The sequence below is a fragment of the Emys orbicularis genome, chromosome 12 (assembly GCF_028017835.1).
Source record: "Emys orbicularis isolate rEmyOrb1 chromosome 12, rEmyOrb1.hap1, whole genome shotgun sequence".
Taxonomy (NCBI): domain Eukaryota; kingdom Metazoa; phylum Chordata; order Testudines; family Emydidae; genus Emys; species Emys orbicularis.
Window position 1 is genome coordinate 25,772,161 of NC_088694.1, and position 260,334 is coordinate 26,032,494.

General features: G+C 48.6%; 2 protein-coding genes across 5 annotated transcripts; one reads left to right on the forward strand and one right to left on the reverse strand.

The window, feature by feature from the left end:
- The first annotated feature begins 83,918 nt into the window (after positions 1–83,918).
- DLGAP4 (DLG associated protein 4) lies at positions 83,919–198,865 on the forward strand. Of its 4 annotated transcripts, XM_065414922.1 has the most exons (12): positions 83,919–84,869; positions 90,642–90,656; positions 99,555–99,763; positions 105,449–105,563; positions 112,320–112,370; positions 114,029–114,266; positions 187,911–188,272; positions 190,125–190,216; positions 190,658–191,067; positions 193,177–193,268; positions 195,253–195,405; positions 196,329–198,865. In XM_065414922.1, the coding sequence occupies exons 1-12, from the start codon at positions 83,919–83,921 to the stop codon at positions 196,545–196,547; spliced, it is 2,907 nt and encodes a 968-aa protein (XP_065270994.1). In that variant the 3' UTR covers positions 196,548–198,865. The 4 variants fall into 4 exon arrangements, with proteins under 4 accessions (XP_065270994.1, XP_065270995.1, XP_065270993.1 ...); XM_065414923.1 differs by lacking the exon at positions 112,320–112,370; XM_065414921.1 differs by lacking the exon at positions 90,642–90,656 and having other exon boundaries at positions 99,546–99,763; positions 114,029–114,275.
- A 35,976-nt stretch (positions 198,866–234,841) lies between these two features.
- Positions 234,842–243,613, reverse strand: TGIF2 (TGFB induced factor homeobox 2). Its single transcript, XM_065414869.1, has 3 exons — positions 243,574–243,613; positions 242,407–242,645; positions 234,842–235,441 (listed from the first exon to the last, which is right to left on the reverse strand). The coding sequence occupies exons 1-3, from the start codon at positions 243,611–243,613 to the stop codon at positions 234,842–234,844; spliced, it is 879 nt and encodes a 292-aa protein (XP_065270941.1).
- Between the last annotated feature and the right edge of the window lie 16,721 nt (positions 243,614–260,334).

Here is a 260,334-nt window from a genome sequence, read left to right on the forward strand (position 1 = left end):
GAACAAAATGGCTGCTGAACACTGCTCCCAGGGAAAGTGCTTGGAAATTTCCTGGGGAAGTACACAGAAAGCAAGAGGCCCCAAAACTTTATTGCAATGCTGCAAGCTCGAATAGCGAGCTCCGTGAGATCCTACTGAGTCCCTGCTTACTTCCGCCAAAAGACAAGAGAGTTAAACTGAACTGGTCACGAGGGCTCCTATGATTTGAGATTACTAAAGTGTGGTTTGTTACCCAGTGGATAACATTTAACCAATTGATAAGGTGACTAGTAAGAGACAGGTGGAGGATCCCATCTTGATCATGAACCCTGTATTAGCTCATCCAGCATGTTTAAAAGACCCTTAGGCCCAGATCCACAAGGGTATTTTGGAGCCTGAGTCCCAAAGATTCCTTGGGACTTACCCCTTCCCTGGTTGTGTGACGTACATGGCAACTCCATGGCTCGAGTCTAGGTGAGTCACTCCAGCCAGTTTACAGCAGCTGAGGATACAGTGCTTTTATTTGCAAAAATATTGGTGAATCCATTTATTGTTGTTTTCTTTTTTTAAAGTATTCAACGTGCTTTGCCTGCAGTTGGTTTAGTGTCGTGTGGGGACTGCACGGTGTTCTAGAAATCTTTTGTAAGGCCCCTAAGGCAAGCAGGTATTTTTGAATTTAAACACTGGATCAGAAGGAGCATGAGAAAGCGAGAGAGAGCTGCTTTTCTGGGAGAAGTTTGGGAGAAGGGAGATAGATGGTTTATAATCTTCTTACCCTGCTTTGGAGTTCAGTGCCTTGGGCTTGTTTCAGCAGAATGTAACGTCCCTTGTTCTCCCAGGATCTAGTGTTGCTTAGGATAATCCTCCTTTATGGCTGTAAGAGTTTCTTTGGCACTGTGTGATTGTTTGTGGCTATCCGTAAATATTAAATACTGTTACTGGAAGTCTGTTCTCTGGTTTGGATGGGGGCTCAGCTAATACCTGGCAGCTTACCCAGCCCCAGAGAGAGAATCCCTGGTAGAAAAGCCCAAATCTGCAGGTCTGTGGGCCTACAAATCACACTGTCCTAGTGCCTGGGAACAGGCCTCTTCAGGTCCATGGCATGTGAGCCGAGGGTGGGATTTTGAAGTGCTCAGCATTGACCTGGTCCTACTCCCACTGCGACCAGGGGGAGCAGAGACAGGCCAAGGCTGTGGGCTGGCCCTGGGCAGGATGTGGATCTGCGACATTGAAAACTAGCCTTGATGAAGCACGTAGCACCAGTGCAGTAGGGAGGCGTCCTGCGTTGGCCCCAGGCAGATGGACTGGATGGGCCCTAATGAGTTCCTTTTTCTCTTTCTAACTTCTACGAGGCTAAGACAGTCACCTATGCAGCCACTATACCTAGATCCACTGGCCCCGTGTGAGCTAGTGCACTGGTTCCCCATCAGTTCAGGCAACTGTACCAATTTCCCAGGCTAAGGCCCACTGCCAACCATCAGCTCTCCCCCTTCTGACCCCTCATGGAGCTCGGGCTGCTCCGGATACCAGCTTCTCATTGCCAGGGAGAGCATGCACAAAGGAATAAAGGAGGGGGGTGCTGGGACACGCCAGCACCCAGTCTAGCGGCCCGTTGTTAAGATAAGGAGGAGTTTGGAGGAGCAGTCATGTAAGTGCTGCAGTACCAGTGTGGTCAGAAACCACTGGCTTGGTGGCGGCTCATTGCACGGCCAGCTGTGCAAAGCCTTGCCCAGCTCCTATGCCAGTGGGGATGTAGAGCACCTCTGAAGCAGCGATCTCAACCCCTGAGGGGCAGGGCCAGGAAAACCTCATATTCTTGACTGTTGAACTCTCCGGCCAGCACAAAGAATGGGGTTGCTGGGCTCTGGAGAGAGCCATGTCCATCCCCCACTGCTGATGGACAGATTCCTGAGTAGGAGGGAGGGAGAAAATGACAAAGATCACCTGAGATCTGATTGGAGCTGGGCACTGCCCCCCTAAAACCTGCTTTTTTCCATAGAGCAGGCAGGCTTATCCTTCTCTCCTGCAGCTGAGACCAACATGGCTTCCTTCCTTGCTTCTGCCTCAGCGCCACTGTGACCAGCCAGACTGTGTGCAGTGCAGTGTCAGGTAACTACTTAGAGCATAAAAAAAACGAGGTGTCCTTGTGGCACCTTAGAGACTAACAAATTTATTTGGGCATAAGCTTTCGTGGGCTAGAAAGCTTATGCCCAAATAAATGTTAGTCTCTAAGGTGCCACAAGGACTCCTCGTTTTTTTTTTTTTTTGCTGATACAGACTAACATGGCTACCACTGAAACCTGTTACTTAGAGCATGTCAAACAGGGGGAGCTCACACACTAGTTTTTGGTGCGTCCCACAAAAATGATGATCACCGGTTTGGGTTTTAACAGTAGAGGGGTAGGTTTGGATTGTGGTTTTTTTAAATAAGGCATATTTAAAAATACAAAGAAGAAACCAGAGTTTTCAGGACTCCGGCAGCACCGCTGTTGTGTATTGGACTGATCATACAGTAGAGGAGGCAGGGGACCCGAATCTAGTCCTGACCAAGGGGTGACCTTGAGCAAATCGCTCCACTTTTCTGTGCCTCAGTTTCCCTCTCTGTAAAAGGGGATACTGGTTGTTACTCACTTGTGTGAAGTGCTCTAAGCACTCCAGGTGACAAGGGCTGAGACCTCGTGTAACAATCAGAAGTAGCTACTAGAATTTGGATTGTGTTAGGCGCTAAGAGTCCCAGTCATGCAACAGGATGCCATTGTGCTAGGTGCTGTACAAACATGGGTGGGGGAGAAAGTCCCTGCCCCAAAGAAGTCAGATACTGAGCTGGGAAGAGACGACACCGCAGGAATGGGCACAGTGGGTTGTGGGGCACTCCTGGTTAGTGTGGAAATCCTCATTCCACGTCACCAAGCAAACTGTAGCTTTGGCAGTCTTAAACATTCCTTACTCAAGATGAGTCACCATTCTGTTAAGAGACTGTGATAATGGACTGAATTACTTAAAAGTTACCAGGGAAGGAGAACATTGTTACCTCTCTGGCTTTCCAATGCCATAGAGAAAGCCTGAAAAGTTGTGCCACATCTGTTTAAAACAAAAGTTGGGTTTTCTTTCTGCTTGGGTTTTTTTTTTAGAAATAGCAAGAATGTCGAGTCTCATCTTCCCTGTTTTTGTGAAGGGATTCCTTGGAGGCCCAGAAAATTGGAGATTTATCAGCCATTAACTGAAAGAGCAGCGACACCGAGTCTTTCCCAAAGAGTTTTGTCCAGGGAGTTTGCCAGGAGTTTGAGTTAAATAGCTATTGACAAAAACAAACAAAAAAGCCTTTTAAATGATCTGACTCAAAATTTCTCCCCTTCTCAATGGCTCAGATTGTCTCTTGATGTCATAATCCCACTAATTCTCCAGTCACCCACAGAGCCTTTCAGTCAAATAGCCTATATAAGCCCTGATATTCTTAATGCTTTAAAAATACAAGAGTAAAGAAAACACTAATGCAATAGAAACCCGTTCTGGTCACTATGTCTCGTTCGGGGAAAAAAGGAAATCCCAAGAACAGGTATTTTGCAGTTGTTTAAATATAACAACGGAGAATGATTAACAAACAGCAGCAAACTGCCAGTTTGCGAGTCCAGAGTAGAACTTGCCATTCATAGGCATCGGGAAGTCAAAACTGCTGTGAAGTAAGGTCTTTTACCAAAGATCCATTCATGCAACAGTGGGTTTAAACACCGCTGAGTTAGAAAACACTTTTTTTTAATAGTATTTTCCTTACAGCTTGGAAAGTGTCTGGTTTCCCATTGTTGGTTGCAGTGTTGTTGTAGCCGTGTTGGTCCCAAGAGATTAGAGAGACAAGGTGGGTGAGGTAATAACTTGTATTGGACCAGCTTCTGTTAGTGAAAGAGACAAACTTTTGAGCTCACACAGAGCTCTTGCTCAGGTCTTCTGAAGCCTTGTGTCGCTCGAAAGCTTGTCTCTCTCACCAACAGAAGTCGGACCCATAAAAGATATTACCTTGCTCACTGGTTTCCCATGCATCTCAATCCAGAGCTGCATTCCCTTAGTCCTACTCTCTGGGTGCCCGGTTGGGAAGCACTGTTACCAGCTCTGAACCCCCTCCTTGTTGGATCCGCGTGTTCTTAGGGCCCGATACTGTGACTCTCGCTCCGGGGTAGCATCACGTACTCAGTGACTTCAATGGGAAGGGGCGTAGAATCAGGCTCTTTGGTAGTGATCTGAGCACCAAATCACATAAGTCCTCTCACTGGCAAGCTCCCACTGACTTTGATGCGATCCCACTGAATCCAGATTTGGCCCTGGAGTGTTTGAGCTGTTCACTGCATCTCCCTGTCGCCTACTGGGTGTTTGTAGTGTTTGTTTCTCCATTTCTCAATGGGCGGCCCGGAGTAACTGCATTTCCTGATGAACAGGATGAAACATCAAGGGCCATCTGCAGCCCTGGAGCTTGGTATATTTTTGCTCTCACAAGAGCTATGGCATTTTTTCTGCTCGAGCATCACTCAAAGACTCCTGTCCCAGAGGCTGGTGTTCTGTAGTGGAGTGGGGCCTCGGAAGACCCCTTCAGCATTTTAGAATGCTCTGGGTTCTCTGTTTCCACATGCTGGATCCAGCATCTCATCACCTGGCAACGGTCCTTTCCTAGCAACAGAGGAAAGAAGCAAGGGGGTGAGAAAGAAAGAGAGAGAGAGGGTTGCAGCTGAGGAACAGAAAGAGTAGGCGGCTCTCACTGCACAGACATCAATATGGACCCAAAGGTATGTGTGACTCGTGGACGAAGCTGTGTACATTTTTCTATATGTTCTTCAGGGGAAAGGCAGGTTAACTGTATTTATTGCAGGAAAATACCCGTGTCCTAAAACCGATGCCCATTTCCCATGACAGTAAAGGAACATACACTAGGATGGAGAAGTAGCATCACCAATCCTGTGAGCAGACTTGCAACGGTGTCCGTGCTAGAACCTGCATACAGCCTGGCACCTGTGTGCACAGTGCTGGCTCCGTATGCTCTCAGCATCATGTGTCCTGTCTCTTAGGGAACCGGCCAGCCAGCCAGAGGCTGGGGTGAAGTGGGAGGAAGCTAGAGAGCGAAATGCAAGTGCTCACTTCTAAAGCACCCACTCTACAGGATGAAATGGCAAAGGCCTCGGAGCTGGAGGGCCACAACTCCTGGGGGGACGTGGATGTGGTAGGGGAATGGTAGCTAGGTAGCTGCTGGAGATGGGGGAAATGCAGCACCATGTACCGCAGAGCTGGGGAGTTTTCAGGAGGAAAGGCAGGCAGATGGAGTCCTCTACAAAATCCGGCTGAGAGAGAGGGGGGCCAAAATGCTGTCTGCAGCTTAGTCACTGGTGATGATTGCATGAAGGGGAGAGAGGAGCTGTATCCCAGTGACGAATGGTTTCACTAGGGCTCAGCCTGCACTGAAGTTTGCAGTGATGAAATGCTCAAACCTGTCATAGTGACAATGCAAACGACAGCATCAGATTTCCTGCTGGAGCCTGGCGGGCATGGCTGCTTCTGCCAGACAGAGTTGCCAGCAAGCCCAGGCCGGTGGTGACATCCTGCTTTGCAGGGAATGGCCTGAAATGACACAGAGAAATGTTTGGTGCAAAGTTTAATGCCAACATTTGCATTGCCCCAGCCCGGGAAGCACAGGGACTTGTCCCCTAGAGGGCAGTGTGGCTGGTATGCACCTCATGCCCAGGTGGGATTTCCTCACTGAGATCTCTCAGGAATGTCTCATCTCATTAGATTTGATACAGCTGAGCCAAGGTGTCTGTATACATGATCAGTACGATCTCTGATGGGCCCATCCAACTCTCCTCCTTGCCACATCTCTTTAAGGAAGGCTGATGCCCACTACTCCTTCTCTCACTGTGGGCAGCTAAGCGCAAAGATCCCAGCAGATTCAACGGCAGCTCCCTGATTGGTGCTTGAGGTGCATGCTCCCTCTGATGCTTGTGCTTTAATGTCTAATGTGCCTAGGCTGGTTACTGTGGGTATTTGCCTGCTGAAGTGTGAGTGAGTCACCACACACACAGAGCATCACCTTGGCTTGTCTCTGCCCTTGTTCTATTTTAAGCTGCTTTGCTTTGTGTTTCCAGTTACATTTTCCTTGTCTTAGTGATGGCTGAACCTGTTGAATGCAGGCTCCTGGGCTGGGCCACAGTATTTTAAGCTGTGAGCCTTTAGCTGTGTGTGAGATGTCCTCTGAGTCTCTTCAAAACCCATCGCGAGCATATTCCCCCACCCTGTGTTGAGGACACCTTTCGAGCTAGCTCAGGAATATCAGATTCATTGGGAGCAGAGGGCTGAATTCCATGTTTAAGGATGCCATGTGGGCCGGGATATAAACCCAGGGTAACATACCTCTCCTAATACCTAGCGTTACACTGATGTCAGTGGGAGCGTTGCACTGAGATCAAGGGAGGGTCACGGCCTTTGTGTAGCAACTAAGCTTTTTCTTCTTTATTATTGATCACATTCAGAAAATACTCGCTCCCCACATCGGGCAACTGCTACTTCTGCCCTGTGTTTCTCTCCCTTCCCCCAACTTCCTTTCTGTCTCCTGCCTTCTGCCCCCTGCTTTTCCTTCCCTACAGCAGCTCCTCCTCCCTTTCCCCCTTCCTTGCTATAAAATGGTCAGCAATGAAATAGTTAATGTTTACTCCAGTGCTGGTATCTTCCATCAGCATGAAATTCCCCTAAAAAAAATAATCAGCCCAGATGGTCCAATAAGAGACCCAGTGTGTGACTATGGGGCCTCTCGAAAATAATGAGATCTGGGAGATCCCTTGAAGCAGTGGGGTTTGAAATGCAAGGCGTTGCTACCTGAGACATTTCTTTGCATTATTGTTTCTGGACAGTATGTCACTGTTCCTGTGCCGACATCTGGTGCATGCCCAGAAATGGGGTGCTCCTGGACTGTGGCAGTGCAAGAGAAAGTTCACCAGAAGTTCATGTTTGAGCCCAAATCACCCTGTCTGTGTTGGGGTTTCATTGCAGAGGTTCTAGCGGGACCCCAGCTTTGACACTTGCCTGGCACAAGTCTCCACCTGCATTTCTTGCCATGCAAACTCAAAAACCAAATGCCCAAAGTACCCTACAGGGGTACTGTGATTCCCCATAGCTCCCAGCCCCCTCCTGGCTAGCACGGCCTGTCTCCCTCGGTAATTCAGCCCATGCACAGGGGCTGCATAAAAGCTGTGTGCCTCTTAAACCCTCACAAAGGGACCTAAGTTGTGCATAGGCCTTGTGCTGGCCCTCTGCGTGAGGGGCATTTCACCACAGCAGAGGGATGTAGGGCTGGCCCTGCTAGAAGCAATCCACCCCTGGTTTAAAATGGACACTGCTGCACTTGGCTCCCAGCTGGTACTGCCACCTGAGCTGAATCTAAACCCTGGCTAGGAATTAACCCCTGAAACCACAGGTAGTTGGCTGGCTCAGGGGGGCCTCTGATGGGGACAAAGCTAGAACAGGGTGTGCCAGGACTTCAGGGTCGCATGCAGGGGATACCAGTAGACCTGAACCTCTCGTCCCGACCCTAGGAACGTAGGCTGAATGCCTGCACATTGCACTGACGTGGCAGAGCAAACTCATGAGCTGATTGTGCACCCCTTGTGGCACCCATGGAGTTAATGTTCACCTGGCAGCTGGGTAGTCACTGAGAGGCCATGGGAGCAATGTAAGTGCATCAGTGGCCTGGTACCAAAAGGTTGGCCGAGACTCCGCTTTCACGGATGCAAACATGCTCTGTTTTCTTCCTAGGTGCCGGGTTCCAGGGCGTCGTCTTTGCCTTCTAGAAATACCTGCAAAGTTCATTGTCTTTCCTCAGAAACAGGATACCCCCTCAGGGCTTGTTTTCTTCATATATGCGCCATTCCTGTTGACTTCATAGCTCTTCATTAACGTTTGACATTGTATGTAAATGGGCATCCGTTGTGGTAGCTTACACTGCTTAACTTACAATCCCAACAGAGAGAGACAGATTCTTACCTCCTGTCTGGAGGAGAATCTGGTTTTCACCTTTGCTGGTGACTAATACCTTGATGCAGATGTTAACGTGTTTATACGCATAACTCCTTACATAGTATCTGTACATACATCTCACAATGATCTGAATGACCAGTGTGACACCAACTTTCTTTTGAGACCTCCCAGGACATACTTTGGTGAACTTGAATGTACTCACCTGACTCAGGAGTTTTCTGTAACTCCTCTGACCACCACCACCACCACCCCCCTTTGTCAGTTGTCATGATGAGTTTCTGGGGTCATGGGAACAAAGAATGTAGGTCATACAAGATGGAGGATTGTATCCAGGGAAGCAGTAACACTGAAAAGGACTCTGTTGTCTGTAGATAACCAGTTGAACATGAGCTTCCTTTGCGATGCTCTAGCTAAGAGGGTGAACACAGTGCTTGGTTGTGAAAGCAGGGGACTAATGAGTCGGAGGAGGGAGGTAGTGTTACCTCTGTGCAAGACATTTACTGGATACTGTCCACTTCTGATGTCCACATTTTAAAAAAGAATGTTAAAAAATGGGAAAGAGTCAGTAAAGAGCTACCAGAATGATTAGAGATCTGGAAAATATGCCTTTGGTAGAATTCTCTTTTTTATATATAATTTTGACAGATAATATCAATGTTTATTTTTAAGCATTTTTTTCTATTTTCATCTATTTAAATTTTCACACTTGTGGTAAATTACAGGGCACACAATGGGGTCAAACAATAATTATTTCATGACAGTAGACATTGAGATTCTAAAAGTTAAAGCTTTATAAACTGTTAAAACACAAATTGTCAACATCACATGTCAAAATATACAAAGTAAATATCCTTAAGTCAAATGCTAATAAGTTCTCAAGCAGCATTTTTCGTACTTTGCTTATCTGTACATTTCAATTATCATCACTAGAAATATTGTTTTGTTGGTTTCTGTGGGTGCAGCGAAATTGACATTTACCGACATTAAGCAAGAAAAATCTGATTTTTCCAAGCCTCGTTATAGAGAGCGCCTTAAGAAGTTCAATTTATTTACTTTAGCCAAGAGAAGGTGAAGAAGTGTCTTGATCGCAGTCTACAAGCACCTACATAGGGAAGAGATTTCTTGAGAGTAAATGGCTCTTTAATCTAGCAAAAAAGGCATAATGAGATCCAGTGGTTGGAGTCTGAAGCTAGACACATTCAGATGAGAAATAAGATGCATTTTTCAATCGTGAGGGTAATTAACCATTGGAACAATTTCCTGAGGGATGTAGTAGAGTCTCCCATGCTCACAGTCTTTAAATGAAGACTGGATGTCTTTCTAAAAGAGTTGGTCTAGCGCAAACAGACATTATGGGCTTGATGCAGAAATTACTGGGTGGCTTTTCTGGCCTGTGTTATGTGGGAGGTCAGACTAGATGATCATGATGATCCCTTCTCGCCTTATAATCTATAACTCTATGAAAAACCTGTGGAACTCACCACCACACTATATTATTCTGGAAAACGACTTAGCACATTTCAAAGACGATTAGACAGTTATACAACTAGCAGCAGCTGCTGCAGTTACAGTTGCTGGAATAAAATTACAAGGGCTATTAATCCTCATGCTTCAGGACATAAGATGATCACCAGCTGCGTCAGGAAGACCTCCCCTTCGCATACACAGCGTGAGATTGCACAATTAGATGATTATGGGCGCTTTATGTCTTCGGTGGCAGCATCTGGCATTGGTCACAATCAGAGATAGGAAACGGGACACCGAGCTCGATGGCCCATTGATCTGTTCTGGTACAGCAAAGCCTGTGTTGGAGGGAATGTCGGTGATTAAAATGACCCTGCAAAGGCTCAGAGGCCATGTTATGTTATTGCTACATGAATCTTACAGTTACATTATGACTGGGAGAGAGTAATAATAAATTGTAACAATAATGAGGTGTAATTACAATTATGATTATGATGTTCTAATTAGGGTGTTTGTTATAAAATGGTAGGGAAGACAGGGCAGTAATAGCATTGGTAAATTTATTCCCAGTGTCTCTGTGCATCCTGCAGAAATAAGGCAGCCAAAGGGCCAAACCAGAACCCCCTTTTTTACATTTGTTAGGCATAAAAGGGTTTCAAGGCTCAGCAGGCTCCCCTTGACGCTGGAACCATCAACATTAGAGCTGAAAGCGATCTGCTAGATCTTCTGGCCCAGCCCCTGCCAGTTCCTGTCTTTGCAGGGCATCCATCCATGACTTGGAGCTCACTCCCTTTCTGGTTTTAGAAACCTAAGCCCCTTACTACAGGTGTCAGGCCACGACGCTTTTCCTTGAAGAAAACCAATGACAAACCAAAGCCAATTAGCAGCCACTGCCTCAGAGGGTGCCACAAAACCTTTCTGATAGGAGCACATAATGTGCCACCCCAGATCAACCCATTGTCCTGTCCAGTCCAGGCTCTCTGGTGCCTCAGAACCAGGCAGATAAACCCTCCTAATGCTCCCACCCAGCTATGCCACGCTGTGCATGGTAGGAAATTTCTTCCCTGTCACCTGGGGGCAATTAACTTCAGCTCCAGAGAATGGGATCTCAATGCCCTCTCCTTGGCTTGTGTAAGTAGAGATCACACTGACGGTCATCCTGTGGGCCAGCCCTTTGACAAACCCAGTCTTTTACTCAGCTGGTATCTGGGTTATATCTGTAATTACCCCTGGAGGGGGTGGGCGGTTTCCTGCTTGGCACACACATCTATAGTCCCTGCCTGGGTGGGATCATGCTGCAGCGTGAGACGAGAGGGAGCAAGACGATGCATGGTCGGACTGCTCCAGGCCTTCTCCTGGGGGAGGACTGACCAGGCCCATTTCTGCCACAGGCACGAGACACATCTGTGCTCCAAGTGGGCTTGCCATGCATAGATCCAGCTCAGACCTGTAGCCTGAGTCATTGCCTTCAGGGGAGATGCCCTGTCCTGTTGTAAGTGTGAAGCCAAAAGCACTGCACTCCGTCGCGTTGTGCCCTGAACCTTTTAGGGCTCACATCGTCCCTGTGCCTGAGCTCCACTCCATGCAGGGGACAGGGAGAGCTGGCAGGAAGCTGTTTACAATTCCCCGACTCTGCGCTGGCCCAGTCCTGGCATCTGGTACAGCAGCCCAGGAGCTAATGGGCCTTTTCCCCGGGGAGGTTTGGCAGCATGGAGCTTCCCTTCAACATACCCTCACTGTGTCCCTCAGCCTCCCCCTCACATGCCCCCTACGTTGGGTGAGGAGCGGCTGGTGCAGGAACTGCCACTGCCAGGTTTAGAGCATTCTTTGCTGACTGCTTATGGCTGAAATCCAGCCCCTTGGCATGGCCTGAGTGGCACAAAGGGGCTGGATCATACCGGAGAATCTGGCCCGTCTTTATTTTACAAACACAGAGTTTGGATTCTTTAGAAAGTATTAATTAAAATAACAGAGAGTGGTTTATTACCTGTTGCAGGGCATGCCCTGGCCATCTTCTGGCTAATTGGGGCAGGGGTGAGGGGCGTCATCTCTTGTGAACTCTGCATAGCAAAACTGCGCCCCGGCTTTGCAGCTCTCAGCTCTCTTGGTTACCCAGCAGGTGCTGAGGGCAACCCCTGTACCCGAGCAGAACCTGTCACCAAAGGGACAAGCTCCTGATTAAATACACAGTCACAATTATACTTAAGAAACAAACTCCCTTGTTTACATGGTTCCGTTTCCTGCTACCAGCTTAATACAATGCTAAGCAAACCCAGCAAAGTAAATTAGGAAGTCAGATCCTTGTGAGGAAAGTAGGAAGGAGCACAAACTGTGGCAAGTAGAATGTAACATTATACTAAGCAGGCCAAGAGAGAATTTGAGAAGAAACTTGCTAAAGATGCAAAAACTAACTAAATTTTTTTAAGTTCATCAGAAGCAGGAAGCCTGCCACACAGGCAGAGGGGCTACTATGTGACAGCAGTGTTAAAGGAGCATTCAGGGAAAAGAGGCCATTGCAGAGAAGTTAATGAATTCTTTTATGTCTTTACTGCAAAGCATGGGGGTCAGGGAGAGTCCCATATAACAGCTATCCTTTTGGGGTGACAGATCTGAAGTACTGTCTCAAACTGATGTCAGTAGAAGATGTTTTAGAACAAATTGATAAACTAAAAAGTAATAAGACACCCAGACCAGATGGTATTCACTCAAGAGTTCTGAAGGAACTCAAATACAAAATTGCAAAACTCCTAACTACAGTATGCAACCTTATCACTGAAATCAGCCTCTGTACCAGATGACTGGAGGGTAGCTAATGTAATGCCAATCTTTAAAAAGGTCTCCAGAGGTGATTCTGGCAATTACAGGCCAGTAAGCCTAACTTCAGTATTAGGCAAATTGGTAGAAACTAAGTAAAGAACAGAATTATCACTCATATAGATGAACACAATATGTTGGGGAAAAGTCAACACAGCTTTTGTAAAGGGAAATCATGCCTCACCAATCTATTAGAATTCTTTGAGGGAGTCAACAAACATGTGGATAAGGGTGATCCAGTCAATATAGTGTACTTAGATTTTTCAGACAGTCTGTGACAAGGTCCCTCACCAAAGACTCTTAAGGAAACTAAGTAGCCATAATATAGGAAGTTCAGTAACTCATGGTTCAGTAACTGGTTGAAGGATAAGAATAAATGGCCATTTTTCACAATGGAGAGGGGAAAATAGTGGTGTCCCCCAGGGGTCTGTACTGGGACCAGTGCTGTTCAACATATTCATAACGGGAAAAGGGGTAAACAGTGAAGTGGCAAAGTTTGCATATGATACAAAATCATTCAAGATAGTTAAGTCCAAAGCAGACTGAGGCGTTACAGAGGTGAGTGACCGGACAACAAAATGGCAAATGAAATTCAATATTGATAAATGCAAAGTAATGCACATTGGAAAACATCATCCCAACTATACATATACAATGATGGGTTCTAAATTAGCTGTTACCACTCAAGAAAGATATCTTGGAGTCACTGTGGATACTTCTCTGAAAATGTCTACTCCATGCACAGTAGTGGTCAAAAAGGCTAAGCACTATTTAGGAACTATTAAGAAAAGGATAGAAAAGAACACAGAAAATATCATAATGTCACTATATAAATACATTGTGAGCCCACATCTTGAATACTGTGTCCAGTTCTGATCACTCCATCTCATAAAGAATATAGTGGAACTGGCAAAGGTTCAGAGAAGAACAACAAAGATGATCAAGTGTATGGAATAGCTTTCATATGAGTGGGGACTAAAAATCTTATGGTTGTTCACCTTAGAAAAGAGACAACTAAAGGGGGATTTGAGAGAGGTCTATAAAATCGTGAATGATGTGGGAAAAGTGACCAGAGAAGTGTTATTTATCCTTTCACACAATACAAAAACCAGGGGTGATCCAATGAAATGAATATGCAGCAGGTTTAATACAAACAAGAAGTGCTCTTTCACACCTTGCACAATTATCCTGTGGAATTCATTGCCATGGGGTGCTCTGATGGCAAAAAGTATAACAGGGTTCAGAGAAGAACTGGATACGTTCATGGAGGATAGGTCCACCAATGGCTATTGGCCAAATGGGTCAGGGACACTCCCCCATGCTTGGGGGGACCCTGAACCTCTGACTGCCAGAAGCTGGGAGTGGAAGATGCGGGTGGATCATTCCATAATTGCCCTGTTCTGGACACTCCCCCTGAAGCTCTGGTACAGGCCACTGTCAGAAAACAGGACACTGGATTAGATGGACCATGATCTGACCCAGTATGGCAGCTCTTATGTTCTTAAAGGGAATTTTATAAGGGAGACTCATGTCTGTACTGGTGCAGTGTGCACTTTTATCTAGCCAGGGCTCATGAGAGCCAGTGCAGCCCCAGCACAAGCTAAGGCAGCCCAAGTTGGAGGTCTGGTTCCAGTGACCCCTGTAGAACTTTGCCAGGTCTGGCCTGGCCATGCTCCTAGTCAACCCGTCCTTCCTCTGGCCCACTCCCAGAATTGCCCCGTTCCTCATCCGACCTGCCCCCAGAACACCCTAGCTCAGCACCTGGGTAGAGAGATCCCTTGCGCCAACTTATTCCCAGAGGGTGTGACTTATGGCTGCCCTATGGTCCCTAGCTGGCGTAAAAGAGCCACACGTCAGCAATTAATAGGCCCTACGGCTGCCTTCTGTGTGACCAGTAGCACCAGAACCTGGTGCAAGGAGCTATTGAATACCTGCAAAATTCCAGTGCCTCAGACCTGCAGGAGCCTGCACAGACAGCCTAGTCCAAGAGCAGTGGAATAGGTAGCAGAACTCCTGGGCTCTGTTCCCAGCTCTCAGTGACTCATTCTCTGAGCTTGGGCAAGGCCCTTCCCATCTCTGGGTATGTCTACACTGTAATCAGAGGTGTGACTGCAGTTTGTGTACACACGTGTGAGCCAGCCTTGATCTAGCTGAGCTTGAAGAACAATAGCAGTGAAGCTGTGGTGGCCTGGTTGGCAGCATGGGCCAGCCGCTTAAGTACCCATCCAGGGTCCTGGGTGGGGTTGTCCTGGGGTCCCATGCTGCTGCCGTTTCACTAGTGTTGTTAATCGAGCTAGTTAGAGCAAAGCTAGCACAGGTATGTCTACATGTGCAGTTAGACATACTCTGACCAGCGGCGGCTCCAGGCACCAGCGCTCCAAGCGCATGCCTGGGGCAGCAAGCCGCGGGAGATGCCCTGCCGGTCCCTGCGAGGGCGGCAGTCAGGCAGCCTTCGGCAGCATGCCTGTGGGAGGTCCGCTGGTCCCGTGGATTCGGCGGCAATTTGGCAGTGAGTATGCCGAAGCCGCGGGACCGGCGGACCTCCCGCAGGCATGCCGCTGAATCCGCGGGACCGGGGACCTCCCACAGGCAAGCTGCCAAAGGCAGCCTGCCTGCCGTGTTTGGGGCGGCAAAAAAGCTAGAGCCGCCCCGACTCTGACTGCAGTGTGGATGCACCTTCCGCAAAATGGGACACAAAGGGGAGCTTGTGAGGGTTCATTAATTAAAGTTGGTAAAACACTTTGAGAGCCTTGAATGAAAGGTGCAATGTAAGTGCAAAGTAGTAGTCGTGGTATACCAGATGTCCGCCCAGCTTGACTAGCCATCAGACAGCAGGAGTCTTCTCTTTGCACACTGCCTGGTTTGGAATGTCAGAACATGCCTGCTGGACATCTATCTAATTTATCTATCTAATCTAGCTATCCTATCACTGTGGTAGCTCAGTGCCTTACAGATTTATTCATGTGAACACTGAAAGAAATTTGGATTCTATCATCATTCTGCAAGAAGCTGTGTTCCACCTGTAATGCTTCCTCCATAATGACGCTGCCTTTTATTTCTGTAATGATACGACTTCCTACACGAACCGTAGCAGGTTTCTACTCTAGTTCTGCAGTTTTCTAAAGCTGGGAACAGAATGCTTCTCCTCATTTTAACTAGATGGGGGAAAGAAGCACAGAGAGCTGAAATGACTTGCCCAAGGTCACAGAGCGAGTCAAGGTAGAGATAGATACCAGGTCTCCTCACTCATAGCCCAGAGCTGTCTCTCCTGGACAGGTTGCCTCTTAAAGTCAAGGTGGGCCTAACAAAATATAATTAAAACCACTTAGATTGCAAGCTCTCTTAAGGAGGGACTGTCTCTGGTAATAACTTGTATTGGACCAGCTTCTGTTAGTGAAAGAGACAAACTTTTGAGCTCACACAGAGCTCTTGCTCAGGTCTTCTGAAGCCTTGTGTGTCTCGAAAGTCTATGAGGTCTGTGTTTGTACAGCCCCTTGCACAACGGTCCATGACTGGGCCTCCTAGACACTGCTGCAATACAAATTATAATAATTAATAATTATTAACTAGAAGAAGGGAATAGGTGACAAACACCCACACAGCAGCCACCCTGGCTCCAGAAGAATTTATCTCTAATATTTTCAGATATAGGGAGTCTATGCAGATCACCAGCATTTCTGGCCCTGGCCATCAGAGCACAAATCAGGCAGTTGTGCAGGGGACCCGTCAGGGGCTATGTAGATAACCCAGTCCGCTGTGCTCAAGGCCTGGTGGCAACAGGGACTAAAATTGATTCCACTCCCCAACGACATCATCCCATGCTCTGTACTTCCACCAGCATTCCTGACCAGTGTCCGAGCAGGCAGCCAACAATCGCGACAGGACAGTAGGCAAGAACCTATGCAGATGGGGGAGCAAGGAGAGAGAAAGGAGGACCCTGCTTCTCACCACAGTGCAGAAGCCACGTAAATGGCCTTTGGCAGGTGTTTTGAGGGCTGTTGTGGCAGCGCTGTCTCCCTTTGTTTCCCATGGATCTACCCAGACTGGGGGGAGCTGCGGCAGGTCATGAGGTGAGGAGCACTTAACATGTCTTATCCCACCGAGAAAGGCCAACCTGTGCAACTCGCTAAGGAGTCTCGTGACCACTCACAACAGAGAAGCTGCCTCACTCCTGTTTCCGTTCCATGCTGGGTGTTGTGCTGCTGCTATTCCGGATTGGGGAGGAACCAGTTGTCTCCTTTGGAAAAATGGCCCCTGGGAGACTCCCACGCAGCAAACACATTTGAAAGGGCAGGGGGCTCCTAACACACAAATACCAGGGGCCTGATTCTGCCCACCACAGCCTATGGGTGACTCTCCTGAAGTCAGTGGTGCCTACACCCCTGATTCTCGGTTACTCTGTTCCTGTGCTTGGGACAGGGATTGAAGAGGGGCGGAGGGAGAGCAAAGGTGACTTTAAGTCATGCTAATACTGGCTGGACCTGCCCCTTGAGGAGTCATCTACACTGTGCAAAGTGGGTGTAAAACACTCTGGTGTGAATGGCTCTGCTAGGGGTTGGGCAACAGAGAATCAGACCCCTTGTATTCTGGGGCCATACAGGACTTGCCCAGCCCCCAATGTAAGAGCAGCCTCAGGGCTGCTCTAACCTACACTCTGCTTCCCATGGCCCCTTATGGACCCTGGAAAACAGAGAAAGCAGAGAGTAGCTATGGTTCAATGCACCCATCCATGCCCCTCATCCCCTCCTACAGCAGAAGCTGGCTGTGGGGCTGGCATAGAACCCTCCCACCAGCTCCACACTAGCAAGGGAGACCCCTGTGCCAGGCGGCATTCTCAGAGGTCTCGTTTTGGTCCTTTCATGTTGCCAGAGCAGCATAACAGGGCCTTTGTGTAACTGAGGGTCCGGGCTGAGATGCTTGGAGGTGATAATGGAACAGTTTCTCTGACCTTGCCTTGGTCAGCCCCTGTTGGGGTGGTGTCTGACTAAAGCCCCCTAGCAAATAGGGGGGCGGCATACACTGTCCATGGTCTGCAGACACAGCAGGCAGGGTCGGGAGGCAGAACAATTGGCTGAAGCAGTGCAGAGCCCACCCACTCCCTGATAGTCCAAAGCCTCTGAGGAGGGTTGATCTCCACAGTGTACCCACCAGTCCCTTGTATGACTGCTGAATCCAGGCCAGGATTTACAAAAGACACTGGGCAGTGCAGTCGGTCCATGCGCTAGGGAGCCCAGAAGCGAGAACTGTAGGGTCCTGGCTGTGTCCAGCAGCCTCAGTAGCACATCCCCTTTATAGGCCTGATCCAGGGCCCGGTGCAATTAGAGTCTTTCTCCTGACTTCCCAATGGGTGTTGGATCAGACCCCGTCACCGTTACACCAGAGCCTGGCTCTCCTCTCCTGCAAGAGACACCCCAGTCTGCAGGCTGAGCAGGGCCTGTCGGCTTTGTTAGCAGCGTTTTGCTGGGGCTCTTCAAGCCAGTTAGCTTGGAAAGTCCAATTGTAAAGATCTGGGTGACGAGCCCTTTGCTGAAGCCCGCTTGGCTCTTGGATCACGCTGGCCGACTCCACCCACTTCAGTATATGTCTCTGCATCACAAAATACTGTTCTGCTAACAGGCATCAAGTCTGCACTGAGGGACGGTTCTGGGGCGGGCGAGCAGGGTAGCTGCCCTGGGTGCCAGCTTCCAGGGGGCGCCGAACTGCAGTGCTGCTCGTTTTGGGGGGGGTTTCTTTGCTCGGATTGGCTGACTGTTTTTGCTCTGCTGATTGGCTATAGGGGGTTGTTTTGGGGGGATTTCTGAAGTATAAGGGTAATTGGCCTGGGCACTTTTACAATATTTAAAAACCCGCAGTCTGAAGTACAGAACTATCATAAAGATCTCGCCTCGGTGTATGTATGTATCTATCAAACTATCTATCATTCATATTTGTTCCTAAAATGGGAGTTGTAATTCTTCTCTTCCTCCCAGAGGGTTTTGGGAGGATTAATTAGTTAATGTTTGTACAGTGCTTTGAAGATAAGTGCTAAGTGTAATTATTATAGTAGTGGGAATGGATTCTTTCATCTTGTCTCCATTCTTTTTGCTCAGCCTACTTTTAACAACGTACCCCTCTGCCATCACATGTGGTGTAGTGTGTGGGTGCGCTGGTGGAGAGTACAGTATGCCCTGCTGAAGAGAGTGGTGGAGATCTGATAATAGAGCTCTGTTGGCAAGCCTCAGTTTGAATAAACCATGGAGGCTGACTTCTGCTTCTCCAGATCCTGACATACTTGCTGCCTGATTGATGCGGACAGTGAGGCACACCCAGATGGATCAGAGAGCTGGATGGAGACATTGAATAGGCACTCACATTGAGGCTAAGTACCGGCAGCATTAAAGAGGGAATAAAACTTGACAGGGTGTGAGGTTGCGCTGAGGTTGTAATGAGATGTGTTCGCTCCTCGTCTGCTTTGTAAAGCATGAACTCGGAGCACGTCCAGCACCAAACGTGTGCATCCTAGCACGAATGTACACCATGTTAATAGACTTTCTAAACAAACTCTGTGAGTGGATTTGTGCTAACAACGGAGCTCTGTTCCATATAACATCAAGCTAAGTTGAGAGAGAGGTACAGGAGAGGGATATTCTGGGTGCAGTATCTTCATGGCTAGCACTGAAAATGCCTCTCTGTCTAAACGCCACCTCACACACTATTCCTTAACTATCTCTCTTTCTTTGCCAGCCCTGTTTATGCCCAGCAATCCTCACTGTGCTAAGGAAATGTGTGTACTTCATAGAGACGATCAAACCATTTGCTATGTGCAATGTGCATTAGGAATTTCACCCCTGTGGTTAATGAATCATCTGTGAACTAATCCCAGTTTCCTTTTAACTGACCTAGGCTTGTATAGGGTCACCTGTCACCGTGGCTGTGATGCTGGCAGACCAGGTGCCAGCTCATGCCAAGGTCCCCATATCTTAACAGAACACATGGCTCCCCTGTGTGTAGCATTGTTAAAATAGGGATTAGAACAATCAGAGCATGTTATTGTTAATGTTTGTGAGTTGCTGCCTGCATTAATCTCACTTATAGTGTCTGTATCCCATATTGTAAGGTAATATTTAAGCATTTGTGTTATTAGCCTCTGTGACATTCCAACTCACCAGGCAGGAGAGAGACATTAACTAGTGTGAAGTGCTTATCTCCAACAGAAGGCATTATGTCCTGGCCAGCAAGGAAGGCCCATCGACACCAGACGGACTATTGTGGAACATTAAAGAGGGCAAAAGACTTTGTAGCTCTGCTCTTCCCCTCATGAAGGTGAATCGTGCACATGGATTCCTCCATCAGCTGAGTTTGCAGCTTAGAGCATGGGAGGGGATAAAACCTCCTAACAAGAAGGAACTGGATCTCTGTGCTGCTTGGTTTTCTAGGCATAAGCAACGGATCCCCAATCTCGAGTCACTGCAGGACACCTTGACAATGGCGTCAGAGTAGAACTGTCTGCTCAATAGTTGAATAAATCATTCTGGGCCCATAGGATGTTTGTAAACTGTTTGCTTTGACCCTTTGTTGTTGATCACCTAAATTAGGAATGTCATTTTCTACTCATATAATTACACTGGTACAACCCCTAGTATGGACGCAGCTATTCTGTGTTACAGCTTAGTCCCCTTCCCATATGGGAATAAACTAAGCACTTTTATACCAGCATTAACTGCTTCCACACTAGGGAGTTTGTACCACTTTAACTACACCTGTATGGTTAAAGCAGTGAAACTTTTATGTATAAGCAAGGCCTTATTCTGTACCTTGATTGGATGCTTGGCAGGAGACATGGGAGCATGGCCTTTTGTGGCATGAGTTTTCATGCTGAAATGCATAGAACATGGAGGATTTGAGAATGTGGTGCCCAAATCTGAATAATCTGACCTCACGAATCAGAGTGAACCAAACTATTCTGTTGTGGAAAATATTCACCCAGCAACTTGTTTCCTGTTCATTATGATACACACACAAAATGGATCGATCAGAGATTGATTTGTTTTTGTACTGAGAGGGGCCTGGTCCAAGAAGCTGAAGATTAAATACTCCAGTCTGGGGAGAAGTTGGGAACGTCTGGTTCTGAATTCCGCTCTGAACTTTGTGGCTTAGGCTCAGGTCCTGGAGTGATGGGTGCCGATATAAGAATGCAGATAGTTTGGTAGATCTCTGTGATTGTATTGTATTTTCTGGATTATTTTTCCCCATAGAAAAACTTCCCTTTCACTTGAGGTTTAACAGTCATTGCAACTGATATTTGCACAGTGCGAAGTAATGCAACGAGGTACAGAGTTCAGATCTCACCCTGGCTTTGACTTTCTCCAGAGATCCAGGGGGTGGCATCTGGATTTTGATGTGGGCTCATGCAAAGGATTCAGGCCTGTCTGTCAACTTCACTGTAATCCGGAGACATGCCAGACCTGGTACTTCACATCTGTACACTTCTGGAATGTGGGTGGTTGGAGTGGGGCATTGGATCCACACCAGGATGGGAATTCATTTCTGGTCTGCCATTCGGATACCTGGTTCAATGCTATCAACCGTAGTCACTCGGCTCCTCAGTAGACTATGCTCATTTGATGATGTTGATGACTCAGATGTGGATGGAATCTTGGGAAATTTCAACTCCCGGCAGTGGGAATTTCATGAGAACAGCTGATCTCATGGGATCTCAGGCATTTGGAGCTGCGGTCTCAAGAAAGCAGCTCATGAGGTTTCACTGGCTTTGGATCTGATGCTGAACTCTGATTCATTCTCATACCTAAACAGCCCTGGTCTGCACCTTGTACAGAGCTGAATCTAGACAATGGCCCCTCAACCCATCTGTGCTGAGAATGGAGATTTCCCATCTCTGAGCCTCCTGTAGAGGGTTGGGGGCTCCATTGTATTTGGTTTTAGGGCATTGTCTTTGAAGGGGTCCTAGCATATATGATAAGTTATAGATCCAGGAATCACTCAAGCCATCACTAGAGTGGGTCGAATTTTGTCACACAAAAGGGTTTTGTGTTGGAAAATGGCTTTTTTTTCTAAACAATAGAAAAATTATCAACATGTTCAGGTTTTTGTGACGTTTTCTGCATTATTTTTACCATAGTGTTTATCGGTCATTGTCCACAATTATCTACATGTTTTATTTGCGGAGAACTGCATTTCTAAATAAAAAACTGAGCACTGATTCCTTACAGAGTCAGTGAACAAAAGATTTTTTAAAAATTGATTAAAATGTAGTGGAAAATTTCACACAAAACCCAGAAAACAGCTCCAGTTCAACCCTGCAAAATGGAAACACCTGTCAAATTCCAAAATGCTTCACAAAACCAATTTCTGATTGACACTACCCACCACTGAAATGCAGCCAGCTCTGGAGAGGAACATGGCAGCTGTTTATATTTCCGACTGAAAATAAAGGAACCATTTGTCATAAGTGGGCAGAACTTAATCTCCTGAACTAGAATTTGTCCAGGGCTCTGAGAGGGGAGGCGACCCCAACTTGGAGGCAAGAGAGTGTTCTTTCTGGCAATGCCAGCACCTCCAGGTTGACTGGGTGGGAAGTCACGCAACAGATGAGCTCCAACCTTGTGAAGGCCTAGAAATATTTATTGTAGCTAATAATATTAATTAAGGAGTAATCGGGCTGGCAGAGATTTATTCACAAGCTGTTAGCTAGAAACTTGTTTTACACAGCTGAGAAATTGAAAATTGGCCTCCTTGTTCATTTCCTCTCAGCTCTAAAGGGATCAATAATTATTGCACTAACCTGAATGAACTACCAGGCAAGCTGTCACCTCAGTGAGCACCCCCACCCTAGCCCATCCCTCCCTGCCAGGACAGGGATTATCTCTGCCAGTCAGAACATCACAGGGCCTGATCCTCTGCTCCCCTGCGCTGGGTCCGTCACGAGTAACTCCGGTGACCTGACTTACAACCAGTGGGAGGGGGAATCCAGACTGAAAAGGCTAATTAGACCATCCAGTCTTTTTCCTGGGCCAGTGCAGGACTGCTCTTCACAGTCTGTGTCCTTGTGCCCTGTCCCATGTAGGTTTAATTGCCCTAACAAAGTGGATACCCTGCCCTTCCCTTGAGCAATGGCTCCACAGCTGGATCCACCTCACTGCCTGGAATTTTCTCTTGATGTTCCGGCTAATTTTCCTTGTTCTTGATTCCATCCATTTACCTCACCTCTCACCTGGAATAATTAATTTCCCTCCATCCCAGACCCTTCGCTCTGCCCCCTCCCCCCCCCGCCTCTCCTCCTTCCCCCCCCTCCCCAGTCAGCAATGCCTTACTCCTCCCCACTAGCCAGCCAGCACGCCTTGGACCATGACCTTCCGCTCCCAGCTCTTGTTTGCCTCCCACATCCAAGCTTGGCCATTCCCATCAGCTCGACTTGCACAGCACCTGAGTCGCTGTCCTTCCCCTTGGTTGGTGCCAGCGACCGCCTAGAGCTCACCCAGGCCATGTCTTGCCCTGGCTCCTAAAACTGCTTTCTGCTTCTCCCCTGGGCTGATCAAAAGGCAGCTCCCTCTCCCACCAGATTCCCTGATGCCATCAATGGCTTCCCCTCACTGCAGTTTCTTGTCCTCCTCTCCCAGGCGCTACCCAGCCCCACTCCCCACATTCCCTCTGTGCTCTCGCCCCTTCTGGCTTCGCCTATGTAAAAGAGAAGGACGGGTTTCTTGCTGCCTTCATTGCGCCTGAGCCCACCTCTCTCCTGATCCCGTGCTGCACTGCTCCCCCATTTCCTCGTCGGGCCACCATTTCTCTCCCATCGGATTCCAGGCAGTTGGCCTCGCCTCAGTCAAGAGAGGGTGTGGCAGGGCTGGGGAGGGACAGGCCTTGAAGGGGAGGATAACCATTTGAACTCACACTGTGCGGAAGGGGTTTGAGCCAATGGGGAGGGAGGTGATGTGGCCAGAGCGATGGGCAAGGGAGATGATCTATGCTTGAATGCACAAGAGGCTCAGGGGGCAAGGTGGGTATGAGGGAGGCAGAGGTCGCTGTCATCAAGGCATGAAATGAGGGGGCCTGGATGAGAGAGTTGCTTTAGGGACAGAAAGGAAAAGAAGGATCTTAGGTTAGGAAGGAAGACGTGGCAGGATTTGGATGCAGTCTGGATGCGCAGAGCAAGTGAAGCATGTGTTGTAAGAGGCAGCCCATGGTACTGTGTATTAGTGAGATCCGTCAGGCTATGGGGAATTCTCCCGGGGGAGAGGGAGGGAAGCTCCATCGCGTGGGATGTTTATAACTGGGCTGGCCAAAGCACTCCAAGATGTACTGCAGGGGACAGTCCTGCACTAGCAGGGGGCAGATTCGATGTCTTAAGGCCAAACCTGGGTTTCTTGTGTGGTCGAGATGCCTGTGGGAGATCTGGGTGCACAAGGAACGCAGGACTGGGGCCCTGACAGCTGCTCCTCAGGTGGCTTCCATCTGAGAGGGCGTGTGCTCCAGTGGAGCAGGGCATCTGGAGAGCGAGGTTCTTTTCCTGTCTGTGCTACTGAGCTGCTAAATCACTTCCCTGATCTGTGCTTCGGTTTCCCAGCCTGTACACTCGGGATAGCGGTACCTTCCCTTGAGAACTGTGCGAGTTGAGTGGTGTTGTTATTGGCTCCAGAGCGTGTGGTACAGAGTGCTCTTTTCCCAGCCCTGTACACACCCTAATGACCTGATGGCATATTGTCTTCATTCTGAATTCACAAGGAGTCTCTGTCTCTCTCCCTCTCTTCCCCGCACACTTCACCCATCTGACCTGGATCCGGAGCTGTCGGTGGCTTTCGGAGCTCCTCCTGAGCCAAGGGGCAACCCCAGTTGTTATCCCTGTCTAAGAGCTTGCATCCTCCCCGGCAGTGAGCTGCTGCGAGCCCAGGATTAAACCGTGCCCATGCCCCTTCCCCTCCCCTCTCCTCTCCCTATGTTCAGTAGCACTGCGGACGCAGGAAGGCAGGCTGTGCAAAAGGAGTTCAGGCTCTGGTGGAAGCAGCAGATGTACAGGACCAGGGGGATGTACATGATGTCAGGCCTAACGTTGAGGGCAGCCCGTTCCATCTGCTTCACAAGTCAGCAAGCTGCCTGGACGGCAGCAGAGTGGTGCAGGGGAGGGAAGCAGGAGCATGCTGGCTTTTGGGGGGCTGTTACCCCTTTATGTGTAGGGGGCCTGCAAACCGACTCCATGGTGCAGTGCACGAAAATCCTCTGCCTAGTGCCGGAGGAAGAAGCAGCCCTGCAGAAGTCTGGCCTGCTCTTGTCTACATGCCATCCTGCTTTCTTTAGAAGGCTGCTCCTGTTAGAAAGGGGAGAGAGGCATGGTTAATGTTCATGAGCGTTATAAATAGGATACTTCTTTTCATGGGTATTGCCTTCTAACCAGGGGTCAGGTTCTAGGACCCTACATAAAGAGGCAGAGCTTTGCTGCTGACTCACTCTGGGGGTCCTGCTAGCTCCAAGCCAGGAGTATGAAAGGGTTTTAGTGTCTCTGTGAGGTAGAAGGGAACCAGAGGTGGGGTAAAGATCCTGCAGAGGAAAAAACCCCGGAGGAAACTTAGGCTGAACTTTATATTTTGTTGTTGGTTAAGGTTAAGTCCCAGGCAGGCAAGTCCAAAGAAGGCAATAAGTTTGGATCAGATCCCGAAATATTTCTGTCAGACATCTGTCGTTAACAATAGAACCGCACTGGTAACCTGGGGGAGAGAAGGCTGATCTAAAGATTTGGTTGAAATGAAATGTTTTTGTGCCCTAATATTTTCAGAGGATCTTCCTGAGCTGTGGAGCATTTAAAATCTGTCAGCTCCCAGGTGAATCAGTTGCCTCCCAAGGAAGTGAAGGGAGTCCCATCCCTTGGACCTTTGAAAAATAGAATGAATCAACCCCTAGAAAATAGTACTGTATCAGCCCCTGCATGATGGACTGGATGGGACCTAACAGGTCTCTTCAACCTGTAATATCTATGACTCTATCTTCCATTTCTTCCCAAAAAGCTGATTCACCACTGCAGGTTTGTGTGGTTGTTCCTGAGATCAAAGGAGCTCTGTCTCCACCATGATCATAGAATATCAGGGTTGGAAGGGACCTCAGGAGGTCATCGAGTCCAACACCTGCTCAAAGCAGGACTAATCCCCAGACAGATTTTTGCCCCAGATGCCTAAATAGCTCCCTCAAGGATTGAACTCACAACCCTGGGTTTAGCAAGCCAATGCTCAAACCACTGAGCTATCCCTCCCCCTACTGGAGTAATACAGTGGTGACGCAGAGCAGACCCCAGGTTTCCAGAACTTGCAGTGCGCACCCATGTAACAGGAGTTTGCTAATAGGGATCCGTCATTCAGTGAGTCCTCTTTAGAGTTAGTAGATCCTCAGTGGCTTCATTCCATGGGTCCGTTCCTTCAATGAAGGCTAGGTACACTCAGGTTTATTTCAAACACGACCCTGTTAATAGCACGTCTCGTTTCACAGCCAGACACATCTTTTCCCCCATTTCCTTTCCCAGTGTTTGTGCACAGATGGAAGTTGTCTCCCTTGGGCTGCCTCCTCCTCCCGCAGTCCGTTGTTTCAGACATCCGGGTTGGTCCCCAGGAGAGCGGTGGGGTTGTTTTCCAACACACAGCAGTTGGGTCTCGACACCAAGAGGAGGCTGCTGAGACACGGGAGGGTTTCACCTGGTGAATGAAAACTTTGGTGAGCAAATGAGGAAGGAAACATTGAAGCTGTGAAGATGCCATTTAAATATTAGGCCAGATCTTATGCGATTATTTCTTGGAAGCCTAGTTTGTATCTGGTCACACGCTTCCTGGGGCAGTAGCTCCTCACTGGAGACAGCTCACAGGACATTCGGCACCAAATAAGGAACTTCTCTCAGAAGGACAGGTAGGGTGGCGACTTCACACTTCTCATCAGTTGGTCTCAAAGCGCTTTACAAAGCAGGTCAGTGTCATTTCCCCCATTTTACAGATGGGGAAACTGAGACACAGAGGCAGTGCTATGACTTGCCTGAGATCACCCAGCAGACCAGTGGCAGAGCCAGGAATGGAACCCAAATACTGGGTACTCAAGGCTCTTTCATCTAGCAGCAAAAGGCAGAACAAGAACCAATGGCTGGAAGCCAAAGCCAGCCAAATTCAGAGTAGAAGTAAGGCGCACATTTCCAATAGTCAGGGTGATCGACCTTGGAACAAATTACCAAGGGAAGTGGGGGATACTCCAACCCATGAAGTCTTCCAGTCCAGATTAGCTGCCGTCCAGGCAGATCCGTTTTAGCCAAGCACAAATTGTTGGACTCCATCCAGTGGTAATTGGGTGACATTTCTTGGCCTGTGATATACAGGAGGTCAGACTAGATGATCTGATGACCCCTTCTGGCCTTAAACTCTATGAATCTATACCTGGGTCACCTGAGTCCCAGTCCAGTGCTCTATCCACTAGGAACCTTTAGGACATCTGATGAAAATTATGGGTGAAATCCAGGTCCCACAGAAGTCAATAGCAAAAATCCCATTAACTTAAATGGAGTTAAACCAGCTGAGGATCTGGCCCTATTTTTTTTATAAATATGTGTGAAATGGGGGCTCCTTAGTAAGTTACCTTCCCCCTGCTTCACCTGAGTGACCAGATAGGGTGAAACCTTGGCCCCATTGAAGTCAATGGGAGCTGTGCCGCTGACTTCGATGGGGCCAGGATTTCACCCATAGTCTTTGTCAGAAGCCCTCAAGGTCACCAAGCTTGAAGTCTGCTGGGATAAGGAAGGAATCAGGTTCCAGAGTCAAAGGCCCTCCATTGAGAACTCCCTGCCAGTCGCTCACGTGAACTGAGCTACGGGCTATTGCTTGAGCACTCCCGCGGCTGAGTAAGAGAAGGGGCTCATGGGACCCAAACCTCAGAGATCAGCAAACTCCTTGACAGCGCGATACCTGCCTGTTGTTTGCTCACAGAAATGGGCGTTTGCATATGCAGGATGGGTATTTGCACAGATGAGTACCTGACTGGCAGGGCGATGGTCCAGACGAGGACTGGTGCAAACGAGGACTGTGCACATCCAGCAGGTGCAGGTGCAAATGGTGCAGGTGTAGTTTAGCTGCCAGTCTTTGAAAATGTGGCTTTGAGGAACCGAGGGCCTGATTCTTCTCTCTCACCTGTTTTTGCTGGCCTAACACCATCTATTACACAGGTGCTACTCCTGATTTACACCACCATGAGACAGCTCAGCATGAGGCCCCCTAACCACAGGGCTAAGAGGAGCACAGCAGATGAGTTTGTTGATGCCATGCAAATATAAAAACCCCATCTCTCCAAGAACTCTCCACTGAATCTGAGTCAGTGGAGAGCCCCCAGTGAATAGAGCTTTGATCTGATAATGGTTCTGTGCATTACTCCTCCCTGCAACTAATCTGATAGCCGAGCAAAGAGGAATATGACCAGCACTACCCCAGTGTGCACTTATCTATTGCATGTTTAACAAAGGCCTGTCAATACACCCTGCTGTGCTGAGTGAGTGCTGTACAGTGATGTACATTCACTGCAAAGTGCTGATTGCTGAGCGGTCACTAACATATCACCCACATGGGGAAAAAAGTATCATGACATAAGACTTTATTATTTTCCATACATTTACTTTTCGGAGCTTGTCACATAATCGTTTGCTGGCAGGGTCTGATCACACATTCCTTGTGCACCCCAAAGCCCCCGCTGACATTGGGGTGTTTGGAGCCAGGCTCTGGGTCCAGCCCAAAGTGGAGACAGAGGTAAGATGGCCTTGTATGTATCCGGGAAATAAAGGAGCATTGTATGAAAGAGATGGGACACAGCTTGAGCACCTGATTTCTGTGCAGATCAGTATAAGAGAGATTATGAAGGGCCACTACCCCATAATGTTTTGCTAAATTTGTGTCACCCCATGTGCAATTATTTCTTGGAAACATGCTTTTTATCTGATCACGTGCATCCTAGGGCAGTCCTCACTGGATGCAGATCACAGGACATTCGGAACCAAAGAAGGGTCTTCTCTCAAAAGAATAGATGGGGCGGTCACTTTGATAGGAGTCAGTGGCAAAGTCTGGAGCCAGCTCCAGATCTGTTTTTCCAGAGTGTAGGAGCTTTCAGGAAAAAGCCTCTGGTTTCACATAGCAGCTCATTGAGAAGCACTGCTCAGCATGCAGTAACATTCCAACAAGACAGACGGGAGCAGAAGGAATGAAATGGAGAACTGTACTGAAAAAATGATAATGCCATTGTATAATCCACACCTGGAATATGGCACGCAGCTGTGGTCACTGCGTCTCAAAAAAGAGAGAGCAGGAATGGGGGTGGGGGGGTCAGAGATGAGCAGTGGAGGTGATTGGCCCATGGAAAGATTCCCACATAAAGGCTGGGACTGGTTAGTTTAGTGAGCCTACAAATGAGAGGGGGGTATGGGAGAGACTGTGGAACAATGAATGGCCCAGAGGAGTAAATCAGGCTCCTTGGTTTACTCTGTCTCAGAGTACAAGAACAAGGGGGTCTCGGGTTACACTGAAAGAGGAAGAAAGGCAAACTGATAAAGGGAAATCCGGGTTTTATACAACGGATAATTAACCTGTGGAACTCAGAGCCACAGGATATCACAAGAGCTTAGTAGGGTTCCAAAAAGCATCAGATGGTTATATGGAAAAAAAGAGAACATTGGCAGTGGGGGAGGGAATATCTTTTATTGGACTAACTTCTGTTGGTGAGAGAGACAAGCTCATGCTCTTTAAGCAGCCTTTGTGTGACGAATATTTCCAGTCTTATGCTAGTGGGCAGTGGGGATGGGTGTGCCATGCACAGTGGGGATGGGTGCTATGCACAGTGGAGACAGATGCAGTAACCAGGGGGGATGGACACTGTGGGCAGTGGAGATTGATGCAGCGGGGCTGGATGCTGCATCCAATGGGGTTGGACACTGCATGGTGAAGAGGGTTTCAATGGGGATAGATGCTGTGGGCAGTGGGCAGCGAGGTTGGACGCTGTGGGCAGTGTGCAGTGGAACTGGGTGCTGCACACAGTGGGGATGGACATTGTTCCCAGTGGGCAGTGGGACTGGACACTGCACGCAGTGGGGATGGATGCTGTGTGCAGTGGGATGGACACTGTGCTCAGTGGGCAGTGGGAGTGGATGCTGCACACAGTGGGGATGGATGCTGTGTGCAGTGGGATGGACACTGTGCTCAGTGGGCAGTGGGAGAGGACGCTGCACGCAGTGGGGATGGATGCTGTGTACAGTGGGATGGACACTGTGCTCAGTGGGCAGTGGGAGAGGACGCTGCACGCAGTGGGGATGGACGCTATGTGCAGTGGGATGGACACTGCTCGGTGGGCAGTGGGAGTGGATGCTGCACGCAGTGGGATGGACACTGTGCTCAGTGGGCAGTGGGAGTGGATGCTGCACACAGTGGGGATGGATGCTGTGTGCAGTGGGATGGACAGTGTTCCCAGTGGGCAGTGGGAGAGGACGCTGCACGCAGTGGGGATGGACGCTGTGTGCAGTGGGATGGACACTGTGCTCAGTGGGCAGTGGGAGAGGACGCTGCACGCAGTGGGGATGGATGCTATGTGCAGTGGGATGGACACGGTGCTCAGTGGGCAGTGGGAGTGGATGCTGCACACAGTGGGGATGAATGCTGTGTGCAGTGGGATGGATACTGTTCCCAGTGGGCAGTGGGACTGGACGCTGCATGCAGTGGGGATGGAGGCTGCGCATGTTTACGTTACTGTACAACGGAGACCCATCGTCCCCAGTCAACACATGGATTTGTGCCCGAGAACACACATGAAGCCTTCCTCCCTTGTGCCCCCTGTATAAGGACCAAGGACAATGCCTCTGCCTGTGCTTAGGGAGTGCAAGGACTGCTCCAACCCAGTGCCCCCAGAAGCACATGCCACCCCAAAGAAGAAAGGGAGGGGCATGGCCAGGACCCCAGCCACCCTGCATGCTACACAGTATTGCCGGATGGCTGAGTAAGGGAATGCAGGCAGCACCCTTTGGAGGGATAGTACAGTGTGTACACTCCCCCGTATGCCCGCTAGCACTAAAAGGGGTTATGCGATCTTTCAGGGATACAGCCCCATGCTCCAAGTGTCTCTAAACCTCTGACTGACAGAAGCTGGGCCTGGAGGACAAATCATCTCCCAAGAGCTGGCCCTTGCCTAAGAGTTCCAGGATCCAGATGGGCTGGATACAGCAAGGGGACAGGCTTTCATGCTGTGTTTTGGCTCTTCCCCGCCTGAGACCCTACTGAAGTCAGTAGGATGGTAGGATCAGGCACCTGGCTGGAATGACACACTATTTCCATGCGTACATTTTATGGATTTCATCCCAGAGATACAAGAGCAGAAAGCTTGGTTCCCTTGACATTTATCCTTTGCTTATTGCGTCTGCAGAAATGTGGATCCAAAGTCCAGATGGCTGGCCTGAGTCCCCAAAAACAGCTTCCCAGCATCTTCAGCGTGTTTTGACTGCCCCACAGAGTCCACTGAAATAAATTCCTGATAAAGACCTAAGATGTAGCCCCTCAGGGTACTAGTTTCATACCAAACTGGCAAATGCAGCAAAAATCCCTTCTCCAAAGAGTTGTTCACCAAAGAAAACAATTGTTACACTAATTAAAAGCAGCTGATTAAAGGAGTGAAAGGGAATTACTCATCTTGTTAAAGGCAGACACTTGCAGAACTGCTGTTGCTATCAGAGGAATGGTGTCCCATACCACAGAATGAAGATTGCACCTGCTCATCAAAGGAATAGATGCAAATGCCATACGAAGCACTGCAATGCAATTCTAATCAATGCAACACAAAGCACCGCAAAACAATGAACAACAATGCAAGGCCAGTCGATATAACACAGCACAGCACAAATCAGTGACCTACAATACAACACCAGACAATACAACGCAACACACTGCCAAACAATGAACTACCAAAGAAGGCAAAGTGAGATAACACAGCACCAGTCAGAGCAATGCAACACCCCACAAACCCCCACAAATCAAGTACAGCAGAAGGCAGTTGAGAATCAGATCTTTATTTTTTGTCACTAGAGTCAACGGATCTGACACTGAATATATACACACACACAAGTGCGTGCACACATTTGCAGGGTAGCAATGCACTTTAAGAGTGCACATTTTGGCCTAACCTTGCAGATTGTGCATTCGCTCCAGTCATGTCATCACCGATGCCCTCATGGTGCTGTTAGCCTCTGGCCTCCTCGCACCCTTGTGAAGAAGCAGCTGGGATCCTCATGAGATCAAAGACTGGGCTGGGAGCACAGAAGAGAGAGGTGCCTCCAAGTGTCTCAAGTGCTGCCTAGCTCCATACATCTCCCTGATCGGAGGAGAAGGGGATTATCCCATGTGTCACTCAGGGGACTTTGCTGTCTCCAAGGCTTCCGCCACACACTGCGAGGTTAATTTGCCTCTTAACAGTGCAGCGGGTCCTTGGGGAGGGAGGGGAAAGGCAGAGGATGTGGAAAGAGGGTAAAGAGATTCTCTAGGGAAACAGCTTTTGTGAGCCGGGGCAGTGAGCGCTTCCTGACACGCTGAACTCAGGAGCTGCTGCTGGCGGAGGGAGGGAAATGCTAATAACGTGGGCCTGCGGCCTCTTTGCTGTGAGGTAGGGTGAGCATATTTCCCAAAGGGAAAACAGGACATTGTGGTGGGGCTAGTCCAAGCCCCCCACCCTCCCGGGGCTGGCCCAAGCCCCGCCTCCTCCCCCCACGCGGGGCTGGCCCAAGTCCCCCTTCCTGTGCGGGGCTGGCATCGCCGCTCGCCCCACGCACACATGTTCCACCACACCCCACCTTTTTGATAAAAATGGACATTTGTCCTGTTTGCTCTTGCCAACTGATCGAGTTGTCAAGAGCAAATGAGACAAATGCCCACTTTTGCCAAAAAAGTTGGGATGGCCGGGACAGGGATTATAAAAGGGACTGTCCTGGCCAAAAAGGGACATATGGTCACCTTACTCTGAGGCGACCTGTGAGTTGAAATGGTCCCCCCTGCTTCTTACCACAGCCCAGCTCCAGAGTGGGAGGCCAGCCACTTGCCTATTTCTAGCAGGTGAGTGGCAGAGCAGCAGGGAAACGAAGTAAGAACTAGAGATGAGAAACAACAGGAAGGAGACCGACACGTAGGGCTTTTCTGCACTAAGGAGAATAGTACCCTCTTGCTACAGGGATGCCGCCGCACTTGCTCCCAATGGGCGTGGCACTAGTGTAGACAGGGCCCTGTGCCATGAAAACCTGCGTGGAGTCCCTGCACAGCTGCTGAAAAGTGGGGACTAATTATCCTAGTGTCGATACACCAAAGGAGGGGACAGGCAATGGTGGGAAGGGAGACTATGTGGAGCAGAGCAAGACCATGGCAGACACAGGACAGGAGAGAGGAGTCTGTTCCCTGGGAGAAGGTTCCCATTCAGACCCCCCCCTCCCCCACCCCCGTGCAGCTACACATGACTTTGCAGTCACGTTTCAGCAAGTGCTAACTCACCCCACTGTAAATTCTAACCTGGATAGGACACCAGTGTTCGGTCCTGAGCAGCCTAGGGTTAAACCAGCCAGGAACAAACACTTGTGACAGACACCTCCGTGTCTCCCCTTTCTGCACTGCTTAGAGGTTCTCCAGGGAAAGAGTAAAGTGCTTCCCTGTGCAAACTTTCTGATCATTGAAGAGAGCAAAAAACAAGGTGCAGGTGTCTTACAAGAATCTCAGTGAAAGAGTACCCCATGCACTGCCCATCTGCTCTCCCTTGTGATGCCCCCGTCATGGTAGAGTCAACATCCACTCGCTTGAGACCCCAGGAGAGCTGAAGGGAGTGTCTGATCATGAGGATATGACAGCATTATTGATAATGCTTTGGCACCTATTCATCATCCAGGGATCTCAAGGTTCTCACCCAGCACCAGTGTAACAGAGTTAGAAGGAAGGTGTGTCCTACTCCGGCTGCCTGATGCTGAGAGTTACAGCCATACAGCCAGGCGACAGAAGTATGCCTCTCAGTTTGAACTCATGTGCTTAAAGTGAAGATGTGCTCAAGAGCTTTGCTGGACTGGGTTCTCAATCCTGTTGTATTTTAGTTTCTAAAACCCCAGGAGAATGTTTAGATCCAGAAATGGAAGTAATAATGAAAGCCACCGAAGTTTTTTGGGAATCCCATTTCTATACAAAAACTAAAGTTGGGAGCCTAAACTACCCAATGCCTACCCCTTTATAATCACCATGTGTAGGGTGACCATATTTTCCCAAAGGGAAAAATGGGACGCCCCTGGCACCCCAGCCCCTCCGCCGCTACCCCTGCCACCACCCCACACGCGGGGCCGCCCGAGTCCTCCCTGCCTCCTGCCCATGCAGGGCCAGACTGAGGTCCCTCTCCCCACTGGCGCCCGGGGCCTGCCTGAAGCCCCCCACAGCACCCTTCCCTCCCCCCGCCCCCCCGCCGCATGCAGGGCTGGTCCACAACCCCACACTGCTCACACGGGGGCCTGGTCCTCTGAGCCCCCTCCCCCCCCCCCCCCCGCTGCCTGCTTACAGGGCTGGTCCTCTGAGCACCCCTGCTGTCTGCTTGCGACTCCCCTCCCCTCCCCCCTGTGGCCTGCTTCCCCCCCACATGCAGGGCTGGTCCAAGGTCCCCCTTCCCCTCCTTCGTGTGCAGGGTTGGTCCTTCAAGCTCGCCCAGTGGCCCCTTTCCCCCCCTCCGTATGCAGGGTTGGTCCTCCGAGCCCCTCTGTCACCAGCCCGCGTGTGGGGCTGGTCCTCTGAGGCTGCCCACCCAGGGGGCTGGTGATCCTTTCCCCTCGCCGCATGTCCGTGCGCAGGACTGCCCGAGGCCCCCATCTCCTCCCTGCATGCGGGGCAGGCCGGCCAACCCAAACCGCTCTCCCTAGCCCTCCCTCCGTGCAGGGCTGGCGTTGCCACTCCCGCCCATACACACGTTCCTCCACGCCCTGCTAAGGCTCCCACCCCATTTTTTTGACAAAAAAAATTGCCCAGTTTTGTCAAAAAAGTCAGGGCAGCTGGGACAGGACCTAAAAAGGGACTGTCCCAGCCCAAACAGGACATATGGTCACCCTAACCATGTGTGAGTTTCCTGTCAGCAGCTACTATGAGAATGGATCTCTTTTCGGACTCAAGAAGTCAGGGAGTCCAACGGAAGGGGCTGTAAATCAGTTTCCAGACTGTGTCAACCATATATGGTCTGAGATCAGAAGTGCACATGTAATGTTTACTGTTGTAACATAGGGGTTCTCAACTTGGGGCGCCGAACACCGAGGGGGGTCACAAACAGGTATCAGAAGTCATAACTCCCCTGGCCTTCCTATATGGCTTGATGGGAAGGGGGTCCCAGCTTGATGGGAGCAGGGTCCCGGAAAGGAAAAGGGGCCGTAGTATGGAAAAAGCTGAGAACCACTGAAAGCTTCCTGTTAATATGACCATGCTCTCCTGCTACTAGATGTGCATGAAAGCAGAGTGCACACTGGGCTAAAATCTCTGGCTATGGACTCTCACACTGTTATGTCAGAAATGTGACTCTTGCTGGGTGAGGCTGGGAGCTATGATTTAAAAAAATGAAAAACCCCTACTACAGTACTTCCATACCGTTCTCTGCACTGAGACCAACAGGAATTGGTGTAATCGTGAGCTCCCTGCTACTCCCCAACAGCCTGTGCTCCGACAGCATTTCCTACAGAAATATAGGAATGCTGCAATGGAGAACTATACCACAATTGCCCCAGAGCCAGTGACCCTGTACCATTCCCTCCTTCCCCCCTCCCCCCGGAGATGGCTGCTGAGATTAGCCAGGGGCAGGGGAGTTCTCACACTGTTCTGTATAGTACTTTGTTTCTTGGCACCAGGGTATTGGCTTTCATTCCCCTTCTGTCCACGGGGCCTGGCTGTGCGGGGCTGTTGTTGCTGTTTTGTATTGCTCTTTATTTGTGACACTCTGAATGCTATTTTAAGAAAATGAATCATGTCTTTATGATGCCATAAATCTGGACTGTCTCCTGGAAGACGTAGTCAAAAAATCAAGGGACCTGCATTTCAGTCCGATTGTGCAACTCTGGTGCAGTAATATCCCAGGGAAGAGAAGAGAATTGGTTTCAGGACCCCAACAGGCCTCGGACGCCCCAGCCTTCCCTACAGGCGGGTTTTGGAGAGACAGCTGGCTGCATTACTCCGACTACTTTCTCAGGGGTATAATGTTCCAGGCGCTGTCAGATACCCCAACAGTGGCCAGAGCTGGGATTTCATTGAGGCTGTTTGTCACTATAGAGCTCAAAGCTGGTCTCCAGAGGCCTCCCCTGTGACACAGTCTTCAGACTAAAGCACTGGAGAAAGTAAATACCATTTTTCAGCAATCAGGCACAAAAATGCTACCCTGTATTTGTCCTTTATTCCTTTCTCTTATAATCAATAGCAGAGTCATTCAGAGGGGACAATATTTGCTTTATAGGAGACTTAGTAAATAGCTTTACCCTTTATTGCTGTAATGATTCCCACGGGGAGAGGCAGGGACAGGATTAGCTGAGACCTCTCTGGAGCGAATGCTCTTGCAGCACTGCCTGTCGTGATTTCTCCTATGGAAGTCTGGGACCAGAGATACCTGTGAGCTCCTCCAAAGCCTATCTAACTCCGACCTCTTTCCCTGCAGTGCGAGTCCAGCCTCGTCACAGCTTCCATTTCCTAGAACCCCTCCAGCAACCAGCACTCCTGCACTGATTCGTACAGCGACACCGGCTGGGAGAGGCTGGAACTGGATTAGCTGTGAGCTCCTCCCCAGCCAGTGCTCCTGCACCATTACCTGCAGTCGGGGAATCTCATAAGAATTGTCTAGCATTTGCGTGGGGGCTCCCCAATTGCCTCTCTTCAGTGATTGCTGTCCCACGATACCACCTACCCTAAGTAAAACAGCTGTTTAAAGGATGGTGGCAAACTGGAAAGGTTGCAGCAAAGAGCTACAAGAGTGATTCACAGTCTGGAAAACTGCTTTACAGGGAGAGAGACTCAAGAACCTCAATCTATTTAGTTTCTCCGAAAGAAGGTTAAAAGGTGACTTGATTACAGTCTAAGTACCTACATGGGGTGAATTTTTCTGAGGGTAGAAGACTGTTTAGTAGAGCTTGATAGGAAATGGGTTTCCTGTGCCCCAAAAATATTTGAGATTTTGGAAAAATTTTCCATCCCGAATTAGGTTGAAAGTTCAAAAGTGTTTATGAACTGAAAATCCTAAAAAAAAATTTGTTCCAGGACAAGCAAAATGTTTTGTTTTGATCATTTCAGAATGTTTCATTTCAATTTTGATGCATTTTCATTTTAAATGTATTATAATTAGCTTAAATTTCTAAATGAAAAGTCATTCTGAACTGGGTAGCCAACATTTTTAATTTTGAAAATATCATAGCAAGTCATTTCAACAATTTTGAAAAAAATTTACCCAAATATTTTTCAAGCCAAGAAATTCACCAAAATTGACCTTTTCCAGCAAAAAATTTTGGATTAGACAAATCTCTATTTTTCCCCTAACAATCATTTAATTACAAAATTCCTGACCAACTCTACAATTTAATCTAGTAGACAAAGATTATGGGCTTGATGCTGGAATTAGTGGTGAAATTTACTGGTCTGTGTTACGCAGGTCAGACTAGATGATCGTAACAGTTCCTTCCAGCCTTAACATCATATGAATCTGTGAATCTAAGTGTTAGAAGCTACTTTAGTTATTGTGACAAAGTCAGACCGGACAGCTGCAGGAGGGTGGTGCTGCTGGGTTCTGCGAAGTGGGTGGGTTTATCCTCTCCCAGCCTATGGGGAGGATCCACTGAGCCCGGGACACAAGTAAGTATAGGGGACAACAGAAAAAATAACAAGGACAGGTGTGAAGGTCAGAGGGTCAAACGTAGGGAACCTGAAGGGGACACCGAGCAGAGAACCCTGGACAGCACCCACTGCTCCTCGAAGGTGTCAAGGGAGCCAGCGGACGCCGTCCAGAGGAACTCTGCCCAGAAGGGTGAGCGGAGAGTGGAACAGAAATGGGCCCCACAGTCACAAAGAACCCCCTCAGCCAACATCCTCTCCCTTGCAGGAGGGTGGTCATATTGGGTCCCAGGAAGTGGGCAGGTGCAAGCCCACCCATAGCTAAAGGACCCTCCCCAGCCTGTGGGGAGGATCCACAAGGTCCAGGAACTCAAATAATTACGGGGGACAACCAAAAATGTAACAGGGACAAGTGTGAAGGTCAAAGGGTCAAACTAAGGGAACCTGAAGGGGACACTGAGCAGAGAACCCCGGACAGCACCCATTGCTCCTCGAAGGTGTCAAGGGAGCCAGTGGATGCCGTCCAGAGGAACTCTGCCCCGATGCATGAGTGGAGAGTGGAACGGAAATAGGCCCCACAATCACAAAGAACCCCCTCAGCCAATGTCCTCTCCCTTGCAGGAGCGTGGTGCAGGGCCAATAATGTTAGAATGTTGAAGGTTCTTTTTCCCCACAAGCTGAGAAGGGGTTACTTCAGGTCAATTAGGGACACCTGCATCCAATTAAGGGCTGCCTGAGCCCTTTTAAACCCCCTCCTCTGGTGAGAGAAAAGAAAGAGAGAGAGAGACAAGCTGCTGCCAGGCTAATGGCAGCAGGGAAATAAGCTGCTCCTGGGTGAGAGGCTGTGCTCATTCCCATAAGGAAACAGCCAAACCTGAGTGTCTGCTAGGGGAAGGACTGACACCCCAGAGCAAACAACAGGATAACACCCTGCCCCAGTGAGGAGGCAGGGAAAGATATCCCTCTTTGTTATTGTGTTTGTGAGACTGTTTCCTTTTTGTTTGGTGGAGGATCGCCCCTGAGGCCAACCCTGAAAATACGGCCAGAGGAGCACATGGGGGGAAGACAAACGCTGCCCAGAGTGGGGCTGATTTACCCCAGGCCCGCCACCGCCAGAGGGGGAAGTGCTAAGTCTGGCGAGATGAAGGAGGTGCCTTGACACATGTACGGACAGAGGGGAGAGGTGAATGTTGCATTTTGAACTGAACCCACTGCAGGTCTGAGCTCCCACCCACGGTGTCTGTTCCTAACCCATTTCATACCATGCATAGCCACTTGTCTGCAGTGGTTACCTTACTCCCAGAATGTTCCAACACAAGCTCAAAGACATTTTTCACGTACTGAAATGGCTTGATGACTTAATTCAGTCGCTTTCTTTCATTTCTTCCCGTTACAGCCATGGCTAGCATGGGTCTGATTGTGAAAAATTGATGAACGGCAGGTTGCTTTGCTTGATTCTCCGGCATGAGGAACTCTGTTTTCCTTTTACATTTAATGAGACAGGGAATTTGCCGAGGTTCTTTTGAAGTTTGGAGAAGAAGCACGGAAGTCTCCAGCTACTCCTTAGCTGGTTGTTTTTTCCTTCCTCTGAGGCTCTCTGGACTGAAATCTGCCTCTAAAGCCATTAAAATTTCATGGCACTTTCACCAGCCCACTTGTTTCCTACAGCATAGTGGGCGTGCATGGTTCTCATAGACAGCACGCTTCCTGTGGGGCCTTTCAGCCCAAAAGATCCCGAAGCACTTTGCAAACTTTGGGATAAGTCATGGCCTAAGCCAGAGCCCAGCAGGAAAGGGCAGCGGCTGACTGGGCACAACTAAAGCCTTTATAAATGCAGATGCCCCTTCACCTATCACTTAGGTGCAGCCACCTCTGAGGTGGAACTCCTGGTGATGTAACGCCTAACAGGGGAATGGTGATTGTCTTCCACTGGTTAGTCCCTCCCCATAAGGCCAAGGAGATCATGCTTCATTTCCATTGTGAGCACTAAGGTTAGATGATGTGGGATATAGAGTGCTAGGGACAGGCCATTCCCCCTTCTTCTAGGGTGGTAGTTGGAGACACATGAATAATGTGTTTATTGTGTATTTATTATTTTGGCTGGCAACTGACATCAGTTAAAACAATCAGGAGGGTCCTTTGGAATAAAAGACTCAGGGATGCAATTCTGCTCCCTCTGACATCACTAGCAAAACTCCCATTGGCTACAACTGGGTCAGGTTTGGGCAGTCAATATCAGAACCTGCCCCCGCCTCCATTATTAAAAATAGCCTCTGGGCTAATTGGAAGCTCACTGAACCTGGGCTGCAGCTTGCCAGACTTCAGCTGTGGCGGGGTGCTAGCAAAACTGGTGTCTGGAGGAGTGAGCCCTCTCTGCCCCCGTGGATCATAATGAGGAGAGGTGATCTGCCATGTAACTGGATCCTAATCCTTTACAGGATGCCACCCACATCTTGAACCACTCTTGGATGTGAATTGGTGACCACTGCAGAGCACAGATGGCATGTGCTCCTCATCCCAGCTTGCTCCACTCCAGGGACAAGCCACTGCATGCAGCTTCCTGGTGCTTTCAGCACCGTGCAGTGACCTGACCTTTAAAAAAGGATGGATCACCCTGTGAGTTCTTCAGACTGGAACAATCACAGCTTTCAGCCGTGGCATGCCACCACCGTTGCCTGGAAATCCAGGAGCTATGGAGGACTCAATCTGACCCCCAAGGCTGTGAAGTGTTTTGGCAAAGGTTAAACATGCACCTTCCATATCACAAACATTCATGGTCCCCGCTCCCACCCCCTCACCCCAACAGCTGTTGGGTGAGCAGGCAGATTTGGAGAGCAGAAATGAGGGGGTTTGATGGGAAAAGTACAGTTGGTTGCTAATATAACCCAGGCACAGTTGTTAATTTGCATTTCCTTGGGGCGGTGATGCCGAAATTAATTAAAGGTAATTATAGCACTGCTATACTTGTGCAACTGCAGCATGCAAAGACAAAGGCAACCTTACAAACAATAGGCTCTTCCTTCAGCGTCTCAATGGAGCGTTTATTTTATTTTAAGAAAACTCCAAGGTGAGTGGAAGGATGGGGCCCCATCCCCTGTCACAGCTGTGCTAAGCTCTGCTGGTGGCACGGGTGAGGCCGTAGCTGATGGATGCTGGAGGGCAGCAGGGGCGAGGGATGCTGGTGGCATCATCGATGGATGCGACTGGTGTGGTGGATGGGTGTCAGTGGCATTTGTGATGGATGCTCATGGCTGCCGTGACAAATGGTGGTAGTCATGCTGGTCACATTGCTTGACAGCCTCAGAGGATGCTGGTGATCAGGAAGGATGCTGGTAGCAAGGTTGATGGATGCCGGTGATGTTGCGAATGGAGGTTGGTATTAGCGAGGGATAATGATGACTTTGCTAATGGAGGCTGGTAGCACTAGAGATGTATGCTAATGGCATTTGTGCTGAATGCCAGGAGGAACATTGCTCCGGGATCCTGGTAGCAGCAGGGAGGGATGCTGGCGGTGTTAATGGGTGCTACCACCGTTTCACTTCTAGGTCACCTGTTCAAATCTAACTTGAGCCACTAGTGGCTCAAATCATTACTGTCTGTGGTGCCTGGTCAGTGGCATTTATGAAATGAATAGATGGTGTCAATGCAGCTCCTGCTGGATAGACACTGCAGAACACAGGCATCATTCCTTTTGTTATAATGCCTGTTGGTACTGCTGCTGTTGGTTAGTGCGAATTGTGCACCAGCTGTCAGCACTAACTGATATCCTTGCTGGCAGTCTTAGCAGAGAGGCCCAGGAGGGCATGGGCCATGGAGACAGAACATCCCTAGGTCTCCAAAAAGTGGTCACTCCAAAACAGAGGGGAGGCATATTTGGTGGAGTTGCCTGGGGCATCATTCTCAAGAGTTCTCAATCCAGTCCCTTGCACCAGCATGCAATAAAAAGAAGAGGGTTGGTTGAAATGTCAGACAGGTGAGACGGTCAGGTGACCTTTAGAAGATGATGGGACTGTCTTACCTAAATGACAATGACTGGAGTCTACATGGGCACCAGCAACATGCCAGAAGAACAGCCATACTGGGTCAGACCAAAGGTCCATCTAGCCCAGTGTCCTGTCTTTCGACAGTGGCCAATGCCAGGTGCCCCAGAGGGAATGAACAGAGGCTAGGGACACATGTGATTCCAAAGCATCATAACATTCCTCTAGTCATGTCTGATTCTAACTTGGGCTTGAACAGAGTTTCTACATGGATGAGGACAGCATGTAATGAATGGGGTGAGGAGGAAAGATCAGGGCTGGATTTAGTAGGAAAGTCTATCTATTGATCTATATTAGGGTTTTGTACTGGCACCCATCACCATAGTATCTGGACTTCTCCCAAACACTGTCATCTTAACCCCACCTCCTCTAAGCTGTCTAAGGCCATGTCTATGCTACAGACTTTGGTCCATTGCATGAAACAGTAACATTTCAGTCCCTATTCCATGGGTACAAGTGTAGGCCAATGGCACTGAATACTGGCACGGTTTTCTCCAGGTGATGTTGATTTTGGCTGATACTTCACTCCTGAAGGTAACAAAGGCACGGAGAGCACAGCCACTACTGGTGTCTGAAGCTGCCCGAGCCCATATGCCATTAGCCTGTTTGCTGCAATGGTGCCAGCCGAAGTCATCACAGAGTGGTGTGGGAAAATGTCCTACCATGGAGGGAGACATAAGACAGCCAGCCAGCCCTAGAAACACTCTGCAATCCTCTTCTGAAGATCTCCATGAAAGCTTCATGGAGATCTTTCGAGGATAAAAGGGACATCCCTATGCACATACAACAAAGAGCTCCGCATTTCCCCCTCACACACACACTTAACCCAACAGATGTCAACTCTCCCTCTGTTTGTTGTACCACTACCTCTTCTCATACGAGGGAAGCAGTGAAGGGTCAATACCTGTGTCTTGTGAATGTGGGGGCGGGCTGGGTGCCATCTTTCCATGTAAACATTATAAGGATAAATGTGTGCACACAGTTACCCGAGGTCCCTTCCCTTTCATTAGGTTCATCCGCGCTTATCTGGCAGGACTGGCTAAACTGTAGTAGAGACTGAAATGACTCTGAGTCCCCCGTGCCCCCTGCCTGTTCATAGCAGGGGGGTCTCCGGCTTCTCTAAGGTATCCACAGTGGTCTGTAGGGTTCTGGTGAGGCTAGGGCCGGCTCTAGGCACTAGCGTTCCAAGCATGTGCTTGGGGCGGCACTTTTCAAGGGGCGGCATTCTGGCCCTGTAAGGCGGCACTTCGACGGCGGCACTCCGTTTTTTTTTTTTGCTTCGGCAGCGGCACTCTGACTTTTTTTTTTTTTTTTTTTGCTTGGGGCAGCAAAAAACCTGGAGGCGGCCCTGGGTGGGGTCTTTGTCAAGTATGAAATGCAGTTCATTGTAGAAGTGGCAGATCTGCGGGGCGTCACCAGCTCTACTGTGGCACTCCCTGGATTTCTGGTATCCCTGGCAAAGTTTCTTTGATTCATGTGGCACTGGTGCTGATCCCTGTCGTACTCCTTTGTCTGTAAGCCCCGCCTCCCCATACAATCTGCTAGTAGATGGTCACGTTTCTGCAGCTGGTACATAGCTGTGCTTGAACAGCCTTTTCTCCCCATGGGGTCAGTCAGGAGATCCAATACCTGCTGTCTCCTCCAAGAAGGAGAGTGTTTACTGCATGGAGCTGGCATGGTTGGTTGGGCAGCAGTACATAAGAAAGGTGAGCTGCTAGGTGTGCTTTCCAAGGTGGGCAATCAGGAAAAGGCATTTCAAAAACACGCGGGGAGGGGTTAAAGAGGGGAGAGGGTGGCTTTGAGTGTCTATAATCCCTGGGCAGTAGAGTTTTAAATTGTGACCAGAGCGGTCACTGTCGCTGGGAATGAGGCACTGTGGGACAGCTGCTGGAGGACGTCTAGAGTTGAGACTGGTCACGGAGTGTGTACATTCACACTTTGTCAACTTCAGTGGATTGACCATGGCTCTAATCCTGTTCGGGGAGATGGTTTTACTGTGTCACTGTAATGGGGTGTTTACGTCCACTGGAGATAACTTTGAACGTAGACATGTGCACACATAGGCTGACGCAAGGCGACTTATGTTGACCTAACTTTGTAGTGTAAACCAGGCCTATGCTATGGGGCTTCCACTCCTTGGACCAGGTTTTTAGGAAGGTGTTGGGCATATTTGGAAGGAGTCCTGCGCATATTCTATGTATATGGTCAATTCAGTAGCAGGTTCCCCCTCTTTGTGATGTTTGTAAGGCAGCCATGAGCCAGTTAGCCCAGGAAGAAAACACCTCATGCTGTATGGTGACAGGAGGAAAAAACTGAATGATGTGGATCCATTTGCAACGTGCAAACACCCAGATAATTTCTGTGTCGGGAAGGTAGCTCTGTGGAATGTTCCACTGAAAACCAGTGGCTGACTGTCCAGATCCAATTTCTGAGGATAAAACGCCATTATCGTCTCATCTAGCGCATGTTTGTTCTTCCTCTTACCAAACAGAGATTAATCTGAACCAAACCCCCAGCTCCAAACCACTAACAAGTTGGGTGGAGTTAATATGCTGATCTGGCCTTCCACTTGGTCCTTCACTGCTGAAACAGCCCCAAGGCTTTTTAAAAAACCTTGGGCTTTTGGGAAGTTCTGCTCCAGATCCTGCTGCTTCTTGGCCCCATCAATGTTAGTGAAGGAGAAGCAATAGCAAAAAAATCACAAGACAGTTTTGTCAAATGTCACAGTGGCACCATTCTGGTGCTACTGTGATATTTGTATTGTCTGATTCTCAACAACAGAGCACTAGCTACCCACTAGTATCATTTCTACATATGCCTAGAGTGACGGGTTGGGTCACAGAAACCCGTTTGGGACTGCCACCTGATGTGCCTAGACTACCTGTGAGCCTGTTTTCCCTGCCAGCTTGGGACTGCAGTACCTTGACTTGTTTGAGCCAGACACGCTTGCCTGCTGCAAATACAGATCCAGGTCTGAACCACGTCCCCCACAAGTTGCAGGCTTAACTGAAAACAGCTTAAGAAGTGCTCCTGTCTCCAGCACTCAGATACCCAGCTCCCAATGGGGTCCAAACCCCAAATAAATCCGTTTTACCCTGTATAAAGCTTCTACAAGGTAAACTCAAATTGTTTGCCCTCTATAACACTGATAGAGAGAGATGCACAGCTGTTCCCCCCTCTTCCCCCCCCCCCGTATTAATAAATACTCTGGGTTAATTAATAAGTAAAAAGTGATTTTATTTAATATAAAAAGTAGGATTTAAGTGGTTCCAAGTAATAACAGACAGAACAAAGTGAATGACCAAGCAAAATAAAATAAAACACACAAGTCTAAGCCTAATACAGGAGGAAGCTAAACGCAGGTAAATCTCACCTTCAGAGATGTTCCAATAAACTGCTTTGACAGACTAACCTCCTTCTAGTCTGGGTCCAGCAATCACTCACACCCCTGTACTTATTGTCCTTTGTTCCAGTTTCTTTCAGGCATCCTTTGGGGTGGAGAGGCTATCTCTTAAGCCAGCTGAAGACAAAAATGGAGGGGTTTCCCAGGGGCTTATATAGCCTCCCTCTTGTGGGTGGAAACCCCTTTCTCCCCCGTGTAGAATTACAGCTACAAGATGGAGTTTTGGAGTCACATGGGCAAGTCACATGTCCATGAATGACTCAGTTCTTTACAGGCCGATGCCATGTTAGCCCAAACGTTCCCAGGAAAGCTCAGATCTGGATTGGCGTCTATCAAGGTCCATTGTTGGCCAAGTACTCCCAATTACTTGAATAACCCCTTCACACTATGATGACCCAATCTTCCTTAGATGCTTTCTACAGCAAACACTTTAAATACAAGCATAGAGCCAACGCTCATAACTTCAGATATAAAAATGACACATTCATACGAATAGGATGAATTCATTCAGTAGAACATAACCTTTGCAAAGACATGTTACATGGCATAGGTAGCATAAAACATATTCCAGTTATGTCATATTTACATTTATAAGCATATTTCTATAAAGAATTATGGGGTGCAACGTCACACCTAGTCGAACAAGAACATTGGAAAGACTTCAATATCTTCCTTGTTCTTATACCACTCCTGTAGCACCGAACTCAGTGGAAACAAATCCAGAAAATAGTTTTGAAAGTAACTGATGTAAACTCAAAACAACAGTGTTTAATCTGACTGATAAAGAAACTTGGGCTCCCTTTTCTGTTTCAACGTTCAGGTTTTGAATGATTTTATCAAACATTGGCTTTTTTTAACATATTCATGTGTTTATTGTCTGTGTAGGGACTACTTTTTTCCCCCCCAGTTGGCAGGGGCTGCTGCTGCTGAATTATAGTGGAGAACCACGAAGTTAGATTGTGTTCCAGTAGCATGTAGTAATACCAAACAAGTAGGCTTCAGTTGTGTTAGCAGCTGCCCTAAAGAGTTCATAATCTATATAGACAAGGCAGATTAAATGTGGGAGGTGACACACAGGGCCGGCTTTAGGCCAATTCCACCAATTCCCCCGAATCGGGCCCCGCGCCTAAGAGGGCCCCGCGCCCAGTGGCAGGGCCGCCGGGGTGGGGGCAAGTGGCCGAGAATCCCTTCCCTGGCTAGAGGCTCCTATTTAATTTTTACTCACCCAGCGGCGCTCCGGGTCTTCGGCGGCACTTCGGCGGCGGGTCCTTCACTCGCTCCGGGTCTTCGGCAGCACTTCGGCGGCGGGTCCTTCACTCGCTCCGGGTCTTCGGCAGCACTTCAGCGGCGGGTCCTTCACTCGCTCCGGGTCTTCGGCAGCACTTCGGCAGCACGTCCTTCACTCGCTCCGGGTCTTCGGCGGCACTTCAGCGGCGGGTCCTTCACTCGCTCCGGGTCTTCGGCGGCACTTCAGCGGCGGGTCCTTCACTCGCTCCGGGTCTTCGGCAGCACTTCAGCGGCGGGTCCTTCACTCGCTCCGGGTCTTCGGCAGCACTTCAGCGGCGGGTCCTTCACTCGCTCCGGGTCTTCGGCAGCACTTCGGCAGCACGTCCTTCACTCGCTCCGGGTCTTCGGCGGCACTTCAGCGGCGGGTCCTTCACTCGCTCCGGGTCTTCGGCGGCACTTCAGCGGCGGGTCCTTCACTCGCTCCGGGTCTTCGGCGGCACTTCGGCGGCGGGTCCTTCACTCGCTCCGGGTCTTCGGCGGCACTTCAGCGGCGGGTCCTTCACTCGCTCCGGGTCTTCGGCGGCACTTCAGCGGCGGGTCCTTCACTCGCTCCGGGTCTTCGGCAGCACTTCGGCAGCACGTCCTTCACTCGCTCCGGGTCTTCGGCGGCACTTCAGCGGCGGGTCCTTCACTCGCTCCGGGTCTTCGGCGGCACTTCAGCGGCGGGTCCTTCACTCGCTCCGGGTCTTCGGCAGCACTTCAGCGGCGGGTCCTTCACTCGCTCCGGGTCTTCGGCAGCACTTCAGCGGCGGGTCCTTCACTCGCTCCGGGTCTTCGGCAGCACTTCGGCAGCACGTCCTTCACTCGCTCCGGGTCTTCGGCGGCACTTCAGCGGCGGGTCCTTCACTCGCTCCGGGTCTTCGGCGGCACTTCAGCGGCGGGTCCTTCACTCGCTCCGGGTCTTCGGCGGCACTTCGGCGGCGGGTCCTTCACTCGCTCCGGGTCTTCGGCAGCACTTCGGCGGCGGGTCCTTCACTCGCTCCGGGTCTTCGGCGGCACTTCGGCGGCGGGTCCTTCACTCGCTCCGGGTCTTCGGCGGCACTTCGGCGGCAGGTCCTTCACTCGCTCCGGGTCTTCGGCGGCACTTCGGCGGCGGGTCCTTCACTCGCTCCGGGTCTTCGGCAGCACTTCGGCAGCACGTCCTTCAGTGCCGCCGAAGACCCGGAGCGAGTGAAGGACCCACCACCAAAGACTAGGAGCGCCGCCCGGTGAGTACAAGCCCCATGTGTTTTTTTACGTGTTTTTTTTTTTTTAGTCATCCCTGCCGGGGCCCCGTCGAAACTGTTCGAATCGGGCCCCACACTTCCTAAAGCCGGCCCTGGTGACACAAAGGTGACTTGCCCACGGTCAGACACAACTAGTGGCAGAGTCAGGAATGGAATCCTGATCTCCTAAATCACGGCTTTAGCCACAAGACTGTCCTTCCTTCCCAGCTCTTAAGAAACAAAGATCCTGTTTCCATGCAAATTGTCCCCAATAATCAGAAAGGAGCAAAAGCAGCGACTAGGCGACAGCGGCAAGAGCCATTCCTGACTAGGGTTGGGAGCTGGCGGAATGACTCGGCAGAAAAAAAATGCAGTTGCAATCAGCAAAGGCTTTTCCCAAGGGATAAGTTGTATAACAAAAACAGCAAACTAAGTTCCCATAAGCAGTAAAGGACAAAGAAAACTCCCAGCGTGGGGTTCGAGCCAGTCTCATGACCAGTGAGACAAATTCACCTTCCTATCTCTCCCAAGCAGCCAGTGTATACTCTGAGCTGCCGAGTGAGGGCATACTGAGTGCAGCTGGTTGGGAATGGTTTGAATAAACATTTTTTTCCTTGAGAAAATGCTGATTCATCAAAACCAAAGCTTTTCACAGGAACGTATCAGTTTTGATTAAACTTTTTTCAAGAAGGTTTCTCCGGTCCAGGATCAAATTTCTGCTCAGAGAGAGACCCACCCCAGAATAGCCAAAAACCTGGGGGTGAGGGCACGACCTGTGGTCTCGGGCACAGATTCCAGTTGTGGTTCTACCTGATTCTCTAGCCCAATGAATATTTAATATGCCCTTGCTCTGAATCAGGCAGAGTAGGGCCTTGAATCTCTCTTGCACACTCTAGATAAGGGCCCTCAACACCAGGTATTGGCTATTCTGCACTGAGTTTCTCTCTCAGATTTTTTTCATGAAAAATTTAGAAGGGTCTTGGTTTCATTCCAATGAGGAACTAAACTAAATCTTGAAAAGCTGTGCAAGCCAGACATATTGTTTTCCGTCCAGCCCTAAGTCTGAGTTGAGTTAACCCCTGGTGCAGCAAGCACCAAGCATTGCTTCTGCATCTTTTTTTTTTTAACTTTATTTTTATTATTTTTATATAAAATATAAACACACAACTAATCAAAATCTATAAAAATACATTCACAAGATAGAAATACCATATAAATAACAAAATTAAATGTTCATTATTTGTAAAATCTAGGAAAAAAACAAACCGACAAACAAACAAAACCCTGAACCTGTAGAGGTCATGCAGGGCTTCAGTTGTTAAAGTGAATAAATAGATAAATAAGTGAGAACATAACCTGTGAATACTGGAGACTAATATACACTAACCTGCAAAAGTATGCAATAGTTACTTGTGTGACTATCCAGATATCCTCATTTTTTCCAAGCATCTCTATTTGACAAAGTCATTTTTCCGTTAATGCAGAAGTAGAGAGCTCACTAAACCAGTCTGCATGAGAGAGGAATTGCAGATTTCCATTCTCTCAGAATAACTCTTTTAGCTACGGTCATGGGGTAGGTACATCCCGTCATGGGGTGTCGGGTCATGTGTGGTCAAAGAAAGGGAAGAGGCTGTACTGCCACCGGTTAGGACCTATGCTGATGACCCTTACTATAAAATGTGGTTGTACGGCCTAATGGCCAGAGTCAATAGAGCAATCCTTCTGCTCAGGGCAGTGTGGCCTAATGGCTGGAGTCAATAGAGCAACCCTTCTGCTCAGGGCAGCATGAGTCAATAAAGAAGCCCCTTACAGACAGGATAGCTTGCTCTAAAGGCCAGAGTCAATATAGTCACACTCCTCTGTGGGATTGTAGCCTATTGGCCCGTTGGGGAAGTGGGGTGCCACTCAGGGGTGTGTCGTGCCCAGGGTAGGGGGACTCAGGCTCTCCCTGCTTCTCTAAGCCCCAGCCCAGGGCCCTGGCACTGGCGGGGTTACTCGTCACCGAGTCAGCGGGGATCCTCCTGAAACACACTGACTGGTTCCCCGGTTCACCCACCGGAGCAAGGACTAAGTCCCCTGGGCTGCTTCCTACCCTTTCTTTGCCAGCGATGACCCACGGTTCCCTCGGATCTCTGGGATCCTCGGGCGGTGTAGCTCCTGACTGTGCGGCCTCCTCTCTGGGTTCATCAGGCAGCCTGGAATCTGTCTGGAGCTCTGTGTCCCTTGACTCCGGGGTTGGGGCCTGTAGCAGCTCCCTGGAGAGAGCCTACAATCTGCATCCTCTCTCTTCAGCAGTCTGCCCAAACTGAGCTGGGCTGCTGTTCAGCAGAGGCGAAGGAGTGTGGCTTCCTCAGCCTGCAAAGCACAGTTGCAGGGCCAGGGCGGGGTAGGTACACCCCGTCACAGCCACTACAATAGTTACTGCAATCCATTTCTTAATGTTAACTGATAATACCGACTCATCCAGCATCCCTAAAATACACAGGCTCGAAGAAGGAAAAACAGCAACATGTAAAGTTTTGGAAAGAACATTAAATATAGTGTTCCAGAACACATGCATTTTTGGACAGGTATAGAGGATGTGTTGCCAATCTAACCTTAAACTAGCATTCTGGAGACCAATAATACCTGTTTAACATCTTGTTCTGGAAGGATAGTTAGGATAAGGAACTTGAAGTGCCTTTCACATTAAGCCAGTTATCCTCCCGGTTGTGATAATAAAGCTAAATTATTTTCCCCATTTTTCTTTGAGACTGATATTGAGAGGGTAATGCAAAATGTTAAGCCTCCTATAAGTAATTCCTACAAAAGTGACTTTAGTTTCCATATTTCTTAACATCTTGCAGTGGTTCTCAAAGCCAGTCTGCCGCTTGTTCAGGGAAAGCCCCTGGAGTGCCGGGCCGGTTTGTTTACCTGCCGTGGCCGCAGGTTTGGCCGATTGCGGCACCCACTGGCCGCGGTTCGCCGCTCCAGGCTAATGGGGGCTGCGGGAAGCGACGGCCAGCACATCCCTTGGCCCGTGCTGCTTCCTGCAGCCCCCATTGGCCTGGAGCGGCGAACCGCGGCCAGTGGGAGCCGCGATCGGCTGAACTTGCGGCCGCGACGGGTAAACAAACCGGCCCGGCCCGCCAGGGGCTTTCCCTGAACAAGCGGCAGACCAGCTTTGAGAACCACTGCTCTAGAAGTGAGAGAGCTGAAACAGACCACTTGTCCCCTATCCTTGCATGAATCCTTGAGTATAGCCACTGAAAGAAGGAACTGTGAGACAGCAGTACCTAATTTTTGTTGCATATGTAATCAAAGGAAGCCAGTCTATCATCTTGTATTATATCTTTAATTTTTGTTAATCCTTTTTCTATCCAAATTATCTTAAATGTAGAGTTGGCCTGGATCCTGAGGTATGGGTTATTCCATAGTGATATGAGAAGAGAATTAATAAGATCAGATGCTGTAAGCATTTTAACGTGTTGCAGGATGCCCTGTGTAGATGCAAAGATTGGATTTTTCCTTAAGGGTGTGGGTAGCTTCTTAAGGTATATAAAAGAAGAGAGGGAACCAAATAGCATAGCTAAGCCTTTTCGATGTCAAACCAAGCTGGTGTGTATGCAGAGCAACTGGAGGGGATCCACCTTACATTACGACTCATTTGGAATGCTAGATAATGTAGATACAAATCTGGCAACCCCAGGATATTTTTAATAGTCTGGTGTATCAAGCAAGGTTGTTTTTTATCCCATATAAATTGCATGATATGCCTATTTAATCGAGCAAAAAGCAAGAGAGAGACCTTGAAAGGCAAAGGCTAATGATATAAGTCATTTGGGGGCAGATATTCATTTTGGTTATTTCTATTCTCCCCAATAAGGATAGAGAAAGGAGACGCCACCTCTCTATATCTTTGGAAATTTCTTTTAATATATAGTACATATTTATATAACAGTTTTGGGAAGATTAGGACAAATTTTAACATCTAAATTAGTTATTCCCTTGCATATTTGAAATGGAAAATGCTGAAACTGAGAAGGATCTGGTCTTTTGGATATATCCATTGTTTGATTTATTCCATTAATATGAAAGCCAGAGATCTTTCCAAAAATAACAACTGCATTCAGTAATTATGGGATTGATGAGGGTGGATTCTTCAAAAGTACAACAATGTCATCAGGGTATAAACTGATTTTATATTCTTTCCTGTTTATAGTCACACCTTCAATGGCTGAGTGCTGACATATATACATTTCCAGTGGTTCAAGAGTGACATTAAAAGGAGGTGGGAGGCCAGAGGGGACAGCTCTGTTGTGTCCCTCTTTCTAGTTGAAATGTGGGTGAAATAATTCCATTAGTTGATACTGAAGTGAAGGGAGAGTTGTATAATACGCTGACCCAATTCCGGAATATTGGTCCAAATCCAAAGCTTTTTAGGACAGCCACTAGATAAGGCCATAAGACTATGGAGGGACTATCTGACAGCTGAGCTTGCTGGATCAAGTGAGAAATTTTTCTTGTATTAGCATCAGCCAATCTTCTTTTAATGAAACCAACCTGACCTGTGCCTGTAATCGATAGGATGATGGTGGTCAGTCATGTGGCTAGCATTTTTGCAATTATTTTGCAATCTGTTTTCAATAGAGATATGGGGTGGTAGTCACCACATTTGCAACCATCTTTGTTCTTCTTCAACATTAAAGTAAACGAAGTAATCCTGTCATAAGTCATGGTTCCTTTTTGGAATGTTTCAGTGAAGACCTTTGAAAGAATAGAAGATAGTTGATTATGAAATGTGCCTGAAAGCCATTCATCCTAGGGGCCTTGCTGGAATTCATATTTTTATAGCCTGTTCAATCTCTTGTGTTGTGATAGCTTTGTCCATAAACAACACTTGTTCTGAAGGTAGGGAAGGCCTCCAACGAAATGATCAAATGTATTAGAGTCAACTTGCTTGTCTGATTTACCTCAAGCTTTATAGAATTGCTTAAATTGATTATTTATATCTATTGGTTCCAGGATGGCACTCCCGTCTTCTTGTAATTAGGAAGAAATATTGTTGCTGGCTAGTTCCATCTTAAGTCTTCTGGCAAGTAGTTTACCTGCTTTCTCACCCCATTCATAATGTCTTTGTTTGACCCTGTTGAGTGCAGATTCGACTTGGCTGGATAAACATTCATTATATTTGCATTTGGCGTTGATTGGGGAATGTAGGTGGTTTTCATTATTTGGGTCAATCTTACACTGTCGCTACAACTCATCTATTTCTATGTGCAGAGAATCTAGAAATTTGAGTCTTTCTCTCTTTTTTTTTGGGAGGTGTTCTTTAAGCATTCACCTCTTATGGTAGCTTTCAGAGCTTCCCAAAAGATGGTATCTGAGAATTGTGGAACAAAGCTTTGCATCTTTTAGTAGCACAATGTTTAGCTTTCACCTAGAAGATATTAATGAGGTATAACCAGTGTTGATGGTAAGTATCATTGGAGCATGATCTGAAATTAATATATTATTAATAGCTGCTTCTAGGCATGCTTGAATCAGTTCTGAAGGCACAACAAAAAAGTCAATTCTGGAGTAAGATGAATGTATTGTAGAGAAACATGTATAGTCACGCTCTTTGGGGTATCTTAGCTTCCATGTCTCTAACACAATCCCTCAGAGGCAGCGCTGGTGAAGAGATTCTGTCTAGCAGTGCAAGTTGTGATGCTTAGTGTAGATAATACTTCAGTCAGTAGACGGTGCTATAAACCCCAGCTTAGTGTCATACTATTACTCTAGTGATATACAGTTATTGTTATTGCTTAGTTCCAAAGGAGATTAACAGAAGAGTTCAATCTAGCTGGTTATCTGCTAGGAGCTAGAAGATTATATAAGTGAATATTACCATATCTACCAGGATACATAGGAAAACAAACTGATGTTTAAATTTGCTGAGGTTTGCTTTTCATGATGAAAAAACCATTCTGCTATTTTTGGTCTGTCTTTCAAGTGTCTACCAAGCATCAGAGGCATGTTTTGCAAAGTCTTGTGGTGCCTGCTAAATCCATAGTGAAGGTAGATGGGGACTTGATGCTGTATCTGACATTAGTTACCCTCGGGATTTGCTTTATGCCATTGAATGCAGCCCTCTTTTTGTTAAGTTCAGCTGAGAAGTCAGGAAAAAGAGAAATGTCATGGCCTTTATGCATAGAGGTTTCAGCTTTTCTGGCAGCATTCATTAACATTACTTTATCTGAACATCAGCAGCTTGAAGATGATGGGTCTGGGCTGGCCAGACGCTGGCCTTCTAGTACGAGGCATTAGATAAGCCCTTTCAATATCCACTAGGGGCAGCTGGGTGTCCAATTTAAATATGTCGGGGAGCAGCTTCTGAAGAAGCTGATAATCTCCTCCTCTAAACCCTCAGCAATACCCAGGGCCGCCCAGAGGATTCAGGGGGCCTGGGGTCTTCGGCGGTGGGGGGCTCCCGCCGCCGAAGACCCGGTGCGTCGGTGGCGGGTCCCGGGGCGGAAGGACCCCCTGCCGCGGGTCTTCGGGGCACTTCGACGGCGGGTCCTGGAGTGGAAGGACCCCCTGCTGCCGAACTGCCGCCGAAGACCCGGAGCGGAAGAAGCTCCGGGGTCCCCGGAGCGAGTGAAGGACCCCGCTCCAGGGAACCCGAAAAACTCTTGTGGGGGCCCCTGTGGGGCCCGGGGCCTGGGGCAAATTGCCCCACTTGCCTCCCCCCCCCCCCCCGGGCGGCCCTGGCGATACCCAAGAGGTGCAGGTTGTTTCTTCAAGATCTGTTTTCTAAGCCATCGTGCTTTTCTTCCGGTTTGTAGTCTAAGCTTTAAGGAGCCAGTTTCTTCTTTAAGTTCCCTGGTTTCAATAGCCATCTTTTGTAGCTTACTTTCCAAGTGAGCCATTCGGGTTTTTATATCATGTACATCTTTAGAGAGCCCATGAATATCTCTGGAGATTGAATCCAGTTGCTCTGTGAGGAATTCTTTCAGGGCCGCGATAGGCTGGGCTAGGTTCTGCTGTGGCCTTGCGGTTTCCCTCTTCAGCTGCTGCGATGATGCAGGCTGAGGTCTTTTGTTGCCTCTCATTTTTATATTGGAATCCATAGTAAACAGCTTGAAGTTTATCCAGGGGATTAATTTAAACCTTTAAGACAGAAGCTCATTGCCAATTTGCTAGGAACATAATTATTAGAGACGAATCGATACATGGGGAGTGAGGTGGCCCAGGACTCGGCAGCCATCTTCCTCACAGGTACCATGTGACCCCCCCTCTCCCCTTCACCTTTTCACAGGATGTTTTTCAGCATTTTCCATGTGTTTTGGGTTGGGCTTTAAATAAAGAGGGACAGATTCTCAGCCTGGTGTCAATCAGTGTAGCGCCACTGAAGTCAATCGACTTACACAGACTGACATCAGCAGGTGGTCAGGTCCGGACGGTCCAGAGAGGAAACGCCACCACGTTCTCTTAAATGTAATGACATTTCCCCCTTTTCTCTTCAAATCCCAGATCTTCATGCAGGACGTCTCCGGAACCCAGAGGAGTCGGAAGAGTGCTGGATGCTGAGTCAGGTCTGTCCCTGAAGCCCAGTGAGACGTGAGAGGTACAGTATGGCCCAGGTCTGAATTTTGAGCTATTCCTTCAGAAACAGCAGAAGGGTGGGGGAGAGGGAGCCGTTGCAACCTGCCTGGTTTGGTGCTGGTACCGGGGAAGGCAGGACTGGGGTTATGCAGGGAGTTGTGGAAATGGGAGGCAGAAATGTGTTTCAGTAGCGACCCTCCCCTCCTCTAGCTGAGGAACTATGTAAATCACCAGTCTCTAAAATAAAGTCCTGAAATCTACTATAAATTGCTCTAGCAACGTGGCATCTGTGTGCTGACCTAGTTTGAGACAAAGGAAGTTCTCCCCAGCATCTGAGCGCACCAGAGGCTGCTGGAAGGCAGGCTCTGTGATTGATTAGAATTTGCTTCTATTAGCTATGAATAATGCTGTATAGATTTTCCGTGCCCACTTCCCCTCTCACAGGGACCCTCGTGAAAACAAGACTCATGCCATAACATAAAATCCACCCCAAAACTGTGGGCCCCATTCTGCATCCCTAATGAGGTTAACTAGCGTCAGATCAGCAGCAGTAAAACTGCAACGCCCAGGGACAAACAGGGAAACTAGACACATCATCAGTTATGAAGCTACTAGCAAGGGGAAATGAACTGACTTTGCTTTCCCTTGTGAGTGGGGACACAGGGCTGAGATGTGCAGGGTGGATGGATGGGTGGAGCCTGAAGGAGCCACCTGGGCAGTCCAGCAAACCTCTGCAAAGCTGCATTGTGCTTCCCAGTCACAGGCAGCGAGGTCTAGCAATCCAGGAACTGGGGACTTCTCCATGCAGTACGGCATGTACACTAGAGGGCTGCCAAGTCTGAAGTACACCAGCATGCTGTGCACTAACTGGCCCATGCAAACTCTGCAGGCACAAGCTAAAAGTTTCCCAGTGCACGTTAACATGGTGCACCAGCAGGGTCTGCACAGGCCTGGTAGTACACAACATGTTGGTGCACATTGCTGCACCACTTAGCAAGCCCTTTGTGAGTGCTTACTAGTGAAACCCCATTGCTCAGGTCCCTGGAAAATACCAGAGACACTGGGCCCAATTCGCTGCTCATTTCCCCCTGGGTAAGTCAGGAGTGGCCCCACTGACATCAACAGCATCATACCATGTACATGAGAGCAGATCCAGAGCTGCTATGTGTATGTCTCACTGGCTCAGGGAAAGCATGCAGAATGCAGCCCCTACTTCTGAGAAAACACTTCACAGTGGCTTCTGCTAACCTTCCTGAACACCTGGGGTAGATGAATGGGCTGACTCTGCACCCTGTCTGCAGAGAAACATTCAGACCCTGAACCAGTGTCCCAGCCCTCGGCTTTACTGGCGACTCAGAAACCATAACACAGTGGTTCTCAAACTTTTGTGCTGGTGACCCCTTTCATGTAGCAAGCCTCTGAGTGTGACCCCCCCCCTAATAAATTAAAAATACTTTTTAATATATTTAACACCATTATAAATGCTGGAGGCAAAGCGGGGTTTGGGGTGGAGGCTGACAGCTCGCGACCCCCCCCCCCAGGTAATAACCTCGTGACCCCCTGAAGGGTCCCGACCCCCACTTTGAGAACCCCTGCCATAACACAACTCAGCCCTCAGCCTGAGTTTAGCTGTCTCAGAGGTTTCCCTCCAGGACTTCTCCTGTCCTAGCTTCCTACTTCCTTCTCCCCAGAGCCCTACTCCCAAGGCTTGATAACAAGCCTCACCTGCCACAATGAGTCAACAGGAATCAGCCAGAAGTTTTATGTGGGAGTCTAAGAGAGTGGGTCTAAGAGCCCTGCCACCCCATTACGGGCAAATTCAGCCAGTCAGCAGATCAAATCCAGCCCAGGCAACCCACCCCAGTTTGAAATCTGACATTCAGAATGCACCACAAACAGTGCAAAAAAAAAAAATCATGCCCAACTTCAATGCATATTCTGCTGATACAAGAAAAACATCCTTCAAACACACCGCATGGTCATGGAAGCGCCACACACTCAAAACAGGCACATGTTCAGTGCTTTGAGTCTTCCGTTTGTTCTGGACCAGAGTTCCGTGTGGTTTTGCAGAGAGTATGCTGTTCATTTGAACAGTCTACCTCAAGGCTTATGGAATTACACCAACCAGTTTAAATCAGTCCCAGTCCTGACTTTTTTCATTACTGACTCTTCTGAGCAATTTAATACACAGGAGTTTGTAGCTGACCTATCGCTGGTGTGTCCTTTGATGTGTTGGAGAGCCTAGTTAAGTTTCCAAATTTAACAGTGTTGTAGGGCTCACACAACCCTTCCTCTCCAGTTTATCAGTGCGCCGTCTTTCATTTTCAAATCTCTTTTTTCATACCTCCTTTTTTCCCCCTCTCTGTTCTGATCTGACCTACTTAACATGTTCCCCCCTCCAGAGGAGATGACATCTCCTGGGGAACTTTGAGAAACATGCTATTTAGGGACAATCAAATAGATAGGATCATTTCTGGCTTTTTTGTTCCCTCTGATTTGATTTTATTGCCAGAGACATTTGCACGAAAATAGGTTCCCCCTTTCTTAAGAGTTCATCTGCTCCTGCAGCTTTTTCAACACCTGAAGTCAAAATCCTTTGTCAGATTGCAGCCACCTATTTCCACAGCAACCAGCTTCAGTGGCACCTAAGCTCCTAAAGATCCAAGACTATTCTTTCCGTCCTACGTGGTGGTATCAGTCAAAGTCACCACCACCGCAATTGATTACAATTGGCAGTCCAGGCTTGAATGGCTTTTGGGCACTGAACCACCCTTTCACAAAGGATGAAATGCAACGTGCGGAAGGCCAGTGCACCACTTCGAGTTCCAGGTAGGCCCTATTGTGGTGACTTGCGTGGTGTTTAGAGCTCTGCATGGGAGATAATTTCACTGAGATGTTTTAAACCCCTAGTGTAGACAGGGAAAGTTGCATTTTAGCTGATGTTAGCGGGTGGAGGGGAAACCGAGGCTCTCCTCCAGGTGATCTCCGCTGGGTTAGCGGTGAGGCACACTGAACATAAGAATGTAAGAACAGCCATATTGGGTCAGACCAAAGGTCCATCTAGCCCAGTATCCTGTCTTCCGACAGTGGCCAATGCCAGGTTCTCCAGATGGAATGAACAGAACAGGTAATCATCAAGCAATCCATCCCCTGTCGCTCATTCCCAGCTTCTGGCAAACAGAGGCTAGGGACACCATCCCCGCCCATCTTGGCTAATAGCCATTGATGAATTTATCTAGTTCTTTTTTGAACCCTGTTATAGTCTTGGCCTTCACAACATCCTGTGGCAAAGAGTTCCACAGGTTGACTGCGTTGTGTGAGGAAATACTTCCTTTTGTTTGTTTTAAACCTGCTGCCTATTAATTTCATTTGGTGACCCCCTAGTTAGTGTGTTATGAGGAGTAAATAACACTTACTTATTTACTTTCTCCACACTCGTCATGATTTTATAGACCTCTATCATATCCCTCCTTAGTTGTCTCTTTTCCAAGCTGAAAAGTCCCAGTCTTATTAATCTCTCCTCATATGGCAGCTGATCCATACCCCTAATCATTTTGTTGCCCTTTTCTGAACCTTTTCCAATTGCAGTATAGGGGAAACTTGGCCTCCTGCGGGACTCACCATTCAAATTGTGTGGACAGAGATCTTCATCTTCCCAGGCTGTCAATGCAACATCTTTAATAAGCACTACAGAATATCACTATGCCACAAAACCTCTAGGGCATTTAAATCATCAGCACAGTCTGCCCTCCCCCCGCCAGGGGGCAAGGGGAAGTAAGAAACCCCCTTATATCCCTGTCTGGCTGTCTTGGGTTCGAACATGCTGGGATCAGCAGGTGCTGCATGGCTGTTCCCCGCCTCGGAACATGTGGGCGGGGAGGGGAGAGTGGGCAGAGATTGTCTATTTCCCCCTTCCCCCCCGCCAATGCCTCCTTAGCGCAGGCGGCAGTGCATCAGTCTCGTACTTTGAGGGCCTGAGCCTCAGAGGGGCTGAGGGAGGTCCCTCACCGGTGTGACTTTGTGCCTTCTCCACAGGGCTGCAAGGGAGCTACCAACGGCCTGGTGCCTTTTTGTCAGCCTGCGTAGCGCCCCGTCTCAGCCTCCCCCGGGCACAGCTGTCTGGTTTATTTGTAGCTGCTCTTGTTGCTCCCCCCCCCCAAAAAAACCGGGTGATTGTGAAGCAATGCCGCATCTTGTCTGTGTTGATTTAAAGTAGCAAAGCAAAGGAGTTTTATAAGAACATAAGAGCTGCCCTACTGGGTCAGACCATGGGCCATCTAGTCCCATGTCCTGTCTTCTGGCAGTGGCCCGTACTAGTGCTTCAGGGAGAGTGTATAGAACAGGGCAGTTTTGGAATGGTTCCATCCAGTCTTCCACTCCCGGCTTCTGGCACACAGAGGTTTTAGGGTTGCCCTAAGCATGGGGTTGCGTCCCTGACCATCTGGGCTAATAGCTATCGATGGACCTATCCTCCAGGAACTTATCCCATTCCTTTTCTGAACCCAGTTATATTTTTAGTCATCACAACATCACACACACACACACACACACACACACACACACACACACACACACACACACACACACACGAAAATGCCCCGGATGCTAGGGGGAACTGTACAGCAAGATAATGAGCGGCTGGAGGAAGACCTGTTGTATAATGAATTGTTATAAGTTAGACATTTTCTATTTTTAGCCCTGGGATTAGATTCTGAACTCTTTGACTCATCATTAATGTATTGCGGTGGAAGCAGGCTGCAGCCTCCGCTGAATTCTGCGCAGTGTTCTAGGCTAATTTGGGGAGCCTTGAAATCCTGCGTGTAGGCAGACCTACGTCACCTAGGCCACGGCATACGGTCTTTTTAATTTTGGGGGGTGGGGGTGGGTAACGTTCCTTATGCCAGTTGGCAAGTTGTTTGTTCCTTATCTGGCTATTTATTAATACACTGCAAGGTGCTATATATAAAAGCCGCCCCCTCATGGTAGCAGTCCAAATGGAGGATGTGGGCATGGCTACCTCCGGGCAAGTATGGGCAAACGAGACCAAGGCACGGCCAGTACAGTGTGCACACAAATCCCAAACTGCTGACTGTCCATGGATTTAGATTATGTTCATTTTTCCTCATTGTCTTCAGGGGGACCCAATGGTACCGCGGTGAACTAGATTATTTATGTGGCACCAGCCATGGTACCTGGGCACCCTACCTGACTTCACATAAGACATTGAAGAGTTGCCAAAGAGACCAAATGCCAGGTCCCTCCTGCAGCCTTTCCATTTTACCAGAAGCTAATCCATTGGGGATGCCAAGGCAAAGAGGTGCATTGCACAGCTCTTTCAGAACATGGCCATGTTCATGCTTAATGGTATTTCTGCAAGGAGCAAAACCCAGAGGTTGCCAAGAAAGCTAAGCCACCAGCAGCCAGGAACATCATCAAACCAAAGAGAAGGAGAAATAAGAGCTGAGAAAAAGGTGTACAGAAGGAAGAGGGACATAGTGTCATACAGACAGCCAAGGAATGGGTGGGGCAGAGAGGGAAGGACAGGAGCACAGGCAGACATGGGAAGATAATGGCTCAGAATGAGATCCACTTGGGAAGGCTGTGGGGAAGCTGAGATCTTTCTGAAATCCAAGTTTTTCCATATAGGGACAGGGATCAGGAGCACACTCAGCTCTCAGTCCTGGTGCAGCCTGCTGTATGTGGAGTCAAAAGATAGGCCAAGGGGGCACTGCCTGGGAGACTTGTGATGAGTGTTTGTGTGTGGTGTAAGGATGCTCCCCTGGTGCTCGGCTGGGTCCCCTAGGTATTGGCCCAGCCAGTCTGAAGCCCTCAATTAACCTCAGGAAAACAACAGAGGTGAAAAGCAAAGGGCTGAAATACGAAGTCCTGTCAGAGAGTTATTCCAGTAAAACCTTTGCAGCTAAACCGTCCCCACTACCCTGCAGATCTGATCCCCAGCCTGCAGGTAGCCAAGAGCAGAGTCCACCACCCCAGCCCAGAGAGCCACAGAATATTGCAGGGCTAGGACTGGACCGCCTGCCCAGCCAAGATATACAAGGCACCAAATGCATGCAACTGGTGGTATAGTTGGGGCCCGGTCCTGAGCCTCACCAATTCCCAGGGAAGTCTGCACCTTACACCAATAATACTAACAGTAATACTGACATAGCGCTAGTCATCCATAGACCTCAAAGCACTTTACAGCGGAGATCATTAGTGTTCTCCCCATTTTACAGCTGGGGAAACTGAGGAATGGAGTGGTGAAGTGACTACCACTTACGCATCCGTACTCACAGATGTTCTTAACCTTAGCCCCTACACAGACCCCTGGAAACACTCACGCATACAGAAACCTGCACAGACACACAACATCCAGCAGCCACAAAGCTACACACATGCATGCATCCCTCCACACACACACTTAGCCACATCCAGCCACACAGACCGTTACAGTCAGACATCCTCAAAACCACAAGTACACCTCCACTCACCCACCCCATCCTCATCCAGCCGCACGGACATTCCCGTCCTCCCCGCCCCACACACATACAGACACGTCCCTAGCCAGGCATCCTCACACGCATCTGAAAGGCTGTGCCCAGATGAAAGGCTCAGCTCTCTGCATGCCCTCACAAGCCTGATTAAAAAAAAAATCTGACTAGCTGTCTGACCCCTGGTCCTGGATTACATTGCAGGACACTTTAAAAATAAGTACCGGATGATTTTAAAGTGGTGGAATTACTATGGGATTGGACAAGGACTGGCAAGCTCTTCCAGATGCCAGGAGCATGTATTTAGACTCCTTATTCATTTTCACTCAGTCCTTACTGGGTAAGAGCCTCGGGATTTGCCTCTTCCTCATTTACGGGTAAAAAGCTTTCTAGGTGTGTTTTGTGCAGTGTTTAATCCAGCAGCTAAGGAGTTGTTGTTTTAGACTTCATGTTATGGGCTACATTGGGGCCCTTCCTGTCAGCTGGAAGAGTCCCTGAACAGCAAACTCAGGTACATCATAGAGACTTTTGCTTGCTCGAAGCTGTCTGTTTAATTAGCCCCAGTCTGTTATAGTCGAGACAGACAGCAGAGTGGCTCAAGCGCTGCTAGTGAGACGTGTGCTGGCTTCTAAACAACTGATTAGGTTGCTGGTTAGTCCACTGCCTCCTTGGGATCTCTGCTTCATAAAAATGAGTCACTGTGCCAAGGGAATCCAAGGGGGTGCGTGGGATCCTTCCAAACAGAGACGTCCCGTCATGCCACGTGCCATGAGGCTCTTCAGTCAGGAGGAGTAGCAGTGGCTGGGCGGGCCCCATGTGCCATCAGAGGCATTGTAGCTCAGTGGGCCTTTTATCAATGACAAATTCCATTTTCCTTCCTGAAGAAGAAATGCTAGTGCTGGCCAAGGGGGAGAGGGAATTTATATCCAGGTTAAAGGGCCAGCTGGGGGGAGGGGGAAGGAGGAATGGAGGATGGAAATGCTGCCAAAGCTTTGCATCCCAAAGACCCAGCAGGGCCCACTGACCAGATGGTCCTGGCTGCAGACCCTCCTTCCCCCACCACAGGAAATTGAGTTGAAAAGAGCTGCTGCACAAGCTGCAGAAATAAACCCTGCTGCCTCCCCATAGTTCCTGCTTTGGTTATTGCGTTTGGATTTTGCGCACACGTCCCATTTGGTCCTTCCTTCTGCCAGGCTTTCAACTCACTGCTGCTCTTCCCAGCAGCCTGCCCGAGCCAGGGGTGATTGGACTGGGAAGGGAGGGAGATGTCAGGGGTAGGAGTGAGCCAGCAGCAGGCCACACAGACCTATTGCTGAGGGCACCAGCAGCCTGCAGAACTTACAATTGCCTTTAAGGATATTACAGATATATATATACACATGCACATATACTTAGGGTCCAGTCCTGCAAGGTGCTGCATTCCTTAACTCCCACTGAAGTCATTGCACTGTGCTAACCCATAACTGGGGCCAAACTTTCTAACAATAGCACTAAGAAAAGTCTGAGCCAATCCATGCATCTCAGGGGCATGTTAACTCTGAACCCTAATGACCGTTGACTGCACGCCAGAATTGTTGACTATTTGTTAGAAGCCTGCAGTTATTCTGGGATTGTGAGTGGAGCCTGGGTGCCATCAATTTCTTTCCAACCTGTCTCTGGTGGGGATGGGGAGGTATATGAGTATACATATTTAAATGGCCTACACCAATGTGATCACCTTCTTGGTTGCTCAGAGATTGCGCTGAATATTCTTTTAGAATCTCCTCGCGTCAGGGATATGCAAACGCCTGCAGGAAGTGAGCAGGCACTGGTTGACGTAAGGGCCAAGCAAAGAGCTTTGTAACTGACTCTGAGCCAAGCGTTTATTCCCAGTGAGAACACACAAACCCCTCCTATGAGCTTGTGGGAGAGACAATGCCTCAGCGACTAAAGGAACAGCCCATCAGTCAGACAGGTTTCCTCCGCTAAGTGCTGTTCTTGAGGGGTTAGCAAGGTTATGAGCGCAAGAGGTGCTCAGTGACCTTCCCAGCCCTGCAGCAGCTGGGCCTGATGATGGCACTCTCCCTTCTCAATACTCTTCCTTTCTGCTGCAAAGTAAGTAGCTGCTCTTGTAGTCTCCGGTGAGTCCACTGAGGCCTTCAGTACTCAGCCCTGCTTTGCTAAGCCACTCTGCTTACCTGGCAGGCAAACCCCTGTCAGCTGGAATGTTCTCACATGACTCCATACAGACCTGGTTTGGATTAGCTCAGCCAGGCCTGAAGATTAATGCTTTTATTTCTGCCCCCCCTTCTGCCAGGGCTGACCCCTCTGAGGTTGCACCAGCCTAAGGAAGGGCAGACATTGTCCCCACATCTGATCAGTCATATCCACAGCCAGGAGCAGAGCTTTCAGAGCGATCATCCAGGAGACAAGGAGGCGACATCAGCAGACAGTGTCTGTCATTGCAATTTGGTCATGAATTTCTCAGGAGGTGAAGGTTCCCTTTAATTGGCTTGTGGTTACTCCAGTTTGTAAACAGGTTCCAGGCTCCATTAGAATGAATGGCTTCCCCGGCATCTAGACTCTCTTTCCTTTGTGTACAGCAAAGGTGAAGGATTTGGATGTATTCAAAGGCTTTATTGTATCCCACAATTCCCATCGCCATCACCAGAATAAAAACCAGCAGTTCACAGTGATAGACGGGATGTGGGAATAAAACAGCACCAGCTCGAGTGCCCTCTTATGGCAGGCAGCACTGTACTCGGGGTCCTGAACGAGGGCTCTCCGCTTGTAACCAGGACTAAAGGCACTCACTACAGGCATGACTGCTGTATAGGAGCGAGACTCTGAGGGTTTGCCTGTACTGCAGTCCGAGGTGTGACTGCAGCATGTGTAGACAGACTTTAACTAGCTTTGATCTGGCTAGCGCAGGTGCCAGGAGCATGGGCTTCAGCGGGGGCTGTACAAGCCTGCCCAGGACGCTGGGTAATTACTCTGGCAGCTAGTCTACACTGACGCCCGTGCTGCCAAGCGCAATGGGGACCTGAGCTGGCTAGATCAAAGCTAGCGCAGGTAGGCCTCCACCTGCTGCGTTACCCCTCCAATTGCAGTGCAGGCGTAGCCAGAGTTACAGAGCAGAGAGAACGCAGGAGACTGTCGGTCGGAGTTCCTGTGCTGGCTGGGTGAGTGTGTCTTGACACTTCCACCAATAGACCTGTCCTGGGAAGTAACTGTGAGCAGGTTCAGGGTGGGGGGTGGGCTTCCTGCCTAAGGAGAAAGCAAAAGTGTAGTGTATAGCAACACCGACAGCGCAGGGGAGCTGACTTTGTAATCTCTGCCAGTAATCAGATGTGGTTCCGTTGCTTGCTGAGCATCATTCCAGGGTCTCAGCCTGAGTTAGAGAGACAGCTAGGGGCTCTGGCCAGAGCCACTGGCTCCCTGTTCATTTCAAAATTGCCCTCCTTGATTTATAACTAGGCTCAGAAGAATTAGATTTTTACCAGTCTATGTCAGTAAGCATCGATTTCACCATGCACACACACAAACCAGCAGAAAAATATTTCCATTCATGATAATTGATGGGCAAAGAAAGAAAAATGCAGCTTGAGAACTTCTTAGAGTTTGATTTGAGGATGCTTCCTTCGTATATTTTTGACATTTGATCATTTGTGTTTGAATGGTTATGAAGCTTTAGCTTTCTGAATTGCAACATCTACTGTAATTAATTATTGCCTGACCCCTCATTGTCTGACATGCCCATCATTTCCTGTAACTGAACATTTAAATGGATAACAAAATTTAAAAATGCTTAAAAATAAACCTTGATGCTTCTTATTCATCGAAATTGTAACAAATTAAAAATCAAATTCTGCCAAGTTTAGTTCTAACCCTCCAGCCCACTGCACCGGCCTCATCTTCCCTCTGCCCCCCTCCCCACACCTGTGTCCCTTTACATTATCAGTGGAAGATCCCCTCTTCTCCACAGCTTCTGCCAGCTGGAACATCAGCTCTGTGCCTCTACATTCCTTTTCATATCGCAGCTGAGCCTTTCTCGTTTTCTCATCCTTACCCAGTTCTCTTTCCCGCTGCTGCCATGAGTTTTAATTTAAGGCGGTTACTGGTTTATTTAATTCTGAGATGCAGTGCCTGTGGCAGACAGACAATAGCAAATGAAGCTGATATTGTGCTTTATGGCTTGTATATTGGCTAAACATGCAACAACTGCAGTCTCTCACAATACTAATCAGGAGATTTCTGCCTGAAATATTGATTCCCTTTTGCTGGATCATAAAAAGCACATTTACTGTCAATATCAAGAGAAATCCCATTAGAGGCAAATCAACATCTGCATTAAGTTTCCCTTCGGGAGTATCCTCCAGGGCAATATTATGGAAGATGTTCAATTGCAATCAGGTCCTGTTGTAGCTAATAAATATATAGATCTGGCTAGCGCTTTCGATTGTGTTCTTCATGCTTATATAATTGTAGCGGGAGCTCAGTACAGATAGTTCCTCATTTCGGTCTCAATGTCAACCCTGCTTGAGCCGTCGGCGCTGTGGGGGACTATGGGGTTGAGTAGAGCTTTGGGGCCAGACAGCAGAAGGAACCCTATTGGGGGACTGCAGGCAGCTGAGTGCCACAAAGCCGTGCTCTATGGTGGATCTCTGGAGGGGCAGGTTGATGTGTACTTAGAGAGTGGCTGGGCTTTGCTCGGTGGTCCCTGGTGTACCTGGTCCATCTGTTCTCGTCCCACGGGCAAGGGAGGAAGCCATCTCCTCCAAACTAGAGCTGGGCAAAAATTTTCGGGCAAAAATTTTTAAATAAAAAAATGCAGCTTTGGCGCCACCCAAACATTTCCTGAATTTGTGTCGGTTTTGCCACGTTGCTTGTTTTTAAAACGAAATTTTTAAAAAGTCAGAAAGTTTTGATTTGTTTTGGTTTGAAACAACTTTTTGTTTTGAAATTTTCTGTCATTTTAATTTGAAAATGTTTAAAAATCCTCAGAGTCAAAAACCAAACATTTAATTGGACCCAAAGCCATTTTTTTAACTTCTTGATTCACTGAAAATGTTGACAATTTTTGTTTTTGTTTGTGACCCAAAACAAATTTTCTTTTTATTTTTTTTAAATGGCCAACAAACTAAATAATTCCTTGTTCTCCCATGCACCCCCCACCTCTTCAGCCCCATATGGCTCTGCACCCCCTCCCCCATTCCCATGTGTCCTTGTACTCCCCTCCCCCCATCCCCATGCACCCCCTCCCCGTCACCATGTGTACTTGCACCCCCCACTCAACCACTCCCACATCCCCTGTCACCCTTCCCCTGTGGCCCTGCACCCCCACCCCACCCCCGGTGTCCCTGCAACCCCAATCAGCCCCTACCCCAGTCAGTCCCACCCACTAGCCCTTCTGAATCCCAGTCTATGTGACCCCTCAGCAGCCCCCTGTGCCCTACTCTGTCCATCCCCCTGATATCCCGAGCCTCCACACCTGGCCCAACATGCAGGACACTGTGAGGAATGCAGCCTCTCCTCCTCCCTAACAGTTGCTGCCTGCTACGGCCAGTGAGCCAGCTGCTCTCTGTTCTGGTGCCAGAACATCCCCTGGTGGGAGAAAGGCATAACTGCAGCACCTTTCCAGCAGAATGTATTTTCTGCAGAGAAAAAAAAATCTGCAGGGGACATGAATTCTGCACATGCGCAGTGGTGCAGAAGTCCCCCAGAGTAATGAGAGTGCAAAAGGGATATTGTGTATGTATTTTGCAGTGTGCCTCTGTGCAAGTGAAAGAGAAGAAGAGTGTGTGTAAGAGAGGGAATGGGTGGATCTGAGTGTGGGTGTGAGCACACACCAGAGCCTCATCTCGCAACCAAGTGGTCAAAAGCCCCTCCAGGTCAATCTCCCAAGCTCTGCCTTCCCAACCCTGTTGGGCTGCATAGCAGGGTTGATTTGATTTAAATCAAATTGATTGATTTAAATCACTAGTCAGGAAGACTTGATTTAATCATGGTTTTCTACATAAAAGTGCATTCTTATTGGTTGTTATAATCTTAACACATATTCTTCTCAACTCAGAGATAGATGTAGGTTTCATTTTTAGAAGGTACACACTATACATTTTTAAACAGTGATTTATTTTGAAAACTTTTCATATTAGTTTTACAGCTATATCAGAAAATGAATGATTGTTTGGTTATTTCATTTACCAAAGATAATTGAAGCAGATATTTATGAAGTCATTGGGAGGTGAACTATCTCCAATTCAACAGGTTAATCATTAATATTTGGAGGATTTTCTTGCCATGCTGTATTAGGAGGAGAGCATCACCAGACAGACATTTAAATTGTTTTATTTAACTAAAACAACAACGTCAAGTATTCTAGATTTTTTTCTTCAACAGCAAACATATCATATTTTAAAAAACACAAGCATATGTCCCTCGCTTCTCACATTTTCTTCAGACTTCTTTTCCTTGTCCAGATCTATTCTGCCACCAACAATCTTCTATTCACTGAACTTTTTGAAACTTTGCACTTTTAGAGAAAGGTAAGGGATTGACTCTGTGTACACAAATTTGAAGAGGGACAATAGAGTTGAGGTCTGTTATTTCTCACCTCTATATATTATTTATTTATTTAAAAACATTTTTGCTGTTAACAAGCATGTTACCTCTGGAGACACAAATCCACAGTTTGAGAACTGCAAAACTAAGCATCTCTGATGGTATCTTCTAGACTGAGCACTGAGTCCCATTGGGTAGATAGAAAGATTAACCTAAATAATCTGTACAGAAGCCTGTGGAACCCCATAAGATTGGGTCCCTAATCCATGAACTATTGGAACTCATTTACAAAACTTTTCTTAAACATTACATGAATAGATTGTCTCATACTATAGAATTAGAATTTATAATCCATATTCCATGATGAGATATCTTTGAGCTATAATGTATCTTAATTAAAGCTATCTTTAGATAGGTTTTTTCCTCAAAAGCATTTTATAAAAAAAAAATCCAATTTCAATAAAAAAAATCTTATTTTTTTTATTTTTTATTTTTTTTTAAATCATTGATTTTTATCCACTCTGCTGCATAGTGCTTGCTCTGTAGCTTGGCTGTTGTCCCTCACCCCCTTCCCAACTGGGTGCGATTGTGGAGTCAATCTCATTAAAGAGGCTGCTTAGACTAGTTGTACTTGGTACCACACGACATTTTGACTAAAAACCTAGAACAATAGAAAATTAACATGGTCCTTATTGAATGGATTAAAGGCTGGCTAACTGATAGGTCTCAAAATGTAACTAAATGGAGACTTGTCATCGTATGTGTGTGTTTCCAGTGGGGTCCTGCAGGGATCGGTTCTTGGCACAACGCTAGTGAACTTTTTTTTATCAATGACCTGGAAGAAAACATAAAATTATCACTGATAAAGTTTGCAGGTGACACAAAAGTTGGCGGGGGGGTGGTAAATAATGAGGAGGACAGGTCACTGCTACAGAGTGACCTGGATCACTTGCTAAACTGGGTGCAAGCAAACAATATGTGTTTTAATATCAATGTACACATCTAAGAAGAAGGAATGTAGGCCATACCTATGTAGGCAGCAGTGACTTTGGAAAAGATTTGAGGGGCTTGTGATGGATAACCGGCTAAACAGGAGCTTCCAGTGTGGCAAGAAGGGCTAATATTAGACTGGTATGCATAAAGAGCGGAATTTTGAGTAGGACTAGAGAGGTTATTTTTTCCCTCTGTATTTGGCACTGGTGCGACCGCTGCTGGAATCCTGTGTTCAGTTCTGGTGCCCACAATTCAAGAAGGGTGTTGACTAATTGGAGAGGGGTCAGAGAGGAGCCACAAGAATGCGTAAAGGATTAGAAAACATGCCGTATAGTGATAGATCAAGGAGCTCAATCTGTTTAGCTTAACAAAATGAAGGTTAAGGGGTGACGTGATTACAGACTACAAGTATCTACATGGGGAACAAATATTTAATAATGGGCTCTTGACCCTAACAGAGAAAAGTATAACATGATCCAATGGCTGGCAGTTAAACTAAACCAATTCAGACTGGAAATAAAGTGTAAATTTTTAACAGTGAGGGTAATTAACCATTGGAACAACTTACCAAGGGTTGTGGTGGAGTCTCGATCACTGGCAATTTTTAAATCAAGATTGGCTGTTTTTCTAAAAGCTCTGCTCTGGGAATTATTTGGGGGCAGGTCTCTGGCCTGTGTTATACAGGAGGTCAGACTAGAATCAGGGGTAGGCAACCTATGACACGCGTGCCAAAGGCGTCACGCGAGCCGATTTTCAGTGGCACTCACACTGCCCGGGTCCTGGCCACGGGTTCACGGGTCTCTGCATTTTAATTTAATTTTAAATGAAGCTTCTTAAACATTTTAAAAGCCTTATTTACTTTACATACAACAATAGTTTAATTATATTTTATAGACTTCTAGAAAGAGACCTTCTAAAAGCGTTAAAATGTATTACCGGCACGCGAAACCTTAAATCAGAGTGACTAAATGAAGACTCGGCACAGCACTTCTGAAAGGTTGCCGACCCCTGGACTAAATGATCCCAGTGGTCCCTTCTGGCTTTGGAATAGATGAATCTCTGGACCAGGAGGCTGAGAGAGCCAGTGCAGCCCCTGCTGCAGTTCTGAGCAACCCCCAGTGGGGACGGGATAGCCAGGCCACTCTTTGAACCCCATCTTCTGTGAGGCACTTGGTGCTGTGGGAAGTGTTCCGGGGCAGGCAGGTGCAGTTCAGGACAGGCTGTCAGTGAGGGCAGGGTGAGGGGGATTGCTCTGATTCTTCCCCTGTATCCTCCCCTCCTCTGCCTAGTGGCTTCAAACATGTCACGCCTCTTTGCTGGGTAAGCTGGGCCCTCGGAAGGAGTTCCATGCATGAGATGGGTATTGACCCATGAATGTCTGGAGAGTAGGCTGTGAGCAGAGAGAAAATAAAAGCATCAAAATTCAGCTCAAGTATGGAGTTGAGGCTGCAGCTGGCAATGAGGGGCTGCGGTTGTGACTGACAGTGAGGGGCTGCGGCTGATGGTGCTGGGCTGCGGTTGTGACCAGCAGTGAGGGGCTGCAGCTGTGACTGACCGCGAGGGGCTGCGGCTGTGACCAGCAGTGAGGGGCTGTGGCTATGACTGACAGTGAGGGGCTGCAGCTGACAGCGTGGGGCTGGGGCTGTGACTGACAGTGTGGGACTGGGGCTGACAGTGCTGGGCTGCGGTTGTGACCAGCAGTGAGGGGCTGTGGCTATGACTAACAGTGAGGGGCTGCAGCTGACAGTGCTGGGCTGCGGTTGTGACCAGCAGTGAGGGGCTGTGGCTATGACTGACAGTGAGGGGCTGCAGCTGACAGTGCTGGGCTGCGGTTGTGACCAGCAGTGAGGGGCTGTGGCTATGACTGACTGTGAGGGGCTGCAGCTGACAGTGTGGGGCTGCGGCTGTGACTGACACCGAGGGGCTGCGGCTATGACTGACAGCGAGGGGCTGTGGCTGACAGCGAGGGGCTGCAGCTGACAGTGTGGGGCTGTGGCTATGACTGACAGCGAGGGGCTGTGGCTGTGACTGACAGCGAGGGCTGTGACTGACTCGGGTCTGAATTTTATCTGCTTCCCCTAGAGCCAGTGAGCTCCAGCTGGAAATCTCACAAGAATATGTATGTTTCTGACCCTCACCTGGCTCAAAGCTCTGTTCAGGAACACAGCACTGCTCCTTCCGCTGTGGGCTGGGAAAGCTCCCACTCCACTACCCACGCGTGCTGTACCAGCTCTGGGTGCACACAGGGCCCGGGGATGGCAGTGCAAAGGAAGAGTAATGTATTAAAACCCCACATGTGGTAGGAGGGCAGTACCAGGGCAGAGAGGCACCTCGCTACCACCTGCCCTTAGCATGAGGAAGCCTGGTCTGTACCTGCCTGGGGTCAGCTCCCTGACACCACCAGCCACACACAGCACAAGCCCTCCCCGCTAGGTCTGACAGGCCCCGCTGTCACTCTGCAGGTTAGCGACAGCCCCCCTCCAACCCTCGAGCCTGCCGAGTGTCCCCCGGTGTGTCAGTGCCTGCTCCCTGGCCACTCGCAGTGTCCACCGATCCGCTCTGTCAAGGAAGCAGCTCAGCACAGCTTCCCAGGGCCACCTCGGGTCACTGCTCCACATAATACATGACGCTTGGATTTGTTTAGAGTGAAATCAAGTTGAGGCATATTTAACAAAGCTGAAGGAGGCAAGCAATGGCAGATAGGAGCATTGGAAACAAATGTTTCCATATAAAATCAAACCATCACACGCATTCTAGAGCCTGGACTTAATTCACAAGATAATTTCATGTCTAGTAATGCCTTGCTCACCCCAAATCCCTGCAGCGCTTTACAGCTAGGCTGGCTATGACCCTCCCTTTGTGCCCCCCAAGCATGCTGTCAGTTTACCTCCTAGGTGAAGGACTCACTATGTCTCTTTGCATTCCAAGATATATCAGACCACCCCTTTGATTTTATTCATAACCAGGGCGCACGCACACACACACACAGTGTTTGTTTCTGCCTGTAAGTTTTCTCTTGTAGATTTTGCAATCTCTCAGTTAGCACTGGGCTCAGTATGCAAAAGGCAAACAGTATGAGGCAGACAATACGCAGACAGCCAGAGTGGGAGATCGATGTCAGTTACCTCCTGCCTGAAAGGAAGATCTGAGGTACATCACCTCCTGGTGACCTGCCTTAACACCAAGACCTTCAGGAGATAATTTTCAGTGTAGATACATAACTCCATAAATATTATACATACATACATCTCACAGTGGTTATGATGACCAGTGGGTACTGTCTCTTGGTACAGACCTCACCTGCCACCCTTTGCTAAACTATTATGCAGCTATCTGACCCAGCGGATCCCTCTAAAACCATATGCACACCCAGGGCCCTCTGCAGGTCAGGGGACTGTGGGTCAGGAGGGAGGTAAATTGGCAGAGCAGTGCGGGGACTGCAGGTCAGGACTGGGGGGGCATTGGCAGAGCTGGGGGAGATGGTAAATGTATCACATGCCCTCCTCACTTTCATCAATAGTTAATTCACTCCAAAGTTTCAGGTACAGTCTCTGGTCTTGTCCATACTGAGCCAGGAAAGGAGCAGCAGCAGCTTCTTGGCTAGGCCAGGGCACAAAATAAGCCATAGTGCTGAGCAGCCCTCCCCACAGGGCGCCAGTGGGGGGCTGCCCAAACAGTGACCTGCTGTCACTTGTCCCTCTCGTGAATAGGCACGTTCAGTTGCTTCCCCCCTTGGCCAGGCTGCTGCTGCGTCTCACCTCACTTCATCCCTGCTGACATGCTCCAGACTGCAGGTGGAAACCGCCCCGATGGAGCTGGGGCCGGGATCCCCTCGGGAGACTGAAAGGAAACAGTGGCCTTCTCCATGGCAGGAAGCGACTGCAGCTGTTCAGCTCAGACAGAGTTGTAATGGAGTGAAACATTTGCTCCACAGGAGTTCACACGTCCCTTCCCCGTGTCCTGAGTTTGCTGTGCTCAGAGGGCAGGAAAGGACTTTCCAAAGCACTGGCCCTTTAAAAATAAGATCTTGGGATGGCCGGATGGCTCAAAGCACTGGTAAAGGGACAGGCAAGCTTCCACAGTGAGGCCCAACTCCACCCAGCGTGCAGCAGGGACTAAAAGTCGTGGCCACCTGACAGGTGCTGCCTGATCTTTAGTGGAAATCTCATTGCCTGAGACATCTTAATGAAACACTCACTGCAGGGAACAAGCAGCCATTGGCCCCTGGCATGCACTAGATGGAGCCCAATCACCCTTTTCCATCTCTAGGCTCTAGGGGTACATATACGCTGCAATAGAAGACTCGTGGCATGGACACTTGGAGCCTGGGTCTATTGACATGGGCTCAGGCTGATGTTCGGGGCCCCTCATGGGGTCTCAGAGCCCGGGCTCCAGCCCGAAGCTGAGCCTGAGTCAACTGGCCTTTGAGAGTCGGAGCCGCAGGTTTACATTGCAACGTAGACGTCCCCTAGGCCGGGAGGCAGTTGAGTCTCAGTTCAGTTCCGGGTGGCCAAGTGTCCACATCACAAAACCCACCGTCCCCCCAGCAATAATCAGCAAAGAAGCCAAGGACGGAATGGGCCGGGGGGATTGAATTAGCCTCTCCCCTCCAGAGGTGATCTTCTTATGCTTATAAGAAGCACACGGGATCTTTTTCAGGGGAAAAGGCAATATGCCTCGTTTATTGAAGATACAACAATTAGCATATGCATTCTCACACACACACACACACACACACACCACCCCCATCCCGCCGGTCGATGTTATAGTTACCAGTCCAGAGTCCAGATCAATTTAGTGGCCAGCTAGGTTGATCACGGGTAGATAGGAGCCAGATTCTGTTGGTCGCGACACGATATTCCGGGGAAGTCTTGGCAGGACGAACCCAAAGTTTCATGGCAAGGCACCCTGTTTGTATAGTGATTTTCCTTCATTGGGACCAATGAGTTTTGCACCGTCATGCTGTAATCAATTGTTGTTTGACAAGTGCTTGTTTTCTTTAATTGTCCTTCTCATTCTTTATCTGGTTCTTTCATTAAGTCTCAGGGAGTTACCCCATGCTGGTTTTGATCACAGCTATCTTGTCCCTATTGATAGGTGCCTGTCTCATTTTTAAGGTCGTCAATATGCCCTCCTCTGATAGTGATGGCCTTCACACTTATCTCTTAACACCCATTCCTCATTCACACACAAAACGGAATTAATTTACACAGAACATTTTGAACAGGAACATCAAATGGCAATGCAGAAGAAAAACAATCATGGCATTCTTTTTCTTATTTTAAAATGCTAAGCCTACAACAAAGTGGTGACCCTCAAAGGTCTGTTACTGCCTTGAAATCAGTCCAGACACAAAGAGATTCTGGCTGATGCATCTCTACCAGTGGCCCACTAGGCCATTCCTTTCTGCTATTCAAAAAGGGGTCTGGCAGGATATGGTCAAATCATGCATTCATACATTTAATACATGCTACATTAGTATCTTATTATTTATCCTTCATTCTAAATTATACAAAATACAAACATAAAATCCTACTACTACAATCTCCCTAGGTCAGAGCTGAGGGATGACAGCAGGGCCACCTAGAGGAAGCTGGCTCTGTCTCTGCTCCTAGTGTGGGTATAGGACTGAGGTCTTCAGGGCGATCCACCCAGCAACCATCACCAGCACTAATAGGAACAATGTAACAGTAAACAAATCAGAGCTTTGCTTCTCCTGCAGCACAGGGGGACTATCCAGGGGACTGTCCCCTTTAAGGGGGGTCAGGGCCCAGAAGTCCATCTTGGCCCACCTGTAAGCAAACAATTGCCTGGGTGACTGGTGGGCAGCTAACTGACTAATGAGCACCTGAGTCTGATGAAAGGAGAGGTGCTCCTAGAGACAGGGGCTCCTAGAGGCTAGCAGGACATGGCTGGCTGCTAGCCTCTCCAGGCTGGTGTGTGAAAGGATTGGGTAGAAGGGGCTTGCAGGGGAGAAGCTGACTGAGAACTATGGCTGGCCTAAATTGTAACCCAGCCCCAGGCAGAGGGCAGGGCCATGAGTGTTTGGGAACCCCACTCTGGGGGAAGGACGGGGTCTCCTGAATGCAGGAGAGGATGCTGTCACTGTTAGCCCTAGGGCAAGAAGAAGCACTGGCTTTGAGGGGCTAAGGAGGAGGGTGTGTGTGTTCTGTGAAAGGCGTTAATAAGTGAGAGTGCTGGGTCTGAGCGAATGACTGCAGGCACCATGAGGGAGCTGAGGCCATGTTTGAGGACAGGTTCCTGTCACAGGACCCTGGAGGGATGTTGTTTGCATCGGCTGTGGATGCGACATCCTTGCCCCATGGTCAGGTGCTGAACTGGAGTCTCTCCATAGGGTTACCCTACATCTGGGTTTTCCTGGACATTTCCTCTTTTGTGATCCTCTGTTCGGGTGGATTTTTCAAATGAGAAGAAATGTCTGGGAATTTTTGTGGTGCAGACGTTGCAGCTCAGAAAGAGCTGGCTCTGTGCCCCGATTGGTCCCGCCGCTGCCGACAGTTGCTAGATCCTGCCCACCAAGGCCTCAGCTCACTGCCCTGGGGAAAGGGTCCCCCAGGAAGGTGCTGATGGACAGCTGGTGCTGTGTCCTGGGCCTGCACCAGCCGCCCTGCCACAGTGACAGGGAGCAACAGTGCTCCCCACCTCGAGAGTGAGGCCCCGGTATCCCCTCCAGCACCCGCCAAACAGGCATAGTTTGACTTCTATATTTGGGTGTGTGGCTTCAATCAGGCCAACAAGGCTGTGCGTTTGGGGGGGGGGGGGACACAAATTCTGTGCCAGCCCACAGGGGCGCCATTTCAGATGGGGGTGGGGGAGAGCAACTTCAACTGTGATTCCAGGGGCTACTTAGGCAACTGAAAACTAGTGTTTTTTGCAGATAACTTAGAAATATCTGACAGGAGCATTGTATCTAATTCTTATATCAAGAAAGAAAATTAAATAAATATTAGACCACTCAGCTTTAATACTGACATATTCTGACTTCTTGTGGCAAGTCACTTATGGGACACTGGTTAGGTTTAAAATTGTAATGTCTATTCTTACTCAGATGCTCTTACTAAAGTCAGAAAGGACTATTGTGATCATCTAGTCGGACCTCCTGCACATCGCAGGCCACAGAACTTCACCCACCCACTGCAGTAATAGACCCCTAACCTGTGGCTGAGTAACTGAAGTCCTCAAATCAAGGGTTAAAGACTTCAAGTTACAGAGAATTCACCATTTAAACTAGTTTAAACCTGCAAGTGACCCCAGGTTGCAGAAGAAGGTGAAAAAACCCCAGGGTCTCTGCCAATCTGACCCAGGGGAAAATGCCTTCCAGACCCCAAATATGGTGATCAGTTAGACCCTGGGCATGTGGGCAAGTCCCACCAGGAAGATACCTGGAAAAGAATTCTCTGTAGTAACTCCGAGCCCTCCCTATCTAGTGACCCATCTCCTGCCGTTGGGGGGGTTTGCTACAGGTAGTTGCTGATGGGCCAAGTGCCATTGTAGGCAGTCTCATCCTACCATCCCCTCCATAAACTTATCAGGCTCAGTCTTGAAGCCAGTTAGGTTTTTTGCCCCCACTGGTATTCTCCCTCCCTGTTATTTATCCCTCTGATGTATTTATAGAGAGCAATCATATCTCCCCTCAGCCTTCTTTTGGTTAGGCTAAACAAGCCAAACTCTGAGTCTCCTCTCATGAGATAGGTTTTCCATTCCTCAGATCATCCTAATAGCCCTTCTCTGCACCTTTTCCAGTTTGAATTCATCTTTCTTAAACATGGGAGACCAGAACTGCACACAATACTCCAGATGAGGTCTCACCAGTGTCTTGTACACCTCTACCCCGTTATAATGTGACCCGATATAACACGAATTCGGATATAACGCGGTAAAGTAATGCTCTGTGGGGGCGGGGCTGCACACTCCGGTGTATCAAAGCAAGTTCGTGGTTTCACCTATAACACGGTATTATTTTTTGGCTCCCGAGGACAGTGTTATATCGAGGTAGAGGTGTATAATGGTACTAACACATCCCTGTCTCTACTGAAACACCTCGCCTGATACAGCCTAGAACAGCATTAGCCTTTTTCACAGCCGCATCACATTGATGGCTCATACTCATCCTGTGATCAATACACCCAGCTCTTTCTCCTCCTCTGTCACTTCCAACTGATAAATCCCCAGCTTATAGCAAAAATTCTTGTTGTTAGTCCCTAAATGCATGACCTTGGACTTTGCACTATTAAATTTCATCCCATTTCTATTACTCCAGTTTACAAGGTCATTCAGATCTTCTTGTATGATATTCCAGTCCTCCTCCGTATTGGCAATACCTCCCAATTTTGTCATCTGCAAATTTTATTAGCACACTCCCACTTTTTGTGCCATGGTCAGTAATAAAAATGTTAAATAAGATTGGTCCCAAGACTCATCCCTGAGGAACTCCATTAATAACCGCCTTATAGACTGACAGTTCACCTTTCAGTATGACCTCTTGTAGTCTTCCCTTTAGCTAGGTCCTTATCCACCTTTCAATTCTCACGTTAATCCCCATCTTCTCCAATTTAACTAATAATTTCTCATGTGGAACTGTATCAAATGCCTTACTGACATCCAGGTAGATTAGATCTACTGCATTTCCTTTGTCTAAAAAATCAGTTATGGTCTCAAAGAAAGATACTAGTAACTTTGTTACCACCTCTTGAATACAACAATTGTAGAAAAATCTACAATTACTTTCTTTCATTTAAGCTACTTGCTTTTTGCAGTTCACCAAGCTTGGAACAGATCATTTAACTTTAGGAAATATTGTAACAGCCCTTTCTTATCTTAATCACCTGTTAATAAACCAAATTCTGACTCCCTGCCTCAGGGGCGCAAGCAGCAGCATGTCTCCTCTGCAGAACTCGCTACATTGCACACTCAGGCTGCCTGCCTGAGGCCTGCAGTTTGGGGGGTGCAATGCCCTCCCATGCCCCCCCCCAACTCCACCTATGCCGCCAGATACCCTTCCCAGTACTCACACACACCTCCAGCACCCCTAACTGTACCCCCTCCTCCAGCTCCCCCTGCAGTGTCCTCTTTTGGGGAGCCTGAAAGATGGGAACTAGTCTGTCCACTAGGCTGGAGCAGGAGTTGCTAAAGGGTAATGCGTCCTTTCCATCCCTGGCACAGTGCAGCTGGGTCCTCCTGGGCAGGAGAGTGGCCATGCTGCAGCCGGGTTTAATGTCAGCCTGCTGCAGACTATGTTGTTTCATTACACTTAGGGGGCAAGGGCAGCAGGGAGTCAGGCTGGAGGCAGCACTATCAGGAGTAAAGTCCTAATCCCTCTGAGCTCCTAAAATTCCTGCAGCTCAGACGGGCAGGGCCCGGAGCGAGAGAGGGAGAAATCAAGGACATCCAGGGTACAGAAATCCCCTGGAGAAGCTGGAAACCAAGCGCATTGGGCCTTTGACTCCCCGAGGGACCCTGCAGCCTGCCCTGTCTCTTGCCCTTGGGTCCTCATGCTGGTTCCAAAGCAGATCTAGCTACCTCCTTGTGCTGCGAGCAGGGACACCTGCAAGTAGGTGGCTATTACATTCAGATAGCCCGGATGTTCTCAAACTGGGGGTTGTGACCTCTCAGGGGGTCACGAGGTTATTACGTGGGGGTTGCGAGCTGTCAGTCTCCACCCCCGAGCCCCGCTTCACCTCCAGCATTTATACTAGTGTTAAATATTTAAAATGTGTTTTTAATGTATAAGCGGGAGTCACACTCAGAGGCTTGCTGTGTGAAAGGAGTCAGCAGTACAAATGTTTGAGAACCACTGAGATAGACCAAGCTTGAAAAACTCCAGTCCGGGATTTCTCTGTGACCATCACAGGTGAAAAGTGTTAGCTAAGGAGTATCTTTGCTGGGCATCCCGCCTCCCTTCCCCCGCTGCCCAGTCCTTTAAAAGGGGGTGCAGAAACCTGACCTGGATTCCCATTCCTGGCAGGGATTGGCTCCAGGTGGCACCCACCTGAAGATATGGAGTTTGGGGAGGGGGATGAAATCTCCCAAAACACAGGATTGGGCTCTCACTTTAAAGGAGCAATGCAAACCTGTAGCAGCCAGCGGGAGGAGACACCGGGGCAGAAAGAGGGGAACAATCTCTGACACAGGCAGGGTAATGCCATTTCTGTCCTGCCTGGTGGTGTGAAGAACCAGACCCCAGAGTGCCCTGCAGGCAGCAGACCCAGTGCACAGGTGATGTGTGAGATCATGTGATAAGTTCAACTCCCTTCCCTTCCTTCTCAGCTCTACTCACACCCAGGTGTCGGGACAGGACTCTGAGCTAGTGGAGGCACATGCTGAGGAGCTGGAACAAGGTGTAAATTAAAACAGGGAGAAGGCTACTTTCCCTGCCACCTAGCCCCTCCTGGGAGCAGCACATCTCTCTTCAGCCCCTTTACTGCCCTTGCGCTGGGTTAAACTCAGAGGTCATGTGTGTGGGAGTGTCCATTACACTCCTGCTCTGCGGTGTGAGTCTAAGATACTGTAACAGACACAGTGAGGAGGCTGGAAGAAGGTTAAAGTAACAGCAGCTTAGTCTCATTCGGACGCCTCTCTCTACTTGGCCTTGTGTGTATCTAGCTACACGTCTATAAAATTGCTGTGTGAGTATATCACGTGCACTACGGGATGGAGCTCTAGCGCACAGTGTGTATTTGCTATGTGATGTGGGTAGAGCGTGTGCACATACACTGTACCCTTTGGCTTGGAAAGATTAGAGTTTTATCAGTAAATATTGATTTCACTGCATACACACAAATCAACAAAAATATTTTCATGGATAATAGAAACGTACAGATGGGAAGGGAAGAAAAATGCTGCTGAAGAACTTATTAGTGTTTGATTTAGGGCTATTTCCTTTGTGTATTTTGACATGTGATGTTGACCATGGGTTTTAACGGTTATAAAACTAACTTTTTGAATCTGTCTCCTGTCATTAAATAACTGTCTGATCCCCCACCCCATAATGTCTTGCAAGTATGAAAATTTAAATAGATAAAAATTGGAAAAAAATGCTTGAAAATAAACATCAATATTATCCATCAATTATTTTAAAAAACCTAATTCTGCCATGCCTATGTGCACTATGTGATGTGGCTAGAGCATAGGTACCCCCATCACGTAGTGCACAGTGAATATACGCTATGCCTAGTGCATTATAGGATGTGCATGGAGTATGTATGTACTACACTATATAACACTATGACTCAGGTTTAATTCTCAGGTACATGAGGGGGGAAGGGAGTGTGAATCTGGAGTAACCCCATTGAAGTGCCCCCTATGGGAGATGAGTTAATAAGAAAAACCATGTAATGCCACACTGCTAGATGGTGTGATAAACTGTGGTGCAAGAGCCCGCATAGGTTGCAGATAACGTAGTTTACCATGCAGTTCAAAAAACACACTGCGAATGACTAGCCCTAGCCTTCACCTACTGTGTATTAAGCTTTAAGAAAATCTTTCTTCTGTGAGCAACGGGGGGCGATTGGAGTAAAATAATGCTGACATTTCTCTATTCCTCATGCTACCCACCCCTCCCCGGTTGGTGGAGTGTCATAAAGCCAGGGCTGTGTATTTCACCCCATTCCCGTCAGAGTTTCTGCTTCAGTTCACCATAGATTGCTGCTTCTCCTCCCCTCTCCTAACATGCGTGTGATTTATTTCCTCAGGAAAGCTCCGCGCTGAGGCAGCAGCTGTCTGTCAGTTGGGTTCCTGCTCTTACCCAGCTGTACAGCTGGCTTTGACTGAGGCCAAGGAGCTTAAGCAACTGACCAAAGGTCACCCACAGAGCCAGGGACTCAGGATGGGATTAGAATCAAAACACTCTCCAAGACCCTAGCTGCTAACCACTAGGCTGCCCTGCCTCATAACGTGCTCCACAAGGGCGGCTTACGTGCGATGCGCTTGCTTGCTGCATGGGAAATGCCCAGGTTCAGGTCTAGCCTCCTGCTTCCCAGCCCCCTTTATATATCTTCCTGGAGGGGGAAGAGAGTGGCCCTCCTACTGGCTTGGCAGTCCCCAAGTTGGGGCGGGGGGGGGGGGGGGGGGGCTGGCAGGATGAGCCATGCTCATTGGTCTGCTAGGAACCTTCATAAAACCCAGAAAGCCAGGAAAATGCTTTATATGGGGAAACAGACTAGTTGGGCATCTTCCCTGCAGAGGGGCTGGGCCATTTGCTGCCTTGCAGACAAAAAGTGGTTTGGTAATGGAGTGTGAGCAATGTGGGGAGGTGGCTGAGATGTTAAATAAAACCCCAGAAGAGCTGGGGTAGAGGGAAATCCTAGTCTGTACGAGGGGCTAAGGGCCAAATCCTCAGCTGCTGTAAACTGCTGGAGCCCCAGGGAAGTCAGTGGAGTTTCATCCCTGGATAATAGGACCCCACTGATGCCATTTTTAGCCTTGTCCTACAAGATAGAGCACAGCACGGGCACTCAGGAGACCTGGGTTCTAGACCTGGCTCTGCCACTGGCCTGTTGGGTGGCCCTGGGCATGGAGTGGATGGGTGGGCCATCAAGCTCCGTGCCCTGCCTCTGGCTGTGGACAATACCTGCTGCCTCAGAAGAAGGCGGGTGTCACATGCTCATAATGCACCTGGCCAATCACACACAAAGGGGAACGAATTCTTCTCTGATTGCCTCAAGCAATTAGCTTTCACCCAGAGCAGCAGGAGATTTGATTGCTATTATCTTACCATGAATAGCTGAAAACGTTCTTGCTAATGTAGGATCCTGTCCTCTGTTATTCTCTCTGTTATATGCATATGCATTGGCACATCCATATGGCTGGGCCACAGCCTGACTGTCTAATTTATTCTCCTCAATTGTCCTTGGCCTTTATGCCTGTCCAATTGTCTGAGCTGAGGCTGCACTGCCTCTTCCTGTCACTTCTCCAGCATGCTCCTGTCCGTGGTCTATCGTTGCCCTTCCAGCACATGGGAGAGTGTCCCCATCTGCTGAGATGCTCCGGAGCATCTGACGCACCAATCTGCAAAACAATGTGATGGGGAAGGAAAAGGAGCCAAACGAAAGCTGGTGGGAGCCAAGGATGCTAATAAAGGATAATGTCACCTTTTGTATTTCTGCGAGCCGTGCCTGGGTTGTCATCAACGCACCGCCCTTGCTGCTCAAGCAGCTCTGCATATGGTGACAGGCTGGCTCCAGGCTTGCAAAATAGACAGGTAACGTTATCTTTCATTAGTGACACAAGCAATTCCTTAAAGGTGCCTGAGTGGAAAGAGGAATGGACGCTTGGCCATTCATCGAACGTTTTCCTTATAGCCACACCGCCCATCTTCTCTCCACCCCCACCCACAGTCAGCCCTAGTGGCTGAACATGAGGCTCCCTGGAAAGACAGATCCATTGAGGTTCAAGTGAACTCTCCGGGCAATGTCAGAACCCTCTGTGTTATAGGGCTGGGCTAAAGTGACTGACACTGCAGGGACAAGTCTTAACTGGTCGTTTGCTTCTAATCTATGGCTCAAAATGCACCAACCATGATCATTAAATGCACCTGCCTGCCCACTAAAATAGGCTGATGGTGTGTGGGATTGACTGGCGTTGCCATAGGGTAGGCTTAACCATCTTTGCTATGAGGTGAGATCATCTGCCTGTGTGGGATGTTCAATCGGCTTCACCCACAAGGATCAACTATAGTCACAGTGGAGGGTGAGCAGCTGGATTTACAGTACTGGGGGGTCAACTGGCTCTCCCAAGGGGGTGAGCTGGAGTTGCCAAGGAGTGGGATCCAATGGAGTCACTGGTGGGATGATCAGCAGGATTACCTCTGGGGAGGGATCAGCTGGACTGCCATTGGGTGGGAATCATATGGATTCAAATGGGGGCCAGAGATCAGTTTGATCTCAGGTGAATAAGGTACGGTGCTTTCTCTCTGATTTAAGATCTTTCTTCTGAGAGCAATGGGGGGTGATTGGGGTACAAGGATGCTGTTTTAACAGTACATGTTTAAATAAACAAGTATATTTAGCTATGTTAGAAATCCCATCTTTGAGTGTTAGCATTGAAACAATTATTAAAAAATCTCATTTGCTTTTCAGCATTAATGCAGTTTTTTCTCAGCATGGCAACGGAAACCGGCTAGTCAGTTGCTATGATTATTTCATAATTTGCGGCCCACTGAATCAATGCCACTTTTAGTCAGTTTCACTTTCGAGATCCCATGCATGAGGCTAGATATTTTAAGTCACACAGCGGGTGTGTTGCAGGGCTGGGTGCAGAACCCATGGCTCCTGATTACCAGGCCTGTGCGTCAGCTACTCACCCATATTACCAGCTGGGATTTTTTATTCTGTTTCCCAATGTAACAGGGTCTTTGTGTCAAGGAAAACCTGGCAAATTATAGCCCTGTCCCTGAAGCAAAGCAGCCCAGGCAATGGTGATCTCGCCTGGCAGTGGGGACCTCAACCTTGGAGCTGTGACCGAGCAACAAAAGACTTCTCAGGCCAGGCCCATGAGTGTCTCAGTAAAACCACTGCTCTGGTCATATGTATTGCAGCATTTTCCTCAGGGGTACAGGATAACATGAACATAAACCCGGGCACTTGTCCGAGAAGAGACGTTTGCCATCCCATCACATTACCATAGCTCTGTGCAACACACACATCCGGTCCATCGTCCCCATTAAGAGGTCCGGTAACCACGGAAACACAAATGGCCACATGACGGAGAGCCAATCTGATCCTCAGCTCCTCATTTCCCTTGACTCCAACAAGGTCCGGGCACAGTATTTGACAGCAGGTTTTTATTCAGCCCCCTAAAATAATGGGACAAACGCCCATGATTTGCTGACAATCCAACTGCTAAGGCCTTGTTATGCTGGCTGGGGACCGAGTGCTATTAAATGAAGTCACAGAGAGGCCAAAAAATAGCAGCCTGCTTGTATTAAGGAGTTTGAGTTTGAGCTCTGGGGTCCACATGGCTCTTAAATATGGCTAGGGAATGTTAATCATCCCTTTCTCCTCCTCCTCTCCTCACTCTCTCAGCTCTGTAATAACCGTCATTGTCTTGGCTTTTAGAACTTGCAAGGCACTGGCTTGGATGCCTTGGGGAGGAGCAGGGTGGAAATGCTTAGAGGGATAGAGAGAGCCTGGGGAGAGCTTTCCTATCAGTGATGTGTGTGTCTTTCTTGTTTCTGTGGCTGCAGGATCATCTCCAGAGGGAGAGGGACCAAAGGGAGAACTAGCAAGAAGGCTCCTCAGTGTCACCCGTGAAGTGATGCTGTAGGAAACCCCTGGACCATGAAGGGGTTAGGAGATAACAGAAGCCGCCACCTCTCCGATAACCTGGACTCCCCTCAAGACTCTCTTTATGCCGCCCAAGACAGGAACCCTTACCTCCTCAGTCCCACTGACTCCTACCCCGTGGACCCCCGGTTTCCAGCCCAGAATTCCCTCCATAGTGACTGTCTCCTCCCACTCAACAACCAGATTTCCAACAGCAGCACTTTCCCCCGTATCCATTACAACTCCCACTTCGAAGTCCCGGACGAGAACCCCTTCCCAAGCCATGCCCAAGCCACTAAGATCAACCGCCTCCCCGCAAACCTCTTGGACCAATTTGAGAAGCAGCTGCCCATCCACCGGGACGGCTTCAGCACCCTCCAGTTCCAGAGGAGCGACGCCAAGCACCGGAGCGAGAGCCCCGGGCGCATCCGACACCTGGTGCACTCCGTCCAGAAGCTGTTTGCCAAGTCACAGTCCCTGGAGGGCCCCACCAAGGGCAGCGTGAATGGTAAGAAGGGCACAGAGGACCCGAAGCAGAACCGGAGGAGCAAAAGCAAAGACCGGGCAAAGACCACCGAGACCAAACGCAGGCCCAGGTCCAACATATCAGGCTGGTGGAGCTCGGACGACAACTTAGACAGCGACACCTGCAGCTATCGCAATCCAATGGGCCTCATGACCCTGGGCAGGCAACCTGACCACAGCCAGCCTAGGTACTTCATGCACGCATATAACACCATCAGTGAGCACATGCTGAAATCCTCCAAGAGCAATAACGACCTCAAGGTCACCCCCTGCACCAATATCCCCATCAGCAACGAGTCCAACTACATCAAACGGGGCTCCTGGTCCACGCTCACCCTTAGCCATGCCCGGGAAGTGTGCCAAAAGGCCTCTGCCACCATCGACAAAGCCCTGCTGAAATCCAAGTCCTGCCAGCAAGACTTAGCCTATCATTACTTGCAGGTGGGTGTCATACTGGGGTTTGCTTCTGGTCTCTGTGGGGGTGATGTTCCACTTGGTAAGGAGGGCTCTGGCTTGGTGAGCCCTGGAGCACTGCTTTGGTCTGACCAAAAAATTAATCCGCTCCTGCTACTTTAGCCATCAGCACAAGTCATTCTGATTTCTCCCCTCCCACTTTATAACAGAATCATTTACAGAGCAGCCCACTGGGGTGTTACCAGGGGGAAGAAACAGCAACTGCAGGTGAAGTCTGAGTCGAATACTCCACCAGCCTTTCAAAGCATACCTGCAAAGGGCATTGGAGCAGTCATGTGTGCCCAGGGTGCCCACAAGATTGCTTGTCCAGAAGGGGGTGGCTCCCTGGCCAGATTCAGATGCACCTTCCATTATCTTTTTCATGCCCAAAGCCCACTGCAAATGTGACTCTTCAGAGCAAAGCTCTGTTGCCAGGAAAATGACCCAGTTCTATGCTCGGCTCACTAGGATGCACCTATCCCTAAAACTAACTAGATGTGATCTGTGTCTGTACAGCATCTAGTCCAGTGGGCACTTGGTCCAGGAGTGGGGCTGCTGCTAGGTCCCACTGCAATAGATTCATAGATTCATAGATTCTAGGACTGGAAGGGACCTCGAGAGGTCATCGAGTCCAGTCCCCTGCCCGCATGGCAGCACCAAATACTGTCTAGACCATCCCTGATAGACATTTATCTAACCTACTCTTAAATATCTCCAGCGATGGAGATTCCACAACCTCCCTAGGCAATTTATTCCAGTGTTTAACCACCCTGACAGTTAGGAACTTTTTCCTAATGTCCAACCTAGACCTCCCTTGCTGCAGTTTAAGCCCATTGCTTCTTGTTCTATCCTTAGAGGCTAAGGTGAACAAGTTTTCTCCCCCCTCCTTATGACACCCTTTTAGATACCTGAAAACTGCTATCATGTCCCCTCTCAGTCTTCTCTTTTCCAAACTAAACAAACCCAATTCTTTCAGCCTTCCTTCATAGGTCATGTTCTCAAGACCTTTAATCATTCTTGTTGCTCTTCTCTGGACCCTTTCCAATTTCTCCACATCTTTCTTGAAATGCGGTGCCCAGAACTGGACACAATACTCCAGCTGAGGCCTAACCAGAGCAGAGTAGAGCGGAAGAATGACTTCTCGTGTCTTGCTCACAACACACCTGTTAATACATCCCAGAATCATGTTTGCTTTTTTTGCAACAGCATCACACTGTTAACTCATATTTAGCTTGTGGTCCACTATAACCCCTAGATCCCTTTCTGCCGTACTCCTTCCTAGACAGTCTCTTCCCATTCTGTATGTGTGAAACTGATTTTTTCTTCCTAAGTGGAGCACTTTGCATTTGTCTTTGTTAAACTTCATCCTGTTTAACTCAGACCATTTCTCCAATTTGTCCAGATCATTTTGAATTATGACCCTGTCCTCCAAAGCAGTTGCAATCCCTCCCAGTTTGGTATCATCCGCAAACTTAATAAGCCTACTTTCAATGCCAATATCTAAGTCGTTAATGAAGATATTGATCAGAGCCGGTCCCAAAACAGACCCCTGCGGAACCCCACTCATTATGCCTTTCCAGCAGGATTGGGAACCATTAATAACAACTCTCTGAGTACGGTTATCCAGCCAGTTATGCACCCACCTTATAGTAGCCCCATCTAAATTGTATTTGCCTAGTTTGTCGATAAGAATATCATGCGAGACCGTATCAAATGCCTTACTAAAGTCTAGGTATACCACATCTACAGCTTCTCCCTTATCCACAAGACTCGTTATCCTATCGAAGAAAGCTATCAGATTGGTTTGACATGATTTGTTCTTTACAAATCCATGCTGGCTGTTCCCTATCACCTTACCACCTTCCAAGTGTTTGCAGATGATTTCCTTAATTACTTGCTCCATTATCTTCCCTGGCACAGAAGTTAAACTAACTGGTCTGTAGTTTCCTGGGTTGTTTTTATTTCCCTTTTTATAGATGGGCACTATATTTGCCCTTTTCCAGTCTTCTGGAATCTCTCCCGTCTCCCATGATTTTCCAAAGATAATAGCTAGAGGCTCAGATACCTCCTCTATTAGCTCCTTGAGTATTCTAGGATGCATTTCATCAGGCCCTGGTGACTTGCAGGCATCTAACTTTTCTAAGTGATTTTTAACTTGTTCTTTTTTTATTTTATCTGCTGAACCTACCCCCTTCCCATTAGCATTCACTACGTTAGGCATTCCTTCAGACTTCTCGGTGAAGACCGAAACAAAGAAGTCATTAAGCATCTCTGCCATTTCCAAGTTTCCTGTTACTGTTTCTCCCTCTTCACTAAGCAGTGGGCCTACCCTGTCTTTGGTCTTCCTCTTGCTTCTAATGTATTGATAAAAAGTCTTCTTGTTCCCCTTTATTCCCGTAGCTAGTTTGAGCTCATTTTGTGTCTTTGCCTTTCTAATCTTGCCCCTGCATTCCTGTGTTGTTTGCCTATATTCATCCTTTGTAATCTGTCCTAGTTTCCATTTTTTATATGACTCCTTTTTATTTTTTAGATCATGCAAGATCTCGTGGTTAAGCCAAGGTGGTCTTTTGCCACATTTTCTATCTTTCCTAACCAGCGGAATAGCTTGCTTTTGGGCCCTTAATACTGTCCCTTTGAAAAACTGCCAACTCTCCTCAGTTGTTTTTCCCCTCAGTCTTGATTCCCATGGGACCTTACCTATCAGCTCTCTGAGCTTACCAGAATCCGCCTTCCTGAAATCCATTGTCTCTATTTTGCTGTTCTCCCTTCTACCCTTCCTTAGAATTGCAAACTCTATGATTTCATGATCACTTTCACCCAAGCTGCCTTCTACTTTCAAATTCTCAACGAGTTCCTCCCTATTTGTTAAAATCAAGTCTAGAACAGCTTCCCCCCTAGTAGCTTTTTCAACCTTCTGAAATAAAAAATTGTCTGCAATGCAGTCCAAGAATTTGTTGGATAGTCTGTGCCCCGCTGTGTTATTTTCCCAACATATATCCGGATAGTTGAAGTCCCCCATCACCACCAAATCTTGGGCTTTGGATGATTTTGTTAGTTGTTTAAAAAAAGCCTCATCCACCTCTTCCACCTGGTTAGGTGGCCTGTAGTAGACTCCTAGCATGACATCACCCTTGTTTTTTACCCCTTTTAGCCTAACCCAGAGACTCTCAACACTTCCATCTCCTATGTCCATCTCTACCTCAGTCCAAGTGTGTACATTTTTAATATATAAGGCAACACCTCCTCCCTTTTTCCCCTGTCTATCCTTCCTGAGCAAGCTGTATCCATCCACACCAACATTCCAATCATGTGTATTATCCCACCAAGTTTCAGTGATGCCAACAATGTCACAGTTGTATTTATTTATTAGCACTTCCAGTTCTTCCTGCTTATTACCCATACTTCTCGCATTTGTATATAGGCATCTAAGATACTGGTTTGATCTTTCCTCCCAGTTTTGTCCTGACCCTCCTTTCTCTCTGCCAATATAGCCCACACTCCCTCTCGTTTCCGACCCATCTCCCAGGTCTCCATGTTCCCCACTTACTTGCGGGCTTTGCTCACCTGTCCCCGTCGAACCTAGTTTAAAGCCCTCCTCACTAGGTGTCATTTATACAATGACAATAATTTACCACAAGCCAAATGTTCCATAAAGGGGCATCTGATTTGTGCCCACAATGACACACCTGTTCAGGACCAGCACTATAAACCACTGGTTCACTATGCGGTATGTGTTTCCCTAAGTGGCTAATCCACATAAAAAGATAAAAGCCTACTACTACCACCAGTTGGTCCTCTAGCTCAAGTGGTAGCAGCTGACAATTTAATGTTGAAGGGTCCCAGGTTCAAATTGTGCTGGATCATTGCATAAGGATGTTTAGACACAGGTCAATATTTCAACAGGCGCCACTTAAGAACACAAAACCTAACACATGCTTAGACAGGGGAATACAAATCAAAGTCCAGGCCCGGGGGCGTAATCAGCTGGGCTATGTTTGTAAATCACAGGAGTGCATTTTTAACACAGAGGCATCAGGGGCTCTTCTGGCAGTGGGTTTGTGGTGTTCAAGGCGCGATTAATTATTGAAAAGCAGCCTGCTCCTCAAGCCTTGTTTTCCACTTCCCGCAAATCAAATTACTGAGGTATTTATTGGATCAGGAATGTCGTTAGTTGTTTTCCTGTGTGTTAAAGTGTTACCAGGTTAAATAGGCAGCCACAAAATACTCCAAGCCACCCAACACTCAATATACAACATGGGGAAATCCCCATGCAGTGTGCAGATGAGAACAGAATGAAATAACAGAGAGAAATGGAAACTACTCCAACACACCCGGGATCCCAGCCACCAGTCCTCCTGAAGTCAGCTGGCCAGATCTTCCAGGCCCGTACTAAGTTATTACCACTTCACTGGAAGTTTGGCCTGCGAGAGGATCTCAGGGTAAAAGAAAGCATTACTTTGTGAAATAAATAATGAACCGCTCCTGAATTGCTTGAGAATCTGACCCGGGGTTGTGGCCACAACTGTGTCTCCAGTCCAGAGAGGAGGCGGGCAGCCCAGATCTTCGGCTGGTATAAATCGGTGCAGCTCCACAGAACTGATAGAGTCACAGCAGCTGGGACATGGTTCCTTAGTCCCACTCCAGTCTGTGTAGGCAGCTGCCCAAAGCACAGAATCTAGAGGGCTATAAACCTGGCAGGATAGCTTCAGGGCATTGCCCTTACAGGGACAGATGCTGTCCCTGCAACTGTATGAGCAGCAGCAGCCAGGGCCACATCCCACCAGCCAGCGTGCACCGAGGGGCTGCTCCTTGCACTGCTAGGTAGTATCAGCCTAGGATCTGGGATTTACTTCCTACACTTCCTATGGAAATGAAATTCGTGGTGGGCTGAATCTGACTTTGACACGAGAGAGACCTGGGACCTCGCATCAGGAAGGGCTCGGAGCAGAGATGTGGTACGAAAGCTGTTACCAAACTGTGCTCTGTAAGTTCACTGGCAAACTCGGCTGAGCGTGGAGTGGCCCTGGGCGATCTGTGTGTGTTCAGGTAGCAGTAGGTGAGACTTGGTGGTTATGTGCGTTCCCTCCATGACCTCCTTCCCAAAGCCAGGCAAAGCCTAGTGGTTTAGGATGAGTTTCCCTTTGGGCTTTTGGGGTTCCAACCCCAAATTTCAAGCATGACCCTCTGCAAAGCCAACCCAGGGGAAGAGTCTGCTCCAAGCCCTGTGCACTCAACCAGCCAATTCCTCCACAGCCCTCTCAGGGAGATCTAGTGGGTGGGAGAGGGTCGCGTCCCCCATGTAACCTAGGTGAACGGCTAGGTGAGCAGCAGTGCCGAGAGCTCCGGCTAGTCATTCTCAGGCAGGGATGGTCATGCATTGAACACCAAAAGGCAGGGAGGAGCATCCTCTGTCAAGCACATGTGCAAAATCCAAACAGACCGTGCTGTCCAGTTCGCTACCGTGTGCCCTGCCCTCGTGTGCCTCTCTCCAGCGGCTGGGCGGCAGAGCTGGTGACATCTCCCTGGCTCCCAAAGGAGCTCTGCACGCCCCAAACTCAGGCCGGAAGGCAGCTGTGCCTTGCAGGAGTCGTGGTTAAAACTGGAAATGGGCCCAAGGAGCAAAGCCAGGCTCCAGAGTCCAGACCCAGAGCCAAGCTTCCCCACAGCTTGAGGGTGTGCAGGTCTGGGGTTTGGGCTCAAGAGGGTCTCCAGAGGAGAAATTTCAAACCTGAGCTATCTGCCCCAAAAACTAAGGAGCAGTTACTGGGGGGAGGGGTGGGAAACAGTGTGGCTACACCAAGCCCCTATCTTGAGCCCTGGCACAGGCCTGGTTTGAGCACTGAAAAAGGTCACTGAATTTTTTTAAACCTTCCCCTTGCCCTTCAGTTCAGCATGTTACGCTCTGTGCTGCCAGGTCCGGACACAGGGCCCCCAAACACTAGGAGCCCGGCCTGGAGCCATTCACAGCCTGGCCAGAAGGGCCCCAAAGTCTCACCAGGAAGCTAGTCCTCCTGAGGGTTCCAGACCCAACGGCTTTGGGTGAGGGTCAGCTCCACAGCCATGTTGCCGGGTGTTCCTCTGCCCCTTCAGAGCTTTTACCCAGCTGCCGGTGCCTGATCCGACTCCCATCAAAGTCCATGGGACTCTTTCCATTGGCCCTGGAGCGGGCCCTGGGTGAGACCTGTGGATGCAGGGCTACATCATTGGTCCCACACTGGAGAGGTGACAAATGAGTTGTCAGGTGCAGAGGGATGCTCCCTGATGACTGATTCCTACCTGTTGCCCCTCCACTCCTCTCCCCCACTGGCTAGGAGGACTGTAGTAAAGTGGTCATCAAGGAGTTAATGGGGTGACTCAGAGTATTATGGGCTAGAGCTATGCTCTACCCCTCTCTTACTTCCTGTTTAGGAGAGGGGGGTGTTTCCCCCACCCTGACATGGCTGTATGCAGCAGCAGGTTCCCATCCTGCAGCACTGTAAGTAGAGGTTGTTTGTTGTGCACCTGGCTGTCCTGTTACAAGAAGGGCTCTGTGTCTGGGGCAGGAGGCAGGCCTGGAGGAGGAACTGAAGAAGCTTTACTGCAATGAGAGGCGTCCGGAGCCATTAAGCAGGCGTTGAACATTGACTACAAGTGTCCAAAGCGAGGGGCTGCATGTTGCTGTTGTTCTGGGCTCGGTGGCATGCAAGCGCGGGTTGATCAGCTGCTTCAGTCCCCCACCCTCTGGGGTTGCGATAACATTGATGGGCCCAGATGAAGCAGGGAGCTCCCAAGCCAATCAGGAGCTGCAGCCAGCACTTCTCCAGCCTCTTTTATTTATGAACGCTCAGTGGCTGAGATTAAGCAGAAGATGTTACCCACCAGCGTTTTATCTTGCCTGGTGCCTTTGACTGCAGACGTACAGTTTGGGATGCGTTGGATTGGCGTCTCTGCTGACAACTAAGCCAGGACCACAAACACCCAGTGTCCCAGACAACCGTGTGCACGGCCCAGGGGCTAGAGCGCTTCCCGGGAGCCAGGAGAGCTCTTCTGTAGACTGACTGTATGACCCTGGGCCAGTCCCTCTCCCTGCCTGCCCACGGGCATAAAGCATGTAGTGACTGAGAGGTGGGCTGGCAGTGCGGAGGATTCCTCAGTAAGGATCCCAAAGGGCTTGATGGACTCTCTGGCCAGGGGATATATCCTGTCCTCAGCTGAGCCAGGAAGGGTTAAACCCACAGGGACTGCATTAGCCACCAAGCCTGGAGGGGAGCTGACCACTGGGGAAGGTGGGACCTGACAAAGCATGTCAGCTTCTCCTTGGGCAGAGAGTTGCTTGTGGGCAGAAGGAGCCAAGCTTCCTCCCAGAGACTGAGTCTGGGACTGAAGCATGAGGCTGGGAGTAGGCGTCCATCTTCCTTCCTCTCCCTCCCTCCCTCCCCGCCCCCCCCCCCCCCCCCCCCGGAGCCAGACCTGCTGGCCGCTTCCGAGGCGCAGCGCGGTGCCCCAGGACAAGTAGGGACTAGCCTGACTTGGCTCCACAGCACCGCTGACCGGACTTTTAACGGCCCGGTCGGCAATGCTGACCGGAGCCACCAGGGTCCCTTTTCGCCTGGGTGTTCCGGTCAAAAACCGGACACCTGGTCACTCTACCTGCCCTCCGCAACCAGGCTGAACCCTCTTTGGCTCTGCCCCTTTGTGTCTTCCTGCTTGTTTCCCACAGGAAGCCTTAGCCATTCTCTCCACCTATGTGTGTGCATGTACATGTATGCGCCCGAATGCTTGCATGTGCACACATGTGTGCATGCTTATATTTGCATGCATGCGCATTTGTGTCTGGGCATGTGTTCCTTTGAGCGTGTACGTGCATGCTGTTGTGTATGTGATGCGTCCCTATGTCCGTATGCATGTTTGCACCTGTACGTGTGTTTGTGTGCCTGCTTCTGTGCGTGTAAACATGGCAGGGATGCACGTGTGTGAGCACATGTTTGTGTGGGTGGTGTACGTGTACTTTCAGAATTGCTGGTTGTCCCTAAAACTCCTCCATCTAGCTGGCTTCAGCTGAAGCAATCGTCACAGAGTGGCTCGTCTGTATATGCCCACAGCCTGGAAGGTGGATTTTCCACTTCACTGCCTTTCCCTTGATGTTAACGCTCTGTTTGTTTGGGTGATTAGGGAATGCTCTGGGCAGACTCATGGCGGGGGAGCCCTCTGCAGTGTTCCAAGCCCCCTCCCCACTCCACTCATTATCCTTTGGCTAAGAATGAGGGACTATTTCCCCGAGAAACAGAACACGGAAGCCGAATGGCTGTAGTGGTGCTGGAACAGGTCCGCTTGCCCCAGCGCTCTGTAGGAATAGGGTCACGAGCGCCGGGATAGGATTTCAGCCAGCAGGCGAGATCCGAGGCTGCAGGTTACAAGGGAGAATAGCGTTTGTGTGACTCCCCTCTCTGGGGTCTAGGGGTCAGAGAGAGCCACGTCCAGGGGATGCCAAATGATGGCAAGGAAGTGGAAAAGAAACTAAGGTGATGCCATAAATCCCATGGAAGTTCCCATTACTTACCTGGGGCCCTGCTCCACAGGGAGTCCTTGGGCGTTTGCCATTCCCGCTTGTCACTGGGATCAGGATTTGCCCCCAGCTGACCTGTCAGCTAGCTAAGCACCTGGATCCTGACTGAACCCCTGTTCCTGTCAATGGCAAAACCTCCCTGGACTGCAGTGGGAGCAGGGATGGGCCCATGGTAAGTTGCAGACAGTGCTGGGGTACGTACAAGGTGAGGGGCAATAGAAAAAACCTAGCACCCTTCTGTCAAAGACCTCACAGCCACCCCTGGATGGTGTGTGTATTATCATCCCCGGCTGGGAGAACGTCCCCTTCAGGCTGCTCTAATTCATGCATGGGCCACAGGTTACTTGCAGGCTTAAACTAGTGTAACTGGTGGATTCTCTGTACGTTGAAGTCTTTAAATCATGATGTGAGAATGTCAGTGACTCAGCCAGAGGTTAGGGGTCTATTACAGGAGTGGGTGGGCAAGGTGCTGTGGCCTGCGATGTGCAGGAGGTCAGACTAGATGATCATGATGGTCTCTTCTGACCTTAAGTCTATGAGTCTATGTTACTGACCTCTGTAGAGTTACTCCTGATTTACTCCAGTATAAGTGAGAGGAGCATCAGCCCTGCTTTTCATATTGACATGGAAGCAGGAACAAGATGGTGTAACAGAGAACCCCAATGAATGCCAGCTTGTTTGTCCTGCAGTGTCTGCTGGTTTAGGGCACCAGAGCTCTGTTTCCTTATCATGTTTTCTTTAACACTAGAGGCTGCACCTAGGGGCCAGATTCTCAGCTGTTGTCAGTCAGCGTAGATTTCAGCAGTGCTGCATCCGTTTACGTAAGCTGAGGATCTGGGCCCGGATCTTCATCCATGTCTCAAGAGAGCAGAGCTTTAGAGGACGTGAGCCAGGTTTTTAAAGGAATTTGGATGCAGACAGTTGCCCAGTGGGATTCTCAAAGCCACCTGAGGTGCCTAGGCATGTTTGAAAATCCCACTAGGCACCTAGCTGAATCTTTAGGTGCCTAAATCCTTTAAAAAAACCTGCCACTCTGCCAGCGAGTGATATCTGCGAATCTGAGCAGGAGCTTTCTACTGACCTTGTGCAGTCACTAACAACTAAAACTGTTTGTTCCACTCTGGTGCATCAAATTCAACCGATTTCCATCAAAAGAGCTTTTTGCCTTCGATGCCCCTCAATTGGTCGTTTGAGCACCTCGAGATGGCTTTGACCTTTGCATCTGGATTTCTGCTTTTGCAGGACACAAAGTAGTGTGTGTGTGCGGGTGGAACAAGAGACAGACAACATGGCTAGAAGTGGATGGTTGCTGCAGTGTGTCCATTAGTTTCTCTTCAGTGAAGTCGATGGAGATTGTCAATAGGACAGGTTTCAGAGTAGCAGCCGTGTTAGTCTGTATCCGCAAAAAGAACAGGAGTACTTGTGGCACCTTAGAGACTAACAAATTTATTTGAGCATAAGCTTTCGTGGGCTACAGCCCTCTTCTTCGGATGCATAGATCCATTCTATGCATCTGAAGAAGTGGGCTGTAGCCCATGAAAGCTTATGCTCAAATAAATTTGTTAGTCTCTAAGGTGCCAAAAGTTCTCAATAGGACAGTGCTTCATAGGAAATATATCGTGTTGGTGTTCTGGCATTCATGGTTTTTCACATGGCTTTGGCAAAAGTCTGCCCCAGCAAAGAGATATTGGAGCAGTAGAGTTCAAGAAAATTACTCAGTTGGCATCTCAGAATATCCAACACCCTGCTGCATATGGTGCCATGTTAGCTTGCACTGCACAAGCCTAGCTAGGAGCCGATTCTGACACAGCATGATGTAGTGCTTAGACCAGGGACCTGAGTTCTTATCCCTACCCTACCACTGGACCTGTAGGGTGAATATGAGCGAGTCACATAGGTCAAGATTTTCCAGTGACTTGTGACGGTGCGAGCCCAATACATCCTAGAGGGAGTTCAGAAAGTGCCGAGCAGCTGCCCTTGGAAATTCAGGCCCCTTTAAGGTGTCTCAGGTTGGGCACCCAAAATCACAAGTCAGTTTGGAAAATCATGGCTTTAACCTCTCTGTGCTGCAGCTCCCACCTGTAGAGTGGGGCCAGCAATCCTTCCTTTCTCCCAGCCTTCGCCTTACCCAGCTGGAAGCTCTCTGAGGCAGGGACCGTCTCTCACAGGATGTATGTACTTAGCACTATGAAGCTTTGATCTTGGTTGGGGCCTCGAGGCTCTACATTCAGGCGCCTGCATTTGTCCATCAGGGTGGGTGATTAGCTGACTCTTGGCACGGGCCCTCCCCTGCTTTGCATTCCCACCATGTGTCCAGGGCAGGTAGCAAGCCGAGAAAGGAACATTTCCATTTCCTCAGCTGGGTTTTAGACTCCCCCTGCTCCCGACCCGCCAGCCCGCGGTGGGCACGCAGCTGTGCAGACTGGCGCCGTGAGTGCTGTCAGTGCCAGGCGGGTGAGTGCTCCTGACGTGCAATTAACAAGGTGAGGACAAGGCAGGCAGAGAAATCCAATCTCCAGTCAGACGTGACTCGGAGGCGGCCGGTGTAAAAGTGCTTCCAGAAGCCTCTTGTCACCTTCATTAGGAAAGGTCAAAGCCAATCACCTCAGCGGTGATTTGAGAAGAACAGGGCTGTTATTAGGATGATCTGTCACCAGAGCCAGCTCACCATCCCCAGGGACACACAGCAGGTAGCAGCAGCATGTTCCGGAGCCAGTGGCCACTCCCCAATAGCCTCTCTGCCCTGTGGTCTGTCTGGATGGCCATCCTGCCCTGGGGCACACACCCCGAGCCAGAGCATGGAGCTGGGGTGCAGGTCACAGAGGCAAAGCACCTCCTGAGGCAGAGCTAACAATTGGGGCTGAGGCGGGTGACACACAAAGCTCTCCTCACTGGAGGTTTGCACTGAATGTGTCACAAGTGTGGGGAGTTGGGCAGCCTCAGCTTGGTCTCCAGCAGGGATTCAGCACAGAGCCCAATGCTGTGGCAGCAGCTGAGCACCTCCCCCTCAGGAGGCAGCATACCAAACAGCTGGATGAACCCAGTAAGGATCGGCGGGGGGGGGGGGGGGTTGGGGGGAACGGACAGAGAGAGGGCCTGGAGTCTCAGGAAGGCCAAGAAACCTGGAACCAAACCCCACCCCAAAGTGAGGGCCTGGAGAGGCCTCTACTCCCCCAGCCTTGGCCTCCTGTGGCACAAACGATGCCCTCTCTGGCTCTGGGCCTCTGCCTCTCTGATGGGGAGGGACCCAGCACGGAATAACTGCCGGGGCCTGCTCACCCCCTCAGGGAGTTGGGCCTGGCTGGGCTGGATTTCATGGGAGTTTTGCCAGTGACTCTGCTGGGATTTCAGCCGGAGCCCCCAGTAGAAGCTGTGGGGCACCTCATGGGGCATTATCCAGCCCAACCCTCCCAATGATTTGGGTCCAACGCAGCCTTCTGCACTGACACGCTGTGCTGGGCCTGGGGTGCCCTTTGCCCAGATGTAAAGAGACACGCCAGAGATTAGACTGCATATGGGTGATAATAGTACCCCATAACATCTGCCCCATAACAATCTCCACCCTCCTGCACCAGGCATAGGCCACTTGCTAACTGCCGGGGGCAGGCAGCACTGCCCCAAGGTCAGCTTAATGCATCCTGGGCCATTTGGAGCTTTCCTGCATCTTCCCTTTTCTTGAAGGCAGCTGGTCTTTGGACACCAGATCCAGCCGAGATGGGCCATTGGACTGATCTGCTCTGACAATTCCTGAGTCCCTATCTCGGTTCTCTTTCCCCCTTAAGCTTGTTGCTCTCCATAAGGCCCCTGAGTTCCCACCGGCTACCCAAAGGGGCCACGCCAGGGCTCAGTCTGGTTTTTCAGTAAAAAAAGATAGTGAGCCTGGCAAGCCACCTGACTAGGAACCCAGCTGCTTGTGGTCACAAAGGGGAGTGAGAAAATGCCAACAGTAGCAATGCTGCCCGAGCAAATGGCATCAGCGCTTGGTTAAAACAGCAGCTCTCAAACCTTCCCACCCCAGGATTCCCCCGTCCTGTTTAGCAATATGGGGAGGACGGGGTGGCCGTGACCCCCGTGCCTGTTCATGGCCCCATGTTGAGAACTCCTGTGTCACAGTTATTGATTAGAGCACACAAACATCCCTAGGGGATTTCAAGAGAAAAGCTCATTCTCCTGCAGCGAGGCTTTTGGATTGGAGGATGCAAACAAGAAAAGGAGCATTGCTTCAGATTAGCCCTTGGGTTTGACAGCACTTAGCCATGATACCTCACTTGGCATTTCCAATTACTGAGCAAACATTAACTGCTTAATCCTCCCAGCAGCCTGGAGGTAGGTAAATAGGACTCACTCTTCTACAGAGGCAGACTCACCAGCTCAGGTGCAGTGACTTGCACAAGGCCAATGGCAGCACTTCACTACTCTCCAGTACTGGTCCCAGCCCAGCAGCTTACAGCAGCAGCAATGCTGCCTGTAGGGCTTGAGAAGGTTACGGTCATGCACATTTCTGTAAGGAAGAGCTGGAGTCCCAACTCAGGAGTTCCTGGCTCCTCGGCCCATGTCCAATCTATTCTTTATTTCAGTGGTTCCCAAACTTGTTCCGCCGCTTGTGCAGGGAAAGCCCCTGGCGGGCCGGGCCAGTTTGTTTACCTGCCGCGTCCGCAGGTTCGGCCGATCGCGGCTCCCAGTGGCTGCGGTTCGCGGCTCCCAGTGGCTGCGGTTCACGGCTCCAGGCCAATGGGAGCTACTGGAAGCAGCGGCCAGCACGTCCCTTGGCCCACGCTGCTTCCAGCAGCTCCCATTGGCCTGGAGCCGCGAACCGCGGCCACTGGGAGCCGCGATCGGCCGGACCAGTGGACGCGGCAGGTACACAAACCGGCCTGGCCCGCCAGGGGCTTTCCCTGCACAAGCGGCGGAACAAGTTTGGGAACCTCTGCTTTATTTACATTGTGGTAGCACGTAGCAGCCCCCCAGAACACCAGAGCCCCATTGTCCTGGGTGCTGCAAGTACACACTGCAAGTACACCCCAAAGAGCTTGCAATCAAAAGGAAAGACAAAGGATGGGGAAATGTTACAGGTGAGGAACTGAGACACAAAGTGACTTGCCCAAGGTGATGCAGGAAATCTGTGGTACAGCAGGAAATTGAATCCAGGTGTCCTGAGTCCAAGGCCAGTGCCTTATCCACAGGACCACCCTTCTCTGTCTAGTAAGCCCCATAGTTTTCCTTGTTAGAAGGCTTTGGCCGCCATCAGGAGCTCTCAAGTCCAATTCAGCCTCCCTTACCCCCATTGATTTCAGTGGGACTGTTTGTCTAGTAAGGTATTAATCAACCTAAAGATGGCAGAACTGAGCCTTTCAGCTGGAAATCTGTGATTGTTAGGGGATATTAGAAAGTGAGATCCCCCTAAGCCAATGGCCTTTATTCTCCTTGCATCTGTCTCATCTCAGGTTTTAGTCCACTGACAGCTCCATGAATCAAGCATTAGTTGCCAATTCAGGACTGTTGGTGAAGACCTCTACAGCCCTGTATCCAGTCCCAGAGCAAGAGAACAAGAGAGCATCACTCCATTAAATCAGTGGCCAGGACATGCAGTATTCATAAAAGCAAACTATTTTTTCAGCCTAGCTGCAATTCACCCAGGCACTGAGGGCCCAGCACAATCTCTGCACACCATGCTAACCCAATCAGGCTCCGGTGGGACTCAGGAGGTGCTGGCCTGTTGCACAAGGGTGAATCTCATCTGCAGTGTGAGGCCAGCCCGCAGCATTTTCTGCCTCAGAAAGTCAGGTAGCTGGGCTTAAGGAAGGGCTGGCTAACTGGTGTAATGCTACATGCTAAGACATGCGTAATCAAACTTCATGCTTCATGGCATAAGGTGATGACTCTAGGAGTCAGAAAGGACTTGTTTTGCCCATGCACAACATAGCATAGCTGGCCAGGTACATATTAGTATGTGGGGTTTTCTCCATTCCTCTGATGCATCAGCCATTAGCCATGGCTGGAGCCAGGATACCGGACTTGAGGGGCCTGCTATGGTTCCTCCAACTCCCATGTTCCTCTTCCTCCCAGAGGTTCCTTCCTTCCTAGACACAGACCGTCAAGGTGCTGCATTGTTCTTCCAGGTGCCTCAGGGAGAGTGGAACAATACGCTGTCTCGGGACAAAGACAACGAGATCCCGTGCCGGCGCATGCGGAGCGGGAGCTACATCAAAGCCATGGGGGACGACGACAGCGAAGATTCAGAAACCAGCCCCAAACCTTCCCCGAAAACTGCGGCTCGGAGGCAGAGTTACCTCAAGGCCACCCAACAGTCCCTGAGTGAGCAGAGCACCGCACACAGGTAACCAGCTCAGAGCTCCTTTGCACCCAGGTGCTCCAGTGTCAATCCCAGGGTGGTCCAAGGAATTCTAATGATGGCATCCATATCTAACCTGGAGCATTGCATGCTGGGCCTTCCAGCATCCATGTTGAAGATGGGTTGGGGTGCCATCTCCTTCATTTTTTCCAGCTGAGTGTGACCTTCAGCCTCATGGGAAGTTATCAATGCTGCCTTCATTTGGGCAGAGGTTGGGCACCCTGGGAGAGGGAGGTTGGGAAGCAGGGAGCAAGAGGAGAAAAATGGGGAAGATGAAGATAAGGTGGAGGAATGGAGCGGTTGGTTGTTCCCCAGTCATTCTAAACTAACCCTAGGTGTGTGAAATTGCACAGGATCTCTATCCCCACAACGTTGGTTCGGAGAGTATAAAAAGACATAGGGACAGGTCATGAGACGGTGTACCTTGCCTTCAGTGAAGCTACACTGGTTTACACCTAAGAGGATCTGGCTCTTAAAGAGGAGTGAAGCTTAAACAAGGCGAAGCTGCTTAGACGTGGAAGGTGACTTGTAGCCGGGTGTCTCCCAGCATGGCCACATGTTCACATTCATATGCTGGCCTTTGGATCCCAGAATCCCTTTGCACCGGGGCACCTCCTTTGATGTGCTACTGCGGCTAATCCGAAGGATTCTGGGGAGCATCTGTAAGTGAAAGGCACCGGCAACAAGGTGCATGGGATGGGATAGGGGACTGGGTGGGTTGCCAAGCTGGGTGGAGGACAACAGCAAGAAAAGATGAGACCAGGAGAGGGGAGCCAAGACCAAGTATTGGGGGTGAGGGGGAGGTACCAGCTGTCTGGGATCCAAACAGAAAGTGAAGCAACTGGAGCGTAGCAAGGGAGAGTGAGAGGTAAGGAGGCCCCACCTGTATATGGGGCAGGTGCTGCTACATCCACCCTGTAAACAGCTGCTCCCTCAGCAGCCCGTGGGCTCTCCCCCGACTAGCTGTCCTGGTGCTGATTTCCCCAAGCCCTTTAACAGCACTGGATTGAAATCCACAGAGGAGACACTGCCAACTCCAGTGAGGACAGAGAGCGAGCACAAAGGGACCGGGAGGGGGTAGACATGGAGACAGGAAATTAACCGAATGTGATTTGGCTTGAAATAATACAAGCTAATATGTCCGGGGGGGAGTAATCAGAGTCGCCAGCAGGGCGGGGAGCACTGGGGAGCAGCAATGTGCAGAGACCTCGGCGCAGTAGTGGATTGCAAATGAGATGCAGCTTTGCCACATGATACGGCGGGAACAAGAATACGGTTTGGAGGGTGACATTGTGAGAGCATCTGGTCACCAAACCGGGAGGTAACGGTCCCTGTCCAGGGGCTTGGCTCTCCTCTTACTGCACCACTGTGAACCCAGTGACTTCCATACGGGTTCTCCTGATTCACAGCAGCCTAGGAGAGGAGAACCAGGCCCTGCACATCTCTGGGGCGTCCAGCCCTCGGGTATCGCATTCAGCTCTGCACACCTCAGTCCCAGGAAAAAGTGGACAAGCTGGGAGGAGTTCAGCGATGCCGTGACTTAGGAGGCGAGATCAAAAGAGCGAAATACATCCAGCATGGCCAAGGGACGACAAAGGGGAAGCAAGAGAGCTGCTTTCCATAAGGCCAGCGAGGAGCAGGGAGGAGTTATTTGGAGGCATAGGATGACACTAAGCCAAGGAAAGTGTTGCCTGGCTCTCAGGCAGTGAGCTCTGTCAGGCTGCGCACTAGTGTCCCGAGGGGAGCGGTGCACGCCCTATCGCTTGGGGTGGGTAAGCCAAAGCACTAGGAAACGTGCTGTAGGGACCATTAGAGAGACAAGGTGGAGGAGGTGATATCTTTTGTTGGACCAGCTTCTGTTGGGGGGAGAGACAAGCTTTCGAGCCACAGAGCTCTTCTTCAGGGCTGGGCATAACAGGGACTGGCCCGGCTATGACTACACTGCACTATAGAGACCCTGTGCACTGGCCCTAGGAGACTGGACTAGAGGGGGGTGAAGAGGGGCTTGTCTACACTACAGGTTCGGTTGGTGTAACTTATGTCACACAGGGGTGTGAATAAGCCAACCCCTGAGTGACGTAAGTTACACCGACCTAAGCGCCGGCGTGGACAGCGCTACCCCCTCTCGCAGAGGTGGAGTTATTATGCCGACAGAATAGCGTTTTCACTGGATGTGCTACAGTGACCCAGCTGCACCAGGACAGCTGTAGCACTTCTAGTGTAGACTAGCCCTAGGTCTCTTCCCTCTCTAACTCCTGTACCTGAGTGAATAAAGTCACACGCCCCACGTTCTGTCCTGTGCCTAGCTCTGTTCTTCTGACCTTTGCCCTGCTCCCTCATTCCCAAGTGGGCAAGAGAATTAGGAAGATCTGGGCACAAACTGCACATATCCAGACTAAATAAAACACCCCACCCAGATGAAGGGCTGCCACAGGACTAACTGGTGAATAGAGAAATCCACCCTCTCGTAGCAACAATGTGAGGCCTAGCGCCATCTGCTGGCAGCTCCTCCTTGCTTTCCCATCACCTCCAGTTATTTTTAGGTGCCGCCTGTTTAGTGTCCGTCACTTATCAGGAGTGGGCCGTTCAGATCCAGACTGGCCAACAAGTGTCAATAGCACCTTCTGCTGCTCCTGCCCATTCAGGGATTCTCACCAGCTGTGGGGAAACCTTCCTGGAGTTGCCCATTAAAACTGGCCTGTGCTTGGTGAAAAGGCCAATGGATGAGACTGTTTATCTGCAGCAAAGCCAGTGGGTTGAGTCTTCAGTGTTGGCCAAGATAAAGGGGGATCTGACCGGCAGTACTGGGGTACAGGGGAGGAGTCCAAGTAGAAATAGGGAGATGAGGAACCTCGGTATCTTGATAGATTGAACGGAGGTGCAGAACAGTGAGTCGGGTCTCCTGGGTTCTATTCTCCGCTCTGCTACAGACTCACTGTGTGGCTCTGGGCAAAGCGCTTGCCCACATTCTGCCTCAGTTTCCCCAATGGCAAAATAGTCTTAATAGTATTGACCTTCCTCATTGGGGGGTGGGGGGGAGTGTGGATAAAGTGCATGGGGATCCTGGAGTGGAAGGCGCTATGCATGCGCAAAATGCTGCTGCTAATTCTCCTGACACTGCTCCTACCCATCACACTACTCCTGCTCCAGCAAAGAGAGGTATCCGTGTTCCCCAGACAGCTGGAGAGAGCCCCCTTGGGCAGAGTCATCTCAGCAGCTTGATGAAAGTGCCAAACACAGTAGTGCGGAGGGTAAGGGACTTCGCTCCCTGCAGGCCACCTGAGGTCAGCCAGTGGGTTCCCACCATCTGGGCTGGGCTGTCTTGGGCAGGGCCCTCGACTGGCACTTGCCTCCTCTGTTGGTCCAACAGGAGCGCAAGGCTGTTAACTTCCAGGGCACAGTGTGAAGTCTAACCCTGCCGTCCACACTCAGGCAAGCCCCTCCAAGGGAGATTTGCCTAAGGAAGCACTGACTGAGTAAACCACCCAACAGATTTGGGCCCAGCTCTCTCTCCTTGTAGGCGGTCAGCCTGGGTAGGTGATGGAGAGTGTTGGAGGGGAACCGTGAGGGGGTAACGTTGCTGTTACTTTTTATTGGTGCATCTGACAAGCCCGGAGTCAGTGTAAGGGGACAGTATTAAATCCCCCTGTGGCCTCCTTTCCCAGCTCATTTCCCTAGCGATCTGTTTGGCAGCAGAATGAGTGAGGAGTGATGGATAAACAGCCACAGAACCCTTCGTTACTCGGGCCAATCAGCACCTCATTAGTTGGCTGGATACAAACACCTGCCAAAGTACCCTGCTGGGGGGCTGGGCTACTCATCCAAACCCTGACCGGAAGAGAGGGGATTACGTTGACCTCCATGACAGGCGATCACATCAGGATGAGGGGCATCGGGGCCAGATTCAAAGCTCATTGGAGTCAATGAGAAGACTCCTGTTGATGTCAGAGGGCTTTTGGACCGGGGCCCTCAATGGTAAGGTTGGTCATGGACTCCAGCGGGAGCAGGTCCAGGCCCAGTTTGTTTCTTGGATCCTTGAAAGAGGCCCTGAGTTACGTGCAGGTGGCTGCACAGAGGCTGGCAGAGCGAACCCAGCTGCCCGCTTTCCCAGGCCTGCAGCGGAGCGTCCTGCATTGCAGGCTCTAGGGGTCACTGCATGGCACTGCCCATGATCAGCCATCCAGAAGTGGCACTAGGCATTCCTTTAAAATATGGCCCATGAGAGTCCCAGAGCCCTGCTTAGCGGGATGAGTTTGGGGAGGGAAGGGCTTAGACCTCTGCGCTTCCCCGCAGCTTCAGCGTGCCCGGCAGTGCCTGAGGTGCCATTCTATGGAGCAGTATTGCCACCCAGTGGCCATTCAGGGTTATCCTGGCCAGGTGTATATGTCTGTATAAACCAGGGGTTGGCAACCTTTCAGAAGTGGTGTGCCGAGTCTTCATTTATTCAGTCTGATTTAAGGTTTCGCGTGCCAGTAATACATTTTAACATTTTTAGAAGGTCTCTTTCTATACATCTATAATATATAATTAAACTATTGTTGTATGTAAAGTAAATAAGGTTTTTAAAATGTTTAAGAAGCTTCATTTAAAATTAAATTAAAATGCAGAGCCCCCCGGACCGGTGGCCAGGACCCGGGCAGTGTGAGTGCCACTGAAAATCAGCTCGCATGCCACCTTTGGCACGTGTGCCATAGGTTACCTACCCCTGGTATAAACCAATGTCCCAAGAGAGTCCCTGTGGAACTTTTTGCCAGAGGATGTTGGGAAGGCCAAGACTATAACAGGGTTCAAAAGCTGATAAGCAATGTGTATGGCGCTGGGTAACCGGAGTGCCACGGGGCCCATTTTATGCTGTGTGTTACAGCAGTTCCCTCGCGGTGCCAGTGCTAGGTGCTGTGCACACACAGTGAGGCCCTGCCCAGAAGAGTTGGCGATTAGAACCGCTCAGGAATTTCATGGAATAAGCCATTTTCCATCAAACCCCCTCTTGCTGACCAGCCCCAGTTGCAGTCTAGAGGCAGAGAAGAGGCCGAGAGCTGGGAGGTGACTTGCCTAGGCCAGCAGTAACACAGCTAGGAAAAGACCCCAGGTTGCCTGACTCCCAGTCTCACGCCCTAGCCACTGGCCCACGCTGCCTTTATGTCTGATGCTTGCTGTTCATGCTGTCCCCCAGAGTGGAGGAGAGTCCAGCGTGGCAGTCAGCGCCTAGGCTAACCCCTCCCCCCCCATGGGCTGGTTTAATTTGGGGGACAGTGATGGGGGAGGGGTGTCTGGCATCCATCCTCTCCCCCCACCCTTTCATTTCAACACCCTGAAAGGCCTCACATCTGTGCCAGCTGTGGGTCCGTCTGCCCGAACTCAGCTTAGCCAAGCCTCAGGCAGCTCTCAAAAGCTCGGCAAGGTGCTTCCTTCTTCTCCTGTCCTCCCGGCACTGAATATGGGGCCCTGGAGTCTTGGAGCCTGATTGGCTTCTGGATTTCCTTGCACTGCATAAATGAGCTCAGAGGAGGGTGCCAGAGGGCGACGTCAGCCTGAGCATTTGCCCTTTCCTGCAGCTGGAAGGCTTGGCTGGTTGCACTGAGGGTTATTTGCCAACCCCCCACGGCTGCCTCGCTCATCGCCTGCTAGGCTGGGGCTTCCTCTCAGTCTCTCTCTCCCTTTGCCCTGCAGGAGCCTGGACCGCCTGGACTCCGTCGAGATCCTCTTACCTCCAAAGTTCCCAAGCTGGGAGGAAGAATACAACCAGCTCACTGACAACATTGATGAGTCCAGCTGCATCAGCCAGGTGAGCGTGAGCAGCATCAGTTCCACCCAGAGCCAGCCGCAGCAGGGCGGGCAGGACGCAGGTAGGGGTGTTCCCAGAGGAAGAGGAAGGGGACTGGTAGGCGGAAGGAGACAGTAGAGTGGGTGGTGGGAAAGGATTTTCCTTTGCGCCACAAAACCAAGCAGGGCGCATGCAGCTGATGGGAAGCTATTCTCTTTCAGCATTGCCAGCGCACCCAAATTCAGGCATGTAACCCCCTGCTAGGCCAGCAAACAGCTCTGCTAATGCACTGGAATCCTGATCCGTAATAGCCCCCCGTTCCAGTCCTGGGCCTCCACACAGCTCTGCTAATGCACTGGAATCCTGATCCGTAATAGCCCCCGTTCCAGTCCTGGGCCTCCACACAGCTCTGCTAATGCACTGGAATCCTGATCCGTAATAGCCCCCGTTCCAGTCCTGGGCCTCCACACAGCTCTGCTAATGCACTGGAATCCTGATCTGTAATAGCCCCCCGTTCCAGTCCTGGGCCTCCACACAGCTCTGCTAATGCACTGGAATCCTGATCCGTAATAGCCCCCCGTTCCAGTCCTGGGCCTCCACACAGCTCTGCCAATGCACTGGAATCCTGATCCGTAATAGCCCCCCGTTCCAGTCCTGGGCCTCCACACAGCTCTGCCAATGCACTGGAATCCTGATCCGTAATAGCCCCCCGTTCCAGTCCTGGGCCTCCACACAGCTCTGCCAGTGCACTGGAATCCTGATCCGTAATAGCCCCCCGTTCCAGTCCTGGGCCTCCACACAGCTCTGCCAATGCACTGGAATCCTGATCCGTAATAGCCCCCCGTTCCAGTCCTGGGCCTCCACACAGCTCTGCCAATGCTGCTGAATTCAGACCCAGCTACGCACTGGGATTTCAGTCCTGGGCCTCCACACAGCTCTGCTAATGCACTGGAATCCTGATCTGTAATAGCCCCCCGTTCCAGTCCTGGGCCTCCACACAGCTCTGCCAATGCACTGGAATCCTGATCCGTAATAGCCCCCTGTTCCAGTCCTGGGCCTCCACACAGCTCTGCTAATGCACTGGAATCCTGATCCGTAATAGCCCCCCGTTCCAGTCCTGGGCCTCCACACAGGTCTGCCAATGCTGCTGAATTCAGACCCAGCTACGCACTGGGATTTCAGTCCTGGGGCCCACCACAGCCCTGCAAATGGACATTAATGATGAAATACCAAACCTGCTGCTGCCCTAGGCCTTGGCGTCTGCAGATCTCTGCCAATTCAACTCAGGGCTTGTCTACACACAGAGTTGCACTGGTTTAGCTAAAGATGTGATGTTGCAGCAATTGAATTAAACCAGTGCTGCTTTGTGTGGGAACACTCTGCAGCACTTTAAACCTGGTTTATAGCCATTTAGCTTGCAAATTAACAGGTGCAACCTACGTTGAAGTGAGCCCAGTTTACACAGATGTAAGAGTGTCTGCACACAGCACTGCATGGCTTTAACTCAGGGTACGTCTACACTACCCGCCGGATCGGTGGGTAGTGATCGATCTATCGGGGATCAATTTATCGCGTCTAGTGTAGACGCAATAAAATCGATCCCCGATTGCTCTGCCGTCGACTCCGGAATTCCAGCTCGGCGAGAGGCGGAAGCGGAGTCGACAGGGGAGTGGCAGCCGTCGACTCGCCGCCATCCTCACGGCCAGGTAATTCGACCTAAGATATGCCGACTTCAGCTAGGCTATTTGCGTAGCTGAAGTTGCGTATCTTAGCTTGACCCCCACCCCCCAGTGTAGACCTAGCTTCAGATGATGCTGTGAGAGATGCGAGACCTTGGAAGCGAGGAAACGTCTATTCTAGTGAGATGTGCCAGATGCCATAGCCACTAGGATTAGTAATAAACTTTTGTATCTGGAAATGGTATCTGTATCTTTGGGAGCTAGGTGTTGTATTCTAGCTCTATTGGTGAGGGCTACCAAACATCCTCCAGGAACCAAAATCAGTGGGGGTTAATTACTGCAAATCTTTGGAGCTGTTCCCTCTCCTCGGAAGTATCACTGACCGGGGGAACTGCAGAGACTGGTTCAGACTGGGTTCAAGAGGACCAGGAGACAAAGAAAAAGCTTGTGATGAAAAGGGCCAGCCTGAACTGACTGGGGGTGGGGGGCTCTCTCTGAGCCACAAACTGGCATGAGATTGTAACCAGGAGGGCAACCCCCTGCTTGAAGGGTTTGAAAAACTCCTAGGGTCTCCCTGTGGAAGATGGGTAACCCCTGGTAAGCACAACATGCGTGTAGACTATCTGTTGTTTTATTCTCTGTTTTCTCTGTAATGCTTTTGTCCTAAAATAAATGTACTGTGCTTTGTGAAAGCTGGGAACCATTGTCATTGTCCCTGGGGGAGAGTGAGCGGCAGCCGCTGGACCAAGGTTAGACCTGCTGGGATAAGCACAGTGAATTGCAGGGGCACTGCAAGCCTAAAGTCCCAGTCTGAAGGGAGAGGGACGTGGGTCACCACCCACAGAGAGGGGATGGCTGGAGGCCTGAGGCCTAACGAGGTGTCCTTGAGCACACCATGGAACCCTGGAACTGGTGCGACTTTGTGTGCAGGCCAGGTCTAAACGGGTGGGCTCCCTCACCAGCCCAGGAAAGAGTAAGTGCTCTGCCTAAGGACAGGTCTGCAGTACCAACTTACATCGGCACAGCTGCACTGATGCAGCTACGCCACTGTCGCGCTTAGGGTGAAGATGCTCTAAACGGAGGGGAGAGAGCTCTCCCGTCAGCTCCATAACGTCACCTCCGGAAGAGGTGGTAGCTATGTCAGCGAGAGAAGCTCTCCCACCTACACAGCTCTGTCTACATGGAGAGTTACAGTCGCTAGAACTACGTCGTTCGGGGGGTGGATTTTTCACAAGTGTGTGGTGTAGACCTGGCCTGTCTGTTTCAGGCCCTCGCCTCAGGGCACAACTCATTATCTCAGCCCTTAGAAAGAGGACACGCCCTTCCCTTAAATCCTTTGCTGGAGATTAGACAGGCAGGTAGCCCTTAGCCTTTTCCAGCCTGTTTTACCCAGTCAGACCAGGCCTCCCTCAGTAACAGCAGACCGTGTCTCTCTACACGCGTGCACACACAGACACACACACATCATGCTGTTCCTGAGCCTGCCCTGCTCACACACTGCCAAGTTTGCCATAGCACGTGCTGGGTGAAGGCAGCCTGGTGTAGTGATTTGAGCCTGGGGCTGGACATCAAGAAATCAGAGTTCTGTTCCCAGCCACTAGTGAGCGCCAGAGAGCAAGACAGGCCAATACTCTAAAGTTTAACACTCCAGTCCAGGTGTTTGGATTTGGGATTGTAGTTCCTTTACCTCTCAGTTTCTCCATCTGTAAAATGGGGATAGATCTTTGTAAAGCACTTTGAGATCCTCAAGGAAAGATGCTAAATAGAGGCCAAACATTATCCACCAGGGAGTATTTATTACAGTTAATTATTATTCTTTGTAGATCACCAACAACGTGCTGGGTGTTTTGCTATCCAGACACTTAGCTAGGGACCAGCACATTCATTTCATAGGTGAACTAATCTCTGGGGATGTCTACACTGCAGCTCGGGCAGACATCTCTACATTAGCTCTGATTGAGCTTGCACCTTAAAAAAAGAAGTACTGCCATGGTAGGGTGAGCGGTGGGAGGGGCTAGCCACTCCGAGTATATACATAGTGTCTTGGACAGGTTTGCCCTTGTGGCAGCTAGCCTCTCCTGACACTTATGCCGCTGCGGCTATTTTTATTGGCCTAGCTTGATCAGAGCTAGCAGGGATATGTCTGTTCAATATCTTCATCAATGATTTGGATAATGGCATAGAGAGTACACTTCTAAAGTGTGCAGACAATACCAAGCTGGGAGGGGTTGCAAGTGCTTTGAAAGAAAATTCAAAATGGTCTGGACAAACTGGAGAAATGGTCTGAAGTAAATAGGATGAAATTCAATAAGGACAAATGCAAAATACTACACTTAGGAGATCAGTTGCACACATACAAAATGGGAAATGACTGCCTAGGAAGGAGTACTGCGGAAAGGGATCTGGGGGTCATAGTGGATCACAAGCTAAATATGAGTCAACAATGTAACACTGTTGCAAAAAACCCCAACCTCATTCTGGGATGTATTAGCAGGAGTATTGTAAGCAAGACACGAGAATTAATTCTTCTGCTCTACTCCATGCTGATAACTAGAGTACTGTGTCCAGTTCTGGGTGCCACATTTCAGGAAAGATGTGGACAAATTGGAGAAAATCCAGAGAAGAGAAACAAAAATGATTAAAGGTCTAAAAAACATGACCTATGAGGGAAGATTGAAAAAATTGGGTTTGTTTAGTCTGGAGAAGAGAAGACTGAAGGGAGGACATGATAACCGTTTTCAAGTACATAAAAGGTTGTTTCAAGGAGGAGGGAGAACTTCTGGGGATAGGACAAGAAGCAGTGGGCTTTAATTGCAGCAAGGGAGGTTTAGGCTGGACATTAGGAAAATCTTCAGGGTAGTTAAGCACTAGAACAAATTGCCTAGGGAGGCTGTAGAATCTCTGTCATTGGAGGTTTTTAAGAACAGGTTAGACAAACACCCGTCAGAATTGTCTAGCTATTACGTAGTCCTGCCTTGAGTGCAGGGGACTGGACTAGATGACATTCCAATCCTACACTTCTATGGTTCTGAGTTGGAGACTGCACCTTCCAACTCCAATATAGCCATACCCTGTGTCTGAGCCCAGATCTCTAGTGGGAACAGCTGGGTGTAGGGCAGAGGGAATTCTTAGCTTGTGCTCAACCCCAGACTAAGGTTACTGTCTAAAATCTCAATCCAGCTCCCAATTAAGTAAATGGGAGAGTTTCCCTGGACTTCACTAGGAGTTGATCCAGACACTAAGTATGAATGATCTCTGAGATGTGCTGGAAGATCCCAGTATACAACATTCACTTCCATTTCCACAGCTTTATTGGCATGACAAAGGATACCAATGTTACCAAAGGGAACACGCCTAGTGTCTTGATCAAACTCAGCCCTGGTGTAACTGTTGCTTCACTGGACTTCCACCTGCCTAAACAAGGGCTGACTTTGTCCCTCCGAACTTGAGACAGGTTTTGCAGCAGTGATGGGGTTCTGTAGACCATTGACCCACCCCCCCAAGTCACAGCAAGCACTGATGCTAATGCAGGACTTGTCCCAGCCTGTCCCTCTGGTGTGTCTGTCCATGTGTGATTCGGTGGCAGGTTGTGAGGCTGTTTGTGATGTTGCCTGTTGTCCTCCCAAAGTTGGGCACGGTTTTTCTTCCTCGCTTTGGCCATTTCTAAGAGCTCCCCAAAGCCTCTTTCATACTTTGTCCAGTGAAGCGGACAATGGTTTCTCTCCATTCCAGTGTCTCTCATGTCATGCTGATTTGCAAGGCTGCCACCTAGCCAACAGAGATGAGCCCAAGTCGCCGAGTTTTATTTAGATTTGGATATATAGCCAAACTTCCCTAAAGTCTGAGGCTCTTCAGATTTTGGTTTCTGGTTCAGCCCTTTATAGCTATGGGTACTAACAGCCAAGTTCTGATTTGAAAGTGATCCAGGCCTGAATCTTTCCAAATTCTGAACATCCACATTTTGCAGCTGACCCCATCTGTTTAACGGGCCAAACCAAAGCCCCAGATCTGACCCCTCTTAACTTTAGGGAGATTCTGAATCCAGATTCTCACAGTGATGCATCTTGGATCCATGTCTTGTAGTAAGGTATCTGCTGGAGACAATATTCTGGGTAGGGTCTCAGATCCTGTGGTAATGGGCACAACATACGAATAGACTAGAATAGAGGAACCAGCATTTTGTGTCTTTGCAGCATTCACTCCAGCAGGCAGCGTGTTGTCTTTTTAAGGTGAAGCAAATACTGTTCGTCTTTGACTAGGATCGGTTGTGTCATGGCTCCGTTGTTGAAATATGGGGGGTTAGTGCAGGCAAGGCCATGCGGTGGTAACACGGGTTCAATGGTGGTAGTATGGGCATAGACCAGGCTCAGGCTGTTGTCTAGCCTTGTTCTGAGCAGGATTAGGTGATGACCTGATTAAAATACCCTCTCCCTGTCTACACCAGCGCTCCCACTCTGCTAGCACCAGTGGAACCGAGCTGATGCCAGAGCAAAGGCAGGAGATGGGCTGCGAATGCTCGGGGCAGGTGCAGCTTGGTAAGAATGGAGTGTCTCCTCATCTGATTGCTGATTTGCATCTGGCAGAGCTTTGGGATGAAAGGAGAATATGAAGCGTTGGCTGAGCTGATGCCAGAAGATGAGCCTTCATGCATGTGTTGCAATCAGCTGTGGGAATGGTCCTGACTCTACTCCTGTGCTCAGAGAGTTCCTGTGGATGCTGGCCTGTTGGTGCAGGTTATCTGCTGGGATTTTGTCCCATTCGTTACAGTCACTGGTAGTTGTTGAGCCTTCAGCATTTGCACCTGTGTATTATGATAGACTAAATGTGTCCAGCAGCTTCTTTGTGGCCTGAAAGAGTCCCGTGGAGCTTTGTCTTGTTGTATTTGTGCAGCCATCTTAGTGGCCAGCAAGGAGGAGGCAGTTTCTGCTATTCTGACACTTCAAGGGATCTCCAGAAAGGTGGCAGCAGAGAGGGTAGCAGCTGCAGTTCTGGGGGGGAACATCTGTTTGTCCCCCACTGTCTATAGTTCCTGTGGAATGACTGTGTTTAACAAGGCCCCGGGTCTTGTGCTTTAACCTTCTCCAACTCTTTCTTCCAGATATTTGGACAGTCCTCATTTATCCCACAGATATTTACACACGGAGAGCAGGTACCGTCCCTCTGACATTTTCCTGTCGCCCCCTGTGGATGTTTTTTCTGTTGCCTTCTATGGATGTCTCCCCCTGGACCAGTTTAATAAAGGCCGTGTGTCTGAGGGTGCAGCAAATCATAAGCAACTGTATCAGGGAGTGGCCTGTAGGGAGGGGTAGAGAAATGTTGTGGGGGAGAGACACAATAAATGTCCTACAGAAGCCTCTGGTGTCAGGACAGGGAGTGAATTCTTTGCTACACTGAAGCCACTAATGCATCTTCAGAGAAAGTCTCTTTGTGTTTCTTGGTCACAACCCTTTAGCCAGTCGTTTGACACGATAAAAACTTTGGGATATGGATTGTCTGGTGCTTGCATGATCCCAGTGTCCTGGATTTGGCAGAGCCAAAATGATCAGCATTCAAAACTCCAGCGTGGATCTTCCCAGCCCAGCTTGCTTTGGAGCTAAGATGGGAGCCAAGCAGCATCCATGAGATTGCATGTGTACTTTGAAATGTATGTCTGTGCATGTGAAAGATGAGAAGAGTGTATGTGTGAGAGAGGGAATGGGTGTGCCTGAGTGTAGGTGTGAGAACACCCCAGAGCCTCATCTCCCATGCAACCTTTCTGATCCAGTACCCACTGAGGTCAGTGCGGCTCCAGTGAGGGTTGATCAGACCCCTGGAGATCAGGGAAGGGGGCACTTTGAATAACTCCCAGGAGACATTGGAAAAAGGGTGAGAAAGAGTAGACAGTTGGGCGTGGAGGTAAATTACAGGGGTGGGGCTAAGAGAGAGAGAACTATTATTCTTGCAGTTAGACCAGAACACCTTGTTGACTATTTATCCGTATTTATTGGTATGTTTATTAATTTCAGTCCAGCTCTTATTTCATCTGAACCCCGCCTTAGTTAAAATCTGACATGATTCTCTGCTTCTAGGGCAAGATAATGCCAGCCCGGGATGGGCCCAGGGCATACAGGAAGCAGGGGCAGCTGGGATAGAGCCGGGGTGATGAAATGGGAAGCAGAGAATGGAGCAGCCTTCAGAGAGGCGTGGTCTCCAGGTCCCCACCTTCTACCTGACTATTCACAGCTATTCATTTAGCCATTGATGGCCCGACTGGGCTGAGTTCTTCACTACAGGGGTACTCAGGGGTGCAGGATCAAACTGATCACTGGATGTGGGACTTCCCCCCCCCCCTCCCCAGGGCACATTGGTAGGGACCTCGGCAGGTTTTTGAGCACTGATCAAGGAATTTAATTGTAACCCACCCCTTTCATGCCCCTGCTGAGCCACTCAGGGTGCTGTACAATAATTTGTAATGTGTGGAACTTCCCTGGGACCTTCCACTGAGGATCTCAAATCACTTTGCAGAGGCCAGTGAGTTAAGTCTCACAACACCCCAGCAAGATCGGCAAATAGGTGACTTGTGTCAGGCCAAAAATCCCAGTGAATGGAAGATTTTGGCTTAGAACCTGTCCCCCCCGCTGGCTCTGACCACTCCCCCATGCTGCCTTGCTACAGATAAAATTAAATCCATGTATAAACACCACACCTTGATAAAAACTGCCCTGATAGAGCTATGCACTCGGCAAGACAGGGTTGTTACAGGTAGTAGAGGGGAGGGAGCGGGTTCTGAATAGGAGGGCAGCTGACCCTGCCTCTCTTCCCCTGCAGACAAGGGAGGCAGAGCTGAGCGACCAGTACGAGACAGTGTGTGAATCAGCCTACAGTGAAGCCGAATCAGCTGCTGTGGAGGTGCTAGACCTGCCTCTGCCCAGCTACTTCCGCTCCCGGAGCCACAGCTACCTCCGAGCCATCCAGGCAGGCTGCTCCCAGGAAGAAGACACGGCCTCCATCCGATCCATCTCGCCGCCTCCTGCCAGCAGCATCAGCGGCAGCAGGACGCTCCCCAGCAACAGCAGTAAGTGCCATGGGGTGTGCATGGTGGAGGGGTCTGGGGTGGCAGGGAAGCCTTGGCACTGGGACTTGGGATTGGGGAAGCAGGCTCTGAATGAGACGGGAGCTGCAGGGCCAAGAATAGCTATTGTCTGAAATCAGAGACCCTGGCGGCTGATACTCTACTGGAACGTTGCCCCTTTGGGCAGCACAAAGTTAGCTATCTGGGGCTGCATTAAAATGGATACGGAGCTTTCGGGTCTGGGGTCAGTTACTTTAATGCTGCTGGGTGTGCTAGGTACGGCTCAGATGTTCTTGTTTGGTGCAGCTGAGCTGTCTACATCAACAGGTGTCCAGACAGCGATGTGGCCTTATCCACCTAACAGAGCCTTTGCCGTGACAGCCAGACTTGCTGAGTTTGCCTCATGCTCTGTACACCAGCTGGGAATTGAACTGGGGCCATAGGAAGCAGCTGTTCCATGTGAGGCTCTGGCTGAGCCAGTAGCAGCTGTACTAAGCCAGGGACCGCAGGGAAATTGCCTGCCATTGACAGAGGTTGTGGAGCCCATTGATACAGGAGCTGAAGTTAGAGATGTTCCAAGCGCTGCTGATAACTGGGGATGCTTGTACCTGAGCTTCATGGATGACCCCCATTTTGCATACCATCGGGCTCTGAAACCAGAGAGAGGGGTCCATTCCCTAATATGTCTTGGTATATGGATCAGGTTGGGATACACTAGCCAGCCAGTTAAATCCTTCATCATCCTTATCTTCCTCCTCCTCCTCTCTCCCGTGTGCCTGACTGTCATTCATGGAGCCAGCTTGGTGCAGCAGACAGAGGGTGAAGCCTTGCTCAGAGCATTCACCTTGAGACCTAAGAGTGTGAGAGTGTTTTTGCCCTGGGCGTCTGTTTTCCCAAGGGGATGAGATCTCAGCTGGTCTCATGGCTACAAGGAACTGGCATTTAAACAAGATGCAGAAGCATGTGGATAATGGAGGGGGTGGAGGTTAGAAGGTTTGACCCCCATTTCCTGGGTGCTAAAGGAACAGAGGTGGCATTTGTTACTAGCATGGTAACCCCTGTGGGGTCTCCCCATAGGAGCTCTGTGTGAGTCACACCTGGGGCTCTGTTAAAGTGTTTCCTGTGAATATGGTGCTAGTGAAAGGTGAAAGAGTGACAGCCCTGCAGACAGGCCCTGTATTCATCCATCAACAGATCGGGCAGCAGCAATGAAAGCGTCCCTCATGTTACTCCACCAATGGGCCCCAGCTATGATCCCGAGGGACCACCTTTAGTGATGGGGGGGAGCTCAGCTTCCATGGTCCATTCAAACCTGGGCATTCCTGACAAGGGGGCCCATTGGCACTAATTGGAGATGAGGATGGCTTTTGTGGTGTGGACACTTACCCACGAGGCCCTGGCCTGAGATTCATTGACCTTCTTTTACAAAGGCCATTAGAGAGCCCTGCAAAACTCATTGGTTCCACTTCACAGGGAGATCGTGGGAACAGCAGGTTTTGAATCACCTGCCTTTGCACCCTCTGAGTCTCACTCTGAATTTCAAGCTAAACAAGCCCTGGAACCTCAGAGTGCAGCCTTGAATTCCTATGCAGAGACATGAACCAGTCCACGTTTGCTGGGCTCAGGGCCTTGAAGTTGGCAGGCCTGGGCAGGGTTTGCAACACAACCCAAACTAATGTAACTGGCAGATTCTCTGTAATATGAAGTCTTTAAATCATTATTTGAGGATTTCAGTGACTCAGACAGAAGTCAGGGATCTATTGCGGGAGTGGGTGGGTGAGGTTCTGTGGCCTGCGATGTGCTGAAGGTCAGACTAGAACTAGATGATCATATTGGTCCCTTCTGGCCTTAAATTCTATGAGTCTAGTAGACTAAATGCAGGGAAACTTCCCAGTTTGTTGTGAACATTTTGCATATCTCAGGCTGTGGGGAGCTGGCAGAGTGAAGAGGCAGAGAAGCAGGTGAAAGATTAGAGGAAGAGAGGTGGGAGTGGCTGGTGATAGCTTAGGCCCAGATCAATGGAAGTTAGGGCCTTATGTACCTTTGAGGCTTGTTAGTCCTCTTTCAAAGTCACTTTAACCACCAGACAGCAGGGAATTTATCTACTGGCTGAACAGGCACCAGTTCCTTCATGTCTGTGGTGTACTTTGCCTATAGACATCCTACATACTCAGTATCATTTTATATATTATCCACTAGTGATGGGCTGGAACCAAAGCCCCAGATCCAAACATCCCTGAATTTGGGGTCAGATGGGAGCCAGATCTAACTCCAAACTTCAAGGCAACAATGAAGCAACCCAAACTTCAGACTCCCAATGCCCTGTGAATTTGGCTCCTCATCGTCACTTAGCAAATAATATGTTCAGATCCAGATTCCTCTGCTCATCTTTACTGCTCTTGGATGCAGCATTATTGGTTCCAGACAGACCCGTCTCTATCATTATGAGTATATTTGGTGTAAATCAGGAGTAGCTCCATTACCCTGGCGTACGTGAGAGACCTGACATACTTCTGATCTGGGATATGATTAGCAAAAGGCAAGTCTCAGGTATTCCAGGAAGATTGTAATAATGATGGTTCTGTTGTCGGGCAGTCCACAGGAGGTGACTGTGCTGCACTTAGATGGCAATTTTCCTCCCAAAGGGCTTGGTATATTTTACACACAGGAATGGCCTCACTCATCACTGAAAGGCAGCCACCTCTGAGGTGAGACCCAGCAGCTGTTAACACTGCACAGCAACTCTTTGGGACAATTTAGGACAGGAAGTGAAGAATACTGAAACCAATAATGCAGGGCAAGAAGTGAGGAGCATTCTAGGCAGTTGAAAACACAGTGGGAATTTCGGTAGGTGGAATGCTATGAGCCAAGTTGGAATTGGGCCAGATCAGCAGGAAGAGCAGTCTTGCAAAAAGTGTAATGGCATGTTTAATGATTACGAGTGCGCTTCGATTCTGGGGTGATGGGCGCCCTACCAAGGTGGGGTGGAAGTGACCAGGGCATCAGTCTTACATCTCGTCCAAAAGGCAGCCTGCCTGTCAGCCAGTCCCGCCAGCACCGCGCTGGGGAATGATGATTCATTCAGTACTGACTCTGTGGGAAGGATGCTTATTGCATGACAGACCACCAGCTGCTAGGTATAGATAGGAGGTCTCCCATTCCGATTGTAACTGATCTTGATGCTTTTAGCTTATGACAAGCACTCCTCAAGACGGCGTGGCCACAGAGATAGGCTGTAGCCACACCTGTGTGTGTATCAATGGCAAGTTTTAGAGTAGCAGCCGTGTTAGTCTGTATCCGCAAAAATAACAGGAGTACTTGTGGCACCTTAGAGACTAATTTGTTAGTCTCTAAGGTGCCACAAGTACTCCTGTTATTTTGGCAAGTTTTAGTTTGCAAGGGGGTTGAGGGTGGTAGGGGTTAGTTTGGTACCTTTATCTCAACTTCCTTTGGAACACCCAAAAGTGTGTGTATATCTTTAAATCCCTTGACGCGATGGCATCTCAGTTGTGCCTCTAGCTGTTCCTGGGTAACTGGAGAACACAGTTGGTTTGGGTCTGAATGGTTCCTTTGCCCCCCCACCCCCACCCCCCAGCACACTTGCTATTGTCATTCTCCATTGCCTTGCAAAGTTCACGGTGCGTCATGATGTTTGGGATGGCAGACAGCGGCGTGGTCTGCAGACAGAAGCTCCGGATTTTGTGGCTTTTCAGTTTCTAGATTTGGCTTGTCGCTTTGGCAGTGGGAAATAGCAACATCCACTGCTCGGCCTTGCAGAAAGGAGAGAGTGGACTGTGCTGGGATGCTAGTTCCGGTCCTCCCGAGTGGTGGCTACAGCACATGCTCTGGGCATGCAAGGAAGAGTTTTGAGAACCCAGGATAGGGGATGAAATTCCTAGATGCTAACAGCACCTGACCATGTACAGCAGGATCAGGAGCCTGAAATAACCAGAGGGCCTAGCACTGGCACTTGGGACGTGGTAATCCCCGAGGCCTGCAGTCATGCCAGCCAGGGGCCTGTAGCATGCAGGAGCACCAGAAGATTGCAGTATTGCCAGGAACCTACAGCAGTGCTGGGACCATGCAGGAGCATACAGTAATTCCAGCCCCGGGATCCTGCAGTAAGGGTATGTCTACACTACAGGATTAATTCGAATTTATATAATTCGAATTTAGGAAACCGATTTTGTAAATTCGAATGTATTCGGCCACACTAGGCACCATTAATTCGGTGGTGTGCGTCCAAGCTACCATAGTAGCATCGATTTCCAGAGCGTTGCATTGTGGGTAGCTTTTACATAGCTATCCCATAGTTCCCGCAGTCTCCACCCCCCTTGGAATTCTGGGTTGAGACCCCAGTGCATGATGGGGCAAAAAACATTGTCGCAGGTAGTTCTGGGTACAGCCTCCCCCTCCCTCACTGAAAGCAACGGCAGACAACCATTTCGCGCCTTTTTTCCTGAGTGAACTCTGCAGACTCCATTCTGCATCAAGCATGGATCCCGTTGTGCTCCAGAACGCAGTCTTGAACATTATAAACACCTCGCGCTTTCTCGTGGAGTTTATGCTTACACAGGACCAGAAAAAAGAGGCGAGGAGGAGGAGAAGGCGGCGATTGCAGCGCAGCGACCAGCGTGATGAGGACATGGACACGGACACAGAATTCTCTGAGACCGCGGGCCCCGGTGCTTTGGAGATTATGATGTTAATGGGCCAGGTTATAGGCTTTGAACGCCGATTCTGGGCCCGGGAAACAAGCACAGACTGGTGGGACCGCATAGTGTTGCAGGTGTGGGACGATTCCCAGTGGCTGAGAAACTTTCGCATGCGTAAGGGCACTTTCATGGAACTTTGTGACTTGCTTTCCCCTGCCCTGAAGTGCCAGAATACCAAGATGAGAGCAGCCCTCACAGTTGAGAAGCGAGTGGCGATAGCCCTGTGGAAGCTTGCAACGCCAGACAGCTACCGGTCAGTCGGGAATCAATTTGGAGTGGGCAAATCTACTGTGGGGGCTGCTGTGATGCAAGTAGCCAAAGCAATCACGGAGGTGCTGCTACGAAAGGTAGTGACTCTGGGAAATGTGCAGGTCATAGTGGATGGCTTTGCTGCAATGGGATTCCCTAACTGTGGTGGGGCAATAGATGGAACCCATATTCCTATCTTGGCACCGGAGCACCAGGGTACCCAGTACATAAACCGCAAGGGGTACTTCTCAATGGTGCTGCAAGCACTTGTGGATCACAAGGGACGTTTCACCAACATCCATGTGGGCTGGCCGGGAAGGGTTCATGACGCTCGCGTCTTCAGGAACACCAATCTGTTTAAACGGCTGCAGCAAGGGACTTACTTTCCGGACCAGAAAATAACCGTGGGGGATGTTGAAATGCCAATTGTTATTCTTGGGGACCCAGCCTACCCCTTAATGCCATGGCTCATGAAGCCATACACAGGCAGCCTGGACAGGAGTCAGGAGTTGTTCAACTACAGGCTGAGCAAGTGCAGAATGGTGGTAGAATGTGCATTTGGCCGTTTAAAAGGTCGCTGGCGATCCTTATTGACTCGCTCAGACCTCAGCCAAACCAATATCCCCATTGTTATTACTGCTTGCTGTGTGCTTCACAATCTCTGTGAGAGCAAGGGGGAGACCTTTATGGCAGGGTGGGAGGCTGAGGCAAATCGCCTGGCTGCTGATTACTCGCAGCCAGACACCAGGGCGATTAGAAGAGCACACGATGAAGCGCTGCGCATTAGGGAAGCTTTGAAAACCAGTTTCATGACTGGCCAGGCTACAGTGTGAAATTTATGTTTGTTTATCCTTCCTGAAAACCCGCCCCCTTTATTGACTCATTCTCTGTAAGGAACCCACCCTCCCCCTTCCCCCAGCTTGCTTTCAAAGGAAATAAAGTCACCATTGTTTAAAAATCATTTATTCTTTATGAATTGATTATAAAAAGAGGGAGAGAACCTGAGTGGGGTTTGGGAGGAGGATCAGCGGGAAGGAAAAGCCCAGTAAAAAAAAGTTAAGAAAATGGCAGCCTTTTGCTTGGGCTGTCCACTGGGGTGGAATGGGAGGGTGTACGGAGCCTCCCCCCCCGTGTTCTTACACATCTGGGTGTGGAGGCTATGGAAAATGGTGAGGAGGTAGGGGGGTTATACAGGGGCTGTAGCGGCACAGAACCTGAGTGGGGTTTGGGAGGAGGATCTGCGGGAAGGAAAAGCCCAGTAAAAAAAGGTTAAAAAAATGGCAGCCTTTTGCTTGGGCTGTCCACTGGGGTGGAATGGGAGGGTGTACGGAGCCTCCCCCCCCGTGTTCTTACACGTCTGGGTGTGGAGGCTATGGAACATGGTGAGGAGGTAGGGGGGTTATACAGGGGCTGTAGCGGCACTCGGTTCTCCAGCAGCCGTTCCTGAAGCTCCACCAGACGCCGGAGCATGTCTGTTTGCTCACGCAGCAGCCCCAGCGTTGCTTCCCGACTCCTCTGATCTTCCTGCCGCCACCTCTCATCTCGAGCGTCTCTCCTCTCCTCACGTTGGTCCCTTCTGTCCTCACGTTGGTCCCTCATGTCCTCACGTTGGTCCCTCATGTCCTCACGTTGGTCCCTCCTGTCCTCACGGTCACTGGCTTCTTTCCTATACTTGCAAACCGTCTCCTTCCACTCATTCAGATGAGCTCTTTCATTCCTGGTGGATTGCATGATTTCGGAAAACATCTCTTCTCTCGTTTTTTTTTTACGACGCCTTATCTGGGATAGCCTTCGGGAAGGAGGAGGGAGGCTTGAAACATTTGCACCTGCTGGAGGGAGTGAAAAAAGGAGAGAATTTTTTTAAAAGATACATTTTTCAGAACAATGCTTATACTCTTTCACGGTGTATACTATTCACATTACATAGCACATGTGATTTCTGTGCAAGGTCGCATTTTGCCTCTTAATATTGAGTGCCTGTGGCTTTGCTGCTAGAGATCACAGACGCAGGTCGGGGCAACAGAATTCACCTTGCATGCTGCCATGGTAAGCCACTGTCTTTAGGCTTCTGCGCCCTGCTTTCCCACATACCAAGCAAAGCCCGTTGTGCTGCAGTTTTCCTGTTAGCTTGTTTTCTGCTGCTGAAGGTTAACACCCCCCCCCCCATCCAATTCTCTGGGATGAGTGCTTTATCCCTCCCCCCACCGCGTGGCTGGTATCAGGGAAGATCCCTGCAGGAACCAAACTAACACCCCCCCCCCCCGCCATGAATTCTCTGGGATGAGTGCTTTATCCCTCCCCCCACCGCGTGGCTGGTATCAGGGAAGATCCCTGCAGGAACCAAACTAACACCCCCCCCCCACCCGCCATGAATTCTCTGGGATGAGTGCTTTATCCCTCCCCCCACCGCGTGGCTGGTATCAGGGAAGATCCCTGCAGGAACCAAACTAACACCCCCCCCCCCCACCCGCCATGAATTCTCTGGGATGAGTGCTTTATCCCTCCCCCCACCGCGTGGCTGGTATCAGGGAAGATCCCTGCAGGAACCAAACTAACACCCCCCCCCCCCACCCGCCATGAATTCTCTGGGATGAGTGCTTTATCCCTCCCCCCACCGCCTGGCTGGTATCAGGGAAGATCCCTGCAGGAACCAAACTAACACCCCCCCCCACCCGCCATGAATTCTCTGGGATGAGTGCTTTATCCCTCCCCCCACCGCGTGGCTGGTATCAGGGAAGATCCCTGCAGGAACCAAACTAACACCCCCCCGCCCCCACCCGCCATGAATTCTCTGGGATGAGTGCTTTATCCCTCCCCCCACCGCCTGGCTGGTATCAGGGAAGATCCCTGCTAGCAAAACGCGAAAAGCTCTGGGCCAATCCTCCCCCCCCCTCCTTGCACTTGGCTAAATGCAGGGAAGGATTTCTTTTCAGCCACAGGCAAACAGCCCAGTAGGAACGGCCACCTCAGTCCCCTTAATTAAATTCCCTTATTTCAACCAGGTTACCCTAAGCGATATCACTCTCCTGAGGATTACACAGCAAGATAAAGAACGGATGTTGCTTGAATGCCAGCAAACACCGGGACCATATGCTGCCAGGCTCTGTCAGGCAATGATACCAGATTACTTGCTACTAGCATGGCGTGGTCAAGTGTCCTACCATGGAGGACGGAATAAGGCTGCACTGCCCAGAAACCTTGTGGCAAGGCTTTTGGAGTACCTCCAGGAGAGCTTCATGGAGATGTCCCTGGAGGATTTCCGCTCCATCCCCAGACATGTTAACAGACTTTTCCAGTAGCTGTACTGGCTGCGAATGCATCCCAAGTGCTCAGGGCAAATTAATCATTAAAAATGCTTGCTTTTAAACCATGTTTTATATTTTAAAAGGTAAACTCACCTGAGGTCCCTTCCATGGGGTCATGGTCTTGGGTGCTGGCTTGGGAGGCTTGGGAGGGTACTTCAGTCAGGGTGAGAAACAGTTCCTGGCTGTTGGGGAGAACGGAGAGCTGGGTGCTCTCTGCCAGCTCGTCCTCCTCCTCCTCCTCTTCCCCTTCCGCGGAATCATCAGGTGTCCCTGATGAGATTATCCCCAGCTCGGAATCCACAGTCAGAGGTGGGGTAGTGGTGGCGGCCCCCCCTAGAAATGCATTTAGCTCAGCGTAGAAGCGGCATGTCCGCGGCTCTGACCCGGAGCGACCGTTTGCCTCCTTTGCTTTTTGATAGGCTTGTCTGAGCTCCTTGACTTTCACGCGGCACTGATCTGTGTCCCTATTGTGGCCTCTCTCCATCATGCCCTTGGAAATTTTTTCATAAGTTTTGGCATTTCGTCTTTTCGAACGCAGTTCAGCTAGCACTGAATCCTCTCCCCATATAGAGATCAAATCCAGTACCTCCTGTACGGTCCATGCTGGTGCTCTTTTTCGATTATCAGCCTGCATGGTTACCTGTGCTGATGAGCTCTCTGTGGTCACCTGTGCTCTCCACGCTGTGCAAACAGGAAATGAAATTCAAATGTTCCCGGGGCTTTTCCTGTCCACCTGGCCAGTGCATGCGAGTTCAGATTGCTGGCCAGAGCGGTCACAATGGTGCACTGTGGGATAGCTCCTGGAGGCCAATAACATCGAATTGCGGCCACACTAACGCTAATTCGAATTGACAAATTCGATTTTGGCGCTACTCCGCTCGTCGGGGTGGAGTACAGAAATCGAATTAAAGGGCCCTTTAATTCGAATTAAATGGCTTCGTTGTGTGGACGGTTCCAGAGTTAATTCGAATTAAAGCCACTAAATCCGAATTAAAGGTGTAGTGTAGACCAGGCCTAACAGAACAGCCAGCAATGCCAGACCCCTCCATTAACATATACCAAACTATGGTAACACAGAGAGCCAGCAACAATCCCTTCTGCTAATGAGGAACTTGAAGGGCAGCCTAGTAACATTGGTGATGGGCGAGGCTGGCTGCTGCCAGGCCCACTAGCCCAGGGAGACACGTGCACAGACCCTTTCCTGCTTCTCTTCTTCTTCGCTTGTCTATCGCTCCACAGCTGCATGCAGCACTTCCCCTAGTAAGTAATGACACAGTCCCTGCTCCGAAGAGATTACACGCAATACCGATCAAGGCGAGACAGGGCCCTGGAAGAGATAACAGGGATGGGGTGATTAAGGGAGGGTGGGATAAACAGAGGAAGGTTATGGGGCTGCTTGGCTTCCCACGCCGCATGCTCCCCTTCCAGGCCCTGCACATCTCCAGTCCTGCCTGCACCCCTCCCCCAGCCCTGCTTGTCTCTGCATCCACTCTCCTGATTGCTCCCCTTTCGTTATCGCCTTCTCAGCTTCCCACCTTCTCTCATGCCTCCCTGTATGCCCGGAGCTTGCCGCTCCCTGTGAGCCCAGCCTGCTGCCTCTCCTCCTTCAAACCCGTCAGCACCCATCTCCTCCCCCAGAGCTAGCCTGACGCTGGTCTCAGCACTGCTGTATATCAGGACTAACTCCACTGACATCTGTGGGGCATTACAGCAGTGCTTCCCAGTGGTAGGGTTTGCACTGGGTCCCCTGGATTAATTGGCTTTGTTTCTATGTCTGCTGGCAGAGGCACCTAGAGCCTTGCACAGGCAGGGGCAGCTCTATGTTTTTTGCTGCCCCAAGCATGGCAGTCAGGTGGCTTTCGGCGGCGCCCCTGTGGACGGTCCGCTGGTCACGCCGAGGTGGCATGCCTGCGGGAGGACCTCCCACAGGCATGCCGTCGAAGGCAGCCTGACTGCGGCCCTCACAGCGACCGGCAGGCCGCCCCCCGCGGCTTGCTGCCCCAGGCACGCGCTTGCTGTGCTGGTGCCTGGAGCCGCCGCTGTGGACAGGTTCCTCTTAACCTGGTTGTATCGATCTAAATCAGTGCCTAAGACTAGTGTGTAGGATTCAGAGTCAGGCACAGTGTCTACGCCATGCTGAGCCTTACCTGTCATCTGTGTACACTGCTGGGCTGAGTTAGACTGTTTGAGTGAGCCTAAATCTCCTCTCACTTGGGCCAGTGTGACACTGATCTGAGTCCAGGAATGGTTCTGCTTTGCACCAGTGTAGGTGGGAGAAGAAGCAGGCCTCCTGCCTGTATGGATGTGCTGTGAAGTGTTGTGTACATCAGCAGAGCTGTATCAGGGATGGCTATGAAGACGCCCAGCACTCAAACCTCTGGCTCGAGGCCCTTGGTTCTGTGATTGGGGGTGATTTAGGAAAGAGGGAGATCAGGGAATATAAGTGATGTGGGGGAGCCAAGCTTTAAAATTAAACAGCATCACTGAGACTCAGGCCCCAGCTGATTAAAGCCGGCGTGCTCTCCCTCCTTCCTGATTTCATGGAGTACTCGCAGCTTTCCACCTGTTGGGTAGGTGTGTGTGCATGGGTGTGTGTGTGTGTTGGGGGTGAGGTTTGGCAGCCATCACACCTTTGATCAGCCGTACCACTCCAGTTCCTCCTGCAAATGCATGTGTCAGTTGCACATTACATGGCAATTAGCTCACATTTCACAGCCAGCAAGACAGATGATGAGCTGCCCTTGATCTAGCCTCAAACAGAGTCTCTGTGCCTTGCAAAGCATGAGACGAACAAAGCCCTGGTGAAAGCTATTCAGCTAATTGCGACAGCCATTCTGGAGCCTTTGCTGTAACAAAGGGCTCCCTCTCATCCCCCGCCCTAGTTCCCTCTCATTAGAAGCAAAGCTGGGCAACTTCATGCCCAATATTCCTCTGCTGAACAGCAGAGAGAGCCATGTTCAGAGAGGGCTGCCGAATGTTTCTGTCTGGGGGGTGGAGGAAGATTTTCTTTGACAGTTACCTGACAAGGTGAGATCCCAGCTCCACGAACTCCATCTCCTCATCAAACACCTGAAACAGCACAAAGACCATGGACAAAGGGAACTTCCCACCTGCCCGCTCTCAGAACTCCCAGCCCTGTGACAAAAAGGAAACACACATGCCTTCAGCCTTCCTGCCACAGGAGTAAAAGCCACTGACGGACTATGGCAAATACACCTACTGAGAGTAATTAAACCCGCTTTTGCCAGGCCTTCTGGGTTACAGCTTGAAAGCCTAGACAAAAGGAGGGGTCTCCTAGAATAACAGTGAGGTAATTCTATTTATGGCAACATCATTTGGTGGGAATAATGTCCTGGCTTGGTCCATGAAGGTAGACTCCCGACTGGCGGGAAACCCTGGCATCATGAACTTTTCCAGTATAGCCCATCCTGGTGTCCGTAAATCGTCCTCTGTGGTCCACCAGAGCCTGCGTGCTAATGGAGTAGTGCCCTTTGTGGTGTATGTGCTCCTTGAGAAGGGCAAGTGATAGGCACATGACAACAATGGGCCTGGCACAGCTTGGAAACCCCATTCTCTCAAAACCAGCAGTTACTTCAAGGATATTGATTATACCAGTCACCTCTGGGTAAATCACATGCCTGAATGCCTCCAAAACCTCCGCCACCACTTTACCCACAGTCGACTTTCCAGCACCTAACTGGTTAGCAATGGATCTGTAGCAGTCTAGGGTAATCAGCTTCCAGAGATTGTTATAGCAACCCGCTTCTGAATGGGCCAGGCCACCCTCATGCGTGTGTCATGATGCTGGAGGCTCTGAGCAAGCTCTCATAAAGCTCCAGAAACGTAGCTTTCTTCATGTGAAAGTTCCTTCCTGGACCCACTGCTGGTCATCCCAGGTCCGCATGAAGATGTGATCCCATCAGTCTGTGCTTGGGACCCTGCTCCAGAAGCACTGGGCTATGTAGGGGCCTGCTAAGCATCCATGAGGTGACAGGAGGCAGAATTAAGGGATCTTCCCTTCCTGGCCTGTCTGGGTATATAATGGGGTCCCCTCATCCCTCACATTTGAGGAATCAAAACTGAAAAGCAGCTGTACTGAGCAAACTCATCAGAGAGCACAGTTCAGAGGCTGTAGGCGAAAGACTGAAGCTCAGGAGCAGAGACCATAGCAGCTCCATTACTACTCATATATCAACCAGAGCTGACCCATGCCAGCCTTCAAAGGGAGAAATTATTTTTCCCTTCAGATTTTCTTCTTCTTGTTGACCTAGATTTCACGTTCCAGAAATAGCTTTCTCTGGCATACCAGCAGAAAGGGATTAGGTTTTGTGTGTGTGTGTGAGAGAGAGAGAGCAATTTATGTTCCATGCTGTGTGTGTATAAGGGACACAGAGAGATCTGTATGTTCCATGCTGTGTGTGTAGGAGAATGGGATCTATGGGTATTTTTATGTATATTTTTTCTCTCTCGTGCCCTTTCCCTACTATGGTGGAAACTAGGCTAGCAATAACTGTGCTCTAGACACTCCCTTTCCCCAGGAAGTCAATAGCATTGTTCTGTTTCATAGTTAAAATGGCGTTTTCAGCCATCAACAAAAAAAACTCTGTCCCCCCGGGTCAGTGAAACCAAGTTCGAAATGCACTTTGCTATCACGGTTTCAGCCTTAGCGTGGCCAGGACCTCTATTTGGGAATGTTTCCTCCTTGGTGCTCTGTGTATGTGTGGGTGTTTCTGGGACCCCAGCATCCTGGCTGGTACATGGCCTGGAGTAGTAGGGGGAAAAATGTGTATCTTACACAGAATCCTCTCCAAATGGTAACAAGTTGCAGACAACAGGGGACGCTGCATTGCACCCCCAGGCACAGACAGTATCAGTGCAATATGCACGGTAGCTGCCCACAGAAGGGGCACACGCATGGAAAAGTGGTTGTGGCCACAGGATCCAGGCCAGCACTGCATGTTTGCCCCAGCAGTGTGAGCATTGCAGACAGGATGGAAATGAAGTAGCTGGGGACACTTTACGTTAGATGCTATAACTATGGGAGCCCGGTGCCCCTGGACAGTGGAAGCCACAGGGGGATCAGAGGCCCAGGCAGTAGATATAACATCCCAGGGCCTTCTATATGATGAGAAATTAAAAAGACTGGGACTGTTCTGCTTAGAAAAGAGATGACTAAGGAGGGATATGATAGAGGTCTATAAAATCATGACTGGTGTGGAGAACGTGAATAAGAAGTGTTATTTACCCCTTCACATAGCACTAGACCTAGAGGTCATCCAATGAAATGAATAGACAGCAGGTTTAAAACAAGCATAAGAAAGTACTTCTTCACACAACGCACAGTCAACCTGTGGAACTCATTGCCAGGGGATGTTGTGAAGGTCAAAAGTATAACTGGGTTCAAAAAGGAATGAGATACGTTCATAGAGGATGGGTGGGTCCATCAATGGCTATTATCCAGGACAATCAGGGACACAACATCATGCTCTAGATGTCCCTAAGCCTCTAACTGTGAGAAGCTAGGCCTGGATGACAGGGGATGGATCACGGATAAATTGCCCTGTGCTGTTCATTCCCTCTGAAGCACCTGGCACTGGCTACTGTCAGAGATGGGATGCTGGGCTAGATGAAACATTGTGAATGTGGCCATTCTTATGGAGCGTCCAGGAGGTCTCCAGGGCTGACACGCCTGAAGATAGAGTAGCCTTTATGGCTGTTTTGCCAGGCTCACAGTTGCAGTACACATAAGTTGCACTTACGTGTCACTTTGATGCAGCAAACTGTGCTGTTGAGCTGCTCTCAATCTCTTCCTGACTGCTACCACTAGGCCATGCTGCCTCCTGACCAATGCAGTTACCAGCAGGGATGGATTCCGAGCCTGCTATTCACCACTCCCTGCTGCTGGTCACAGGCTGGCCTGGTTCCAGCTCGTTATGTTCCATGTTGCTGCTGTGTCCCTTGAACTGTTCTCCTAGATGGTGGTACAAGCTGCCTTCCCTTTCACCTTCTAACAGCCATGAGCACTGGGCTGCTTGTGCCTGCACCATTCTGCACTATTTGGGAGGTGGCTGGTCCAAGGTGCTGCGCACACCCTTTATGGGCATGTTTGTGGTTTCTGCAATTACCTCATGTAATTCTACCTCTGCTCTCAGCATGCATATTCCTCTCTGTCTGTGTGCGTCCCTTTCTGCTCTGGATAGATGGGTCTTTCTCTCTGACCCCCTGGGCCAGATTCTCTCTTGTGAGCTGGCCTCATTACACTGCCCTAGTGGTACAAAGGAGCTGGAAAGCAACTGGATCTCCTCAGCTACTGTGGTGCCAGTTAGTACTACCAGCTCCTATGTCACCCCCTTCTGCAGGGGTCATGTGGGAAGGGACCTGAGCTCACTGCAATTGCATTCTGCCTCTTCTCAACTGCGTAGAGTCCCTTCAGGGCCATGGGCCTGCTGGCATTGTGTAAAGCAGCCCCCGTGCTGCTCTGCTCTACACTGGGGCCAAGAGAACTGGGCCGCCAGTATCAGGGAGTCACAACTGACTTCTGTGCAGCCCTCCTCTGAGCTGTGCCCAACTTCCATCTCTGTGTCTCCACCTTGGGGCCTCTCTTCTATGGCACTGCCATGATTGTACTTTTCATTTACAGGGACCTAAGAAAACCAAATGTGCCTGCTATGAAATGCTGAAGTTCACAGAGTCCGATCGTACTGGGAGATTCATGCAAGTACCTTCCAGTTCATTCAGCAGGAGCAGAGTGCATGCATCTCCCAGGGTAATAAGGCTGACTGGGAATTACTCTTCGTGAGTCTGTCCCGTGCATACATGTGTTTTTCTCTCCCTTGCTCTGTCCTCTGTCGCCCGCTGGGCTGTTTCTCTCTCTTGCTTCAGTGCCTTCCTGTTGCTTTCCATCTGATGAGTCACTGTCTGAGTATCAATAAGGATTCAGAAGGAGAACAAGTTACATATTTTAAAAGAGGGACAGAGCCCTGTCTATGCAACAATCCCTCCACCAGGGGTCATTCTGCATTTCCAGGATCTACACCTGCCTCATAGGCAGGAAACAATTGAATCGACATGTGCTTTGTTTTCCTTGGCAAACTATAGTGAGGTCCTGGAGCTACTAGGATTACACTCAGATCCAAAGTTGTGTGAGTCAGGTCTGGATCCGAGCCTCTGCAGAGCTCAGAAAGGGGTAGCTGGGTCCCAGGCAGGGTTCTCCTTTGGGCCCATCTTCCTGTTTGGCTTTTGATACTAGCTCAGACACATCAATAATGATTCCATTGCTGGAAATCAGAAAGCATGTCCAAAGTACAGATCCTATCTCACTAATGCCTGCCTTGAATAGGAAGTATCTGAGTCGAGTGGGGGAAGTTACCAATGGACTCTCAGATTTCTCTTCACTTTAAAAGCCAGTTTGCTCATCTCTGCAGAGAGTAGTGCAATCAGAGTCATAAATAAATCAGAGCTCTCAAGGACTTATTGTAACAGCAAGTAATTCAAGCAGTACACACACTCCCTGCCTGGGCAGTCCAGGGAACCAGACTACCTGTGGAACCAGAATCCCATGACAGGCTAGACCTCCTGTAAACAAGCTTGTCAAGGCAGAGCTGCTGCTCACACAACCATGGTCACTGGCATGGCAGCCTAGGAACATAGGCGCGGCCATCCTGGTCAGACTGTGGCATGGGTGTAGTCAGACAATCACCTGGTTTTGCAAAGGCATTAACTTGATGATCAAACAGACCTTCCCCATCTGCTAGGATCCTACCAGCCTCAGCACATAGATTTTCATTTCTCAGGAGCAGTTGCAGCAGAGCCAGGACAGGAGCAGCTAGAGGCCCAGACTTGGACCCTGCCGAGGCGGAACTCTCCGTTCCAGGAGTCCCAGATTCCAGGGGTTAGTGAGTCTGTTCCCAAGGGGGCAGTTTGGTTTTTCTTGGTTCAGTTCTGCTCCTGGGTGGGCGAGGCTTATGTATGGGTTGAGTCTGATCAGCCGTTGTGTTCCTGGAAGGGCTGGATAAGCTTGTTTTATGGATTCCCTTCCTCCCACTCCAGCAATCCTAACTGTAACCCCATGTTTCAGGGCTGCATCTCACAGGGTTTAATGTAAGGCATAAAACCAGGTCCACACGTGACTGCAGGTGCTGTCAAGACAAATGAGAATTAAGCTAAATTCTCCCCCCATGATGGAGGCCTCCTCAGATGGAGGTGCATGGGAGGGAGAAGCAGTGAGCACAAAGACCCAGCCACTTCCATTTTCCTTTCCTCTCCTGTCTGTCTGTCTCTCCTCTAGAGAAAGACTTTCCTCTATGCCAGAACTTGAAAGGCCAGACCCTGCTCTCAGTTACACCACCATAAACCAGGAGTAACCCCATTCTTCTTACTGGAGTTGTTCTAGATTTACACCACCACAGCTGTGAGCAGAATCCAGACCCCAGTGTCAGCACGAAGTCCAGCATCAAGTGTGACCTGAATCTGGCCCTGCACAAAAAGCCACGAGTGGAAACGCAGGTCTGAGCGAGTCCTGAAAGTCTGTGCCCGTCTCTCAAAGAGGAGAGTAGTGAGGAAATCTTGCTGTACTCGACTGGCAAGGAGCTGGGCCATCCCCAGCAGAACTCAGCCCTTCACCCTGAGAAAGCTTGGGATTATATAACCCCTCCCCCACCCGTGGGGAAAGGAGCAGCTTGAGGAGAATGGGGGCTTGGAAGAGGCCCCTCAGCCAAAAAGCCTTTTGTGTGTGTGAGAGATTCTCTGGGCGAAGAGTCGTGCTGAGGACGTTGTCACCATGGCACCCCGCTCTTTGTCACTCACTGGAGCTGTCAGCTCAGAGCGCCTGAGCCCGGCTGGCAGCTCCGGGACAATTCGTCTCGGCTGTGAAGCTGGGGTGGGAAAGGCAGTTTTTGTTTGGCAGAATTTCTCCTCCAAACTCCCAATTTTGTTTGCAGTGATCTGTCCGCCCCCTCCCCCTTCCCCCATCCACCCCACTGAATCCCCAAGGAAGGGCTGTTTTCGGAAGCCACCTTTGCACATTTTTCCATCCCAAATGTGCTGCAGAACGCCTTGAACATCAAGCCAGTTTGTGTGTCGTGACGACTGTCCTGCCCCTCAGTCAGTGTAGAGCGGTGACACTCTCCCTCTGCCCACCCCAGACTGCACGGTGCCTCCTTGCAAGTGCCTCAGTTCTCATGAGCGTGGGCTCCAGTTTCAGGCAGTATCCCACTTCCAGATGCCATGCCGCTTCTCTCCCTCCTTGCTCTCTTACTTATGGGTGTATTTGCCTGCACCACAGACCATGGCACAAACCCAGCCAGGCTGTGGAGTGAGGTGTATGTAACCAGGTGCCATATGCCCAAGTGGATGAGATCTGGGGTCAACTGTAAGTTAATTAAGGCCAGAGGTTCCCAAGCCGGGGTTCATGGAGCACTTGCCAGTGATCCACAGGGAGCCGGCTGGTTACATGTTGCAGGGTTTCCAGGTAAGAGTAACAAAATATATGGGAGGGGAGCAAAAACAGACACTGGCTTCCAGGGTTAACATTATTCACAAAGGACAAGTCTTACTGCCCTGAAGTGTTAAACGTCCATTAAACTCTGCCCTAATCTGACTGCTCCATGTAAGGAAATGTCGCCATGGAGATGATCTGAGAGACCAGTGAATGTAAAGGGTTGGGTCCACAAGACAGTCTATTAACATATGTTCCACATTGTGAAAAAGTTTGGAAAGAGCCTGTTTGGGCAAAGTTTAAGGACTGGATGGAATATCAAGAGGTTAAAAGGATTTAATTAAACAGTAATTGTTTCTCACCCTTTCTCCTGTTTCTTTGTCTACATTTACCTACACATTGGTCCAGATTCTGAAACATATTTAGGCTCCTAACAGCCATTGAAATCAGTGGAAGTTAGGAGCCTAAATACATTTGAGGATCTGGGCCTTAGACTGTAAACTATTCAGGGCAGGGATTTGGCTGGTGATCTCCTTGAACGATGGAGGATGATCAAGAGTCCATGCTGTCCTTTCTAGATCTGTCTACTGTCTTCGATACCATTAATCATGAGGTTTTATTGACATATCTGTTTGTCACCCTCCTTGTCTGTCCTGCCCTCAATACCCGTAGTCACCAGCAAGTCTAGATGGAGTTACTTGAGTGGTTGGGTTCTTTCCTGTTTTAAGGTAGTGTTGGGCATTTGCTCCTGTGGCATCAATGACCCCTGTGGGGTGCCAGAATGGCCAGTTTTGCCATTCCTCCTGTTCAACATATGTACAAGGACATTGGGAGAGTTAGTGAGGAGATACAGGCAGCAGTGTATTCAGTATGCTTGATGACACCCTGTTCTATGTCTCCATCACTCCTGTCCCAGCCAGTGCAGTGGAACAAATGATCCAGTGTCTATATGAGCTTGGGGCTTGGAGAAAGTTAGCTGGCTACAGTTCAGTCTGGATAAAATGGAGATAATGTTAGTAGGTTTGGGGAAGCATATGAAAGAGCAGAAGCTTACTGTAGTACCATTGACTGAAGGAGCGTGTCTGCCATTTGCATCCTTTGTTCAGATCCTGGGTTCTTTCTTTCTGGACCACCAGGGGTCAGCTGGAGCCAGGAGTGCTCTTTGCCATATGCATCCTCTTCTTGCCTGTGAAGGGACCTTAACCACAATCATCCATCCTTTGTTACTTTGAGGCTAAATTATTCTAATGTGCTCTCTTGACGCTACACCTTGACATCATTCAGAATGTGTAGCTAATGCAAAATGCAGCTGCCCGCATATAAAGTGGAATTTCAAACCAGGAATATATAACACCAGTGCTCTGGGAGCTGCATGGGCTGCCAATGTTTCCAGGGGGTGCCGGTTTTAACCTACAAATCCCTACATGGTTTAAACCTGGGAGATCAACTCTTTCTCCATGCTAAAAAGCACAACTGGGATTGGCAGATGTCTTGAACTGGACCCCTTTGTTATAAATGGGAAGGAAGGGAGGTGCCAGACAGGCCCCTTGACTTTGCTCCCACATAGCCCAGGATGGCTAACTTTCTGGGCACACTGTCTGCAGAGCCCATTTATTTTCCCCAGTTCAGAAGGCAGCTGGACGATGAGCTGCTATTAGGTAGGTAACAATACTTAGCTCTTATCTAGTACAGTGCTCAAAGCATTTCACAATATCCCCATGATATTGTGTGCTATTATCCCCTTTTTACAGAGGGGAACTGAAGCACAGAGAGGCTAAGTGACTTGCCCAAGGTCACACAGGACATCAATGGTGGAGCAGGGAATTGAACACAAATCTCCTGGGTCCTAGGCTTGGGCCCTAACCACTGGATTGCTCGGCTGTTGGCGAGAATGTTGTACTGGTAATTCACAAACTACTGTAAGATCTCAGCTGTTTGTGTGTAATACTGGGGGCCTCCCCTTCTTAATATATCAGCGGTACCTAGAGCAGGGCCAGGCCAGAGTCATTAACCTCTCAATGACCTAGTAATGCATGGAATAAATACAGATGAAGGGGAAGTGACATAATCCCTGATTTCCCGTCAGCAGCCAGTGCTGAATGTGGTCTGAAAAAAAGGGGAGGGGGAATCTATCATAATGGATCAAAGCGTGCCCCTCGGACACCTAGCTCCCCGTTTGGTTTTGGTTTTGCTGGATCTATGACACCCCCCGTACCCCCCCCACACATTAAGCGCTGCTGGCATCAAGGCCATGGGAGTACAAGCACCCAAACCCAGTTCCCCATCTAGCAGCCAGACAGTTGTGGACCAGCCAACCCCTCCGCAGGGATGCCAGGGGTCCTGTGCTTTGGGGGGGGGGGGGAAGAGAGTCTTGTGCTTGGGGGCCCTATAGCCCAGGGGCTTTGTTGCCACACCAAGCAATGGACCAGCACCCTGTTCTGGGACCCCCGAAACCCCCACTGGCAGCCCAGCCCCAGGGCAGAGCGATGGGGAAGGGGGGTCTCAGGCCGCCCTGCCCAGTGAGCACGTGCGGGAGTCCAGCTGGATCCGGCGTGATTTCTCCGCGCCCGCCCGCCGACCCACTCTCTCCCCCCCCCCCCCCCAGCCCGGGCTCGGGGGCGTGGCCATCCCGGCTACCCCGGAGCCCCGCCCCGGGGCGGTGCACAGCTGCAGCGGCGGGGCGAGGCAAAGGGAGGTAGCGAGCGAGGCCCGTGCGGCTCTGCCCTTGTCCTACTGCTCCCCGCCTTGCCCGGGCCCGCGAGCAGAGTGCACCATCCCCCCGGCTGCCGTGGCCCGTCCGCCGCCCCCCGCAGGAGGGAAGAGCCGCCGCCCCTCCTTTGTGTCTCCCATGGCTTTGTGTCTGGAGCTGTGCAAGCGATGTGAGTGCGGGGCTCGCCGGGCGTGGTTCCCCGGGGCTGGGGGCCGGGCCCCCGGGTGCGCAGCGCGGGGCCCCCTGCGGGAGGCTTTGGGTTTGGACACCGAGCCGCTCTGCTGGCTGGAGCGGCGCTGGGGAAGCGGGGCTGCTTTGTGTGGCGTGGCTCGGGGGGGGCTCCCCTTGGAGCGGGGGGGGGTGGACCCCAGCTGTGCTGCGCGGCTCTGCGCTTAATAGCCAGGGGCTGCTGGGCCGGGCTGGTGTTTTCCCTGCGATGTTCCGATCCATCCCTGCTAGCCCGGATCCCGACAGGATGTGAGCTCATTTGCCTATATTTATACTGGGCAGTCCCTAGCTCGGGCGAGCTGCATTTTTCTCGCTCTGAGTAATGACATTCGGATGCGCGGTGCTCGCTCGCTTTCGCTTGGGTAACTCGGCGAGTTTCGCCCTCCTGTGTCCAGTTGGGGTGGCTGGGTCTGTGAGTTCTCAGGCAGGCTGGGGCGGTTGCTGTCCTGCTGGAGCGCTTTGAAGGTAACTGCTGCAGGTTCACCTGGAATGAATACGGGGTTTCTTTTGAACGGGAAACCTGTGAAATGGGTTCCTGTCATTTGACCCAGGAGGTAAGTATTAAACGAGGGGATATTTTTATACAGAAACAGAGGACAGTAGTTCCTTGTTTCCCTTGTGGAAAAGTCTGACCGCCTTTAATCGGTATGAAAACAATAAGCTTCTATAAAAACCGAGTAAGTTTCTATAGACACAGAGAATGAGCTCTTTATATACTGGTCTTACAAACTGTCTCCATTAAATCCCCTAAATGAACTTTGTGGGACTATTGTAGGGTAACGATCTATAGAACTCTTCCAGGGTGATTATCGCTCTGGCTCTGCACATCTATTCTAATTAATGTTTTGCTGCATAACTAAGGCAAGACACAGTCTGTACACACAAAGGGGCTGTGATGTGTATGAGGTTTGACTGGCTGGCTAAGTACATCCCACATGGGACTTCCTTGCTTTCTATTTTGATTTAGTTTCTCCTCTTTTCCCCTCACCCATATATCTCCCTGAACAATCTTGCTTCAGGAGATATATGGATGTTGTGAAGGCCAAGACTATAACAGGTTTCAAAAGAGAACTAGATAAATTCATGGAGGATAGGTCAATTAATGGCTATTAGCCAGGATGGGCAGGGATGGTGTCCCTAGCCTCTGTTTGCCAGAAGCTGGGAATGAGCAACTTGGAATGGATCAGCTGTTCTTCATTCCCTCTGGGACACCTGGTATTGGCCACTGTCAGAAGACAGGATACTGAGCTAGATGGACCTTTGGTCTGACCTAGTATGGCCGTTCTTATGTTGCTTACAGGGGTAGTTACTATGGATGGGCAAGTGAGCCTAAGGCTTAATCTTGTCCCTCCTACCCTGTCATTTGGGTGGTGGTGTTATGAAAATGTGTCTCGAGCAGTTTGTTGTCCCCTCTCACCCCCCGCCATCTCCCCTGGTCCATGGGCAGAAGATACTTTGCATTTTAGGTTGGAATCCTGTGTTTTCCTCTGAACTGACCCATTCCTCCCCCAAATTAGGAGAGACCAAGAAACAAATTGTCTACAGTGCACAGGGTGAGAAGCCAGGCTGTGTGCTGGGGAGATTTGCCAGAGCCTATGCAAAAGGAACCCTTTTTCCCCAAGTCCACTATTGTTGGCTCAAGGCTTTGTGGCCACCATATGGCCTTACTGATACATTGATGGAATAACCAGAGCATCAGCCAAGTGGTGGATCCACCAGTTTCTCCCCAACTCACCTGTTTAGCCTCTGCATTGCGATGCAGACTCCTCTGCTGCTGGGTTCAGGATGCCCTGCATGGCATTCCATAATGCTGCTGCTATCAGGGCCTCCTGTTTGCAGGGGTGGGTGACAGTCGGGGCGGCTCCAGGCACCAGCGCAGCAAGCGCGTGCCTGGGGCGGCAAGCCACGGGGGGCGGCATGCCAGTCACCATGAGGGCGGCTGTCAGGCAGCCTTCGGCGGCTTGCCTGCGGGAGGTCCGCTGGTCCCAGGGCTTCGGCGGCGGGTATGCCGAAGGCGCGGGACTGGTGGATCACCCGCAGAAACGCCGCCAAATTCGCGTGACCAGCGGACCGCCCGCAGGCGAGCCGCCAAAGCCCGCCTGACTGCCATGCTTGGGGCAGCAAAAAACATAGATCCGCCCCTGGTGACAGTACTTCCCCAGATAAGGGACAAGAGAAAAGGAGAGAGCTTTAGAATGCTATAGATTCTGTTACTTCAGGATGTCTGTCTGTACTCCTCTGCTATTTGTAGAATACAAGAACTAATACCCAGACTCATCAACAGCATGAAGAAGAAATGCATTGGTTTACTACTTCTACTATAGATATTGGACTAGTTCAGAAGTGGTGAAGCCCGAAGCTAGACTAAAGCTTTGCCAGCCATGTGTTCTGATTTTCCTTGCATCTCATAAGCTAAGCATGGTTATGCCAGTCAATATTGCAGGGTACCAGGTTAATACTAAAGACCTCTTAGGAGTACATGGGTGCTGCATAAGGGATATTGCTGTTTCATTAGTTTGTATTCTTCCCTGGAGGACCCTGGTTGCTGCTGGAGGTGCTGTTTTGGGTTTGGTTTGTTTGGGGCAGGATGGGTGATGGATGAAACATAAATGTTGAGTGCTTGGGGCTGTTAAGGCCCTATGACTGTTAGCAGTGTTCTGGCCAGAGCGGGTAACAAATTTACCAATTGGAAATTCTGCCTTCAGAGTCACTTGGATATGATGATCTTAGTTTAAGAAAGAAATAATTTGGTGTTGCTATGCACTGTCATACAGGAACTATGTTCCACCAAAGAGGTGACTGACTACTTGAGTGGGGTATGTGGGGTGGGTGAGGGAATTATTCCTTGCTATAGTCAGTTTGTAAAGCACTCTGTCCTGCTTGAAAAGCACTGTGGAAATTTGCCAATTATTTGCATCTCGATAGCTGTTTCCATTCCAGAATTCCAAAGCACTCAAACACTAACAAATGAAGCCTCAGTGTGCCTTCAGGTAGAGGAAGTATCATTATCCTTATTTTACAAGCTGGAGAATCGGACTGTAAGTAGCTTGCCCAAGGTCACACAGGAAGTCTGTGGCTGAGACAGGAATGGAACTCTGATGTCCTGACTCCCAGTCCAAAATCTGCCTACAAAGAGGTAACATGCAATTTCTGACCCTTGAAAATGCACCTGTCCTTTAGGAAGGAATGGGCCAGATCTTCAGCTGGTGTAAACTATACTAATAGAAGACAGGTGTGTTCCCACCAATATGCCCAAAATCCACTAGATCTATAACCAGATTAGGAACAGATTCCAACCCCTCCCCCTGACTCCACATGCAGTCCCATTCATTTCAATTGGACTGTTGGCAGAGTAAGTGCTAAATGTATGTGAGGGTGGCAGAATCTGGCCCTTAGAAGTCTCTGCCATATGGGGAACATTGCAAATGTAATATTTAGCCACTGACCAAGGGCAACACTGCCTGTCCCTATTGAGGTCAACAAGTGGCTTCAATATTCTTTTTAAGAAGGGTTGACTTGTGATTTTGAAGCCGTAGTTTCTGGATATGAAAGGGAAAAATTTCAGCTGTCCACAAACTGTCAAAAATCATTATACCCTTCCCCTTTTACCATCCAACCACAACTTACATTAGCTTGTGTGACTAGGTGCATGTCAGATAGTTAGACACACAATTACCTACTTTTTGCATGTAGTTTTGCTAGCTTTTTTGAGGCCATTTCTGACAATTTAGCCCAAGTTTGTCTGCTGCTTCAATCCTGCGTGCACAATGTATGCGAGACCTGCTGCTTGGTGGCGCTCACTGGTGGCTTGTTCATACAGCCAGAGCAATATACTTCAAAATTGCTTTTAACATAGAATAAATAACAATTGTGAGGCATTTCCAGATTGCAGTTGCTCATCAGTACTCCTGAGGGAATTATGCACCAAAAAATTAAAAATTGTGCCAAAAACTAAAAATTATGAGCACAATATTTTAAAATTCTGCAAAATTTTGCAACTTTTATTTGTCAATAAATAAATGTGGCTCCAGCATGGCAGTGGAGGAGCACGACTGGCACGAGGATCCAGGAGGCAGCGTTCAGCTGCAAAGTCAGCGGAGTCAAGACGCAGCCTCGTTTAGCTGGGCAGCTCTGCGCTTGCAGAAATGAGGGGAAGGCAGTGACACATAACCCCGTGTGCCCCCCATGTCTTGCCTCTGTTTGGAGAGGGGAAGTCCCCCCAAAAAACTGCGCCCATGGTCGCCCCCCGCACCGCTCGTGTGGTTTCCCTTTGCTTCCCTGCCGTTTTCGGCAGGGAAGCACAGGAATTCTGCGGGGGAACCAGTTTTCTGCGGGCGTGCAATCACGCAGAATCCCCCCAGGAGTAACATCATCTTGGTTTCCATAGGTTTTTCTGTTGTCCACGCTTCACTCAAATGTGTGTCACCCTGGCAGTTTGTTAATATGATGGAGAATGGTGTATTTTCTTCATGACAGTGCAAACTTACCTGTCTGCAGAGGTGAGATTTCAGAGCCAAATTGCAATAAGGCTTCTCCCCCCACACACCCCCTTTCATTTGATGCTTTCGGCTCTTAAACAGCTGCAGATTTTTCCTGGGTTGAGGCTGTGTAATTGGATTCAGTGCAGTGCAAGTTACAATAACATATGTGAGCTAGGAGGATTAGGGTTGTGTGGACGGGTGGCCTTCTTTAAGAAAAATCCACTTTAATTTCTGCCAGGAAAAGTTGTCAGTACACTGACAAAGCAGATTTTACAAAATTACCGGTAAGTATAATTGCAGTTCCCTATGAAAGCAGATTAGAGTCCATGCTGTCAGGATAAAGTTTTACAATGGTTGTAATCAAGACAGAGTGGTGAACTTTGGTTTGCTCTTCAGGAAGATACTGAAAAATGGGCTCCTCTCTGCAATCAGTACCCTGGCTCACATCACTAAAAAAATCAGAATGGGGATGGAAATTTAATTTGTTTGCTTAAATGGTGTTTGGTTTTTTTTAAATTGTTTAACTTGCTAGTCCACACAGAGTGGGAATGCTGCCATGACTGGTGGGATCAGCCAGATTAATGACTTGTAGGCACTTTGTCCCCAGTGATTGTATTTAAGTCTCCTTATGGTCCTCTGGAGTGGCCCCTCAGATGTGTAAATAAGGAAGGGAATGATGTTCCCCTTTTTGCTAGAGACTTCCTGGGTGACCTTGAGCAAGTCACTCCCTCTCTGTGCCTCAGGTCTCCGTTTAACAGAGGGGGGTACTAGCACTGTCCTGCCTCACAGGGCTGATGTAGGGATAAATGCGATAAAGATTGGGAAGTGAGTGGATACTACAGCAATGGTAGCCATATGGAGATAACTGGACCACTGGGGGGCCGAGGAGGAAAGCAGAATGGCACACATCCATATGGATTGGAATGGTTTGCGATGCAAGGCTGGTGAAGAGGTAGGAAAGTTTTTGCTCTGAGCTAATATAGCTGTGTCCTAATTGAAAAAGACAGATTACCTTTAAAGCTTCCTAGTGCAGCGTTTCCCAAAGAGGGGGTTCTGACCCCGAGACATACATGCTGCTGAGCACACTGCACAATGAGAGGCGGCTGCATGCTCCTGGCCGCCCCCACCTCGCTGCACCGTGTGCTGCACGCTGAGAGGCACTAGGACTCGTCAGCACATGCGGCACAGTGAGCTGGCTGCAGCTGCTGCTGCGCCAACCCTATGGGTAGGAAGAGAGGAGCCCACCAGATCTGAACCCAAGGGCTTGGGTTCTTTTCGGCTCTGAAGCCAACACTAGTAGTCAGGTACTGTCTGGTTGCAGGGCTCTGTGTCAGACCCCTGGGGAGTGTGTTAACAGAGATGAGCCCAAAGAGGGTCATGGCATACAGAAGTCTGGGACTCACTGCCCTGGTGGAACTGCATGCTTATTCCAATGAGTGCAGTTCACAGCCCCTAGGATACAGCAGCATCTCACGGATGTGAGGGACAGGATTCTGACAATCCAAAGATAACTCTGGATGCAGACTGAGGCATTAGCAGTACACTGGGGCTCTCGCCCACAGACTGAGTAACAGAACCTGTGGGGCCTCATGTCATCTAAGCTGTGACCTATAGAACAGTGACACTTGTCGCTTTTGACACTTCCACTTCAGGCTAGGAAAAGACTGGTGTTTCTAGTGGCTTAGGGTAGGTCTGATTGACTCACTAAGGAGGAGAGGATGATTTGACTCAAATTTTTTTTCTTAATCCTTCTTTGTAAAGCATTTAAATAATTCTGAGGCGGTTATCAGAGGGAAATAGCGAAGAGTTTTGCTGCTTCTCTCCCTCCTTCCCTTGCATTTTTGCTGTTCGCCTTGGTCTGTAATGCAGTACAAAGGATAATGAAGTAGCAGTGGCTTTTCAGAGTCACTGGTGCCTGTGCTGTGATGCAGAAGGAAGAATTGTCTTAGAACTGCATCAGCCAAAATACCACTGCCTGGCCTGCTGCTCTTTCTTCTTATCAGCCAGTGCACACAGGAACTTAGTTATTCTCATTACCCTGTTGGCGCTCTGTGGGTTAAGCCTGTCAGTTCTCTTTACATCACCAGCTGGATGGTGAAAAATCTCAGACTAGACTGACCTTCACAGCCTGAGGAAGTTACAGGCATTCTCAAAAAATCAAAGAGCAAACAGTGTTAGGATGTCTAAAGAATGGGATATAGAAATAATTAGTGTTGTAATGCCATGATATCAATTGGTGGTATGCACATTCATCTGGAACACTAGGTAAAGTGTTCAAGAATACCTACATGCTTAAATCACGTAAGCCCCATTTTCGTTGACTGTCAATAGGATTTAGCCACCTAGGTGGATAACTCACTTATTAAACTGCCCACTGTCTTCAGTCTCGTTGCCTTGTCTCAGTTGATGTGGAAAAAATAGATTAGAGAAAGGCAAAGGCCTGCTGTATGAAGAGAGTTGGAAGACTGGGTCTCTTGGTTTAGAAAGGAGATGGAGACATGAAAGAGGTATACAGAATGAAGGGTATAGAGAGGGTAAATTAAACACTCCTATTTACCCTCTGTCATAATATGAGAAAAAGGGGATGTTAATGAAACTGAAAGGCAACATACACCTCTACCTCGATATAACGCTGTCCTCGGGAGCCAAAAAATCTTACCGCGTTATAGGTGAAACCACGTTATATTGAACTTGCTTTAATCCACCAGAGTGCGAACCCCCCCCCCCCCCCCCCCCGGAGCACTGCTTTACCGCTTTGTATCCGAATTCGTGTTATATCGGGTTGCGTTATATTGAGGTAGCGGTGTACTTAATATTAATGAAAGGAGTGATTTTGCACAATGTCATAAGATATCAATGAGGCCAAGAGTTTACGATTCAAAAAGGGATTAGACATTTATATTGCTACTTATGTGGTAGCACCTAAGGATTCCAGTTGTGGATCACAGACCCATTGTGCTAGCCACTGTACAAACTTAGAGATGTAAATCCTCATACTTCAGGGCATAAAGCCACCACTTTTTGCCTGGGATTGGGAAGAGACTTTCCCCAGTAGACAAGTTATTCCATAATTGTCCTGCAGGAAGATTCTTGTACCAGAAGCTTCAGGGGAAGGTACAGGCCTCTGTCGGAGATATGACGCTGGACTAGCAGGAGCACTGATACAGTATGCTAATTGCTATGTTCATGTGTTAATATATAGTGCACTACTGTGTGTGACTCTTCTTGGAGTTAGTCCTCCTGTAAGAAAAGAGTGGGACTTTTTTAGGGGTACTTGTAAAACAGGGGCTGCCACCTCGTGGCCAAAGGTAGCTCTGCATCCCCCTGCCTGTGTTTTCCCCCCACTTTGCCGGGCAACAGAGGTCTGCGTCGCTCTCCCTTTCTGCATTCTGCACCATGTGTGACATGGCAGGGTTTCTCCCCAGCTTAACAACACTCACTGCCATGCCCAGGCTCCTTTAAGTAGGTTTATTTGTCCAAATATAAGCCCATAATAGACTAAATCAGTCCTTCAGCTCACCCATTGTCCTGGGATTTCACAGCCTCCCCTCTGAGGTGTTTTTAGCAATCCTGTTTCTTGCAGCTTCCCAGTCTTAGCCAGCTCCTCTCACAGCCAGCTCTGCTCCCCTTCTGGAACACCTGCCTGAGGGCTACTTCCCAGAGCACCTGACCCCCTGTTCCCAGGATCCACCACCCTGTTAAGTGTCACTCCTCTGTGGTTCCTCTCCCCAGGCACAAGCTGCCCCAATCACTCCTCTTCCTGTCCTCTGACAGGCCTTTATAGGCCCCCGGGGTAGCCCTGCCTCCTTTAATTGTTTCTGTTGGCTCCACCTGCTCAGGCAAAGGGGCACTGAGCCTGGCCTACTCACAGGGACCAGCTACCCTGTGTCGGGACTCCTTATCTTTTCCATGTTGGAAACTTCATTTCTTCCAGCTTGCCACCTCTGCCCAAACATGAGGCCCTGAGTCACAGTCATGTTCTCCTTGCTCATGAAACCTGTAAGGAGCCCTTTGGAGCCTATCAGTGCCGCTGCTTTACTGGCTGGACTGACACAACACTCCTGTCCCCTACAGTATGATTTTTCACTCCTGGGCTGCATTCTGCCCCCTTTATGCGGCTACTCCCTGTAGCCCAGGGAGCTACAGTGTAGCTCCCTGGGCAACATAGAGCTAGCATAATGACCCAATACCAACCCCTTGCAGCCTCTAGGAGTGTGCCAGGGACAAAAGGGGAGATTCTGGGGATGGGCAGGGGCATAGCTAGAGCACTCTGGGAGTGGAGTATTCAATAGGCAGTGGAAAGTTTTGATAGCAACCCCAGGGATTGTTGTAATCTTATGCTGGGGCCTGGGCAGGCCCAGAATTCAGGAGGCACAAAATGGTTTAAAGCCACATCTACCCTGGACTGCACTTTGCTGCAGAGGGCGAGCTCAGAATCTCAGCTCCTTCCAACTTGGGGCTTAATTCTGAGAGGTTCTTGGCACTTGCAACTCTAATTGAAGTAACATTGCAGGTGTTCAGGACCTCTTGGGAGCAAAAGCGTGGGCACAAGGAAACTGGCTGGGGTCTGCCAAATGGCAGCACATTGTATTGGCACCTAGCATTGCTGCTTCATCAGCAAGCCAACCCATTGTGTGGGGAGCAGCATGGGTCATGCACAGTAACAGGCTCAGCTTTACGCCTAGCACCAGGTTCTGATGTTTGTTGGGAAGTATAGTTGCAAAGTGACAGTAAAATCTCTTCATGGATTATGGAGATTTCCACAGCTAATTATGGGCATTAAGTATTACACTGCATGTTAACATTTACTGTTCTTGTGCCAATATGCTTACCAGAAATGCCAATGCCAGAAATCACTCATGATTACTAAGTGGAGACTGCTAAAGTAAGCTCTTACAATCCACTCTGTCCAGAGTAGATGGCATTCTGGCTCCCCAATGCAGTAACAACTTTGACTGGCTTGTGCAAGTGAGATCCCTGTAAAAGTGGAGAGGCAATCCTTGCATATGTGAGCTCCTTAGTCCTCTATACAGGACAGGTACAGCATTGTTAGTAGTTCGAATTTCCCCTCTCCTGCCCTGCCCATCTACCTGAACCCCAGGACTACCTTTAAGCGTGAGGAATGCTTAGTCACTCTGCCCAATCAATCCTTGCCCTTGCTGCTAAGCCTGCAAACAATGGCACAAAATGCATGCCTTTTGTGAAGTGGACACCTGTCCACCAGGAACTGGCCTGAGACGCAAACGTGAAGAGGCCACTAAGTAATCATCAAATGGAAACTAGTGCACCAAAGAATCAGGCACTAGCTCTCAGATGATGGCATACCTTGTGCTTTGTTTTTTCCATTTTATGGCTCTTGGGATTTAGCATCATTGTCAATGAATGCCCATGCTGACTAGATAAATGAAGAAATATACAAGCCGTAGAAAGAAACTTCCGCTTCATTTTAATGTAGTAAGCAGAGTAAAGTACAGTCTATTGTGCAAATATTTAAGTCTGTTTTCTGATGTAAACTCTTTCTGTGGGCAAAGAACACTAAATCCAATGAAAGGATACCTAGACTCTCAGAGCATAATTGAGCAAGCCGCAATTTTGGCCAGGGAACTCTTGTGAAAAGTGCCAGGGACTCCTCTTTTTTAAATACCTATCTCATAGAGCTGGCAGGGACCCAGAAAGGTCATCAAGTCCAGTCCCCTGCCTTCACTAGCAGGACCAAGTACTGATTTTGCCCCAGATCCCTAGGTGACCCCCTCAAGGATTGAACTCACAACCCTGGGTTTAGCAGGCCAATGCTCAAACCACTGAGCTATCCCTCCCTCCTCACACAGTGATCAGAGTTTTGGGTTTTATGTCTTGGCTAAAATACAGACAGCATCTTACACATCTCAAAATACAAATATTGTCCATACTTCTAGCCTCTTTGCAAATATCCTTATTTTGTTGATACACTAGAGTTGCACCATATGGGTAATACAATTTCCAGTTTTCATGCTTTAGTTCATACAACTACAATATTCTAATAACACTGTAATCATAGACGAGTTAATTAAATCCTCACTCTGAGTAAAGGCTCTTGTCTGGGAATTGTACATATTGTACCATTCATCCTTCAGCTATGCTACAGTGAGTATTGCTTCCATTTAGAAAGTTAAAAATAGAGACTTAAATAGGTTAACAACATTCTTTAAACTAGCATTTTACTTGCTATATCCTAGTAGTGTCTTTAGGCTACATTGTGAAAATACCTTTTTACTTACTGTTTGACTTGATGCCTCTGAAGCATTCTGTACCATGCCAGTCACATCATATAGAAAGCCACACTTGTAAATATTTGAGGGCCAGACTTCAATGGCCTTTAGCTCTAACCCTAAATATGTTACATGAACAAAAAATGAAGAGGCGTATAGGTCTTTCATCAAACCCAGACTGTTTCTCAAGGATTTTTTTTTAACATACAACTTAAAAAGGCATATGTTATGGGGCACAAATTTAATACTCCAACAGCCAATTATCATCTGGTGCTCCTGAACAATAAAACTGTCATGCTATATTTTTGACCACTAATTAAAAGAATAAAATGAGATCCTACCCTGTATACATGGAGGGATTGTGTATGGTTATATCAAAAGCTGGGTAAGAGGTGAAATAAATCTCTGCACTGACCAACTCCTGGGTGTGTAGCAGGTTCACTTGTCTTGAACCTTAGCAGTGAGGTGGCTGTTGAGCCTGATTTATGTATACAGGGCCCCCTAAACTTTCATCCAGTCAGGATCGTTGTGCCAGGTGCTGTACAATGGGGCTTGCTCTATGTGGATCTCCCACAAAAACCCCTTCCACTTCTTGCTGTAAGGTTCATATGGCTGGGACTCCTGTGAGAAGGGCACCTCCTGGCATCTGCCTCCCTCTCCTGCTGCTGAGCATTTTGTGCCATCTGCCCTCACTGCTGGCCCAGGCCCGGCCCCTCCTTCCTGGTCCCAACAGGGCTGTGCTTCAAGGGGGGGGGGGCTTCATGCCAGCTTCCCCAGGATGTGCAGGGGAGAGTGAGGGGCCCTGTGGCCACAGCACGTGCCTCTCTCCTCTCCTCCCCCCCCCCCCCCAAAAAAAAGTGTATGGGATTTCTTCTTCTCTTCTCCCCCCCGGGCTTAGTTCCATTCCCCTCCCCGCACTATCGGGCCGGGCTCATAGTCGCACCCACTCCCCTTCCGCGCTTTCCGGCCGGGGCTCGGGGAGGGTGTTTGCAGCAGGCCGCAAAACGAGGTGAGCGGCGCCCCGCCCGCCGGGGGTGGGCTGCCTGGCTCGGCCCCGGTGCCGCTTCGGCCCCGCGTTCTCCGGCAGGCCCGCGGGCGGCAGCGTGTTCGCTGCTTTCCACACACACAGCCCCGGGGCCCGAGCGCCCGGGGCTCCTCCGGGGAGCGAGCGCCCGAGCGGGGAGGGGAGCAGAGGCCGCCCCCGGCTCCTCCCGGCCCCGCCTCTCGCTCCTCTTCGACCGACGCGGAGCGCAGCCAGCCCAGCTCCGGCCCGAGACGGCCCTGCGGACCGCGGGTGAGAGCGCGTGTGGGTCCCCTCCGGCCTCTGCGTGGGAGCATATCCCCTCCCCTCGGACCCTGGGCGTGTGTGTGTGGGAGCGTATCCCCTCCCCTCGGACCCTGGGCGTGCGGGGGGTGTGTGTGGGGGGGAGCGTATATCCTCCCCTCGGACCCTGGGCGTGTGTGTGTGGGAGCGTATCCCCTCCCCTCGGACCCTGGGCGTGCGGGTGTGTGGGGGGGGGGAGCGTATATCCTCCCCTCGGACCCTGGGCGTGCGGGGTGTGTGGGGGGGGGAGCGTATCCTCTCCCCTCGGACCCTGGGCGTGCGTGGGGGGGCGTATATTCTCCCCTCGGACCCTGGGTGTGCGGGGGTGTGTGGGGGGGAGCGTATATCCTCTCGGACCCTGGGCGTGGGTGTGTGTGTGGGAGCGTATATCCTCCCCTCGGACCCGGGGGGTGGGGGGTGTGTGGAGGAGCGTATATCCTCGCCTTGGACCCTGGGCGTGCGTGGGGTGTGGGGGGGAGAGCGTATATCCTCCCCTCGGACTCTGGGCGTGCGGGGGGAAGGGAACGTATAACCTCCCATCTGATCGGGGGGAGCGTACATCCTCACTCCCCTCCGGTCTATGTGCATGTGTGGGGAAGCGTACATCCCTCCCGGCCCGCGTAGCTTCCATTCCCCTGACCTATGTGCGTTGGAGAGGGGGGAGTTTGGTAGCCTAAACCCACTCCTGATCCCTCTGTGCATGTGCCTGGGGGGCAGGGAGCGTACGTCCCCCCATGCCCCTCTGTGCGTGTGGGGAGAGAGTAGCCTACACACATCACTGGCTCCTCTGTGCGGGGAGGGTTGGTAGTCTACACACCCCACGTCTTACTCCTCTGGGTGTGGGGGTAGCCTACAGCCCGTTTGACTTCTCTGTATGGGGTGGGAGCCCACACTACCTGTGTTTGCATCATGCTTATCTGGAGCATGCTGTTTTGCTGTTGCTGTGCAAAAACTATGGTGAAATAGGGGAATGGGTGTTGTTTGCAAAACCAAAGGATATATCCTAATGGGTAGTTTAGTGTGTTTGTGTTTCAAGAGGGTAGCTTGGGAGGTGTGAAACTCTTAGGTTGACAGCAGTTGAGACAATGAAAATAGTAAACATTTATGGGTAAAACTTCTTTTAGGTTTAGCCAGGAAATATTTATTAGGACTTCAGGAATACTGAGATAAGAATGTTGGAGTTGAGACCTAGTGTTGCTTTATCACTGGCTTCCCTGGATGTTTTTTATAAGAACTTGTTTAGTGCATCCCATAAACCAGATATTTCTAAAAACACAGTATGTTGCTGTCCCTCTGAGGCAACCCAAATTTGTCATCTTGATTCTATCACATTTACAGAAGTCTCAAAAGATGCCTATAGGGTTACCATTTTCAGTTCCTTAAAATTGTCTTGTGGCATTTTTTCTTATTTATATGTAAAATATATATCAAATTACTTTGTGAGGTACATTTTTTGATTTATCAAATGCTTTCTTACTTGATTAGAAGGGGAAAGAGTTGAGATGCCAGTCCAAGGTTTATTAGCAAACTAATGAAAGTAAAAGGGAAACCAATAGTACGGACTTTGTTCTGTTCCTGGATTCTCTTAAAAGATTAGGAGTAGTGTTTACTCAAGCATTGTAAGTGGTGTCACTTGCAGACTACACATAGCACTAGCGGTGGTAGAGAAAATTTAAAAAATGTAATTATGTAGGATTAAAAACTGCTTTATTATTGACTCTTCTTGTTAACTTTGCTTCTTGAGCTGAGAATAGATTGTCCATTTACAGATTGTCAAATGCACCATAATCCATTTTTAATCCAATATACTGTTCAATGTGATGTGATTCCTAAAATCATCATAAATATGTGATTAAATACATGATGCCTTGGTTCAAATACAATTTAGTTTGATCTTTACAATAAGAGTAGAGATTTGTGTGTGTTTGGTTTTTTAGGTGGTTGTCCTTACATTGGCTATTTTTCCTCTGGACTCTGGTAGCTTGAAGGGACACGTGTCACCTCAACTGATTTTTCCAATTTATTAGAAGTGGCTTTGGATACTGCACCTGCCCCTATATCCTCCTGCCAAGTTACGTAGTCTCATACTTTCTCTTTTTTGGTCCATATTTTTTTCTCGTGTAAAGAGATCCAAAGGCTGTATCTATACTAGCAAAATTCAGACCCATAACCTTCTTGCAGTGGTGGAAGCTCCACTGCAGGAAGGGTTCAGACATTTTACCACCTGTTCTTAGGGCATGCCTATACTGGGGATACTTGCACTGGTACAAATCCCCAGCATAGATGTTTCAAACCAGGGTAGGCCTACCAGTGCAAGTCCCTTATTACACTGATGCAATTCATCTGCACTGAGAGCTTGGGTTGGACTAGGTGACATGGTGACAAACACTAGAGATCTGCCTATGGCAATATTTTCTACTGTTGCTACCAACAACAGACCTACACCAGTGGTGAATAAGGTATCTGGTACTTTTCTTACTAGCATTGATGAGATCAAACAAACAGGCTATACAGGGGAAATTGTGAAACTGATTATACACAAAGGGCTATCAGATATGCAAAGTAATCAAGCTTGTAAATTTGAGAATATTTTTCTCTAATGTCTCAACTATAGTCACCTTATTGCAAGTAACATCAAGATAATAAAATCTTCAAAGGGAGTTATTATTTGATGTTATTAAGTTGATGGAGTTTCTTTAAAGTACTGAGGCCAATTCTGCTCCCCCATAAGCTTACATGTCCCATTGAAGTGAATGAGCAAAATTCTGTGTTCAGTTACACTGGTGTAAATACGACATGACTTCATTGAAGTCAGTAAAGTTGTTGCATATTTACAGTTGTTAAACTGAGCAGAACTTGAGCTAATGAGTTGCATTCTTGAGTTATAGGACAGAATTGGGCCAATTGTTTATGAATGCTGATGTTGACAACTGTAAGCTTTGAAATAATCTTTATATTGAGATTGCTTTCTTCTGGCAGTTCAGTTTGTCTGTGCTCCCACCTTGAGTCTAAGGGGCTGTGAATGTCTCATGAAATAATAAGGAAGGAAAGGATATAGTTTATGTATCCCTTTATTTCTGGTTTCCCTAGAACAAATTTTTAGAGGCTGATAGAGAAAAATAAACATCCTGACTTCTCTATTTTCCTTTCTATGTACCTTTCACTTGCACATAAGCTTTTTTGATTCCTGAATGTTAAATTGTGTCCAGCTCAGTGCTATGAGGTACTTGTGACAAGTTTCCCCCCCCCCCCCCCCCAGCCCCACCTCTGGGGTGCCACCTGATGTACTGGGGTGTCACTGAGCTTGCCTGACTCACCAGCCTGGGTTCCCTTTACACTGTGCTGCTGTGACAGGCCCTCAAGCCCCCTTCCAGCACACACACAGGTAGGGACACACCCAGCTGCAATTTTACACACATGCTGAGATCAGCTCTGCATGGGAAAGCTCAGCTAAGGAACTGCCCAGCACTCAAGTGCACGCGCCCTCTGGAGTGTAAACCCAAAATTCATCATCTTGCGCTGCACAGAGAACTGTACAGCGTCAGCTCATAAAATTTGCTCCCTCCCTCAATGTGGAGGAAGATATGCACAGCTTTTTGCCCCCCAGTTATGAATTCCACAAACTAGTTTTAGAGAGAATTAAAACAAGTTTATTAACTACAAAACATAGATGTTAAGTGATTATAAGGGTTAGCAAACAGATCAAAGCAGATTACCCAGCAAATAAAACAAAAACACAATATAAGCTTAAGATACTACAGAAACTGGTTTCTCACTCTAAATGTTGTTTTAGGCAGGTTGCAGAGGTTCTTGAAGGCAAGTTGCTCTTGCTTGCAGCTTTAAAACTCCAGGTATTTCTTTCACAGGCCAGACACCTTTTCCAGCCTGGACTCAGTTCTTGGATGTTCACAGCAGTCATCCTGGGTGCGGATTCAGTGAAGAACAACCACTGATCATGTCACTCCCCTGCCCTAAATAGGTTTTACATATGGTGGGAATCCTTAGTTTTCCAGTGTGGTTCCTTCTCTTCTCCCCCCCCTCCTCCGCCCCCTTCCAAAAAAAAAATACTGGTATTCTGTCATGGAGTCCAGTACCAGGTGACATGATCACATGACCCTGCAGTGGCAAAGCAGCCATGAGTCAAAGGCTGTTTGTAGCATCCCAGGACAGCTTCTCCGGAAGATGGGAGATTAGCATCTTCAAAGATCTATTGTTCTCCCTAATGGTCCATTGACTTGTTCCCAGCTAGCCAGACAGACTGATTGCATTTTGTCTAGTGGGCGTTCCCCAGGTGCAAACACTTTTGTAGTACAGATGTATAGTCAATATTCCTAACTTTAGATGCAAAAATGACACATGAATACAAATAGGATAATCATATTCAGCAAATCATAACCTTTCCAATGATATCTCACATGCCTTATCTTGCACAAAATACATTGATTGACACAATCATATAATATTACCATGAAAAATATGGGAAGCAGTTAAGTCCCAGTCAGACTGTGAAGAGCTACAAAAGGATCTCTCAAAACTGGGTGACTGGACAACAAAATGGCAGATGAATTTCAGTGTTGATAAATGCAAAGTAATGCATATTGGAAAACATAATCCCAACTATACATATAAAATGGGGTCTAAATTATCTGTTACCACTCAAGAAAGAGATCTTGGAATCATTGTGGAGAGTTTGTTAAAAACATCCACTCAATGTGCAGCAGCAGTCAAAAAGCGAACAGAATGTTGGGGATCATTAAGAAAGGGATAGATAATAAGACAGAAAATATCATATTGCCTCTATGTAAATCCATGGTATGCCCACATCTTGAATACTATGTGCAGATGTGGTCGCCCCTTCTCAAAAAAGATATACTGGACTTGGAAAAGGTTCAGAAAAGGGCAACAAAAATGATTAGGGGTATGGAACGGCTGCCGTATGAGGAGAGATTAATAAGACTGGGACTTTTCAGTTTGGAAAAGAGACGACTAAGGGGGGATATGATAGAGGTCTATAAAATCATGACTGGTGTGGAGAAAGTAAATAAGGAAGTGTTATTTACTCCTTCTCATAACATAAAAACTAGGGGCCACCAAATTAAATTAATAGGCAGCAGGTTTAAAACAAACAAAAGGAAGTATTTTTTTTCATACAACGCATAATCAACCTATGGAACTCCTTGCCAGAGCATGTTGTGAAGGCCAAGACTATAACAGGGTTCAAAAAAGAACTAGAAAAATTAATGGAGGATAGGTCCATTAATGATTATTAGCCAGGATGGGCAGGGATGGTGTCCTTAGTCTCTGTTTGCCAGAAGCTGGGAATGAGCGACAGGGAATGGATCACCTGTTCATTCTCTCTGGGGCACCTGGTATTGGCCACTGTCGGAAGACACGATATTGGGCTAGATGGACCTTTGGTCTGACCCAGTATGGCCGTTCTTATGTTCAGTGTCACAGTAATATTTCCTAACTGTTTTGGTATTCTGAAACTTGTTTTGTGTGTAGACTTCGGCTATGTCTACACTAGAGAGCTTACAGTGGTGCAGCTGTATTATTTCTCATGTAGCTGCTGTATGCCGACGGAGAGAGCTCTCCCATGGACATAATTAATCCACCCCTAAGGAGTGGCAGTAAGCTATGCTGGAGGGAGAAGCTCTCCTGCCGACGCAGCATTGTGCACACTACCACTTATGCCAGCTTAATTTATGTTGCTGGGTGGGGTGGAATATTCACAACCCTGAGCGACATACACTTTGCCGGCATAGGCTATGTCTACACTACCACTTATGTTCCTCTTCAGGAGAGTAAAGAATAGTTCAGACGATGGTTGTGATGGGCTCCCTTTGTACTGCTAAAAATCTATATATACATGTATTTGAGCGAGAAATGTCAGGTATTGATTGTGGCTTGAAAAATCCCCCCCCCCCCCCCCCCGCCATACGTGCCCAGAAAAGGCAGTCAGGTTCATCCATGTTTCACAGGGAACGACCTCAGAGCAGCTCAGCTTATTGCAGCATGAAGAATCATGGCACATGCCCCTGAATACGGCAGCTTGAGAGAGTGTGGTTGCTCTTACTTGAGCTGGGCTAACTGAAGAGGTGTAACTCAAATGTAGATAATCCAAGTTAACTCCACAGTGAAGACGTAGCCTGGGGTTTACACAACTATTTCTGCAATACTTAAGCAATTTGTAAAATTTCTTTCCAATCCAAAAAATCAGAAAACCTTCTGAATGTAACTAGTGCTGCTTTGCTGAATCTGCAGTGTAGACAGTCTGAAAAGAGAGTAGCCTAAATCCTGACCACAGTATGCACCCTCAGCAGCCAGGCTGTTCTGTGGGGTGTAGGGTTTTGTTTTGTTTTGTTTTTAGCCTTGCTGGGCCTTGCCCTGGCCACTCTGAAGCAATAGAGCTGCTTCTCCACCCTTTGGGGCTGGAGAGACTTCCTCATTATTGGCATGTGCACTACGTGGGTTAGGGAAGTGGCACAGCCATGAGTCCTTCCCATATATTTCTTCTGTCTCCTATCCTCTGCGTGGGATTCCCAAAGCTTGCCCTACCTCCTGTGTAGCAGAACTGCCCCAGTCCCTCTACAGGGCCAAATCTATGCTGGCGAACTGGCACTGCAAACCCCCTAGCACCCTTTTAACCCACACAGTTGCTTCCAGAGGTGCCCAGGCTCACGCCACTTTTAGAATTGCTGTTGCTGTGCTATCCACTACTACCTGAATCTGCATTAGTTTGTTGACAGGGCAGTCTCCTAGTTTGCACTGGGAGGAACAACTGCATTAATGTAGTTGCTACTCCAGAATATTCCTGCCCCCTCTTTGGTACCAGTTTTGCCAGCTCCAGGCATTAGCTCTACCTGTAAAGCTGACTGCATGAGGCTTTGGCTGCTCTTGGCTTACCTACCTTTCCCCCACCTATTTAGGACAGATCTGAGAGCAGCTGAGGCAGTACTTAACTGCTTTCACCTTGGCCTGGTCTCCTCACCTCTGAAATCTTTACTCACAGAATAGCATTGAAGGAACACAAAGGTAATATAAAATGTAGAAAACACTCTAATCCACAAGTCCACTAATGTTTGCAGAGAGTGCTATGTGTGGATGTGGTGCACTGTATACAAGATGCTTGCAACAGTGTAGAACTGGGGTCAGCAACCTTTCAGAAGTGGTGTGCCGAGTCTTCATTTATTCACTCTACTTTAAGGTTTCGCGTGCCAGTAATACATTTTAACGTTTTTAGAAGGTCTCTTTCTATAAGTCTATAATAAATAACTAAATTATTGTTGTAAGTAAAGTAAATAAGGTTTTTAAAATGTTTAAGAAGCTTCATTTAAAATTAAATTAAAATGCAGAGCCCCCTGGACCGGTGGCCAGGACCCGGGCAGTGTGAGTGCCACTGAAAATCAGCTCGTGTGCCGCCTTTGGCACGTGTGCCATAGGTTGCCTTCCCCTGGTGTAGAAGCAGTCAATGGGCCAGATTCTCTGCTCATATAAATTGGCATAACTCTGTTGAAGTCATGCCAATTTACACCAGCTGAGAATCTATCCAGTGTGTCCATCTTAGATTTCCCCTCAAAACTGTTATATACATGGAACTTCTGTGTGTCATCAACCATCTCCTTGTCGTGTACCCCAAAGCTTTTTTGTTTTGTTTTGTTTTGTTTTGTTGTTTTTTTTAAAGAATTTCTCCTGTGCTTTCTTTATGATGGAAAGAAGAGAATCCTGGCTTGAGCTAAGAGAAAACAATGGCTACTTCCTGGTCCCGGACACCTGCTCTTCATGGAGTCAGGCTGAAGCTAATGGTGTAATTAAAATGACTAGCTTCCATTATAGGGTGTTTTGTTTTTATGTTTAGCCAAGGTTTGATTTTTTTAAAGGACCTGGGCAAAAGTTAAATATCATGTATTTATTGCTGAAACCATTAAGCTATCATGTACTTTCTGTAATATCTTCTCTCATTGCTGTCAATTACCAAGGTCTTGGTGCCATAAGAAAGCTTTCTTTCTTTCTAACTGGCCTTTTCCTGTTTGATTCAGTCCTGTCAGTCAGTCATCATGGAAACAATTGTAATGTCAAACTTGTGGCATCAGGAATGAATCAGACAGGAGGCTGGTTGGGCAGCAAAGCTTCTGTTTACAGCGGACCCTCGCTAGAACGCGCGTCTATATACCGCGAATTCGCTTATAGCGCGGGACCGCGCATGGATCCCAAATTTAATTACCTTCATTGGAATCCATGGTAATGCAGTCCCCGCTATAATGCGGTCCCCATGTTCACACGGGACTGCGCATGGATCCAAAACCCCACGTTCTAGCGAGGGTCCAATGTATTTTCCCCACTGCTGGTAATTGATGGATGGAGAGAGAGTACAAAGTGGATCAATGGAGTTCAAATAAAATGTAAAGTTTTTAAATTTGCCTGAGTTATAACAGTAGTTTCAAGGCCTTCTGTGGAGAAGAAGGTTTGAAATAGTTATATTGCACCTACTTTAGAAACCATGTTCGCTGCCCTTTAAGTTTGTGTTGAAATCACATTAAAAGAAGAACATGGCAGGAAGCCCAAAATCCTTAAGAATTATAATACTGATCCACTCAACCCCTGTTAAATATTTGTTTGATGAAAAGTATCTATTAGGCTGCATTCCAGCTACAGTAGTTTGATACAGTACGTGATTGACTTTAGCTTTTTAGAGACAAGCAGCAGATCTTTGATACTTGTTGAAGGACAAAGGACACCACAGTTGTTAAGTAGTTTGCAGGGTGGCTTTTTGCTACCTTCTCTACATTGTAGAAGGATTTCCAACTCCCCGGTGGTAATGCTTACCCACACAGTGTAGAAGCCATGCTGTCAAGGTACCTGTGATGTGATCTAAGGTTACAGATGCTAACGTGATTTAACTTGCTGCATGTCATGATGGATGAGCTGAAAAGATATGGGAATGGTAGCGGTGAACTTGACTCTTACTGCTATGCTGTTTACAAATGGCTTTTACAACCTATGGATTGTTTAGAGATTGGGGAAATAATTTCTTTTGTAAAAACATTTTCTTACCACTTTCTGAAATGTCTCAACTTGTTATGGGCAAGATATTAAGCTAAATGTGTTCTGTTTCCATTACTGGTCATAGTGACTGGAGTCACCAATGTATGTTTATCTAGGTTGTGAGGCTTCCAGTTTGGGTGAGAGTGTTACATAGTGGGGCGGGTGCTGTGCATACTTGACCTCTTAGAGTTTATCTATTGCTAACCTGCAACACTTGTACCCCTGGCCCACATTGTGTACTGTGATCAAACAGCTAAGGGACTAAAATTAGACTGTTTAAATGGAACCATCGAAAACTTTTTGACAGTTTTCCATCGGAAAACACACACTTGTCAAAACATTTTATGGAAACGTTGCTTTCAACAAACTTTTAGATAGTCCAAGTGTTTTTTTACTTTTTCTTCCTTTCTCATTTGGTTTTGTGAATGGGAATGATTGGGTCAGCAGCTGTGCTGCCTCACTGAGCAGGCATCAGGTGGGTAGCCAAGAAGGGCCAGCCATTCATGCAGATGCCTTTGCCTCAGGGACTCCCGGAGGTTTCCTTACCCAAGATTTCCAGGTCTGTCCGTTCTCCCCAAACCTCCTTCCTCCTGAGGGGGTTATTGCCTGGTCCTCTGTGGCAAGGAATCTAAGTCTGTGGTTCTGTTTGGCTTACTATGCAGCATCCCCTCTCCCTTTCATATCATAGAATACGAGGGTTGAACGGGACCTCAGGAGGTCATCTAGTCCAACCCCCTGCTCAAAGCAGGACCAATCCCCAACTAAATCATCCCAGCCAGGGCTTTGTCAAGCCTGACCTTGAAAAACCTCTAAGGAAGGAGATTCCACCCCCTCCCTAGGTAACCCATTTCAGTGCTTCACCCTCTCCTAGTGAAAAAGTTTTTCCTAATATCCAACCTAAACCTCCCCCACTGCAACTTGAGACCATTACTCCTTGTTCTCTCATCTGGTACCACTGAGAACAGTCTAGATCCCTCCTCTTTGGAACCCCCCTTCAGGTAGTTGAAAGCAGCTATCAAATCCCCCCTCACTCTTCTCTTTCCTTTGCATTCACAGGAATCTTGGGTGAACATGTTCTCTGAAACTGGGATGGATTGGATTCCATAAGCAATAATGCACAGTAATGAAGTGGGCTGTAGCCCACGAAAGCTTATGCTCAAATAAATGTGTTAGTCTCTAAGGTGCCACAAGTACTCCCGTTCTTTTTGAATAATAGTGAAGACAACTGAGCTAGCAGCTGTGCATTCTCTGCACACTGAGCCAGTGGTGTGCACAGTAGCTTGGAAATGCATATCGTAGTGAAGTCTTCTGGAAATCATTGTCTTTTTGCTTCAAAAAGACTGGTCCGTGGTTTGTCTTGAGATGAAAGGTGTAGAAATCTAAAATCACCAGAGAGAAATGTTTTTAAATCAGAGGAAGCGTCACCTGCAATACAGCAGGCAGCCTCAGAACTTAGTGAGGCATTAAGGAACACATGGGGTATTGGCTTGTCTTTGTAGTGCAAAGTGACTCTGCAGAACAGGAAATGACTGTCTTGCCAAAAGGTAAACAAATAGAAATCACTACAACTTGCTCTATGTATCTCTTCATTGAGGTTCCAGCCATTCATTCATTGAGAGCTGCTATGAGGCTGTGACTCTACTTAGAATAACGTGTTGACACACAAGCTGAACAAAGTACTCTGGCTTCTAGTGTTGCAAGCTCAGCCTGTGATGTGAAAATTAACCCTTTTTCTATCTGTCTTACACTGTCATTTGTAATAAAGATTCTGCAGCTAGAGATGTCTGATCCTGCAGTGCTAATAATAGTATACGCTTGTTTGAATGTAAGCAATAGTTCTCAAACGCAGAGCAGAGATGTGGTGCAACAAGGTACTATTTTACATTCCGAAGTGAACAATTGTAGGTGAATGTTGTAGAACAAGGGTAACATTTTTCAAAAGCAAGCACGTTTGAAAATTTTACCTCAGACTGTCTTTTAGCTATGCTGCAGGAAGACTTCCTAATGAAAGGCAGGCAAACGCGTTAAAAAATAGATTCCAGTGGAATGTTTAACCTCCATTCAGTAACTACGGGTCAGTGAAGGGCAAAAGGGAATGACCCAAAACGAAGCTGAGAACACTTCTTCCTAGGATGACAAATGTTGTCCTGGAAGGACAATATATCAGCTAGCGTTACAAATATCAGGGCAGGTCTGCACTTGTCCAATTTTTGCAGTTGAGCACCATTTCTTAAAAGTCTGCAAACCTGCATAATAGAGGGACAAATGGAAGGGAAAGTTCAAAACTGGTAGGGTAGGCACCGGATTATCTTCATTTTTTCAGATTTTCTTGGCTTATTACCAGTGATGCAGCTTTAATGGTGGGAGCACTAGTGGACAAGTGATACATGTGGTGGGATTATTTTTTAAACCACCATGTCATTTGGACCTGGTGCCACACTCGCAATAGCGCAACAACAAGAGTTTAAAAAAATAAACAAAAAACCGGCTGGTGTGGACACAGCCTAAGACTATTATCAATTGGGTTTCTGTTTTTACACTTCTATTACAAAAACCACCTGAAGTAAAACACTTGAATAGGTTTTTCATAGTGAGAATACCTGGCACTTCAGTTGTTAATGGGGTTAAAAGTTGGTTGTAGAAGGGAGCGCCTGGTAGACTCCTTTATTTCAGGATGAGGTTTACAGAAAAACTTCCTTCCATCTGAGGCAGAGGGATTGATGGGAAAAATCTCACGTAAAAGATCAAGCGAACAAAGAGTCCATCCTAGGGAAATGTGATGGGGAAGAAGGGAAAGAAGAAAATGAACTTTGTGTAAAGTTAGGTTCTCAAGTCTGCAGTAAGTGTTGAACACAGAGCATCTCCCACTTCTAAAAACCAGGCTGCGTATTTAGGCACCTAAACATATACTCTGTAGTCTGTTAGGCACCCAGGGCTGAATTTTGGCCAATGGTCCAGATTGTCATAGTTACACCAGGGCTGAATCTGTCTCAGTGTCTTAAATGCCATGACTCTAGCTGAGCACGGATTTCTTAGACTTAGTGGCTTAACTGTTACTGAAATGTTTCCATCTAGGCTTCAAGTTCCTCACTTCATTGAGAAGAGGTGGGTACTTGCTGCAGCTCTTGTTAGGCTGTGCACCATATCTTGCAGGGTTCATTAATAAGATTAAGTGCGAGGAGAGGAAGGGAACTGTAACTTCATAGCCTCAAATGCTTGATTTCTTTTATAAATGCTTAATCTTTCTGCAGTTTCCCTACAGAATCTGAAATGGTGGCTTCTACTGTTTATTCCCATCCTCAGTTTCTTCCTTCCGTCACCTCTGCTCTGTCAGATAGACAGCAGCTCAACGCCTGTATCTCTGCTGGGACAGTGAGCACTTCTCAAAGTAATAATGGGACATGGTAGCGTGAAGCTTGGCTCTCATAAGGGATAAGTCAGAGTGGAGGCTAGCTTTAAATTGCTGATACTATTATTACTACATCCTATTACTGTTTGCACTTGTAACTTTCACACACAAACAAGCCCAATAGAAACTAATAAGCAGTCTGGTATTAAAATGCATACAGATTACATTCTAGATGCAAAATGTAAAGGAAGTGTCAAATATTCCATAGTCCTTTTGAGGTTTCATGCATCTAAAGTAAAGGAGCATAAACCCAAGGCAAACTCAGTCATTCTGGTAAGAGCTGCTGAACTAAACTATTAAAAAAAATGTTCTCATCAGTAATCTAACTGAATAACAAGAGGATTCTATAATTAAAACCTTGGACTCCTGAACTGCAAAATGATCTTAGCCCTTACTCTAGCTTTGATTGTTATCATCTTTTGTAGCTTCTTGTCATTTTCTGTTCAGAAGTGACTCTGAAACAAAACTTAGGCCAGACTAGTGAAGGAGTGAATCTCTTCAAGAACATGGTTGTCCTATCAAGTGAGTAGAAATTCAGAACAGAAAACTTAGGGCCAGATTTCTAAGGTGACATCAATGGGGGTTAGATACTGAAATACATATAAAAATCTGGGTCTTAGTTCCAAATAGCAATACCTCCTGGCAGTCTGTCAATACTTTCCTCTAAAATTTGGTTCTTCATTTGTAGTAAAGTTTTCAAGGTTGCACCGGTTGGAAGACAGGCTCTGGGTTCCGACACTCTAACCTCAGAGTCGCCTGACCTGACTGAACGGTATCCCTAACTTTCCTCTGGGTTTAGATTGATGGAAGATGTCTTTATGAAAGCTTTCGCTAGAAAGTGTCTGTTTTTAAAAAATCTGCAAAAGTAAATTTAGTTCATTTTTTCTGCATGGGAGTAAGCAGTTTACTGATTGGCCTTTTTTCATTATGTATTCCTCCTTTAAGATGACCATTTCAGGTGTAATCTTTCTGGACACTTTTGCCTCCATCATTGTGGTGTCTGAGCTCCTCCTCTGAGCAATGCAGTGTGGTGACAGTAGAACGGGAAGGATTTTTTACAATTACTCTTAGGGTACGTCTACACTTACCTCGGGGTCCGGCGGCAGGCAATTGATGTTCTGGGATCGATTTATCGCGTCTTGTCTAGACACGATAAATCGATCCCGGAAGTGCTCGCCGTCGATGCCGGTACTCCAGCTCGGCGAGAGGAGGACGCGGCATCGACGGGGGAGCCTGCCTGCAGCGTCTGGACCCGCGGTAAGTTCGGACTAAGGTACTTCGAATTCAGCTACGTTATTAACGTAGCTGAATTTGCGTACCTTAGTCCGAAGTGGGGGGTTAGTGTGGACCAGGCCTTAGGGGATAGGGTGGGGACTTAATGTTTTTTCCAGAGAAAAGCAGGATCTGTGTGTAGGGGAGAGTGGTACTAGAATTCTTATAATAAATATTAATATCTAGGCTGTTTAATAACCATACCCCTTCTTCCTGATCCGCATGGACAAAGACCGCAAATTGTGCACATCTTCTCCTCTAGACTATTTTGTTCTTAATTTGCTGCTGGAAGCATCTGACCCCTTTCACACATGCTGCCACACTTCTAGGCACTTCAAACAAGTGTGATTTCTTGCTGTGAGATGCACAGCCATGTATCTAAGTAGCATCGACAGCCGAGGGCTGAGCAGTACTGCATGTGTGCTGAAGAGTAGGGAAGGGCAGAGAGACAAAGATAGTTACAGCACAGTTGTTAAGTTGTCATCATAGGGATAGAATGAAAGAGCTATGGGGTTATGAGCTTCTCTGAAAATCTTTTGATTGTTCTAGTAGCCCTACCTTTCCAGTTCTTAGGTTTTAGCTGTCTTGCTGCAGAAATGAGAACTTTTCTTCTGCTCCCTGCACCCCAAAAGAAACCCTCTGTAAAGAGAACAGGAAATATTCATTTTGTTTTCACAGGTGTGGTCTACAGTAGACTGCTGTGGATTTCAGTCATGTGCACACTACCTTGTGTAGCTTAATGCTTTCCTTAGCTTTCATCTCACTAAATGTTCAGCACAAAGACCCATATCTTTAGTGCTTCTTAAATTTGTGTTTCTTCTTTCTTTTGTGCCCAGATGAATTATATCCAGTTCTCTAACATATTCCCAGTAGTAACCCCTGCATATGAAAGATACTATATTAAATATTAATAGGATTGGATTGAGTGGGTTTTGTATGCAGAATGAGTCATATTTTTGAGGTAGGGACACATTGCAGTGCAGCATCCCATCAGCTCTGTGATGTGGTAGGGAAAACCTCTGAAGCCAAATTTGGCCCAGCCACTGCTGGGCCAAGCAAGAGTTGTAAGTATCTTGGGAGCTATTTAGCTCTACAGGGAGCACTTCTGCGAGAGTAGCCTTAAAGGGCATGTAAACTTCCCAGTTGAAGGAAGGGTGGCCATGGTGGAGAGATGGAGCTGCTTTTGAGTGATATGGTAAGAGGGGGCAATAGACAATGCTGGCACTTTAGAGGGAAGTAGTACACCAAAAATTCCTCTAGATGTATTGATGTAAGATGTTGGCCCGGCAGACTGATGGAAATGTACAGACTATAATGATGCAAGCTGATGAAAGCTCATGATTATGTAACCCTGGGAGTGTTTTGCCTTTACCTTTACCTTTCAGGGCTTCCTAATCTTAACATTCCCAGGCGTCGATGATTTGTAAATTGATGCTTATCTAATTACTAAGTGTAGTTACTGCAAAATACTTTGTTGATTTAACAAAATAGCAATAATGCATCTGGGCTACCTACGGCTAAGCTAGCTGTCAGCAGAATGGCAAAATTAAAAAATACTGTAGTCTTTCTTGATTGGACTGTAGTAATTCAGTGTGTGAGTGGGCATAGCATTAGTTTGTCACAAGCTTTAAAAATATTAACTAATTTCAAGAAGTAATGAAATCATATAAAGTCTCTCGATCAATGGAGAAAACAGACTTCCCGTAGCTCACTGTATAAAAATTGGATTAATTCTCAGTCTGTCACGTGGGAGCCGTAACTTAGCTCTAAGTATATAAACATAGTCCTATAAAAAATGCTCCATTCTGGGGGCAGGCACTAATAAATTACGCTGCCTTTAAGGGGCACTTTTTGTGTGAAGGTCTGTCTTCTTTAATTGTGTCGCTAATGTCCCAAATTTCCTTACTGGTGGTGATCCTTTTTAAAAAAGAAAAACTTGACATTACGAATATTGTTTGATTTTTCACATAGAAAGAGTAATCTTTTCTCACTTTCACTGCCATCCACCCTGCCCTCAAACACTCTGCTTCAGTTTAGCTGCTGGCTGACCACATCTCTATTCAATGACATGTTCTGACTGAAATTCCTGCCTCAGCTTGTAGCTGAGTGAGTAATCTTCCCAGACGGGAGTAACAGTTCCAGCAGACAGCTGTGTAATGAGAATGCAAGGAACCCGTTCCCTAAGCAACCAAGTATGTGGGGTGCTGCTAGGCAACAGCCATCTGGAACCCAGTTTGTGTTTCCTGGAATGTACCAGCCCATTTGGCTGGCTAAGAATTAACATACAGTTGTAGCTGGGAGTGGAAGAAAAGACAACGTCAGTATTTTAGCAGGTTCCTGTGATTCTAAGGCAATAGAAATTAGACAAAGGATTGTCTTTGCAGGTTTTTTTCTCCTCCTGGTTTATTCATTTCTCCACAGTGACGTTTTTTGGTGGTAAATGCCCTCTACTACTATATTGCAAAGGGTTTTCCAGCTGGAGATTGTCAGTGGCTGGGTAGATTTCCCCCCCCCCCCCTTAATTTCTCCTCTTAGAAAAACAAAGTCCCATTGCATAAGTCCAGTCTTGCATTTTACCCCTAAAAATTAGGAATAATTCATATGGGTTCCTCTTTTGGGGGAAATATTGAGCTCTTCTCTGTCTGCTTTTGCAATAAAGTTTAAACCACATCTGCTAGTCAGTTGACACAAGTGATCCAGGTTGAATCATTCCTGCCCCACTGGTCTTTCTACCTTAATCCTGGCTGAGATTTAAGAATAACTTTTCTCTTCTGAGGAGGGACACCATTCTGAAGTGTCAACCATTGGTTATGGTGTATCTTTGTTCAGTTACTGTCAGTGGTTGGTATCTCACATTTTTCTTTTTAATTATCTCCTAACTCTAGCTATGACAGCTAGATCCTGGAGGTTCGTTGGTGGTAGTTCTTTTCTCTCTGAAAGGTTCTGTTAATTAAGAAACTTGATGTAAATAAAACTCCCGATATTGTCTCACAGGAAGGATGGTCCAATGATTAGGGCACTAGCCTAGGACTCCAGGAGATCCAGCTCCAATTCCCTACTCCCCCAGACTTCCTGTGTGACCTGCAGCAAGTCACTTAGGCCAGGTCTACACTACCACTTATTTCAGCAAAACTTGTCACTCAGAGGTGTGAAAAAACACACATCCCTGAGCGACATAAGTTTTGTTTGCATAAGTGGGAGTGTGCACAGTGCTATGTTGGTGGGAGAGCTTCTCTCACCACCATAGCTACCGCCGTTTGTTGAGGTAATTTTCTTATGCTGATGGGAGAGCTCTCTCCCATGGGCATAGTGCAGCTACACAAGCGATTTTACAGTGGCACAGCTGCATCAGTACAGCTGTGCCACTGTAAGCTTGCTAGTGTAGACATGGCCTTAGTGTGTCTATGGTTCAGTTTCCCACCTGTAAAATGGGGATAATATTTAACAAAACCCTTGTGCGGTAGGGAGGATAAATACATTAAAGATTCAGGTTCTCGGATAGTACAGGGATTGTTAGTATATAAGTACTCTAGATTGATAAGAAACAAGATGTGTTAAATCCTTAATCAAACTGGGATGACAAGGACAGCCAAACCTTAATTTTCCCCTGCTGTACACATCTCTCAAGCAGACTGATCCCTTTGGGGTTCCCCAGGTGAATGCTGTGAGACTTGACAGTAACTCTGGAAATCACTGCAACAGATGGCTGACCTCCCAGCTGGCAGTATAAATTGCTGTGACTTTTTGAATTTTCATCCTAAAACCAGTCTGGCTATTGAGCAACAATTGGCGTGAACGTATCACTAGCTTTCAAGCAGTTAGTCCTGCTGAGGGCCAACAATTTTCTTTTATTCCTCCAACCTCAGGCAGTCTTCAAAATGTCTGGCATGGCTGGGACTTTCAAAGGGTGGAATTTTCAAAAGTATTCAGTGTTGGTCTGTCCGCATTGAAGTCAATGAGAGCTTTATCACAACTTTAGTGGAAGCAGGGTTAGGCTATCACTCAGTGCTTTTGAAAATGCAACACTAAGGGAGTCCAGCACGTGACTCCCTTAAACTCTTCTGAAAATCCCAGCTGGTTCATCTCTAAAGCAGACTCTATGGAAACAGTGCCGCGTTCCTAGTCTGCAAGGTACAGTTTCTTTTTTTTTTTTTTTTCCTCTTGGTGAAGGAGAGTGATTGGAGGGGAACTTAACTGAGCTATATTTTCAAGCCTTGAGTCTGTTTCTCAGTGCTTTAACAGCAGCTTGGATGCATGGTTGTGGAGAGGAAGAAGGGCAAGAGGCAGATTGTCACATGGTGAGCATTAGTCCTAACAGTTGGTCACAGGTCTGAGATTATGTTGATGAAGGTCTCCATGGAAACAACAGCTCGGCTGTTTGTAGGACTGGGACTTTTGCTAAATTTTCTTTATTGTGACAGGTTTTGCCTTCAGAATTTCAGGCTAGTTCCCAATCTGAGTGGACGCCAGCAGTTCGGATCTTAGCTATTTCATTAGCTTCAGCATTCGTTTTATGGCCTGTGTGTTAGAACAAGAGCTGTATTGTTGTCATGGCACTGTTTGCCACTGGGTTTAGGCTTACTTTATAATCAACAGAGAGTTTCTGTTGCCCTGGTCTAGAGTAGGGGCTTGTAGAGCCAAAAACCACTGACTTTGTGTACCGCTGGCATTACTACTAAAAGCAGATGGGTAGACAGCACTTGGATACAATGATGATGGGTGCAGAGGGAAAACTAAAGATCAACAGAATAGATAAAGAATATGTACAGGTCTTCTCAGATCTGACACCCCTCAGCTATTACTTTCTAGACTGCTAGCCATATGAAGACTGGGGCTGTATACATTTTATTCAATGTTCATCGCTAAGGCTGCTAGTTTGTCATGGAGGTCACGGATCTGTGACTTCTGCTGTGGCCGGTGTGCCTGGCTCAGGGGCAGCTCAGGCAGCCCCTGTGCCAGGCGCACCAGCTGCTGCTGGGGCAGTCTCGGGCCCCCGCAGCACGCGCCCCCCAGGAACTGCAGAGGCAGCATGCAGAGCTTCCTGGCCATGCCTCCGCCTAGCAGCTGAGCAAGGGGGATGTTGCCACTTTCGGGGAGCCCCACAGGCTCACCTCACCCCGTCCCATGCCCCAACCCTCTGCGCCCTCACACACCCAAACTCTGCTGGTGGGGGGAGGCACGGAGCCAGGTAGGGAGCCTGCCGGCCCCCCCCAAGCCCACCACCCCCACCACTAGCGAGGGTCCTGGGCCACACACCGCCACATGCCCCCTTCCCCCCCAGCACCTCTCCCTACCCCCAGGTTTTATTCACTGGTATTTTTAGTAAAAGTCATGGACAGGTCACGGCCCGTGAAATTTTGTTTATTGCCTGTGACCTATCCATGCGTTTTACTAAGAATACCTGTGACTAAAACATAGCCTTATTCATAGCCCCCAAAGGGCTATTTTGCTTCAGTCTTATTTCCCCAGAGTTTGTCCCTCTCTGGGACAACCAGTGAGCAGCTTTCTTCAGAGATGCTTCATAGTTGTTCTGGAGCAGGGAGTGGCTCAGTTCTCAAAACCTGTGCAGTGAACGCTCTTCCTTCTGGAGTCACTTCATAATATTCTCCACCTCCAGAGCTCTCCAACACCTTTCCCTTCACCCCAATGTAAATGAGTCCTGGTACTTTTCCTTCCCATCACCCCAATTCCAGTCCTACTAACCTATTACACTTTAATGTTGTGGATCAGATCAAGAAATATGAAGTCAGCAACATTGCTTGATAATATTAGGATAGATCTGTGCTTACTGGTAGACTCTGCTCTTGTTCCCCAGCACTTTACAGTCTTGGGCAAAAAGCTTCCACAATCCCCTGCAGAATAACTGTGGAATTCTATTGGCTTTGTTTTGGAGACAGCTGTTTTCTGTTGGAGCTAAAAGATTTGGGGGTGGGGGAGCAACTCGGCAGTTGGAATAAGAATATGGGGAAGGCTGGAAGTCCTTTGTTGCATTTCTTTTGAAGTCAGGAAAGAAGGACAGAGTGCTCTGTGGGAATATGCAAATTGCCAAAAGCAGTGTATGCACAGGTTTGGGGGATTTAGATTTTTGTTGCTAAATGTCAGTAAACATCTATTTCACCATGCAAAACGATGAAAAAATCTGTCCACCGATAATAGTCAAAATTTACAGCTAGGCAGAGTAAGAAAAATGCTGCCTGAGAACCTACTAGACCTTGATTTAAGGATATTTACTTTGTATATTTTGACATGTGAATGTGACACTTTGTGTTCTAATGGTTTTGAAGCTTTAACTTTTTGAATCTCAGCATCTACTGTTAAATAATTACCTGACCACCGTAAGTTTCCAAAACTGTGAAAATAGATACAAATAAAAAAAATTCTTGAACCCCGTAATTGTGCAATTTGTAAAAATTAATTGGTAAAAATAAAATGCTTAAAAACAAACATCTATATTATCTGTCAAAATTATAAAAAATAAAATTGAGTTCTACCAACCCTACATGTGCACAGTGCTGCCGATGCTTTAATATTTCTGGAATGGCCCCTCTCTGTGGTTTATTGTTAATCCTCCTGGGAGGCCAAATGGTCAGCAAGTCAGGCAGAAGGCACTGAATTCATAATGGCAGAAAGAAGATGGGGGCGGTCCTAGAAAGAACTCAGAATAACAGTAGATATAAAATAGCACTGCCGTGAGGCAGGGAGCTCATCCTTCAGTCTTGTTCCCTATTAAATCTACTCAATCAAATAAGGGGATGAAAATATGTTAGCCGTCTAACACTACCTTCCCCCTGTTAGAAAGGTTTGCACTAAAACAGCTGCCCCCAGCCTCATGTAAGCTACAGGTTCAGTTTGATATGGGTGTGGATGGAAATGTACTACTGCGTGCATGTGTGATGCCAAACATTCTTGGCCTGCTTCCACTTGCTGTGAAATGTGGTGATCTGGGTCCTTAGCTAAAAGGTTATAGGGAGTCTGTAAATTGTGAGCAAGTAATTTGGCATTTGTGGAGGCTTTAGTACGAGAGAAGAATCAGGCTGTAAAGATGAAAAACTTGTGTCTTGCTCAGGGCCATTTGGGTCATAGATAACTATGCTGCTAATGTGTTAGGAGAATTCCAATTAATGCTTGCGGGTTTGTTCTCTAAACTCCATTTGTAAGCTGCAGTATGCACAGTGGCTCCTTTGTAAAATGAAATTGCCCCCTCACTTCCAGAAAGCACCTCATAAGCTTTAGGTGCTACCCCACTCTAAATAACAAGGAACCATTGTTTTTAAAAATGTTTGTGATGGTTGAAATTCTTAGGAAATCTAAGTTGGGGGACACCAAGAAAACCTCAGCAGACTTATCAGACTATAGCTTTCTCTGCACCACTATGTACCATGCTACTCAGGCCTTGGCTACACTGGCGCTGTACAGCACTGCAACTTGCTGCGCTCAGGGGTGTGAAAACGCCCCCCCCCCCCCCCCGAGCGCAGCGAGTACAGCGCTGTAAAGCGCCTGTGTAATCGGAGCCTGCAGCGCTGCACGCTCGCTCACAGCGCTGCAAGCTACTCCCCTCGGAGAGGTGGAGTACATACAGCGCTGCGAGAGCTCTCTCGCAGCGCTGGCGGCGTGACTACACTTGCGCTGTGAAGTCCCGAGTGTAGCCAAGCCCTAAGAAAGAAAGGATATTCCAGATTAAGCCAGCTGTGCTCTACTGTGTGTGTTGGAGGTAGCTACATTTTCCTCAGCTTTCAAAGCCTTTGCCAAGGTGTTGGGGGGCCAAGGTACTTGGTCAGTTTCCTGTTACAGTAAGGAGTTGCATTGCTAAAAACCTTCCATATCATTTGAAAATGTGTTGCTTGTCCTTTTCTATAGTGTGGTGAGTCTCCAGGCCTAAAAACTGTCAGAACTAGTGTGTCAGGCAAGTTGGGAAATCTGTTTGTTGTGCGTTTTGGTTACCACGTAGGTTTCTACAGTCTAGTGAGCAATTGTCCCCTAGGATATAAATCCTTTGTAACTAACATGCTAGCTTGTTAAAATGGATTTTTTTTAATGATCAGTTTTTCTTTTCTACTAATTTTAATTGCTTTTCTACTCACTTTACTACTCAGCTTTGGGCAAAGAAGATCTCCTAGTCAGCTTCTACTTCTTCTGCACTAGCATAATGCTGCCGTGTCTTGGGTTACAAACACTTAATGGGGGAAATGGCTCAAATATTTTTTAAAAAGTAAAATCTTTATGAATGGTAGAAACCTTGCAAACCCTAAATTTTGGGCGTTGATTGTTCAGTTGGACATTTGCTGTTAGGCAGACTGGCTTGACTAATGTTTGGGGGGGGGGTTAATTGGGTGGGTGAGAGTGGGGAGGAGAACAGGCTCTCCACATGCTGAATTTCCCTTTTTTGCTTGTGGAGAGGTTCTGTTGCATTGTTTTCCTTCATATTGTTTGCTGACACACACATGTTCTCTCTGTTACTGGGTGTGGTTTGGTTTTTTAGCTTATGAAGAATTTAAAGTCATATGGGTGTGGAGAATTATTTGCATAGTTTTCTGGCAATAGTTCTGCAATATCTTTTGGTAGCTGATGTGTCACATTGACATTATTGAATGGTCCCATCTATAGACGCAGCAGCTGCAATTGCAACCTGTGAGCAAATGGCAGAGCCCAGAGGCGGGTTACCCATAAGGGTAGAGCTGGGATATATTTGTGGAACAGTGTGTAGGGAACCTCTGTGCTGAATAAGCAAAGAGAAGAAATTTTTTCATCTTTTTTCCGTATATGCCTCTTTCCAGCAAGTTTAAATAAGTGATCCATCTAAGTTTCTGTTAAAGTGGCTTGGAGAATTACAGGCTTTCCCAAATTATTTTCTGTTCTCTCAGCAAATGGAGACAATTCCACAAAGCCTTGCATACTCTAGGGAAACAGTGCACAAAATTTCCTACCATTGCTAACACTGGTTCAGCTGCACTGCTGCTAACACTGAGAACCTTGTGTTGACAAGCCACTGGTTGCTGTCAGCCTTTTTAACACCGTGTCAGGTAGATCTGCTCCAAGCAGTGTTAAATTTTAGGCTTAAAGTAATGGTAACCTATCTACACTAGAGGTCCCAAAGATTCAAAATATTGGTGGAACTGAACCAGTGTTGTCTTTGCAACTTTGCAGTTTTTCAAAAACTTCCCACAGTTGCTAAGGCTTGACTGACTGACTGAGCTAGTGTAAACATGTTTTATTGTGCAAGAACAATAGGTGTGATCCTGCTCTCTTGGGACTCTTCTTTATGCTCCTGGGGCCCTGGAAAGAAGGCTACAGAACAGAAGGTCTTGGGCGAGTGGTGGACTGAAGGACAACCACTGGTATAGGGAAGAGGGACCTTTGCAAGAGAAGTGCTCTCTCCTTAGATGTCAGAGCCTATGGGTACGTCTTCACTACCCGCTGGATCGGCGGGTAGCAATCGATCTATCGGGGATCGATCTATCGCATCTCGTCTAGACGCGATAAATCGATCCCCGAACTCGCTCCCCGTCGACTCCGGAACTCCACTAGAGCGAGAGGCGGAAGCGGAGTCGACGGGGGAGCTGCAGCCATCGATCCCGCGCCATGAGGATGGAAGGTAAGTCGATCTAAGATGCGTCGACTTCAGCTACGCTATTGATGTAGCTGAAGTTGCGTATCTTAGATCCATTCCCCCCTCCCCCCCCCCAGTGTAGACCAGCCCTAAGTTTTCATTGTGTTGCATCTATGCCTTGGTGTCTAGCAATCCTGTTCCCAGTCATCTTTATATAATTGAACCTCTAAATAAAAAACTCATCAACCTGCAAGTGAAAACGTTTTATGGGGGATGACCTTTCCCTCCTCAAGAGACCAGCAAATTAAAACAGTGAGTGCTGTCTGCCTGTCTTTAGTAGTTTACACAGAATTAATACAATTCAAACTAAATCAATTCTCCACTGTCACTTTGTTTAACCCAGTGGTCCCCAAACTGTGGGGTGCACACACACCCCAGGGGGGCACAGAGGAATGTTCGGTGCAGTGGGGCCCAGGCCAGCCCCTACAGGGGGCGAGGAGGGAGCTCCACCCAGCCCACTCTGCCCCCAGACTAGCTCCAGCCCCAGCCTTGCCCCCAGCTCCGGCCCCAGGCCAAGCTTCACTGCTGAGGAACCCATGGCTGTGCAGTAATGGAGGGGAGGCGCAGACAGATTCCATTACTAGTGGAGGGGCAGCGGGGGCGTGGGGGGAGAGACAAGAAAAGTTTTGGCACCACTAGTTTAACCTAAGCCTGACCTCCTCTATATTGGAACTTACCAATGGTCTTCAGCCTCCTTGCATTTCTTGAATGGGGATTACTTACTTTGTGTGGATCTTCTATCCTTTTATTCCCTTTTTAGTGTTAAAATAATAAGCAGTAAAGCAAAAGTCTGTTGAGTGCTCCTCATCCCATCCCATAATATAAGAATAAGAGGGCATTACATGACACTAAATGGCAGCAAATTTAAAACAACAAAAGGTAATACGTTTTTATGCAACACATTAACTAGTGGAACTGCTGCTGCAAGATATTACTGAAACAATTAGCATGGAGTAAACACAATTAATTGGCTAGTTTTATTAAATGTTTTGAAAATTTAAATGCATAAAGACTGTCAAGTGTTTGTCTTCGATTATGTTACAGGATATAAAATTGTGAGGTCTTTCATTCCTTATTTAGAGCAGTGGCTCTGAACCTTTCCAGACTACTGTACTCCTTTCAGGAGTGTGATTTGCCTTGCATATCCCAAGTTTCACCTCACTTAAAAATTCTGACTTTGGCTTCAGCTCCCATACAGCAAGGCTCAGGCTTTGCTTTCTGCCCCTGGTCCCCAGCAAGTCCTGGAGACCCCATTAAAACAATCAGTTTGAGAACCGCTGAATAGTATAAACAAGTCATTGTATGAAATTTTAGTTTGTACTGACTTCGCTAGAGCTTTTTATGTAGCCTGTTGTAAAACTACCCCCTGGAAGACCTCTGCGTACCCCCATGGGTACACGTACCCCTGGTTGAGAACCACTGACTTAAAGCACTGGCATGGGTAAGGAAGAAATTTATCTTGTGACATAATTCTGCTCAGCTAATCCCTCTGTGTGTGTGGGGGGGGGGGGGAGGGAGGAGTTGGTTTGGGATTTTTTTGAGGGGAAATGGAGTAATGGGGGGATTGTACTTAACTTTCACTGACCAAAGCAAGATCATGAGAAGAAAACATTTGCCTAATAGCTAGAGATAAAGCAAAAGACCAGTTCTCGACAGCAGCAGGGAACCGGACAAGTCCTGCTGCTCCTTGGGGAAAACTATCTGCAAGCTTAAAATGACAGTGCATCAGTTTATACTTGGATTATAAAGTAACCTTCCAAATTTCTTTAAAAGCTTTCACAACCAAAAAAGGTTCAAAAGCTTCAGTTCCACAGAAGTTGAATGCTCACATAGACTGGCCTCCAGCAGTTTTGCCTCCCTCATTTAACACTGCTCAGAACACATCTGACGACATGGCAGTAAAAATGCTGTCAAACACTTTAAAACTAGTGCTGTCATTGATGTGAGCATCAGTAGTGTTGCAATGCTAAGAAGTCTTAAAATCCTCAGTGTGTACAAGGCCTTTGTGGTGGTGAAAGACTCTTGGTATATGTCAGTGGACACAAGAGCAGCTCAGGTGGAATGCTATGGGGAGGATTTTTTTTGTTGCAGAGCCCCTATATTTTTCGGGAAGAGGTATTTTTAAATTGCTGTGAAGTATATTTGAAAGTGAGAGGGGAAAGTGGTGGTATGAATAGGGACTGGAATTCGCATAGTCTCCTTTAGACTAGTAGGCTGCAAAGTGGAGTTGTTCTATAATATCTGTGGCTTTGTCAACATGATATAACGCTTACAACTTTCCCACTGTTGCTCCCACCTGTGGTACAATGATAGGCACACTAATGTCAACCCATCACTGGTCTCTCTTAAGAGAATGTTTGTGTAGCACAGCAATGTCAGTGCTGGAAACTCCTTGAGGCCTATATACTTCCATGTTGGCTACTCTCATGGGGTATGTCTACACTACACTACAGCTGTACCGATGTAGTGCCGTAATGTAGACACTTTCTACGTCAGCCAAGGGGGGGTTTCCATTCAATGTAGTTAATCCAAATCTCCAAGAGGCGGTAGCTTCTGTCGACCTAGCCGTGCCTACAGAAGGGGTTAGGTCAGCTTCAGTATGGTGCTCAGGGCACAGACTTTTTCACAGCCCTGAGTGATGTAGTTTAGTTGATCTAATTTATAAATGTAGAACTGGCCATGCTCCAAGTGTGTCTCCCACACTCCAATCTAGTGGCTAGTTCCAATTCTGGGTTTACAGTGGCGCTGGGCCCACACTTAGAGGGGGCTCCAGCACCCAGACCGTGGCCCTGCTCCACCTGAGCCCCACTCCAAGGCCCCACCTGTCGCTTGCTCCTCTTCCCCTCAAGGCCCCGCCCACCACTCGCACGGGGGAGAGGAGCGAGCAGTGGGGGGGGGGGGGGGAAGAGGCCATGCAGGGGTGGTGCCTCGGGGGTGGGGGGGGGGACAAAAAAGATTAATCCAGCCCTAGCTAGTCCCCAGATAAGTTGTCTACTGATGCCAGCCAATAGTTACTCCTTTAGGTCCTGTCTACAGTACAAACGTCTGCTAGCATAGCTATGTCTGTGCTGGGTATGAAGAGGTGCGTGTGATCCCTGACCAACAGAACTGTACTGGCAAAAGCCCTTAGTGTAGATATAGCTCTACTGATCAAACAGCACTTTTTCCGGTGTACCTTATTTTGCTTGCAGGGAAGAACAGTTTTGCTGATATAAGTTGTCCATACTAGGAGTTCTTTGATGGTATAGCACATGGTGTACCTGACCAGACAAAACACTCCAAGTGTAACCATGGCTTTAGTTCTGGTTGTAGTGGTCTGTGACTTTAGTGCTAAAAGTCCCCAGGTTCATTCCTGGCTGATGATTTGTGATGGGGTCACTTGGGCTGCATCAGCAAGCGATTTCCCCAAAAGTAACAAGGAGTCTGGTGGCACCTTAAAGACTAACAGATTTATTTGGGCATAAGCTTTCGTGGGTAAAAACCTCACTTCTTCAGATGCATAGAGTGAAAGTTACAGATGCAGGCGTTATATACTGACACATGGAGAGCAGGGAGTTACTTCGCAAGTGGAGAACCAGTGTTGACAGGGCCAATTCAATCAGGGTGGATGTAGTCCACTCCCAATAATAGATGAGGAGGTGTCAATTCCAGGAGAGGAAAAGCTGCTTCTGTAATGAGCCAGCCACTCCCAGTCCCTATTCAAGCCCAGATTAATGGTGTTAAATTTGCAAATGAATTTTAGTTCTGCTGTTTCTCTGTTTCTGAAGTTTTTTTTGTTCAATGATAGTGACTTTTAAATCTGTAATAGAATGACCAGGGAGATTGAAGTGTTCACTTACTGGCTTATGTATGTTACCATTCCTGATGTCCGATTTGTGTCCATTTATTCTTTTGCGGAGAGACTGTCCGGTTTGGCCAATGTACATGGCAGAGGGGCATTGCTGGCACATGATGGCATATATAACATTAGTGGATGTGCAGGTGAATGAGCCCTTCATGGTGTGGCTGATGTGGTTGGGTCCTCTGATGGTGTCGCCAGAGTAGATATGGGGACAGAGTAGGCAATGAGGTTTGCTACAGGGATTGGTTCCTGGGTTGGTGTTTCTGTGGTGTGGTGTTGCTGGTGAGTATTTGCTTCAGGTTGGGGGGTTGTCTGTGAGTGAGGACTGGCCTGCCTCCCAAGGTCTGTGAGAGTGAAGGATCATTTTCCAGGATAGGTTGTAGATCGTGGATAATGCGCTGGAGAGGTTTTAGCTGGGGGCTGTATGTGATGGCCAGTGGTGTTCTGTTATTGTCCTTGTTGGGCCTGTCCTGTAGTAGGTGATTTCTGGGTACCCGTCTTGCTTTGTCAATCTGTTTCCTCACTTCCCCAGGTGGGTATTGTAGTTTTACGAATGCTTGATAAAGATCTTGTAGGTGTTTGTCTCTGTCTGAGGGGTTGGAGCAGGAGTTTGTTGTTTTTGTAGATACAGACTAACACGGCTACCCCGCTACTTCCCCAAAAGTGTAGACAAGTGAACTATTACCAACATTGAAGAGCGAAACAAACTACAGTAAAATGTCTATCTGGGTAACACTCAAGGTGCAATGTATAGTTCCCCATGAGTGCTAATGGCCTCTAGCTAAGTGGTCCACACTTTTGTCAGCATCCTTCCTCTGTCAAGGCAGCCAAATGAGTCACTTCCTCCTTCTGTGACGGGGTGACTCATGGCTGGGACAGAGCCAGCTCATCACTGTTCTGAATGAAAGCATCACTTTGGTGTGTGTGTGTAAGGGGTGGGGGGAGTTAGATATTAGCATAAACTCTTCGTGTTGTGTCTGTAGAGCAGAAACTGTAGTAAACAAACCTTAGAATGAGGGAATTAATTCTGTCACTTCAAGGGTGCTGTTTTAAAGGGCGGCTGTCATTCTTTTTTAATTGGTTCCCTCAAGTCTGTCACTTTCTTGCTTTTCTCCTCTCTCCTCATCCTCCTCTGCAAACAGAAGCAAACTATCGAGTTGTTGGCACACTTCAGTTTAGCTTTAGGGGCAAGCTGAACTTTTGACACTGCAAACCTTTTACAATTTGGAAAACCTGCTGTGGGCAGAGGACTGTGCTAGCATTTTTCTGGCAGTGGTTACTGTGTGTTTGGTACACTTATTGACCATAGCTCCAGGGGATTCTGGTCTGTGAAGCATTTTTTAACAGGCATACAGGGGTCACATTGGGGACAGCAGTATGGTACTCTTTCAAATTCCACCCATGTGAGTTCTCAAATAGTGCAAGTGTTTAAAATATGATCATGCAGCTCTAACTTACCCTCCAGTCGAGCTTCAGTGTTCTTTTAGGCTCTGCTAGGCTAGTTGAGCCCAGGGTCTTTCGTTTTTTACTGTGGGGATGCTAGTGGTGTAGCTCCTAAATGCCATGGTACCAAAATGAGGTCATTTGCCGCAGTAAAATGTGCAGGTCTGTGACCCACCCCACTTTCTGCTTGAGGAATGAAATTAACAATGTTGACACTTGATTCAGATACCAAGTAATAAAAATGTAACAGCTCATTGAGATGAAAGGGGCAATACTGTCAGTTTCAGGTACCTACATGGTTCCATTACCACATCATTTGAGCACTTCACAATCTTTAATACAGTGGTCCCCAACCTTTGCCATGGAGGACCGTGGCGGCGGATGAGCATCCGCCGAAAAATCGGCGCCATTTCAGCGGCGACGCCTCTGGATGATGATGTTTGTCGGCGGCATTTCGGCGGATGCTCGTCCGCCCACCAGTACGCGGGCACGCTTAGATGCCCCAGCAAGCACCATGGCGCCCGCGGACACCGTGTTGGGGACCCCTGCTTTAATACATTAAATCGCATCTCTACTATATCATTCCAGGCTTTCTGCAGACCTCTGTGTGTAGGCATCTCTGAATCAGTTGTTTGGTTCACAGTTGAGATTTTCTTCAACTGTAACTTCTAGAAACGTCATTTTTTTTTAATGAAAGCTGAGATTCTGAAGAATAAGATAGCAGCTTGAGAGGTGCCAGTATGAGATAGATAGATAGATATCAATCAAATTCTGCTAAGCCTACCTTTAGGGTAGAGAGTTGAGTTACATCCCCCCTGCCTCAGCTTGCTTTAAAGTCTGCACTGAAAACTACTTTTGGAAGGATGGTTAGGAAATGAAAATTTCAGACTTAAAGTGCCACTAGAAGTTCCAGTAATAGTTACTGCAGATGGGCCTGGCAGTGGCTGTGGCTAGCTAACTTGCCACTTAAGTATGTATCTCTTTCCTCAGTGTTTCTCCTAAGATTTGGGCACTCTGTCAACCCTGCCAAAGAAAATTGTGATTCCATCTGAAAGGAGATGAACACACGGGTGTGAATCCCTGCAGTGTGGGATAGCTTATTTTAAATTGAAGCTCGCATGGGTGATATGATCTGACACTTCACTCCTTTAAATCCTTGACGTTTGTGGGCGTCTAACAGATAAAGCATATGTCTGAATACTGGGTCTTCTTAGAAATGTTGTTTTGATTTTTTTAAAAATAAAACCCTTCTTTTTTTAACCAGGTGGGAAATGTGTTCTTGTAGCGCTCGGGCCCTTTTGGGGTAGGAAGACTTCTCAGCTAGGGGGACATCAGTGAATGCCAGAAACCCAACATAACTCTCTTGCAGAGAAAATAACATAAATGCTTGTTCCATCACAAGATGTTCCACATCAAATAACCTTAAACCATGATACCAAATTGGGAACATCCTTGAGAAGCTAGGGCATTTGCAAAATGTGTTGATGAATCTTTAAGGTGCTCTTGGTCAGAGAATTGTATATGCTTTGCTGTAGTACAGGAAGGGTTGAGTATTTCTCCTGTTAAGTCCTTACAAGAGGGTCCCCTGGCACTCTTTGGGGGGAGGAGGGAGAGACTTTGCTCCATCTCCATCCTCACACCTTTAGTTTTGCTTATATACAATGTATTTTTTTTAACATCTCCTGTTATATAGTTGCTATGTGCTACTGCTGCATTCCATATAGGTGGCTGCATTCAGTCATAGATGAAATGACTTCTGTTTTTTTGTGAACTACATTGGGGTCCTCCTGGATGAAAGCTGTATGGTGTAGTATGAAAATAAGAGGAGTGTTTAACCTGTAAAGGAGGCTTGTGTTTATTCCTGGACTTCTAAGAAAACATTTCACTTTTTGTTGAAAACCTCTTACTGGGGCTATGTCCTCTCCTTTGAAAAGGACACTATCAGGGTTGGCAAATGTAAACTTGGAGTAGCTTTGGTTTATTTTACATATGTATGTGCACTCTTGTTTCTATTGCAATAGTGCCCAAGGATCCCAGATGGGGGATTAGACCCATTGTATTAGGTGCTGTACAAACAAATAATACAGGGCCAGTGCTCCTCCAGAGAAGGCACATTCTAGGGTTTACACAATATGAAACAGTGGTATAAGTGATAAGGGTAGAGACAGCTGTGTTTGCCTAAGGTCACTCAGATTGGTCACAGGCTGGTGGATCCCTTAACACTATCCCTCTGATCTGCTTTCCTGTTTGACCCAGGACAGGGTACTGACACTTACAAAACTGGTGCAGGCAGAGTGGAAGACCAATATATAACACACACCTATTGTGTCATAAGCTTAACACCATGCACTGGTGAGCAGTTACCCAGCTGGGAAGCTGAGATTTTTATTTCAGAGTGGTAGCCATGTTAGTCTGTGTCAGCAGAAAGAACGAGGAGTACTTGTGGCACCTTGTGTATTGCAGTCCTTGTCTTAGAAAGGTTTGTGTTATTCATATAGGAAAAGTGCTAACCACTTAAAATATTGGAGAGGGAATGACCGAGCTCTATAATATTCAGGTTAGGCTACCTTCTTGGCCTGTCCTCCCTGACAGTCCCTTCATGGTGTAGTTTATGGAGCCCTATATATGGCAACCACTCTTCTCTTTTTCTTCCATTGAAGGCTGAGGAAAGTGACATCCTTCTTTACAAAGAAAAGCAAGGTAGTTGGTAACCGAGAAGAAACCTAATACAGGCCCAAGCAACAGAGAATGTAGGTCAAGACATTGTAGGCTGATGTAATTATTGTGGGTGTACCCGGAGGAAATTAAACCCACTGTGCTCTGTGTCTGTGAGAGGAGAGATTACAAATAAATGACAGCTGGGCCCCTCCCTTTTTAATGCACTCCTGTTAGGAGGTGGGATAATGTTGCTGATCTTATTAAGGTGGAAATAGCCACTATCCATAGTTATTTAATTCAAGGAAATGAATAAATGGGATTTGAAGAAATGGACTTTGGGTGTCTTGCATAGTTGCAAGCAGCAGATGTTACTAAAAGCAATTGTTTTGAGCCTGACCTTCAATTTATATATATGAAGAGATAGGGATGGGAGGAGGAGGAAGACTGCTTCTCTAATAATCTCTCTTTGGTCCAACGTATGGACTTGTTTTTTGTGTCCCTGTCCCCTCCCCCTTGTTGATTCTTTAGCTACACTTTCTTTTACTGTTATCATGCTGCTCTCTGGAGTTGCTGTCACCTCTAATTAGGAGTCGCTGTGCCTAGAGTGACATGCTGATTAATATTTCATCTTTGATGTTAGCTAGGCTTGTAAGAGCATATACAAACAGTCTCAGTTTTGCCCATATAAAGACACAAATCACACCAGCTCCGCATCTCATTTGCATCTGTTTTAGTAGCAAGAGTGTATCATCTTCCTCAGTAGAGGCTGTACGAGTGAGAGGGGAGGAAACACTTGTACAGTGTCGGTCATAGAGAATTGGTAGGGCCATCTCCTGGCCATTGATCACTTGTATATAAGAGTAAGTTATGCCCAGAGTGTAGTACGGCGGGGGAATCCCAGGTACCCTGTTGACATCCATATGTCACAAGAATGAAGTGATAGGTGGGGTCTTGGGTAATAAATAAATCATATCTCACAATTGAAAGGTCTGTGAATTTCAAAATTGTTCAGTCACTGGTTCCTTTCACTCCCCCCATTTAATGTCCGAGTCACTGTGTTGAAGATCAATAAATGGTTAGAACAGACATAAGTGGGAAGAGATACAGAATTTAAAACTCATTCTGCACAACCACTTAGCAAGTGCCACTGGTGTACTGAAAAGTTTATGGCACTGAAAAGTTTATGGCGGAAGCCAGAAGATTAAGGGTGCCTCTAGTCCCAGTGTGTTCACACTAGCAGGAGTGCTAGTCTTTCTCTCGCAGGCTTCAGCTGTGTATATATTTCTCCCTTCTTTGAGCTCCCTGTGAGGTAGATTGTTAATCAGCAGTACCCGGAGCGCACTCTGTAATTTGACTTGCAAGCAAGGCCAGATCTGTGAATCATCTGCATGTAATTAACAGGAAACAAGCAGATATAGCAAGTAAAGGCTGAGACAGCTGCAGGGAGGCAGGTTACATGCATGACGAAGCTACTGTGAGTGGCTGACTGCGTATACTGTAGAAAATCTTTGCAATGCAGACTTGGTGGCAGACTTCTGTTATATTTCTAAGGAAGTTTAGCACATCACACATTCCACACACAAATACAGATACACTAAACTTGCTCCCAGAGAGTTTTTATTTAAAAAAAACCCCACCAAAATCTGCTAATGTCTCTTCATACCCGCTGAGAACATATATGGTACAGTGGCTGGCACTGGACCAGGACCAATAAATCTAGATCTGTTGTTAGCTTTGCCACTGGCTTACTGGGTAACCTTGGACAAATCACTTAATCTGCCTGAATTTCTTTCTCTGTAAAATGGGGAGAATGATGCTTAACTAAATAGACAAGTACGTTGAGAGCTAGAGATGAAAACCACTATATGAAAGCTAGACAAACTATGTGTAACTGTTTATATAAATATGCTTCAGTGAATAGACTTTTATATTTTCACGTAACAAAACAGTGCATTCAACTTTTTTACAAATTCCCTCACGCACTCTGTTGTGCCTTGATCTGTGCCAGTTCATTGCCAGTCTCCACCAACAGTGCTGGCTTCCTGTCAGGGATGCACTATGAATGTATCTTATTCAATCCTTCAGGATGCAAAGTGCTTATAAAATACAATATAGCATGACATTTCGCACTTCTGCAGGTGAATGGGCACAGTGACCCCTCTCTCATTTAAGCAAGACACAAAGGATAGAGTGGTTATACCCTTCTCCCCCATTACCTGTAGGTATCAGGAGCCCTAGAGACTTTGACCCCCTAAGCTGAGAAGCCATGTATGAAAGCACTTGTTTCAAGGCTGTATGTAGATTCAGGCAGGTGCTATGGTTCACGTATTCAAATTAGTCTCTACAGCCATGAGGGACAGGGGAGTCAAACCTAGTACCACTGATCCGGGGGGGCGGGGAGGGGGGGGTGTTGCTGCTGCAAACCCTAACCATGGAATGTTCAAAATGTTCATTGGAAATAATTTCTTTTTGCTGTAGCTTTTTTGGAGGGGGAGAGGCAGATGGGGCGCAGCCCGTTTTAAATTTACCTCTGGTTTATTGCAACTTTTAGACCTTGAAGCATTGTGCTAGTGCAGAGGTTCCCAAACTTTTTTTTTCTTTTGCTGGACCCCCTTTGGAGATTCATGTCCCATGCACGGGCCCCTCCTGTTGTCCCTTGGGGACCATGGTGGGGAGGGGTGCCCAGTACCCACGGGGGGCTGGGTAGTCACCATGTAGGAGATTGATAGATTCATAGATTCTAGGACTGGAAGGGACCTCGAGAGGTCATCGAGTCCAGTCCCCTGCCCGCATGGCAGGACCAAATACTGTCTAGACCATCCCTGATAGACATTTATCTAACCTACTCTTAAATATCTCCAGAGATGGAGATTCCACAACCTCCCTAGGCAATTTATTCCAGTGTTTAACCACCCTGACAGTTAGGAACTTTTTCCTAATGTCCAACCTAGACCTCCCTTGCTGCAGTTTAAACCCATTGCTTCTTGTTCTATCCTTAGAGGCTAAGGTGAACAAGTTTTCTCCCTCCTCCTTATGACACCCTTTTAAATACCTGAAAACTGCTATCATGTCCCCTCTCAGTCTTCTCTTTTCCAAACTAAACAAACCCAATTCTTTCAGCCTTCCTTCATAGGTCATGTTCTCAAGACCTTTAATCATTCTTGTTGCTCTTCTCTGGACCCTTTCCAATTTCTCCACATCTTTTTTGAAATGCAGTGCCCAGAACTGGACACAATACTCCAGCTGAGGCCTAACCAGAGCAGAGTAGAGCGGAAGAATGACTTCTCGTGTCTTGCTCACAGCACACCTGTTAATACATCCCAGAATCATGTTTGCTTTTTTTGCAATAGCATCACACTGTTGACTCATATTTAGCTTGTGGTCCACTATAACCCCTAGATCCCTTTCTGCCGTACTCCTTCCTAGACAGTCTCTTCCCATTCTGTATGTGTGAAACTGATTTTTTCTTCCTAAGTGGAGCACTTTGCATTTGTCTTTGTTAAACTTCATCCTGTTTAACTCAGACCATTTCTCCAATTTGTCCAGATCATTTTGAATTATGACCCTGTCCTCCAAAGCAGTTGCAATCCCTCCCAGTTTGGTATCATCCGCAAACTTAATAAGCGTACTTTCTATGCCAATATCTAAGTCGTTGATGAAGATATTGAACAGAGTCGGTCCCAAAACAGACTCCTGCAGTACCCCACTCGTTATGCCTTTCCAGCAGGATTGGGAACCATTAATAACAACTCTCTGAGTACGATGTCAAGTATCAGAGGGGTAGCCGTGTTAGTCTGAATCTGTAAAAAGCAACAGAGGGTCCTGTGGCACCTTTAAGACTAACAGAAGTATTGGGAGCATAAGCTTTTGTGGGTAAGAACCTCACTTCTTCAGATGCAAGTGAAGATGAAGTGCAGTCTTGCATCTGAAGAAGTGAGGTTCTTACCCACGAAAGCTTATGCTCCCAATACTTCTGTTAGTCTTAAAGGTGCCACAGGACCCTCTGTTGCTTTTCTCTGAGTACGGTTATCCAGCCAGTTATGCACCCACTTTATAGTAGCCCCATCTAAATTGTATGATGATGAGGAAGCCTTCCACTCCCTGCCATGGTTGGGTTGTCTCCACAGCTGAGACCCAACTCCCTGCCTGTCTCACTCCTCACGCGCCCCTCCCCACCTCCATGCAGCAGAAGTGAACCATGCTGCACCCTATGAGTACTGGCCCCCCTCCTGACCTCGGCCCTTCTGCGCAGCCCCACCCACTTCCCCCATTCAGTTTCTGTGTGGCAAGGGAAGTGGATGGGCCTCTGTGCACCAGGAAATTAGATGTTTTTTTGTTGGTTCCTTTAGATGTTTGTGAGGTGAATGGGATGCATACAGCAGGAAAGAAACCAAGTGACAAATCACTCATGGAAAGTCTCTGTATTACCTTACAAATTATGGGTTTGGTGCTCTTAGAAGAATCAAATAATAGAAAATTAAAACTCAGAGTAATGGCCGTTGTCCCTTGAGGTCACTGAGAAATGGGCAGGTGATCCATCGAGACTGTGCTGGCTCTGTCAACAGCAACAACAAAGTTAATATCCTGCGGTGCCTATTGCATTCTTTACAGCAGCAGCACTTTAGATATATTTAAATAGAAGATAAAACACTGGTTGTGATCCTGGCAGCTTAACCTTGAACAAAGGCATGTTGCAGGCAAGCCGTGGAATGGTGCTGTGAAGAATAAGGACCTCTGAAAGTATTGGTTAGGTGATGGTTGGATTTTATTTATTTATTTGTTTATTTAAGAAAAAAGAAAAAAAAGCTCGTGCACTTTAGCCTTTAACAAGCAATCAGCATGCTGTCTAGGAAGTGAGAAAATTATAAAGGTTAGGCATGGGCTGTGTTCTGAATCTTAAAGGCAAAAACTAAAATTGGCTAAGAGTGAGCCAGTAGATATTGGCCAAGACTGGCTGGAAGCAGCAGATAAAGTCAAATAGAAAGATGTCAACTTCTGAGTGTTTTTCATGCTAAAAATAACTCTGCCAGGAAGGCTATAAAAGCCCAAATGCCCCCTCCCCCCAATCAATTCAGTTAACTACAGCGTGGCTAAGGCCATGTGTATATGTACAGCGCTGCAGCAGCGCAGCTGTACATACAGCTGTGCAGCTGTACCACATCTGGTGAAGACGCTCTATGTTGACGGTAAAGAGCTCTCCCATCAGCATAAAAAAGCCACTTCCACGAGTTGCAGAAGCTGTGTCAGTGGGAGAAGCTCTCCTGCCAACACAGCGCTGTGCACACGAGCGCTTATGTCGGTGTAACTTATGTTGCTCGGGGATGGTTAATTCACACCCCTTAGCGCATAATTTATGCTGGCATAGGCTGTAGTGTAGACATAGCCTATGAATTTTAGTAACTTGTTTAGATAGGACTCAAAAACAAAAAATGCCTTTGAATGGGAAGATTCAACTGCTGCAAACCAGAAATCTTGCTGTAGAAACATTTTCATCACCATTCTTGCTCTGTGCCTGAGACTGTTCTTAGTTTTTTAAACTATTACATTCTGCCAGCAGTTCAGAGAGCTGATGAGGACCCTTTTAGCAGCGTGATTCCCAGTTCTAGTTACACTGTCCTATCTTGCAGTTTGCCCCAGACCCAGCATCTCCCTGGCAGAAATTAACATGGCCTGTAAACAGTTCTGCAATGTTATGTTGTAAGTCTCATCACTGCAAAACAATCTGCAATTTACAATTATTTCATATTTGTGCTGCCCTAGTGCCTAGAAACTCCCACCAGAGAGCAATTGTGCTAGGCACTGTACACACGCAACCAAAAGATGGAAAGTCCTCTGCCTTTGTAAATGCTCCACTGTAGCTAGATTGAGATGATATAACAGCAGTGAGCTCATTTTTGGGTGGAGAGCTGGCAGCAGCTGAAACAACTTTGTTGGATGAGGGTATGCAGGGAGGGCGAGAGGAGGGAGGAGAGGACTATCCGTGGTGGGGAGGGGATCCCACTGGCATTCTCGTGTTCAAAATTGAGCCACCCTTTCTGGGATGGGCCCATTAACCAGTTGACATGAAACGCTGCTTAGGGAGGGAAAGATGCTGGCCTAGAGATCAAGATCTGGCTGTGTTTACTTGGCAGCTTACTTTCTTTTAGCCTCTGCTTGACAACATAGATGTTGCTCCTTTTGCTGCAGGGGTGGGATGTGCTTGTTTTAAGGTTCTGCAAAGTACTTGAGTAAGTTTAATTTTTAATTGTGTTGTTTTCCTGAATATTCTCCGTTGCCCTTGACTCCCTGATTCGTTTCCAGTTGTTTCTTCTGCTTTTACTGTTCAATTCGCAACCTCTTCATAGCATTACTTATTCTCCATTGATGTCAGCATTCTGAGTATCGTCTTACTCACTTTCTATAGACTTCCTTTCCCTGTGAAGTCTTGCATTCACTGCCCCACACATCAAGACCAGTTCCTTTGGTGATCACTGGGAACAAGATTGAGAGGAAATACCAACCTTCAAAATGAATCTACAGTGTCCTTGCAGCCTGTGGAAGCTGGACTACTGGGCCTGGTGTTTATCTACCTCGATAACCCCAAATAAAATGTTTTTTCCAGTGAGGGTTCCCCTCCTCCCCTGCATGTTCATGTTTTGTACATCAATAGTGACTTCTTTTGCAGAAGTCCAGCACCCTCTTTTGTTTTTGCTTATAAGTAAGGATTTACATCAGTAGGATAGTAATTGATTTACTGTCTCAATCATACTGCAGCATGGTAGGTTGAAACAGCAACCAGAAAACTATCTGTACTCTTTGTATACGTTTACAGCCCAGCAGTAAATCAGGAGCTACTTCCCATTGTAATGTTACTGTAATCTAGGCTATGTCATAGGACCTCATTGTTATGATGGCAGATGACCTCATCTAAGTTAAAGTACCTGGTTAAACTTAAACAACTTTTTTAATAGCATTACTAGTGTTGTGTTGTATGTAGCTGCAGAAGGATGAAGAGTCTGCATGGAAGGGACCCAGGTATTTAGGAAAGGGGTTATAGTAGCACTACAGTCAGGCTGGGTGGGAAAAGCCAGGCAGGATGGCTTCTGCTTGTCCCAGACATAGGCCAGGTCTACATTAGAAACTTTTGCCAGTATAGCAGTATTTGTTAGGGGTGTAACTTCTCTTGCAATATTTCTATAGCAGAAGAAGTCGTAGCATAGGCACGGTTTATAGCAGCATAAAATAACTTCTGTGGGTATAGCTTATTTCACCTGGGAAACTGATGTAAGCTATGGAGGCAAAAGCACTTCTTTGCCAGCGTAAGCAAGAACTTCTGCCATATAGAAATGTTGGCCAAACTTTTCTAGTGTAGACCTGGCCACAGCAAAATAATGGTTTGTCACATAATCATTTACAGCAAGGTTCTCAAACTGTGGGTCGGGACCCCATTGTAATGGGTTCTCCGGGACTGGCCAAAGCCTGAATCCCACCACCTGGGGCTGAAGCCGAAGCCTGAGCCTCAGCACCTTGGGCTGAAGCCCAAGCCCAAGGGCTTCAGCCCTGGATGATGGGGCTCAGGCTTTTGGTTTTGGCCTCCCTACCTGGGAGGTGGGGCTCAGGCTTTGGTTTTGCCCCCCACCTGGGGTGGTAGAGCTCAGGCAGGGTCAGGCTTCAGTCCCCCCTCCTGGGGTCGTGTAGTAATTGTTGTCACAAGGGGGTCACTGTGCAATGAAGTTTGAGAACCCCTGATATACAGAAACTGACAGGAATTTAAAGGAGGTGACTGGAGAATAAAATCTTCCAGCACGGTATCTAAAACAAAACATGCAGGTTCTATACTCACTGCATGCTGCTCCAGTCTCCACAATGAAGGGTGCCCACTGGCCCACCTTTACAGGGCGCCACCATGCAAAGACGTGAGTGCTGATTTAGGCTGTTGTTTCCGTCCCACTGGTTAATTCTCTGATATTGTCCTGTGGCTATCTTTCAGTGCCATCCGGCACTTAGTTTGGGTGACTTAATGGAATAAATTAACTGGCTGAAGGATGGGCACATGGTTACTTTTGGTTTGCAGAAGTGGGAAGCTGGACCTCTTGTACTCGACCTTGGGAAAATATTTCTTAGCGATTGTTAAATTCCCTTATGTACTACCGGTAGTAGATTTTCACTGTCACAGCCATGGTGAGCACGCGAGAGAGATGCTATTGGGAAGACTGTTAACATAAGAACATAAGAAAGGCCGTACTGGGTCAGACCAAAGGTCCATCTAGCCCAGTATCTGTCTACCGACAGTGGCCAATGCCAGGTGCCCCAGAGGGAGTGAACCTAACAGGCAATGATCAAGTGATCTCTCTCCTGTCATCCATCTCCATCCTCTGACGAACAGAGGCTAGGGACACCATTCTTACCCATCCTGGCTAATAGCCATTTATGGACTTAGCCACCATGAATTTAACCTGAAAGCCTTGTCCTGATTTGAATTTGGACATAACTGTGTGCCTTTAACATGTTAAAATGGTCAAGTTAAAGCCTCGGGGAGTCTTGAAGGCACTCTGTTATGTCTACACTAAGCTACTAACACCTTCAGAATCCTAGTCTAAACTCCTAAATGGTTAGAGCATCAAAGTAGTCTTGCCTACTGTGTGAGGTTCTGCAAGGACTCTACTTCAGCTCTCTTCTAGAGGTGGTAGTGTACACCTACAACTTTTGTTTGGAAATACCAAACCCTGACTGGCACATACAATATCTCCTGGGTGTCTTGTGTTTTAAGTATTCTACCATGTCAGATTTGCTGAATGCTGACATGTGGATGGCCACTGACTAATTTATTTCTAGGACTCTTCTGTATTCCAAACCACTGTACTGATGTGTGTTGTGGCCTGGTGGGGTTTTATCCTCGTGAATCCAAGCTGACTTTCAGTTGCCTGAACTGAGCTGCATGCTGGGGAAGATGCTGGATACCTATTTTTCCAGCTCTCAAATCAATAGTGGCAAATAACGTACTGTGCGCTCAGAGCCAGACTTGTAAAGGTATTTAGGGACCTAAATATGTAGATAGGCCCTTCTGAAAATCCTGGCATCCCTGAATCTTTAGGCACCTAAATACCTTTAAAGATTAAAAACCAACCCTCCAGGGTTTGTAAAGTGCTTTGTGAACATTCTAGCTACTACCTGCTGGAAGAAACCCTTATGGCCTCTTTCCCTTTTGTAGGAACAAACGCCAGCCTGGTCCGGATACAGAAACTTGTCAACTGATGGGAACAAAGAACTGAGAGATTTGGCTTTACCAGGACACTAAACACGGTTTAAAAAAAAAAAAAAAAAATCAGGGTTCCACAGAACTTCTGCTGTGTGGTGGCCTTTTCTTGTCAAACTCTCTAGCAGTTTGGCAGGATCTTCTTTACTACTTTTCCACCTTCCAGCCTCTCTCACATCATGTTGTTTCTCTTGAACTTTATTGCAGGATAGTGCTGGCTTCCCTCCCCTCCCCCCTTTTAAATGCTTTGGTGTGGGTCACTCAGTGCAAGCTGTTGGCATTAAATTGGTGTTTCTGCATTTCTTCAAATTTCTACTTGGAGATTTCTCCTGAATATTATAATTGACCTGCTTTTTCTTTTTCTTTCACTGTATCTCTGTCACATTCTCTTCAATTCCACTCTCTTGCTCCTTCCCACCTCTGCCGTTGCAGGTTCATCATGCCTAGTGGCATATAAAAAGACACCTCCCCCCGTCCCACCTCGGACCACCTCAAAGCCGTTCATCTCTGTCACCGTGCAGAGCAGCACTGAATCAGCCCAGGACACCTACCTGGATAGCCAGGACCACAAGAGCGAAGTCAACAGCCAATCGGGACTGAGTAATTCTTCAGACAGCTTAGACAGTACCAGAACACCCAGTGTGACAAGAGGCAGCCTTGTGACTCCAGCCAGAGATGCTCCAGAGTTACCCCAGAAAAATGCAACCTTGAAAAGTGACAAAGGAACTCTGACAAGTGAAGAGCCTAAGGTGGAGAATATTCCCAAAAGGAAGCTGTCGTCTATAGGAATACAAGTATGGAATAGTTTGTACTCCTTTGTGTAACAGAGAATGTTCTTAAATGTATCTATTTAGCATGTGTCTTGTAACCAAACCTGCAGCTGAACCCACCCAGATAGCTAAAGAAATTAACCAGTTTGTAGAGCAATCATCCAGTGCACTCAGAGGTGAAATACAACAAAATGTTGCTATAACAGGAATGTGTTCAGTACAGAATTAAAACGTGTCATAAAATAATGTAGCTCTGTTAAATGGGTAATTCTCTTTAAAGGGGCTTCTTGCCAAAAGTACATATGCACAAATGCTAGAGTTTGGGTGCCATATACTGTATTTTAAGTCAGTCTGCATGCTTTCAATCTGAGTTCAAGGCATAGCTTCATTTAAGATTCAAACTCTTCTATTATAGAACTATTAAGCATGTTTGGGGCTGCTATAGTATGTAATGATTATGGCACCATGGCTCTGATGCAGTCTATCTGTGGGAGTGCCCCTCCTTCACCCCATTGGTTCTCTGAGAACTTCTGTTGCTGAAAGCCAACAGAACATGCAAACTAATGAAAAACAGTTGCTGGCTTTATAGCCCAATGAAAACTGCTCAGGGAGAAACGTGTATCCAAGCTTTGTCCTGCAAAGGCTACTTTTGGAGAAGTTTAAAAAAAAAAAAAAAAAAAAAAAGAGCCTAATCTATTTACATTTTGCTTGTGGACAACATTTCAAATGCAGGTGGTTAAACTTTGTTCATCTGTTGTATCCACATGCGCCTGCTGCACGTCACCTTATGACATGCTGAAGTGGTAGTAACCTTCCCACTTGCAAGTTTAAATACAAAACATGTGGGTTCGGCAGGTGTGAGTATGGGTTTGAAAGTGCAGTTTAAAACACATCTTCTACAGCATCAGACTTTCCAGTTTTGTTCATCACGTAGAAACGACCCTTTATCTAACGTAATATGCATCTCGATATCACCAGGTTAAACTCTTCTATGTTGAAGCCATACCCAAGCAGACAAGTTAGTTCTTGTTTACCATCTTGTCCACAGTTAATCATTCTGAATGCCATGGAAGTTCGGCAGTGCAAACTGTACATTCAATATGAGGCTTTACATTGGGTTGTGAATTGTTCTGCTGCTGAAATCTAGCTGGCAGAGTAGCTTCCAATGTCACTTCGATATTGATTCTTCCCCACAGAAATAGTGGGAGTTGGAGCAAACAACGGTGGGGTGGAGGGGTAGAGGGAGAATTCCCTTTTTAAAGAGCCTGACTCTTTCAATCTGCTCCCCCCCCCCCCCCCCGACCCTATTCTGGGGTTGAGGTTCTCATGCTGTGACCCATGCCTCCCTACTTCCAGTACCTGGATTTCACTTACGGCTGCAACTAACTACTCAGGGCTTCCACATAGTTCTTGGGTGGGGAGAGGGGAAGTTGATGATGAGAGGATACTAGGCTTCAGAAAGTTTGAGAGCCCCTGTTCTAGGGATGCCCTTTTGACAGTCAGGCTGCTGCCCTCTCTTGAGCCTCAGAATGGCCATCTGCCTGCCTGCCTTGTACATGCAGCTGCTCTGAGGCATCAAAACCTTTCCACTACCTGTTGTTTCTATTGTGGCAGTTGATAGAGCCAGATCCAGAATGGCTGTCTGATTACTGCAGGGCTAGGGATAAAATCTGACGTCCTCAGCAGATTGGGTCACTGGTGACTTCTCCTTAGGCTAGCAGTATTGTGCCATCCATCCTAAAACAGCCTTCGAATTGCTTTACAGCATCTGTATGCTCTGTGTGCGCGCGCATGTGGTTGCAGCTCTCCTATTCTACTAACATGAATTCTAGCAGCAAGTTTTTGGTTTTTTGTTTGTATTTTTTTATTTAATAAGGTTGACTGCCTTCAGCCAGTGGCAAAGGAGGAGCCCCCTACGCCAACCACCAAATTCCAGTCCATCGGGGTACAGGTAGAGGACGAGTGGCGGTAAGTGAGAGACACAGGCCCTTTTATTTTATCCCTTTAAACCACACTTTCCCAATTAGCTTAGACCCATGTCTCGCCTCAGTTTCATGTTTCAGTACTAACTGTGTTGAGCAGCATGTGCTTTTATCAAAAAAAGTACTTGCTCTGTAATGTAAACAGCTAAATCAATGGGAGCTTGAAATAAAAACCGAACCCAAGATGTAATTATAGATGCGCGTCAGTCATTTTGTCTGAATGGCCTATTGCAGTAAGCAGGCAACCTTATAATTTTGTCTGTCTGCATGTGTGGTGTGGGTTTTTGTGTTTTAAGGTGGAGGGGCTGGGGGGGAACAAGGCTCAGCTGCAGACACCGTAAACAAACCCGTTGCATTGTGTACCAGTGTGTGAATCCAGCCAGTTGGAGGGCTCCCCTTCATTCTCTTGCTCCTGCTCTTTCTGCAGAAACAACCACTCTCGCAGTATGTCCTCCAAACAGGACGCCGATTCCGACGCACAGGAACCGAATCACTCAAACTGTAAATCGTCTGAGAGAAGCCTTGCTGATTGTCCCCCGCGCTACAACTCTGTCAGTGTTGATGCCAGTACCAGGCAACCAGCCAAGCCCTCCCAGTTCAAGAGAAATCTCTCCTATGGAGATAGCAGTGACCCAGCCCTAGAGCCTTCCTCTCTCCCTCCTCCGGACCCTTGGCTCGAGACATCCTCCAACTCGCCATCAGAACCAACACAACCAGGAGCCTGCAGGCGGGATGGGTACTGGTTTCTGAAACTGCTGCAGGCAGAAACAGAAAGGTTAGAAGGATGGTGCCGTCAGATGGACCAGGAGACCAAAGAGAACAATCTCTCTGAAGAAGGTGGGTGTTGAGAACTGCATAGCACTCGGGAGGAACATGGGGTGTAACTGGAATGGGGCAAACCTGTTCGTAGTGGCCAGATACAGGAACTTGTGGTGGGATAAAATTTAAGAAAAAGAGAATTGAAGCTGAGTAACTGGAGAATCTTCCTGACAGTGAGGGTACGTCTTCACCGGGATAAAAAACCCGTGGCTGGGCTCGGTCAGCTGTCTCAGGCTGCAGGGCTAAAAACCCTGTGAGGGGGGACATACCCTGAGACTTGCTAGCATGTGGAACAATCTGACAAAGGAAAGGGGTGGTGCTGGCCAGGAAGGGACTAGATGGGATAAGCTTTAGAGTCTGATTCTAGAATCACACGGCGCAGGCAAAGAGTGAGGTTACTTAGGAATGTAAATGTGGGTGATATTGCTACAGTGGGCATGATCTGTACCTAGGGCTGGGTTGTAACGCTACAAGCTGCACTGCCCTAGGAGTGACTCAGACACAAATCACTGCTCCGTTGTTTGGGAGGTACGGGGTGGCTTACATCATCCCTTTTACTCTTCATTTCCCCTCCCCCAGCCTCCATGCATAAAGCCAGTTATTCAGGCTGCCAAGTTGGACAGGCAGTGCAGGGCTGTTCCCACTTTTGGACCCTCCTCACCTGCTTGCTTGCAGGGGCGGTATCAAGGGACCAGCTGTGCTCTCCCCCCATGGCAGGAGCTGCACGCTGAGCAGCCCTTACTCATTTGAGCAAGGGAGGAACAGGGCACGGGGTCCATCTACCCCTTGGTAAATATTTCCCAGCAAATTCTTTAATGCAGAATTAAGTATGAAAGTGTGTTTGGAGAGAGTCCAGCTCATGCCCAACAAACCACACCCAAATACCAAAAACAGTTTAAAAAGACCAGAAAATGACTAGGTAAAGGATCTATCATTGAGTTCCTCACTGCCATATGATCCTGCAATGTGTTTGAGAGCTCTAGCTTTGTTTCATCTGAGCCTCCAGTAGTAACAAGCCCAAACACTTCTGTTGGTGGCAAGAGGGGACAATTTTTCCACACCTAAGAGCTCCGCTGAGCACTCTGAGGAAGAGTCTTTAAATCCTGGGACCTCAACACTTCGTTCTGCTAAATACTTATTAACTGCTCAACGTCTAAACCTTTCTGTGAAAAGAGATGGTTGATCTGCTCTCCTCATGATCCTCTTGTATTTTGGAAGCGTGGGTTAAGGTCTGTCTGAGAGCATGTGCCTGCAGGTCAGGGGCACTGCACATTCAATGGGGGCTCACCTATAGATCGTGCCTTAAAAGGCTTGTCGTTCAACCTTGCTGTAGGCTCTAACTAATTTAATGATTTTAGTGCCCTCTGTTTTAGGAAGCATAGAGCTATAGATATCAATAGTTCTGTGTACAATTGGACAATAAGTGAAGCAGTCTATCTCAGCTGGAATGCGACTTCCCTTCTCTGTAGAATTAACTGTCTTATGGGTCTCTGGAATTCCCTTTCTCTAAATGCATAGGGGAAGAGGGGTTCTAGAGGATATCAAACTGGCTTCTAAGGGTATGTCTACGGTGCAAAACAAAAAACCTGCAGCAGGTGAGTCTGAGCCCGAGTCAGCTGACTTGGACTTGTGGGTCTCTCGCTATGGGATTAAAAATAGCAGTGTAGATGCTTAGGCACAGGTAGCTCGGGCCCAAACTCCAAACCTCAACACTGCTATTTTTAGCCCTGTAGCACGAGCCCGAGTCAGTTGATCCGGGCTCGGAGGGTCTCTCATACCCAAAAACGACTCCTCTGCCTTGGAACTTCAGTAAAGCTCTATTGCAAACAGAGAATCTTGTGGCAGCGTGGCTGTCTGCCATCCTTGGTGGGTCTCTTGGCAGTAGAACAAGGGCAAACAAAGTATACAGAGACCTACAGGCAATGCATCCGTTTGTAACAATAGATCATTAGTGACATGGCTTGTTTAAAACAGGAGTAAAAAAACACAATTTTGCTCGTAGAACGAGTATAAGCCAATGTGTATGAATGCTAGGAAGCATCTTAACCTTTTGAAACATTCTTGTTTGCTACGTTCAGCTGTTTTTATTTCTTATCTAACTTCTTACATTCCTTTTTCTTTCGTTAGTTTTAGGAAAAGTCCTCAGCGCAGTGGGCAGCGCACAGTTACTCATGTCCCAAAAGTTCCAGCAGTTCCGGGGCCTCTGTGAGCAAAACTTGGTGAGTAGAAGTAACTTTGTAAAATGGCAATAGTCTAACCACAGCTCTGTACTGCTAAGCTGAAGCAGCTCTGTGTAGAATACAACCAGGCCATTTCCTGGTGCCAAAGATGGATGAAGCTTTTTAAAATAAAAACTAAGCAGGTCTCACAAGCTGTGCGGTAACAGGAGGCTGACTTTCTTAACATGCACTTACTGTCAGTTTAGCAACCGAAGAGGGGTAGCTTGGGCACCTCACACATTTTCTTGGTGTATGCGTGCAACATTAAAGCCATGTTCTGTCTTGGGATGCCAGCTCATGATTCTCACTGATATCAGTGGTAGCCAACCACAGCTATTGGAAGGCATAATTTGGCTGGAAGTATTTATCAGAGAGGATTGAAACAAATGTCTGCCTATATAAATTTGCTCCAGGCTTGAATCCTGGTAGGCAGCAGAGAGATTCTGCATTCAGGATGCCTGATTGAACTATGTATTTTATTACTCTGAAATGTTTTTTAAGGTGAACTGCAAAGGGTTAGCCAAAAATGAAGTGTTTATAAAAAGCCCCCAAGCCCTCTCAGAATACGTTTACTCTGCATGGCTGATGGAACCGTCCCCACAGTACAGATTCCAGTTGCTTGTAAAATGCTGTGTGTGAATTAGACTTCTTCAAACATGGTGAAGTTGCTTGTCCTGGCTGAGGTCTCAACAGGACAAACTTACAATTTTTAAAATGTATTTTTAGGTTTATCCCAGGATGAAAGCCCTTCTGATGTTTAAAGAACACGTCAGTCAGGGCTCAGTAGCTTTTGTTGAAACCTTCTGGGGAAAATAATTTAGCCTTCAGGCTGAGGTATGAGTCAAACTGCAGCCCCAGTGGACATTTCCTGGAAAAGTTATGGGCCATAAAAATAGGGGGTAGTGTTGAATGACTGCTTTTTGGTTTTGCTGATTATAGCTGTAATGACATTTGCACTGGCAGAGAATCCAGGGGCCAGACTTTCAAGAAAGCTCAGCATGTTGGGTGCATGCTGAGTACTGAGATCTTTTAAAAATCTGACACCAGATGTGTGTGCTGAGCACTCTGAAAGCCAGGTCCATGTGTAGAGCTTAGATTCTTCAGGGACCCAACTCCAGTTTACTTGGAACAGCTAGCTGTTTGGAGAAACTTCTGTCATTTATTTAGAATCTTTCAAACCAGTTTTGGGTTTCTGTTAAACTCCCACAGTTCTATTTCAGAGAGAACATATTTTACTTCTGACCACGTTCCAGCAGAAACAAACAGCTTGTTTGCATTTCTGTGCATCAAGTGGCATTCAGGTTCTCAGGCTATATCTCATTTGGTCTGATCACATTTTGTCCAGTTTTTGTTATTTCAAGTATTACCATAGCATCTGGATGCTTAAAAAAGAAACCACAAATTTTCTGGTCTCTGAACTCAAACTTAGGACTTCTGGTATGGTAACTCTGCGGGATGAGCACTAGGCTAAGCAGCCATCTTGTTTCCTGCTACCAACATAAACTTGGATTCTAGACTGGGTCTCTTCACTCCAAGTGCAAGACATAATTTTTTTTCTTTGTCTTCTGTAACATAAACATATAGCAACATGTATATTTTAGAAAAATCCTATCAAAGCAAGATGCTCCAGCACACGCATGTCTCTCCTGGAGAGAGAATGAGAGAAAAAAACATGTGACAGATATGTAGTCACATTGCTTAATGCACTGTTGGAATGTGCTCCAACTATGTTGGTGGGTACAGTATAAGAATCTGTATAGAAGAGAATAGAACATGCACTGTATGGTGAAGATGAGACATTTGGTTGTCCTCTTCCTATGGATATTTGAGAAAAACTTCTGCAGCTTCAGTCCCAGCCAGTAGATGTCGACATGAGCTCAGAATTGCAAAGGGTAAAAGTGTAATATAGCACAGACTACTGTAATCTCATGATCTCAGTGACATGCTGTTTGTGATTTTCTTGTTGATGCCCTCTCCCTTGCAGAACCCCAATGCCAATCCCAGACCCACAGCCCAGGACCTAGCTGGGTTTTGGGATCTCTTGCAGTTGTCCATTGAAGACATCAGCATGAAATTTGATGAGCTCTACCACCTAAAGGCTAACAGCTGGCAACTAGCAGAAACACCGGAGAAGAAGGTGAGCATGGGGCAGTTCAGAGTGGCCAAAATATTGTGCACTCTGCTGAGTCAATAATAGCCCTTCTCTTGTAGCTTTGTGTTCTTAAACTACAATTTCATAGATTAGATTTCTGGAACTGCTACTGTCTTCTGCTTGCTGCGTACTCTACCTTTTTTAATGCATATAATCATAATAGTGTTTCCTGCATGTTCAAAAACTGAAGTCTCCCTCTACACATACACATAATCTCCTGTGAGGTGCATCAAGAAGATTCCTATAAGATAAATTTAAATGAGTTTTAGAAACTCCTGAAACCTTCAGGGGAAAAGTGATTTGGGGTAAAGAGTGGATGAGTAAATAGCACACATTTACATAGCGGGAGGTGACAGGCTTTTTGTTAAATGGATGTTGGATAAAGAGGCTAAGTTTATACTGAATAGGCTGTAATCAGTACCTGTGAGAAACCATGTAACTTTAAATCCACATGTTTGCTTTATTTCTATGCTTACATCAGTTCTGAGATGTGGGGGGGCATGAGTCGCAGCTCACTATGCATTATAAAACTTATATTACACACTACTGTTCTGCCTCTTAAAGTCCAGCTGTGTTAATCTTCTCAACATGCTCTGACCCATCATTAAGCCCTAGGAGCAACCTGCAAACCCAGATCTGCTTCCCAGGGTGGGATTCTGTGCCACCAGAGAGTGAGACTAAGTTCATTGTCTGTTAAATGGGAAATTAGATAGTAAAAACTGTATGTAACAAAAGTATCTTGTACCAGAATCCTTTCTCCTTATTCACTTGATGCTCTGTTGCTGAAAGGCTTGTTCCCCCTCTGGGCCACAAACTATCCCCTCTTCTTGTTATCTCAGAAGAGAGAGAACTTTCGTATGTGCATTTTTATTTTATGTTCTGTCTTTTCTTCTTACTGTCTCTTAAAGGAAGAGAAGAAACCACCCCCTCCAGTGCCAAAGAAGCCAGCCAAGCCCAAAACCCCACTGAACCGGGACAAAGCCTCTGATTCTGTGGATAAGCAGCGCCAGGAAGCTCGCAAGCGTCTCATGGCAGCCAAGCGGGCTGCCTCTGTCCGGCAGAATTCTGCCACGGAGAGCGCGGACAGCATTGAAATCTACGTCCCTGAGGCACAGACCCGCCTTTGAGCAAAGGGGAAGAGGAAGGAAACACGTGTTTTTCTAAATCATTAAAGAGGAAAAAAAAAATTCTCTCTAAACTTAGTGTGATTTATTCGGTCTAGAGACGCTGAGCCAACCTGACAAAGGGCTCCCAATTCGGCTTTTTTTCTCTCAGCTTTAAGTAACGAAGATTTTTTAAAAATCCCACACACAACAACAAAAATTCCCCCTCTTGTTTTCTCTCACTGGCTGTGGTGTTGCTGAACAGACTGAAAAGACTCCTGGAAGCCCCAGCCCCTCAGACTTGGAACTTCAATCTTTTTACTTGCTCAATCTAATGAGAATTATTAGCTTGTTTACAAGAAGAGGACGACAAAAAAAAAAAAATGAAGCCTTGAGCACTTGCCATGCTGTGTTCTTTCTCCTTCTCCTCAACTCTGTTCTTCCTTATCCTTAGGGTTTTTTTCTTCTACCTCTTATTCTACCTTATCCACCCCCTCTCTCCCACTTTTTGCATGGCTTTGTTTACTGTGTTAGAAATAATCTCTCTTCCGCAGAGCTCCCGAAGAGAACATCTGTTCAGCGTGTACTGGTGTTGCACTCTGCTAGCTAGCAGCCTTTCTTTATTTTTCCTTTAGTGGGGGGGAGGTGTAGGGGCGAAGGGCAGCAGGGTTCACATATCGATGTATATGATTGAAAAGGAAGGAGGAAAAGATCTGTGGAATGTAATGCCGAGTTCTTCATGCAGCCTGGAAGCAAACGTGTGCAATAAGGTGGTGATGGGGGCAGCGCTTCGTTGGCTGATTCCAAAAGAAAGCTGGCCCCATTCCAGGCACAGGATGGGAGCTGGAAGGATGATGTGGTGGAACAAGTGTGACCCCTATGTGCGCGCACGCACACACACACACACACTCTCTCTCTCTCTTATTTTGTCCCCTTCTACACATTTTATTTTTCTTGAGAATCACTTGTTAAAAAAGCAGTTGCTACACAGTGGGGACCTGTTTCAAGGGGGAGGAAGGGTGTAATGATAGGGTATGTCAGGGTGGAGAACTGGGTTTTCTACAAAAAGAAGGGGGAGGGTGGCTAATGGCAGGCTGGCAGCCGGCCGACCTGTATGTATGTGTACATATGCACATATACACTTACTAGGATCTGTATATTTAATGCATACACACATATACATACCCATACACAAGTGCAAGTGGTGTATTAAAAGCACCTCAGTGAGAGTGGGCGTATGTATAGCATATATTTTTACATGTACTATATCTAGATGTGTGTAAAAGTGTGTGTAAAAATATATACCCTGTGTGTAATCAGATTATTTTTCCTTGTATCCCGTGCTTTTTTTGGTGAAAGGGAGGGGTTGCTAAATATTTTGATCCTTTTTAGCTCCTTCTCCCCCCTCACGCCTCCTTTTCGGTTTAGCTTCTTGGAGTCGGGACTGAATGCCAGCGTCACGTTCTTTTCCACCCTTCCCAAAACGAACACTTGCCCCCAAGTTGAGCAATCATGTTGTTTGAGAGGAGAGATCCCGTGTCAGTTTCATGTGGGGGAAATCCCAAAGGAATTTAAACCAGGGTGTTGGTGATCAAAAAGGCAAAAAAATAAAGAAAACCTAAATCCTATCTAAGTGAACACTGTATACTGTGTTTATGCATATATAGTATGACCGATTTCTCGTCCCTCCCACCTACCATATAGATCTCGCAGCCTGGAATGAGAACCTGTGAAAGTTTGACCATAAGCAAAGTGGCTCAAATCCAGCATTGGTTTTTAACTTTATGGGTAGAAGATGTTGACTTGCTGGGTTTTTTTTTAAATAAGGCTTTTTAGAGTTTCTTAGCATTCTAAAATTAGGAACATGTAGAATGTGAATTCATCTTAATCATGTTTCCAAAGGTAGCCAGACTGCTGGGGTACTGTCCCCAAAGCAGTTGTTTTCTGGGCTCAGTGTTGTGGGCTGTAGCCTGTTTTGCTGAGCTTCTGAAAAAAATCTTTAAATTGTGTGGAGACCATTCACACTGCCTCAGTCAATCATACCTGGTCCGCTGCACAGAGTTCCAAGCATATTCCCTGGGTTCTGGCCAGGCGTAGTGAAGCTGGGCACTCGTACCTGGCTGACACTACAATGGGTTTATGGTGGGTAAGATACATTGTCAGAGTGTCTCAAGCCATGTTAGATAATCAGAAGCAAGTGTATGCCTCTCTGCCAGACTTTCATTATATCAGTATCTCCTTACTTTCCTGGAGGAATAAGGTTTAATAAAGCAAGGACAGCTGGCTGATGAAAATAAAACAAAATTCAAAACTAACCTCAGTTTATAGCTCTGATCTTCCCCCCCCCCTTAAAAAAAAAAAAAAAGACCATATTCTTGTTTTTTTGTTTTTTTTTAATGGGCTTCTTAACTTCTAGGGCACATTTGAGTTGTTTAAACGACATGGACATGACTTCTCTGTAATATCTGTAAACTGATGCAATAGACTGTGGGTCTGTAGACATACTGTCTGTGTGTGATTGTGTCCTAGCATATTTCAGTGTTCACTTCAATGGTTTGAATGCAATCTAAATCTCCCGTTTCTCCAGCATACCTCATAACCCCTTGAGAGCCAGTCAACAGCTGGGGAGATCTAATTTGCACATGCAAATTAAATTTGTTTTTTTTTTCCCTAATAGGGTGACAAGGTAGCAACAGACCTACCTCCTGATCTAGAGCACAGCCATTGACATTGAAATAGGCTTCTGACAGTGAAAGAGGATGTTCTCACCACCTCTTCCTATAGAGGATTATTCTTGAATCCAGAAATTAAATTTAGTTTTAGATGTTATGAAGATACGATTAAGTCTGAGGAAGGGCATGCAAAATCCGGCTGGCCCCTAGGCTCAAATAATTTTTGATTTATTCAAAGGGCAGCAATACATCAAACCTAATAAATAAACTCTCTCCTTGTGCCTCCCGCAGGCCTGTGTTGATCCCTGTCATTTTGACTATAAACGCTGGGAGGCGGGAAACCTTGTTTCATCTTGGGACTCATTCTGGTCCATTCAATGCAGAAATAGTTCAGTTTCAGGTGTCCTTACCACTTGACCAGTCTCATTTTCCCCAGTCAGCCCCAGAATGGAAAGTAGATATAACCTCTGTTCTCAAGGTAGTGGGAAAAGAGGAAAGACTGTTCCCAACCTCTAGTTTAAAATCCGCCTAATAATATAGCAATAGTGTTAGTAATTTGGGGCGGGAGAGGGAGTAATGCTGAGTATTTTTCCCTTTCACAGACAGATTACTGAAAACAAGGAGCTCTGAGGAAACAGTCACAACTGAAGTGATTGGAATTACAGGAAATCTATAATGGTTATGATAATCCTAAACCCAAAGCCTATTTCTTGAAACTGTGTTTAAAAAAGGTTTCTCTAGCTCTAATTATCTAATACTATGTGGATGTGATTTTTTTTTTTTTTAATTGTACATACAGTGCTACAGTTAACATGATCTTGAATTGTGCGAAGCTTCCCGCAATGATCTAGCCTCCTTTACTTCACTTTAGTTCCATGGCAGAAGTAAGAAGCTGTCTAGCCCCATGTTTGTTAATCTTCCTTTCGTTTTTTTTTTTTTTTTTAAATGTGACTCTAATTCCACAGGAAGCCTTGAAAGTTGAAGCCTTGTACCTAGACTGACGCCCAACACTTTGTAATGTGAACCTTGCTGCCATTATAGACTAGTAAAAAGATGGCACCTTGTTGGTGCCTTTCTGCTTTTGTCTCTTGCACTTTGTGACTTCCAATATACCCATCAGCTTCCTAGGGTGGGCCCATATGCATAGGAAAACCTACGGTGGCAGGGAGTCCTATTCTAACACAGGAGGATTAACGGTTTAGTGCAGTCTGCACAGGTGACCAAACAAGTTATAAATTGGCCTGAGGTGCTGTTACGTTGGTTGTATTACAGTAGCACTTCAGCCCCAAGCAAGGATCAGGGCCGTAGTTTGCTAGGTGCCATACAGATACATTCCCTTCCGTAGAGCGCTTGCCCTCTAGGAGTATGATAACATGCAAAACCGTGTCTGACCCAGCCTAATGGGAGTTGGTGGAAGCATACGGTGATGGTAAATGAAAGATAGTGTATAATGGGCAGTAGTCTACCTACCATCTGCCTAGGCAGGGTCCAAAAGAGTTTTCTACGCATTGTGGGAGAGGAAAGTCGTATGAAGGAGAACGTGGCATTGTCTCTATTGTGATTCTCTACCCTAGTAAACTTGTCAGTATAAGTGGGCCCTTCTGTTGGCAAAGAAGCCAGCAGTCTGGTTACTGGGCACTCCTGCTTTGTGAGGAATTGACTGAAGAACTGGCTTCACAAGAGTGCTCTGTTCTAAGGGTGGAAGTATCCTCCTGCCTGTTACTTCCCACTGCCTAAAGAGGTAGTCATGACAGCTCCATTTAATGTATTGGGGGGGAGGGGGGGAACTATACTATGTATGGTTTGTTAGACACCCTTTCTTGTATGGTTTGTTGTATAATCTCCCTCTCTCTACTTGGCTGTAGTGTATGGGACTCACTCAAGGCTGCTTCTACAAGCTTCTGTGATCATACTGTGCTTTGGTAGGTCCCTTATGCCACTACAAATTGGGTTCACTCTGAAATGAAAGCAGCAACAAATACATTTTTTTTTAAAATGCTCTAGCAGTAAAAAAAAAAAAAAAAGTGCATTTCTAAAATGTAACAATGGCATGTGTAAGCAAGTATATATCTACAAGCAAAGCTCCGGGTCTTACACCTGCTTGTGTCTGCCAAGCTTGGAGAGGGCATAATGGTGGGATGGCAAAGAGGGAACAAAGGTTCCATGCCTTCATCTACATTCTTGCCCTTAACTCACTCCCCTGCTGCCAGACACATGCTTGTTAATGCCCTCATGGAGCTAGAGAACCGACTGTGCCACACAGGTTAAGAAAACATCTCCCTGTGTGGAAAAATAGGACAGTCATTGGGATGTGACTCAAAGCTTAATGCTTCTGGAGTGCTTAGATACATGGCATCAAAGTAAGGCCATTAGAGTGGTCTGCAAAAAGTGTGGTAAATCTTCTCAATTCCATAATATAGCATGGCACTACCCGAAGTGCATGCCCAGGGAAGTGGATACCCCGGTGATGGGCTATACCTGTTCAAGTTGTGGGTTGGCTTTCCATACTAAATCGGGCCTAAGCCAGCATTGTAGACACAGGCATTCCGTCGTTAGAAATGAACAGAGAAAGGAAAATATAGTGGCTAGGAGTAAGGTTAGGGAGTCAACTCGTTCTTGATCTCGAATTTGGACTGAACGTGAGATTGAGTTGCTTATTTAATTAGAGACCAAATGTGCAGGTAATAAGTGTATTGAAAGTGAATTAAAAACAAAGACTAATAAGCAAATTTTGGATAAAAGGCATGAATTGTCAAAGAGAGATTAAGAAAGATAGCACTATTGATGAAGTGAGAGGTAGATCGGAATGAAGAGAATATATTGGAAGTTCCGCCTCCTAGGGAGAAAATCTTGCCACTAAAAGAGCATCCATATGTGGACAGTGATGAAAATGACCTAGCCGAGCTACTAGATGGTGTCCGTGCATTTGTAGGTTTTTAGACTAGAAAATTTTAGACTTGGTATTACGTAGACTTTTGAAGGGCAACTTTAGAGAACAAAAAGGCTTCTCCAAGCTCAACTGAATCTCTGCATATGCCAGTTAGAATAAATGAATAAAACTTTAGTAATTATATAGATATTGGAAATCAGATTTTTCCAATGCGCACGGCCTCTGTTATTGCATTATTACTTGGAGCTCCTTTCAGTTTTATCAATAGAAGTGTGTGCATATATCTTGGCTCTTGTTCTCTGGCCTTTTGTACTAGCAGAATAGGTAGGGTATGGGGACATGGTGAGTTTGTCTATGCCACAGCTTTCACCAGTGCGGCTGAATGGGTGGCTATGATTCCTGATCTAGTTCTATCTATATGATCACTCCAGTGTAAAGATCTCACCCATGTCTTCAACCCCAATGATGCCAGAAGCACATGGTACTGAAGTAGTTACATCAAAGTATGCTGAAGATAATTGCTGGGTGGAGAGCACCTTGGAATGGAACTTATATGAATATATTCCCAGCTTTTAAGAGTACAAGTGCTAATTAGGTGGAGGTGTACTCAGACTCTGGATCAAAACAATGATGGACAATGCAGAGAATGGTAAGACATTAAGAAGGCTAAACAATCCTACAAGCTTTTCATGTGCTGGTCCCTGTGAGTATTCGCAGTGGCTGTGCATGCACTCTGCACCCAGAACCAGAAATTTTTCAAGAGCAGTGTCTGTTGATCCATGCCTTCGCTGCCTCGTATTTGCAGCCGAGGGCATAAGAGGCACCATGGACTGACCGCCTCTCCAGTTCCTTTCTACTGCTCTTGTTCTGGGAAGGAACCCTTGCCTGCTGACATTAGCTCTTCTACCTGTGATATATTGTAAATAGTGGTTTGTTTGTTTTTATTGGTAGATAGCTTATAGTCAGTGGGGATTTGAGAGCTCCCTCCATTGTTCCTCCACCATTTGGAGCACGTAGTCCCAGGCTTCAGGCCTTGTCTGACCTGCCCTCAGGCCTTCCCAGTGAGCATACTGCATGAGGGTTGCCTACTCTGCCTCGGGGAATCGCACATTCCATCAAAGTGAAATCTGCTTCTTTTGCCCTCGCACTAGGCAATCTCGAGAGATCAGACTCTGCAGACATCTAATGGAGCACTCCATGGGCCCCTGTCTGACTCAGGACCCTCCCACTCTCTGTCTCGTCAGCTGGAGCCTCTGGGCAGTGCCCCTCCAGCACCTTCCAGCTTGAGGTCCTTCTGACCCAAGGACTCCACAAAACTGAGACAGGAAAAGGGTAAGGAGAAACACCTTCATAAAAAGGGAGACAGATCACCTCTTAAGTCCTTGAAGAAGACAACTGCGTCTCCCATTCCATTGGCACTGGGTAAGATTCCACTCCCCAGGGGGGTGCGTTTTGAGCTCACAGGAAGCTTAGAGTTTCCAGTCCTACAAAACCATCCACTAAGGTACATAAGGACAGGAAGGAGTATTTGCTTTCCACACACATGGTGATACATGGCAAGACCACTGTGTCCAAGCCCTCAATGGCAGACCAGCCAATACCAAAGACTCGTGCCAGTTCTCCTCCCGCCAGACCTTGTTATGCCCTTCTCAAGTGCTTAGTGATTTACACAGATCCGAAGTCACTGTTCTGGTGAGAGACCTCACTACACCATTGATGTCATTCACCGGCACTGAGCACTAGCCAGACCATGGATGCTCTGGCACTGTCACCAAGGCACACATTTGGCTGTGCTGCCTCAAGACACACAGCACCTGTGGCTGCGCCTATACAGCCGGGTGACTCTTACTCCGAGGATGAGCAGGAGGTAGTACCGCCCACTCCCAAGAGGCAGGACAAGTGTCATTATCCGAGACGGCTTCCAGAGCCTCCTGGAGGCCTAGGATCCATACTATGGAGCTAGAGGCCAATGGTAGCCCCTTTGGGGCCCTTTATACCACGAGGATCTCACTGGCCACACTGGAGTTCGTGAGATTCATACTATCAAGCCACAGACTACAAGGACCTGGGACGCTGCTTTAGACAGAGTTCATCTCTAAAACAGGAGCCTCAGTCCCTCCTGGAGCACATGGGGGAGCAGGGACAGCTGGTGCAACCAGATCTGCAGACAGCATCATCTTCATCTCTGGAAGAGGTGGTGGTGCCAGACCTCCCTCCCCTCCAGATGACTACAGGCAGTACCAGGAGCTTCTGAGGATTGCAGAAACTCCCTGGATTCCAGTGGAAGAGGTCCAGGATTCTACATCCCATTGAAGAGTCCATTTTGGAGCTTGCTAATGACATTTGGCACACAGCAGACACCTGTGCCCCGACCCCTAATTGGGCTGTAAAGAAGTATTTGATTCCCTCTAAGGGTATGGAATACTGATTCTCCCACCCGACCCAAACTCTTGAGTTGTCTGAGTGGTCACACCAGCCCAAGTCCACTCCTTTGGACAATGATGCCAGTAGACACGATCTCTTCAGCAGAAAAAATTATCAGCCAGCCTACTATTCCGTCCTGTGAACTACTGGGCACTTGCGTTGAAGCACGCTGTTGGAGTTTGTCAGTAAACTACCTCAGGATATAGGCCCCAATTCCCGGTGGTCGTAGATGAAGGGAAGCTGGTCACAGATCATCCCTGCAGGCAGCACTTGATGCAATGGACATGGCTTCCGAGACCATGGTGACCTCTGTGGTTATGAGGCAGGCATCTTGGCTGCAGTCATCAGCGTTCCCCAAAGAGGTCCTGGTAACAGTTAAGATCTCCCTTTTGAGCATAACAAAATTCTCCCCTTTCAGCAAGAAAACCAAGGACCCTCTTCACTCCCTTATGGACTCTTTTTTGCCATCCTGCACTCCTTGGGAATGCAAACCCCAGCTCCTCGCTGGAAATATTCTAAGGTGCTGCCACATGGATCCCCACCAGCCCCTCAATCATTGTGTCACCAGAGACCCACTGAGAAAATGCCAGTGGATGCAGTCTGGCAGACACACCCGCACCACCACTATCCCCCTCTGTAGATTCAGCAGCCTACCAAGGGGACATTCAAGAGCTATCAACCAATCCACACAGTATGACTCTCCCGCACCTCTTTTGGTGGCTGCCTGGCACGTTTCCTTCTGATGAGGTAGTTTGACATCAAATGGGCTTTTAGACATCATTGCATCCAGCAACATGGTCAAATTCCTTCCCTCTGCACCCAAAACTCCTTTCCCTGGCCCTATTCAGGGAGCTCTCTCCCAAGAGCATTCTCAGACAGGAGCTGGACTCTCTAATTCATTTAGGGGCTATGGAGTCAGTACTGCCTCATTACAGGGGTAGGGACTTTAACGCCAAATATTTCCTAATCCCCAAAAAGAAGAGGGGCTGGAGACCCATCCTGGACCTAAGGTAGCTGAATGGCTTCATCTGCCACTCAAGATTCAGGATAATTATCCTAGGTGACACAATCCCCTCCCTGAACAAAGGTGACTTGTTTGCGGGTCTCAGTTTGAAAGATGCCTACAGTATTTTCATATAGACCTGCACCCAGTGCACAGGAGATTCCTGGGTTTTACAGGGGACCTGGAGCATTCCCAAAACAAGGTACTTCCCTTCAGCCTTTCAGAGGCCCCAAGGGTTTTTACCAACATCATGGCTGTGATGGCAATGCATCTTTGCATCCCCTTATTTCCCTACCTAGACAACTGGCTACTCATGGGACGATCATATCAGGAGGTACAGGTAGCAGTCACCACCTTACTTGACTTGTGTCACTCCTTGGGGCTTCTGGGAAATCTAGGAAAGTCGGCTTTAACACCCACAACTAATGTAGAATTGATTGGAGCAAATCTAGACTCTCTCCCAGACAGGGCCTGCTTGACTGAGGAAGGTCCACACTTCAAGCAGAGACCTTCCCGCACAAAAGAATTAACTTCCTCTCAGCATCCTCCCTCTGGTGGGAGGAGGAGGACTATGTATGTGTAGGGGGTTCCCTTTGTTCCCGCTCCTCCCACAAAGACACTTTTGTTATGGATGCCTGTCAACTGGGCTGGGGAGCACAGTCAGATGACCACACAGTTCAGGGTTCACACTCCGCCTCAACTTTCTCTAGCTTTAGGCAGTGCACAAAGTGAGATTCTTGCCCTGCCTCCAGTCCCCTCATGTCTAGGTCAAGTCGGACAATGTGACCCCTGTTTATTGTATAAACAAATAGGGAGGCTCAGGGTCCACCCCACTCTGCAGGGAAACAGTCAAGCTCTGGAACTGGTACCTCCAGCATCTCTCTGCAGTGCTCCTACCAGGGGTAATGAACTCCCTAGCAGACAGCCTCAGCAGGCATTTTCACAAGGATCACAAGTGGGAGCTCCACTTGGTGATAGTCCAGTAGGTATTTTGTCAGTGGGGATTCCCTTCTTGGGACCTCTTTGCAACTCAGGGAAACAAAAAGTTCCCAGCCTATTGTTCTTGACATAATCAGAAGCACAGTTCCAAAGTAGATGCCTTCCTAGAGCAGTGGTCAGACCCACTGATGGATAGCTTCCCTCCCATCCCCCTCCTACCTCGTATCCTCCAAAAGTCCAAGTGGGACAGGGCAACCATGATCGTAATATCACCATGGTGGCTGCAGCAGTTCTGGTTCACCACGGTGCTGAAGATGGCCTCCTGTCTGTGGCATTCATCTACAGCCATTTTTGGACCTACTGTTACAGAACAGAGGCAGAACCAACCATCCTAAGCTGGCTTTCCTCCATCTGGTAGCATGGTTATTGGATGGGCAGTAGACTTAGATCTTGCTTGGAGGCGGGCCAGTCCCTCCTCCTAAATAACAGGAAACCCTCTACAAGGAAGTATTATGGCTGTCAAATGGAAGAGGTTTTCCCTGTGGTACCAGAAGCATCACTTGCCTCCAGTGGAGTCCGGAGTCCTCTCATTGTGGACTGTCTCTTCTTCTTGAAATCTTCAGGCCTGTCCCTATGGCTACATTTAGCAGCTAGTAGTTCCTTTCCTCCTCCAGCAGAGACTTGCTCAGTTTTCACCCACCCCACTGCAGTAAAGTTCTTAAAAAGGTGTATCGGAACGTTCCTGCCGGTATCAAGGCTTCCACCTGCCTGAGATCTGAACCTGGTGCTGTTGGGCTTATGAACCTGCCCTGTGAACCCTTAGCTCTCCTGCTTCCTCTTACACTTATCAATGAAGGTGGCTGTGACGGGTTGGATCACAGAAACCCACTTGAGGCTGCCAACTGATGTGCCAAGACTACTTCTGCCACTGCTTTCCCTGCCAGCTTGGAACTCCAGCACCCTGTCTTGCTGAGCCAGACACGTCAGTCTGCTCCAACACAGACCCAGGGTCTGAACCACATGCCCCAAAGCTGCAGACTTAACTGAAAGCAACTTAAGAAGTGTACCTGTCTTTAGCACTCAGATGCCCAACTCCCAATGAGGTCCAAACCCCAAATAAATAAATCCATTTTACCCTGTATAAAACTTATAGAGGGTAAACTCATAAATTGTTCACCCTCTATAACACTGATAGAGAGAGATGCACAGCTGTTCTCCCCTCCCCCCGGTATTAATACATACTCTAGGTTAATTAATAAGTAAAAAGTGATTTTATTAAATACAGAAAGTAGGATTTAAGTGGTTCCAAGTAGTAACAAACAGAACAAAGTGAATTACCAAGTAAAATAAAATAAAACACACAAATCTAAGCCTAATACAGTAATAAAACTGAATACAGATAAAACATCACCCTCAGAAGTGTTCCAGTAAGCTTCCTTTTACAGACTAGTCCCCTTCTAGTCTGGGTCCAGCAATCACTCTCATCCCTTGTAGTTACTGTCCTTTGTTCCAGTTTCTCTCAGGTATCCTTGGGGGTGGAGCGACTATCTCTTGAGCCAGCTGAAGACCAAATGGAGGGGTTTCCCAGGGGTTTAAAAAGACTTTCTCTTGTGGGTGGAGACCCCCTCCTCTCTCCTATGCAAAGTCCAGCTCCAAGATGGAGTTTTGGAGTCACATGGGCAAGTCACATGTCCATGCATTACTCAGTTTTTACAGGCAGCAGCCATTGGTTTACATGCTACCCTGAACGTCCTCAGGTAGATTTCTTATGTGGATTGGAGCCTTCCAAGATTCATAGTCCTTTAAGTGTTTCTTGATTGGGCACTTAATTTGCACATTCCTTTCTCAAGAAGCTGACCAAATGCTTTACTAAGGGCTTGTCTACACTTGCGTTTTATAGCGCTCTAACTTGCTGGCTCAGGGGTGTGAAAAATCAACCCCCTGAGCGCAGCAAGTCTGAGCGCTTTAAAGCACTAGTGTAAACAAGCTCGGAGCTAATCCCCTCGTGGAGGTGGATTACCGGGAGCGCTGGGAGAGCTCTCTCTCCCAGCGCTCACACGTGACCACACTCACACTTCAAAGCGCTGAGATGAGTGCGTTCCCGCAACAGCGCTTTGAAGTTTCCAGTGTAGCCATGCCCTAAGGCTACTTTGAAATCAAGCAAGTACACAGCCAATATTCATAACTTTGAATACAACAATGACACATGCATACAAATAAGATGAATAAATTCAGTAGATCATAACCTTTATATAGATACGTTACGTGGCATATGTAACCTAAAACATATTCCAGTTATATCACATATACATTCATAAGCATATTCCCATGAAGCCTTATGGGGTGCAACGTCACAGTGGCCTTCCTAATGGCTATTCTTTCCACCACAAGGGTGGATGAGCTTGCGGTCTTTATGGCAGACCTGGCTTGTATGAGCTTCCACAGAGAGAAAGTATCCCTGAGATTGCATCCCAAGTTTAGGCCCAAAGTTCCTTCTGACTTTCACTTGAACCAGATGGCTCTGACCAGAAACCGCATAATACTAAGGAAGATGGGAAACTCCATTCCGTAGATGGATGCAAGGCTTTGGTCTTCTACCTTGGCAGGACACAGCCCTTCGGATGATCTCTAAGGCTATTCGTCTCCACCACTGGGAAAATGAAAGGAGAGGCAATATCTTCCCAAGGACTCTCAAAATGGATTTCTATCTGCATCCACCTCTGCTTTGATCTTGTAGAATCCTTTCCTCCTCAGTCTGGCAGGGCTCATTGTACCAGAGCTCAGGCTGCCTCCATGGCTCCCCTGCAAGGAACCCCACTCTTGGAGAGCCGGAGAGCGGCCACCTGGGGCTCCATTCATTTATCAGGCACTGTGCCTTGATTTAAGCTTTGCTGGGGATGCTTCCTTAAGGTTCAGCAGTTCTGCAAACTGTGGTGCAGAGCACATCCTCCCACTGGCCTCCTCAATGAATACAGCATAGGAGTCACCCAGAGTGAAGTATCCATGGGGACCAGTGCTCCAAAAAAAAGGAAGATGAATTCCCTTATAGCAAGTGGAGTTCTTCGAGATATGCAGTCCCTGTGGATAGTCACGTCCTGTCCTCCTTCCTCTGCTCTGATCCTATCAGGTTGGTGGTAGAGTAGGAATTGGAGAGGCGGTCAGTCCGCGCCATCCCCGTGCCCTCAGTTGAGAGAGTAAGGAGGAGAAAGATGCAGGTACAGACCATTGGACCCTGCTATTGAAAAATTTCTGGTCCTGGGTGCCTGGAGCACATACGTACCCACAGTGAATACCTACAGGGACCACACATCTTGACGAACTCCAGTTACTAATAGGTAAGTAACCTTCCTTTCTTCTTCAAGTGCTGGTCCCTTCCTTTGTGATAGTGTAACTTCAGCTGAAAATAGCATCATCTGTTTTGTTTCTCAGCACTAATGAGCACCAGTTCCAGCAGCATCCTTTTCCTTCTGGTCTCCTGCCTATGGCAGGGCTGCATGCAGCTGAGTTATTAAGTCATTGAGCCTGTAATTACATCTATCCTCCCACACCGAGGGGGACCTTACCAAGTAATACAGTGAAAATAAACTAGAAGGTGGATTTTTATTAAATACAGTTAAGATAGAAAAATCTCTTAAACCAAAAGGTAAGACATTAAAAGACAGAGGATAATCAAGGAAGCTGCTTAAAAATGAGCCACAAGCTATGGCTATTCTCTACAGAAACACAGACAGAGCCCCTTTCTCTCTTTCTCTATGGCAAGGTAGAGGAGTTTCAGGCTAAAACTGTATTGCTTTTTTTTTTTATTTGCTCATACACATAGAATCAAAGAAAAGGACTGGAAGGGCCATCAGCATCCTGAGGCAGGACCAAGTAACTCCCTAGACCATCCCTGGCAGATGTTTGTCCAACCTGTTTTTAAAAACCTCCAGTGACAGGCTTCCAAGGGAGCTTGTGGAATCCCTATTTCAGTGCTTAACTACCCTTGTTAGAAATTTCCCCCCCCCCCTAATATCTAACCTACATCTCCCGTGCTGCAGATTAAGTTGATTACTTCTTACCCTACTTTCAGTGGACATGGAGAACAGTTGATCACAGCCCTCTTTATAATAGTTAACATATTTGAAGACGGTCATCGGGTCCCTATTCAGTCTTTTCTCAAGACTAAACATGCCCCAGTTTCGTTTAACCTTTCCTCATAAGTCAGGTTTTCTCTCACTTTTTTGTTGCTCTTCTCTGGATTGTCTCCAGTTTGTCCACATCTTTCTTAAGTGTGGTGCCCAGAACCGGACCCAGTACTCCAGCTGACTGAGTCCTTACCAGCACCAAGTAGAGCAGGACAGTTACCTCCTGTATCTTCCAGACAACACTCCAGTAAATACACCCCAGAATGACAGTAGCGTTTTTTGTTTTTGTTTGGCAAATATATCACACGCGGCTCATATTCAACTTGCAATCCCCTGCTGCTCCTAGATGCTCTTCAGCAGTACTACTGCCTAGCCCAGGGGTGGGTAAACTTTTGGGGCTGAGGGCCACATCTGGGTAAGGAAATTGTATGGCGAGCCATGAATGCTCATGAAATTACCAAGGTGGGGGGAGGGGGACTCATGGGGTGTGGCACGGTGCTGGGGCTCTCCAAGGGTGGTATCGGGGACTCCTAGGGTCCCTGCCAGCAGTGACACCAAGGCAGCTGTACCAGGCACCGCTGCAGGCAGAGGCCTCCTAGCTGGGACAGGTGCGGTCCCTGGGCGGTTTCCAGAGTGGGGCCGTAGGAGACCGGGCGGGTCCGGGACGCAGTGATTGGCTGATGAGGAATGAGGCAAGTGTCTCGGAGGAGCGGTGCCTCAGGGATTGGTCGATGAAGGCGCTCGCGGTTCCTAATTGGACTTGATTAGGGGCGGTATCCTGTGATGCTGCTGGCCTTGATCATTAGCTAGTTTGGGCGGAGGCTGGTGTGGGGAAGCTGATGCTTCGGGGATTGGGTGCGCTGCCGCATTGGGGGCAGGGTTCTGATCCCGGAAACAGCATGGTGAAATCTGGGTAAGCAGCGCCGGTCACGCCTGCGCAGTATGGCTCTGCGTGTGGGAAGATGGTGCTCATCAAGGAATTGTGAGTCAGGGGCTGGGGAGCGCCAGACGGGCCGAGCGGGGCAAGCCCCTTACCCCACTCCCCGGCAGGAGCTCGACAGCCGGATTAAAAGGTCTGACGGGCCATAGTTTGCCCACCCCGGCCTAAAAGATTGTTCCCCATTTTGTAGTTCTGCATTTGATTTTTCTTTCTGAAGTGTAGCACTTTGCACTGGGCTTTACTGGATTTCATCTTGTTGATTTCAGACCAATTCTCCAATTTATTAATGCTAAACTTATTCCTAATACTGGGAGCCACATTTTCCAAAGAACTCAATGCCCATTGTGCACCGAATGTTCTGAGTTCTTCTGAAAAGCTGGCCCTTAATAATTGGAAGTCCCTGTTAGAAGACACAGTCCACTTCAGAAAGTAGCTGGCCAGGCCTAGCTTATAGTCATGGGAAAGGGCTGAAGGAATCTGGTACCATGGGTCTGTTCCAATATCACCCTGCCCTGCCTGCATTAATTGATTTGGTTTTTTGCCTCTCATCTAACACTGTGCTTTTGTCCTCTCTCCCATCCTTGTCTGCTGTTGTGATGGAGGAACCAGAGGTGCTGAGGGTCTGTCTAAAGTGTCTATATGCTGTGATGAGCTCCTGCAGCTGCTGTGCCATGGGCTTCCAATAAGTGAATTCCAGGTTGTTTTGCAGGAAGAAAATGGCAGTGTTGTGTGTAGGTCTGCAGTACATCTCTGCAAGGGAAGAGGACAGGTGATCAGTACTTGCTCTGCCTCTGAGGGGAGAAAGGAACCCATTAAGCCACTCAGTAGGGCCTTTGTCATCCTTCCCATTTCCTTCCTTCTGTACCACCAAAGAGCAATATGATGCTGTTGGTAAAGAGCAACACCCATGGCCCAAAGTTCTCCCGTGCCGGGGAAGATTCAGCTGAACTGGCCTCTCCTGTAGAGCTGCTGGCTGTAGCTAGAACTTGGGAGGCAGGATTGTGGTGCCCAGTCATGGGTGAAGTGTCTTTCAAAGGCTGACAGTCCACTAGTTTGTGTTACTTTCCATAGATACCCAAGAACTTCCCTTAGCTAAGCACACACTGCAGTCTTATTAGCCCTGGGGAATAGGAAGATGGTTGTCCCAGCAGCAGGTTTGGTGAATTACAGATGAGGGTGTGACGGGTTGGATCACAGAAACTCCCTTGGGGCTGCCAACTGATGTGCCAGGACTACTGCCCCTGCTTTCTTGCCCTCGCAGCTTGGGACTTCAGTGCCCTGTCTGGTTTGAGCCAGACCCGCTAGCCTGCTGCAAACCCAGACCCAGGTCTGAACCACGTCCCCTAACAACTGCGGGCTTAAACTGAAAGCAGCTTAAGAAGTGTTCCTGTCTTTAACACTCAGATGCCCAACTCCCAATGGGGTCCGAACCCCAAATAAATCTGTTATTTATACTTATACAGGGTAAACTCATAAATGTTCGCCCTCTATAACACTGATAGAGAGATATGCACAGCTGTTTGCGCCCCCTCCCCCAGGTATTAATACATACTGTGGGTTAACTAATAAGTAAAAAGTGATTTTATTAAATACAGAAAGTAGGATTTAAGTGGTTCCAAGTAATAGCAGACAGAACAAAGTGAATTACCAAGCAAAATAAAAAAGAACACACTTTCTCAGGTGGTAGCTAGGGGATTTCTCATGATTGCAGCCCTCTTTGTTCTGTTCCACCCATTTATATATCTTTTGCATAAGGTGGGAACCCTTTGTCCTTCTCTGGGTTCCCACCCCTCCTTCTCAATGGAAAAGCACCAGGTTAAAGATGGATTCCAGTTCAGGTGACATGATCACCTGTCACTGTAAAACTTCATTACGCACTTGTCAGCGCACACGTATTCAGGAAGACTTACAAGTAAAACAGAGCCATCTACAGTCAATTGTCCTGGTTAATGGGAGCCATCAAGATTCCAAACCACCATTAATGGCCCACACTTTGCATAATCACAATAGGCCCTCAGAGTTATATTTCATATTTCAAGTTTCAGATACAAGAATGATACATTTATACAAATAGGATGCGCACACTCAGTAGTTTATAAGCTTTGTAATGATACCTTACAAGAGACCTTTTGCATGAAGCATACCCCTGTTACATTATATTCACACTCATTAGCATATTTTTATAAAATCATATAGAGTGCAACATCACAGAGGGAACTCTGCATGTCTAGCAGCACAACTCCTGCCTCAGTAAAGCAGAGCAGGGAATTTCTACCATCCCAGAGGGGAAAGGTCTATGTGGCGGGCAGCCCAGAACAACCAAAAACTGAGTACGGACAAGTGCAATTTAACTACTCCATGTCTACCAGCACACTGCTAAACTGCCTACCAGCGAGGGGGAGAACGGCCCTGCCCACCAAACGGTAGAATCAGAGCATTTACTCACCCAAGCGTTGGCTCTGCTCGGGCAGATGTACCCCACACTGTGCGTGGCAGAGAGGCACAGGGCTAACACTGTCCCCTCCCCCTGGTGTGGTATGGGTGCAAGACAGATCAGTAGCATGTCCCAAGGAGTGGGACATTCCCCACACCACGATGGTCACCCACTTTATCTTCTGGTCTGGCCTAATCCAAGATCCACACTGACCCTGGATATGTCATATAGAATCCTAGAATATGAGGGTTGGAAGGGACCTCAGGAGGTCATCTAGTCCAACCCCCTGCTCAAAGCAGGAGCCAATCCCCAGACAGATTTTTGCCCCAGATCCCATAATGTCATTTTCTTAAAATAGCCTATTGAAATCTCCTGCATTGCTTTCAATAGTCACCGGGAGATCGATGCCGATTGCAGGAGACTCCAAGCCAAACCTGGAGGGTTGGCAACCCTCCTCCTACCTGATGCATCCTGTGGGGACAGTCCAGTCAGTGGGTGACTCCTGGAGTCCCTGCAAAAGCCTATCAACACCACACGGCATTTCTGATCACTTCCATTAGTTTTCTGTTCCTACTTCGTCCTTTAAGAGAGGCGTGCTCCGTGCTGAGCATGTTTCAAAGAGGGGAAGGAGCAGCCACTTCTAGAAAGGCCTTAAACCCCATAACATCCGTGTTAGTGAACAGAGAACATTCTGAGGGAGAGAGTCCCAGCCAACCTTCCCTCAATGAGCTATTGTGTATTTGAAGAGCAATCGCTTGGCTTCTTCCTGAAACCTGACTAGGAGATAATCTGCAGTGTAAACAGGTACATGTAAATAATAGTCAAACCCCACCCCATCCTCTGCTCCATGCAGGGAGCATCAGGACCAGCTCACAGGCTGCACCCCAGCTGCCCCATGCACTCTTCCTTTGGAAAGCCTGGTGCCCCACGGAGGACCCCAAAGACAGACACCCCTGGCATGCATTCTGCTGGAATGGTACCTGATGGGAATGTCCTTTTCTGAGATTGCTAAACATGGAAGGACGAGTGATTTATAGTTGCTTGGCAACAGTCCATCCCTTTATCCACTATTTCCCCCTCCAACATCCAGCGATTAAAGGATTCCTGGGGGTGGGGGTTAATCCCTGGGGGAGGAGGAGCAGGGTTATATCAGGATTATTTAATGGTCGGGGTATTGCCTAGAGGCCTTGGTCAGGATAGGGGCCCTGTTGTGCTGCATGCAATGCCCGTGCACAGAGAGCCCGTGGTCTCTAAGTGATGAGCTTACCCTCTAAGACAGGTTTCAGAGGGGTAGCCATGTTAGTCTGTATCAGTAAAAACCACGAGTCCTTGTGGCACCTAAGGCCTGGTCCACACTAACCCCCCCACTTCGAACTAAGATACGCAACTTCAGCTACGTGAATAACGTAGCTGAAGTCAAAGTACCTTAGTTCGAACTTACCGCGGGTCCAGACGCGGCAGGCAGGCTCCCCCGTCGATGCCGCGTACTCCTCTCGCCGAGCTGGAGTACCGGCGTCGACGGCGAGCACTTCCGGGATCGATCCGGGATCGATTTATCGCGTCTAGACAAGACGCGATAAATCGATCCCAGAAGAACGATTGCTTACCGCCGGACCCGGAAGTAAGTATAGACGTACCCTTAGAGACTAACACATTTAGTTGGGCATAAGCTTTCGTGGGATATAACCCACTTCATCAGATGCATGCAGTGGAAAATACAGTACGCAGGTATAAATATACAGCACATGAAAAGATGGGAGTTGCCTACCACGTGAGTGCTAATGAGGCCAATTCAATTAGGGTGGATGTGGCCCATTCCCAACAGTTGACAAGAAGGTGTGAGTATCAACAGGGAAAATTATTTTTTGTAGTAACTCAGCCACTCCCAGTCTTTATTCAGGCCTAATTTGATGTAGCGTCAAGTTTGCAAATTAATTCCAGTTCTGCAGTTTCTCGCTGAAGATTGTTTTTGAAGTTTTTTTGTTGAAGAATGGTGACTTTTAAGTGTTATTGAGTGTCCAGGGAGATTGAAGTGTTCTCCTACTGGTTTTTGAATGTTACAATTCTTGATGTCTGATTTGTGTCCATTTAGTCTTTTGCATAGAGACTGTCTGGTTTGGCCAATGTACATGGCAGAGGGGCATTGCTGGCACATGATGGCACATATCACATTGGTAGATGTGCAGGTGAACGAGCCCTTGATGGTGTGGCTGATGTGGTTGGGTCCTATGATGGTGTCCCTTGAATAGATATGTGGACAGAGTTGGCAACGGGGTTTGTTGCAGGGTTTGGTTCCTGGGTTACTGTTTTTGTTGTGTGGTGTGTAGTTGCTGGTGAGTATTTGCTTCAGGTTGGGGGGCTGTCTGTAAGCGAGGACTGGCCTGTCTCCCAAGGTCTGTGAGAGTGAGGGATTGTCCTTCAGGATAGGTTGTAGATCCTTGATGATGCTTTGGAGAGGTTTTAGTTGGGAGCTGTAAGTGATGGCTAGTGACGTTCTGTTACTTTCTTTGTTGGGCCTGTCCTGTAGTAGGTGACTTCTGGGTACCCTTCTGGCTCTGTCAATCTGTTTCTTCACTTCCCCAGGTGGGTATTGTAGTTTTAAGAATGCCTGATAGAGATCCTATAGGTGTTTGTCTCTGTCAGAGAGATTGGAGCAAATGTGGTTGTATCTTAGAGCTTGGCAGTAGACAATGGATCGTGTGATGTGGATGAAAGCTGGAGGTATGTAGGTAAGTATAGTGATCAGTAGGTTTCCGGTATAGGGTGGTGTTTATGTGACCATCGCTTATTTGTACTGTAGTGTCCAGGAAGTGGATCTCTTGTGTGGACTGGTCCAAGCTGAGGTTGATGGTGGGGTGGAAATTGTTGAAATCCAGGTGGAATTCCTCAAGGGCCTCCTTCCCATGGGTCCAGATGATGAAGATGTCATCAATGTAGCACAAGTAGAGTAGGGGAACTTGGGGATGAGAACTGAGGAAGCGTTCTAAGTCAGCCATAAAAATGTTGGCATACTGTGGGGCCATGCAGATACCCATAGCAGTGCCGCTGACTTGAAGGTATAAATCGTCCCCAAATCTGAAATAGTTGTGGGTGAGGACAAAGTCACAAAGCTCAGCCACCAGGTTTGCCGTAACATTATCAGGGATACTGTTCCTGACGTCTTGAAGTCCATCTTTGTGTGGAATGTTGGTGTAAAGAGCTTCTACATCCATAGTGGCCAGAATGGTGTTTTCTGGAAGATCACCAATGGATTGTAGTTTCCTCAGGAAGTCAGTGGTGTCTTGAAGATAGTTGGGAGTGCTGGTAGCGTAGGGCCTGAGGAGAGAGTCCACATAGCCAGACAATCCTGCTGTCAGGGTGCCAATGCCTGAGATGATGGGGCGTACAGGATTCCTAGGTTTATGGATCTTGGGTAGCAAATAGAATACCCCTGGTTGGTGCTCTGGGGGTGTATCTGTGTAGATTTGTTCGTGTGCTCCTTCTGGGAGTTTCTTGAGCAGATGGTACAGTTTCTTTTGGTACCCCGCAGTGGGATCAGAGGGTAATGACCTGTAGAATGTGGTGTCAGAGAGTTGCCTAGCAGCCTCTCGTTCATACTCCAACCTATTCATGGTGACTACAGCACCTCCTTTGTCAGCCTTTTTGATTATAATGTCAGAGTTGTTTCTGAGGCTGGGGAAGGCGTGTTCTGCACGGCTGAGGTTATGAGGCAAGTGATGCTGCTTTTCCACAATTTCAGCTCATGCATGTTGGCGGAAGCACTCTATATAGAAGTCCAGTCTATTGTTTCGACCGTCAGGAGGAGTCCATGCAGAATCCTTCATCTTGTAGCATTGGTAGGAAGGTTTCTGTGGGTTAGTGTTGTTCAAATTGTGTGGTGTGGTGAAAATATTCCTTGAGTCAGAGACAGGAAAAGTAGGATTCCGGGTCACCACAGAACTGTATCATGTTCGACTGTGTGCCCCAGACAGTCACCAGAGGAAGGTAGAGCACAAGGAAGTGACTTGGCAGACCAAGGAGCAGCAAGTAGAGATGAGCCACAAGGAATGGGAGCAAGGTTGGGCTGCTGCAGTGGTGGGGAGAGAGACCGAGATTAATACACAAGCAGGAATTTACCCTCTCGCAGCTGGCAGAGCTCCTGGTAATGCCCTAGCATCAATATCAGCAGGGACTGCAGTAGCTCCAGCTAACTGAGACTGAGGCACTGCTCCTTTGCTGATCACATGCCCTGAACTCCCCGATGTTTCGAGCATGATCCGCAGCCATTTACGCTGGCATCCGTGGCAATGACCTCTCTGGGGGGCTAACAGGTGGGGAAGACTATCAGAGAACCTGTTCTCTGTCACCCACCAAGAGACTCAAGGAATGTCTTTGAAGGCTGGCAGAAGCTGTAGCGGGGTAGGGACAGAGGGGCCCCTAGCCTACTGTAGGATAGCTCTGCATGATGCAAAGGCCCCCAGACTGCTCAGCTGCTGAGCTGAGCCCATGTTGTGTTTCCCAATGTTCAATAGCTTGATGCTAGAAAAGTAAATGCTCTGGGAGGGGGCTGTCTATCTGTGGGACTTCAGCAATTTCACTGCTTTCCCAGTCTCCTTTTCTGCCTCTTCCTTGGATGGGCCCAGGTCAGGAGTCCTCTATGCTACCCAGTTCCAACTGCGGAGTCCTGTTCTTGTTCTGGCCTGTGGTTTTATTGCTGCAAACGCATCCTTAAAATAGTCTTTGTTCCTCCTCCTCTAGGCACACCCGAGAGAGACGTAGCCTTCGCTCTTCTCTGTCACATTGCAGGTGGGATGGGGACGCAGGATTGCAACTGCAGGTGGGGAATAGGCCTTCCAAAGGAGACTAATTTAAGAAATGAACATTGTTTCCATGGAAACAATCTTAGTAGTAAACAATGTGGGCGGCAAAGCCCTTAAACCTTGGCACTCCCGGGCATACTCCGAGGCTGTTACGTACAGTAGAACCTAAGAGTTACGGACACCTCGGGAATGGAGGTTGTGTCCGTAGCTCTGAAATGTTCGTAACTCTGAACAAAGTGCAGTTCGGGCTCCAGATCCAGCAGCTGACACGCCAGGCCAGGCTTCAGCAGCAGCTGAGCTCCCGCCTCATGCACCAGCAGCTTCCTTGCAGGCAGCTTCTTTGCCTGGGTCTGAGTGTGCAAGCTTGACTCCCTCCCGGAATCAGTGTCCGTCCCGCCCCGGGGAGAGGAGGTGAAAACAGCACGTCCCCCTCCTGGTGGGGGGAGAAAGGGGTGAAAGAGGTGCAGACCCCTGCGCTGCTCCTGCTCTGCTGTCTCCAGCTGCCTTGGGCTGGCAGCCCCAGCATCTTCACCTCTTAGCTGTCAGTGGCAGCCCTGCACGTGGGGGTGGGGACAGGCAGCCCAGATTTACCTACCTTTAAGATGCAATATAGGCCAGTACCGTATTTGCTTTTTTTTTTTTTTTTGGTCTCTGCTTGTGCCTGACTGGTTACTTCCGGTTTCACATGTTGTCCAGTTGCCCGATCAGTCCGTAACTCTGGTGTTCATATCTTTGAGCTTCTACTGTAGTAGAACAAGGGTGCGTAGCCAGTCCAGGTGAGGAGTTGTCAAAGCTTAATACCCTGGCATGTTGGCTGTAGGGTGCTGCTCTCATAACATGGCTGCCGTTCCCATCATGCCCTCCTCGGTCTCTCACTGCCAGGAGCTAAGCTTCATCTGGCCTCAAGGCTTCAGCATCCGCTAACTACTGAGATGCCCCTGAACCCTGCTTCTCTACTTGGAAGAGTTGTCTTCTGGAAGTCAGCCTCCCTCTAAGGGGAGCACACTGAGCCTCTCACTTAGCTCACTCATCAGCTCTTGGCCCTCTGCTTGGAGCGTGCCAGGCTAACCAGCCATCATCTCCTTATAATTCACAGGGGTTTGTTTGGGAAGGGAGTCATCGGGGTTCTAATGTATCCATTGAGAAGTCTCGACATTGCATGCCTGGGCTGGGCTGCTGCTGGCTTGGCTGCCCTGCTCCCAGCTGCAGAGGGCAGCCCTCGCCCCGTGGAACGTTTCCTAGCTTGGTCTCTCCCTGCTTTTCTAAGTTGTGTTAAACCACGGGCATGTGAGTGGTGAAGTGAGGGGAGGGGGCGTAGAGAATAAGACAGAGAATATATTATTGCCCTTATATAAATCGATGGTACGCCCACATCTCGAATACTGCGTACAGATGTGGTCTCCTCATCTCAAAAAAGATATACAGGCACTAGAAAAGGTTCAGAGAAGGGCAACTAAAATGATTAGGGATTTGGAACGGGTCCCATATGAGGAGAGATTAAAGAGGCTAGGACTCTTCAGCTTGGAAAAGAGGAGACTAAGGGGGGATATGACAGAGGTATATAAAATCATGACTGGTGTGGAGAAAGTGGATAAGGAAAAGTTATTTACTTATTCCCATAATACAAGAACTAGGGGTTACCAAATGAAATTAATAGGCAGCAGGTTTAAAACAAATACAAGGAAGTTCTTCTTCACGCAGCGCACTGTCAACTTGTGGAACTCCTTACCTGAGGAGGTTGTGAAGGCTAGGACTATAACAGCGTTTAAAAGAGAACTGGATGAATTCATGGTGGTTAAGTCCATTAATGACTATTAGCCAGGATGGGTAAGGAATGGTGTCCCTAGCCTCTGTTTGTCAGAGGATGGAGATGGACGGCAGGAGAGAGATCACTTGATCATTGCCTGTTAGGTTCACTCCCTCTGGGGCACCTGGCATTGGCCACTGTCCGTAGACAGGATACTGGGCTAGATGGACCTTTGGTCTGACCTGGTATGGCCGTTCTTATGTAGAGCTTTGCCCATTGGCTTAAAGACTCTCTTGGGGTGGGCCGCGTATGATGCAAATTCTGCCCTGTTTTGTTACTGCTCCTGCCATTGCTTATTCCCTGTCACCTACCCTGCCTTCTTGATGGGGTGGAGAGTGGCTTCACTTGCTTCCGAAGGCTCCTACTTCACAAGAACGCTGTGCATTACTCGAGGATCAGCGCCACAATTCAGCAGGCAGAACTAAAGAAGAAGGTGCCAGCTTGAATTTATTCTAGACTCCCTTCTAAGAAGTAGCCTGGGCTCCTTGGACACAAGGGAGCTGGGCGAGCTCTGGCCTCATTCCAGCAGCCTAGATCTTGCCCTCTCCTGCTTGCCTGCGCTAGGGCTTGAAACTCTTCCATGCTTGTGTTCACTGGAGGCATGCTAGCTGGAACTCTCACTCAGCAAAAGAGGGGGAGCCGTGGGGGCAGGTGGAAAAGGGGTCTGGATTATGCCAACAACAAAAAATGCAAGCCCCCAAGCTTTAGAATTTAGAAAGGAGAAGAATGTGTTCTGAGCAGGGTGTAAGCTTGATCTGGGTTGAGTTTGAACTCACCCTTCAATTACCATTAATGGAAGCGTAAATAAGCCCCACCTAAGACAAAGGGGTGTGTGAACCAGAGAGAGTGCAGGGAGAGGAGACCTGAAAAACAGAACAATCACAACTGGGAAGGCATGGGGCTTTCTGCCCGGAAGTTACAACCCTGTCCATCTTTGTTCTCTCTGGTTGGCCTGCGCTGGGTCCCCTGCCACGTCAGGAGCTGCTGCTGCCGTGACAAGTTTTGGCATGAGAGAGACTGGCACTAGCTCAGTGGTTCTCAAAGCTGGTCCGCCGCTTGTTCAGGGAAAGCCCCGGCGGGCCGGGCCGGTTTGTTTACCTGCCGCGTCCGCAGGTTTGGCCGATCGCGGCTCCCACTGGCCGCAGTTCGCCGCTCCAGGCCAATGGGAGCTGCCGGAAGGGTGGCCAGCATGTCCCTCGGCCCGCGCCGCTTCCTGCAGCCCCCATTGGCCTGGAGCGGCGAACCGCAGCCAGTGGCCAGTAGATGGGCCAAACCTGCGGATGCCAGGGCTGGCTCCAGGCACCAGCTTAACAAGCAGGTGGTTGGGGCGGCCAAGGGAGAGGGGCGGCACCTGCGGCAGGTCCCTCACTCCCTCTAGGAGCGAAGGACCTGCCGCTGAACTGCCGCTGCCGATCGCAGCTTTTTTTTTTTTTTTTTTTTTTTTTTTTTTTTTGCTTGGGGCGGCAGAAATGCTGGAGCCGGCCCTGGCGGATGCGGTAGGTAAACAAACCAGCCCGGCCCACCAGGGGCTTTCCCTGAACAAGCGGCGGACTGGCTTTGAGAACCCCTGCACTAGCTCATTGTAAAAACACAGCAGAGTCCTATGCAAAACCCCTGCAGAGAGGATGCAGATCTGCAGTTTGGGCTGCGTTCTGCCGTGTAAGGCCAATTTGAAGCTTCCATTTCAAACAGAAACCACCCCCAAATGTTTTTCTGCTGGAAATGGGGGTGCTGCTGCCCTGCTAACCTAACCGTGCTCCAGCTAAACAGTGGTGGCAGCTGGTGGGCAAACCCATCATTTCACCTCAGAGGCTGGGTCTATACTAAAGAATTTAAGCAAAAAAATTCCGGCGACTGTACCCCACTGGTTTAGCTGCATCCAGGGGAGCTCTAGGCCTGGCCTACGTGGGGAATTAGCTCCCACTTCAGTCATCAGTGTACTTATACTGGGGCAAAGCTTTGGCGTAGCTGGGCAAAGCTGCTGCTTGCACTGGTGCAGCCTACCCAGGTTTCAAGTACTGTTAAATTCCACCCGTAGCTTTACCTGGCTCATAGGAGCTTGCAGTCATGCAGCTACGCCACTGTCCAAAATGAGGGCTAATTTCCAGTGTAGACAGGCAGCCTCATTGGAGCCAAAGGTTCCAGCCCGGCACAGGGAAGATAGAGGTAACATTATCTGGTGTTGGGAAGCGTTGGCCCAGGCAATCACTGCATGGAGAGATACTGTTCACAGTTAAGTCATCAAAATGTTATACACGCAGGTTGGGAGAGTCAAAGCTTCCAGTAGAGAGCCCGGCTAGAGTTTGGCAGCTAAAGTCTCAGAAGATCCAGCATGCTCCAGTCCAGGGCTGAGCAGGACTCTTCCCTGGAATTGCTCCTCCATTTTCCCAGCAGCCAGGTGGGACATGTGGCCCCAGGAACCCGAGCAGAGAGACTGTCCTGTGTTCTCAGTGCTCCCCTTGCTGGAACCCAGGCAGCATGAAGGAAGAGAAACCAGCCTGACGCAAATAGAGAGAGATGAGAAATGGGGGGGATCTGAGCAAGGAATGGGTTTCAGGGCCAGGAGATGAGGAGGAGCAGAGTAGGAAGGAGGGGAGGGAAGGAGACCAAGATTGGGGAAGGCACAAGAGGAGGACAGGGAAGAAGAGGCAGGAGCAGAGGGAGGAGAGGAGAGAAGCTGGGGATGGGAACCATGGGTAGGACCAGGAGCAAAGGGGGATGGGTAGGAGCTGCAGAGGGGGGAAGATAGAAGCTGAAGGGGAACCCTGAGCAGGGGGAGGGGGACATGCAGGAGCTGGTGGGTGGCAGCAGAGAAGAGAATAGGGCAGGAGCTGGGGAGGGGACAGTAGAAGCAGAAACATCTGTAACCACTGGAGCCCACTTTCCTACAGAACCTGGAATGGAAGGCAGGATTCTGGTGTGTCTCCTGCCCTTTGCTGCCAAGCACCAGCTGTGAAACTAGCTGCCTGGTGTCTGTCTCCCTCCCCCTTCAGCCAAAAAAGCCACATCAAAAGAACATCAAACTGCAAAGTCAAGCACTCAATTAGGAGATGCGGACTTAAGGTTGCCCATGCAACTCTAATTCCATACAGCCGCTCCCACATTCCATGCACAGGATGGACCGGGGTGTGGAGGAAAGAGGCTGTTGGCTGCAGGATACCCAGCTTCATGTGAGGCAGAAGTTGGCCCTATTTGTGGGTATTGGGACAGTTGGCTGTAGGCCTGCCCAAAGCTAGAGCTCCGCCCCCCCAACTGAGGGGGAGGAGCCATTAGATGCAGGCTGCCACTAACTACTGGGGACACCAAATGAAAAAAACAGGGACCGGAGGAGTGAGGTCAAAGGTTGAGAATCAGGGATCGAGAGGGGCAGCCTGAGCAGAGACACACACACACCCAAGCGCTCACTACTCCTCAAAGGCTTGGAGAGTGAGTAGTGACCAAGGCAAGGAATTTCAGGGAGAGACAAGCTGGTCCCAGGGGTTAGGCACTGGACTGCTAACATGGAGAACCGGATTCTATCCCTGCACGTGCCACAGCCTTCTGGGCAAGTCATTTAAACCAAACTGTTTGTTTATTTTCTGCGTATCTGACTTGAAACTCAGGGGGCCTGAGTTCCAGAAGTGCTGCGCCATCACAGCGGTAACAGAGGTCAGCGGGAGGGCTGGACTGAATATATGACGTGCTAGGTAATGCTAAGTATGCTGAAAAATCAAGCCCTATGTGGCTCAAATTAGACACCTACAATTATCTTGCACTTATGACCACTGTGAAGTTCATCTCTCTGTGCCTCAGATCACCTGGTGTAAAATGGGGCCAATAATGCCACCTCACTCAGCGGGGTGCTGTAAAGATACGCTCCTTAATGTTTGGAGAGAGATGTAAGATACTCCGATGACAGCACTGTAGCAAAGCCCATGAGGCAATCACTAATTCTGAATTTAGGGCAAGGTTTGAATGGCATGCTGTCGATAAGACCTGGGACCCTCCACTGAATGAAGAGAATAAAAAGAAATATGAGCACTGTCCATTCTGTGCACTGAAAGAAGCAGGAGGCTTGTGGGGGGAAAAAATACGTGCTCATGTAACATGAAAGACTGTAGCATAATGCATACTCACAAGGGAGCAGAGTTAAGGTTGCACAGGCATCCTTAATTCGGGCCTTTCCTAATTTTTGAATACTTGACTTTGCAATGTTAAGGTTCTTTTAACTTTTCTTTAAAAATATTTAATAACCTTAACATTATAATGAGTGTGTGAGTGTCTGGCTAAACAAATAGTCTGAAGTGTAATTTATAAACCCTAAGGTGCTATATCTTTTAATAACAATTGTGACAGACCCAGACCAGTGGGGTACAGGAGTCTGATAGAGGGCAAATATACTGGTCACTGGATGAATAGTTTTCTGTTCCCTGAGTGACCAGAGCAGGGGCTGCACTAGAGTAATAAGGAACCTGCTAGAACCAGTTAAGGCAGGCAGGCTAATTAGGACACCTGGAGCCAATTAAGAAGATGCTTCTAGAATCAATTAAGGCAGGCTAATCAGGGCACCTGGGTTTTAAAAAGGAGCTCACTTCAGTTTGTGGTGCAAGTGTGAGGAGCTGGGAGTGTGTGCTGCTGGAGGACTGAGGAGCACAAGCGTTATCAGACACCAGGAGGAAGGTCCTGTGGTGAGAATAAGGAAGGTGTTTGGAGGAGGCCATGGGGAAGTAGCCCAGGGAGTTGTAGCTGTCATGCAGCTGTTACAGGAGGCACTATAGACAGCTGCAATCCACAGGGCCCTGGGCTGGAACCCGGAGTAGAAGGCGGGCCTGGGTTCCCCCCAAGCCTCCCAATTGACCTGGACTGTGGGTTCTTCCAGAGGGGAAGGTCTCTGGGCTGTTCCCCAACCCACATGGTGAATCTCTGAGGCAAGAAAATCTGCCAATAAGCACAGGACCCACCAAGATAGAGGAGGGACTTTGTCACACAATACAATCTCTGAGCAGGTGCTAATGAGGGTTTGTTCACCTCAGAAAGAGATCATAGTATGCTAGAATGAGGTCCCAGACTTTTGGTGAAATTCACCTCCAGACCAAGGGCGTGTGCACAATTTAATCCCATGTCAGCCCTATTTTGAGGACTTAAAAAGGACCTAAGTGGTACATAGGCCTCATGCGGACCCTCTGCAAAGGGCCTGCACCCTTGCTGTGGTTTCATTATCTGGGTTTCTCATAGGAAGAGCACAGCCATTCACCTGGAACTGATGCCAAACTTATTGCTGTGATAATGCAGCTGTCACTTCTTTTGGGCCACACAATTATAACGTTTTGCTACGTAAGTGTCTTTCTGTGTCACAGCTAGCGGGCTAAGGATTTAGATGAGGGCATGTGCTGGGCTTACTCAGGGCCCTGGGCCTCATCTTAGTCTACTTGCCTAGTTTCCATGCCTGGTGGATGAGGCTTGCTGCATGACTGCAATGCCTAGGATGCGCACTTCCTTTGTCAGAAAGGCCTCACTGGAAATCTTGAGTAGCTGCCAAATTCAGCATCTTAAAAGGCCCCCTTGCACATTGCCACCTTTGAAGCAGAAGCCGAGGCTGCACTGATTCCGTCAGTCAAGCTGCCGCTTCCCCTGTCCCGGTGTCGCCTCCCTCAGCGTTCCCTGCAGATGAAAGCAAATGTCTGATTTCTTTGTGCGCTGGCCTGGCATGAACGTGCCATCACACTGTACAGAGCAGCTGCCTTGTGCGCTGACCGAGGCCAGCATGTGATGCGTCAGCAGGACTGTAATGAGGGTAGTTACGAACCGTGGCAGCTGTAGCTGGAGGGATGGGGCCAGGAGGCCGAAGGAGCGCAGTGAAGGGGCTAACTTGCAGAGCCCTACACACCTTAGCTGGGACAGTTCTGGTCTGAGCCCCAGAGCGAGCAGATGGTGGAACCCTCCAGCCATGCCCACAGCTGAGCCTGTCTGGCAGCCGGGCCTCTGTCCTTGGCTCTGCCATGGTTATAGTTCTCGGTGCTTCATACTGAGAGTTTTCATGGAGCAAGTTTAGGGTAGTTTTGCTCCAGTTCTTAGGTCACATTCACACTCTGTCCTATGATCAGTGCTGACCATGGTGCAACCCACAGGCTGGGGTGGCATTCAAACAGTGCTCCTCCTGCCTTGGGTTTGTCCCTGCGTTAGAAGCCCAGTCTGGCTGCCTTTTTTGGGGAGGGCACCTCGCACACAGTGTGAAAGCCAAGCAAAGGACCCTATCTGAGGCACCAGCCTTCATACTGCATGGGTCGCTCTGGGCTAAGTCAGCAGAACCACCCAAGGTTCCCTGCAGGCCCCAGCCTTGGTTGGCTGTACCTACGGGTTCGTTAAGTCGAGTCTCGCTCCACTGGCCAAGAAACCCAGTCCCACCTTGGAGCTGACTGTGGGAAATCAAAATCCTCTGGGACTTTGGGGCCAAGACTCCCTCAACAGCAAAGCCAACAACCCCCCCTTCCCCAGCCCAGTGAAACTGAGTGAGGGTGGGGGAGAGCGAGCCACCGAGGGAGGGGAAATGTAGTGGGCAGGGGAAAGGGGCGGGGCTAGGGTGTTCGGTTTTGTGGGATTAAAAAGTTGGCAACCCTAATCTTCCCTCAGAATAGTTTGGCCAGCAGAAAATTGAGTTTTTGACACCATGAAGTTTTTGGCAGGAAGCAGCTACTCGCCAGGGAAACTGTTGTTCTTTTGGCCTAAGACAGGGGAGGCCAGCCTGTGGCTCAAGCCACATGCGGCTCTTCAGAAGTTATTATGCAGCTCCTTGTATAGGCATCAACTCTGGGGCTGGAGCTACAGGCACCAACTTTCCAATGTGCCGGGGAGTGCTCACTGCTCTGCCACAGGCCCTGCCCCCCAACTCCTCCCCTGAGCTTGCAGTGCCCTTGCTCCTCTTTCCCCCCCCCCCCCCCCCCCCCAGCCTCCTGCACGCCAGGAAACAGCTGATTGGGAGGTGCGGGGAGGGAGGGGGAGGCGCTGATGGGCAAGGTTGCCGGTGGGCGGGAGGCACTGGGAGGGGGAGGGAGCTGATGGGGGAGCTGCTGACACATTACTGTGGCTCCTTCGCAATGTACATTGGTAAATTCTGACTCCTGCTCAGGTTGGCCACCCTTGGCCTAAGACTTTAGTCCATGGAAATTGTGAAGTTTTTTTGTGTTTTCATCAAACACTTCCGCAGGGGGAAAGAAGATCCAGACCAGTGCTACTCTGCACTGGCTGAAACCAGCCCACTTCCCCGCCCCAAACCTGCACCTGGAGTCTTTTCTAGGTGTAAGGGGACCGTTGCCCCTTACTAACACTCAGTGGGGGTGTTTTGGTTGGCTAGATCCCAGCACTAAAAGGGGAGGGGTCGATGGGAAATCAGGACCCTGAGACTGACAGTCCCCAGGAACAATGGCGAGAGGCCAATGCTCCAGGTCAGCCTGATTGACAGGGCGGGCAGGCTAATCAGCATGACAGGAGGCCAGGGTGGGTCCCCTCCTCCGTGTGAGCTGGAATTGCCTGGGTCAGACTGAGTGGGGCCGAGCTAAGGAGAAAGCAGGGGCCCAAGCTGAGCTGGAGAGCAGAACTGTGCCAGATCCAGAGGGGCCAGAGCCGCAGCCACGGAGCCAGAGACGCAGCGCAGGGAGAGCAGATCCTGTGCTGGGAGCAGAGCCGCAGCCACGGAGCCAGAGACGCAGCGCAGGGAGAGCAGATCCTGTGCTGGGAGCAGAGGCGCAGCCACAGAGCCAGAGACGCAGCCCAGGGAGAGCAGATCCTGTGCTGGGAGCAGAGCCGCAGCCACGGAGCCAGAAACGCAGCGCAGGGAGAGCAGATCATGTGCTGGGAGCAGAGCTGCAGCCACAAAGCCAGGGGTGGTGAGCAAGTGGGGCCAGCCAAGGGGGGGACCTTGGGCAAAGGGCCCAGCACAGAAAGACACCCCCAGACAAGGGCCCTTGCAGGCCAGACCGGGAGGGGGACCGTAACCTGACGGGGGGCTGACGCTGGGAAGAAGGGTCCCACCACTCAAAGTCCGGAGGTGTGTGGCCACCACCATTGCAAGTGTCCAACCCGCAGCATACCTGCAGCACAGCCAGGGCCTGAGAAGGAAACCTGGGACCTACAAGGAACAGACTGCGAAGTGCCCTGATGTCCAGAGACACTGTTTGTGATGTTCCCTGCCACAGAGCGGGGTGGTGTGTTTTCCTTTAACCTTTCCCATTTTTCCTTATTCTTTTCTTTAGATTAATTGTTAATTAAACAACTTGTATTTGCTTTAAATTGTATGGAATAATCAGTGGGTCAGGGAGGTGCCCAGTGCAGAGAGGGTACCCCGGAGTGGGGACACCCTAGCCCCTGTTCTAGGTGACCACAGCAGGGTTAGGGGTTGAGCTCCCCAGGAATCCTGGGCCCAGCCTTGTTGGGGTTACGAGGCCTCTGCCAGACAGGAGAGTGGAAGGGGAGCCCTCAAGGGCAGAACGACCTCTGGGTAAAGGGAGTGGGAGCGAGGACTCAGATCCTTTCGCTAGCCCACTTCACCGGGCTAGTGCAGAAGCCAGGAAAGTTCCCCACAATAGCGGGACCATTCCCCCGCTTACATAGGATTGCCAACCCTTCAGAAGTCACCAGGAATTAAAGTGCAATCGTTAATTAAAGCTTATGTCATGTGATGAAACCTCCAGGAATATGTCCAGCCAAAATTGGCAAGCCTAGTCCTTGCCATGACAGGAGAGGTTCCGAGGGGGCGTGTGGGGCATTGTCAGTGAGCACTGGGGGGGGGGGGCACAATCGCCCTGTGGTGCATCTCTTAGGCAGGAGCGGCTGTATCTCAGGGACACCAGCTGATGCTGCAGGAGCAGTCCCATGTACCCCCAGGAGAGAGAAGGCATGGAAGGGCTGTACCACTGCTCCAAAGCAGCTCTGCTCGCCCAACCCTTGGGCCTCCTGCTGCTCTTGGCCTGACCCACCATCTTCTCCACATCCAAACTGCTCCACTACCCTTCACCCACCCCCACACTGCACCTGCCTTGCTGGCCTCAGCTTTCTTCAGCACTTCGCATAGGGCTTTGCTCCCTTCTGGGGCTGGCTAGCTGCTTGTCGCCTCTCTTCAGCCAGTCCATGGGTGGCACCTGAGTTAGCGTGAGGAGCTCCTGCTCGCCTCTGTCATGCTGCGTGGCCCAGCCAGCTCCTCCAATGAACACGCTGAGTGCCAGGCTCAGCTTTTTCGGGGGAAGCCCAATACCATCTGGGAGGAGTTTACTCTGTGAGGTGACTCACAGGCTTTAGCCTAAATTCCTGCCCAGGAACCACCTGGAATTGTATTTGCATCTGTTCATTTACATCCCCGTTTACTACCTCAGCCCCAGGGGACACTAACCCTCACACACTTGAAGGGGGGGGGCACAGAGTGGGGGAGAGAGCTTCCTTGCACCCTTGATAATCTGTATGTTATTCCCTGATAACCAGAAACTTCTATGCTCAAACTCTGTTCACTTTTTTTTAACATCATCTTAATAACATTTTTAAATCTTAGTAAGGTGAAACCTTTCAGGAATTCCCCTGCATTGTCTCTAGCCATTGTAGACAGGACTAGGGGTCAGGTCATTCCCACGCTCAGATCAATCTGGGTCCGAGCCGGGTCCGAGTAGCCAGGTTTGCTCCACCGTGGTGTTAGAGCACACGCCACTGAGGCACAAGCACCCGCAACTGCCTGCTTGAAAAACGTCCCTGTTTTGTTTCTGAAGTCTATAGGGCAGCTACCTGGAGCTCAGGCCAGGCTTTTACCCAGCACTAGGCCTTAGTTGAGGCTGCCACAGCAGAGGCCTGTTCTGGTAGGGCTGTGCTGCAATCCTTGTTGAACAAGGACCCCGGCACCCACTTCCAAGCAGAGAGCGGAGAGCTTGTTAGGCACCCAGAGTGAACAGTTACTTACCCTACAGTGTTTGCTCTGCCAGGTAGTTTGTCCACTTGGATCCCATGCCCTGCTCGCCCTCCTTGCTCCTGTGCAGGCCGATGGCTTTGAGACTCTGACCTGGTGAAGGAACCGAGGCAGTTGGGCCCCCTCTGCATTTTATGCCCTTGCCTGGGGAAAGAGGGCAGTCATTCACTTTTGTCTTGACCAGGCCAGAGGGCAGGTTCAGCCCTCCTGAGCTGTGGTATGTGGCCTTAGCTAAGGGTGCATAACCAGCAATGACATCACTCTGCAGCAGTTCAGGTGATGAATTAGGCAGCACAGTGCACATTCACTATAAGCCCCTAGGCAGATTAGCCAGTTTGGAGCGCCCACCTGCAGTGGATGTGTTTATAAGCCAGTTGCCCTTGTCTGGGGCATCAGTCAGTTCCAGGTAATTTAAAGTCAAGGGAAACCCCCTTCATCCACCCAGAAAGGGGGAAGTAGACAAAAGAGAAACCAACCCACCCAAGGTTGTTGCCATTTCCCTTTTGTCTCAATGGGAGGCTGCAGTGCTGCATTTCTGGCAGCACAGGGGTTGAAGCTACATCTCAGCCATGTTCAGGTCCAATCCCTGTGGGACCAAGATGGCATCTTCCAGCAGCAGCGGTGCTGGCCCTGCTTCCCTATGCTGGGCCTAGTGGGCAGCATTCTAAGGCAAAAGGGGACCTGGGGCTATTGCACAGCAGAATGGGAAAGGGCAGCTGTATGCATGCCCTCACTGCCCGTTTCTCCTCTCTCTCTCTCTCTCTCTCTCTGCCCCAGGAGCTCTAGGGCTGGGACCTGGTAGGCTACTGGGGTTGCACCCTGGGGGCTTCCTAGGGTGACCAGATAGCAAGTGTGACAAATCAGGACGGGGGTGGGTGGGTGTGGGTGTGTGTGAAATAGATGACCATATAAAAAGCCCCAAATACAGGATTGTCCCTATAAAATCAGGACATCTGGTCACCCTAAGGCTTCCCCCTCTGCAGCTGGGATTGCAGGAAGTTGAATAATGATATTGTCACAGTGACTCACCGGTTCAGCTCGCAATAGGCCCTTTTCCTGGCCCCCAGTAGCTTCATTCAGCGCCACGGCAGAGAGACAAACAATAGAACCCTCTTACTCCCAACTGCCAGGAGCCTGGGGGTCTGCCAGCTTTAGCTATCAGAACCGACACAGCCACAGGTGAACGAGCTAATCACTACAGCTCCTGCTTCAGCAATGGAGGCAACAGGTTTCTACCAGGAGCAAGACTGGCCCACTGCCAGATCCTTTCCAACCACGGCAACGAGGCCAGGAAAGAAGCCAGCTCACCTCCTCGCAGGAGCATGCAGGCCTGGCTGTTAGAATGGTGCAAATTCAGGACATGCGATATGGAAGGCAGAGAATATGGACCGATGCCCATTTTATTTGGTCACTTTTCAGATCTGAGCTGCATTTTAACACTGCATCCTGCTTGTTAAAGTTGCAGCAGTTCAGCATGAGGTTTTGGATCACCTGGCCTACCCCTAACCCTGATTTATAAATACTGGATTTAATAAGCAGCTAGAAACCTAGAAAACAAGTCACAGCATGCCCATTATGTATTTTTTTTTTTAAAAACACCTTTATTTGACAAGAAAACCCAAAAAGTTATTTACAGTAGTTTTTTGCTCCATAAATTTCGTTCAGAGGATTCTTCCCTTCCCTTTGTTGCTTCACTCTCCACCGACATCCAAGCCCAACCAGGAGGGGCTTCACCATCAAGATGCCAAACAGGATACAGCTCTGTGGTGCCCATGCTGGATGGAGCAGTGCCTTGTGGGAATTGCAGTTCTCCCTCTCCTTTCAGTTACATACACCAGCCCCAACGCTTCTCAGCCCAGTCCCAGGAAGTTTTGATCCTCCAGAATGGGGCAGAGAGGAAGGAAAACAAGAAGGTGAGAACTCTCCACTCCCCAAGAAGCCAAGGGTTAGGCCTGTCCCTTCTAGGATGGCCAGGAGGTAGCGAGCAAAGCCAGGTTCACATCCTCCATCCAGAAATAGATGGGACTGGGAGGGGGGAGTAGAAGATAGACAAAAAAAGCCTAAATTGATCATTGTTGTCATTTCCCAAAAAAAAAAAAAAAGAAAAAAAAAAAAAAAACCCACACAGCTCTGCAGGGAACATCACTATGAATAGAAACCCCAGGCCAGGCAGCTCCCTGGTGCCCTGCAGCATTACCTCCCCTAGGAAAGGAATCGGTCAGGACATAGTCAGGGTGCTTTCCCTGTCTTGCACCCTGTGTGATCCTTTGTACCAGCACACAGCGGGTGAGAGACACTAATCAAACCAGTATGGGAATATCTTATACCCACTGTGCACTGGTGTTAAGGACCGCACACAGTGCAACAGGAAGTCAGATCTCTTGACTCATCTATTGGACATGGGAAGGGATTTCTCCCAACTGCTACAAGTTGTATTGCTCCTTCTCATGGGCTCATTTTGCTCTAAGCAAAAGGTTATTTAAAAAAGGGGGGGGGGATTCCCCGATAAGCCACCACTTTTCCCTTCACAGCCCCAAATCCCACAATGCACTGCTCCCCCTCCACTGCCCACAAGTCCCCATCCGCATGAGCACCATCGTATCCTGCTGACATTAATATCACTATTCATGCAACATAATAATTAGGCTAACAACCTAGGATTAGTGTTTCTCAAGATAGATATATAGGTACGTATATATCGCTATTTAACTTACATTTACAGTGAAACAGCAATATTAAACATGGGGATGTTCATTCAACCCATGTTGTTCCCATTTCTGCAGGCTCCAAGAGTTACTATTCAAATGAAAGGTGCACAGCCTGTAACTCACAGCTATTTGGATTCATAACTGCTCCACGTGCAGTTTGTGGCCCACGCCACCCTCCCCCTAAACCTAGACTCCCATTGGCAACTCAGACTATTCACAGGGCTACATAGGTTTTTTGTTTTGCTTTTGTTGTGGCCACAGAGACATTGCAGGCTCAAAGCGCACAAGAGACCCTGCTCTGCGCAATAAGCCAGCTGGCCACGAGAGGTCACTATTGCTCCACCAGTGTGGCAGGAACTACATTCAGCATGATGAAAGCAAGGGTCTGAAGATTCCAACCAGCATGTGTTTCATAGGCAGTTTGTTGTTAGCACATCACTAGCTTAACCAAGACTCTGCTTTCCAGGGAATGCCTCATGCAGGCTGAAAATGTTACAACAGCAAGAGAACAAGCAGGCAGTCCATGCCCACAAAGATTCCCTCTTCTGCTGGAAAGAGGGTATTAAAAAAAAAAAAAAAAAAAAAGGTTATTTCACAGTCAAGATTAATCTCCAACCCTGCTCCCAACTCCCCCACTGAAATGCCCTTTCTTCTGCTCTTGGTTGGTATCCTCCCAGGACATCTGTACATTCCTCTCTCCCTTCCATGATATGAGGTGCACGTCTTCAGCAGGAACGCAAGAGGAACAGGGAAATGGTGAAGTGTTTACCAAAGGGGAAAAAAAAAGTCACAATCTATCAAGAAATGTTTTCAGCAGAAAATATTGCTGAACAGCACCTCAGAGATTTTACTGGCAACAACAACATTAGGGGGGTTTGTTTCTTTCAATGGGGAAAAAAAAAAAAAAAAAAAGCCACAGATTTAAGTTTTCCAGTTAGTTTGATCTTTGCCTTTCCACAGGCTCTCCAGGGCCGCTCAAGGCTCTGCGGCTAAACTCTCCATTCACAAAATATATACAAGGCAAAACAAAGAGGTGGCCCAGAGAGGTTTAGGGGAAAGTCTTTTCCTCCTCAGGTGTTCAAAACCCAGAAGGTTTCTCACCCCCTTTAGATGCAGTTTTGCTGGACACTTCATTTGTTTTTCTCCCATAAAGTCAGCAGGTTTTTCCAGAGTCTTACACAGCAAAATAGTCATCTAGTAAGAGGTAAAGCCAGCTACAAAGCTCTCTCCTCACAACAGCCACTAAGATCCTTCCAAGGAGCCAGGCCTACCTCCTTTGGGCACCTGAAGAGAGGCGATGTCTCCAGCACGATATAAGAAACCCAGGGTGCAATCAAAGGTGCGAGGGATACTTGACAGCTTCCGAACATCGTGACAATGAAAAGGGTCACGTGTCCCTCCAGATGAAGATGCTGCAGTCCACAAGGGCTGCTTTGTGGAGGTCCGAATGCGGTCAGGCTCCTTGGGTCCCCTCCTGGTGGGAGAAGGATGTGTAACATCTGGGATGAGGACCTTCACTGCCGAGAAACACAGTAAAACAACAAAAAACAAAAACAAAAAGCCCCCCACCACCTTCAGCCGGCAGACGCCAAACCCAACAGAGCCCTAGAAGACAGGAAGGGTGGGCAGACCCAGCTGGAGCCGGCACAGAGCAGGTTATTTGGAGACTGGGGCAGCCTGGGGCTCTGTGTGCCATAATGGGGGCAGCTGCCCATTCTGCCGCTGCGATTCCAGCTCGGCCGCCTTCTGCAGCGCCACTTCCACCAGCAGCTGGAAGCTGCTGAAGTCCTCTCCGAAGAGCTCGGGCGGCGTGGGGGGTGGGGTGTTAAAGAGTCCGTTGGTGGGGCTGGCCGCATCCGTCCTGGCCAACAGCGCCATGGTGCTGCTTGTTGTGCTCAGCTGAGGCTTGGGGTGGGGGTCCAGCTCCATCCGGGGGAAGGGGGGCTGCTTCTCCTGCTCAGCCCCGTGGGTGCTCACCACTGTCAGGCTGCTAGCCAGTGGCTGCGCGGGGTGGCAGATCACCTGCGGGCAGACAGACATGGACAGCACCTTGGGGGTGGCAGTGGCAGCAGCCGTAGCGGGAGCCACAGGAGGCATCACCAGCACCCCAGAGCCCGTGGTGGCCCCACGGGGCAGGGCCACATCTGCGGTCTTGCCCCCTCGGCGAGAGATGGTGAACTGGTTGGGGTCCTTGCCGTCCTTGCGCAGCATGTCGGGGAGGAGCCGCCGCCGGGCGTTGATGAACCAGTTACAGATCTGGGGAGACAAATTACAGCTCAGTCAGATCACCGTGGAGGAGAGGCCAAGGCACCATGGAGTCAGGCGGATTAAGAACGCCTCCTTGAGGAGGGAAAGAGAACAGCAGAGTCCTCAGCCATGACAGGGACGTGGCTGCCCTCCGGCCTGAGCAATGACACCTCTCTAGCCTTCACTTGCCCCAAGTCAAGCAGAGAAGCGTAAGCTTCCCTTCAGCACCACCCTGAGGGAGGGCAGGCTGAGCTGCTGCCATCTGCCCTCCTTCCCTTCGAGTTGCTGATGGCCCAGGCAGGTCTGAGATGGAGCAAGTGCTCCGGGGGGCCCAGGCTGCTCAGGGAAGCGGATTCACCTGTTTCCTGGCCAGCACAGCCCACTTTGGGGCCTGGGCCAGCTCCATGCACAGCTGGCCTGGCAGAGGGGAGGCTGTGCTACTTTGTGCTGTTACTCTGCTGCCTCAGGGGCAGGGATTTAGGATCCATTTCCCCCCCCGGACCGTGTTACACTCTGGCTCACGGTAAACTTTGATACAGGCCGTGCTGCAGACTAACCCCCGTCAGTAACTCTACAGCAGTGATTCAGGACACCATTAGAACACTTGTAGCCCTGCCTCAGACAAAGCTAGAGCCCTCAGGATGGCTGCAGCTAACACGGCTCTGGGCCGCTATGGGGAGAGGCTCAAAGGTCCAGTCCTGCTCCCAAAGCCAATGAGAGCTTTGCCATCCATGCCAATTGGCCCTTAGCAAACCATGTCATTCTGAAACCTGTAAGAACAAGGTCATTTGAATTATTCTGGGAGAACCACACTCACTGCAGTAATCAGAATGCACAAGTTTTCCTGTATGTCCCTCTTCAAAATAAGCAGGAGGAGGGGGGCAGTAAAGTCCAACTGGTTTGGCTCAAAAGACCAGATGTGCCCTTGTCACCTGAACAGGTCTCCTACTCTGACGCACTGCCCAGCCAACCCAGGGCAAAGCTGAAAGGGAGTCTTCCAAGATTCCTAACATGCTTTCCTTGCTCCAGATCTGATCAGGAGGATGGATTGGAAGTAGAGGATGCAGTATTTTGTACAGGGCCAACTCGTGCCAGAAGACTCACTCTAGCTCAATGGGCCCATACATCCCTGATCCGGAGACAGATTTCCTTCACGTAATGCAAGGGCTTTGCTAAACACAGGCAGATTAGTGTAACATTCTTGCCCGCATGGACGCGGGTCAGCAACACTCAGGCATGGAAGAGACACTCCTCCACATGACTGCCGTTAGGGCAATCACAAGCCAAGCCTCGCCTGTTAATACAATGTTGACAATGTGGCTTTTAACAGTTATAAAGCTTTAACTTTTTCAATCTCAATATCTACAGTCAATGAATAATTGTCTGCCCCCTCCCCGTATTTCCCATAATTGTGAAGATTTAAATAGATCAGAGTTCTTAAAAACAAACCGATATTATCCATAAAACTTGAATTCTGCCAAGTCTATTTATACGATGCCTTTCATCCCAGCACACTTCTCAAAATGTATATATGTAGGAATCATTTCACGCACACACACCCCCCACTGAAATATGGCCATCTCTGGGGTGAAATGCACACCAACTCTACAGCTAAGGAGAAGTAGTAAAGATGTGTTTGCTATTAAGGGCTCCCATTTCTTTACAGAAAGATAGCCCTTTCCACCCTTGATCTAATTAATACTGCAGTGCACTATAAAAGTGGTACTAACATATCACCATTTATTTTGCCAACTAGCAGAATTATGGTCAAACTCTCAAAGGAGCGTTCAAAAAAAAAAAAAAAAAAAAAATATGTGCACTAACTGAGCAAGGCTCTGTGGGTAGATGTCTGCAAGCCCCTTGGGAATGCAGCTGCCATTTATTCAATTTGCTCTGCAATGTATATCAAGATCTAAAACCAATAAAAAGCTAGATGAAAATCACTGTGTTCTACATAGAAAGCAATTAGAAGAGTATGAAGCAGACAAAGTGACTGATCTCTTCCAAATCAACAGCTGTGCAAAATATTCCCCCTGAGGACAGAAAAGTTACTGCAACTTGGATCACTATTATCAAGAGCTTTGTATTATTTTTTTTTGGACTTTCAGACAATAGTTTGTATCTGACACCCTTACAAAAGTCACTATTTCATGTCCCACAGGCCCTAATCTTGCAAGCTGTGTAAGAGCTCTCTCTGAAGTTCTGCACGCGGAAGACTTCAAGGATCAGAGTGTCTCTAGATTCTAGTTTGATTTTCTTAAAGGGGCCCTGTCAGAAAAGTCATAAGCCCCATCCTATCCCCTGCTCCCACTTAAGTCATAGCAGGACTGGGACCCATCATTGAACACCCACACTTTTTAAAGGCTATGAGCAATGATGTAGAGTATTCAACAGAAAAGGCCTTTAAAAAAACCTATTGACTTTGTACCATTCATCTTGTTTGTTTTCCTTTATACATGTCACTAGAGAGGGGAATTTTCTCTCTGCTTTACCAGGATAATTCCAGGTAACAAATTAGGGTCAGATCCTCAGCTGATGTCAATCTACACCACTTCTGAAATCACTGGGGCTCTGCTGAGTCACAGCGGCTGAGGATCTGGCCCTTAACAAGGTAATTAAGAGTGGTTATGTTCTGTTTCTAGTCAGCTGCTCTCTGTGTTGGACACTAGCACAAGGCTGTTGTGTGCCTGGATTCACACCACACAGCATGGCTTGGATTAGACAAAACACACTTCAAGAGAGCATTAGTATCCAGTAGGTTTTGTAACTAACCAGCTAATGCAGGGGCCAACCTTAACTACCCCATTCCCCTTTAAAGGTAACCCCCAGCTTATTTTTAAGTAAGGTCAGTGTTTTCCCTAGCACCCATTCTTTTGCGATTCACCATTACAGCACAGAGAGAGGTGGGAGCTCGGCAATCACCGACTGTTTCAGCACTTCAAACTACCGGCCGGAGACGAGCCAAAAGCAACAGCTCCCACTGAAGTCCCTGGGAGTTACAGGTGCTCAGCACCTTTCAGAATCAGACCCCATTATGGCTGGATGGGGTGTGCGTGTGTGTGTACACACACACACTTCTACAGAGTAGGCCTGTTGGGTTCCTCTAGATTTGTTTGCTTGTTTGGGGGATGGGTAAGGAAGGAGCCGGTGGGGGGTGTTAAGTCAATTTCAAACTCACAGGCAACAAAGCTTTTGTTGAATCTGCAGGTTTCCTGGGACCAGGCACAACAGTCTTATCTACTTTGCAAAAAGTTAAGAGATACATGGCTTCCTGGTTTCCCTGGAGACCAAGCACTGCTGCTCTCACATTCCTTGTCTGCCAGCCACTGGCCCCCGCTCTGAGAGATGGTGGACAGAAATATATAATCACATGCACTGGACTGGGTGGTGGCTGGTACTTTTAACCCTGATTTTTAAGAGACTAAGAGCCTGGGCGACTGGCAGCAGTTCAAATGGAAATGTCAAGTCTGAACCTCCAATGCCACCTCTGGGGTGCATTCAGGGCTCAATACATTTCATTTTCTCTGTGACTGCAAAGAGAGAGGTTTGCTCAGATCCTCCCCACACCGTGAGTCACTGCCATTGTGACAGATTTTTGTTACCAATCTGCTTACCCCGTGGGGGGCAATTTTACTGTGACTGTGACACCATCACACCACGATGTGACGGGGGGGGGCGCTACCTCAGAGCTCCCCCCCCCCCCGCCATGGAACGGACATGTGTGGGGGGGGGGAAGAAGAGTCAGTGGAAGTGACAATGTTAGTATACAAGGCACTGCTTTGGGGCACTTATGCACTATTTGATACCCTTTGTATTATTATTCCTACATCCCAAACTTATCAACTTTGTCTGCACGAGAAAATGATAGCCACTGGCCCAAGCACCCCGAGCCAGCTCCATGGGCTCTCTAGCACCATCGGAGCAGCTGCAGGGTTCCCAAAAATGAAAGGGAAGAGAAGTTTAGAGAGAGAGTCACATGCTGAGTGTATGTCTGCCCTGCTGCGAGGGGGGGGGGTCAGTCAGCTGTAACAAAATACATGGCCAGATTATCCAAGTGTTGTGCAGAAGCTGCATACACAATAATCACAAGTGCATGCGCAAAGCAGGTTACTGTGCACATCCAAATGTACAGTGAGGACATCCAGGCACGTGACTGTGCCCTGAAATTAGGTGATAACTGGCACTTGGTTTATTTGAAAAATCTGGCCTTTCAGTTTTTAAATAATAAAAAAGCCAAACAATAATAAATCACCGTTAAGACTTGAGAACCTTGAACTTCCAGGTTCTGTTCACCAGCAAGTTATAAGTGAGACAGAAAACAAATAATAATAGCTGAGTCTTTATAGGGACAGCAGCAAGACAGAGCATAACAGCATAATCTTGGCTTCTGATCTCCCACTTAAGCAGGGTCAGGCCTGACCGGCAAGTAGCTGGGAGCCACTGAAGGAAAACCACAGCACTACAGAAGGAGTGGGGGCTATTTGGTAGGTGGCATTTTTCCTCTAAGCCAGCACCAGTACACTGGCTCCAAGGAGCCCTGTGCTACTGGAGATGCCATCTTTAAAATGCTATGCAAAAAAAAATCACAGTTAATCATCACTTGCTGTCATTAAAGATCCCCAGCACTTTTCACCAGAGTTGGGATATTGAAGGCAGCACCCTGACCAGATTCCTGCTGGGGGACTTGCACTCTGTCCACATTACAAGAAATAAACACCCATCACCATCCTTTGGTTTCTTCTCTCTTTGTCCTACAGGGTTATGCAGCATTGCTCTCCTCTGTTAGACAGCTGCCATATTCCACCTCAGAGGGGGCAGCATTTATTTCAGTGGTAGATGAAGGAATCCCAACATAAGGCTACGTTTTTAAATGCTTTGGAATCTGTGTTTGGAGATTAGCTATCAAAAAGCAAGTCCTTGTGCTGCTCTGTTGCACTTAGGCATAGACGTGGGTGGCCCCAGAACTCATCCCAAATATAAAGAGCCCAAAAGAACATGCAGAACAGAGTCCCCAGCAGAGTGGGCCACATGGTGTTCCCCAGAATAATTAGATGGGGGATAGGCAGCTTCACATGTCAAAATGTCCTGTATTCTGTTGCTCCTCCTGCAGCACAGGTAAGGAGGGGAGGGTGCCTGCCTCCACCACTGGTTGCAGCACAGGCCAGCCTCTCTGGGCCTGGCATACGGGAGCTGCAGCCGGCTCAGCCTCTGCCCCAGCACAGAGTGACCCTTCCCAAAGCCTCTCACCACCCAGACCCTGCTGATCTGGATGCTGTCAGGACATCCCTAGAGAGTCCAAACCAACAGGGCTGGAGTGGCCACATCCCACAACCTAGCAGCGCTCAAACTCACCCTGCAGAATGCCCCCTCCACTATGGTTTGCCACAGAATGCACAAATCAAGCCTTCCAGGGGGCATGAAGAAGAAAGTCTCACAGAGTGGCACAGTCCGGAGAATACTCATGATGCTGGGACATGCCAGTCCTGAATGCGCTTAAATATCACCCAGCAATGGGCTTTAGCTCTGTTAGATGGGATTGGGGGGGGGGCGGAATCCTATGATCCAAGTGTGGGGGCTGGCAGCCGGCATGCCTTAGCTGATCTCAATTGCCATCATATCACAGAGGGAGACAGGGAACTGAGAGGGACCCAGTCAAACAGCACCTTGAACTGCACCCCAAAATGACTGAGAAATCAGTGCTCAGTGCAGAACAGGCATTAATGCCCCAGCCTCCTCCTGCACTAGCCAACATTTGCCTTCAGATGTGCCTCACGTGGATCACTCCGCAGTGACCCTGCGGGGATGACCAAGACATGGGTCCCCATGACACAGCCCACATTCAAAAGGAGGCATTGTAATCTTCCAGCCATGCACAGATGGACGGAGAATTGCTCTGGGATGCTGCTGCTCCCCATGCCAGTTTCCCCAGACTAGGTTACTGGGATGAAACCATCACACTCATTCTGATATCTGGTTTCAGAGTAGCAGCCGTGTTAGTCTGTATCCGCAAAAAGAACAGGAGTACTTGTGGCACCTTAGAGACTAACACATTTATTAGAGCATAAGCTTTCGTGGGCATCCGAAGAAGTGGGCTAGCCCACGAAAGCTTATGCTCTAATAAATTTGTTAGTCTCTAAGGTGCCACAAGTACTTCTGATATCGGAGTCTCTGGAGTAGCACTCTGCCCACAGTAACTCCCCAGCTGTGCTGCGTCCTCTTCTAATGGAGTGGGTTCAGATTCAGACCAGGTGTGAGCGGGTGTCACTGCACAACACTTCAGCCGAGCTGCTGCTGCAACTAAAGTCTGATCACATTTCACCTGACTTCCCCCCCCCCCAAAGTCTAATCACATTCCATCTGTCTCCTCTAGCAAATCCACCAATTTTTCAAAGGCACTATTTGATAGGAGTACAGGTAGCAGCATCTGCCCTTTCACTTAGCACTCATGAGAGCAATGGTCCAGTAGCACTGGCTAGAAAGACTTATAAACAAATAGGAATAAAGACCTCAATGCAATTTTTGTAAGAGTAGAGGTTACACCCAGTCCAAAAGGCCAACCCCGCCCACCTTACAGTTTTGCATTGTGGTTGCACTCTGCTGCCCCAGAACTGGGCTGCAGATGTTGGGGTTATGGAGCACTCTGGGGTCTTTCAGGAGGAAAGGTGCTGTATATGTAAAAATAGCTTTGCTGCTTAACCTCTCTGCCTCAGTTTACTTCTGTAAAATGGGCCCCCTAATACCTACAACCTGTCTCACGGGTGTGGTGCCATGTTTAAAACGTTACAGTCTGCAATGTTCTTGGAGATCTTCAAATGAGTTCTCCTTGCACAATACAAGTGCAAAGCAGTTTTCTGCCAAATATTATTAGGCAGGGCCAGGTCCCAATCCCCCTGTGCTATGCATTTAACTTAACCCCCTCCAGTCACCAGAAATACACCCTCTTGGGGGGACAGGAAAGGTAGAGACGTTCTCACCTGCAGCACAGAGAGGTTGGTCTGTCCAGACAGACTGAGTTTCTCTTGCTCAGATGGATATGCATTGAACCTATGCTCATAGAGCCAGTCTCGGAGGATCTTCACCGATTCCTTCGGGAGGTTCCCCCTTCTTTTCCTCTTGTTCGACTGCAACAGGTCCAGAGAGGCAGTCCCATCATCTTCTCCGAGGTCACTGTCTGACATGGTGGAGCTGCCTGCAGACCGCTCCTGGTTAAAGCCTAGCGGAGTGAAAACAAAACAAAGCACAGGTTACGCCGCATTCCATTTTGTGACTGGCCTGATGCAAAGGGGTTCAATTACCAAGCAGTCCCTCAGCTGAGCCCTGTTTTGGGCAGAATCCCAAAGATCAAGATGTTCATCCTAGTCCCATGCAGACCCCAAACAATGACTCAAAGGCACGGCACCTCCATCTCCTTCTCAGAGAGGTTTATTGCCTTGTATTCCCCCTCCCCTTGGTAACCTGTTCACGTTTATAATATAACCCCTTATAGGCCAAAATGTGAAATAAACAGAAGCTGCAGGGTGATCTATACCTCTGAGCAACAGGTCATTTGTTCAGATGCCTAACTTTAGCCCCCAAGGCCCTGATCCTGCAGATTTCACATGCTTAAAGCTAAGCATGGGCCTAACACTCCCATTCCCCTGGGACAACTCAGTGTGTGGGGTTAAGCGCACCTGTAAACTTTTGCAGGATCAGGGCCCAGCACTGGCCACTTTAAGAAAACAACACAAAGCCAACCATGCATGATGAGTGTCCGGACTCCAAGGAATGTACCAAACTTGTGTTAGTCAGCCTTACAATTCAAAGTTGTGACAGCAGTTAGAAGAAATACCCTTTGATCTTGCATATACTTCGAGGTAAGATTTTGAGTATCTTAACCCCCTCTGCCTACCCTGCAAAGTGTTCACAGATGCCCAGTGGCACCCCCGGAACGTGTTAATCCTCTGCAGAGCGCAGACATGAGAACACTCGAAGTTATTGCTTGGTTTACTTTACACACACAAAAGTCTCCAAGCTCATTTACTACTCTCCCTTCCCCCTCCCCCATGCAGCTGCAGACATCTTCGTTAATTGATACAAAAGCCCCACCGCAACCCAATGGGCAAAATTCAAATTCGCCTAAGTTCCTACAGTTAGTTCATTACCCTTCCCGGCCATGTGGCAGAGTTGGTCTGAAGATGGCATTCAAAACCTCGGCGCTTGTCTCTGCTCCCCAGCACGCACGCACACAACAAAGCAGATTCAAGTCCATTGAAATGCAAGCCCCTTCCTCCCTTCAAGAGGAGAAAATGGCAAAGCTGTCTCCCTAATTAAAAAAGCAAATGGATCCCTGTCCGGCTCCTGCATGCAGTCCTGAGTGGCCCAGGGATCAGGGGGAGCTGCTGGCTACGTGAGAGACAGAGAGGCGCTCTGTTGTGCTCCGCTTCAAGGCACTCTGTGACTGAGTGGGGATGGAGGAGGTGCTGCTGTTTCCCTTTGGCCCTGAGCTGCCCACACCACCAGCTGCCCAGGAGAAGTGCGACCCAGCCCAAGGAGAAATCCAAAACACCCGGGGGGAGGGGGGTTAATATCATCAGCAGATTTAAAACACGTTGGTTTGATCTAAGTTTTCCCCACCCCTTCCATGCAAAACCCCAAACACTCTGCAAAGCCGGGTTTTCAAAAGTTCAACATCTTCTCCAGCCAGCGGCTAGGGGCCGCGTCCCAGCACAAAGGGAGTTCGAGTGGACACACCAGCTCCCAACCAGCGAGACCCTTCAGACCCCTCCACCCCCCGAAAAACTTCTCTACTCCGCTTGGATTCAAAAGAGAGACACGCACAAAAAGGAGAAATCACGTGTCCCAAGTAAAGTTCCCCCTCTTGGTAAGAGACAAAAAAAAAAAAGTCAAAGCAAAATCAATCCTCCCCCCCTTTTTTTCCCTTCTTCTTCTTCAAAACCTGAGTTTTTAAACGACCCCCCCCCCAGATCTGGGTGTGGGGAGGGGGCTGGATAGTTTGGAAAGTTGCGGGTTGAATCCCGGTGCAAGGCGGGGGAGGGGGGAATTCCCCCTTTCTTTAAATCCCTGCCTCTCTCACACACACAAAACAAACTGGGACTCCATGTTTTCTGCCTGTTACATCTGCGATCTTACCCCCAGACCTCCTTCTCTTTCTCCTCGGCCCTTCCATGGCATGGGGAGGGGCTCCGCCGGGTCCAGCTGCACCCCTCCCGGGGTGAAAAAAGGGGATCCCCCCCCAAACAAACAAAAAATCACGTCCAGAGGGGAGCAGAGCTCGGAGGGCGAGGCAGAGAGAGACAGAGAAAGTTTCTCTGTCTCTCTCCCGGAGTGACAGATGCCTAGACAGAGTTCTCTTTGTTCCAAAAGAAACAGGAACTTGCGCGGTTCCCCCCCACCCACCACCTAACCTCCACCACCCCCTTCCTCAACCCCCCCCCCCCCCAGCTGTCACTTTACAAGCTCAGCAAACAACAAAAATTCCCCGCAAACATGGATTGCTGAGTTAAGACGGGTCTGGGGCGAGAGATTTGGAGATCCAGAGGGGGTAAAAATCAGCAAAGAGGAAAAAAGACCCTGTTTTTTTTTTCCTGGGGGGAGGGAGGTGCTGTGCAAGCGGATCATTCATTCAGGGGGAGGCACGCGGTCGGGTTTGCTGGTCCTCCTGAAATGTTGCAAGAAGTGTGATCAAACAAAAGATCCCCCCCCCCCCGCTCTCCATAGTTCAGTGCTTTGAAGGTATTTTCCCCCCCTCCTCTCCCCCCGGTGCCTTTTCTTTTCAGGTCGATGCAGGAGTTTCTGCAGAGTTTGGCGGCTTCCTCCAAACCACGAGGATGGAGGGGAGACGCTCCCCCCCACCCCCCAGTACGTGGGAGCCCGATGGGCAAGCCACGCTTCGCCAGGCACAAGTTTGCCCGAAAGACACGCAGCTCCCAAACTTCCCAGACTTACTTTTCCTCGTCGGTTTCATGTCCCCTCCAGGGTTCAGTCCAGCTCCGGGCAGGAGGGGAGTCCGCGCAGCTGACGGGCGCTCCTGGCTCGGGGAGGAGAGCTGCCCCCCTCTCCCTTTGTGTAGCCTGCGGAGGCTTTTAAAGAGGAGGGGTCTGGGGCTGGTGGATGGGTCTTTAATACCTGACACGCTGCCTGACAGCTCCGGCTGGAAACCACCTCTGGGGCTTGACGTCAGATCCCCCCTTCCTAGGGCTGGTTCACGCACTTAGGCGCACAGTTTTAGGGGCAGCAAAGCAACCGCAGGCAGTTCACCGCGCCCCCCCCCCCCCCCATGAGATCTGAAATGTGGGGGAGGGGATGGGAGGAAGGGTGGGTGGTACACGACAGAGAATCTCCTCCTCCCCTCTCTGGAGAATGCAGAGGGCAAGTTGCAGCCTCTAGCCTGTCGGAGGGGAACCCACGAGCCCACTCGTGTAGCTGCTACTGCCCAAGTCTCTGTGCAGAACATTATACAGATAAAACCCTGCAGAAGAGCAGTGTAAGCACAGGAGGTCTGATTGTTAGCTGGCGCCTCCCAATCCGGACTAACTGCACTGAAGCTAACCCATGTAAACTAGCTTGAGAGGAGGAGCTCACAATGTTACAATAATACCTACCCTGTGTTTTTGGTGCTTAGTTTAGGCAGATCGTGGGCAATTTTCAAGCTGTATATATAGGGTTGTTTTTAATGGGAAACATTTCTTCCCAAAGCATGCTCCAAACTTTTCAGCGTGGATTTTCCTCCCATCACTTCTCAGTTAGGAGGATGAGGTCTCCTTTAGGCCCCGATTCAGTAATGCACATGCTTCATGTTAAGTACTGCGGCAGTCCCACTGACTTCAATACCATTACCCATGTGCTTAAAATGAGGTATCTGCATAACTGTTTGCAGCAGCAAGACATTTAAAGCAGGAGAAGCTGACAGCAGTAAAACTGCATCAGGCAGCTTACTTCATCTCTAGGCCTATTAAGGCCCCAATCCTGCAAGGGAATCCATGCACCTCTTTTGATGTCACTGGGGAGCTGGGTGGAGCAGCGGTTTGCCTTGTTTCAGGAGCAAGGCCTAACTTCTCAACAACAAATTCAGGGACAGAACCTTGCAATAAAAGTTGAGTAAAATCTCTCTCTATATAAACAGACCTTTTTCTTTAACTGAACAGTAAAGTCCTGGCATTCGGGTTAACTTTGTCACTTTTTATCCGTTAACATGGAAAATCAGAATCTCTGTGTGTAACACTAGATTGCATTAAAATTAAAGGATTTTTTTAAAAGAAAGACCAATGGCAGGGAGTCGTTAACAAAGTTGGGGCGGGGATGATTTTCTTTTTGTAAAAAGTCAAGAGTAGGCACTTGTTAGTCATGGATGTTTGACGGGATTATGGAATGGAATGTGGATATGAGACCTTTGGATCTCACTTCTACCGGAGGTCTGTGACAGCCGTCAGGGGGCCTGCAATGCCCACATTCTCTCCCTGGCCCAGGAGGAGGTGGGTAGGACTGGCGAGCTTTGGTGTTGCACTCCAATGGGGATGGCGTGGAGGGGCTGATTCATTCTAGTTATGCTGTCCCTGGGTTATTTGATTTGTTACTTGGGTAAATGATGAGTCTGTTTACTTATTGTGATATTTTTAAAAGATTGTCAAGGCCCCCTGAGTATTGGATGGGCATTCTCTCATGGTAGCTTAATAAAAAAATAAATAGAGACCCAAAGATGAAGAGATCAATCAATCAGATTAAGGCTATGTCTACACTTAAAATGCTACAGCGGCCCCGCTACAGCGCTGCAGCTGTGTTGCTGAAGCACCTCAGTGTAGACCAGGGGTAGGCAAGGTATGGCACGCGTTCCAAAGGTGGCACGCGAGCTGATTTTCAATGGCACACACTGCCCGGGTCCTGGCCACCAGTCCGGGGGGGCTCTGCATTTTAATTTAATTTTAAATGAAACTTCTTAAACATTTTAAAAACCTTATTTACTTACATACAACAATAGTTTAGTTATATATTACAGACTTATAGAAAGAGACCTTCTAAAAATGTTAAATGTATTTCTGGCACGTGAAACCTTAAATTAGAGTGAATAAATGAAGACTCGGCACAACACTTCTGAAAGGTTGCCGACCCCTGGTGTAGACACTTACTACAGCGACGGTGTGTGTCTCGTTGGTGTAGTTAACCCACCTCCCCCAAGATATTGATGGAAGAATTCTTCCGTTGACCTAGTATTGTCTGTATCATGGTTAGGTTGGTTTAATTACATCTCACAGGGGTGTGGATTTTTCACACACCTGAGAGACGTAGCTCTGCCAGTGTAACTCTCCAGAGCAGAGCAGCCCAAAGGAAGAAGTATGTTTTGACTGCTAAGGTACAGGCTACACACATGGATCATCATAACCTCATCTACCAAGATGCAAGACCATCTACACACAATGCTATTCTGCTATACAAGCAGAAGTTCTCCTTTAGCCTAGGGCCCAGATCTTTGAGTCAGGTGCCTAACTCCCATTGTGCCTATATACCTTTGAGGATCTGGGCCTAAATTGCTTGTGCTCTTTGAACCAGGAGGCCTTGGATTCTATCCCTGCTGTCATACTAAGTGTCCAGTGGCCAGCATAGTGACAATGTTGAAGTCCTGGATGGTCAGGGGTTTTGTTACGTTATCATTTGCCGCCTTCCTGCTACTCAGCAAAATGGAACCAGCGATGGTGTGAGTTCCCTGCGTGTTACAGCCACTGGGACATCTCAGAACTGTAGCGTGCTGTTTAGAACTCAGTTTAGATTGACGGGGCTGACCACAGCAGCAGCAGCGTCTTGAGTCTGACCTCAGTGGCTGTTCAGCAGCTGAATATTGGTTTAGGGCCTAATCCTGCACAATGTTGCTCCCTTCCGTCTGTGGCGCCCAACACCTGGCAGGATCGAGCTTGTTAGGGAAAGAATAAAAGTGGACGAGACGTAAACATGCAGCTGTTTCTGAAGGTCTGGTTCAAAGCCCGTTCAGGGCAGCAGCACATGTAAAGCCAATCCTGCACTTTTGAGGACAGTGGGGGTTTTGCCATTGGTTTCAGTGGGAACAGGATCAAGGCTCTCAGTCTGGAGTTTGGCTGCCTAGGGATGTGTGAACTGAGTTGATTGTCCTGAATGTGCTGCTGACTGGTCAATCTGAGTGTGGGGGAGGTGCTGAGTGATTCACTGAGGGCTACACAGAGAAGGTATGGAAGGGGAACAAGAAGATAGCAAAGGCCCTTCTCTTGAGGAATCCTAGTGAGTCAGGGAGGGCTGAGTGATGGGCAGTGACAGGCAGAGGGGAGTGAAAGAGATTCCAGCCATTGCATCGCATCACAAAAAAAAGTCACTAGAAATGTAAAGGCCTGAAACATAAAGCTGTGTTGTAACTAGTACAGCTTGTCTCTCAAGTGGGGGGTGGTTGTTCTATTCTTCTGTTGACCTAGCCACTGCCCCTCGGAGAGATGGGTTACCGCAGTGACGGAAACACCCCTTCAGCCAACGTAGCGTTTACCCTACAGTGCTACAGCAGCACAGCTGCAGCGCGGTAGCTTAAGGTATGTCTACACTGGCAGAGATACAGCGCCGGCCGTTACAGTGCCCCTCAGAGAGCGCTGAAGAGAAACTGCTGTTGTGTGTTCACATTGTCAGCTGCCTGCGCAATAGCGTGTTCACACTTGCGGCACTTGCGGCGGTATTCGGAGCGGTGCACTCTGGGCAGCTATCCCACAGAGCATCTCTTCCTCTTCTGCCGCTAAGAGTTGTGGGAAGGTGGAGGGGGTCGCAGGGCATCCTGGGGTCCTGTCTCAATGCCCCGTGATGCATTGCTTTGCATCCCAGCAATCCCTGTGCTTCTGTCTGGATTTGGCCCCATCTTTCAATGGTTTGTGTACTGCGCACTCTGCCTCTTCTGTCTGCAGGAATGGATCCCACACTGTTGACCAATATGCTGCTTGTTCTCACTAACACGTCACGAGTGGCAGTGGAGTTATTCCTTAAACTACAAAGGCAAGAGGAGTTTGACATTGATCTCATCACGCGTACTAGCTATGACATGAGATTGCTTGTGGCATTCACGGAGGTGCTGACCACAGTGGAGCTGCTTTTGGGCTTGGGAAACAAGCACTGAGTGGTGGGATCACATCGTGATGCACGTCTGGGATGACGAGCAGTGGCTGCAGAACTTTCGGATGAGGAAAGCCACATTCATGGGACTGTGTGATGAGCTCACCCCAGTCCTGCGGCGCAAGGACATGAGAATGAGAGCTGCCCTGTCACTGGAGAAGCATGTGGCGATTGCACTGTGGAAGCTGGCTACTCCAGACTGCTACCAATCAGTCGCTAACCAGTTCAGAGTGGGGAAGTCGATCGTTGGACTCGTGTTGACGGAAGTGTGCAGGGCCATTAATCGCATCCTGCTCCGAAAGACCGTGATTCTGGGCAATGTGCGTGACATTGTGGATGGCTTTGCACAAATGGGCTTCCCTAACTGCGGAGGGGCGATAGCTGGCATGCATATTCCAATTCTGGCACCAGACCACCTAGCCACCGAGTACATTAATCAGAAGGGGTATTTCTCTATGGTTCTCCAGGTGCTTGTGGATCACCGTGGGCGTTTCACGGACATTAACACAGGCTGGTCTGGAAAGGTGCATGAGACACGCATCTTTTGGAACACTGGCCTGTTCAGGAAGCTGCAAGCAGGGACTTTCTTCCCAGACCAGAAGATCACCGTAGGGGAAGTTGAAATGCCCATTGTGATCCTTGGAGACTCTGCCTACCCCTTAATGATGTGGCTTATGAAGCCATACATGGGGCATCTTGACAGCAGCAAGGAGTGGTTCAACAACAGGCGGAGCAAGTGCAGAATGACTGTTGAGTGTGCTTTTGGCCATTTAAAAGCCCGCTGGCGCTGCCTATATAGGAGGCTGTACCTGGCCGATAACAATATTCCTATGCTTATAGCCACGTGCTGTATGCTCCATAATATTTGTGAAAGGGAGGGTGAAAGCTTCACTCAGGGCTGAACCGCTGAGGCTCAGTGCCTGGAGGCTGAATTTGAACAGCCAGAGACCAGGGCTAGTAGAGGGGTGCAGCGCAGAGCCATAAGGATCAGGGATGCCTTGAGGCAGCAATTTGAAGCTGAAATCCACTAATATTTGTTGCTATGCTCGGGAGTGCAGTGCTTGTAATGCTAGGAGGTGATTGTGATTGGTGCAGATGATGCATTATGAAGGTTTAAGAAAATTGCCTCTTGCTTTGCAGGGCTCTGTTTGCTTTCAATTAATGGAATAAAGATTGCTTTCAAACCAAAACAATTCTTTTATTTAAAAACAACAACTGGAGGAGAGAGACAAACAAAAAAACACATCAGCACTGTGGGGGATGGGGGAAGGGAGGGTCCCAGGAGGAGGTGGGGTCCCGGGACGGTTAAAGATTTGTATATGTCCAGGTATCATATGCAACCTTGTCCTTTGGAGTACAGTGCAGCGAGTACTGTACTTCAGCAGGGCTAAACTGCAGAGGGACGGGTGTTGAGTGCAGTGGGTACTGGGAGTCCGCAGGGCTGGACTGTGACGGGGCAGGAGTGGAATGCAGCAGGTACAGACTGGAGCCAGGAGGTTGATAAGATTTTTTTGGCATTGTCTGGGGGACACATGGGAAAGAGTTTTGCAACAGCGGCTGCAGGGGAGGGCAGGCACAGAGCTGCTCAGTTTGTAGTGCTAGTAGCGCCTGGAGCGTGTCCACTTGGCGCTCCATAACTTTTAAGAGCAGCTCCATGGCTTCATTCTGGCATGCCGTGTTCTCCTTTCAGTCCCTCTTCTTGCTGTCCTGCCACTCTTTCAGTTCTTGTTTTTCAGCCACGGAGGGCATCATGACATCACACAGAAAGTCCTCTTTAGTTCTTCGTGGCCGCTTTCTAATCTGCGCAGCCATTCAGCTGGCAATAACAAAGAGGAAGGCTGGGCTCCCAAGGTCATATCTGTGGAGCCAAAATGCAACATTTTACAGAAGCAGTATTGTTTGCAACACACAGACCACTGATTCAGTGATTTAAAACACAGCCACTATTCACAGACCTGTCACTAACTGGCTGACCCCAGGCAAGCACACATGAGCCACAAGACCCCCAAAATGGTGAGTAACCACAGGGGCAGAGGAAATTAGTGTTCCAGGACCGTACTGTACACTGGGCATGTGGCTCTTGGGGAGAGCCAGCACTTGGGGGGGGGCTGATAATCATTCCTGTCCCCACACTTTCCACAGGCTGTGTTCATTATGGAAGATATCTCGCTGCTGAGGGTGAGCAGGGAATCAAGGGAGGGTCTTCTCCAAGACTGCGGCTTCCACCCTGGCCCTTAGACGGCTCGCCTGTGTGCAGCAATGGTCCCAACCTCCTCCCCCCCTCCCCCCAGTGACGGCAAAGTGGCATGGGAAAGTTACCCTTAATGGGGCAAGAAACAAAGCAGTTTCTGCAGCAGTAGATTGCCAGTATCTCCATGAGAGTTTCCTGGAGATCTCTGAGGCAGATTCCTGTGAAGTGAGGGAATCAATCAATACCCTGTTCCGCCGCTCAGACTAGGTATGCGCTGGTACGCGCATCGTACAGACACAAGCCTGCTTTTTGCAACCCTCCTGCCCCCGACAACTCGCTTCAGCGATTCCCAAAATCAAAGCCACGTACCAGGGGCCTCTTCTCATGTTTGCACTTCACCAAGCTCCGACCGCTGTGACTGGGTAGCCTCCTCCAGGGTAGAGAAGAGCTCCTGGCTGCATGCATCTCTGACCTCCGAGTCATCCTCTGCCTCTGGGTCCCCCTCCACATCGTTGTCCAAGATTTCCTCCTTCTCGCTCGATCCACTCTCAACTGGCATGCAAGCCACCAAAGTATCCACAGTGGCCTTCACAGTGGAGGTGGGGTTGCCACCAAGTATCGCATCCAGCTCTTTGTAGAAGCAGCAGCTCGTGGGCGCAGCACCGGAGCCTCCTGTGCCTTGTGGTAGGTGTTCCGCAGCTCCTTCACTTTGACCCTGCACTGCAGTGTGTCCCAGTCATGGTCCCTTTCTGTCATGCATCGTGAAATCTGTCTGTAGGTATCATAATCCCTACGGCTGGAGTGCAGCTGGGACTGGACAGCCTCCTCTCCCCGAATGCTGATGAAGTCCAGCACCTCGCCATTGCTCCAAGCGGGGATCGCCTGGTGCGTGGAGCAGTCATGGTCACCTGGAAAGATGTGCTGAGACCACTGCACATGTCACTGAGCAAACAGGAAGGGGACTCTCAAAATTCCCCAGAAATTTAAGGGGTGGGGCTCATGGTTGGTCACCTGAGAGCAGGGCAGTAGAGTTCAAACCGATGTCCAGAGAGGCGAGAACAGGCATTGTGGGACACCTCCCGGAGGTGTACTGGTATACCTATGCCAGTAAAGTGTTCCTGGTGTAAACATGGGCACAGTTTTACTGGCACAACCCCTAGTGTGGATGCAGTCATACCAGTATAAATGTACTTTCATGAATAAGCACATTTATACTGGTATAACTGCACCCACACCAGGGGATTGTACCACTGTAACAATACCAGTGTAGCTGAAGCAGTACAATTTTTGTGTGTGGATAAGGCCGTAAGTCCCCCCCCTCCCAGAACCTCCTCTTGTAGCGAGCACAGCCCCTAGTTTCTAATCACTGTACTGGTTTTCTCTTTAGCTGGCAAACAACCCTCCCCCTATTTTGTTTTCTAAATTGAGTCAGACCTGGAGAAAAATTAGAGGAAATGGTTTGTGAACTCAGGCAAATTTCTGAGCCAGAAAGATGTCTGTCTGACTAGCTGTGGCAAAAGCCTCCGTGAGGTCTACCCAGCCCTTAACACAATCATGTGAGCTCCGACCAGCAGAGCTTTTGACAGAAGGTAGGAAGGGAAAATCTTGGTAGGAAGGAAAAAGCTTTTGAAAATCTCGATGGCTGCTCATCTGCATCTTTATGTGCCTAAATACCTCTAACCATCTGACCCAAAGTGGCTAGGTTGAGACCTTTTGCTTATTATTAATGATCCATTACTTGGACCCTCTAGGCACTCCTATAATTCAATTCAGGGTACTAGGCACTTTGAAGGAGATGTTTGACTTGCAATGGGATTTAGGGTCCTAAGTCACTTAGAGCTGTTGAAAATGTCGCCCAGGCAACCAGCTGCCAATTATGCCTTTGAAAATGATCAACTCCAAAAGCCGAGTGTCCATGTGCTGTAGGAGCACGGAGAAGAAGGCAGGAATCTCAGTCGGATGAGGAAAATATAAGGAGTATCGCAAATGCAAGCTGAGCTGCACCTGCGTTACTGAGTGATGGAGAATATGAGCTAGAACTAGAGGGCAGGGCTTGTGCTTCTGTAGGCTCTCGCTGAGTGGCATGTTCACCACTGCATGTGTCAGGGTTTCCTTTTCAGAGGAGAGGGCAGAAGGAGGGTCTTTTCCAAAACATGTTAGTAAAGAGCCATGGAGATTCAATCTTGTCCCAGGTAAAGGTTCCAGGGTGGCACAGAATATAAATCTTCAGGCTGGATTTTCTTTAAAGGATTTTGCTGCTTCTTCAGTGTCCTCCTTGTGAAACCACAATTCCCCTTTGAACCGAAATCCTCTCCTCTCCCCCTAACCTGCTGCCTTGAGCCCAGCTTTGCAGAAAACAGTCTCCAGTAAACAATAGCACCTCCCACACCCTGTCCACCTCAGTGCAAAGCCTGAGGGGGCTCATTGAAATGCGAATGCCCTTAAGACCAGGCAATTGAAGAAACAATCAACCAGCTGGGTCAAGGGGCACTGAAAACAGGGGAGATTGGAGAGGGTCACTGGCTGGGCTGCAGCATCCTTAGGGCCTTGTTCACTCTGGGCTTACTGGAACCTGTAACTCCCCACTGGCGATAGCAACAGGCATGGGGAGCTGTAGTGGAGGGAGGACTTGGGCCTATTTACCGAGAGCAGGTCTCTCTACAGTGTTTAAAAGAGCAGCCATGAGAGCCTATGCTGACCTGCTGTGTGAGCTTGGGCAAGGCAGTCACTGAACCTGTGTGCCTTGGTTTCCCCTCCCACCCTTTGTCTATCCTGTCCATTTAGACGGTGTCTACACTGCAGCGGCAGCTGAAGACACTTGCTACAGCAGTGGAAGGGTTTTTCTCATCACTGTAGTTAATCCACCCCCTCAACAGGCGGTAGCTAGGTTGATTGAAGAATAACTCTTGATGGGGGGGGGCACAATTTAAAGGTTCGGGAGGGGGCATGTGACCATCCCACACGTCACCTCTGGACTGAGGAGCAGCAGCAGAACCAGGCAGCAGCGAGCGAACACTTCGGGGAGCATCTCATGGCAGCCAGGCCAGGGCCAGCTCCAGGGGGTGTCACTGGCCGGCACTGGGTTCCTTCGGAGGAGAGGCAAGAGCATGTCGGGGGCGCAGCTTGGATTTCTGCCACCTGCCTTGCCAGGGGAGCGCCCAGATGTGCAGGGATGGCCCAGCTCAGGGAACATGGCAGGAAGGGCTGCTGGGGAGCCAACCAGCTCCCACTGTGTGGAGAGCCAGGGGCCCAAGTGGGCCACACAGCTCCCACCAACTTCCGATCCACTGGCTCCTGGCAGGCACGCCTCAGTTTGAAAACCTCTGTGCTAAATGGAAGGCAGAAATCTGAGGGGGCATGTGACTCCATGTGCCCACCTCCCACCCCATTTTCCCACCCTGGTGGCTTTCCCACCCTGGGGGGCTGCCCCCTTTGCCCCGCTCTGGTTACGGCCCTGTCCAGGGCAGTCCCACAATGAGAAAAGGCTTGTTTTCTGGTTCTGTTTCAGATCTGGATGAAATTTCATCAGAACGGTCCAAGACAGCAGAACTGTTGCAGGGGAAACTGACCTTGCAAGATTTGAGATGGCGGAGACCTTGCTAGATCAGCTGGACCCAGGAAATTTCCACCATTCGGGGGCAGACATCTCCTAAGAGCAACTAGCAGCATTTCGGCACTGTTGAATCCAATCCTGAACCCTAGTCACAATTCCCCTTTGAACCGAAATCCTCTCCTCTCCCCATAACCTAGCTCTCCCTCTTGGCACTGCCTGGGCCCACATTTTATACCCTCTTTGTTTCCTTGCTCCAGCTACAGCAGGGGCCAGAGTGACAGAAAGCTCATGAGAAGGCCCGTCCGTATGTGACAACTGGACCAGGTTTGCAGCCAGAGGTTCAGAGACATGGGAATCAAAGTGACTTACCCAAGCTTCTGAGAGCCTCCCCCCCATGCCACAGCCATGATGGGATTGATCTAATTTTTTCCACGGTTCTGTTTGCTCATTCATTTTGTGTGTACTGTGGAGCTGGGAGATAATGGCCCCCTGAGAGCTCCCTGTTTGCTTTCTGACCTCCTGAGGGTAGGGGGAGATTGGGCTCCAGACTTAAGTGATTGAGCAGTTAATGAGTGACTTTAGGCCGGAGGTGGAAGGGTGAGAGGCAAAGCAGAGTTGAAGGGGTAAGGAAGGGTCCATCCAAACCTGGCAGCATCGCTCCATAAACTCCTCAGGGCTGCCCATGTGGCTGGCACAGACGCCAAACATTGAATGGCAATTAATAGGGGTGTTTGGGAGGGGAAATGGGCACAGATTTAGCTCCGTCTGAAATGCCTTGGGCGCAGCTGGTCTTTATTATAACATGAAGATAGAAAGAAAAGTGTTTAAAAAGGAATAGGTACCAGCTTTATTGAATAGGGCAGGTTGGCACCTGTGTTCTTTGTACACACCTGCTGGCATCTGAACACTAGGACTAGCGTACAGGGAGGAAAATGGGGTACGTTAACTAACACCATAGAAATCCTGGCACGCGGGGAGTGTTTGAGATGAACAGTGTGGAGGAATGGTAACTACAGTAGTTGAAATAAATAGAGGCAGATGGCATGGAGTGTGGGCAGCTTGATTATTGTTTATTGTTGTTATTTAAATGCAGACCATATGCTCTGCACTAGGTAGGACATAAAAGGAACCTGGCCCTGCCCTACACAGTTTATAATCCACCTTGACGTCTGGCTTGTAAGCAGCCAGGGGTATCTTAAGCTGATAGCATCCAAGGGCTTTGAGGAGTGGGTCACAGTGCCATTGGCCAATGAGAATGCTCTGTGGGCTCCCATTGGCTGCTAGCCCTAGTGACAGGCGGAGCAGGTGGGAGGTGTAAGTGTAGTGGAGCGGATAGAGCACTGCACTGGGAGTCAGGAGCGTTCTTATTGGCAGCCCTGGCCCTGTGACTTGAGTCAAGTGACTCCACTTCTGTGCCCCCTGTGGCAGTTTGGCCATTTTGGATTGTAAGTGCTTTCATCAGGATCTTTTCTAGGAAAAAGGTAAGACCCCATTGTTATCCACTGCTGGTTACAATGGTGGGGAAAGTAACACACAAATGGCTCGGGCATTTTTACAGCTCTGTTGGTTAGATACCACAGGGGGGAAATGCATGCACCCTGTCTACACTACAGCCTCACTGATGCTATTGCTATTGGTAAAACAGGAGGTGGAACTTCCCGTTCTAGATACACCTAACGAGATTATTATTTATAAAGCCCCCTGAATGTGTATGGCACCTTACAGAGAAGGGAGACAATGTCCTTGCCCCAAGAGTGCACAGTCTAAAAGTTGAGAGCTAATCTGTCCACCTAGGTTTTAATCAAGTATCTGTCACCATGGGAGCTGTGCACTTCTAGAAAAAGATGGATCCAAGTTTGGAGAGGGAAGCTCAGGGAAACAGCAATAAGATCATACAATTGCTTTGAATTTCAGGACGTGTCCTGGAGGGCAGAGCTGTGGTGGATCAGGTTAGGAAGGGGATTCCAGGTAGCTGGTGGGTGCATGGAAGGTGGCTCACAGACAGCAGTGGGAGAACCAAATGAAAGGGTGTGATGTGCTACACAGAGCACAGAAAGGAAGCTCCACTCAGTGGCCACAGGAAGCGTCCGCAGCTGTGCGGGATAGAACAGAGGTGAATCAGTTTAACCGTGAGCTGTTTGGATTGCAGCGCCATTCAGACACCGTCTTGGAGGGTATTTCAGAACCTCGATTGAGTCCTGTCAATGGGGCATTTCCAACACACCTTTCCTGCCTATGGCCTTGTCTGTACACATAAATCGCACTTTAAGGGGCGGTCCACATTTATATTTTACTGGTATAACTATGTCAATTAGGGGTGTGGGTTTTTTTTGTCCTCGTGGTTATACTGGGAAAAGCCCTAGTGTAGACACCGTTTTACCAGTACAAAGGTGCCTTATGCCGGTAGAACTTATTTCAATTCCTGTCCACATTAGGGGTTATCTCTACACTGCAGGATCAGGTGTAATTCCCAGCTCTGCTCAAGCTAACACAGTAAAAATAGCAGTATGGCCATGCAGGTACAGGCAGAGGCTTGGGCTAGCCCCCGAGAACGTACATAGGATCTCAGGCCTGGTCTGCACCAGGGGTTCTCAACCTTTTTCTTTCTGAGGCCCCCCACAACATGCTAGAAAAACACCAGGGCCCAGCATGGGAGGGGGGAACTCAAGGCTCTTGGCCGTGGGGGCAGGGGCTCAGGCATAGGTGTAGTTTGACTTTTATTTTGGGTGGGCAGGGGCCAGTGGGGCTCAAGTCAGCTCCGCAAGGTGGGGTCTGGGGAGGGAGCATCACCTCCACCCCCGACTCACCTCAGCAGGCTACCCAGCCTGTCTGGGTTGGGGACGCAACCAAAAATTATAACTCAAAGGTGGGGGGCTCAGCTCCAAAAGTTTGAAAACAGCTCAGGGTGCAGGCAGGTGGGTAGCCAGGGGCTGTGTTTGGGCAGAGGGTAGCTCAGGGTGCAGGGAGGGGGTAGCCAGGGGCTGTGTGTGGGCAGGGGGTAGCTCAGGGGGCAGGGAAGGGGGTAGCTAGGGGCTGTGTGGGGTCAGGGGGGTAGCTCAGGGTGCAGGGAGGGGGTAGCCACGGGCTGTGTGTGGGCAGGGGGTAGCTCAGGGGGCAGGGAAGGGGGTAGCTAGGGGCTGTGTGGGGTCAGGGGGGTAGCTCAGGGGGCAGGGAGGGGGTAGCCATGGGCTGTGTGTGGGCAGGGAGTAGCTCAGGGTGCAGGGAAGGGGGTAGCTAGGGGCTGTGTGGGGTCAGGGGGGTAGCTCAGGGTGCAGGGAGAGGGTAGCCAGGGGCTGTGTGGAGTTAGGGGGATAGCTCAGGGTGCAGGGAGGGGGTAGCTAGGGGCTGTGTGCAGGCAGGGGGTAGCTCAGGTTGCAGGGAGGGGGTAGCTAGGGGCTGTGTGCCAGGAGGGCTCCCTGTTCCCCAGGGATTCTGCCAGCCACGGAGCCGGGTCTCTATGCCTGGGCGGCTCTTACTGGCTGCGTGTGCAAAGGGGGCTGGGAACTGAGGAGCAGCTTCAACCCGGGGCACCAGAAGGAGATGCGGGAACGCTGCAGCTGCCTGCTCCATGGCACCAACCAGAGCAGCAGCTGCCCTGCACTGCCCAACTCTGGCTTCCCACCTCTGACCTGGGCAGGAAGAGATGGGGGAGGGGGTATGGAGCTGCCCCGGGCCTGCTCTGCTCTTGCACTGTAGTTTTTTGGGGGGCAACACCCCCATGTCCCCCCAACTCTGCCCATGGGCTCAGGGCTTCTGTCCCATGGGGAGCACCGGGGCTTGGGGCTCCGGAATTCAGCTATGCTGCTCCCAGCTTCAGCCCCGCGGGGGGCACCGAGGATTGGGCTTCAGCCCCGCGGGGGGCGCCGAGAATCGGGCTTCAGCCCTGCGGCTCCTGGCTTTAGCCCAGTGGGAGGTGCTGGGGCTCAGGCTCTGGGTTTTAGCCGTTAAAAACCGCTGGTCTATGCTACAGAGTTAGGTCAACGTAAGGCAGTTTACGTCAACCTAATTATGTCAGTGTCCACACTAAGGCTTGCTCCCGCCGATGTAAGTGCCCTCCTACTCTGATGTAATAACTCCACCTCCGCCAGAGGCGTAGGGCTTATGACAGTGTAGGTAGGGCGACGCAGGGTCGCTGTAGGACGCTGCCAGTTACTTACATCAGCTGTTGGCTGTCATTCTTGTCAATTTCACGGCTCCGCTTGGGCTGTCAGCCAGGGGTAGGTGGGAGGCTCCAGCCAGAGTCCAGCGGTATCCCCCCCCCCCCGTTCCCAGCCGGGCTGCTGCCCACTGTCTGGGCTCCCAGCTCCGAGCCAGGCTGCCCCTGGGGTCCCCAATCGGAGCCAGGCTGCCCCTGGGGTCCCCAATCGGAGCCAGGCTGCCCCTGGGGTCCCGGCTCCCTGCTGAGCTGCTGCCCGGGCTTCTTCGCCCAGCTCCCTGCTTGGAGCTGGGCTGCTGCCTGGGGTCCCAGCTCCCCACTCCCAGCAGGGAGCCTCAATGCAGCTGAGTATCAGAGGGGTAGCCGTGTTAGACTCTCTGTTGCTCAATGCAGCTGGGCTCCCAGCAGGGAGCTGCGCAAAGCTAAGAGCCCAGGCCTCCCCCCGCTGCCCCTCTTAAGTCGGTGGAAGCGCTCCTGCTGAGGACACGCACCGACAGAAGGAGGGCAGCATGGACATGGACTGCAGTGTCTGTAAGGGTACGTCTATACCCAGCCGCTAGTTCGGCGGCTGGCAATCGAAGTTCTGGGTTCGACTTATCGCGTCTTGTCTGGACGCGATAAGTCGAACCCGGAAGTGCTCGCCGTCGACTGCGGTACTCCAGCTAGACGAGAGGAGTACCGCGGAGTCGACGGGGGAGCCTGCCTGCCGCGTGTGGACCGAGGTAAGATCGAACTAAGGTACTTCGAACTTCAGCTACGGTATTCACGTAGCTGAAGTTGCGTACCTTAGTTCGATTTGGGGGGTTAGTGTAGACCAAGCCTAAGTCGACCTAACATAGGTCGACTTAAGTTTGTAGTGTAGTCGTGCCCTCAGTTGCACTTGGGTGGCTAGC

Bases quoted from the DNA above. Each gene is read 5' to 3' on its own strand.
- DLGAP4 (XM_065414921.1), top strand. From the start codon at position 83,919: ATGAAGGGGTTAGGAGATAACAGAAGCCGCCACCTCTCCGATAACCTG. The intron at 112,371-114,028 runs GTACCGTCCCTC...CTTCCCCTGCAG, and splicing joins TATTTACACACGGAGAGCAG to ACAAGGGAGGCAGAGCTGAG. The intron at 190,217-190,657 runs GTAAGTGAGAGA...CTCTTTCTGCAG, and splicing joins CAGGTAGAGGACGAGTGGCG to AAACAACCACTCTCGCAGTA.
- TGIF2 (XM_065414869.1), bottom strand. From the start codon at position 243,613: ATGCCATCTTCAGACCAACTCTGCCACATGGCCGGGAAGG. The intron at 242,646-243,573 runs GTAATGAACTAA...TCACTCCGCTAG, and splicing joins CTGCCACATGGCCGGGAAGG to GCTTTAACCAGGAGCGGTCT. The intron at 235,442-242,406 runs GTGAGAACGTCT...TTGTCTCCCCAG, and splicing joins CCAACCTCTCTGTGCTGCAG to ATCTGTAACTGGTTCATCAA.